At 42.4% G+C, this 288,358-nt stretch overlaps 1 protein-coding gene and 1 pseudogene across 1 annotated transcript; both read right to left on the bottom strand.

The window, feature by feature from the left end:
- Positions 1-11,397: 11,397 nt before the first annotated feature.
- Positions 11,398-187,680, bottom strand: NOTCH2 (notch receptor 2). The gene is made up of 34 exons (XM_044001826.1): positions 187,332-187,680; positions 139,825-139,906; positions 101,117-101,376; positions 99,113-99,448; positions 90,603-90,725; positions 69,256-69,489; positions 67,615-67,770; positions 66,653-66,841; positions 64,144-64,257; positions 63,179-63,292; positions 60,369-60,602; positions 55,327-55,437; positions 47,774-47,966; positions 47,060-47,205; positions 45,203-45,316; positions 43,292-43,411; positions 42,777-42,929; positions 40,783-41,011; positions 39,415-39,616; positions 37,670-37,823; positions 34,639-34,823; positions 33,651-33,783; positions 29,951-30,196; positions 27,237-27,349; positions 25,724-26,229; positions 23,090-23,437; positions 22,126-22,268; positions 21,738-21,948; positions 21,384-21,480; positions 20,529-20,697; positions 19,496-19,797; positions 18,542-18,689; positions 16,746-16,843; positions 11,398-16,039 (listed from the first exon to the last, which is right to left on the bottom strand). Exons 1-34 carry the CDS (start codon positions 187,402-187,404, stop codon positions 14,642-14,644), a joined length of 7,434 nt encoding a protein of 2,477 aa, XP_043857761.1. The 5' UTR covers positions 187,405-187,680; the 3' UTR covers positions 11,398-14,641.
- Positions 152,757-152,815, bottom strand: LOC122727060 (annotated as a pseudogene).
- Positions 187,681-288,358: the final 100,678 nt, after the last annotated feature.

The following is a 288,358-nucleotide window of genomic DNA, read 5'->3' on the forward strand; positions in this document are numbered from 1 at the left end:
GAAGAAGTTTCTGGCTATAGTAGTTCATAAAACATATAAAAATACAAAACACCCTGGCCCAGTGTTGCTGCTACAGTGACAGTGTTGGAAGGGCAGGAAAGAAGGCATACAGTGCCAAGAATCATACAATATTTAAACCAATTGCAAAAATTACCTGTTAATATTCAATTCAACAAAAATTTAATTCAACAGGCAATATATACAAGGTGTTAGGGATTCAAAAACAAAATGATAGCTAGTTATTGCCCTCAAGGAATTTACATTCTACTTGGAGGATTATAAATCCAGCTCTAGTCTCTCCCCTGAGCTCCAGTCCCACATGACCAGTTATCTATGGGTTATTTCAAACCACATGTTCTGAAGACATCTTAAATTCAACATGTCCAAAATAGAACTCATTATTTTTTTTTCACCTAAACTACTCCTACTAAACTTGATTTCTATAGAAGGCTCCCAGGTTCATAATCTTGAGTAGCACCTTTTACTTCTTACTTTCCCTCACCCCATATATCCAAACAGTTGCCAAATCAAAGATGTACCTACCTTTATGATATCTCTCACACCTGACCCCTTTTTCCCACTTACATAGCTAACACCTTTGTTTATGCCCTGATTATCTCTCACCTAGATTATTGCAACAGTTTCCTAATCCTTACTTCAAGTCTTTCTCTACTCCAATCCATTCTCCATATTGCTGCCAAAGACATTTTCCTCAGGCACGGATCTAACCAAATGATCTGACTATTCAACCAGCTGCACTGGCTTCCTGTTGTCTCTAGGACAACTCTTAAAGTTCTATAGAAACTTTCCAGCCTCATGAGACATTTTCACCCTCCTGCATTCCACAATCCAGTCAAACTGGCTTCTGTGTTCCTCACACACAATGCTCCATCTTTCTTCTCTGTGCCTTTTTTTACCATTATGTAAAATATTACCATATTAGTCATTTTGTACAAGAAAACTTGAATAAAAGGAAAAAAATGAAAAAGTGAAAAATAGCCTGCTTCAGCCTGTGTCCCATCAATATCAGTCCTTTTTTTGGAGGTGGATAGTCTGTTTTATCATTAGTCCTTTGGGATTGTCTTGGATCATTGTATTGCTGAGAATAGTTGTAATTCACAGTTCTTTATCAAACAATATTGCTGTCATCATGCACAATGTTCTACTGGTTTTGCTCACTTTCTCCATGCCTTTTCACTGGCCATCTCTCAGGCTCGGAACACATTCCCTCCTTATCTCTGCCTCAAAGAGTCCTTCTCTTTAAGCTAAAGCTCAAATACTTGCCATATTGCTCCAACTGCTTGTGCCCTCCCTCCCAAATTAACTTGTGTTCAACTTGTTGTTTAGTCATTCAGTTGTGTCTGACTCTGTGACCTTGTAGACTAACTGACCATGGGATTTTCTTGGCAAAGATAACTGGAGTGGTTTGCCATTTCCTTCTTTAGCTCATTTTACAGATGAAGAAACTGAGGCAAAGTGGAGTGAATTGTTCAGGGTCACCCATCTCCTAAGTATCTGAGATGAGATTTAAACTTTGGTCTTCCTGACTCCAGGCCCAGTGCTCTGTACTGTGCCCCCTAGCTGCTCCTGTATTCAACTACTTTGCACATATTTGTATTTATTAACTTTATGCTATACATGTTTTTATATGTAATTGGTGTTTCCCTCATTAGAATGCAAGGTCATTGAGAGTAGGAATTGCTTCAACTTAAATCCCCAAAGCCTCTCATTAGTGCTTGGCATATAGTAGGGGCCTAATAAATACTTGATAGCTTGACAGGCTTGTAAGTTCAGAAAAGGGGATGGAGGCAAAAGATGTGGAGGTAGAATTTACAGTACTTGGTGATTAATTGGATATGGGGAATGAAGAAGAGGGCAGGACTGAAGATGACTTATGGCTGAAAACATCAGTGATAGGAATGATGGTAGTGTCCCCTAGTAGAAATAGGGAGGCTTGGAGGAAGGATTGGTGTAGAGCAGAAAGCAATGAATTGTACTTGGTGCACATTGATTCTGAGACCCTTACAGTATATCCAGGTGGAGGGGTTCAGATACAGTTGGCAATGCTGGGAGTGGGGCTCAGGTGGGAGATGAGGACTAAACAGAGGGTATAGAGAGAGAAAAGAGGAAGGCCTAGGGCCTTCCACATACTTACTGGACAGGACATGGAAGATGTTCGTGCAAAAGAAACTGAGAAGGAATGATAAGACGGGTAGGAGGAAAACCAGGAGAGAACAACCACAAACACTATGGCAGGAGAGACTCCCCAGGAGATAGGAGGGGTCCACAGTAGAGCTCAAAAATGAGGAAGGAAGGCCATTAGATTTAGCAGTTAATGGCAACCAATTTTAATCAAGAAAGGAGTTGAGGAGTGGGAAGCGAGGCAGTAGAGGGAATGAGGGAATGAGTAAAAAAACATTTTTTAAGCACCGGCCCTGGATTCAGGAGGACCTGAGTTCAAATCCAGCCTTGGACACTAGACCCTTACTAGCTGTGTGACCCTGGGCAAGTCACTTAACCCTCAGTGCCCCACAAAACCCCACAAAACCAAAACCAAAACATGTTAAAAGTATTTATTACGTGCCGGGCATTGTGGTAAATGTAGGGGATATAAATACAAAAGCAAGACAGTCTTTGTCTTCAAGGGGTTTCTGTTCTAATGACGTGTAAGCAGATCACTAGGAACAAAGTCCATGAGTAGGCAGATAGAAAGCCTATGCCAGGCTCTGGGAACTGGGGAACATGAAGGTTATGAACATGTGTGAAAAGATAGTGTTATGGGTTTGGGACGTATCAAGGAATTTTGGACTATTAAAGTTTAAACTGGCCAGCTAAACAGAAGGACCAACACACTTTGAGAAGTAAGGGAGATAAGTCCATTAGGTGTGGCTACTGCCTGATAGATGCCAAGGAACAGAGATAACTCCAGAAGGCAGGACCATCACCCTTCACTCAAGCTTTCCCCACGCCCAAAGGGAACTTTCCATTGTCAGGTGGTCACCCCATCTATAAAAGCTTTGGCCTTTCTTCTGTTTGAGGAGAAACACATTTCAGAGAATCATGTCTCTAAACCATTTTCTCCCCCTCTAGAGTCTATCTCTCTTGGTTCCCTTCTGTGGTGCCTAAATAAAAGATTATTTTATTCTAATTGGATTTGTGGGAGAGGGTATAATTCTTTAAAGAGGAATACCTAAAGAACCCCCCCCCCACACACACACACCAATTTCCCCGGTGACAGTTTCTTCTCTCATAAGAGAGGAAAGAAATGAAGTCTCTAGAGGGTGAGAGGTGAATAATACATGTGTGGGTGTGGGTGGGGTGCTCCTGTATGGAAGAGAAGAAGAGAGAATGGTAAAACCAGCTGCCCTGCTGCTGCCAGGGTAACCGCCTTCATCATGAAATTACAGGAGTGGGAATGACAGCAAGTCCAAGGGGGAGGGACCTTCTTACTGTCAGCCAAGAAGCACAAAAGGTGAAACTCCAGTGGAGACTGAAGATGAGGAAGAGAGACAGGCAAAGATGGCAAGCTACAGAAGGAGAGAAGAGGGAATGAGATCACTGGGGGAGGGAACAATAGAGTACACATTGTCAAGAAGAGTCAGCTGTTACATTAGAACAAAGGAGGGAATGATAGATGATGCAGAGGGGTTTTCAAGTCAGAGCCAATTTCCTCAGTAAAGCAGGAGGAGAGTTACTTCATGGAAAGGTGAACAAGGAGGGAGTAGTGGTGTAGGAGGTTTGAAACTAGCATTTATTTATTATTAATTTATTTATTTTTGTGGGGCAATGAGGGTTAAGTGACTTGCCCAGGGTCACACAGCTGGTGTCAAGTGTCTGTGGCTGGATTTGAACTCAGGTCCTCCTGAATCTAGGGCCAATGCTTTATCCACTGAGCCACCTAGCTGCCCCCCAAACTAGCATTTATTTTTAACCTACTATGTGCTAAGCTTTCTTTTTTAGCCTACTATGTGCTAAGCTTTTTTTGTTGGTTTTTGTTTTTTTCCTATGTACTAAGCTTTTTTATCCAAGTGCAGTGAATACAAAGAAAGGGGGAAAAGGAAGGTCCTGCTGTCAAGGAGTTCCCAGTCTAATGAGGGAAATAGCTTTGGTTTCTTTCTTTCTTTTTTGGTGGGGTAAGGAGTGTTAAGTGACTTGCCCAAGGTCACACAGCTAGTAAGTGTCAAGTGTCTGAGGCTGGATTTGAACTCAGGTCCTCCTGAATTCAAAGCCAGTGCTTTATCCACTTCACCACCTAGCTGCCCCCTGGGCTCCTACCCTTGAGGGTCCTTTGATGATGGAGAGTAGGCAGTACTCTCAATTCTCCTTTAAGCACCTGGGAAAGAAGGCAATTTAGCTGGTCATCTGAATTGATAAGTTGATTGGTAATTCTACTTGACTGGGAGTACATCACACATTTCCTTTTATCTTCTTCCACCTCTTTCTCTTTCTGTATGCTCTCCAATTCTGCAGTTTAGTTCCTTCCCTACTCCTACCCCCTCATTGGTTCACTTGTAGGCAAGGTGTTGTAAGGTTTCATCAGTGGTATTTTGGGCCTGTTTCTCTTCCTTCAATTCTTCTATTAAGTTCCACTTTCACCTCTGTTTTGTGGTATACCTTTAGGAAAAAAAAATTATTACTGGCACTTGTTTTTATTTTGTTGTTGTTATTGTTAATTCCATAGGGGACTTTTTCTTTCTTTCGTTCTTTTTTTCATTTGAGGTAACCTCTTTCATTACTTATGCCTTCCTTGGTTGCTGTATTCGTTTGCCTTTTATTTCTGTTGCCTGGGGTATTTGCAAATCAAATAATCTGATGAAATCTGGTTTTCTTTGTAGGAATGCTTCAAATTTGTATTTATTAAATGTCCATACTTTTTCCATGGTATATCACTTTGAATTGTATCTTGAGCTTCTTTGCTCTTCAGAAAATATAATTCTATTCCCCTCTGTGGGTTTTGTGTTATTCCATTTTTCTTTCTTTTATGTTTGTTACATAATTCTTTTGTTAAAGTCATTTGGGAGATTGTGAGGATCAAAGATAACATCTAGTCCATCATCTTGTTGGTCACATGACCCTTTTAGATGAAATTCTTTCATTTCCACAAATCCACATGACTCAACCATTTTTTGATAATTCATTGTTGACATATTCTTGTCTGAATTCAAGTAGATGTTGCCTGTGAAATGTCCTTTAAATCTATTCTTAGGTATTAGCCATCTCATAGGCTCCATATGGAAGTAAACCCCTTCTGGTGGTCATCACCATCAATAATCACCACCACTACTATCATGCATTATAGAAATGGGCACTGCATGACCATATGGGTAATATACTCACTGGCCAAATACTGCTGACATTCCTATTGATTGATCGAATCGATTTCTACTGAATTACCAGTTTTCTGGATGGCTTAGGCAACATTTTCAGGTCCACTTGTCTGAATTTCCAGTTCTGAGTTTGTGGGTAGCTCAGGTTGGCTATTGCTATCTCCAGAGTCTATGGATTCTATAGGGGTCTTTGCAGGTAGGCTATCACTCAAGAAAGGGACAGCCCAGAGGTTTGCCTGGAGTCAGGACACAATTGAATGACTTCCTTGAGTAGGAAGTGTTTACCCATACACAGTTCTTCCTCTGACTTGTCCTTTTCCTAGCTCCTATCTCGCTTTGCTATTTTGTTGGTAACTGGTGAATAGACTTTTACTGGAGCCTACTTGTCTGATATTTCATCACTCATATCCTCCATCCATATGCTTTCTTGCTCTGTCCTTTACTGTTTTTCTAGCCTTATTCCCTTCCTATAAAATGGGAGTCTTAGATTCTTTATAATTTCTTGCCACAAATGAGTTTGGTTTCTGCTGCTTTCCATGTTTTTCTGGCCTTCTCTATCAGCTATACTTCTCTGATTGTTCTGTCTTCTTGCTTCTGTCTTTTTATTTCCTAGTAATTGCTGATAATACTTTTGGCAGTTCTTTCTCACCTCCACCCCCACCCCAGTCTGCATAGGTCTTTTGTTTTTGTCTTCGTTTGTCCACTTTTTCCATTGTGAAAAAAGAATTCTATCCTAAGTAGCTAGCTGCAGTTCCTATCACAGTCCTGTGAATATTTGATGGGCACTTAATAATTTGTTGACTGAATGACACCAAATCTTGGCTCTTATCTCTGGACTGACTGGTTTTTCATAAAAAGATGCATTTATGGAGAAGACTTGTATTTCCAGAACTTAGCCAAGACCAAGTCTTTAGGCATGAATGATCTCCTTACTTGTTAGATTTCTATGTTGGATAGGGAGAAGAATGTGGAACACAAATCATCTATATTTGCTTCAGGCTTCTCCTAGTACTCACTTTGCCCTTGTTCTACTAAACGCTGTTATAGATTTGGTCTACATGGCCATTCAACTAGAATAGGAATGTTAATACATTTGAGAAATTTAAAAAATGGCCCTATAAACATAAATCCTGGAAAAGTGGAAAAGGAAATATGAAGTGATGGAATATGTATATAATTTTCAATTAATATTTGGGTTTTGTAAGTATGTAATATTTTGGTCCTTGTTATCTTTCCCCCAAAACTCACCCCTCTTCTGAACTTGGCTATTTCTATCAAGGGCATCAGCATCTGTCTAGTTCACAAGCTTAGTGTCATTCTTGAGTTTTTCATGCTCATCCCACATTAGTTAAGCAGCTGTCAAATCTTGTCATTTTAATTTCCACTACTCTTTCCTCCTATTCCTTTTTTCTACTCATATAGCCATCACCTGAGTTCAGGAGCTCATCACTTCTTGCTTAGAATATGCCAACAGCTTCTTAATTGATCTCCCTGCCTTGTAAAGACTACCTCCTCTCCAAGTCATCCTTCACAAAGCTGCCAGATTAATTTTCCTAATGAGCAAATATGATCCTGCTACTCCCCTACTCAGTGAATTCCAGTAACTTCCCAAAAGCTTCAAGACTGAAAGACTACACTCTGGTGAAAACACTCTGTGTTTTCAGTCTTATTGAAAGAAAGAATGAGAAAACATTTATCAAGGGCTTATAATGTGCCAAGCATTGTGTTAAGTGCTAAGAGGAAAGTGAGATAGTTCCTTTTCTCAACATGCTATCATTAAGTGGGGGAGACAATATATGTAAAAGAATCAAGCTCCAGGATGGAGTAGCTATACATCAGTGGAGCAAATGGCAATGCCCAATGTCCTTAGGGTGCATTGGCAAGCTATATGGCAGTGCATGGGAATCTGGATGGCATATTTGCAGAGCAAGATCCCACTTGCTCATGCTCCATTTCTTTATTCCTCCCTCCCTCTTCTTCTCTCTCTCCCTTTCCCTCCTCCTCCCTCTCTTGCCACCCCCCTCCCACTGAAAGTGAATTTCTGGGACAACATGATGACTCCATTTTGTTCTATATCAGCCATCTTGCTGTACATGTCCCCTGCATGAACCCCAAGACCAGATGCAGTAGCTGGTCTCTTCCAGTGTCTTCTTCCCTTCTCTAATGGGTACAAAAGAATTACTTGGTAAAGGAGGATTTCAGTGTCTCTGGAATGCCCCCTTCCGTTATCTAGCCTGACAGCTGGTTCCTGTTGATTTAGTGAATCTAGCTGTACTAAGAAGCACACAGATCTTATTCATCTCCTGTAGCTAATGATACACATTTTCCCTAACCAGCATACTATTTCCCCTCTTTTTACAGCTAGCTGCATTGTAGCCAGTATGCATCTTCTTCCTTTGTTTCATATAATCTATAAAAATCACTTGCTGAATTTTGAATGACACATTCCTCATCAATGGTTGATGACCTGAATGTAATAAAGCCTCTTTTTCTAATTCATTCTGGCTTATTGGTGTTAGCTAGTTGAATTAATATGAAAATTCCAAGTCACTCTCTCTCCCTCTTCTCTGTCTTCTCTGTCAACTCTCTGTCTCTGCCTCTCCCTCCCTCCCTCTCCTTCAAGACTAACTTCAAATACCATTATTTTGCATGAGACCTTTTCTGATCTCTGCGCCTCCCATCCTCCAAGTTGTTAGCACCTTTCTCCTTAAATCGCCTTATCTGTTTTTTATGTACATATATTTACACATTTTCTCCCCCAGTGACACTGTTACCTTCTCAGGGATCGACTGTTTTCATTTTCATCTTTGTGTTCCCAGCATCCTGCATGGTGCCTGGCCCATAGTAGGTGATTAATAAATGATTTCGGATTGATTTACACTTTTACTATTGATATGTTAATAACAACCATTTTAATAATAATGCTATCACCTGGTGGATCTGAATCATAGAATCAAAACCTTAGTGTTGAAAAAGACTTCAGAGGCCATTGAGTTCAATTCATAGCTGAACAGAAATCCCATCTACCAAGTGGTTAACTAACCTTTTTATAGAAGACCATCTCTGATGCAGAGCTCTACAAAAGCAGCCTGACCCACTTTTGGACAACTCTGTCAATTTTTGATAATCGAGCCAAAGCTTCCCTGGGACTTCTCCCCATTTCTGCTGATCGGGATGACCTTTAAGACCAAGCTGAACAAATCAGTCCAATGAGGTTCCAAATGCTTGAAGACCGCTATCGTGTCCTCTAAGCTTTCTTCCAACTCAATATCCCTAGCTCTTTCATCCAATCCTCTTCAGCGGAGTGGCCTCCAGTCTCCTTCCCACTCTTATTCTACCTCTCCTAGAGCTAAATGTTTTTCTTGAAAAATTCTAGAGCTGAAGACAATACTCCAGATTTGGTCTGAACGACAGAGGGCAGAGCTTGACACTTGCCTCCCTTCTCCTGGAAACTGTGTCTGTCAGTGCATCTTAATATTGTATTGTCTTTTTTTTGGACAATCACCATGTTGATTTATACCGAGCTTGTAGTCCATTAAAACTGCTCTGGGGGCAGCTAGGTGGCTCAGTGGATAAAGCACTGGCCCTAGATTCAGGAGGACCTGAGTTCAAATCCGGTCTCAGACACTTGACACTTGCTAGCTGTGTGACCCTGGGCAAGTCACTTAACCCTCATTGCTCCACAAAATAAAAAAGGAAAAAAGAGGAAAAAAAAACCCTGCTCTGCTGTCCAGTCATATATATACCTCTTCCTTCCTATACTTATACAGCTGACTTTTTAAAAATCCAAGTATAGAAGTTTGTAATTAGGCCTTTGGATCATCTATGGCAGCGTGTCACAGTGGTTAGAGCTGGCTGCAGTCAGGAAGACCCAGGCTCAAGTATGGCCTCTAAGACTTCTACTGGCTGTGAGGCCCTAGGCAAGTCACTTGATTTTGTAAATTTTTGTTAAAACTCAGACTACAAATTGCAGAGAAGTTGCATTGGTAGGAGTTTCCTTATCCCAGAGTTTTATCTATTAATGAATTATAGACCCAGTTCCTAACAGTAAGCACTGATTCACCATTCAATGGTCTGTGCTGTAGAAAGTCACATGAGATAGAGAACCTATCAGTTTCCATTTGAATTTACTCTCAAGCAACTACCCTGGGGCTGATACATCAAAAGGAAACACAGTCAGCATGTGGAAGAAAATCAGGATGTGATAAAATAGCAATTAGGAGACAGATTCTCAAGGGAAAGAAACCAGGCAAAGGAAATGAAGGATTCTTTTGGAAAGGATACTGATATGGAGTAAGGTCACAAACAGCACTCTTTAGGGAGCTTCCTCCTTTTTCTTTTTCTTTTTCCTTTCTCTTAGTATTTCTTTTTAAATTTTTCTTTCTTTCATTCATCCATTTATCTATTATCTATTTATTTATCTTCTCTCTCTCTCTCTCTCTCTTTATTTCTAAGGATTAAATGTTAATAAGAAAGACGTTTGTAAATTATGACATTCTATAGCACCCTGGAAGATAAAAACCAGATCAAAGGACCTGAAATAAGTATTGAACCTTCAAAAATCAGTAATTTACCATCTTTTCACTGGAAGGATCAAGCATGAAATTTCTAAAACCTTCAGATAAGCCACAGGTGATTTAACTCTTACATACCTTACAGATTTAGAATCTGAAGCATGTTGTAGGTTGTTTGTTTTTGTTGTGGTCACACAGCTAGTAAGTGTCAAGTGTCTGATTCCGTATTTGAACTCAGGTCCTCCGGTGCTTTATCCACTGCACCACCTAGCTGTCCCTTAAAGTATGCTAAAGTCACTATTCTATTAGCCCACAATAATGGTAAAGATCCAAGTTATCCAGCACCCAGGTCTGTTGGTCACTCCCCTGCTTCTGACTGCTTCACTGAAATGCCAACACTTTAAGACTTCATTTCAATATACTCTTCTACTATTCACTTTAAAATGCCTCCAACTTTCCTATCGAGTAGTAGCAATAATACCTAACATTTATATAGCACTTACTATGTGCCATGCACTTTACAAATATCTCATTTGATCCTCACAGCAACCCTGCCAAGTAGGTTTATCCCCATTTTGCAGGTGAGGAAACTGAGGCAAAGAGAAGTTAAGTGACTCATTCCTTTGTTCTAGTTAATATTTTCAGCTGAAATTCATGAGGAAGTTGTTTTCCTCTACCATCCACAAGATATCCTAGGCAGGTTTGCCTGTTTGCTTCTTTTGAATGCCTGTGGTCTTGCACATTACCATTTGTTTAGTCTGGTGTTATTTGGGTGAATCTATGTCTTAAGGAATTGCCAGTGATTAATGTCTAGCTTAGTTCCTCAGTTTAGGGAATTTCTCCAGTTTGGAGACCCAGATTTATTCCAAAGACTTATTGGATCTTAGAATCCCCCTCAACAATAGAGCACACTGAAGTCCTCAGAAGTTCCCAAACGGGGGGCATACGGTCAAGATAGCTTGTCCTTTTACTTATTCTTTCCATTCTTACCTTTGCTTTCATTTCCTGTTCCTATTTTTCTCCACTTCACCATCAACTTCCTACTTCCATGACATGCTGGGCTTTTCTCTATTTCTCTTTCTCTTTTTCTCTATCTTTTTTTCCTTCTTATTGGCATTTGTATTAATGTCTCACTTTCTCTTTCTCAAACCATCCTCAAGAATATTTGGTGGAGCACAGCCATATTTGCCCTTCCCAGGTCCCAAGACACATTGATGTCGAAGTCTCCAATGGAATCTATGGGCGCTGTTCCCTTTTCTATTTTGGAGGATGTGGTTGTAATTCAGAGAACATTGGGAGAGCTTGCTATCCATTACAGGAGCATTTTCTCCTTCAAAGAAATAGACTTTGTCTGAAATGAAAGGAGCAGGAAAGAGAACTCCAATATGGTTTTCTATTGGCTAGTGCTTTGGACAGGAAAGGCAGCACCGTATGTAGCCTCTCTCTGAGGGCAGTGTAAGGGAAGTTTGCATCCATTACCAAGATATGTCATCAGAGGCTGTAGTAAATTCAAGTAAATGGAACTAAACAACAGAAGAATGCAAAGCCACATGAACTGTGACATGTAAGCTTTTTATTTTGTGATAAAAATGTTTTCATATAAATCTTATAACTATTTTTGGAGTAAAACTTAAAAAAGTAAAAACAAGGCATGCATCTTCTTGATTGTTAACCAGGAAAATGCGGTCATTTAAACAGTTATGGTTTCTTCATACAACAGAGAGGTCAATGATACCACCTTTAACAGAAGGAAACAAGGGAGATGGGGATAGAGAGGAACAACATAATACCAAAAAGCTATCCACGGGGGACACGGACAACAGGGTACACAGATGTGCCCCTCCCCCCAGCCAGTCGCCATACATTCAATGTACTTAAGGCAAAAGAACATTACACCTTTGGTTCATTACTACAGAAAAACAGAAATAAAGATCATGGATTGTAGTGAAGCAGCGAGATCACTCGGTATTTGCACCAACACGTGCAACTCACAGTCTATTCTTCCCATTTAAGTCCCCTCAAAATGCATTTCAGAATTGGTTGCTGCAAAATTCTAGCCCTCTGAAAGGGCAGAAGGAAAGGAGGTTTGACTAGCTGAATTTAAAAATCACATCCTATAGATGCCACAGGTAAATGGAAATTTTCTGTAAGAAATCAGTCTTCACAAAAACCAAGTCAGAGAATAGTGGAGAAATAGTTTCTCAAACTTCTCACATACTGAAACACCTTATGATTATATATAGAGAAGGAATCCTTAAAAACTAAAAACATGTTAAGATTGATGGGAGGCAGTGTTCTCTTTACTGTTGGAGACCCCTTGTTGCTTTTGAGTTCCAAGTAGACTTTACATCCTCCTTTCCAAAACTCTGAGATGCTAAACACAGAGCTCTCAAGGAAGGAGGTAAAAATAGGCTTATCCATACTATAGTCTTTTTATGGGATTCAAAAACTGCTGGTATTTTTGGTGGCAGAAAGTTAGATAGTAGTGGATGGTGAAAGTAGATTAATTATGACCTAAATGCTGGAGACTGTTAATTTTCATTTAGGCTCACCTATCAGGGAATGGTTTTGAATTATCTGAATCATTCCAGATGAAGTACCAATGTATTCTCTTAAAGTAAGTGAATATAATCATGCAATTATCAAGTTGTCTCTGACACTGGATAAGCAGAATAAACCAAACAAACAGATCAGAAAGATATTCACAATTTGAGAACTTTTCACCGATGACTTGGAAAGGAAGAAAAAGTTAGCTGAATGTCTTCTCATTCTAGCAGGGGGCTTTTAGTCTCTCGTGGCTTAATGAGAGCTAATGGATTTCAATGGCTCTAAATGTTTTTCTGCACTTCAGTAGGACCCTTCTGGTCATCTGCTGCTAGTCCTCTTTCCATATAAAACCATATTAGATACATCAGACTCCTGTGTAGGCCCAAGAATGCCTCTAGGGACTGGCAGGAATAAGGATCGTGGTTATTACAAAATGGGTTAATTCACCATGAACGCCTAACAAAGTGACCTGGAAGGACACATTTCCCAAGGATCTCTGGAAATGCTAGGATGGTATGGCTTTACACCCAGGATCAGTGATCATCTGACCCTTCTAACTAGATGGAAGAATGACTCTCCAAACATTCCCAGTCCTACATCTAAGGCTGATAATCATGATATTGACCTGCTGAAGAACATGAGGAGAGTTCAAGTGTCTGATTAATGCTTGAGGTTGGATGGCTTGTCCATGAATGACAAGAGTAATTTTGGACAGACCTAGAGAATTTTAAAAAAAAGCAACAGGGATGAAATCACAATTTTAAAGCCATGACAGCAAATACCTTTGCCATTTTCAGCACCCATGAAGGGAGGGTCCTTCAGAGAGGCTAGATGCTAGTCTTCAAAAAGGGACGTCCAATTTGTTCCGTACAGATAGTAATGAATTCTGGGTGTCTTCAAAAAGGCCATGGCCCAACATGCTTCCAACAGGTTCATGTTACAAATTTTTGGACTCGGTTGAGGACAGACCATTTTTTCTGGAGAGGTGTAGAGAACTTAGAGGGTATGTAGGGATGAGCACAACTAAGTGTATGAGGGAAGGCTAGCCTAACAATCTGGAACCAGAGAGATTATGAAGGGAACACTGAGCTAAGCATTGGGCAGTGAGGTGTCTTGACCTGGGTCTTCTTCAATGGAGAGGTGAGAAGTAGGATGAGCCTAACAACCACGAGTCTGATAAAGTAGTTTTACTCCAGAAGATGAGACAGAGGAGAAGATTATGGCAGAAGAGTCCTTGAGTTTGGCCACTGGCAGTGAGTGAAGAACTTGGGAAAGAATAATAGAGCCAAATACCTAATGGATGCAGACATCCCAGAAACCACAAGAGGCCACCTCTCCTCTCGTTGGTGTGCATTTCAATGTATCTACGTTGCCCTAGCCACTCTCCCCACTGAAGGAGGCTGATGCTGGAAAGAGGGAAGAAGGACAGGAGAGATTTTCTTCACCCTTGCAATAAAAAGATTGTCCCTCCATTCTCCCTCTGGTGAGGACACAATGAGTAGGATGGAAGATGTACATTCCTTGAAGAAACATACTTTGCAAAGTTGTGGTGAGAATCATAACCAAAATAAACCTTATGAGGTTCCTGGGAGCATTTGGAAATGAGTATGGAAAGAGAAGACCAAGTTCACCTTCCTGGGCAGGAATGATTAAAAGCATTAAATACATACATATAGTTCTATAACATATACAGATGTGGCTAGACCACAGAAGACATGTGGCATGAGAACTACTGATAAGAAGGTGCAGAAATGTAAGCACCACATGAAGGGAAAGGAGTTTCTAAGGATAAAGTGAGGAAAGTCACTTCAGGCCTAACAGGAAGACCTAAGTTCCCAAGAGAGGACTTTCGACTTTTGGTCAAATCAACAGAAGTGGCTTCACACATATTTCAAGATTCCAAGATGTGAAAAAGAACAGACTGTCATCAGTAAACCTGGTGGGTTCCCAAAGGGAAAAGATTATAGATGACTCCCAATGGACAATTTTCAGTGCCCCAATGGCTTGGTAGGCACGGTCTGAAGAAGAAATAATGACTTCAGAGAAAACCACATGCCCCCCAACAGACAGGCAACGATGATTAACATCTCCCACTAAACGTCTGAGAGGGGTGGAGAAAGCCTTCTTAGTCCTGCTCCAGGAGCCCCATGTCCAAATTTCTTCATTTTCATCCTGGATGACCTTCATTTTGTTCATCAGCAGCACTCACCACATGCCATTAGTTCAGTCCCAGCACTGGGTGGTCGCCCTCTTTTATGCATATACCTGCATATTGGTGCGTGGTGGCGGCTCAGCTATGTGTACCCCAGGCCCTCGCTGGCCTCCACCTGAAGCCCCCGGAGTAGGGCTGGTGGTCACATCTGACCAGTCGGAGGCAGAGTGAGGGGATGAACTAGACCACTGGTCAGGAGATTCTGGGGATGGTGTCAGATAAGGGTGCTCGCCCTGGAGGTGCCCGCCGTGGCTGGGCGTCCGCTCAGCGGCGGTGGAAGAGGCATAGCTGTGCTGTGATGGGGGTGTGGGGTACTTACCCACAGAACTTGGGAATGGGTGGTAGGATGGAAGGACAGTCTGAGCCGCCTGCCCATCCTGCTGGGGCATCACACCTGTGGGAAATGCCACACTCGGCAGACGGGCCATATCGGGGATCTGGTACATGGTGGGCAGGGGGCCAGCAACAGCTGGAGGGCAATTGGGTTGTGGCTGGGTAGCCCCAGCTGGCTGGGCAATACTGCCTTTGGGAATCAGCTGGAAAGTCATGATGGGGGGCAATGGCTCTCGGGAGGCGGCTAGGTGCTTCCCATCAGGCTGCCCTGGCCGGTTCTGTGGTGCTAGCACAGAGTGGGCACCCTCAGCCGGAGCCAGAACCATTCCAAACATCTCATTGTACTGGGTCTCGTTCATCTCCATCCGACTCATCCAGTCAGCCGGGACAGCGACTGGGTGTAACCTGCCCGAGCTCCCGCCACCGCCGCTGCTCGGTGGGGCAAGGTGATGATGGGGCAATAGCTGACTAACAGAAGGGAGTACTGTGCTAGCCCCACGGGTCAGAGGCTGCATCTCATGTAAGTTAGAGAAAGATACTGTGTGCTGGGTGTGGACTGGTGCAGGTGGGGCAGCAGTAGCCAGCATCGGGCTGGGGGAGGCTTGCAAGAGCCCAGGTGATGTGATCATGGGAGAAGATGTGGTATCAGAAACATAGGTGTGGGGAGACTCCAGGGAGTCCACTGGGGAGAGGGTCACTGAGCTCTCAGACAGCTGACCCTTGTCACTCAGAGACTTCTTCCTCCGCCCACCCTTGGGATCTTTGGCCTCTTTGGCAAGGTTGGGCAGACTGGTGGGCACAGCGCCTTTCGCATTGGGGCGCCTAGGCTTCTTGCCCACAGGGGTGTGTTTCAGGTTGAGGAAAGATCTGTTGGGTCCACAGATGACAGGTGAGAGGGATGAGGTCAGCATGGGGCCTGGGGGACTGTGGGCCACGTTATACTCGTTGAGGAGGCGCACAATGTCGTGGTGCATGCGGTCCCGGGCCACGTCCCTGGGAAGGCGGTCCATGTGGTCTGTGATGTCCCGGTTGGCAAAGTGGTCCAACAGAATCTTGGCTGCTTCATAGCTCCCCTCTCGAGCAGCAAGGAACAGAGGTGTCTCCTCCTGCAAAAAAGAAAAAAGGCCCCCAGAGAGGGCATGTTTTAATGGGCCTCATAAAGGAACATATTGGCTATCTGGGCTACGATGGACCAAGAATTTGGCCAACGCTCCTGTGTGTCTAAAGAAAGCGGGTCGATTGCCAGAGGGTTCTAAATGAAAGGTCAGTGAGAGCCAGGGTGGGGAGACTAGAGCGAGAACCACATAATTGCACCTGTTCAGAACTAGAGAAGATGAGTGTGAACATTACAGTGAAAGTAAAAGAGAGTCTGCAAGAATCAAGAAAGCAAGAGAGAAAGCATAGACAAGGAGGGAAAGAGCCCCGAGGGATGGAGAGGGGGAAGAAGGAAACAGGCTAAGAGAGAAAGCAAACACATAAAGTGCCTCTGGGGAGTCAGGGGAAAACAGAGAGGAGGCAGAGCCAGGGAGAGAAGAGGGATCAAGCTAAGAGAGAAGGGGAGGAGAGAGACTAGGGGAGGAGGCCTGCGGAAGCACTGATGGAGCAGCTGCCCAGCAAGGGCAGTACCTTCAGCCTGCCTGGGGCCCTTGGCCAAGCTGGATGCATCCGCTCTATTTTCCTGCAGAGTTACAGACTTCTGAAGGGGAGGGAGAAGACCCCGAGACCCCACAGCATTGAACAGAGCATAAGGAAAGCTGTCTTGGTGTCCCAAGCATTCCTAGAGCCTTTCCAGATTCAGGGCCCAGAGTCTACCTTGTTGTCCTGCATGTCCCTGTTGGCTCCATTTTTCAGCAACACCAAGGTAGCCTCCACGTTGTTGACAGCGGCTGCCCAGTGGAGAGCAGATTTCCCTGCATGTGGGAAAAAGTCACTTCAGAAGGAGACCGAGACTGGGAAGCTTGGGCTTCTCATCTTCGGAATGACCCGAGATGCCCCTCCCAGCCCCAAAGGATTCTGCTGTGCATGAGAAGCCTCGGTGACCTCAGGAAGATGGAAGAGCATTCCTTATAAGGCAGCAGGAAGACCACGACCCACAGAGGCCTATAGAAGAATGCCTTCATCTTTCTGGCATCTCAGAGACATCTCTAGAAACTGCATAAAGAAATCTCCCAGGCCCAAGGCCTGGCTATCTGGTGGTTCTGAAGTGGGCAGAAGTGACTCCACCATTGGCTGCCAACTGAGCTTGGCCACTTCCACAGGAGCCCAGTTCTGTGTCATATTATGGGAAGGTGATTCTAGGTCCTTGGTGGCTAGGCCAGTGTCATGCAAGGGGCTGACCAATCCTGCAGCCAATCATCAAGGTGCTGCCACCAGCCCAGCCCAGCTGGAGAGAGGCATCCCCATGGTGGCTATCAGGTGAGTGATTTCTCAGCCCCAGAAGCTCCACAACACCATCTACTAGGTTGAAGAGGGTTTGTGATCTGCATCAGTAGTGGGGGGACCCTCAGAATTAAAGTCAAAGGTCCTAAAAAGTCTCCAAGTCTGTATGATGCTAAGGACAAGGGACTCAAGAGAGCTGGGTCTAAAGCCCAGCTCTGATATTTCATGGCTATGACCATATGTGAGCTACCTAACTTCCCTGAACATCGTTAAATGTTCAAGGTTTACAGAGAAACAGGGGTTATTGTTATTTCCTATCTCCTCAGAAAATACTACAGAATTTCCTAAATGAGATCTAGAGCCACTCCAGAGATTTCTGTCTAACAATCTACAAATGAAAAACCAAGTGGATGAAGAGTGCCTATTGTTCAGACCATTGTGAAATGCAGTCGGTCAGTTCTTACGTAAATTTTGTATGGACAATGAGTTGGGTCCAGAACAGGAAAAGAGCAAGCTTAACTCCATTTAGCAAAGTGTAAAGCATTTCCACTGACACCCCCCACCCCGCCCAAACAAACAAGAACCTGTCTTTATAACATCAACATTCTTCTAGTGATGCTATATGGCAGCAAATCATAGAATCAAAATTGTGGATGACCCAGATGGCAATGGAGGGATAATGTAGTAGGCTTTAAAAGACCGTGGCTTATTATCAAGGATGACTTTTATGTAAGAAATGGCTTAACCTATGTCATCCAGAAGATGTACAACTGGAAAAGGAGGTGGGATGGTCATATACTGAGAGAGGAGAACACAGGCCAATCCCAGTCCCTCACTGGTAGCTATGGAATGTTCAAAAGCCTTGAGAGGTTGTGAGATCTCCACTACCCCAGGTGAGCCCCCTGTGGAGAGTTTATGGGAAATCACACACTAGAATCAGACACTGGATGAGAGGGCATGGGTGGGTTGTGATCTGCATCCGGTAGAAGGCATTCCCATGTGGATGAGATGAAAGACCAAATGAAGCACTTCCTCAGAATATGCTACAAAGATACACGAAGAATGTCTCGAAGACACGCTGTGAATCTCTAGCCCTCTTTGCCAGGCCAGCCCCCAATCCTTCCTAAGCAATTCAGGGGCATTTTTCAGTCTACACCCAAAGGTTCTCATTAATGACAAGGCAGCAGCGTCCCCTCCAACAGTGGTCACTTCTCCCCACTCGACGTTACCGTGGTCATCCACTGCATTAATATCTGCTTGGCAGTTGATCAGCTCGGCCACCATCCCTTCTACAGCCAGGCGGGCAGCCAGGATCAGGGGCGTTGTCCCATCGTGCATCCGAGCATCCAGGTCCGTCACACGGTTACGGATCAAAATCTGGGAGGGGACAAGGTCAAGGTCATTGAGTGGAGGCGGAATAATGCAGCTGGACAATGAACCGCCAGTACGGTATCGCAGAGAGAGCACAGGATTTGGCACCAGGTTCAAATCCTGCCTCCACCATTTACTGTCTGTAGTTCTGGGCAAAACAAAGACAACTTCTCTGGACTTGCAAGAGTTGGATTATAGGGTCCCTCAGGGCCTTTGAGCTTTAATAATAATATGTAAGGTACAGCGGCACAGTGCCTGAGTTGGGAAGACTCACCTTTCTGAGTTCAAACCTGGCCTCAGACACTTACTGGCTATGTGACCTTGGGCAAATCACTTAAGTGTTTGCTTCCATTTCCTCATCTGTCAAATGAGCTGGAGAAGGACGTGGCAAATCACTCTAGTATCTTTCCCAAGAAAACCCCAAATGGGGTCATGAAGAGTCAGACACACGTAAACTACAACAATATGTGACGCTGTAGACTTCATACGCCTCTCTTGTGCCTCAGCATCTTTATACAGAAAATGGAGAAACTATCTGCTTCTACCTTTCTCACAGAGAAGCTATTACATGGGGCTCTGAAAAGTGTAAAGAGTTACAAGACTGGAAGGTGTTCTTAGGCTTAGTCTGATCCTTTTCTTTTTTGGGGGGGGCAATGAGGGTTAAGTGACTTGCCCAAGGTCACAGAGCTAGTAAGTGTCAAGTGTCTGAGGCCAGATTTGAACTCAGGACCTCCTGAATCTAAGGCAGGTGCTTTATCCACTGTGCCAACTAGCTGCCCCCCAGTCTGATCCTTTTCTCCCAGATGCTTTACCTGGAAGACACCTTGGGCATCAGCGGCCACTGCGGCATGAAGGGGACACCGCCCCATGTTGTCCTGGGCATTGGCATCTGCGCCCGCATCAAGGAGTCGCTTGGCAGCATCCGCCCTGGAGTACCGAGCTGCAAGGTGCAGAGCCATCTCCCCTGTCCGATCGGTCTGGGCCTGTAGACTGGCCCCCTGATAAACCAGGTCTGTGATGATGTTGGCTGAAGAGTCATCTGCTTCTTCATCATCTTCGCTCAAGTCAGAGCTGCCTCCCCGAAGGGAAGCCAGCATCAACGGTGTACAGCCATCTGGGGGTGGGGCGGGAATTCAGAGACATATTGTGAAGGGGGTGGAAGACTATAGTCAGGTTCACCAAGCTGCAGCTTGATGCTTTGGGGCCTGAATTCTACTTTGGGAAAAGAAGGTCTCCAGACCATTCACACTAAACCGTCAGCACAATTTTAACACTCGCCTAGTACTTTTGTGTAAGGTGCTTTCTTGGGAAGTAACGACAGGGATATAAGTATGCATACCTAGTCCAGCTCTTCTATGGGAAAGACAAAGTTGAAGTTACTAATCAAAATGGTCCGGTACAAAAGAACTGACATTCCTATCAAAGCTTCTAAATACTAATGGTAAAACGACACATACACAGAATTAAAAAATCCAACTCTGACACAACAGATCTCCGAATTGCCTAAACTCAAGCGGATGCCAGCTTCCTCTTCCTTTGGTCTTAATTTCCTTATCCTACTCAGTTCTAAGATGAGGTATTTCCTATCTCTGTCCCTTCCTCCTCCCCATCCCCCCACCAAACACACAATATTCTTCAGGTCCCCGGTGTGTGTTTCAAGGTTTGGATCCTTTTCTATCTAAATACGCCCTAGTTGAAGTCATGGACATCTGTCCCCTCTTTCTTGGATTGCTGTGTGTTGGCCCACACTGTCTGATGTACATTTTCCATAGCTGTTTCCATAGGGGGAGCATAACTAAGAGGAAGCATCGCCTGGAGCAGAACAAGAGACCTCAGGGCACCAACCTGGTCCTCTGACGTTCACATCCAGCCCATCCACCCCCTGCTCAGCTTGAGGTGGGGTGAGTGCTGGGGATGGTGTCCTTCGAATATCTGCAGCTTCAAGGTGCTGCTGTGTCCACTGGCGTCGATCTATTGGGTCATCTTCTTCTGAAAGTAAAGCCTGATCTTCTGCCTAGAGAGAAAGAGATGACACCCGTCACCAGTGAGCATAAGTAAGAAATTAGGATCTGGAATTCCCTATGTCTCTACTAAGCCCCTCTCCATAGGCAGCTTAAAGTCCCTTTTCTCCCAGAGTAGTCACAACCCACTCCAGCTCCTCCTTCTTTGGGTCCTTGCCTCAAGACACATAGTATCCAAACTAAGCTTCTTAGTATTCTTCCTCTACTTTTTTTTTGGGTGGGGCAATGAGGGTTAAGTGACTTGCCCAGGGTCACACAGCTAGTAAGTGTCAAGTGTCTGAAGCTGGATTTGAACTCAGGTCCTCCAGAATCCAGGGCCAGTGCTTTATCCATTGCACCACCCAACCACCCCCTCTTCCTCTACTTTTTAAAAGAAGACAATTGGGGAATGAAGCCAAGATGGAACTAGCTATTTACCCAGTGAGTTTAACTTTGTGGCCAGAGGGGGTATGGGAGCCAGGGATCCTGTCAGACTTCTTTCTGAAGCATGACAGCTGAACTCTCACCCTGTCACTACTACCTCGGCAAGACACTCCCTGGGCACCCAATAGAAGACCATTTTCCTTCCCTCACCCCCATTATGCACACCAGAACATCCTGCTACTGTAGGCGTGGGGCATCCCAATAAGTCTAGCTGGAATGGGACAACAGGGTAGCTACTGCTCCACGATTGTGTTACCTTGCTTCTCTTTGGTTGGGGTGCACCATCATCTGCCCAGTGTTCATTGGTGCTGGAGTCAATTAAGTTACCCTCTGAAACTTGGACTGACAGGTTTCTAATGTGACAAGATTTGTTGTTGTTTTTAAAGAAAGGAAAAAAAATGGAGGAGGTTAAATTACAGATTTAACTATAGTGATTCAATATACCCAGACAGTGATTGTGGCTATAGGACAAGTCTGTTTGAATAGCCAAGCCCGTGTGATCTAATCGGTAGAGCCAAGAACTTGACAAAGCCTGGAAGTTACCAAGGTCTAGTTTGGGCTTTCTCACTACTCGGCACCATGAAGAGTTTTAGGAGGGGAAATCTCTTACTTCAGTCCCACAGCATCTTGTCCAACTGGCTCCCGACGCTTATGGTTGTTGGAATCCCGCCGTAAGATGAAGCCTTCTGGCAACCAGAGAGAGCCATGCTTACGCTTGCGTTTTGCCATGATCACTCCCAGGAGGACTACCAAGAGGAGGATGACTAAGGCCACAGCCAACAGGTAGAGAAGCTGGTTTGGCTTGGAATCCTGAGACTCACCTGAAAGTCCAGTGGGACCAACAGATTAGCCAGGCTGACTGCTGGGTACACTGCAGCCTCCCAACCATGTCCAAGGTATGCATATTCCCTTCCCCTCTGCAGTGATGAGCCTCCCCCTTCTAGCCTCATCCTGTTCCACACTCCCCTTTCCACCCAGTTGGTGCTCATGCCACTCACTCAAGACAGACACAAGAGGATAGGAGAGGGTGCCCTGGATAGCATGAGAGGCCAGGAGGGCAGCAGCAGCATCAGTGTTTTTGAAGCATTGGTCTGAAGCCTGGACACACTGGCGGTTGTCAATTTCTAGGAATACTCTGGAACTGTAAGACAGAATAGGGGATGAGAGCAGGGGTCAGCCTGAGCTAAGTGAAGGAGACCCAAGTCTGGTGATCATCACATCACAAAAGGATGAATAAGCCCTGTTTTCTGTGGGTCTGTTGCCACTCTATTCACTTCTAGGTGTTGCTTTCAGAAAGAGCTTAGGCACTGGGCCCCCTGCCCCTAAGCACCTGAGTCCCCAGCTCCTGCCCAATGGAGGGCCAGCCTGTTGGCTCTAAGCTTGTTGTCTGCACCTCAGCCCCTCATTCCTTCATCCTCAACAACATTCTTGGTGCTACTAAATAGACAGCACCCCTCTCCAAACTGTCCCATGCTCAAAACACTTCTCCTTCTTCATTCCCTTCCAGTACTGATTTCAGTTAGTAGTCACGAAAGACAGGCATCACATAAGCTAATTCAGACTGAGATGTGCCACTGATAAATTAATTACTCTATTCTTGGGGCACTTTCATGTTAAAGGATACCTAGGAAGGAATTTTAGGTACCCACGGCAGCCTTTGCAGACAGGGGTGGGGAATATGAACTGACTGTCTTTGTGTATTCAAATCATGCCACACAAGCTATGACTCAGTCACAGAAACTCCAGTTACAAGACCCTATATCTGTCAGCCAGAGATGGCAGATGCTGCTCTAAATAAATAGTCTGTTTCAGATACAACATATATGTGTTGTCAGCTTGTGGAATGAGTTAACTATGTTTTCCTCGAAAGTTGTACTTCAAGTAGATCTCTATGTTTTCATATGTTTTCATGCTAATGATGCTAATGGTGATAAATTCTCTTAGATTCAGTCATCAGCCTACCCTGCCACTTCTCGATCCTGCTCATCAGGGAGGGATCTCCGGCTTATTGTTGACTTTTTGGTCACCAGCGTCTTCTCGCCATAATAGGGGTACACCATGAGGGCCCCCTGAGAGTCCCGTTTGATGCGCAGGTTGGTGTGAAGCAGAGTGCCCAGTGACCGCAGGAAGCTTCGGGCATCCTGCAGCAGCTGCTCGGGGGGAAGCAACACCACGATGACCAGGGTGCCCTCGGCAAGGTTCTCAGGCTGATCGGTGGCACAGTCCAGCCCATCCCAGTCACACTCCTCACTGTTACATCCTTGGTCGCAATGATTGTCATTGAAGTGGTCGGCACAGTATTTGTCATATCTAGGGAAGAGGTGGGCAGGGAGAGGAAAGAGAGAAGACAAAGGCTTAGTAGGAGACACAATTGTCTGTCTTTTTACCAAAACTACCACCCATTCACTTACCCATTTTGGAGGGCTAGCTCAAGTCCCATTTCTTCCTTTAAAAGCCTTCCTTACCCATTCCAGTTCCTGCCGAATTCTCCTTCCTTTCATCTCCCATAACACTTCTTGTCCCGCACCATTTATCATGACTAACATAATATGCTAGTTTCAGCAATTAATATATTGTTCTGGATTACTACTGAAAGGCTTCTTCAGTAACTCCTTCTCAACAAGACTGTGAGCCTGAAGAATTTACATTTTTTATTTTTATTTTTTGCGGGCCAGTGAAGGTTAAGTGACTTGCCCAGGGTCATACAGCTAGTAAGTGTCTCAGACCACCCTGAAATCCTGAATCCAGGTTCGGTGCTTTATCCATTGTGCCACCTTGCTGCCCCCTGAATTTCACATTTTTTTTTAAAATCCCAGTATCTGTATCTAGCACAGAGTGGCACACAGAACAGATATTCAATCAATACATATTGAATGAAAGGAAGCAGAATGAATGGTGAGGTCTCAACTCCCAGTTCCTACCTTAGGGTGCTATGTATTAACCCATATGAAATAACCCTCAGTATTAAATATCTTTGAGTAATCAGCAAACCCTTCTACTACATACTTCTAGTTTAGAAGCAAACCAGTGCTTGCTCATCCATGGTATAATTCAAAGCCTCTAAATTCACTTTCTTTTTTTATATACTTTTTCTTTTCTTTTTATTGGGGGGGGGGGCAGGCAATGAGGGTTAAGTGACTTGCCCAGGGTCACGCAGCTAGTAAGTAAGTGTTAAGTATCTGAGGCCGAATTTGAAGTCAGGTCCTCCTGACTCCAGGGCTGGTGCTTTATCCACTGCGCCACCTAGCTGCCCCCTCCAATTTCATTTTCAAGTCTCAACCTCTTTCCCCCAAAGATCTTTGGATAGAGCAAAAAAAAAAAAAAAAGGTGGGGGACCAAAAATCAGCTGGTTTAACTTTCCCCAATTTGCATTTCCATTTCTCTCTGATGGGATAATAATGTCAGAAACAGTCTAAAGGTAGGAAGGGAGAACAAGGCTTGGATAATCACTCTGAACAATCAAGAGTTGGTAATCATTTATTTCCCAGAGCTGAATGTGGACCAGCTGGAGGTCCCAATCCCCATCATGTCAGAAACCAGGACTACCATGTGCAGTGAGTGCTGGCCCCTGAACCAAGAGACTTTTGGAGAGTGCCAGGCCTGAGTCTGGCATTACTTGCCAGATGCGGTGGGGAGAACACTGCATAAGGGATCAGAGGGCAAGAGCATCTGATTTTTGCCTCTGCCACAAAGTAGCTTTGTCTAGGGGAGCAAGTCATCTTGCCCCTCTGCTTGTGTCTACCCCCTTGACAAGACACCGGCTGCTCTAACCTAATACCACGGGGTTGTAAAAAAATCAAATTAGGTGTGGTTTTAGAAGCACTTTGAAAGGTATAACGTAATGGTTTATAACTGTGGCATCGAAGGGTTTCTATTCTTTGCTGCCTAACTACTGAGTGAACTAGAAGGAAATAAATATTATTAAATAAATAACTAAATTATTAAATAAATAACTAAATTAAATAAATAACTAAATAAATATTATTAAATAAATAACTAAATTAAATCAATAAATAATTGGTATTTACTTAAATTATTAATTAGAAGGTAAATAATTCAGCTTGGGAAACAGAAATAATTTGGGGTAGCATGTGACGCTTTCCACACCACGGATCCCTTGCATGTCGCCAAGGTGAGCTTTTGTCTAGTTCTGACTAGAACCTCCTAATGGATCTCAATGGGAGGAACCAGAGGTGGGCAAACGGGAAAGAGAGGAAGGGGAGGAGAGAGGAGTACAGACCTTTCCATCCATCCTGTAGGCAGGTTAGCGTAGAAGGCCGCCTAGGAGCAGGGTTACACCACTTCCAAAAATTATCTCTCCCAGGAGGTCAGGAGAGCAGCAAGTGAGAAGGCAGAGACAGGCAGAGGCAGAGAGAGAGAGGGGGTGAGTGTGCAGATGGATGAGCGTCCCTGGGCCTCTGTCAGCAAGGGAGGGTGGTGTGAGCGGGCACGACCCCGGCAGGCAGGGGAGGTCTACAAAGCAGAGGCAGCTTGGGCTGAAGCGCCGGAGCGGTTAGGAGCAGAAGGGAGAGAGACCGGCGTATGTTAGTGACAGAGCTGCTGCGGGGCTTCCCAGGACCCCCACGGGGCCCTTACTTGCACGTCTTGCTGCTTCCTTGGCACTCGAAGTTGTCGAACAGGCACTCGGCCGTGTTGCACAGCTCATCACACTGATGGTTGATGTAATCCCAGCAGGGCAGCGGGGAGGAGCAGTTGGCCCAGGGGTCCTCCATGGTGAGTGAACAGTCGCCCCCATCCCACTGACAGGCGTGACTGTTGCAGTCTTCATCACAGATGCCATCTCGCGCCTTCTCCGCACAGTGCTGGCTCAGGCAGGTGGGTGGGGGGCTGTTGGTGGGGCCCGTGGAGAACTCACAGTGACTGCCCCAGAACGAGGAGGGGCACTGGCAAGTGTAATAAGGTGGCTTCCTCTGAGGGGAACAGCTGCCGCCATGCTGGCACGGGCTGCTGGCACATCCCGTCTCACAGTCCTCGGGCCGGGGGCAGAAGCAGCGCGGCCCCAAGGTAGTGTGCACACACTGTTCCCCTTTCTTACACTTCATGTGGCCGCAGGTACTCTGGCATCTTGCTCCTGAGAAGCCCTGGAGAGAAACAGAAGATGAAGGCCAAGAGAAGAGGAAGGAAGAAGCCGCAGCAAGGTCTGTCGCTCCATCTCTGCTGGGCACAGACCTTTCTCAACATATACCGCGGGTGGCAGGGCAACCTCCCAAACCATTATTCAGGAACAAGGTCTGTTCACCTTATGCTGTGGCTGAAAAACCCACGCCACAGACGCCTTCATCAGGAACAATGCTAACCCAGAGGAAGGTAAGTCGGCAGACCTCAAGAGACACAAGGACAACACCACCTTGCAACAGGAGCCGAGCTGCTTTTGTAAGGAAAGATTCCTCCCAACCAGAGCAGTGCCAACGTAGGGATGGGCCACTGAAAGAGGTAGTGGGTTACCTCTCCCCGCAGATCAAGCAAAGGTTGTAGGACTGATGACTTGTCAGAAATATTGAATAAAGAATATTGGCGGGGGGCGGTGTGAGCTAGAGCGGTTAGCCACTGAGTTCTCTTCCAACTCTGAGTCTGATTCTGGTTTACAATTCAAGCCACTAGCCCTCCAAGTGAGCCCCAGTTGACTCAGCTATAAAATAAGGGGGTTGGGTTAAACATCTTCAAAGGAACCATCCAGCTCTAAGCCCCATGGTGCTCCTATGGTGATATAGCATCCCCTCAACCCCTATCCCCCACAAGTCCAGGTCCCCATTTCTAATTACCATGTAAATATTTGGAGTTACTAAGAGGAGAAAGAAATCACTCTGAGGAGTTCTGGGGCACCCAGCAGTCTCTTAAGAGTCTCTAAAGAATCTCAACCATCTGTGTTCTAGGTGACTCAAGCTCAGATTCATAAGGTTTGACCCTGATCTTTGCTGGTCCTTTACAATCTCTACTGAGGCTGCTGCCTTTAGCAGAGGTAAGAAATCTCTAGTACAACACAGGTGCTACGGGGAGACTCACGGTGTCAGAAATTCATCTAAGTAATTATTAGGTGATGTCATATGAGGAGAGTCAGGAGAGGAGCTGTAAGTCACAAAGCACTTACCGGAGGGCAATGGCAGATGAAGCCACTGGGTGTGTTGCTGGCAACAGCACAAACCCCTCCATTCAGACACGGCATCTGGGGACAGACATCCAGGAAGGTCTCACAGTGTCGGCCTGGAAAGCAAAGAATGTCTCAGAATGTCGGCCTGGAAGGCAAAGACTGGACCTCGAAGGGTACCTTCCAACTGCCCTGACATCTCCTGGCAAAGGGCGGGGCAGTACAAAGGTTACAGAGCTGCAGAGTGCAGGGGAGGGGAAGAGAAGGAAGGCAGGTGAAGCCGTAGGAAGAGGGAGACAACATGAAACCATACAGCAAAGAGTAATGGCTCAGGGCCAGGGAGAAAGGGTCAGGAAAGAGAGCAAGGAATGGTTCTCTCTGTCCAATGAATAAGACACATCATCAACTCTTGGGTTGCAGGGAATCATTTAGTAAATCATCTCTTCCTGTACTGACTAATACCCTACAGACTTATCTTATCTCTCTTATCAGAATACATGTTGTCTGTCTCCTAGTATTCTATGGGCTCCTCGAAGATAGGAACCGCATCATTTTCATCCTTGTACACACAGGGAATGAGTAATGTTTTGTGGACTTGAACAGCTAATGTGATTCCATGTGACAAGGTTGCCCTCTGCTGGCTTTCTTGCACCACTAGCCCCTTAGCAATCAGTCATCAGCTCCCAAATGGAGCTGGAAATCTGGGGGAAGGGCATTTCAGCCACAGCAAAGGAGAAAAGAGACCTCAGAGGCAGGTGAGCATAGAGTATGATTCCAGAATACTGGTTAACTCGGTTTGCCTGAAGCCTGGGGTCCATGTGGGGTAGCAGTAGAAGATAAGGTTGGAGAGGTAGGTAGGCTGAGATCCTTAAATGCCACAAGAAGGTATCCTGACTTCCTTCTGTGGGCAATGGGAAGGAAAGGAAGACTTCTTTGTAGGAGAAAGACTTTATCAGACCTGTGCTTTTGAAAGACACTCCAGCCATATTGGAGTGGAACAGACCAGAGCAGGAAAAGGCTAAAGAGCCTCCCCTTATAATTCCAGTGACCTATGAGAAAGAGAATTAGTGTAGGGGCAGAGGGAACGGAAAGGACAAGACAGATGTTGAACAAGAAGGATCTACAGAATTTAGCAGCACTGGTCCAAAGGGGACAACTGTTACTTCTAGTTTTCCTAAAAGCACAGCTAACAGGAAAGAGCAACAGGTTTAGGGGACAAGATGATGAGTTCAATTTTAAGATGTGCAGAATCTAAGATACCATGTAGAGATAACCAGTGGGCAGCTGAAACGGTAGTCAGGAGCTCAGGAAGGGAGTCTGGGCTCAGAGATGTCAATAAAACCAATGATCATGATAATGGCTAACATTTATATAGTAGCTCGGCACGTTAGGGTTTGCAACAATACTGAGGGGTAGGTGCTACAGATGTTATAGATGAGGAAACAGGTTCTGAGTGATTTAGCTGTGGGCTTAGTAGCATGTAGGTAGCGAGTGTCAAAGGCTGGATATAAAGCCAGGTCTTTCTGACTACATAACCACTGTCTCCTTCTCTAGCTTCAAGGGTCATAATCATTGAAGCTGTAAGAAAGAATGAGATTGGGGCACCTAGGTGGCACAGTAGATAAAGCACCAGCCCTGGATTCAGGAGGACCTGAGTTCAAATCCAGCCTCGGACACTTGACACTTACTAGCTGTGTGACCCTGGGCAAGTCACTTAACCCTCATTGCCCCACCCCCCAAAAAATAAAGAATGAGATCACTTTATTTTTTTTTTTTGAGATCACTTTAAAAAGAGAGAGACTAGCAAAAGAAGAGTCAAATATAGAACCTCAAGGAAAACTGACAGAATTTAAGGAATGAAAGAATCCAAGGAAGGTAACCAAGAAAGATGGATCAAAAGAGTAGGAAGAGCTCATGTCATGTCATGTCATAAATACCCTTAAATAGAAGAGGCACCTCCAACCCTCGAGGTTTTCTTTTTTCTTTGTTGGTTTTTTTTGTTGGGGCAATGAAGGTTAAGTGACTTGCCCAAGGTCACACAGCTAGTAAGTGTCAAGTGTCTGAGGCCAGATTTGAACTTAGGTCCTCCTGAATCCAGGGCCAATGCTTTATCCACTGTGCCACCTTAGCTGCACCCCCAGAGGTTTTCAAGCCTAGCCTAGATGTCCACTTGTCAGAGATATTGTAAAAAGGATTTCTGTTTGAGTTTGGGTATAATCTCTCAGATCTATAATTAATGGCCTTCAAGAGAATCATTTCATATGGTTTGCATGACTACACATGTATAACCTTCTCAATGAGGGGTGAGAGGAGGAAGAAAAAGTGAGAACTCGGAACCCCCAAATTTTAAAAAACAAATGTTAAAATTGTTTTTACATGTAATTGGGGAAAAATACAATATTAAACAAGGGTGGGGGGGGAGAATCATTTCAGTGGAGTGGTGGAGGTGGAAGCAATGAGTGTGCACTATCCTTTCAAAAAGACTAGTGGCAATGAATGATGTATGACAGTTATCACACAGTCTCTTGACCAAACCACCTCTGGGGAAAATGCCTACAAAGTCCACTCGGGCTCTGGGCTTGTCCCTCTCATAATGTCTAGGTGGGAGACCAGCCATCTCCCTGAGAGGGAGGTACAAGCTGGCATATTCCTGCAGGTCCCAGTGAGCTCCATGGAATCAGCAGGTGTGAAGGGGAGAGCCACAAGGCCCCACTCACCAGTGAAGGTAGTTCGGCAGATGCAGGAGTAGTTATTGATGAGCTGGATGCAGTCCAGGCTACCTTCAGAATTGCAGGGGTTGGAGAGACACTCGTTGATGTCCCCTTCACAACGCTCACCAGCAAAGCCAGGAAGGCAACGGCACGTGTAGCCCCCAATCTTATCCACGCACTGCCCACCGTTGAGGCAGTGGGGGCCTCCTGCATCTGGGGCACAGTCATCAATGTTCTCTTCACACCGTGGGCCTGGAAGACAGAGAGAGAGAGAGAACATCAAACATGAGCAGAGTGACTAAACTGAGTGCTGTTTTTGAGCAAAGGATCAGCTCTTCTTTGGACTCTTTTAGAGCTTATCAGATGTCATAACTCAATCCCTGGGGGGATCTTTTAGGTCAGGGATTAGTAACCTGCTTAGCCGTGGCTACCCATCACCACCTTACAGAAGAACAATTCTCATGGGATCTATGAGCGAGCCAAAGCAGAGACAGCACAAAAGAAACAGGGGGAAGGAGGAGGAGAAAATGGAATGAAGTACTTGAGTGTTTGAACAGACCTTCAAGATCACCTCATTTACAGAGCCCTTAGAAGGCAAGGAGGTTCAGTGACTCACCTAGTCACACGACCAGTGAATGGCAGGGCAGGAACAAAAACAGGGGTCTCCTTAGTCACAATTCATTGTTCTTTCCACTAAACCACAAGCAGGCCCCAAGAACAGAGGGAGAAAGGACTGGAAAGAAAGAAGAAGAAATAGGAAAGACAACAAAGGGAAGAGAGAAGGAAAGAAAGGAGTAGGGGATGGTGGTCCACTATTAGCCATTGTCTCAAGGGTCATCTAGAGGTACCATGACTTGTTCCCCTAGGCTTAAACCATTTGGAGGCCATCAGGATCAATTAAAATCATCTCCATGCTACACCCAGCAGGCATTTTTTGGTTTGTTTAACTGTAAGTATTGTGGTTGTGTGGTTAAGTAGCAAACACACTCTTGGAAATTAAATGGTGAGGAGAGGTGAATCATTTGGACAAGATTAAGTTGGAGGGAACAAAAGTTTCACTCTTCCCAGATGCCACCAATTAGAGACAGGGCACTCAAGGCTTAGGAGAAATGAAATCTAAAGAAAATGAAATCTAAAGACCTGGATGTTCCTAAGTTTTGTCATTACCATCACCCTGACTATGACATTACTGAAAACCGACTGTATGTAAAAAGCCCTTATACTAGAGACTAGTCTTTAAATAAGATCACCTTATCTGTGGATAGGACCTTCATTTTTCAAGGCTCCAAGTTGCTAAGCATGTGTTCTTTGCAGGGATTATCATCCCTCTTCGAAGACAGAGAAACAATCACCAAAAGGAGAAAAAAATTACACAGTCCCCAGGACAGCCGAGGTTAAGAACTCTCCACTTCACGAGGCAACAGCTCAGAGAGCAAAGTCTTTCCTTATACTGGACCAAAAGCTATTGATGAAGAAAGACCACCCCTCAGATTCTAGACTGACACAGATCAAGTCGCCCCCTTTTTCAAATATCAGGATCCCAACAGTAGTCAGGAATGGGTGATGCTAACCTGAAAGCCAGTCTTTAGTAGGGTCCATGATTAGTTTTAGCTTGGTTCTAGGATGTTCAACGATTTTATCATTCTTTTGGATGAATATCCAAACATAAACACACACATGCACATATATACACAGTACGCTTGTCAAATCTGTACATGACACAAAACTGAGAAGGACAGTTCATATGCTGGATGCCAGAGGCAGGATTCAGAGAGACGGCGATAGAAAAGTTTTCAAAGTGTGGTTAGGAGACCACATGGAATCCCTGAGACCCGTTCTGGGCTCTGTGAGGTCAAAATTATTTTCATAATAATGCTAAGGCATTTTCATTTCTTTTTTTATTTTAATTTCTAATATGGTGAATCTCAATAGTACAACAAAAGCTCTTTGGGGTCCTCAGTAATTTTTAAGAGTGTAAAGTGGGGGGGGGCAGGTAGGTGGTGCAGTGGATAGAGGCACTGGCCCTGGAGTCAGGAATACCTGAGTTCAAATCCGGCCTCAGACACTTAACGCTTACTAGATGTGTGACCCTGGGCAAGTCACTTAGCCCCAACTGCCTCACTAAAAAACAAAACAAAACAAAACAAAAACAAAAACAAAAAGAGTGTAAAGGGAGTCCAGAGGTCAAAAAGTTTGAGAACCACTAGACTAGAATAATGGGTCAATTCTCAGAGGATGACACTCAGTAAAGATATACAAAGTTCTATGCATGGGTTCCAAAAGCAACTCCCTAAGGACAAGATAGCGGAGACATTGCTAGCTATTTTGATGAATTACAAACTCAATATAAATTGACAGTGGGATATAACAGTCAGAAAAAGTGACCTCAACTCTAGATTATATGAAGGAACCAGAGAGCCAGCCTCACTTCCTTCTGGCCTGGTCAGAACACACCTGAGGCATTGTGGTTCACCCTGGGGGAAGGACCCTAACTAGGTGAACAGCATCCAGTAGATGAAGGCTAGAACATCCAGAGGCCCTAGCAACATGGCATACGAGAACCAGCTGAAAAAGGAAGAGATCTGTAGCAGCAGATATCTGGCCTGGAGAAAACTTAGAAGGGACATGAAGATTCTCTTCAAATGTCTGAAGACATGTGGATGAGGGATTAAATTTGGTTTGGTTTTTTGGTTTTTGGGGTTTTTTTTGGTGAGGCAATTGGGGTTAAGTGACTTGCCCAGGGTCACACAGCTAGTAAGTGTTAAGTGTCTGAGGCTGGATTTGAACTCAAGTCCTCCTGACTCCAGGGCCGGTGCTCTATAAATTTGTTCTTAACTAAGGGGGTAAAACCAGGAACGGTGGGTGGACCCTGAAAAGAAGTCATTTTAGGCTTAATATCAGGGAAAAAAAATTCTTCCTAACATCTAAAAATGGGATGGGATGCCTCCCAAAGCAGTGGGTTCCTCCTCATTAGAATGACCACTCATTGGGTGTGGTGCAGAGGGGCTTTCTGTACAAACAGGCCAGCCTGAAAGGCCTCTAATGTCCCTTCCAACTCAGAATCTTTGATGTAGGGAAACATTTCAGGAGTCATTATGCCACCTCCCTTACATTTTCTCCTCTTACCTCATTCCTCGCTAGACCCATAAAGTAGGGCAGATTAGCATATGAATATGCTTTAATCTGCCCCCAAAATCAAAACAAGAAATTTCCGAGAGGACAGTGATCAAAATGTCCTACTTCAGAGGGTTGTGTTGGGGTACATGACATTCTTCCTGACCTGTTTTCTTTGGTCACCCAAACAAATAAACTGCCTGCTCTCTTACACTTCTTTTAATAGGCTGATCAGAGCAAATATTCTTGTGATTTGTAAAAGCAGGCTGACTTCAAAGTACTCTCAACAAAAATGATCTGACCCAAGATAAAACAAAGTAAAATAAAGCAGTGAGCAGAGCATCCATAGAACCCAGGTCTTGTCCATGAACATTCATGCTTGGGTCCAAGCTGGCTACATTATGGAATTTATAGAATTCTTTAATGTTTTCCATTCTATACTAAGTGAATTTAGGAGAGGTCCCCTTCCCCTGGTTCCTAAGTCAACTAAAAAAAAAAGGTGTTGCTAAAAGTCACAGCAGAGCTCCCCAGAAGTGGAGAAATGGTGGGGCTGACGCTTCCTCTGGAGAAGTCTATTTCACATCATACATACCTCGAGTGCCTGGTGGGCAGGAACACTTGAAATGGTTCACGAGGTCAATGCACGTCCCTCCATTCTGGCACGGCTGGTACTGACATTCATCCACCTCATATTCACAGTTGACACCCTGGTACCCTGGTATACACTGTTAGCAGGGGGGAAAACAGATCACTAATGGGTTATAGGACCATTAGCTGAGAAACTTGGTACACTTTCACTAATCCACTGTTCAGACATGGTCCAAGCCTTTGTTGGCATTTAACTCTATCCTTGAAAAACGGATAAATTAACAAAGAGATCAAGTGTCCTCGGTTTTAATAATTTGACTCAATTTAATCATTCAACAAGAATTTATGATGGAGAAGGAAGAGGCAATGAATGTAGATGGGATTTTTCAAAGAATTTCACTGAAAAGGGGGAAAGAGATATTGAATGATACCTAGGGGAGATGGTAGGACCTAGGGAAGGTTTTCTTAAGGATGGGGGGAAACAAACTGAAAATGGGAGGTGGGAGGTGGGGAGCAGATATTCCTTAGTGGAGGTGGCTAGCAGTAGGATGTTCCCAGATAGATATCCAAGAAGACCCTAGGGATCTATCGAACACTACCAAGAATAGAGACTTGGCTTTGGACTGAAATTGTAGTATCTTCTCTGGGATCATGTTGGCACTGGAGGTGGTAGAAACAGGTACCAATGGAGTGGCTTCCAGAGGTTGATCCAAATCAATAAGAACTAAGCACTTAATCTATGTAGAGGACTTTGCTAGGCAGTGGGGAAAATGCAAAATTTAGGTAAGACATAATTCCTGCCCTAATGAACCTTACAGGCTAGTAACTATTAATGATTCATGGGAAGATAGAATAAATAAAACAAATTATCAACATATTCTGCAAAACCTAAATGATGCTAAATTCTATCTTGATGTTACACTCCAAACTCTACTATTAAAGTAAACCTTTGACCCTGAGCAGAAGGCAGCCCATAAGAGAGTCTTGCCTACCTCACATCTATATCCTCCAACATAACCTTTGCAAGTGGCTCCATGCTGGCAAGGATTGGAGGCACATTCATCCAGCTGTTCCTCACAGTAGCTGCCCGTGTAACCCAGGGGGCACTGGCAATGGTGAGTGTTGCCAGCATCGATGCAGATCCCAGAGTGTTTACACAGGTGATCAACAGACACTCCTATGGAAAAACAGAGAAGGAGAATTGCATCATAGAGAAGTCTATGACATGAGGCAAGGGCAGGCTCAAAAACAGTGAATTATCAAAAGCAGCCTAAAAATTCCATTTTATTAACATCTTCAGTTCCCACCTCACACATCCGTCTAATCTTCTGCTAAAGACAAACTATGAAAACAGAAGAGTTCATTCTCATTTCAAGCTAAATAGTGTGCTGAACATCATCACCAGGGACATGAGGCAGCAGTGTCTAACAATTTAGGTGAGAAAAACTAGATTTTAGAGATGTGTACTTACTGACATGGAATTTTTATGCACTACAAATGGTGCCAGGAGAGTTAAATGGTTGTATCACTACTTACATTTATATACTGTTGCATGGCTGATAAAGTGGCTTCGTTACAACCACCCTATTGTTCAAAATGAGAATGTTTATTTGAGGAATTTTGCAGATGACAAAGGGAAACTGAGATGTTGTAACTTGCCCAAGACCATATGAGTAGTAAACGATATGGCTGGGATTTAAAATTATAGCATCTGACTCCAAGTTCAGGGTTCTTCCTGGAACACTGTCCTAAGACATTTAAAATGGTACCAAGAAAAATACAGAGGAAGGATGCTATACATAATAGGTAGTCCTTAAGCAAAATTTTAGATGGGAATTTTAATACTTCTAATGTATGTGATACTATGAAAAGAAGCAAACAGGGAGTCCAAATCAATTTAACTTGGTAAACAATCATTAAATACCTAAAATGTGCAATGCACAATGCTAGGTATTAGGGATATGAAGATGAAAAAAGACAGTTTCCATTGGCAGATAGGAATAAGACAAAAGTAAAAACAACTCTAATTCAAGTAACAAAATTATGATGCAAGAAAAGAGACATCATTTCAGATGATGGGAATCACGGATAGCCGGGAAATGGTATACACTAGATTTTCAGATTCATTTAATATCTGACTTCTACTTGGTTTTTACTGATTATTAATTCTGTCCTGCCTTTATAAATAACCAAGATTTTCTTTTTTTAATTTTAAAATTTTATTTTATTTTTTGTTTTTGTTTTTGCTGGGCAATGAGAATTAAGTGACTTGCCCAGGGTCACACAGCTAGCAAGTGTCAAGTGTCTGAGGCCACATTTGAACTTAGATTCTCCTGAATACAGGGCTGGTGCTTTATTCACTGTCCTGCCTAGTTGCCCCAAATAACCAAGATTTTAATGAAATACTACAGATATACTGCATCTAAAGGTAATGAGAAAGCCAGTAGATGTGATTGACAAGTGAATCACTGTCAGTGATATCTAAAAGACCATGGAAAGTGGCAAGGTCCTATAGATAGACTAGAAGAGGGCAAATATCCTAATTTTCCAAAGAGGGAAGTGATCAAAGTCTATAAACTTTAGGGAAATAAGTCTAATTTATTCATGGCAAAATCATAGAATGTATTATCAAAGGGTTGGTATAAAAACATAAGGAAAAGGTAGCAGTAGTCACAAAACATCTGCAGCATGGTTTCACCAAAAACAACCCATGCCAGGCTAGTCTCACTTTAATTTTTTTGGAGGGTCACTAGACTCACAGGTGAGGGGAATGAATGGATGCAGGTCACCTAGACTTTGGAAAAAGAAGTTTAACTGAGGGGCAGTATAACATACCAGATGGAAAGTTGGCCTCTGGAGTCAGAAAGACCCAATGAAGACCTGCATCAGTAGAGGGTTTTTCCTCAAACAATGAAATCACATGTCTACCCCCATCTCGATCTGATCTGACAAAGCATCCCATGCTATTTTGGGGGGATCAGGTGGAGAGCTGTGTGCTAGAAGACAGTAGTTAAACGGATTCTATTCTGGCTGAATGGGTGAACCCAAGGAGCAGGTAGCTTGGAAAGCCTCTAGTGCGGGGCTGTGAGAATCTGTCCTTGGATCTGGGCCATTAAGGTCTCTGTATCAATAAATTAGATGAAAGAATCCATTGAATTTTCAGATGATATAAAACTAGGAGGGAAAGCTACCAAAGCACGTGACCTTCTTCGGCTAGACAATGATTACTGTGTTCACTTGTGGGCACCAGATTTTAGGAAGGACACTGAGAACGTCCAAAGAAAAGTGCCCAGCTTGGTGAAGGGTCTCAAGATCACATCATATTAATGTCCACTCAAGGAATTAGGTGCAAGGTTTAGCTTGGAAGACTTAGCAGGGACATGAAAGCTCGCTCTTTTTAGATGTTTGAAGAGAAATTAAAATTATTCTGCCAAGCCTCAGTGGGTAGAATTAGGAGCGATGGGTGGAACTTGCCAAGGGGTAGATTTATCTAAGGAAGAACTTGGGAACAGATACAGTTGCCTGAAAAAGGAATGGCTGCCTTGGGAAATCACAAGGTTCTGGGTTCCCCCTCTTGATCCTTTGTCAGAGATGATGTTCAAAGGATTCTTATGTAGGCACACATGGTGCTGGAAGTCTCTGACAACTGTGAGATTTCTACTTCTTTCCTCCTCTTCTAGCTGTTCTAATTCCTATTTTGTCCTTTTGACTTGTCCCCTTATTCTTTTGGGGGGCGGGGCAATGAGGGTTAGGTGACTTGCCCAGGGTCACATTGCTAGTAAGTGTCAAGGGTCTGAGGCCAGATTTGAACTCAGATCCTCCTGAACCCAGGGCTGGTGCTTTATCCACTGCACCACCTAGGTGCCCCCTTGTTCCCTTATTCTTACACTGCTCCTTCTCCATCTCTATCACCATTATCTAGCCTCTCATTCTCCCATCCTTCCTTCCTACTAGACATGCCACACTCTTTGTACTGACGACCCTTATTAGTCGCCTCCACCCCTACCAGAAGCCAGGACTCACCTCTGTGGGATGCAGCCACCTCACAGGAGACATTGGGCACATCACAATAAGCCCCAGTCCATCCAGATGGACACAGACATCGGGACTCTGCTTTTCTCTGAGTGCAGGTGCCTTTATTTTTACACGGTGACCGACTACAAAGGTTCACAAGGGTCTGAAAGACACACACACACACACCCCCATCCACACCTAAATATCCAAGAATCCAAAAAGGGAAAGGAAGAATGGACAGATACCAGCATTCCACTAGAAATAAAACAGCAACAAGTTTGGCCAAGAATTTTTGCACCTCAGACTCATTTTGCCAGAAATTCCTACCCATTCTGTTGGGACAGAAATGCTTCTCCCTTTCCTTATTAGTGAGAGCTATTTTGGCCCCACACAAAGGAAAAGATCTCATTAAAACCAGGCTGGGGGGCAGCTAGGTGGCGCAGTGGATAGAGCACCAGCCCTGGAGTCAGGAGTACCTGAATTCAGATCTGGCCTCAGACACTTAACACTTACTAGCTGTGTGACCCTGGGCAAGTCACTTAACCCCAATTGCCTCACTAAAAAACAAACAAACAAACAAAAAACAAAAACAAAAAAACCAGGCTGGTACAGATATATAATAATACATTCAATGCCAATGGCAGTGGGTCCTAAAACAACAGGCTGGATAAGGAAAGTGCCTTTCATATTTATGGGATTTTGACATTCTTTCTGGGAGAAGAGAAACAAAGATATACATGGCCTGTATTTATTTATTTGTTTGTTTGTTTGTTTATTTATTTATTTTTTACAATATCCCTCAATATAACCAGAGTCAACTTTTCATATCATAAAACCAGAGTTTGAAACCTTTGGTTATATTGTCTTGAATGTACAGTATATCATCAACTCTACCTATATTCCTACATAACTTTTCAGTTTAATTCAACCTTTACAGAGATGGCTGCTTCTGTGCTTGAGATCTTTTCTAGTACTTCTGGTAAAGGGCTACATCTTCTTCCTATCTATCCACTGTTTTTTTTGTTTTCTTTTATTTTGTTTTTGGGTTTTTTTGGTGGGGCAATGAGGGTTAAGTGACTTGCCCGGGGGTCACACAGCTAGTAAATGTCAAGTATCTGAGGCTGGATTTGAACTCAGGTCCTCCTGAATCCAGGGCTGGTGCTTTATCCACTGCGCCACCTAGCTGCCCCTCTATCCACTGTTCTTAAAGACTTCCAAGGAGAGATGGCAATAGAGCCTCTTTTGACAGCCTCTTCCAGCATTTCAACTCTGATGGGGAGCTCTACTTAAGGATAACCTGAATTCTTACTCAATAATATTGAAGGCCTTTCCCTCCAACTCAGCTGAGATGGAGAACAGCTGCCCGCCATCACTCTAAGGACCCTTCTAAATATAAATAATCTTAATTCTACCTTCACTTTATTCTCACAACCCCTTTTTCTGGAACCCCCAGACTCCTTCCCTAGTCTTTATCTTTACGGAAACCTTATCATGCCTTTTCCTTTGTCCCCACTGTACAACAAAACCCACCGTATTTTCTGGAGCATCTGCTGAGTCTATGGGGATTGCCAGGTCTTGCCGTCAAACAGCTGCTCTCTTTGGAACTGATCCACCTATCCCCATGATACTTTAGGAATCAATAGGACCTTAGGGTGCCAGACTCAAGAGGTGGATCTTAGGAGGGGCTGATTCAAGTGTAGATATTGACTAAGTGTGTGTGTGTGTGTGGGGGGGGTGGCGGGGAGGTTAATTACCTGACAGTTTTTTCCTGTGTAGCCCAATGGGCAGTTGCAGCGATAGGTCCCTAGGCCATCAATGCAGGTGCCCTCATTCAGGCATGGGTGGGAGTCGCACTCATTGATCTCATGAAGGCAGAATGGGCCAGTGAAACCCACAGGGCACAGACAGGAAAAGGAGTTGATTCCATCCACACATGTGCCTCCATTGAAGCAAGAACTGGGAGATAAACACAGAAGACAACTGACGTCAAAATGATAACAAAGACACGAGACTCTACTGATGTCACTGACTAAGATTCTGGAACCCAAGGGGTCCGAGACCGGCAAAGCCCTGTGAACTGATGTCCCAAATGCCCCCAAGCCTGTATTGCTTTTCTTTTCTTATTTTTTCTTTTTTGTATTTTTTTGGCTTTTTGGTGAGGCAATTGGGGTTAAGTGACTTGCCCAGGGTCACACAGCTAGTAAGTGTCAAGTGTCTGAGGCTAGATTTGAACTCAGGTCCTCCTGAATCCAGGGCCAGTGCTCTATCCACTGCGCCACCTAGCTGCCTCGCCTGTATTGCTTTTCAAGTATTTCAGGGTTGTTTCCTGTGCTCACCAAACTCAACTGGCGCCGTTCTCTCTACCGCTATCAAGGACTTAGACTTGGAAACGTCTGGAGAATGCTTATTTCTCCAGGATTCCATTCGAGCCTTCAGTAGCTTTTCACAGCCATTTTTTTATTCTAGTGAAATTAATACTTTTGAAAAAGGCTGGAGTGAGGGCCCTGAACTTGACATTTCTTGCTCTAGCTACCACAGAAGTGCTGCAGAATTTGCAAAATTTGTGATAAATAAGGACACCTAAGAGGCTGCTTACACAATTCCCAAAGACAGAGGGCTACAAAATGGCTTCCCATCCAACTGTAGAGCAGATGGCCAAGGAGCCAAGAGGTGGGTAAAAAGGTAAGGATGAAGGTCAAAGGCTCTTCTTGCTTCCCAATGAATAACTGTCCCCACTTTTAAGATCCAGAAAGCTGTATTTCCTAATTTTGTAATTTGCTAATTACCTTATTTTTTTCTTTTTTTCCCAGGGCAATGAGGGTTAAGTTACTTGCTTAGGGTCACACAGCTAGTAAATGCCAAGTGTCTGAGACCGGATTTGAACTTAGGTCCTCCTGAATCCAGGGCCAGTGCTCTATCCACTGCACCACCTAGCTGCCCTCTCTAATTACCTTATTATATTAATTACGTAAATGTCAGCAAACTGGTTGAGAGGCCTGGGAAGTGGTGGTGAGACCTAAGCGAATGTCTAATTCCCCATCCCAGGAAATATGGTTGGCAGCAACTTCCCTCCCCTTCCCCTTGTCTGTAGGGACATCCATTCCTAGGTGGCTTCCCCTCACCTCTCAGTGCACTCATCAATGTTGTTCTCACAATGAGGCCCATCAAACCCAGCCTGGCACTTGCACGTGTAACTGTTGACATAGTCGGAGCAGCTGCCTCCATTCTTGCAGGGTTCACTCAGACACTCATTCATGTCTGTCTGACACCTATCACCATTGAACCCCGGCAGACAAAGGCATGAGAAGGTGTTCACTCCATCTACACAGGAAGCACCGTTCTGGCAGGGGTCTGAAACAATGAACACAAGCATGAGAAAACTCCGAAGAGCAGCTTCCCGTGGCTCACCGGTCTAAGTGAAGGCCCTTACTTCACACCTGAGCTGCTCAAGAACCCAAAGGAAGCAGGACCCCTGCCTCCCATAAAAAAAGTATTGGGCACTGGAACTGGGACCAAAGACCCAGTGACTGGCTCCTGAGCCCTTCCTTCTCCTGATCTTGGCTTACATGGTATTTGCTCTCTAGACTATTCTTCCAAGCCTTTTGATATGCTGATGCTCCGCCCTCCTGGATGTTGCTGATTTTCCCAGCTAGAAAAAAACCATTGTAAGTTCCAGTCTGGACAGAATCATCTCTGTTCCCTTTTGCTCTAAGAGCATGTAAAATCTTGCTGCTTCTCTGTGAGAAAGGCAAAGTAGCCCGGCCAAAGAACTAGGGGAATGGTAAACAGGATAAAGGAAAGACTATAGAATATTTTATTCATACTGACTCATCAATAAAAATTTAGAGACCCACTGTGTTCAAGGCACAGTGTTAGATACTGAGGGAGATTCAAAGAAATAAAAGAAAGTCACTCCTACTCCCAAGGAGCCTTTATCCAGGTAGAACCTGGGGAGAGAGCTTCATTCACTGAGCCACCTGGCTGCCACACACACATCAATGAATGACTATATGAATAAGAAGAGAGCTAATATATACAGCCTCTATTTTATAAAGGGGAAAGATAATGCATTCACCAAACCACTCTTTGCCTCAACTTAACCCCAGAGTTCCTTCGTAATTGGTGTTGGAGAAACCAGAAGCAAACTGTGTTCAGAGAAGCAGCTCCTGCTCCTTCCTCATGGCAGCTGATGCTGTTTGCCATAATATACCCTTTAAAGGAAACTACACCTGAGATATTTCCAGGTTGGGTTTTTAAAACTCCCTATCTAGAAAGGATCCTTATTTTGGACCCATTTTACAGAGAGGAAAACTAAGGGGCTCCCACTGAGAATTTCAAGTGACACATCCAAAGACACAATGGGTTAGTAGAAGAACAGGACTCAAACGGTGGTCTCCCTAAGCTTAGTGCGCTCTGATGGCCTCTTTGTTCAGAGTCCAATGAGCTCTACCTTACAGCTATGCTATGATTGATGTGTTAAAGGGTGCATTACATCCTAAAGTGTTTTTCTACATGGAAATGAAAATAGCATTTAACGAGCACTCAGACCTTAAATACAATCTCACTTGATCCTCACAATAACTGCAGGAAGCAGGGGTTCTTATTGTCCCTGCTTTACAGAGGAGGAAACTGAGGCAGACAGAGGTTAAGAGACTTGCCCAGGGTCACACAGCCAGTGTCTGAGGCCAGATTTGAACTCAGGTCTTCCTGACTCCAGGCCCACCGTCCAACACAGAACTCAACAAGAGGCAGACACACAGCACCTGTGGTACCACAGTCAGTCCTTCCTTTACATACAGAGCTCTTTAAAAATGATCGTGATATACAGGAAAATATTTACAAGGTTCTTAATCACCTCATATCCCCCATCAGTCAAATGACAAGCATGTATTAAATGCCCCTGATATACTTGGCCCTTTGCTTGTACATGGCAGGCAGAGGGGAGCACAGAGAGGCAGTCCCAGGCCTCAAGATGCTGACACTGTCTCAGGGAGGATGCCACGTCCTCACATGAGTGTCTACAAGGTGGCTGTTAGCATCAACAGGACAGTGTGAGAGACGAGGGAAGAAGACAGTCCCAGGAGGCAGCGCCTCCCTGCTCCGGCCGCACACTCACTAGCAAGGCAGTCGTCGATATCTTCTTCACAGTCCACACCAGTGAAGCCGGGGAGACACTTGCACAGGTAGCCGCCCTCGGTGTTATGGCAGACGCCACGGTTCATACATGGCTTGGAGATGCACTCATCAATGTCCACATTGCACCGAGGCCCTGGAAGCACAGGAGAAGCAAGGCTTTACAAACTTTAGGATCTCAAGGCATCCTGATGACGGACGCCCAGGTGGGGAGAGTGAAAAAAGTGGTCCAAGATTCCCTATAGCTCTGGGCACCAATACAGAACTTCAGCCACTAGGGGGCCCCAGAAGCACAGGTGATGGCTGACAATGGGCTCCAACTTTAGCCCTGCATTCAAGGCAGGGGATAGATAGGATGCTCAGAGACCTGGAGGGGCCTGGGCGGATGAGGAATTTAAATCAGCCCGATGCTCTCCCTCTGCCTGAACTTGAGGCTGACTGCTTACGGAAATTGGAAATTGCTTTCTCCACTCCCATTAAGCTGGATATCCATCTCACCTTGCCAGCCGGGAGCACACAGGCAGGTGTAACTCTCAAAATTGGCAGATTCCTGGCAAATAGCAGCATTCTCGCAAGGGTTGGGACTGCAGGGGGCCAGCACCGTCTGACAGTTCTTGCCTGCAGGGACCAAAGCACAGTGATCATGTGGAAATGAGCAAGCCGGAGGAGTAGGCAATTTGTCCTTTTGGCATCAGGAGGTGCAGTCAGATAAACAGGAACGTCCGCAACTACCGATTTATCTAAAATCAAGGGCTGGCAAATGGGGGATGGGGATAGTGTCTCCCCTTCTACCAGATTTAGCAACTAATCGGTGTCATCCACACAGATCCTCTTTTTGTTCACCAAGAGAAGCTCCCACAATATCTCATCGGGTTTTTGAGTGTTAGTCCCAGAAGCCCTCCATTTAGTGCAGAAGCCATACCTACTTTGGAAAGGGGAGAAGGGAGGCATAGGAGGATACGATTTGGGGAGAAACAATTGCTGCATTTCTAAGACATGCCATTATTTCAGAGTTCTTCGGTCCTCACGTGAATCCAAAGGAACTGAAGCTCTCAACTTACTCAGTGAAGGGCTTGTGGAATGCTGAGCATAAACATTCAATGAAAGCTTTAGAACAAAAAGTTTCTCTCTCAAGTATGGCATTTGCTCAAAATCAAGTCATAACTAACGGGCTAAAATTTCAGCCACATTATGTGTTCCAAATGGAAAAAAGAAAACCTCCCATAGATTCTGACAGAAATTTCCAGTGTGATGTCTCATCAGACTGACGATGACTCAAGTTATCTAAGGAAAAAGCAGATTGCTCTGCTCCATCACCAGTCACAGTGAACCAGAGTCAATTAGAGATGAATGTGACTATATGCCAGGCACTGGGACTTTAATACGCTTGTGGTTTTGGTCAGATGTAATCCCTCTAGGTTCACATGCAGGATATAATTTTAATGTGGATCTTATCTACAGCCACAACATAAACAAATATCTTTCTAGTATCTGAGCAATTCGACGACAAATTAAATGTTCTCAAAATCAGCCGCATGTCTCAGTGTGACTGAGATATATACACAGGCATATTCATAATCATGTATATTTATGTTCCCTTCACTGCCAATACAGGCTGGTAAAAGGCAGGAGAGAGAAGAGCTGGATGTCAGACTTCTCCAACATAAAAATGAAGGACGTGGTAACTGACCAGACAGAGGGTAAAAGGAGGAGAGGGGGGTCTCGAATGATCATAAGGTTTCAACCATTAGTCGATACCGGGAAGGGAGGAAAAGGAATCAGTTGTGGGGGGGACTCAAAGGGAGAGGATGACTTTAGGTCTGGACATGTGAGAGCTTGGGAGACACCAGAAATGAGAACCACCACGAATAGTGGAGTAACAAAAAGCATCAATTTGCTTTCAGAGACATCTGGATTCTGGATACAAACTGCCATTATTTTAAGCTGCTGCCTTTGCAATTCCCTGGACTACACAGTTTCTCTGCCTTCAGAGTGGGAACAATGATATAAAATGGCCACATTTAACAGAGGGTGGTCCATATGTGCTCTTCCTCGCTGTAGGTCTTCCAGGGGAGGCAAGAAAACCAACTTGCTGTGATTCTCAGTCCATGTGGATTACACTAAGTGAAATCCCTTCTAACTCTTTAGAGTTGGGCATTCTATGACTACAAAAGAGAACAAGGACACAGGGGGCTCCCACTAACCCCCTCCCACATCACGAGAGCACATAATGTTTTCTATGAATCTAAGATCCAGCCAATCAGCCCAAAGAATACCACTTTGATTGTTAATTCTCTACTACTCTGCCTCAAGAGAAAACATCACTGATAATCAAATACTATAAATGACATCACCGAGCCAAGTACCTTTTCTGTTTAATATGTACCGGTGGTTACCCAGGGAACCCACCTGTATATGGAAGCATACAGTGACAAGAATAGCCACTTATGTTGTCGGTGCAGGTGCCCTGATTAAGGCAGGGGTTTGAAGCACATTCATCAATGTTCACTTGACAGTTGTAACCTACAAATGGTAGGAAAAGAGAAGAAAAGAATGAAATTTAACATCAGCTTAACATTTTAACATCGTCACTGCCTCAAATGAATAACTCAAGTAAAATTCACCCAAATTCACACTGGAAACTCTAGTAACTCTTTCAGGCTGCTGGAAAAGGTTCCCATTAAATATAATGAGACATCACTACTGCTTGTACCCTTCTTCAGAGGTAGGAGAGACTAGATGCTTTTCCAAATAATTCCTCAGAAATGGTCCAAGAATGTCATTACCTGTAGTAAACTTGATGTACGATTGAAAATCACAACTTCTGAATCACAAAGAAGTTGAGAGTTGGGAGGGACCTCACTGGCCACTTAGTCCAATCCCTACCTTAAATGCATGACTTTCAAACCATAATTAAAATAATCAATAAAAGAGCACAGGATTGAGAGTCAGATGGAAGACCTTGCCTGCATTCCCTGCTTAGTCACTGCCACTCAAACTCTGAGCTTCAGTGTCCCCATTTGGAATGGAGACAATAATACTGGTGTACCATCTTCCTGATAGGGTTGTTGTGGGGGAAAAACAACTTTGTAAACTCTAAAGTGCCATATTAAAATGTGAAGTATTCCTATCATCACAGTGTCACAGAATTCTGTGCAAAGAACCTGTTCAGAAGTGAAGGTAATAAAAAGCAATCTTATTAAATATATAATTTTGCAAATGTTCATGTCTGATTTATGCCTCCTCTTTCCAATCCATAGTATTCCCCACTATTCTGACACCCTCCTACCTCCAAAAGTCATACTATTCACTACTCTTCCAAAATGATGGTCCAAAAACCCACCTCCAGAAAGGAAATGAGGAAAGATGGAATCCCTTCTGAATTTTGAAGACTCTGACTAGGGAAGCCGGGGGCAGGGAAGGTGTATAGGTTAAGGGGAAGAAGGGGTATGCCTTGCATTTTTCAGTCTAGTTTGACAAGGTTCAAGGCAATGGGTTAAAAGAAAATGAGGCAGACTTTTAGGTACAGCAGGAGGGTCTGGATCTTGGGAACTTCTGAGTCCCTGACAGAGAAAGTCTCATCCAGCTACGTAAAGGGCCTCAGTAAAGATGAGATACGCATTAGAAATCTTCACATTTCAGAAATGGTGAGGTCTTATAGAGTGAAGAAGCAATGGGATGATCACATACAATTAAAGGGATCCCCCCCCCTCCAAGAGAGGAACTCTGTTGCAGTTATCTGTGTCTTACTTTTCCTTTTGAACTATAAATTCTTCCTTGTGTCTTAGAAGGACTTGCACAGAGAAGGCATTCCAAAAACATATGCTGACTAAATAAGTAAAGGAAAGACATATGTCTTAAAAGCTGTTTGTCAAATGATTGAGGATAGGTCAGTAAAACACTAGAAAGCTGGTGGCAGAAACAGAACTATGAGAACCCAAGGGATAGTTATAAAGAACTCCTGAATGGCTACTTTCCTAGAAAGCAAATAGGTGATTATCTGAGAACATCAGAAAGCGAACAATGGTTCCATTGTAAGGGGAAGGAGAGCATGGATCCCTTGCCCTCAATATGCCAACGTACTTTAAATACACTTGACCTCCGCCTTGCTTGCACTGAATTGTCCCTGCAACCCACCGATAAACACTGCATGTCTCAGGAGAACTAGTGAGTGAAATCGAAGCCCTGTTCCTGTTCCTTCCACAAAACTGACTCCATACACCATTCCGTCCCAAACTGGGCAGAAACGAGCCCTTTTGTTTTCACCTTTAAAGCCCTGCTTGCAGGTACACCTGTATCCATTCACCAGGTTGTCACAGGTTCCTCCATTCTGGCAAGGGTTAGAGAGACATTCATTTTTGTCCACCTCACAATTGGTGCCAACCCAGCCTGCTTCACAGAGGCACTTGTATCTGAAAGAAAACCACACAATGCACCCGAGAAATTCTTGCTTTTGACTCTAAATCACTACTGGAACATAACCCTGAGCTAAGGAAGAGAGGGGGAAAAATAAGCTCATTTAATCCCATTGACTATGACCATAAAAACAGGAGTAAAATCCAATCAAAGAGAACAGAGCTCCATAATTGCACAGACGGATTCAGTCAGGGACAAGGAGCAAATGCATTTTTCCGTTTTCACAGCCTGGAAGGTATGCTCTGTTGTGGGTCTCCCTAACAACGATGTAGTTCTTCTCATTCCCTGCCCCCCTCCATTTATTCAAGATGTAAATGGTTCAGACTGTGGGGTTTGGGTTGAATATACTCATCCCCATGGCTACTGAATTGCTGGGAATACTGAATTTATATGGATAATAATAGGAAAATGTTTATTTTAATATTTAAAAAGAGCTAACTTCAATTCCGGCTTCTTGCAGACCTGTTATCTGTGGATCCAACTAGAAATTACCTTTAGTACTATCTCTTCCTCAGAGAAATGTGGGAATCCCAGAGATGACATCAAACTTCATACCAAACTTACCCATTGGCAACACCTGTACAGTTCCCATGGATGCAGGGGTTGCTGAGGCATTCATTCACTTGTGAATAACAACTGGGGTGGTGAGGTCCTTCTGGGCAGATGCAACGGAAACCATTCACATCATTGATGCATGTTGCACCCTTGCGGCATGGGTTCGAGGCACACTCATCAATGTCAACATTGCATCTTTGTCCTATGATAAAGGGAAACCAATTGTTTCTATATAGTTTTCTATATGCATTTTGCATGAAAATATTAACTGGTAGTGGTCCCACCAATTTTTGTTTAAAAACTCCAGCATCTTCTTTGCCTCCATAATCTTCTTCATCCTTCACATCAAAGATGATGCTAAATCCTGTTGATTCTGACACCACCCATTTCAAATCTGTTCTACTCATATGGTCATTGCCCCATCACTTATTTTATGACATCATAACTGGTATCCCTGTTTCTAGTTTCTCATCTCCTATTCATTCTTCACACATATAAATAATCTTCCAAAGGTACATCTGTGTTACTCCTAACCAAAAAGGCTCAGTAGTTCTCCACTGCTTGTACAATTAAATACCAACCCCCTTAAGGCCCTCCACAATCCGGCTCTAACCTTCCTTTCTAACCATGTTCCATTTTACTCCTCTTTGTATACTCTGCATTGCCCCAAACTGAAATATTATCTGTTCCTCAACCATGCCACCTCCCACCTCCATGGATTGGTACAGACTGTTCCCCATGAACAGTGCTCCTTCTTCACTTCTGTCCCTTAGGATCTTTCTCCAGCTGATCTACCTCCTCTGTGAAGCATTCTTTGACCCAAGCCTATTCCCAGAGCAGAAATTATTCTTTTCCCTCCTCAAATATTACTTTGGATCTTTTCTTTCCCTCACCACACCCTATTTTCCATTAGACACTGACTATATGTGTCAGATCCTTCCCAACAGAAGATAAACTGCTTGAGGACAGTAAATGTAAATTTTTTGGGGGGTGGGGGAAGAATAAGAAATGAATTAATAAATGGTTATTGGATTTGCAAATTAGGAAACTGAAAACCTAAAAGAAAGAAATTTCTGTAATGTGGTGGGAACAGAAGCCAAAGTACAAGGGGCAAAGCAGAAAGGAACTAAGAAAGAGCCAAAGGCACTGAAGACAGGCTAAGTCTGAAGAAAGCTCAGTCAGAGATTCTTCCAAGCTGGAATGGATCTCAGAGATCACATGAGAAGTGATAGAGAAGATGGTATGTTGAGGGAGTCAGGGGAAGGGATACTGGACAATTGTGTAGACAAAGGAGAAAAAAAATCAATTGAGCAGGAGAGACTGAAGCCATGAGAAAGACGACTGATAATGTGAAATCCCAAAGGAGAGACGAGAAGATATCAGGAATACAAGAAGGAGAAATCTTGATGAACAAAAGAGTAGTCTCTTCCTCTAAGATGGGCATGAGGAAAGAGACTACTTGGAGATGTAGGGAGCTTCTGAAGTAAAGAGAAGAAAAGCTGAGGAGGTTAATATAGAATAGACTTTTTCTTGAGCAGTAAAAAGGAGATGACGGCATCTCTGGAGTGTATAGGCAGGGTGGAGGGTATGTGCACTTGAGGAGAATGGAAAATGTTTATAACAGTGGCATAGTTGAAAGGGATTCAACATCCAATAAATAACAGAATTCCCAATGAGCAATCTAATCCAGAGGAAGTCAGCTGGAATGAATTTACAATAGAACTCATCAACATGGCTTCATTACTTTTTCCAGCATCGCAGGAGAGAAGAAAGCAGAAGGTTCATCCAAGGCTTGTTAATGACAAAACAGAAATGGCAAAAAGGCCTGAGTTTTAGAACGGTTCTGGGCTGAGTCTAAGCTGGGTATGCAGGCAAATGAGGCCAGCATTGGGGTGATGGACTAAGAGAACGAGACAGAAACAAGGGACTAAAAATTGCAATGTCAGACTCCATTAAGAGCAATCAATTAAGTAGGGGGCAGGTAGGGGAGACAGTAGAATAGGTAAGAATGCGATTTTGGAGTTTAAGGTCTGGAAGAGTTGTGAGAGGTGATGAAGTCTGTGGGGCAGAATTATAAATGCACTTGACTTCAGATGGAGGTCAATGGAGATGGTGCCAAAGAATGGTGAGGTGAAGGCATCATAAGGATCATGAATTTGCTGTTCAAGTCCCTGAGATTTACTGCAGTCATTCAGATGCTGATTTACCCAATCAACATTGATTAAGCAACTGCATGCTTGGTAATGGAGACATAAAGACCAAAATGAATCAGTCTCTGTCCTCAAAGAGCAGACTGTGATCAGAGAAATGACATGCACATTGTGGAAGATGGGCAAGTATCCTGGAGGTCAAAAAAGATGACTGTGATAAGGATGGAAAGTGTGATATAAAATTTCCAACGGTATCGTGGCATGACAGTGGTGGAACAAAAGTCTGAACCCTCATTAACTGAGGCCTGGCTGAGGAGAAGAAGAGGAGGAGGAAGAAGAGGGAAGGAGGAGAGGAAGAAAGAGAAGAGGTTGCTATTGAAGTAGACTGAAAATGGTATGAACTGGGCTAGGAGGGGGGCGGGATAGTTTTGTTTCAAGCCTTATTTGCATAATCTTCATAGACCGATATAATCCATATTTCAATCCACTTTTTTCCTTCGTGTGAACATAAGTTAATCCTCTTCTAATGAGGAAAAAGGATCTTTAAAGCCTCTCTGGACCATTAATCTAACAATTTTAATTTGGTGCTGAGTGTGACCCCCTGCATATGGCAGTACTGCAGCCATCTGGGATGACAGTAGGGTATCTGGGCTAAATCAGTAACGCTGGGACATAAACCAGGAGGTGGTTTTTGGAATAAATCCTTATTATAGTCTTGATTTCTCAGGGTTACCCCTCTTCCTTCAGGCAACAAAAAATTCCAATTACTTCAAGGTTCTACTGGATATACCCAAACCAGTTGGTCAATCAACATTTATTAATAGTTTACTATGCATACTACGTGCCAGTCACTGTGTTAAATAAACTCAGGGGGTACAAAAAAGGGAAAAAACACTGTCTTTACCCTCAACAAACTCAAGTTCTCATGGAGGACAACACATAAATAACCGTACGTACAATACACACAGCAAATGGAAGGAGCTCTCAGATAGAAGGCACGAACAGGGTAGGGGTAGGGCAGGGAAGGAGATCTCCTGCAGAAGGTGGAGTTTCAGTTGAGTTTACAAGAAAGCCAGGAGCTAGAGGTGAGGAGGGAGAGCAACCCAGGCATGGGGACAGCCAGGGAAAAGGCATGGAAAAAAAGGCAAGTAGTGCTGGATGACAGGGTACGTGGAGTGGAGGAAGTGTTAGAAGACTAGGAAGGAAGGAAGAGGCCAGGTTGTGAAGGGCTTTCTAAGACAGAGGATTCACATCTGTTTTGTTTTGTTTTGTTTTGTTTTTTAAGTGAGGCAATTGGGGTTAAGTGACTTGCCCAGGGTCACACAGCTAGTAAGTGTTAAGTGTCTGAGGCCAGATTTGAACTCAGGTACTCCCGACTTCAGGGCTGGTGCTCTATCCACTGCGCCACCTAGCTGCCCCAAGAGGATTCATATTTAATAGTAGATGTAATAGGGAGCCACTGGAGTTCACTGAGTAGAAGGGGGGAAGGTACCGTGGTCAGTCTTGTGCTTCAGGAAAATTACTTGGGCATTTGAGTGGTGGATGGATTGGAGTGGGAAGTAGGCAGCTACTGCGCTAGTGATGAGACCCCGAACCAAGGTAGTTCCCGTGTGAGAGGAAAGAAGGGAACCTATATGAGAGATACTATGACAATCTGGCAAAAGGTTAGCTATATGGAGTTTGAGATGAGGTCAGGAGGACGCCAAAATTGTGAGCCTGGGTGACTGGGAGGATGATGGTGCCCTGGATAGGCAAGTTGAGAAGGGAAGGTTGGGGGGCAGGGAACAAAACTGGCACAAAACTAGGCTTCTATCCCAGGGCAGCAATGCAATACTGGGTTAGAGGGAAGATTCCCTTACTCTTTTGCTCTTTGGAGAAGGACGTTTTTTACTTGGTAGCTGCCATCTCCCTTGTCTTCATCACCAAGTCATAAGAAACACTGAAGCGGGGCAGCTAGATGGCACAGTGGATAGAGCACCGGCCCTGGATTCAGAAGGACCTGAGTTCAAATCTAGCCTCAGACACTTAACACTTACTAGCTGTGTGACCCTGGGCAAGTCACTTAACCCCAATTGCCTCACTAAAAAAAAAAAGAAAGAAAGAAACACTGATGCTACTACAGTCTGGGATGAACCTTCTTTCATGCAGTTTATAGAAACCTCACCTTGTTCCGGAGGGACGGCAAGTATGGAAAGCGTGGGCATGTTGGTAAGAAAGGATAAGAAAGACACAGGAATTGATGGGTAGCCCTCTGAGAATGGACAAAATGGCAGTAATGCAGGGGCGGGGGAAGAAGATTAGCAGCACAAGAGGAACAGAAATGTCAGGGCCAACACAGTGTTTTGACCAGATGCGGAAGCAAAATCAGAAATCAGATTGAATCTGAAAACACATTCTACTCTCAGTAAGTAATTCTACCCAATTTCCCCTGCCTGCCCCTGGCTTTGGAGCCCCAGTGCCCAGGACACTTGAATTACATTTAGAAAGGTGCTTAATAAATATTTGTTGTTAACTGTGCTCACTCTTCCTGGAATCTGACGCCATGCTAACCTTTTCAAAGGGCACTTTGCAAGGAGCTCTGTCTGGGGCGGGGGGCTGAGGGGAGGGGGAGCACAAAGAGAATGACCCAGGCAATGACTCCTTCCCATTAGGAGCTCATATTCTCAGAAAAATGGGCCGAAAGCACTTAGTACACCATCATACACCTTGCAGGTAACTCCATAATGACAGATTAAATTGAAACAAGAAGTCCAAGAAGTATAGGGTTATATGTTTATCAATTTTCAAAGGATCAAGGAAGCTGATCAAAGCAATAATGACCACTGATCCCAGAGAACCACAAATGAAGCTGTTATGTTTGAAAAATAAGGTGAACCAGGAGACAGTGGTCTATGCACAAACCATTGTCTCTCAGTTTACCTTAATTTTCAACCATAGCAAAGTATGCTACCTACCTCCCTAAAGAGACTCAAAATGCAAAAGGAGACATGCAGATCTGGACATGGCTAATGAATAAATTTGCTTTGCTTGACTATGAATAACTGTCACAAGAGTAGTCTCTTCTTTTATTTTTGTTTAATTGAGAGATAATGAGAGGAAGTAGAAGAAAAAAATTCTTTTCTTTTTATTTTTTGGTGAGGCAGTTGGGGTTAAGTGACTTGCCCAGGGTCACACAGCTAGTAATTGTTAAGTGTCTGAGGCCAGATTTGAACTCAGGTACTCCTGAATCCAGGGCCAGTGCTCTATCCACTGCACCACCTAGCTGTGCCCCCAAGTGAAGTCTTCTTTCTTAAGGCATAACCCTATCAGAAAGGGGAAAAAGGGTAGAAAAATTCTTAATAGACAAAAATATTTTTTAAAAAAAGGAGTTGTGTGCGTTTAATCTATTTCCCCTCTAAACAACTTTACTACTGACACTTTGGCTCTCTCCTGGGATTGCTGCCCAACATTTCCTAGCCACTACACAATTAGAAAGTATACGCAGGTACAGAATACAGAATTTAATCTTTTTTTTAATGGCTCCCCTAAACTATACCAACTGTTATTAAAATGGCAAAAAATAGAATAAGGGAAAGAACACACACCACACTCTGCCAGGTGGTGAACATATACCACAAGAGCCACTGATATTTTAAACTTCCCAGACTAAGAGACAGAGAGAGGCCCCAGAGAGAGGATTGAGGCCCATAACCAAATCATAACATTCTACTTCCTGCCTGGTGTGAGTTTTATACCCCACCTTAAGTTTATTTTAGAATATTCCCAACCTGCTTATTTCTCTCTCACTTTTCTTGTCTGGTACAAGCCCAAAAAGAATCTTTGTATTCTGCAAGAACTTTCTGAGAAAATTAGCCAGCCTGAGGCACAGGCACTGTTAACACAAAATTTGTTATCTAGAAGAGTTTTCTAGGCTGATGTTCTTCTAAAGTACTGTTTAAATGGCTACTGGGAACAGTTAGTTATTCCTCCGGTAACAACATGCTTCTGTCCAATAGACATTTTGGGGGGCTCTAACTTATTATCAGTTAGTGTGAAGTAGCACATTTCAAGGCATGAATATTGTCTGGCTGACACAGGCCACATATAGCCCTGGGTGTTGGCATGAAAGTTTCCATCATACCTGGCATGTGAGCCATTTCTCCAATGAAGAGAGGTTACTGTGACCCAATATGGGCAACAGATAGCCTTCTCAAGTGCCCTACAATCATAACCTTTGTGGCATGCCAGGAAGGAGAACACAAGCGATTGTGAAACCTGAGAGGAAAATAAGTCACTGGCAGGAGAACTATAAGCATTCATTTGTAGCTGACTCGGATCTGCTTTTTGACACTGTGGTTTAAAAGTCTAGGAAGGAAATTTCTTTTTTGTTGTTGTTGGGTTTTTTTGTTTGTTTTGTTTTTTAGAGAGGCAATTGGGGTTAAGTGACTTGTCCAGGGTCACACAGCTAGTAAGTGTTAAGTGTCTGAGGCCGGATTTGAACTCAGGTCCTCCTGACTCCAGGGCCAGTGCTCTATCCACTGCGCCACCTAGCTGCCCCAGGAAATTTCTTAAATGGATTGTCAATAGCTGTATGGCAAGCCTTATATAGCATCGCCATTTAAAAATATTTGTTGAATTTTAGAAGCTATTATTAAGTACCTATGTATGTATTGTCCTGTAAAATAAAAAATGGTGCAGTGTTTTCCTAACCAATGTGTGAGGCTATTCTGCAGATGCTCTGGGATGAATAACTTTTGACTGGGAAAAAAATAGAGAAAATTGAGCTATTTTTATCCATGTAGGTATACTAACATTGTCCTCTCTGCTGTGCTCCAACAAGTTCACCAGCATGTCTTGACTAAAAAAGGATCAGAATATTGATCTACTCATTGATAATCATCTAAGAGGAGTTTAGAGTCTGAAGAATTTTGGGTAGTCTCTTTCTCTGAGGTGGGAAGCTCTCGGTCATGTTTGTCAAACTGAGCAGTGTGTTCCCAAATCCTGATCTCACCCAACAAGTCTCCAAAAAGAAGCAGCACCTCTGTGGGGGTGGGAGTGGAGTATTTCTGGACAGTGTTTCTTGCTGGTGTTTACCTCAGGTATACATACTGTGTGTGCATGTACTATCTATCTATCTATCTATATATGTACATTTCTGTATATACATATATACTCATACAACTCTATATCCCTCCCTCCCTCTCCCTCTAAAAAGACAGTATTATTTGCAAGCAGCATTGAGCAATTAGACTGAAAATTCCCAAATGATGTCTCAAAGTGTATGTCATTTATTACAGGCAAGGACTGGAAGTGTTCCTTGTGGGCCAAGCTCTGGGTCCTAAGGAAGGGAATGTGAAAAGTTAAGTTTTCTACATCAGTCTTCTGAGGGTAACGAGTTGGAAGAAAGGCTTTCAAAAGGAAATGGAATGTTACCTGTGAATCCCGATAAACAGACACAACTGTAGCGGTTAATCCCATCCATACAGATCCCATGGACACAGGGATTACTTGCACAGTCATCAAAATTAATTTCACAATTCACCCCTGCAAAGATAAGAGCAAAATAGCTCAGTTTGGCATTTCCCGTTCTTTATTATCATCAGAGTCACAGACAGTAGAAGCCTCCCTGTGATGTTGGTGGTGGTGGTGATGATAATGACAATGACAAAGATACGCCAAAATAGTCTAAATATCATTGAACCCGCTTTGGGTAGAATAAAAAGCTACAAAGAGTTACAGGTATCAGGTGGTATCGAACTAATTGTTCCTTGGTTGCTATTACATAAAACCACAGCAACCAGTTTTCTTTTTTTTGGGGGGGGGGAGCAGGGCAATGAGGGTTAAATTATTTGCCCAGGGTCACACAGCTAGTAAGTGTCAAGTGTCTGAGGCCGCATTTGAACTCAGGTCCTCCTGAATCCAGGGCCAGTGCTTTATTTTTGCAGTGAAATATCCAGCTAGAGTAAGGTTAAAAATAAAAATGGGAAACTGCACAAAATTACATATTTTGTCATTTAACTGGTTTGCAGTTTTTAGTGAATGTGTAACTTGTCCCAGAACTTATACCCAGCTAATTGCACAATGCCCAGTCTATTCCCAAATGCCTGTTAATAATAGCATTAGTTTAAATTTTTTTTTTAAAGAAAAAAAAAAACAGTGTTGGTCTCACTAACAGAGCCCTTGGTATTCCAAGTAAAGGTCTTTCCTTTGCCATTTAGTGTTCCTTACTCTGACTGCTACCTGCTACCCTATTCTGAGTGTGTTTTTTGTTTTTTGCAGGGCCATGAGGGTTAAGTGACTTGCCCACGGTCATACAACTAGTAAGTGTCAAGTCTCTGAGGTCAGATTTGAACTCAGGTCTTCCTGAATCCAGGGCCTATGCCTTATCGACTGCACCACCTAGCTGCCCCCTGAATGTGTTCTTGATAGCAGAACAAGAACAAGGGGGTAGAAGATATACAGAGACAACCTTTATCTCATTATAATGGGAGTAGTGCAGGATATAAGCCCTAGCAGAACACAAACTTCTCGAGAGAAGGGACTTCTTCATTTTTGTCTCTATTTCCGGAGTCCATCACATTGGAGGGGCTTACTAAATGCTTCTTAAAGCTGAAGTTGATGAGAACTGCTGAATAATGGAATGGACTGCCTTTCAAAATCGTGGACTCTCCACTAAAAAGGGCTCCAGCAGAGGACCCTAGAAGGGATTCCAACCTTGGGTGGAAGGTTGCACTGAATTATAGCAAAGACCTTTTCCAACTCTAAGACCGTTTGGCTGCTCTGTACTTGGATGATCTTTCATTATAAATAAAGAACTTTTTCTTCTCCCTTCTGCTCCAACCTAATTCTCTTAAAGAAGGAAATGCTTTCCCCCTTTTCTATAGAATTACAAAGATTATTTTTTAAATCCCCAAACAAATACAGACTGGGGGGAGGGGATCAGAAATTCCACAGTAGGAAAGTATCCCCTACAGAACACAGCAAGGGGCATCCATCATGGTGGCTCTGACATCACTGTTTCACAACATTCAACAACTAATTTCATTTCTCCATGTCAGTTTTATCAACTGTAAAATGGAAATGATTCAACCACTATTTACCTCAATGGAGCATGATGGGAGTGGGTTAATATAATACATTGAGTCTCTCTAAAGTTAGGTATTAAATAGGGATCAAGCAATCAGTCAACAAGTACTGATTAAGTCCTATGTGCCAAGGATGGGGCTAGGTGAAGTTAAGGAGCAAAGGTATTACAACCACAACTTGTGCTGAGACATGCAGATGGGAGATGGATTAGTATGTGAAAGGAACAGCATGAAAGTCAGTCTGGCTGGATTGTAGACCGTGTGGAAGGGAGTAATGTAGAAAGCCTAGGAAGGTAGGCAGAGGACAGGTGGTAAGGGGCTCTGGAGACCAAAGAGGGAGTTTGTATTTGATTCTAGGGCTAATAGGGAGCCACTGGAGTTTATGGAGCAGGGTCAGACCTGTGCTTTAAAAATATCATTTTGGTGCTATAAAACCATGCATATCTATTGGTCAGGCAACACCACTATTAGGTCTATATCCCAAAGACATAAAAAAGGAAAAGGACCTATGTGTACAAAAATATTTAAAGCAGTTCTTTTAGTGGTGGCAAAGAATTGGAAATTGAGGGGAAATCCCTCAATCAGGGAATGGCTGTGGTATATGATTGTGATACAATACTATTTGTAATATAAGAAGTGACAAGCAGGATGGTTTCAGAAAAAAACTGGAAAGATTTACATGAACTGATACAAAGTGAAATGGGCAGAACCAGTACTATATACAGTACCAGCAATTTTATATGATGATCAACTGTGAATGACAGCTATTATTCTCAGCAATACAATGATATAAGACAATTCTGAATGGTATCCACCTCCAGAGAAAGAACTAATGGAGTCTGAGTACGGACTGAAGTGTAATTTTGTTTACTTTCTTTATTTTTCTTGTGTGTGTGTGTGTGTGGGGGGTTTGGTCTGTGTTTTCTTTTACATGACTAACACTGGGGATGGATTAGAGAGAGGGGAGATATTTTTTTTATTTTGGGGGGCAGGGTAATGAGGGTTAAGTGACTTGCCCAGGGTCACACAGCTAGTAAGTGTCAAGTGTCTGAGGCTGGATTTGAACTCAGGTCATCCTGAATCCAGGGCCAGTGCTTTATCCACTGCACCACCTAGGTGCCCCCGAGAGGGGAGAGATTTGAGGCAAGGAACCCAAGTAGAAGGGTACTGTGGTCCAGGCAATGGGCAATAAGGGCTTTCATGGGTGCTGACCCTATGGGTAAAGGAAAGACAACATGTGCAAAAGATACCAAAGAGAGAAATAAGATTTGGCTACCTGCAGGAAAAGGAACCACTTTTCCATTTCCTCACTGGCTCCTGGGGTGCTGTCACCAAGAAGGCATAGAGGCAGTGGCTCTTCACCCCAGGACTCACCCGGGGTTGGTTCATGGTGATATTATTCAAGAATACAGAGGTTGGGGCAGGTAGGTGGCACAGTGGATAAAGCACTGGCCCTGGATTCAGGACGACCTGAGTTCAAATCCGGGTTCAGACACTTGAAACTTACTAGCTGTGTGACCCTGGGCAAGTCACTTAACCCTCATTGCCCCGCAAAAAAAAAAAAAAAAAAAAAAGAATGGCTATTCAAGGGGCAGCTAGGTGGCACAGTGGATAAAGCACTGGCCCTGGATTCAGGAGTACCTGAGTTCAAATCCGGCCTCAGACACTTGACACTTACTAGCTGTGTGACCCTGGGCAAGTCACTTAACCCCCATTGCCCAGTCCAAAAAAAAAAAAAGAATACAGAGGTCACTAATGAACTCCTCTAATCTCGCAAATCTCACGCATCCTCCCTCACCTGTTACAATCTGATGTTTCTTAAATTAAATTTCATTTATTTTCCCTTAAAACTTCCGACATACCCCACCAGAGCTCCAGAGCTCCTGGCCCCTCCTTATTGTTTTGTGCTGCCTGCAAATGCAATCAATTATTTCTTGTCCTGTTTAGGGGCAGGTTCTTACACCATCCCCCCAGGGCACCCACCTGATACCTCCTGGCATGATGGGATAATCCTAGGGAAAACCAAGTGCCTGCCAGCTAACTCTTCACCCAGCTTTACAGCACACTGGATAAAGTGGGATAGATAGCAAAGGCTGAGACAGCCCTTCCATTCTAAGGGCCTCCATTCAGTTGCTTGTAAATCTCTCAAATTTCTTTTGGGGCTGCAATTTCTCATGTCTGGGGACCAGCCCAGAAGCAAATTGCTTTTGGAAGGTTTCACAAAGATCCATTCAGCCCTTTTAGGGAGTTATCTAAACGTGGAGGGAGGGAGAAGCATTTTCAGCTGTGAAGGCACGGGGATGTTTTTTTGTATGCTTGAGTAATTCAAAAAGGACTTTGTTTCCAAACTTGGCATGTATGAGGTCCTGGATGAAGACCAGGGCCTTTGACATGTTTGAAGAAATTGGTATGGAAATTAAAAAAAAAATAAGTTGAAGGCATCTGACCCCCCCTCCCACTCCACCCCCTCCATGGATCACTTTCTTCAAACCCCAAATGTGTTTTCGATAAATCACCTGATGTATTGGCAGGTACCCTTCTCACAGAGGCATACACTGGTTAATCTTTCTCTAATACATTTTTCTTTGATCTGAGAAATAGTACCTCTCTGTCCATGCACAACCAGCATGGCAATAAATATTCATCTAATAAGGAGAACTGGAATTTAGGGGAGTCTGTGAAATGCTGCCAAGGAAGAAAATAATCTCACAATTACCTACCAAGAAGTAACATGTTCTCATCGTTAACAAACACAAGTAGCCATTCACCTGGACTTAGTGAATTTAACAAGGAAATCTGTGACTGGGATGGGGGGAGTAGGGGGTGGGAGTAGGCATTCAAAACCCCAGATTTATGGCAGGACCACTACAAATTGCCTTCACCCTCTGAAGTCCTAGCCTGTTTCTCCCTAGTGATTTTCCCAATGTCCAAGAATGGTTTGGAGAGTAGGGAGACCAGACTTGAGGATGGAGAGAGAGAGAGATCATAAAAGAAGTATCAACCAGAAATCCAAAATATCCATCAGTTTTAAAAGAAAGGGGAGAAAGTAAAAGTATGGAAGCTACTCAAAATCAACTGAGCTGTTGTATATGTGAAAAAGAATATCATTTTTCCCCCTGAGGGGTAGGTATTCACATGTATTTACTCCTAACAAACTAAAAACCTTGACAGCTATACATAGAAAAATGATCAATTCCTAAAGTCTCGGCTGGACAGAAGGAGTGTCTGCTTCCAAGGATATTTATAGATGTGGCTTTTGCTGGGTATTTCTCAGAATCGGGCCCTTAAAAAAAAAGCTGCCGTATATATGCCAGGAAAATCTGAGCCCGTGGGTGAAATGTGGAGAAAGAGCAAAGGCCCCAAAGCAAACAGCAACAAAGAGTGTCTCACCTGATGTGCCAGGCTGACAGTTGCACTGGTAGCCGTTCACCAGGTCGATGCAGCGTCCTTCGTTCAAGCAGGGGCTGCTCAGGCATTCATCGATCTGTTCGCTGCAGATGGCCCCCATGTAGCCCGCGTTGCAGATGCAAGTGTAGGAATCAATCCCGTCCTGACACTGGCCATGGTGACAAGGGTCAGGGTCACAGTTGTCTATGTTCTCCTCACACAGGAGGCCAGTGAAACCTGAAGAGACAAAATCCCCAAGGGTCAAAGTCATCAGGGAGGGAGGCCTACTCTGTAATGAAAGCAAAGCAACTCGGACTTAATACTCCTATCCCATGGGTTTGCTAATGCAGAGACTTAGCAGAGAACAGATTTAGCTGCTTAAAACTGTGTGTGTGTGTAAATTAAATTTGCATAGATCAAGTTTGGAAAATTTAAATCCCACTTTTATCAATGATTAAGCTAATTTCGGAGTTACTCTATTTTTATTTTTGATTAAACATTACTGAGCAATTCGTTACTAACATATAAAGTTTGGGTGTTCCTATTCCCTCATCACTAACCCACTGTACCCTTGCCAATCAAAAGTCAGGTTGGCTTATTTGGGGTCAGAAGATAAGTCTTAGTAACTATCCTTTCACCCTTGCCAGTCCTTTGTTCTGTTTGTATGTCTCTTACATGCATTCCTCCTTTTTCTAGCCCAGTTGATAGCACCCGACCAAGTTCCTGTTACTTCATATCTGGAATATTGCATGTTTTCTAATGGGTCTCCCTGTCACTAGTCTCTTCCATTTCCAAACCATCCTACCTACCTCTCTCAGATAAACCTCCTAAAAATACCGAATTTACTGTGTCACTTTCCTAAACAAAAACCCTCAATTACTCACCATGACTTTAAAAAAAACTTATTTATTTGTTTGTTTGTTTATTTATTTTGCAGGGCAATGAGGGTTAAGTGACTTGCCCAGGGTCATACAGCTAGTAAGTGTCAAGTGTCTGAGGCTGGATTTGAACTCAAGTCCTCCTGAATCCAGGGCCGATGCTTTATCCACTGCACCACCTAGCTGCCCTCACCATTACTTATAAGACAAACTCTTTAGCATGCCATTTAAGGTTCCTCACCCTCTCATATAACCTTATCTCCAACTGTTCCCCAAAGAGAGTGAAGTCTGTGCAGTGCTCAGATATTCTCAATGTCCTGATATGTCAAACTCAGTCTCAAATTCCTATTTCATTTATGCAATTCCTCTCACTGAGAAATGTTTTTCCACTTCCTCCAAACCCTTTCCATCTAATTCTATCTGATCCTATGTATCCTTCAGCTTAAGTCTCACCTCTTCCACCAGGAGGCCTTCCCTGCTCAGCTACAGTAACCTCCCTGTCCTCTGAGCTCCTGCCTTCTATAACAATCCCTTATCACTTACCCAGGCGCTGTAGTAAATTGTTAGCTAATGATTTCATATGTGTGTGTGTGTGTGTGTGTGTTATGTCCTATCTTCCCAACAAGATTGTGAACTCTTGGAACCAGCGACCACACTAATTTCACATTTCTTCCACCTCTCCTCTGACCATTCCTATAGCACTATGCAGACAACCAATGATTACCTGTTGAATGAATGAATGTAAGAGCCACCAGGATTAAAGTGAATAAAGAAAAGGGTCAATTGTCCCCAAGTAGCTCAGAGCAGGCAGCAGGTCCTTCCCACCCCACGTTCAATGGCTCTGATATGAACTCTAAGAGCCTATAAGAGTGCCTCCTTCTCTCTTTTAACATAAATTCACATTTTAGAATTCTTCTCCAGTGAATCTTGTCCTGGGGGACCAGACATGAGGGCATCAGCTGAGTCTCTCCCTAACTGAAGACTCCAGAAGAAAGCACTACAGTGGCTCATCTATGGTCACAGGGTCGATAAAGAGCTGGCTGGAATAGGAACCTGGACCCAGTGCTCTCTCCCCAACACCATGCTGCCTCTCTGCTCTGACTTTGTTTGTACCGATATCAGCGCACTGCAAGGTAGGGGTCAGGATGTTCACAATGACTAGATTCTCTAGGAATAGAATAATATTTTTTAATTGTAAAAAAGTGAGCCTATTTGAATGCAAAGAAAACAGAATATCTTCCCACACTCTCAGGCCATCAGAGACCAAAGATGGTGGAAATTTGCTTTCCCAAGTGATCTGGAAATGCCATTTTGTGAACTTAAGGGGTTTGTAGGAAAACGCAGGAATGATCAAAAAAGGAAAAGTCTCACTGTCAAATAGCCCCAATGGGTGAAAAAACAGCTATTAAACTTAAACCTCTTCATTTATACAAAGGAACAAACAAGGTCAAACAGTCAGGTCAGTTGGAAACTCATTACTGCCAAAACCTAAAGAAGGATGCTGACCAAGGGACTATCATTCAGGAAGGCTATTATCATCTAAGAGAAGGTAGATTGCCACCAAGGGACTCCCACTTGGGCAGGCTGTTATCATGGAAGAAAAGATAGATAAGTCCACCGGATGGAAGCAATAGGAAAAGCGTCCTTCCCAACTTGCTTTTCTTTTCTTTTTTCTTTTTTTTTTTTTCAGTGAGGCAATTGGGGTTAAGTGACTTGTCCAAGGTCACACAGCTAGTAATTGTCAAGTGTCTGAGGCCAGATTTGAACTCAGGTCCTCCTGAATCCATGGCCAGTGCTCTATCTACTGTGCCACCTAGCTGCCCCCCAACTTGCTTTTGTTGTCCATGTGGGGAAGCCACCAGAGGTGTTCTCCTAGTTTTGCTCAGGGGCATTCACAAAGGGTACAACACAAAGACAGAAGGCACAAAGCTCTACCTGTAGCACACTGGCATTCATATCCATTGGGATGGTCAATGCATTTTGCACCATTTAGGCACGGCGTGCTGGAGCAGTCATCAATGTCAATCTGGCAGACTGATCCAGTGAAACCTGAAAGAAACAAAGGTGGTGACCCAATGAAGCCCGAATGTGACTCAGAGGGTGACGCACTCCTGACAGCATCCTGGTTCTCCCTCTCATGTAAGAGCCCGGGTAAAGGTTATGGAAAGGACAGGAACAAAGTCAACTCACACTGTCAGGGATAATTAGAGCTCTTCTGACCAAGAGGCCACAGAAATCATTGGCTTATGCTAATTGGGGGAGAAGTTGGGTCATGAACACCTGTGGTTGTTCTTGGGCACTACCAGTTCCTGGTATAAGGCCTCCAACTCCAGGTAAGGGAGAGAGATTCAAGGGAGAAATACCCCCACAAGGAAGAATGATTGCTCCAGGTGCAGGAAGCAACCACCCTTTGATGAAACAATGGGATAAATCAAACCATAAGGTAAATGACTTGGCATGAATTCATGTCAGAATTGGGGGAATAAGGAGGAAGTAGACTTCCTTAGAATGACTGCTATATTTTCTGCCTTTGGAACCATAGGTAAGGAAATGGCTGAAGAACTGATCGTACATGAAACCACAAGAATACGAATTGAGGGAAAATCAAATTGTGAACAACATACAATGGATGCGTCTGTGAGGAGTGGGTTTCCTGAAAGACACAGGGATGCAGAGAAGTCCAGGATCTTATGAATGAACTTAAAAGCTCCATCCACAAGGGACTCAGAAGATGAATGAGTCACTGCACTGACTTTTCACCAACTTTCACATACATACTCCTACTTCTGCTCATTTTAATGAGCTCCTAAAGTCCATCCTACATATACCTTCCTCCCTCCATCTGGTCGGTTGGCTCTGCATCTTAAGAGGAAATTAGGACAGGCATCGGGGATACTTACCAGGGGGACAGACACACTGGAAGCGGTTGACTTTATCCAGACACTGTCCGTTGTTCACACAGGGGTTGCTCTGACACTCATTTATCTCCAATTCACAGTGCACACCTTTGAAACCTGAACACAAAATGGACCACAGGAAAGGCTCAGAAGGGAGTGGACTCTGGGTATCCAACAGTGCATCAGAAAGCACAATAGCTTCAGTGGACAGCTATAGCTCCGATAAGCAGGCGATGGTCAGACAAAGAGAAAAGGGATTTGGCCATCAAAGTCCTGGTGGCACATGCATTCTAAACATTTGGGTAATGAGGGAAGAGTGAAGATAACTATAGCATTGTGATGAAGGATGATGAAGGTGTGGGACAATAACTGATCCACCATCTCAGAACGAAGAATGAGATGACCTTTTTAGGAATCTAATCCCCATCCTTATAAGACTGCTCTCCACAGTCTAAAGGCAGAAGATCTTTCATCATATCCTTGAACAGACTGAAGAGAAAAGATCCAAGAAAATGTATGTCTCCAAAGTTCTTTTTTGGTCTTATAGCTCTCCAGTATTTGCATGGGTGTGAGCGTGGGTGTGTCTTCTGGTTCTCTGATGACTTCACTCATTGTCCTGCTGGCTCAGGGGATCTATACCAGATATTTGGAACATACAATTCTTTCCATAGCAGCCTAAGCTTTCTTTTCTTCAGTTTTTTTGATCATATCTTTTCAGCAAGGCAGTGTGTCCAGAACCAAATGCATCACTCTTAGAGCATGTGACAATCTACTAGTCTTCCACAGGACATTAAAAGTGAATGTTGGGGTGGATAGTTAAGCCATTTGGTGTGTCCAGTGCCCTACCTGGACATTCAGACAAATGCTAGGCCATGGAGCATCACCACCACACACTCTGAGAACTGGTTTTGGAGGCTGACGATACTACCCAAAGACCAGGTCCAAACCTGAGTGTTCTCGGCAAGGATGAGGTAAGAACAACCCCCCTCCTAAATCTGCCTCTCCCTCTCCCCCTCTCTCCCCCCCCCTCTCCCTCTCCCCCCCTCCCTCCCTCTCTCTCTCTCTCTCTCTCTCTCTCTCTCTCTCTCTCTCTCTCTCTCTCTCTCTCTCACAGCATGTGCCTGAGGGAGTGGTATACTCTGACATATAACACTTCCACACCCCTCAGGTTCAACAGCATAAGCCATCATCATTAAGATTTTACTTTCCTTTCTGGGGACACAGGAAATAAATCTGGAAATAACACCAGAAAAGGGAAGCTGGACTTTGTCTTATGCAGGTGATAACCACCTAAAAAGCCATGGCTCAGGGCGCTGAGGGGCATTTCTGTAAACTGACAAATATCTTAGATTCACAATGTGATGGGGATTCTCGCTTGCCCTCATTACAAGAAAAACACCATTTGCTATAGTGAAAACCACTAGGAGATGTAAAACAAATCTGCTAGTTTAGTTATTATACAAACCTGAATTTTTATATAATGAGTGGTTTTTGTTTGTTTGTGGGGCAATGAGGGTTAAGTGACTTGCCCAGGGTCACACAGCTAGTAAATGTCAAGTGTTTGAGGCTGGATTTGAACTCAGGTCCTCCTGAATCTTAGGCTGGTGCTTTATCCACTGTGCCACCTAGCTGCCCTGGGTGGTTTCTTAACCCATTTTCTGTCATGGACCCCTTTGGTACAGTTTAGTGAACCCAATGGACCCCTTCTCAGAATGATGCTTTTAAATGCATAAATGGGTGGATGAAGGGGTGAGGGGAGAGAGAGAATTTGGAACTGAAAAAAAACTGAATGAAAAATATTTTAATGCACAAATTAAAATTCATATTAATAGGACTACAAAGGAAACTGGTTATACTGAGAAAGTTTTCTAAAAAATATATGAGTATATATACAGACATACATAAGAAATAAAATACAGATATATATATGTATATATATATAAATATATGTGGGTGTGGGTATATATGTGTGTCTATGCACACACACACACACACACACACACACACACGCACACACACACGTTTGTGAACCCCAGGTTAAGAACTCTTGACTTAAAGGGAATCAGATCAATGTTACTTGGACAAATTATTTTTCTGCTTCTACAGCTCACTAATGCAGAGGTCTTTTAAGTCCTTTTGGTAGAGATACTGACTTGTCTCCTGAGGCAGCAATAGGCAGGATTTATTGTCAAAAATAACTAGGTAGGGGGCAGCTAGGTGACGCAGTGGATAGAGCACCGGCCCTAGATCCAGGAGGACCTGAGTTCAAATCCAACCTCAAACACTTGACACTTACTAGCTGTGTGACCCTGGGCAAGTCACTTAACTCCAATTGCCTCACAAAAAGAAAACAAACAAAAAAACCCAGGTAGCCAGACTGCCCGGGATACTGTAGGGAACAGACACGCCATTACCATCACCTGAATTCTGAGGGTCACTGGGCACTTCGCGGGATGTGACCACCCACCCGTTCCTCCTTGGAGCCCCTTGTCCGAAGGACCTTGCCCTTTACCTGGCATGCAGAGACACGTGAACCCTCCGATCTTGTCCAAGCAGGTGGCATCATTCTGGCAAGGATCTGAATGGCACTCATTGATGTCCATCTCACAGCGGGGGCCGGTGTAGCCCTTCAAGCACTCACAATGGAAGGCACCTTCTGTGTTCACACATTTTCCCGCATGTTCACATGGATTACTATTGGCTAAAATAGAAAGACACAGATCATAAGAATGAAAGCCCTTGGTGGGGGGGCACATTCCACCAAATGGAAAGAAGGGGATGGGACTAAGGACTACAGGACCATTTCAGAAAGACCTGAGCTCTCATCCAATCCCTGCCAAAGATTTGCTATTAGGAGCAAGGCCAGTCCCTTGAAGGTTTGGTGACTCAGTTTCCCTTTCAGGCTCTATAAAACCAGGGCGGGACAAACACCCTTCATGTGCCGCTCCACTCTATCTATCTGCTCCCCCACCCACACCATCAGGGGTCTTTCCCCTCACAGTCAGACGTGGGGCCACATTTGCTCTGCTGACAAATCCCCAAGCAGTGAATGTATGCCGAGTTTCTCACTAGATGTGGGCATGAAACTCTTGAAGTAGAGTCTGTGCTCATACTAAAGGGGGCCGTGCTTCCCTGCTTTATATAAAGGACAAGATGATGATGGTGGTGGTGGTGGTGATGAGCTAACGTTCACATAGCACCACTATGTGCCAGACCCTGTGCTAAGTACTTTACAATGACTATGTCATTTGGTCCTCGCATCAACCTTGTGAGGTAGGTGCTGTTATTATGTTATAATGGGATAACCCCATTTTACAGGTAAGGAAACTGAGGTAAATGGGTTAAGTGACTTTTCTAGGTTCACACAGCTATTAAGTATCTGTGGTTGATTTGAACTCGGGTCTTCATAACTCTAGGCCCCCCAATCTGTACACTATGGAGCCCCCTAGCTGCCCCCGAGTCACACGTACTCACCCATGGCACATTCATCCACATCATCAGTGCAAGCGGCCCCCTTGTAGCCTTGTGGACAGGTGCAGATGTACTGCCCATTCAGGGGGTTGGTGTCACACAGCGCCCCCTTGTGGCACGGGTTGCTAATGCATGCATCATCCAGGTGACACAGAAGACCTGGGGCAGGAAGAAGAGGGATGGGAGATCACTGTTAGAATAACAAGAGGGTGTAAGAGCTCACATCTGGCCGAGGACACAGTGATCATCCAGTCTCTTCTAGAAGACTTCCAAGGAGAGGACTCGCTCCTTCCTGAGGCAGTCCCTTCCACCACTTTTGGATGCTCTAGCTGTTAAGATGTTGTCCTAAAAACACACTTAAATCTGTCTCTGCAACTTCTCCCCACTGTTTTTAAGTTCTGACCCAAAGAATGAAGACCAAGTCTAATTATTTTGCTATATGACAGCCCTTCAAATCCCTGACGACCACCATCATGACCCCTTAAGTCTCTACACAACAGGAAATCTCTCGCTAAACCTGGTTTGGCCCTGGAGGCCACTCTGGGCCCGACAAGGAAGAAACCAGAGCTTCTACAAAATGTTCCTCACATCCCGGAACCTCTGTCCTCAGATAAGCATGGATTTATGGGCATGAAAGTGATCCTGACTAAGGTGAGCTTTCCCAGGCCACCTCTCTGAAAAGGAAGACCTCCCTTCAGCCCTTCTCTGAGGATTAGGAAATGAGCCAAAGTTGAGTTTTCACTAGAATCCTGATCCCTGGTAAGCATGCGGACCTTACCAGACCAAGGAGAGTAAAGCTAAATAAATGGCATCCGGCTAATTCTAAGCAGCTGTCTCAGAGCGTTGGTGTTCAGGGTCTGGGAGCCTGAGGGTTTCTGAAGAAGACATTACTAGGTACCCTCGTCCACCAAACAAGAACAGTCACCTGGGAACCGGATTTTCTGGTCTGCCATGCGCTTAAGGACACATGAGTAAGTCTCCTGTTGCAAAGCTGGAGGTGGGGCCTTCAGAAAAGCATTCATAATGAAATGTTTCACAACTGTTCTCTCTTCCTAACCTTTTCATCCGCTTCCTCCTCATCTAAAAGCTATTCAATTAGCAGTGGTTTCAGCTGCTTTAATTTCCCATATAAAGGCTCCGGTGGATGACGACGGAGGGCTGAGATGCTCTCAAATTCAGCCTTTCGTGATCAGACCTCTTATTTTTACTTGCTTTTTGTTGGCAGAGTCTAGTTTAATGAGAGCACTGAAATAGATTTCATGTTGGGATCAAGACTCTAAGTCCCTTTATCACTAATAATTATTACTTTTTATTCACAAAGAGTTTTTTAATCTTTTAATTTCAAGGAGATGAAAAGATACTCTCAGAAATCAGTAGTTACTAGGCTTGTTTTTCAGCAAGAGAAAATGAGCAACAATGAGCAGAAATGAATAGTCCTCAATCAACCCCAAGTCACCTGGGGGGAAAAAAAATCCCCAACCTCTGAGTTCCAGCACTGTGTCTATGAGACCCCACTTCAAGAAGGAAAGTTTCAAATGATCTCCACTTAAAACTGGCCTTTCCAGCCCTTTGGAATCACACGGGACAAGCTCTGAAAACCCAGATACTCCCTTCCCAGCTAAGCAGACTCCCTGTTCTTCTTACCTGCCTTTCCTTCTGGGCATGTGCAGGAGAAGGAGGCCACGCGGTCAATGCAGGTGGAGCCCGGAGTGCAGGCGGCAAAGGCACAGTCATCAATATTCTCACTGCAGTCATCACCACTCCAGCCATTGACACAGACACACCCATAACCCCCATTGTGGTTGGTGCAGGTGCCACCATTCTGACATGCATTGGGCTGTAGTTGGCACTCGTCCACATCCTCTGTGCAAAACTGACCTAATGGGTAAAGAACATGGACACCAGGGATATTATTTCCAAGTGGTCAGGACCACGTTGCACTGTAGGCACTTGTCTTGTCCCCACCACCATTCACCACTCAGGTCGATCAATAAGTATTTATTAAGTGGCTACTATGTGCCAGGTATTGTATGAACTTATAAAAACAGTCCCTGACCTCAAGGAACTTACAGTCTAATGGAGGGTGAAAGGAAGTAACAGGCAAATAACTATGTACAAACAACATCTACGCATCTATCTATATGTACACATACATGTGTATATGTGTTCGCATGTTTGTATCTCCACATACATCTATATATGTATGTGTTCATGCACATATATATGTATGTGTGTATGTATACACACACACATGCGTATGTGTACCAAAATATAAATTATGGTATTTTATGGCAGGAAAGCCACAGAGGAACAGAAGTAGATTCCATTCCCTAGACATTCTGGCATCATGGGAATTTGACAGGCTAAAAAAAATAATCACAGCTGACATCGATGCAATGTTTACATTTGCTTATCTGATCCTCACAACAAACCCCTGAGGTAGGTTCTACCAGCATTATTATTCCCATTTTACAGATGAGGAAACTAGCACTTAGCAAGGTTAAGTGGCTTTCCTAAGGTTACTCTACTGGGGAAGGAGGGAAGAAAGGATAGAGGGAGGGAGGGAGGGAGGAAGGGAATAGACATAAAATTCAGGAATCTTTAAAATATGGAAGATGCCCAGGAATCACACGCACATGAATAACAAGAACAGGTTGAAGGATAATTAGGAGATGAAGAAGAAAGAAAACTTCTAAGACAAAAATAAAAGGCAATTATGGAAATGAAGGTTAATGTGAAAAAACCCTGGCACTTTGGGGCCTAGAACACGGAAAGGCGGAGGAGTCTGGTCTGAGCACGTCCACAAGGACAGAAAGGATAGAGGAAATCCACTGAGCGGAAAGGGAGATGGATGGTCAGACTGAAGCACAACATGGTGGCGTGTCCAAAGCTACTATTGGTGGGCTAGGAGGCTAGGATAATGTCTACTCCCCCATGACCAAGACAAAGCAGACATAGCTTCAAATGAAAGTTAAGGAATTTTAAACAGTGGTAGAAAGAAATCAGACAGTCAAATCACAAACTCTAAAGCTGATGGATGGTCTACTTCATATCAGATCTTTAAAAGACCAAAGCATCACCAGAGGGGACTTTTTGACTTCTAGGGTCAAGTTCAATAACTTGAATACAACAAGCACAGAGCAAATGTTTGTTGAATTAAATGAAATCTTAATATTTGTGAGCTATGACATTAAGTTGGACATAAAGACATTAAGGACCCCTTGAAGCCTATTTTTGAAGGACTCAGAACCAGATCAAAGAAATATACACAAGATCTCTATTATTAAAGGATACTAGTCCTAGAAAAAGTCCACTTAAATTGAATCCACTTAAAATGGGAATCAACATTCCATGGTAGTTTTTTTTAAAAGGCATCATGGGGATTTTTATCTTGAAAAATGAAATTCATATTATGTAAATAAGTTTGTTTTATATTTAACAAAACTAAGGTTACAATTCCAACTATGTACTAATGGAACAAAGAAAAGAGGGTAGGTTTTTTTTTTTAGGTTGTAATTTTCCCAACAAAATCAGATGACAAAAAAATCATAATAAAGATGGTGATTGTCACAAAATTATTCAAGGCTTCATAAATTGTCCCAAAGTCCTCTGCATCTATTAATCCTCTGATATTCAAAACCTTCTCTTCTGATTCACTTAGAACAATCAAGAATAGACTTGCAAAGACTAACTGGCAATGGGTGAAGACAGACTGTTAGAGGCTAGCTTTAAGACATTTGAGTGGAAGCTAATTTTTAAGTGGCCAGTTCATAAGTAAATATTTTTTATATTATTATGATTTTGACTCCCCTACACAAAAATGCAAGGATGTATAATATGTTGTTCGACCCACTCATTCTTTAGGATTAGATTATTTAGTTTCTGATTAATTTTTAATTTATCTTTCCATTGCTCTTTATTACATGTAATTTTTATTGCATCATGATCTGAAAAGGATACATTTTACACATATTTCTGTTTTCCTGCATTTGATTGCAAGGTTTTTATGCCCTAACACATGGTCAACTTTATGTAGGTGCCATGTACCACTGAAGAAAAGGTATATTCCTTTCTATACCCATTCAGTTTTCTCCAGAAGTCTATCATAGCTAACTTTTATGAAATTCTATTCACCTCATTAACTTGTTTCTTATTTTGTGGATAGATTTATGCACCAGGGATGTGCAATGTGGCACACTGAATGAAGAGTCATCCTCAGAGTCAGGAAGACCTGGGTTCAAGTCTCAGTTGTGACACATACTAGGGCAACATTACCCTTGGAGAAATCACTTAGTTTTTCATGCCCCCAAATAACTCATTAAGCTACATTCTGCTCAACTGCTGATTTGCACTGATTGAGAAAATTTCTTTAACCTGGAGTTCCCCACCTCGATGGAAACACAGGGAGTGGTGACATAGAATAACATCACTCCCAGGGTGTGGCTAATGAATACTCCAATAATAAGGACTCCTTGAATTCTACCACCCCTAGTCTAGTCTACTGTAACTCCATTCTCCCCCCATTTCCCAATATCCTCACTCCACAATAGGAAAGCACATGATGTTTCAACTCAGAAAGCAATCATTCTGCAGCATAGAGATAGCACAAAAATTCAGTCAATCAAGAATTTTCTGAGCAATTGTGTTCAATTAGAGGTCAAACAAAAATTACAAACGCTGAGAGAAGGGAGAATTTTCTAGAATAAATGTGGAAAAGGCAAATAAGGCTTAGCAGCCAACACAGGGAACCAGGGCAAGCTCTTAAGGTAGTGACTGCTATGAAGCAAAGCTTTCCTCTGTTATTCTCCTAGCAGAGATGCTTGCTTAGACTGCCAACAGCTGTGTTTACTAGGATTCGTGGGAGATTTAGAAATGAAAATATGACAGGGTATCCTGAGTGGAGAGCTGCTGCAATATTGAAAGTTTCAACAGAAATAAGACTTTGATATTGATGCTGACTCAATGTTTTCATGTTGCCCCACTAATTTAATTTAGCGGTGATAGCTAAGCAATTGAAGTCTCACTTCCTTTTTGTCTAGATGTAGAGTGGTCAAAGGCATTGTTCAGGACATAATGAATATCTTTACAAATATCTCCTAAGAATTTTCCACTTGTTCTAACCATCATTTTGATATCTCATAATGATATAACAAAACTAAACAAGTTTCAGAATGGGAATTTGAGGAAAAAAGAACTATTATCCAGGATAAGAAGTAAAATCTTGAGCAATTTGCTTCATCTTTCTGTAGTTGATTTTTCCATCAGTACAAGATGAAAAGGAATGAATTAAAATACTAATCCATAGGGGGCAGCTAGGTGGCGCAGTGAATAAGGCACCAGACTTGGATTCAAGAGGACCTGAGTTCAAACCCAGCCTCAGACATTTACTAGTTGTGTGACTCTGGGCAAGTCACTTAACCCCCATTGCCCTGCAAAAAAACCAAAACAAAACAAAACATGAATAGATTTGCTTGAAATAATGAAGAGCAAAATGAACAGAATCAAAAGATTGTTGTATACAAAATACTAATCCATCATGCGAGGTTACTGATGATGATTTGTGAATTCTCTCAACTAATGCTTTGTTTTTATTGAAAAGTTCTTGACAATTTTCTTGTATGGTTTGCTGCATTATGGAATTCAGTCAGTTTGATGCATCATGGTCTTTGAGGAGATCTCTGATCCTTAAATTATCTCTGCACATCCCATTTTCAAGGTGTCACTCTAGAATTCACATTTGTTTTTAACAGAATTTTTACCCTCTGAGTTTCTTCTGAGAATTTTCTTCCATCTCAGTAATTCATCCCAAATCTGATGATTTCTCCTTAGCAGCTTCTACTTTTTTGGAAAAGTCTTGTCTTGTTTTGTTTTTAATTGTGTATTCAAATTTTCCTACTCTTCCAACTGGGTTTTCAAAATTCTACATTAAGAGTTAGTTTCTGTGCTTAGAGTAACAAAGTCTGACCTTATTTCATTCTCAAATTCTTTTATGAATTTTATTTTTTCATTTGAACAATTCTTTAGTATCTATGTTCTCTAGATGAGCCATAGTATTCTGTCTTTCATTTGTTTCACTTTTCTTCTTATTATTTTTCTTTGAACTTTTGCTGATTTTCACTTCTATTTTCCCTTTTATATCTTCTTGTGTCCTGGACTTTTCAAGTTTGTGCTATTTCTCTGTGTATTCCCAGCCTTTTAGCTTTTTTCTTGTATTTTCTGTTCACTTTTTCATTCACTCATTTATTCTTTTCTCATGCAGACACATAAAAACAAGCACACACTAGGTTGCTGGATGGGGAGAGAGAACCACTTAGCAAATACAAAAGGCATTACTTCAGGAATGAGACTGGTCTTTGAAGAAAAGTCGTCAGAACTGAATATACCATATCATTCATTGAAAAGCACAAATCAGTTATTTCACAGACTGATATGAAAACTAGAGGTGCGGGTCACTGTGCTGTCTTTTAAGTATACCTTCAATGTACATTACAAATCGCCTAGGGTGGAAGAGTTCCCATTCCAGAAGACTGGTCCCATTTGGCCTTATTTCTGTAAGGGTCCTTTTTCTCCTGCATCCAGCTCTACCAGAACATTCTTCATCCAAAGGCAGAGAAACAAAAATCAATTGCTTTTTCCATAGTGAAATGTTTATTTACGTGATTCATTTCCTTCATGTCATCATCTGCCAGTGCAAGAGAATACCAATACAAACTCATCTCTGAAATGAAGAGGTTGGATTAAACGCTCTTTGAGGTCTCTTTCAGATCTAGATCACTATTTGTACAGAAGAGAAAAATTATTTGTTTTGTGACTAACATGGCATCCAAGTAGAAGCCTACGCAGGTTTGCATACAAAATTAAGTTCAAACCAAAGTTAGAGATCAGAGACCACAGGGCTGGTATTCACTGAAGTCCTTTCATTCGCTGTTTAAAAATACCTATTAAGCATTTTTTATGTGTAATGCATAAGCCTAGATGCCAGCAGAGATACAAAATAAGTAAAGTGCTGTATGTGGCCCAAAGAAATTTACAATTTGGGACATACCTAGTGCAGTGCTTTGTGTCGTAAAGAGAGGCAAAGATATTCTTCAAATGACTGCTAGCCTCAAGAAACTTACACAATCACTAGAGAGACAAGGTATACATTAAAGAACAAAAAAAGCGAAATATAGGGAAGCATCAGGAGAATGATGTGGCCAGTAAGGAAGAGGACATGCTCGATTTGGGCAGGAGCCATTGGGCCTAGCTGGATAGAACTTCAACTGGGCACTGAAGATTGGGAAGAAAGAGAATATTCCCAGCTCAATGAGCATCCTAATCAAAGGCAGGGAGACAAGAACGAGTGTGGCTAATGTGAGAAACAGCAGAGACCAAACGGAGTAGAATGGAGGTAAGAAGCAAGAGACAAGGTTGGCGACTCTCCATATGAAGACTGAAAGTCCGGAAACTTAGTTTTCAATAAGTACGAGAACACAAATTACTTGGAAAAGAACTCCATGTGTAATAAGAATTACTGGAAAACTGGAAAGTAGTTTGGCAGAAATTAGTTGTGGGCCAATACCCAGGCAGCTGGCATTGAGCAATGGACCCAGCATCAGAAAGATCTAAGTTCAAATCCAGCCTCAGATACTTTCAAGATGTGCAACTCTGGATAAGTCACTTAGCCTCTGTTTGCTTCAGTTTCCTCAACTATAAAATGAGGATAATAATAGTATCTACCTTTCAGGGCTGTTGTGAGAAGATCAAATGATAATACTAATTCTCTTTCCTCCATTACTATATCATATCCCTCCCCCCAAAATTCAGAAGAGATATGCAGCCTAAATATAAAGGTCACACCAGAAAAAAATTAGAAGAGAATGACATCATGTATCTTTCATAGATATGGCTAGGGGGGAAAGTTCTTAATTAAGTTAACAAGGGCTAAAGATGATTACAAAAGAGAAAATGGATAATTTCAATTACATGAAATTGATTTCTTTTGTGTGGGGGACAATGGGGGTTAAGTGACTTGCCCAGGGTCACACAGCTAGTAAGTGTCAAGTGTCTGAGGCCAGATTTGAACTCAGGTACTCCTGAATCCAGGGCCAGTGCTCTATTCACTGCGCCACCTAGCTGCCCCCAATTACATGAAATTGAAAAGCTTTTGTATAAACACAATCAATAGGATCTAGAATAAGAGGAGAAAGCTGAAAACTAGGAGAAAAATCTTTGTGGCAAATATCTCTGATAAGGATGAACAGCTAAAATATAAAGAGAACTAACACAAATATATAAGATCAAAGATGAGGAACCTGGGCTTTCTATGTCTGTCTACCTGGGGTGAGACTGTGTAAGCCATAGTTATTTGTCCTTGGCCTGGCTCTGTTAAATATTTGAATCAATAGCTTGGATGAAGACACAGATGACATGCTTATGAAAGATACCAATGACAAAAACGTAGGGGGGTAGACAAACACATTTTATGTGAGACCACACAGTGTGAACATTTATAGCTCAGTAACTGGAAAACACTACAAATCAGGGTCTGAATGATCATTTTATTGATTGTCTAGACTTAAAGAGAGGCTGGGGAGTTTTAGTCGATTAAAATCTCAGTGAGTCAACGAAGTAATATGACTGTCAAAAAAAAAATCTAACTTGATAATGGCTGCCAACCTGGAAGGGGTCTCAGGGGCTATCCAGGCCAACTCCCTCATTAGTCCCAAGGAAGCAAAGAAACCTGCCCAAGGTCACAGAGGTAGGCTTCAAATCCAGGTCCGTCACAACACACAACAGCAAGGGAAGGAAGACAGCCACAGTAACAGCCACAGTAAAGAAGTAACATGTATGGGAAGACACATGATAAACCAGTACACAAATACCATTGCCCGTCACCTCATTACAACAGCTTCCAATATTCTTGGCCCACATATAAAATTCTCCCAAGGGGCAGCTAGGTGGCGCAGTGGATAGAGCACCGGCCCTGGAGTCAGGAGGACCTGAATTCAAATCCAGCCTCAGACACTTAACACTTACTAGCTGTGTGACCCTGGGCAAGTCACTTAACCCCAACTGCCTCACTTAAAAAAAAAAAATTCTCCCGAGCATCACAAACTATTCAATGTCAAGTCATAAGCTGTTTCTCAAGGCTGATGGGCATCATGACTTAGAGGGGGAAAGTGGGCAGGGAGACTGAGCTGCACACACATTTCCCCTGTGACACTCCCCCTGAGACTAGCCTGGTGCCCTCTTGGCCTTTCCTCTCCCATGAGTCACCATTAGGATTTAGCTCTATCTAAGGATACAAGGGATTAGCCATTTTAAAAATATTCCTCAACTACCTGTCACCACTCACCAGAAGGGATCCCAGAATCCTCCTGATTATTTACTCAGCTTCTGGAGACTGAGCACAGACCCCATGAAAGATGTGAGTGGGATATCAAAAGGCCTGGCATGTTACCCATTCTGTCATTTCTGAGGACTTTTTGCATGTTAACAGTAAGAGGAGAAAAGAGAGTTGTGTTCTAGGGTACGTGCCACTTAAAAGCCTCCAGGTAAAAAAGGAGACCTCAGCCCCCCTGTAGCCTCCTGCCAGACTTCTGAAGGTGCTCAGTCCCAGGTATAACAAGCCTCAGCTTGTACCACCTCAGTCTACACTTAGGTCTTGTTGGTGAACTCCCAAAGTGTGTTGCATAAAGTCCAGTTTGGCAAGTTCTTGTGGGCACAAACTAGTAACTTGTTCTACTGGTAACTGTTTCACCTGCTAAGGGACGCCATGCTATTGCTGTTCGGCCGCTGAGCTATGGAATTGGTCTGTCTATTCTGCACCCTTCCCGTTTTATTACTTTGAAAAGAAAAACGAAAATCCTACTTGCTTATAAAAAGCCACATTTCCTGTGGCCATCACTCGCCTCAACGAGCCGTGGTGGAGAGCTTTGCATCATAGAAAGTTTAAAGAGCTTAAAAACTGCTGAGGTGATATATGGTCTAGAGCATGGGACAATGCTTAATCACACATTTTCTGAATGTCTAGTAAGTGAATGGTGATGTGGAAAAATAGAAAGAGGTAGAAGACAGTCACTGTTCTCGAGGAGTTTATATTAGAGGTCGGGGACTGGGTAATACACACTGAAGACAATAAACAGGAAATAGAAGATGGGGGCCAAATGAAAAGAAACTTAAAATGCTGTTGTGGGTCTGAAGGAGTAATCACTGAAATGGTCAGGGATTCAGAGACTAAGGAGGACACCTGAAAAGTCACCTAATCAAGCAGAGGCCTATCTCTTTTCCTCTCCTATGAGTCACAAGTTACCATTAGGATCTTTGGTCATGGGGGCTCCATGGGAAGACTTCCAATAACTGGGAGTCACTCACTGAATAATTTACTACCTCTCTATCCCCCCAAGACAATCCATTTCATTTTGAGAAAGCTTCAGTTTTGGGAATTCCTTCTTTATATTCTAAGCCAAAGTCAGCCTCCTTATAAAGTGCACTTGTTGGTTTTAGCATTTCCTCTGGGTCCAGTTCAGTGAAAGGATTTCTTAAGCACCTACATCCTGGGCACCATTCTAACATAATCCCTTCCTCCAAGAAGTTTCTGTTTTTCTGGAGGGAAAGCAAAATGTATACATACAAATATGTGTGTGTGTTTATCTGTATGTGTGTGTGTTTATCTGTATGTGTGTATGTATATAGACATATATTGACATGAATGTACATACCTACAGGTATGTACACACATATATGCTTACGCACACACAAGGCTGGGACAAGAGGGGAATCTGGAGGGGCTCTTTGTAGAAGGAGGTGGCCCTTCGGCTCAGGCCTTAAGAGGATTGGGGATTACAAAAGAAGGAAGTGAGAAAGGGCATTCTGGGCACAGGGGACTGCCAGCCAGTATAGAAGCAGAGAGGTAAAAGGAATCCCAAATGAAAAAAAAAAAAAAAGAACACGGAAAAGAAGGACAGTGGAAAGGCAATCACTGGTAGACTTAATTTCCAAAACGCAATGGAGAATTAGGAACAACAGAACGAACAAAGACATAGGAAAACGCAGGACATGTCTGGGGGCACTGTCGGAAATTCCATATGGCTTGAACGTCAAATATGAGAGGTAGAGTGGGGAAAACCCCCCCACTGCCTCTAGCATCAAAAAGCCTGGGTTCAAACCAAGGGTAAATCACTGAACTTCTCTGGGCCTCAGGATCTATATTTATGGAAAAATGAGAAGACTAGATTGCCTCTGAGGTCTCCTACTAGCTCTTGATCTTCATGTCAGGAACATTAGGAGAGTGATGGAAGTGAATCAATGCTCTCAACAAGATCCCTTTCCAAGCAGTGGGTGTAAACCAATGACAAAGTTCTAAAGCTACCCAAAATGACAAAGTCCAGCCAATTTAGGAAGGAGGTATTATTAACACCATATGAAGAAAACAAAGCCCAGGAAAGTGAAAGTGGGACTGCCCACCCACATCTCAAAAGTTGAAAGCCTTTCCTTTTGATACTCAGATTTTCAAGTACCATTTTCAGAAGACCACGACGACATCATGACTGTCTCACAGAGACAAAACATATCATTGTAAGCTCCTTAAGGGCAGAAACTATCCTTTGCCTTTTTTTTTTTTTTTGTATTCTCAGGGCTTTGCATATAGTGTCTGGCACTAGGCACTTAATAAATGTTTATTGATTGGTTGATAGCACAAAATGAAAATGGAGGTGTTGTATTAATAACCATGCCCTAGCAGAGTAGGGAAGATAACCTGGCTAATCAAGTTGAACTGCCTATATTCTGTCCAACATCCTTTCTTTTTTTTTTTTTTAACAAACCACTTTATTGATACCTGTTGTTTTTATATGATAGTCATTTTTTATACAGTCCAGAGCCCCAACCCTTAGCACAGAACTCTGTCTTATAATAAAGAAAATAGTAATAAGCAAAACCAACTAATGAAGTGTCTCTATCTGACAGATTATGGCGCCTTCTGCACCTGGGTTTCCAGTTTTTTGCCAAGAGGAAGAATGGATACATTTGATTATTTGTTCTCTAGTACAAAAACTGGTTACTGCATTTACTCAGAGTTTAGTTTCCTTTTAGTAATCATTTAATTTAAATTGGGGCTGCACTTTATTCCAAGTTAAATGCCTTTTTAAAAAGTAAAGAGAGAGGGCAGCTAGGTGGCGCAGTGGATAAAGCACTGGCCTTGGATTCAGGAGGACCTGAGTTCAAATCCAGCCTCAGACACTTGACACTTAACTAGCTGTGTGACCCTGGGCAAGTCACTTAACCCTCATTGCCCTGCAAAAAACAAAAAGTAAAGAGAGAAAGAATTAGATAGAGTCTCTACATCTCTCAGCACAAGGTGGGGCTACGAAAATTTATTCTGTTATAGGAAATAAGCCATTGTCATTTTTTTTCTTTTCATCAAAGACATCCGAAATATATTCTCAGGCCATTCATATAAAGATTTTAGAGATGAGAAAGTAGGCTTATGTGTTAGCAACTGCTGATTTCTTGACTACCTTTTTTTGTCTGAAACTTTAATATTATTTTGTGATATTTTATGATTTTTCTATATGATTGTATGTTTTCTATTTTGTTCTATTTTGTGATTTTAGATGATTTTGTGATCTTCTTAGATGATTTTTGTGATCTTTTTAGATGATTTCAGATATTTTTATATGTGTCAAGAATTCTCCCCTCTGAGATATCTTGAAAATTGATCATTGCATGCCTTTAATATTGTGTGTATCACATCCTGAGGAGGTAGAGTCTACTGTAGTGATTCTATTAAATTTCCCATAGGGAAGAGTTCACTATAGAAATATCATTAGATTATTTCTGGGGGGAGGGTGTTTGTTTTCTTTCCGGTTTCATACATAAAATGCTTTTGGAATGATCTGGCTTATCTGGGTTTCAAGCATTCCCCTCAAGGCTTCTCCTCAATTGATTTTTGTTCTTTTGTAATGAAATGCTTGTAAACCTCCATCTTAAAAAAACCTGGAGTGCCATTGGCTACCACATCACTCTGCTTGGCAATCGATCGATCGATCAATCAATCAATCAATTGCTGAGTGAAGAAGGTGGTTTCTGAGCTCCTATGGCCTTCTCATTATGGTGACTATTTTGCATCTCAAAGTTTTTGAAGTAACAATGATAGAGTTAATGACTTACTGTCATTTTCCCATTTTTTCAGAGTTCATAGGATTTCAAAGATTTACAATTGAAAGAGAACTTAAATGCTACCTACTCTACCCTCCTCACTTTGCAGTGGTGGAAATTGAGGCAAGACGTGATGTGACTAGCAGTGAAAGTGTGTCAGATGAGAACTGTTAAAATAATGTGCAGTGAATTATTCTTACCTTTATTTTCACTTCTAATTTAGTATGGATCTTGACCTTTATTATTATCAGTCAATGATCTCACTACACACAGATAGGTCATTCTGAAATAACTCCCACATCAGTAACAAGTCATTTCCTGCCTATTAAGATACAGCCAATTTCATTTGTTGTGATGTTGTCTGGTGCTCACCACAATTAGGACTCTTATCCTGAATGAGACACAGGCATGAGGCTGAATACTCTATTAACCTTTGCTCTCTTTCATTTCTTGATCCTGAAGCATATTTTACAATGCATAGGCCCATTTTCTAATGAAGTTTTCATGATCATCCCTTCTATACCCACATTTGCAGTGAAATAATTGTACATCGAGTTCTATCTTGACTTGCTTTGAAGCATCTCATCAAGCTCTTTATTGAATTTCTCTACTTTTCACCCTATATTGTTGGTGCATAAGTTACAATTATCAAAATACTCTGGGCCTCAGTTTCCTCATATGTAAAAGGAGGGGGTTGGACTAGATGACCCCTATGGGTACTTCTAGTTCTAAATCTAGGATACTATGACTATCACAGTGGGTTCTTAGCTTTGTCTAATCGGCCCCAGTCAGACACACTGTACCTTACTCCGACACAGTGATATCATTTTGGTCCTCTTTGAGAATGAAAGACAACAACCAACCATAAGGACTATAAGCTGGGATCATCAAGGGTCCTATGAAATATTTCCTGTGGTCTTTGGCCATACAACAGAACTCTTACACTATAGTCTTCCCTAAAGAATGCCAACTCTTGTACTTCTTTTACTCGATCCTCCAAAGGGAATCTGTGTGAGTTATCCTTCAATTAAAGTTCATTTTTTTGGATTCCTGGTGGTGATTTTAGAACACTATCCCTTCAGTGATTGGACCAAGACTGCACATGAGGAGTATCAAGAGTTAAATTCAATTAATGATTACTGATGGTCTCAGAATGGTGAAATTCTTAACAGCTCCTACCCCCTATTTCCTTTTCCACCATCCTAATACTATCACTGCAGAAACAGGTTGCACAGGACTGACAGTCATTTTGTATGTGCTAATCTCCAAGGCCAAAAAAAAAAAAAAATTCACCTAGATGTTAAGTGATCTTTTTTGGTGAGGCAGTTGGGGTTAAGTGACTTGCCCAGGGTCACACAGCTAGAAAGTGTCAAGTCTCTGAGGCTGGATTTGAACTCAGGTCCTACTGAATCCAGGGCACTCCAGGGCTGGTTCTCTATCCACTGTGCCACCTAGCTGCCCCAAGATGTCAAGTGATCTTGCTGGTGATGAGCCTTTACCTCAGCCAGGTTGGTCTTCCAATAACAAACACTGTCTGCCATACCTGAAGCATTTCTATTGGGAAGAACCGGCCAGGGATTACATTCTCCTGGCACAGTTTTTGAGAACTGAGGGCTTACCTCCATGCCACAATGAGGAATCAGAGAAGGATTTTTATGAAGGTCGATACGAAACTTAAAAAAAACCCCAAAACCTGGGATCCAGGAAGGCAATACATAAATCCAAAGAACAGGCCTGTAATCAGGCGCTCATAATCAGCATGACAGAGTAGAAACTGAAATTTGAGACATTTCCTGTTCTCTCCATCCAGAATACAAATGAGGGCAGAAAATAATGGCTTCCCACTCTGAACCAGGGGAACCAATCTCTATACGGCCTTGTTTAAATAAATAAATAAATGAATAAAAAAAATGGAGAGCTGTGGTGGGAAAAGCCTCACACTACAGATCAGCCTGTCACCAGCTAAAAATTGGACCGAATCAGGGACACCTGGTTCAAAAGACTAAAATGTGCAAAAGCCCAAGGCCCCAGACACAAAGAAAGGACTCATGCACCAACTTTGGCAGTCATTGCCTACTTTTTCATGCCAAAAACAGAGTTACTGAAATTGGAGCAACTGTCAGCCAGGGGAGTTTTAATAAACTCCTTGGGCTCATCATTCTATAAATGAGATCTGGGAGAAAAGTTCGACTAGTTAGATTTGACTCGTATCCACCTCAGGTCCCCTGTTCGCGTCTGCCCAAGGCCCCAGAGCACAATTTTGGGACCAAAATGAAATTGGCGTTCATAGGTTCAGCACAAAATAATAAATCATGCCTGCCCGACCGGTGAACTCAGAAGCAGTCGAGGAGGGGGATTTGCAAGCAGAGCAGAGCCTTGGGCCAAGCAAAGTTTAAGAGACTAGAAGAACCTAAGCTCATCAAATCCCACAACTTCCCTCTAAGGATCTCTGCTTTGAAGTCCTCGAATTCATTTCCTTAACTTTTCTTTAAATGTGAACAGAAAATATTTTTATGCTTAACTTAAACAATCTGACAGATGTCAACATTGTAAATGGCCTCATATACAGAAAAATACTCCTAAAGAACCTTTTTTCCAAGTGGGTCTCAAAGATGGTCTAAGAACGGCTCTCTACTCTCATTTTGGTTTACATCCCTAATGAGTTTTTGTTGCTTAAAGGAATGCCCAGTGTACTTCCATCCAGCTGACATTTTTAATAAGGACAGCTAGGTGGTGCAGAATAGAATGCCAGGTCTGAAGTCAAGAAGACTCCTCTTCCTGAATCAAATCTGGCCTCAGACACCTAGCTGTGTGACCCTGGCCAAGTCACTTAACCCTGTTTGCCTCAGTTTTCTCATCCGTCAAATGAGTTGGAGAAGAAAATGGCAAAGGACTCCAGTATCTCTGCCAAGAATATCCCAAATGGGGTCGTGAAGAGTTGGTCGTAACTAAAAACGACTGAACACCACCGCTGTGGGCAGAGCACTGTACTGGGCACTAGGAGTTACACTAACTTGAGATAAGAGTGCCTGTCATGGAGCCTGCAGTCTAATAGGGCAACACACCTATACAAGTTGTGAACAAGTGGCAAAATAGTGGATAAGTGAATAAAGGATCAGCAAACAAGGAGCCATATGGAGTCTGAGAAAGGGAAAATTATTACAGAGGGAAAAGCTTGGGCAGAGCTTTATGGAGGTGGCGAAATCTGTGCAGGGCTTTAAGGGATGAGTAGGATTTCAACAGGCGATGAAAAGAGAAGAAGCCACTGAAAGCATAGGGAACAATATTAGGAAATTTATTACAGTAGATAAGAGGGAGGGAGGGAGGAACAGGGAGGGAGGGGATAGAGAGAGGGAGGGGGTAGAGAGGAGGAGAGAGAGAGGAAGAGGGAGAGGGAGAGGGAGAGGGGGGGAGAGAGAGGGGGGAAGGGAGGGAGGGAGACACTGGACAGGCCAGTTTGGGCAGAGGAGTGGCATGACAAGATGTCTATGCATGCATTGATCTGGAAGAGATGGGAGGGGTGGATCTGAAGAGAGATTAGTGGCAAGAAGACCAACTAAGGGGCAGCTGTAGCAGTCTAGGTGCGCAGTAATGAGGGTCCTCACTGAGGCAGTGGCAATGAGAACAGAGAAAGGGCTGATTGTAACAGAGCCAGTAGAGGTGGAATCCATAGATCTTAAAGAGAGGCCAAGCACTTCTCAATCCTTTCTTTACGCTTCCTTTTGCCTGGGCTTACGGTGGACACTGGCAGAGTGACTCACACTCCTGAAGTCACAAACATTCTACAGCCTAGGTGGGGACAAGGAGGTGACAGAGGAAAAGGGCATAGCTGTCAGAATACTCCGAGGGTGCGCTCGGCAATGTTCCGGGCCCAGGGCACACCCCAGCTCTCAAATACAGGAATCTGGAGAATTCCACTTGAGTGGCTGATTTTGTGCAGCAGGCTGCATCTCTTTCACCTGGGGTCAGGGGCGACGTTTTACCTGCTGCCACCTATGTATTTATAGAAGCCTACTGCTGTCTGTTCCCCACGGTCGCCATAGAGAACAGCAATGCTAACATTTATGATTCCTCCTTGCATTTGTATCAGTATGAATGAATGAGGAAAGTATTTATTTTGCGCTTGCTAAGGGTAAAAGCTCTGTGCAGTCTGTGCTCTCAAAGAACTCACATTCGAATAGGGGAGACCATCTGGATGGAAGGTTTCAGTTGCAGGTCAAATGGAAAAATAGCACCATCCTTAGGGTTCGGTGGCAAAGCAGATGTTGATATGTCAATATGTAGAGTATTATCAGAATCCTTACTTTCATTCAGTTCTTAGCTCAGGGGCCACTTGCTATGGGAAACTTTAAAAAAAAATTAAAATCTCCCTGTTGGTTTTGCTTTTCCTCTCAGAGAATCAAAGAATTTGAGATTTGGAAGGAACCTCAGTTACCATCCAGTCACACCCAAACATGGACCTCCACTGTAACATCAGCAACAAGTGGTTTCCATTCTCATCTTCCTCCTCACCCTCCCCATCATCTACAACAAACATTTATTACTGTTTACTAACTACTGGGCTCTGTGCTAAACTTAAGGGAGGAATTATGTCTCGCTTATCTTTCACCCCAGTGCCTAGCAGGTAGTAGGAATTTAATAAATGGATGTTCAATGGAATGGAATTTATCCTCCTAGTACCCCAGTAAGGCAGTGGGACAGGCCACAAAATAGGAAATAGAGATTCTGGGGAAAATGGTAGGGAAGAGACTTCCCTAGGATTAAACAGTGAACAAAACTGTGTCAGAGCTGGGGAAGAATTTCAGATAATTTTGACTCTAGTGCAAGCCATATGAAACCATGCTTTCTATCCATAAGTATGGACCTGTTCTGGGCCAGGATACCACCCCCCATTCCTAGAATACCAGCTGGGTCTACTGTAAGTAAGTGGTGCTGCAAACCTGGGACAATTTGGGTTCATTTTGCCCCCAAGCGAATTAACCTGGGACCCAACCGTGAGCTCTTTTGGCAAAGGGAAAATATAAAAAGTGGTTTTTAGGACTTTGGTGAGTAGCACACAAGACCCCAGGGGCCATTCCTCATCTACTACTTTTCATTTTTGCCAGTGGTTTTTATTGTGTTTTTTTAATCTTCCTAAACTGATTTTGAATTGCCTTGAGAACTGCTTCTGAGAGTATAGAATATGATTTTAGTAAAAGGTAAAGCTGTTTGACCCCTCAGCCTCTGAGTGGTCCATTGTACCAAATGCAGAATACTGACCCAGATGGGGCAAACAAAACCATCTCCATCAAGCCCTTCTCAGTAAACATGTTCCATGGTCCCAAATCTCCAGTGAATTCATATAATGCCAAGTTTCTCTGGTAATATATACTATTATGACAACATTCCCCACTCCCACCCCAGGGCAATGAGGGTTAAGTGACTTGCCTAAGGTCACACAGCTAGTAAGTGTCTAGGCTGAATTTGAACTCAGGTCTTCCTGATTCTTGGTGCTATACTCTGTCCATTGCGCCACCTAATTGCCGATTCATATAGGTAATATAACAGAGTAGATACAATGCTGGGCTTGGGAATCAGAAAAACCTAGATCAAAATCCTACCTCATGAGGGCAGCTAGGTGGCGCAGTGGATAAAGCACAGGCCCTAGATTTAGGAGGACCTGAGTTCAAATTTGGCCTCAGACACTTGACACTAGCTGTGTGACCCTGGGCAAGTCACTTAACCCTCATTGCCCTGCCCCCAAAAAAAGTCCTGCCTCAGCTATCTAACTAGCTACATCACCTCTGGGCAAGTCACAGCCTTGGTTTTCTCATCCTTGAAATAGAACTAATCAAAGCCCATGTGATGAAGATCCAATGAGAACGTGACCACTGTCTCTTCTATCACTGCTGTGACTGCTGATCTCTCTGACCAAAGGCAGGCCAGATTCTTCTCTCTGAAAAGGAGTACAGCACGGAAAAAAGAAGGGAATTCTGTGCAAGGGGATAACACATCACAAGGTTAGGAAGGCCTGCTCTGGCCTGGGCCTTTCTAAAGGTCCTGGCTTAAAAATGAACTAAACCATGGGCAGGTAGGTGGCGCAGTGGGGATAGAGCACCGGCCCTGGAGTCAGGAGTACCTGAGTTCAAATGCGGCCTCAGACACTTAACACTTACTAGCTGTGTGACCCTGGACAAGTCACTTAACCCCAATTGCCTCACTAAAAAAAAAAAAAAAACTAAACCAAATATAAAGGAAACCCTCAAACTACATTCAGTTTATTTTTCCACAACACTGCATTTATTAGCTTTTGCAAAACCTTACTAATTTAAAAAATGACAACCATGAATTACAAATTACTAAATGTTAGTGTTATTAAGTCTCTGAGTAAAAGTTCAGGGTCCCTACTGTGAGACCCTGATGTCCTTTATACAGAAAGAGCTACTGCTGGGGGCTACATGTCATTATTCAGAAATGTCACAACAAGGGACCTGAATGAAAACCAAAGCCCCAAGTTTACTACCAAGTAAAAGATCAGAATGAAACTTTCTGAAAATTAGAAATTGCTCTGCTGTAGTCCTAGGGGAAGCAGCAACACATCTCAGACTATGCCTTTATACATCTTCCCTTCAAAGACTAAAAAACATCAGCTCGGCAGCCTGTAACCCCCCAGGGGAAAAAATTACTGGAAAAATGACAGTTACTAGAAATGAAATAGCTGGTGTGAAGAAGTAAAAATAACCCATGAGCTTCCAGTCCACTGCCAAGGCACCAGTGGGCATTTTTTAATAAATGATGATTGACTAACAGGAGAAAGAAGAATGGGTGAGTGGGGGGGTCCCTTTAGCAGAAACAGGTGACAGACAAGTGCTGGGCAAGGCTTCCAATCACAATTCCATCATCTTCACAGCCTATCTCCTGCCCTAAAAGACATTTCCAAAATGGAGAGGAGGGGTTTTAAAATGTAATGTTTTTCCGCTATGTCCTAGACAGATATTTTGGTAAAATATCACGAGGTTGGGAAAGACCTCTGTGGCCTGGGCCTTGCAAAGAAATATTAGAGCAGGAAACTGGTATAAAAAAAGAGAAATCACAAAGCTATTTAATCTCCATGGGCATCAGAGGCTTTTGTACCACACAGAACCATTCTCCCACAGGGCATGGAAGAGATTAGGATATAATCAAGTTCTTAACAAGTATCTTATGCTGCCCAATACCACAGAAAGATTATAAAACAACCATCAAACCTCCCTAATGATCAACAGTCACATTATTTCTCATAATCTTTTTTCTTTTTTTGCATAGAAAACCATGACCCTATCAAATTGTCTTAAGCTACATATATCACATTTAATATGGCAGCACCAACACTGATAACCTATTGTCTACATCTCCCTTCTGAACTTCCTTCTGCCTTCTTCTGTATATTTGAAAAAAATGTTTTATTGATGCTGTTTTCTTTTTTTGCTCCCCCCCTCATTACTATCGATATCCTTCCACTCCCTCCCCCTCAAATAAAAGCCCTCCCTTGTATCAAGCAAGTAGAGGCGAAACTATGTGTTGGTTGTGTCTCTGTCCAACACCCTTCCACCAATTTGATGGGGGGGGGAGGAAGGCATGCTTCATCAGCACAGGCTTCTGGAGTCACAACTGATCACTGCATCCATCAGAGCTGAAGTCCTTTGCAATGTCATTGTTGATGTAGTTAAACTGCTCTGCTATTTCTGTTCCCTATCATCAACTTTCCTTTTTTAATTAAAAAAAGTTTTGGCTTCTGAAAACCTACTGTAGCAACGACAACAGACGAGAATAAAAGGGAAATGATGGAACAAGTAAGAAGTTGGTTCACATGCTGAGAACACCAGGAAGAATTCTAGGGGAAGTCCATCCCCAGGGAAGCCTGGTGAGAAAGTATTAAAACGCATTGGATTTACAGCCTAAAAGCAGAAATGGATGTCCTTCCAGGAAAGCTGCTAGGCAGTGTTGGGTTTTTTAAAATAAGTTTTTATTGATGTCTTCTGATTCTTATATCATAGTTATCCCCAGTATCCTTCCCTCTACTAGGCAGTTTAAAAGAATCAGATGGAGACTCAGGGATCCCTCAGAAGAAAATCAAATTGCTATGGTTGGGATTCAACATTAGTCCCCTTTGGGGTGGGGGTGTGGGTAGGAAGAGGAAAGGAAAAATATTATTATCGTTGGTACTATGGCTCTCTCTCTTTTCTCCTCCTTCTCTCTCTCTCTCTCTCTCTCTCTCTCTCTCTCTCTCTCTCCCCCTCACTCCCTCCCTCTCTTCTATTTCTCCCTTCTCTTCCTCTCCCTGCCCCCCTCCAGAAACATTCTTCGGCAATTTTCATTTCTACCACATGCTCTTGGAATGCTCTGGTTCTTAATAGCCTAAGGGGAATAAAAAATTAAGGTAAAAACATTTAACCTCCAAAAATGAATGAGCACCTGGACAACACTGGCCCTCAAACCCACCCCTGCCTCTAACCCCAAGACAACAGAAACAGAACAAGATTCCCAATGAAGTCAGTTCAATTCATTCAACAAAATGAGGTGTCACTATGTATATATAATTCACAGTGGTGGTGGGTGCTGTACAGGTCAGGAGTAGAAAATCTAGCTTATCCCTTTGGGTGCTAGTGATCCCACAATGGGGAAGGTGAACAGAGAGCAATGGGTATCACGCAAGTAATGACATCACTTTACACAATATAGATGATCAGATAGCGCCATAATGCACAAAGAGAGCAGGACCTAGCGTTAGGAAGTCTTGAGTTCGAATGTGGTCTCAGACACTTACTGGTCGTGTGACCCTGGGCAAGTCACTTAAAGCTGTCTGCCTCGGTTTGCTCATCTGTAAAGTGGGGTGAATAATAGCAGGGCTGTTGTGAGAATCACAGGAGATACTATTTCTAAAGAGCTTTGCAAACTTTAAAGTATTACATAAATGCTAGCTCATAGCAATTATTACTATGGAAGGAAGTAAAATGATACCTACCCCACATCAACAGAATTCATTCCATTTTCCCCCAAACCCAGCCCTCTTCTAGACTTCCCTGTTTCTGTTGAGGGCAACACAATCTCTTTGGTTTCTCAGGTTTACAAACTCAGCAGGATCCCCAGAACTCCTTACTCTCCCTCACCCTATATATCCAATCAAGTAGCCAAATCCTGTCTTTTCCAGTATGGCTCACCGGCATCTCCCTTTCCTTCTACTTAAGCCACTTAATTCAGGCCCTTATCCCTTCTTTCCTGGGTTAATGAAATAGCCTCCTGATTGGTCTCCCCATCTCGAGTCTCTCCTTAATCAAATGTAAGCTTCTTGAGGGTCAGAACTATTCCATATTCAAGTGTATTCATAGTACCCAGACCAGTGCCTGGAATACAGATTTATAAGTGTTTGTTGATTGATAGATTCTCTGAAACCCTCCAAATATTTACTGTTCATACAACGAATTTAGACAATTTGATGCTATCTCACATCATTGTATGATTCATAAATGTTGAATGTGTGCATGCCTTACTTCCTGAATTGGTCAATAAGCTGTTAGAGACCAGAGACCATGTCTCCCCAACCCAACCCCCACAGTAAATGGTGAGCGCTAGATCGGCATTTGCTGAATAATATAATTTGAAATATGTCACTGTAGCTGAGAATAGGTCAACATCTTGAGGCTGGGCCGTGGAAATGCAACCTATAGTAATGAGTTGAGAGGGTTTCAGACACGGGTCACAAGGCAGCTTTTGGGCTACTCAATGGAAATTGCCGAAGGTCTTATGTCAATCAGTAGCCTCATCAGAAGCATTCCTGCTCCCACCGCCGATCCCCTTCCGATCTCAGCACGCCTACGGCACAGTGCACTTACCTGTCCATTGCGGGGGACAGCGACAGTTGTAAGTATTGACACCATCCACACAGACCCCTCCATTCTGACAATTGTGATTTGGACAGTCATCGATATTCCGCTCACAAGTGTTTCCTTCAAAACCTGATATGAGAGGAACAATACCAAAAAAGGGTCAATGATTTACATAAGGGAAAAGGTGATCTGCCAAAGATTCTGCTCCAAACTTGATCAGCCAACAGGTTCCATTCTCAGCTGTAAAATAAAGGGGTTGGTCCAGATGATCCCTAGAGTCTTGTCCAGCAATAAGTCTATGATTCCATGCTCAGCCCAAGAACCATCAACCAGAAATCCCCCTCTCATCCATGCTCTTTCTTCTATACAGCAAACATTACATCCCGTACCTAGCTCAATTCCCTCTCTGTGCCCCCTCCCCTCCAAATCTCCATTGGAACACCCATAGATTCCCATTTTACTTGCACAGGATAAAATCCTGGTGATGGTGAACTTTTCCTTTTCACTCATGGTATTTTATAAATACACCCCCACCAAATTCTTCTGTCCTTCACACTGAAGTTGAGGAGAGGGAAAGGAGAGAAGGAGGTAAGATAAAAGAGCTGCCTTCATTCAATTCTTTCTGGTTAGAATACACTCAAGAGGGGCATCATTATGCCTATTAAGTGTACCATCATTCTTAATTCATTTCCCTTTCCCTCCTAAATGACTCCTTTCTCTTCTATTTTGCTCTTTTCTTGAGCACAGATCACACCTCACCCTCCTCTAAATAGCTGCTCGAGTCATTGATTCCTTCCAGTGGTCCCCTGATGGTTTCCTTTGTGGGGCGGGGGGGGGGGGGCAGTTGTTCCTTTCCTGCCTACTTCTGCACTAAGATTTGGATCCCTCCTTGACTGATAAAATCCAAGGCTATCAAACCTCAAGATCAACAGCTCACTAACTTCTAAGATAAAATCCACCATGGATCAGTCCTTACATTTGGCCTCCCAAGTCATCCCTTTCACTTTTCTTCCTTCTCTATCTCCATCACAAGCTCTCCCTATGAGTTTTACATCTATGCTACTCCACCCTAGACCCAGCAAGCTTTTTGGTTTTTTCCCCCGACATCAACCACACAAAATAACATTGGCCAGATAATTTGGGTGGAGACGAAAAAAATCACTCTCTGTGAAACTAAGAATTTAAATGAAACTGGAAATCATGACTCAACAGAATGATGTTCCTCTAGGAACACCATAATGATGATATTACTAAGTATGACCAAGGTTACTAGATATTTTTGTGGGCTCCCAATTTTTTTGGTATGATCTCATACACAGCTGTATGGAATACCTGACTACATTCATTCTACTCAAAGATATGAATGCTATAAAGGGGACCAGAATCCTTTACACAGGTGAAAAGGTGCACATTTGATGGGATCATTAGAAACATGGGTCTGTTGACCTATTAGCAGCAGGGCACTGAGTCTTGTGGCATTATTTTTCCAGAAGGTACAATGGGTTTTTCCAACCCTGGGGTTTACACTGAGGTACTACCTGGTCAATGATACACAGACCTGACCAAACTACTACAGGGGTGTTCTCCAGCAATCAGGCTAATACTAATCAAGATTAAGGGACTGGGAAGCCTGCCCTTCTATCCACTAGGGCCCTGTCGCTTCCCCTTTCTACATTTTACAGAAGAGAAAATTGAGGCCCGTAGCGGTTAAGCAATTTGCCCAAAGTCACAAAAATAGATGATACAGGATGGAGATCCTCTGACTTCCGGTCCTCCCCTAGAGCAGAGCTGCCTTAACAACCTGAAAAGCTGACTTATGAGCTTAACTTTCTATGCCTGCTGGGAAAATCTGAGCTCAATCAGTTCATCTGTCCTGACGTTTGGCAAGCAAAGACTTATGCTTTAAAAATAGAAATATGGAATTCTTTAGGAAATATAGTTATCGAGTCACTAAAATAGCCCAATAGTTGAACTTTTTAACCCTGCAAGTTAAGCCCTGAGAAACCCATAGGGAAAAGAAAAGGTTCATATGAATGAATTACTGTCCAGACACTTCTTAAAAATACATTTATATATATTTTTAAATGTTCTTAAGGGAAAGAAAAACAGATAAGTTTCCAGACATGGAGGTTAAAGGGGTTGAGAAACAGCTGGGTGTGTCAGGTTCACTGGGAGGATCACATTGGCAAGCTAGCAGGGCCAAATTAACTCAAGCCAATTTTTATCCTTAAAAGGATACGTAAGGAGAAATAATTTCAGAGGTATGGTTCAAAATCCTATTGTCCTGGTACTGTGGACAGGTTTGCTTATTGATGACAGGAGGGGGAAAGAAGAAGGTTGTAGGGAAGAGAGAGACCCATAATTTCAGAGATTAGCATATCCCTCTTAGAAGCCACCACACCTTCTTTCTGGAGTCTGGTGGGTGTGGACCTGTGGAATAAGTTAGTAGAGAAGTTGGTTCCCTAAAGGGTCTCTGATTGGCAAAGCTGTCAGAATTCCGAAGGTTTTGAGTGAAAGGACTGAAGGAGTAAGCAAATCTATGATGAGAACTGGTACCAAAAAAGACTAACAAAGCCTAAATTACGGGCCTGTCTGATCGCTCATCCTTGTTCTTTCTTCTTAGCTGGCTCCCATCATGTCTCTATCTATTGGGTCCACTCTTTCCAGAAATTCAGAAGAGGACAATGGATTCAAAAGTAATCTTGGAACAGGGCAGCTAGGTGGCACAGTGGATAGAGCATCGGCCCTGGAGTCAGGAGTACATGAGTTCAAATCCGGCCTTAGACACTTAACACTTACTAGCTGTGTGACCCTAGGCAAGTCACTTAACCCCAATTGCCTCACTAAAAAAAAAAGTAATCTTGGAAAGACCCGGAAATGTATTTTCTCCTTAACTTTCAATTCCTTGGCCAGGATATTGAGGAACATCAGGTAGGCAGGTCTCGCCTTCCAGCCCCAAGGACCACCCTCAATAATAACTGTGACCCCCATGACACCAAAGTCAGAGAGGTTTAACAAACCAGGGTGCCATGGACAGTCACTCATCTGATTTTGGAGAGTTCCAAAAAAATAAAACCTTTACTGAGAGCTCTTAATGCCAGTAGAAACAGAACAGACACTAAAGGCACAAAACATACTCAATCCTTATTTCAATGACCAAGGGATAATAAATAATCATCAGTCTGCTAAGTGCAGGGATAGTTACTAGGGATAAACCTCTAATGTTGGGGCAAGGCCCTCTGCCAGGCTCCTACGTAGGGCGGGGGAAGAACACAGAAGAGGAATGAAGGGGTGTGGGAGGAGGGGAAAAACGTATTGAAGGCTACCTACCCAATCCCAGTGGCAACTCTCAAGAGACAACCAATAGATTTAAAACCAGCCCAACGTTTTGTGATGACTTGTGCTGCTTTATTAAAATATACACCTACACACAAAACCACCCTTAACCAGCTCTCCCTCCAGCTGGCCCCGAACCAATAATATCTGGAGTTGATGATTTGATAATTTTCGTTAGTGTTCTAATTGTGTTCTTATGATAAACCTGCTTTGGCTGGGTGCCACTCCTCTGTACACACACACACACACACACACACACACACACACACACACAGACCCCTAACTACAGAGGCTTCTGCTAAGTAGTTTATATAATGTTAACTCATGAAAGGTCTTCATTGCTGCTGATCCATGAGAAGAGTCTTTACCTGGTGGAATAGATTCTACTTTTCTGCCCCTTACAGATCTTTCTCTTCCCCTTCTTGGAATCTTCAAAGGTTACATTTTATGCTAGAGAAGAAAACTCTGAATTTTCACACACATGCTTAATGTCTCTCCCCTCCCATAATTCTCTTCTCAAGTCAGCACGTTATAAGGGAATGGGTTCTGGATTTTGAGCAAGAGGATCCAGGGGCAGCTAGATGGCACGGTGGATAGAGCACTGGCCCTGGAGTCAGGAGTACCTAAGTTCAAATCCGGTCTCAGACACTTAACACTTACTAGCTGTGTGACCCTGGGTGAGTCACTTAACCCCAATTGCCTCCCCCCCCCCAAAAAAAAAAAAAGGATCCAGATTTAAATCCCACGTCTGATGCAGTAAGCCTGTGTGACCCTAACCTGTGGTGGAGTGAATTCACCCCTTGTGGGTCTGTTTCCCAACGTGTCAAATGAAGGGATTTGGACAAGGGAACCTCCACGGTCTCTTCCAGCTCAAAGATCTATGAGCTAAGTAATGCTAGAAAGATTGTAGGAAGAAGCATTGTCAATTCAGTTACAATTGGCTTATGTATTCATATCACTAGACCAAAAGATCATTGACCCAGTGCTAGACAAGACCTTCAAATCAGTCAACAAGCATGTATTCAATGGTTACTACAAGCTAGGCACTGTGCTAAGAAGCTACTTCATTGAAAACCCTCAGTTCACAGGTAAGGAGGCCCAGAAGGGGAAAGCGAACCTGCCCGAGGTCATATAAATAGTCCACAGCAGAGTCAGGATTGGGCTCTTTCCATTTCACATGATTCCTCCCCAAGACTGCATATGGACTGAATGGGCAATCCAGACAAGTCTGTGGAGTAGGTCACTATGCAGTTTTATGCTCATTAGCAGAAATTTATTTATTTTAAAATGTATTATTCATTAGTCATTTCATCTTCTGACTCAGTTTCCCCACCTTTAAGTGTGATAATGCTAATTAGGAACTCTTAAGATGTCTCTTTTTAAAATCCAACCCAAAACAACTTCTTTAGGGTAAGGAAATGGTGCTGAATTATCAAAAGAACCTTCTCAAAACATTCCACCATCAGGAAGTCTTCCCTGACTAAGAGTTACTTTCCAACCCCACCCAGATGTTCTTAAACATATGAACAGTGAGCCCTAAGCCTTAAATTGTGCAAAACCATAATTATTCACAGGTTTTCTGCATCATCTTTTGGACTGCAGCACAGTGGGGCATCCTGCTGTAAGTGACTGGCTTCTACAAGATGGGGACCAGGTTTATTCAACTTTTTCCTCCTATTTTTTCTTCTAACTGCAGTGCCCAACTAGGGCCATAAGGCAGTGGGCACTCTCTAAGTACTAAATGTTGGAGGCATTGGATAATGGTCAACTAGGTGGTACAGCGGAGAGAGCACCAGGCCTGGAGTGAGGAAGACCTGGGTTTAAATCCAGCTTCAGATACTTACTATCTGTGTGACCCTAGACAAGTCACTTAACCCTGTTTGCCTTAGTTTCCTCATCAGTAAAAAAAGCTGAAGAAGAAATTGGCAAACCACTCTAGTATCTTTGCCAAGAAAACCCCAAATGGCATCAGGAAGAGTCGGAAATGACTGAAACAACAACAACAAAAAAAACCTTTTCTTTCCCCCCAACAATTCAAAAGATCTTGATGTTTCATCGATGCTCAAAACACCTAAGTGAGGTGGTTCGTATCTATCGTCTCTTCTCTCATTCCCCACCTTTCTTACTTCACCAGTGAGGGCAAATGACTGGCCTGAAATGGTAAGCAGAGAGGAAGAGAATTTTTGTCTCCTTATTTCTTGATCTAGTGTGATATAATAGACCCTTGGAGTCAAATGACCTGGGTTTGAGGCCTCGCTAATATTGATGATGATGGTGATGGCAGCTATCATTTAATATAGCACCTACAATGTACCTGACACTGTGCTAAGCACTTTACAAATAATATCTCATTTGATCCATAGTTGAAGAAACAGGCAAAAGAAGTGAAGCATCTTGCTCAAGGTTATATGGCTAATACGTGTCTGAATCAGGATTTGAACTCAAGGCTCTTCCTGATTCTAGGCCCAGAGCTCTAACCACTTCTCTTCCTATTTCTGTCATCTATCTAGACAAGTAAGTCAATATCTCAGAGCCTCAGATTCGCCACTTATGAGATGAGGCTGAGAATACTTGCACTACCAACCTTGTAGGGTGTGATTATGAGGAGTAAAGGAGATATAGTCATTAAAACCCCTTTGGTGGGGACAGCAAGGTGACGCAGTGGAAAAAGCACTGGCCCTGGATTCAGCCTCAGACACTTGACACTTACTAGCTGTGTGACCCTGGGCAAGTCACTTAACCCCCATTGCCCCACCAACCCCCCCCAAAACCTCCCTAAATCCTTTGTGATCAAAAGGCACTAAATAAATGTTATTAACATTAATAATAATTAATAATAATTATTATTATTATTATGAAAAGGCCAGACATCTTCTTTCTGGCTGAACGTGGAGTGATTTCCTTCTTCCTGGAGAGTGCATTATTCTGGCTTGATGGATCCCTTCCTGTACACACTCTCAGAATTCCCTAAGGTTCTTATCCTAACTGATGGATAACAATGCAGAGAATTTCAGTGAATAATCACTCTCTCCTAGCTAAAAAACTTCCTTTATTGACCTCTCTGACTTCCTGTCATTGTCTCACTGCCAAGTCAACCCTCTAGTTCTATGCAACTGTTAAAAAGGCATTTTCTACAAAGTGAAAGGGCTTTTTTTTTTTCCTTCTCCCCTGAAGGTTTATGCAATGTCAGACCAAACTCAATCATTAGGCCCTTTGGACTTCTGGTATATCCAAATGCCAGAACATATGGAAAAGTGAAACGTTCACATTCGGATTATTTCCTTAACCCTTAAAACTGCTCACAAAAGAAAAGCTTGAGGATGAACAATTTCCTTTAAGTGATCCTTTCTGCATGTTGGATGCTCACTGAAAGATTGTAGGGGATCGTGGAAGGAGGGATGGACCCAGAAAACTGGGGTTCAAATACAGCCTCAGATACTGACAGGCTGGCCCACGTAGGTTGGTGCTTAATAAGTCCTAGTTGACTGAATGATTTCTTGATCCTGTGATCACTCAATCTCCCAAAGTCTCCATTTCTTTATCTGTAGAACACAGCAGCCCATGTGGAAGGCTTACTGGGAGGAAATCACTCTGCATACCTTAAGATGCTTTATTAATTAGCGTGAGTTCATAAGAGCACTTATTTAGAGGTGTAAGGGACCTCAAGGGTCAACCCTCATTTTGACAGATAAGGAAACTGAAAACACTGAGAAGTTAAGTGACTTGCCCACCAGGGTCACCATCTGAGGCAGGATCTGAACCCTGATTTTCTTCTCCCTAAGTGCAGTGACAATCTACTATGGCACATGGCCTCCTCTTATGATTTACAGTAGTAGTATCATTCATAGTGTTATTGTTCAGTTGTTTTTCAGGCATGTCCGACTCTTTGTGACCCCCCATTTGGGGTTTTCTTGGCAAAGAAACTGGAGTGGCTTGCCATTTCCATCTCCAGCTCATTTGACAGATGAGGAAACTGAGGCAAACAGGGTTAAGTGACTAACCCAGGATCACACTCCTAATAAGAGTTATCTGAGGACAGATTTGAACTCAGGAAGATGTGTCTTCCTGACTCCAGGCGGGGCACACTATCCACCGTGCCACCCAGCTGCCCCTATTAATAGTGTACTAGCAAACATTAATGAATAACATTTATCCAGAGCCCAAAGTGAATACATTCCCTGCCTTTTGAAAGTAGGAAAACTGAGGATAAAAAAAGATTAACCCCTAAAAGGGCATATAATTATTTAGGTGAGGGTAAATCTATAACCATTCAGCCCAAATTGAAATATATATATTTTAAAACCTGTGGTTTTTAAAAGGAAAAAGAAAACAACCCCTTTTCCTTCACATTCACTCCTGAGGGTAAAGTGTATTCATAGAATCTAAGTGTTTCCAACTCCCCCTGGAAAGCAGGGGAGAGAACTTCTTTTTTTTGAGGCAATTCTGCTTACTTCACAGATTTTCCTCCCCTGCAGTTTTCTTTCTTTTGTTTTTTTTTTTTGTATTACTAAGACACTTGTATAAAAACAGGATTGTTGTTGCTTAGCAATTCATCTGTTCCAGCTGCTTATTCTCCAGCCCCAGTTAAAATCCTCAGTTTTTGACATTCTAATTATTCAAACAAGATTCTTCAAAGCTTATTTCTTCCACTTTTCTAATGAGACATCAAGGCCCCCAGCTTCCTTGCATACCTAATTATATACCTCCTGTATACCTAACTGTAACCCCTTAAATCTTAGGAGTGGGTAAGGGTGTGTAAGTTGTCCATGTATATAAACATTTAGTGGGAAGATCAACTGATTCTGTCAATAAACACATGTATCTAATTTTCAATGCTGTCTTCAGATGTATCCTTGACTCTTTTCCCATGCCTGCCCCTTTCCCAGAGCTTGGATCCCCAACTTTCCCTTTAAAAGATGCAATAAAAAATCTCCTCGTCACCTATCACCATAAATATTGACATGGTAAATTATCCTATGTTGATTTATCTACCATAAAATATCCATAAAAGTGCCTTCCTCCATCCCCTCCGCTACCCCACCACAGTAGTAACATCATTATTCATAATCTTTAGACTTCCCCTTTTCCATGACAGGAAGGTTCCTTCCTTGATATGGAATGATCCCCACCCAATCTCCCCCACCCAGCTGATATCTCCCCATACCCAGGGGATTCCTTACCTGGCAGGCAGTTGCATTCGAAGGTAAAGTCACCGGTCTGCCGGCAAGTCCCTCCATTCACACACGGCGAGGGAGCGCAGGGCACATAGGGACTCTCGCAGTGCTGCCCGGTGAAGCCCTGTGGGCACTGGCATTGGTAAGAACCTGGCAGGTTGAGGCATGTGCCACCATGCTGGCAGCGCCCGGGCATGTCACATTCATTCAGGTCAGTGTCACATTTCTGTCCCGTGTAGCCCGCTGGGCAGCTACAGGAGAACTGGTTTGCAATAGTGGTGCATGTGCTCCCATTGGCGCACGGCTGAGACAAGCAGGCATCTATCCACTGGCAATGCTTTCCTAGGGGAAGGATGGTCACACTTAGCAGCCAGACAGAAGCAACAGAAGCAGGGTTCCTCCAGGCTACCATCCGCCAACTCCATTCTCAATACCCAACACACCTTTTTCGCTTGCGAAAGGGATGCACCCAATTCCTAATCCAGCAGGTATCAAAAGCACCTTTGGAAGCCTGGCCTATGCCTACCCTGGACCACCCAAAAGAAGGATCGTGCAGATTTGCTGATAGCATCCCCCACTGCCTCCTTGGACACAAGGGCTTCAAAGCACCCAGGCCATCTTGGCAGGCTGATCAGAATGCATGGACAAAGAACAGGGAGCATCTCTCTAAGGCAACGGGATAGTTGCCATTGGAGGTGACTTAGCAGGAACCCCAATAGTTACAGCATCAGGTGAGGGTGTGGACTAATTAAAGAATCCAGCCTTAGACTTGTGCTCTTCATACTTCAAAGAGCTTGCATTTCATCCATGTTGGTGCTCTTCTCCACTGGGGAAGCCCACAACCCTCTTACACCTCAAGAGACAGTCTCTTCATCAGTCAAAAAGAAATCACTCCCTGGTGGTCATGAGGGGGCCCTTCAAACTTAGGCCCCAGGTCTAAATTCAGGCCCTTTTCTAGCATCCTGGGACCTTCCAAAGCTCAGCCTCTGATATACCTCCCTCTTCAAACCAGTGACACCGGCCTCCCACAATACACTCCACCTCCTAACTCCAGGCACCTTCTCTGGCTGTCCCCCATGCCTGGAGTGCTAAGATCACACCACCTACAAGAAAGAAGTCTTTCTGGATCTCCCAGAATTCTAGTGCCTCTCTTCTCCTGATCATCTCCACTTTATCATACATCTGTTTACCTGTTGTCTCCCCCAGTAAACTGTGAATTCCTTAAGAGCAGGGAAGAGTTTTTGGCTTTCTTTGTATCCCCAGTACTTAGCACAGTGTCTGTGCCTAAGCAAATAGTGGGTGCTTAATAAATGTTTGTTAACTGACTGACTAAATGCCAGGGTCCTTCCTTCAGCATGATAAAAGTCAGAAGTAAGACTTTGTGGTGGATTTTTAAGCATTTAATAATTTCTCTGTCTCTCTCTCTGTGTCTCTCTGTCTCTGTCTGTCTCTCTTTCTCCCCCTGCCTCTCTCCCCACCTCGCTCTCTCTCTCTCTCTTCCTCCCTCCCTCCCTCCTTTGGTTCTCCATAGTAAGATAAGCTAGGTAGGCATGAATCCCATCTTATAAATGGGGAAAGTGGGATTCAGAGAGATTACAAGGCCTATAGAGGGTCACACGGCTAGTCAGTGACCAAAACCCAGCTCCCCTGCTTTTAAGTCCAGTGTTCTTTCCACAGCACCAGACTGCTTTCAGGGATGATGATACATGTTGGCTGAGGTGCGCGGCAATACATATATGCTCTATAGATACTTCCTTTTTTATGAAGGAAAGAAGTACTGAGCTCTTCTTAAAAACAAACACCCTCTGGGAAATAGCTCTATCTAAAAAGGGTGGCCCAAACCCTAATGGTGGCTTCACAGTGTCCCTCGGGCACGGCTGAGGGACATGGATGATTTCACAGCTCCCTCACCCAAGGTGAAAGCATGGATTCCCTGTGGGCATTCCAGAATCACTCGAAAAGGAAAAGGAAAACCCAATGTGGAGGGAGGAGCAGGCCCCCAGTCCCTACCTGTACGGCCCGGTGGGCAGATGCATTCATAGGTGTCTCGGCTTCTCATCTGACAGGTGCCTCCATGCAGGCAGGGGCGGGAGACAAAGCACAGGTGGGAGGTAGAGTATTGGCAGGCCTCCCCTGTGAAGCCTGGCGTGCAGCGGCACGTGGCTTTGCCCTGCAAGGCCAGAGCCACACAGGTCCCTCCATTCTGGCATCTGGTCCTCTCGCAGGGATCCAGCTGCTGGCAGTAGTCCCCCACAAAGCCCTCTGGACACCTGCACAAAGGAAAGAGTTGTCCATAAAAACAAGAAACCATTTTATTTAGACGATCCTGGCCTCATGCAACTTTGCACATAAATTTCCCTTAAGTCTATAAGAAAGACCACAGTCCAGGCTTCATCTAAGAGCAAGAAGAAGTTTGAATGAAACAGATGAAAAGATCAATGCAGGGACATTTCAACATCCCATCCACTCTGCTGCCTGCTTCCAGGGGCTGGAAGGGAGCAGCTCAAGACTTAAGAATATCCTGAGTTGGGCAGCTAGATGGCGCAGTAGTTAAAGCGCTGGCCCTGGATTCAGGAGGACCTGAGTTCAAATCTGGCCTCAGACACTTGACACTTACTAGCTGTGTGACCCTGGGCAAGTCACTTAACCCCCATTGCCCCACCAAAACAAAACAAAACAAAAAACCAAGAATATCCTGAGTCACCTAACCCAATGACTTCATTTAACAGATGAGGAAACTGAGGCATAAGGGTTTAAGCAATCCACTTAGTATCACAAAGGTGAGAAGCATCGAAGCTGGGATTAAAATCCAATTTCTCTGACTCCAAACCCAACATTCTTTCCACTGAAGTCACACTGCTTCAGGTGTTTAAGCTTAGCGGGCCATCTTCTGTTTCACAGCTCAGGGAAGAGAGGAGGAGCAAGCCAAAGGATTTTAATCATCACCAGCGGAGTAAGGAATAGTGTAGGGCTGTGGTCATTGAAAATTCATTCATCCACTCTTTCATTTGGGAGGCAATTGGGGTTAAGTGACTCACCCAGGGCCACACAGCTAACAAGTGTCTGAATCTGGATTTGAATTCAGGTCCTCCTGATTCCAGGGCTGGCACTCTATCTACTGCACCATCTAGCTGCCCCTGGTTACATCAATTCTATCACTCTTCAAGGCCTAGTTAAATTCCACCTCTTCTTTTAACAGCTTTTCCTGAGACTTTAGCCCACAGTGACCTCCCTTTTCTGAATTTCTACCTATATGTACCAAGGAACTCTAATAAAGATGATACAAAATGAATCTTCATGTGGCCCCAAATCTGGGATAGTTTACATTCGACTATCTATGTGAAATACAAGTAAATGGATGCTAAATGAGATGCTCTTCTACATACATGTACACTTAGTATAATTTGCAAGGACTCCAAATTTTTTCCTGGAGAGGAGGTGGCAGGTATGGCAGCCCAAGAGGCCATGACCACAAAACAACTACTGACTGATAAGAGGCAGCAGCTTCTGGGAGGAAGGATAGCCACAAGGGGCAAGGAATCTGCAATGGCAGCACCCAAGAGCCAGGAATGGTATCAGATTCCTGGCCAACCACAGACGGATTTTAAGGTGAGCAGGAAAGACAGGAGACAATCCTGGTCGAAGTACCAGAAGCTGACAGGACACAATATAATGCAGATGTTCTTACTTTATCCTTACCCCAGCAGCTAGGTGGCTCAGTGGATAGAACGCTGGGCCTGGAATCAGGAAGACCTGAGTTCAAATCCAGTCTCACTTGGTGGTTATGTCACCCTAAGCAAGTCACTTAACCTCTTTTTGCCTTAATCCACCAGAGAAGGAAATGGCAATCCACTCCAGGATATTTGCCAAGAAAACCTCATGGATAGTACTGGCGTGCTGTGGTCATGGGGATGACAAGAGTCGGACAGGAAAGAACAGCTGAACAACAGCAACACTCCTTATCTCCATTCCAGCTGCAAGACCGTCCAAAAGCCTTGCCTATCAAAGTTATAACTGCTTGGAAGAGTTCGTAGTCCAAATTATTCTAAGGACAACTGGCGATAAGGCTGCGTTCTCCAGGAATGTGGCTCATGTTCTCTTGATTTACTATTCATTTCAAGGTCTGAATGAGTAGTCTATGTTTTGAAAACTATTTATAGGTTTTGGTCTGCTAGCAGATGTCAAGATAAATGACCATGCTACCTCCCTAAGTAAGACCTAATCCCTATCCTCAAAAAATTTATAATGTAGAAGGAAAAACAAGAATATAGGAAAAGCGCAACATATTAAGAGAGCCCTGAAGAGGGAGAAATTACTTTTTTTTTTTTTTGGCGGGGCAATGGGGGTTAAGTGACTTGCCCAGGGTCACACAGCTAGTAAGTGTTAAGTGTCCTAGGCCGGATTTGAACTGAGGTCCTCCTGAATCCAGGGCCGGTGCTCTATCCACTTTGCCACCTAGCTGACCCTGGGAAATTACTTTTAACTGGAGGGCATTAGAGACTTGATGGAGGAAGTAGTTCATGGGTTCACCCTTGGAGGATCAGAGAGCAGGTTATAGATTAAGAAAAAAATATATTCCAGATGTAGGAAATTACAAGAACAGAGGTACAGAGGTGAAAAAGAATGGGCCATGCTTGAAGTATAGTGAATAGCCCAGTATGTGTAGCGGAGAGTACATCAAAGAGGGAATCCTGCAAGATAATACAGATAATGTAGGCTGTTGTCAGTTTATTCAGGACTTCTCAGGCAACTGAGTTTGGGTTTAAATCAGGAGGGGGCAGGGACAACATGAGAAACTAAAGGTTTCTGGGCAGGAGTGAATTCATCAGGCGTGTGTGTGTGTGTGTGTATGTGTGTGTGTGTGTGTGTGTGTGTGTGTGTGTGTGTGTTGAAAATTTATCTGGCAGTGATGTATAGAGCTAGGAGACTCCAGGAGATCTAGGAGATTGGTTAGGAAGCCATTATAATAGCTTTATCCAAGCAAGAAGGAGTAAGGAATAGCATAGGGCCGTGGTCATTGAAAATTCATTCATCCACTCTTTCATTAAACATTTACTAAGCACCCACTGAGTGCTTAATAAATAAAAACACTGTGCTCAGAGCCACAGGAGGCATAACATATGAAGGAAAAGTAAGGGAAAGACAAGTGGAGAGATTTTATAAGGACAGAAAACAGGATTGACAAATGACTAAACGAAGGAGGGGGACTCAAAGATGACTCACGTTTCATGACTGGGAAAATGGTGGTACCATAAAAAGACCTAGAGAAATCAGGAGTAAGGGCAAATCTGGGGAAATGATAATGCATTCAATTCTGGTATGTTCAGTTTAAAGTGCCAATAAGTCATGGTGATTTCCAGCAAGGAATCCAGGTCTGGAGCTCAGGAGAAATGTGAAAGCTATAATGATACCAATCTGGGAAGCAATCATCCATCTCAAGATGATACAGTGGGAACAAGAGAGATCAACAAAGAAAAGAATGTAAAAAAAAATAATTCCAAAAACAGACAATAGGAATAAACCTATAATTTTGAGGAAAAGAAGCCAACAAACCATGTGGAAAAGATATAGTCAGAGAGATATGAAGAGAAGCACTAGAGTACTGTATCACACAGAGAGATGAGCATATCACAATTTTGTTGTTGTCCAGACTCTTTGTGACCCATTGTGGAGCACAGCATGCCAAGCCCTTCCATCCTCCACTATCTCTCAAAGTCTGTCCAAGTTTATGTTCATTGCTTCCATGACACTATCTATACAGCTCATCCTCTGCCATCTTCTTTTACTAATGTCTTCAATCTTTCCCAACATCAGAGCCTTTCCAACGAGTCCCATCTTCTCATTATGTGGCCGAAGTATTTATAAGCTTCAAGCTTCAGTTTTTGACCTTCCAGTGAATAGCCTGAATTAATTTCTTTAAGTATTGACTGATTTGATGTAGGAGGTAAGGTCAGTCAGCAGTCTGGCTAAAAAAGATCTGAGGATTTTGGCGGACTTCAAGGTCTATCCACGAGTCAACAATGGGATGGGGAAGCCAACAAAGTTAATGCCATCTTGGGTTGCATCAGAAGAAAATTATTTCAAGGATTAAGGAGGTGGCAGTCACTTTGTACTTAACTCTTTTCTGACAAGGAGAACATTGATTGACTCTAGTGTATCCAAAAGATGGCAATGGAAATGGCTGAGGGCCTATCTTCTATGCTAGATGAGGATCAGTTGAAAGAACCTGAAGATGAGGAGACTCTACAGGGTCATCACAGCTGATCTGGGGTATATGGAAGAGGGATTACATTTATTCCTTTTGGATTCAGAGGGGGGAAAAGGGAGAAATGAGTGAAGGCTACAAACGTATGCTTGCCCAGAGTCACACAGTTAGTAAAGTATCTGAGGCTGGATTTGAACTCACATCTTCCTGATGGCAGGCCCAATGCTAAGGTCATTTGGGGTAGGCATTAAAGGCGAGGCAAGGAAGTTAAGTATTTTATCCTAGAAGCAAGAGAAAGCTGCTGAAGTTTGGGGTTGTTTGCTTGCTTTCTCTTTTTAAAAGGCCGTGGTCAAATGTGTATCAGGAAGATCTGAGTGGCTATAATGAAAACAACAGTAAATAGATGAATTTTGTGGATTTGTTTACAGAAACACGTTTCTCATGTTTTTTCACATGGGTTTATGATGGTGAAAGTAGACCAAGCTACTGTCTATTGCCAGAAACTATAGAAAGGTAATTTTTAAGGAACTCAGACTTATTGACTAATTCATAGCTACTAATAGGTAGTGATCTCAAAGAGCTTATGTGGAGGACTGGTGCCTAGACAGATACAGGGAAATGATAGAAAGGGGCAACAACACACTACAAGTTTTGACTCTCCTAAGATCTAGAAATCCACCATCTGGCATCCACAATTACATGTGCCATAAGCTAACAGATGACAAATCCCTAGACAAGTAGAGATCCTCAAATATCTTTGACAACTCAACTAATAAACCATCATCAAAGATGAAACTATTGCCCACAATCACCCAGACACAACACTGATCTATTAAAGGTTTTTTGGTGTTTTTTTTAAGTGGGGCAATTGGGGTTAAGTGATTTGCCCAGGGTCACACAGCTAGTAAGTGTTAAGTGTCTGAGGCCAAATTTGAACTCAGGTACTCCTGACTCCAGGGCTGGTGCTCTATCTACTGCACCACCTAGCTGCCCCGATCTATTAAAGTTTAATGACATTTAAGAAATGTCACCATACCCAATACCCATCATGTCTGTTATTGGAGTTGTACTGAAAATGCATGTAGCAATACTACAGAAGAAAACAGGTAGAAGAGCGAGAAGTCCTAAGGTCTATTCTACCAGGTATCCATCAATCAAAGTGAGGGTGAAATGGTGTAACTCACATTTATACAGTGCCTTGGGTTTTGTGAAAGAATTTACACAAATTAACTCATTTGCTCCTCACACCTGTGAGGGGGAACCCTCTAGTTGTGCCCATTTTACACATGAGTAAACTGAGGCTGAGAGAAAAAGTAACTTGCTTCAGATCAACAAAGCTACTATTTGAGGTGAGTCACACCCACCTTTTTCTGCTATTGAGCCATCCAATCTACCCACTTCACAAGTGAAGGATGGGCCAGCTGACAAAGAATGGACATGGGGACCCCAACTAGGTTATTACAATAGTTTGGGTAAGAGATAAGGGTTTGTATTAGGGTGACGACACTACATGAGTGGAGAGAAAGGGATGGATACAATGGATATTGTGCAGGGACACTTGACAGGACTTGGCAACTGACTGGATGCAGACAATGATGGAGAGAGAAAAATCAAAGATGACTCTGAGGTTCCAAGCCTAGTGGAAGGGTATCAGTGCTGTCGACAGAAACACAGGCTAGGGGGTGAACATTCCCAACAGATGGTCATCTATCAATCAATCAACAAGCATTGATTAAGTGCCTAAGGCATGCATTGAGAAAATTTTTTAAAGCACAAAAACAATCCCTGCCTTCAAGGCACTTACATTCTGATGGGAGGGAATATGTACGTGGTTTCAAATACCGTTTAGATGGGCCTTCTAGGGGAAGGCTGGGGAAACAGGAAAGGCCTGAATAAGCCAGTGTTTGAGCTGAGATGAAAGCCCAGGAACAGTGCATTCCAGGGATGGGGGACAGCCAGTGCAAGGGCACTGAGACAAGGGGTGGTGTTGTGTGCAAGCAACAGTAAACAGGCCAGTGTGTTTACTTGTATTGACAGGTAGTTCTCCAGCTTATGGGACAACCATTTCCCACTGTTGTACACTTCTGATTGTCCAAAAGCTCTTCCTAATACTGAGCTGAGAATTTCCTCCCCTCAGCTTACACCTCTTGGTCCTCCTCTTTGACCCTCTGGATCATTATAGAACAAAGCCCATTCCCAATGCTACACAACAGCATCTCTCTCCTTATTCTTTTCTTCTCCCAGCTGAACATTCTTATTTTCTTCATCTCTTCCCCATTTGATGGATTTCCAAGAATATTCACCATCTTGGGTACCCTCTTCTAGTAGACAAGTAATCGCATTCTCATTTGGCAATAATGTTCTTAAAATGTGCCCCTAGAGACAATCTGACCAATGTAGAATATAGTGGGATTATGATAGGGACACTATACTTTTATAACTTAAAGATTACTTTAGCTTTTTCTATTACATACAGGTAACAGCAGTGTTAGTAAATAAATTTACATTGATTTTGTGGTCAATCAAAAACTCAGGTGTTCTTCATATGAAGCATTAAGCCAGGTTTCTCCACACTGTACTTGTGCAATGGATTTTTTAGAAATGACAAGATACGGCACGGCAGCATTGTGTAACAGACCAAAAATCAGCCATGGAGTCGGTAAGACCTACAAACACGTCTTGCCTCTGACACATATCAGCCATCCCACTCTGTAAGTGTCCCGGACAATTCTCATGAGACTATGAGTCGCAGAGCAGCTGGCAATCTATATGGGTAGCAGGTCTTTGCTCACTGGGAATGCCCCATACTAATGAAGCAAATGTCTGGCCAAACAAAATTATAGAACATGATTCATTCTTTCATTCAACCACTTAATAAGTGCCTTATTAAGCACTGACTATGCATAATTCACTCTGTTAAGATACAAGGGATAGGGGCAACTACGTGGCGCAGTGGATAGAGTACCAGCTCTGGATTTAGGAGGACCTGAGTTCAAATCTGGCCTCAGACACTTAATATTTACTAGCTGTGTGACCCTGGGCAAGTCACTTAACCCCAATTGCCTCACAAAAAAAATGATACAAGGGAGGCAGGACATGGGTCCTAATCTTGAGGAACTTCCATATAGGAGTGATGACTAGATAGATAGATGGATAACTTTTCTTGCTGTTCAGTTTTTTCAGCTGTGTCTGACTCTTCTAGACATGCTGATCTTGAGGCGGCAGCTGGACATTCAAGAAGAAACATCTAGGGGCAGCTAGGTGGCACAGTGGATAAAGAACCAGCCCTGGATTCAGGAGGACCTCAGTTCAAATCTGGCCTCAGACACTTACTAGCTGTGTGACCCTGGGCAAGTCACTTAACCCTCACTGCCCTGGGAAGGAAGGAAGGAAGGAAGGAAGGAAGGAAGGAAGGAAGGAAGGAAGGAAGGAAGGAAGGAAGGAAGGAAGGAAGGAAGGAAGGAAGGAAGGAAGGAAGGAAGGAAGGAAGGAAGGAAGGAAGGAAGGAAGGAAGGAAGGAAGGAAGGAAGGAAGGAAGGAAGGAAGGAAGAAAGAAAGAGAAAGATAGATCTAGCAGGCTATTGGAAATGTGTGCCTCAAAAGAGAAATCAGGCCTTAAGGAAAAATGAGAGAACTGGGAACTTTTCACATGGAGGTGATAGCTAAAAGTAGAGAAGTAAAAGAGATCACAGGACAGGAAAAGGTGTTAAATTTTATTTCACTAGCTTTGGCACAGGGTTCTAGCCAATCTAGATAAATTTGAATCTTGCCTTGTAAAATCAAAGAATACAAAAGGCTAACAGAAGGTACCATCTGGTGCGACTCCTCAATCATACAGACAGGATAACTCAACCTTAACAAGGTTAAGGGACTCACCCTAGGTTTGTCACATGAATGTCACACTACTCCTCCAACTTTTTGTCACCCGTTAATTTGATAAATGTGTCCTCTACATCTTTATTCACGTGGTTGATAAAAATCAACACCAAGGCCACCACCAAGGATAGAACCCTGTGGCAATACCATGAGACACCTCCCTACAGGCTGGTATTGCTCCATCAGCCAACATTCCCTCAGCATGGCTGTCCAGTCTTTCAAGCCAGTGTTATATCTTATCCACAAGAATATCATGAAAGACTTTGCTTACTGCCTCACTTAAATTAAGATGCATTGTGTTGACAACATTGCCTTGATCCTAAATTCAATTTCATTGGCTTATTTTGTTTACTATTTGCTGATGCCTGTTGATTTTTGCACAAGTCATTTCTTAACACACTTCCCTGTTCCCTTGTAACAAAGGAAAAAAAAACAATTAATAAGCAAAGCTGACAAAATGATAGTCTGATAGCTTGTGCAGCCTTCTGCTCCTGGAGTCTACCAAAACCAGGGGAATTTGTTTCATGATCTGTTCACCAGGAACAACAGTGGTCAGGACAATTAATTTCAGTTCAGTTCCATTTTTGGGTTCTTTTCATCTAAGTCCCGGTGTTCATGATGCTTATTTTTCTCCTGCTTCCACTTACTTCACTCCCAATATTTCTCTGAATTCTTCCCTTTCTCTCCTCTCTTGAGGTATGATACTATCCAATTCTATTCACTTTCCTCCATGGGTTCACTCAAACAATGGACATCTGTTTTGTTTCTCTCACAAAGAGCAATACCATGAATACTAATCTATGTTGTACTTTCCTTAAGGTCTACACACGGTTTGTTTGCTTTTTTTTTTTTAAAAACTTCCTGTAGAAGATGTGATTTTTTTTTTTTTTAATTTTAGCAGGGCAATGGGGGTTAAGTGACTTGCCCGGGGTCACACAGCTAGTAAGTGTCTGAGGCCGCATTTGAACTCAGGTACTCCTGAATCCAGGGCCGGTGCTTTATCCACTGCGCCACCTAGCTGCCCCCGGTTTGTTTGCTTTTTGCAGGCCAATGATCGTTAAGTGACTTGCCCATGGTCACACAGCTATACACACAGTTTCAAGTTTGGAACTCAAGTCTCCCAAATTCAGAGCTCTTTTGACTCTGTTATAACTGCCTCCCCAAAGTCATGTCTTCTGTGGAGAATTCCCAGATGTCTGTTCCATTTCTATACATCATGCAGTATGGATGTTATTTTTACTTGTCTATATTTTCTGTTTTAATGGTCTTGTATCCCTTTCACATGTCCATCCTCACTCCCCAACTGGGAGTAAAATTCCTTGAGTTCCTAATGCATGTTATTACCTACATCTTAACTGCTATAACACCTATATACCATTAACAGATTTCAACAGATTCCAATAGTTTCATATGATGAAAGAAGTAAATTCTATGGCCCACCTTTACAGCACGCTTCCAAGCCCTACTCACTAATTTATCAGGTCTATAAGGGATCCTGGGGGTTATCCAGTCTGACCTCCCCCCTTTACAGAGGAGAAAACCGGGGCCCAGAGAACCCAATGACTTCCTTCAGGTTAAGTGGCAGAGCCAAGATTTCAAATCCAGCACGATTTCCACTTCATGCCTCGTCCAGCCTTGGCTCGGTAAAACAAATCAGTTCCAAGAAGTCAGTCTGACCCCAAGGGCCCAGCTTGCCTACCAGTAGCTCCCGCTGATCGACTAAATTACAGATAGGAAATCAAGGAGAATCTTGAAGTGGGTACAATGAGGAAGCTGAAAGGACTGGTCAGAAAGAGACAACCCAAGCCTTCTGGAAGGCATTCCTGCTATACCAGGAGAGGGAAAACGGGGCAGCTCTGTTTCCCTGGGGGCAGGGGGGGGGACACCAAAGGATCTGCGGCCTGAAAATCAAAGGATAGACAGCTCTGGGTTTGTTTTTTCCCCCAAGTAGTTACAGGGCAATCATGCTCTGAAACAGAAGGCCAGACTGTACGGCATCTCAACTTTTCCTCCCAGCTCTGCCGTTTTATTAAGAACATTTCCAGCCCGCCTTTAGAAAGCTGCCCAGAGCCTTGAATACAAAAACAGCATGTGGGAAAGGTGCATATGAAAAACTCTCTCAAGAAAACCTGAGTAAATCCAACAGCTGCCTGCCATTCTCAGTCTTGTATAGATTCAACTCCCTCCTGGAGCGCATTCACCATTGATTCCACTTACTCCCTTCCAAGCCCTTTCTAGTCCACTTCAATCTCGCCTCTGACTCTGGAACTTGGAAAGAAAATAAATCACATGCACAGCCATGAAAGCAGGGGAATACATTTTTTTTTTTTTAAGTAAGAGAGAGTGCTTTTTCATGAAGTAATTCCAGGAACTAATCTGAATACTTATCAGGTCCAAACAACCACATTTGGTTCCTTTTCTTGGGGAGGGGAGAACAACCAAAAACCTTATGCTCCTATCAGGAGGGTATCCAGTCCTTTAAAACACACACACACACACACACACACACACTACCCCTCCTTCTCTTTCTCCTCCTCCTAATAAAAAGGTTTGCATCTCTTCCCTTTGAAAGAATACTCACACAGTTCCCCTTAATGAAACTGATGAGAACCAGACCTCCACTCTATTACACCCCCAGTAGCCTGGATTAATTCACATGTAGACACTTTACAGATTTCAGCAATGCTGGGATTTGAATATCAATTCCAATGGCTACAGGTCAGGATCAGTTTCCCTAGTAATGAAGGGCAGAAAGATTTGTTCTTTCAAGTTTCCTATGTGAATAGCCACTCATCTAGAGAAAAACTCGGCACTGTGGCCGCTTGTGGCAGCTCCAAGATGACTGAAGTCTGAACAGGAAATAAGCCCCTTTTCCAAATAAAAGCCAGTGTTCTTTTCTCGCCTGGGTTTTTTCCACCCAGGGCTCTGTATCAGCAGGGTGAACACAAATCGCATCCCAGGGCTTTGTGGAGTTGCAGCTTTCTTTAGTTGGGGTCTGATCATTAAAAAACAAAACAAAACGTCATTGCAGAGAGAGAAGGGGGAAGAGAGAGAGAGAGAGAGAGAGAGAGAGAGAGAGAGAGAGAGAGAGAGAGAGAGAGAGAGAGAGAGAGAGAGAGAGAGAGAGAGAGAGAGAGAGAGAGAGAGAGAGAGGCCTGCTTTACCAAACAGCTATTTCAAAATCATGATTTTTAAAACGCTATAGAGAATGTGGAACGGAGGGGAAAAAAATGTCTCATGTGGGCTGCGTCGGCCCTGCAGCTGCTCCTCATTAAAACTTCTCCTTTACTCCCTCTGGGCTAGTTTCCAGCAGAAAATTCTTTAGTCAGAACTCTGCTTTCAACCCACTTTCTTCTTCCCCTGGGCCCTGCCTCACCACCCAATCTGCAGTGGCAGCCTGCCCTGGTGTGAGCTCGGAGGGGGGAGGGTTGTTGTTGAGGTATGGAGGGAGGGGAGCAGATAAACCCCAATGCCTCCCCCCAAAAAAACCCAACTAAGCACGGACCAAGAGCAAAACCCCACATATATATACAGAGCTTGAATGACCCAAAGTCAGCCTGCTCTTCTCTTTCCCCTAGAAATGAATACCTGGCATTGGGCTAACAGGAGAATGGGAGCAGAATGCCAAAGAGATCCCTGGTCCTCTCTTTCATGCCATGCCTCACTAAGCCAGTCAATCAATGCTGTTGCAAGCCTCTGCCATCTTTACCCAATCGTGATTCCTGGTGGACATGTAACCATCTAGAGCTCCAGCCCCAGACTCCAGATGTCTTTGCTGCTCAGCACATCAGAGCCTCCATTTGGGGGCCCTCCGCAATCTGGCACAAGCCTCTTTTCCAGCCTCGTCTGCTTTGAAAAGTATTGCAAAAACTTCCAAGTGTTATGTCAAGGTCAACTATTATTATTATTATCACTTTCCATCATGAAATCTCTTCTCCCCTTCCTTCCTCCCATTCATTATCATTCTATGTTAACTGTTGTGCTAAAAAAAAAAAAAAGCAAGCTGTGAAATAAAATCCTATCGAGTTTATCAAGTGAAAGCTTGGTAAGGAAGGAAAGAAAAAGGGAGAAGTTCGTATTTACTTCTTCTTGCCAAGAGAAGGAGGAGTAGGGGGGAAAAAAGGAAATACCTCAGCATGTCAGCAAGGGGGAGAAAAGTGAAGCAAAATGAAACAAAGGTTCAAGAGGAACCCAGAAATGAGAACTTGAAGGCTTCAGTCCCATCCAGTTCAGGCATCTAGCCTCAGAAGCCCAGGACTGGGCTGTTTGGGGTAAGAAACTTTTGGGGGCTTTGGTCTGCTGAAAACAACAGTCCAAAGACACAAACACACACTCCGAAAAATAGTCTTCTGACAACCAATAAACAAAGACAATTATACACCCCAGGCCGGCCATTTTTCTGCTATGTAAATTCAGCTTCCTGAATCACGTTTCTGCTTTTTTTGTTGTTGTTGCTATAGAAGTATTTCACAAAATGGTAATCTTGGTTCCCACATTAGCCTGAATGATTCCAAATTAAAATTTTCCCACAGGAAAATAAGTTCGGAGGGAATTGTGAGGCTGGGACTTATTCTCTAAAGCTCCACTTTACTCGGCTTGCATGTGTTTGGTGATTTTTTTCCCCCCTTTTCTGAAGTACTAAACTTAAACCAAATGCAATAGAGCTAAATTAGAAATAAGTTGAAGTGCTATTTTAAGTCGTTTTTAACATGATGAGTGAGTTCACAGAATCCCTCATCTGAGGCTATTAAATCAGTAACCATTTCAATGGGAAAATGTGCTTTATTTACACAGGCCCTTGACCAAAAAAAAAAAAAACAACAAAAAAACTCCAAAACCCCCCCTTTGTCATTTAGTTTACAATCCAGTCTGGGTTATCAGGGTTCAAAAGGTGAACAGAACCCCAGCATGGTCAGTCACCCTTCTGAAGGAATTCACAAACAGCACCATGAGGTGCTTGTTGTTGGTGATGGGATCCTCTTAGCTTCTGTAACCAAATCAGTTGTCTACCATATTTCAGAGTAATGTACACTTCAGAAAACATCTACTTGTGATTAAATGTGTGACTCTGGACGTGTGAGCTGCCAAGGAAAGACCTCTCAGAGTAACAGGTGAAGGGCAAACTATATGAGTTTTGTTATTTACTGAAAGAGGTTATCTTAGCTTCAGAGACAAGGAGGGAAGCAACCCTAACTTCCCCACCTTCCCCCAAAAGTCATTATCCAAAAACATGCAAGTCATTATTTTGTTCCACATGAGAAAAAGTTTAAATTAGATAGAAGATAATTCCCCATCACAACATCTCCATGTTTTTAAAAGAACAAAGAAAGCATCAAGGTTTACAACTGTCTTGCATCTCTCTTACAATCCACCCTTTCCCTGCCTCCTAAATGCAATTCCCGCCTTCTACAGAAATCATGGCAAAATAAACTTGGGAATTCAGGTTACTGAGCCACACAGACTGAGTGACTATAGCTCTGACCTTCCAGTTTCTTCCTAGACCACAGAAGCCAAATCTGACAAACTTCAGGCAGGATCTCCTTTCCAGAGTAGAAGCCCTCAACAACCCACTGGTCTGATATAAATCTTCATCTATCTTGGAAATGCCATTTTCTTTGTTTTTGACAAGGCTTTCCCATTTCCCAGTTCCAAACTAAATGTTACCCAAAGCATACCAAACATTAAACCTCACAGTGCAGATGGGGCAGGGGGGAAATGCCTTTCTTTAATCCCTATTTAATTTATAGAACGAACTTCGTGCACTCTAGAAACTCAGAAAAGGGTGGGAAAGAAACACATTCTTTGTGGAGGCTGTGGCTTGGGGGTGGGGGCATCACTCTCAAAGAGAAAGCAAAGTGTGCAGAAGGGTCCTCTTCAAAGAAGCGAGATCCAGTGGGTAAAACCAAATGGTCTATCTCCATACAGGCAACATAAAGATATCTTCAGAGTGGCAGCCAAAAAGATGTTGGGACATTGGAACCTATGGAAAACTTTCCCCTCCATAGTTAGGTCAGCATCATCCTCCACATCCCCCACACACACACACCTTCATACTATAAGAATTCTTACTCCGAAGTGTATTGAGTCGATTCAAGTTAACTTGACTTCCCAGGTAGAGAATAATTCACCATCACTAATCCATGTATAACAAATCCAGCCTGAGAGTTACAGTGACACATCTGCCCAGTCAAGAACACAAAGCCATCAATAGGGACTTTGACCAGCTGCTGTGACACAGACAAGATCAAACAAAATGAAACACTGAATCACAAAAATTGTGCTTTGTGTGGGAAAAGTCTATTTAGGACTTGCTATGATGTTATACATCACTGGATGGGGATATTCACTCTGTGGATAAAGGCTGATCACATCCCATCCGTGTCTCCTTCTGCAGCATCGCTTAGTTTTCTCTTCAAGTTTAGTTCACTTCTCACAGTTTGAACTATCTTCTCTTTCTTACCGACTCCCTAAAAATCTATATCACCACCCCTGAGCTCCAAAGCCCAAGTCTTCAACTGGCTTCAGGGCCCTTTGGAACTCACTGGGAGTCCTCTTCAGACCCTCATTTATCCTCCATATTTGGTAGGTCACAAAATTCCATCTACCCTTCCTATACAACCCCTCTAGATGCACACTTCTATTCTCACTGTCATTTACATACACCAGGGCCTCCCTCACCATCCCATGGCTGCATCATCCCAATAGCCTTACAAACCACAGGCTTCCCCTCTAGTCCATCCTGCACACCAGGGCCCAATTCATCTTAATAATCCAATCTCAATGTCACTCTTTGGTTCAGGAACCAAGCAACAATGGCCCATAGGTAAGAAACGATCCCATCTGTAACAAATGAAGGGCTAATTTTCCTTATCTTGGTATTCAAGGTTCTTCATTATCTAGCCCCACCTTAGCTATTCCGCACTATTTCCAAACATAATTTATGATAACCTGACATTATGTTATATGGCCCCTTAAAGTTGACAAATGACTTTATGCACACTGCCCAATTTGATCCTCCCCAAAGTTTCATGAGGTAGAGATTACAAGTATTCTTACCAGTGTTTCCCAGATAAGGAACTGAAGCTCAATAACACTCTGATTTGCTCATGCTCACTCACAAAGCTAGTGTCAGAGGCCAATGCAGGTGTCTCCAAGTCCCACACTCACATGGCCTCTTTCTATATTTACTCTTGCTTGTCCTCTGCCCTCATATAAGCTGGCATCTGTCACCGCTTCCACCCACAAACATACTTATTTGTCATTCCTTCTGTGCTGTTACTAGGTCTAGGAATGTCATGGCCTCTCCTCTTTTCTATCCAAGTCTTACCAATCCTTGTAGGCCACCCCACTGAAATCAAACCCTCACCAATTCCAGATAAGGTGCCCATCTCTCCTTACTATCCAAATCAATTACTATTCAATTCAGACTTCACTGTGCACTGTTCTACTGAATTCTCCATTGCACACATTTATGAGCTATCTTCCCAATGAGTTAACAAGCTCCTTATGAGAATGGGCCACATTTTGTGTGTCAGTATATCCCATAGCATCTAGTGTAGTAGTAAGGATAAAATAAGATGGCAGACATATTTTTTTCCAAAAACAAAGATGAAAGTATTATATAATGTATGGTAGGATTAGTGGCATTATCATAATGATCACAATTTAATGATACTCCATGGTGAGTCATTAGAATACTCGTACAGACATATCTCAGAGAGATTGTGGGCTCAGTTCCAGGCCACCACAATAAAGTAAATATCACAAGTCACACAAATTTTCTGGTTTCCAAAGCATATAAAAATTATGTTTATACTATGTTGTAGTCTATTAAGTATACAATAGTATTATGTCTAGAAAAAACTGTACATACCAACTTAATTAAAAAATAACTTTATTGCTAAAAAATGCTAACCATCATCTGAGCCTTCAGCGAGTCATAATCTGCTGGTGAAGGGTCTTGCCTCAATGTGGAAAACTGCTGACTGAGCAGGGTTGTAGCTACTGAAGGTTAGAAAGGCTGTGGCAAGTTCTTAAAATAAGACAACAGTGAAGTTTTCCCCTTTGATTGACTCTTCCTTTCACTCAAACACTCAGAGGTCATTGTAGCCTTATCATTTGGCCTAATTTTAATACTGTTGTGTCTCAGGGAATAGGGATGACATTTTGTTTCAAGGGGAAATCTGGGGTGGCTGAAAGCACCACGTATTTCCCAAATCCAATACATTCCATTCTCTTCCTCCCATTGGACAGTGCCGATCCAAAACTTGTGTACTGAATGGCCATTTCAACAGGCTGTCCATCCAACTGGATGTCATAGTCTAAGCATTCTTCATCTACTTTTTCCTGTATGGATCTTAAGGAGTAGAGATTGTTTTATTCTTTATTTGTATTTGTACCCTAGATTCCTGGCACACAAAAGACTTAATTAATACTTGCTGACTGATCCTTTTCTAAGTGACTGTGGATCTCATTTAGGAGGCTCTGCAGTATTCTAAGGCTTGGTGCAAACTGTCTAAATTCACAAACATAAACATCTATAGGAGGGAATCTATTGGAGCTCTGTGCTGGACATCGTCTATGATCATGACTAACACACGTGCTTTGCTTGAAATGAATACTGAGAGACTCACATAACGTCCTGAATCTACCAAAAAATCTTGTATGAACAAAGAATGAAAATTGTGGGTTACCCCAACAGCAATGAAGAGACATGGTGGGAATAAATAGGCTGCAATCACCAACAGTGAAAGGCCCACAAATAGTGGTTGCAAAAGATATCAAGGAGATTTATGAAGAGAAAAGGTGGGCTAGTCCTGTAGCATGAACAAAATAAGAAATAGAGAGTGCATACAGTTCAGTAGAACCCACATCATGTTCTAACCTAACAGAGGGCACTCAGAACATCAGTTACAGGCAATCACTATGGAAGAACTTTGGAGAAACAGAGGCAAATGTGGCACAGGATGAGAAGGCATGGCTGCAATCTTCACTCCTTGAGTGAATATCCACATCTACAAAATCACAGATCCATGGAAATGTCACTGTTACAGTAGGCATCAAGTATACCTTCCCCATGTAAAACACAACTTTTGTGATCTGTAAGTTAACAAGGAAATAAATCATTTGCTTCCAATAAATCATTTTTATCTTAGAAGATAACATACTAGTTCAATACCAAATAAGCAACTTCATTGTCCAATATGAAAAACTCCTAAAATCTGCTATTTTGGAGGTGTTTGTGACAGAAACTTGCCACTGATCAAGAACTGCTATGGGAAAAATTAGGCCCTATTTTTATTCTGACTTTGGTAACATCTGTTTCATTCATTTTCCTTACATGGGTAAAAATACTGACCAAAGAGAGCCCTTCCAGAGTATAAACAACTTCCTGAAAAGAAGTTTGGTACTTCAGGAGGCTGAGCTACTACTAAGTGCTAGGTACTGCGCTAAGCACTGGGGATACAAAGAAAAGTAAAAACATGGCTCCTGCCCTCAATGAGATGACATTCTAATGAGAGAAATAGCATACAAGTAACCATGGACATACAAGATATAGATATAGATATACATACAAACACATATATAAACACATACATATCTATCTCTATCTCTATATATACACATACATGCACAAATATATAGGATAAGTGGGAGTTAATCCCAGAGGGAAAACAATATGGCAAAAGGGAGAAAAGGGGATTGGTAGGAAAGGCCTCCTGCACAAGGTGAGTCTTGAAGGAAGCTGAGAAAGCCAAGAGCTGTTGGAGCTGAGTTGGGAGAGCATTCCAGACATGGGGAACAGCCAGCATGGAACTGGAAGATAGAATGTTGTATTGTGTCAAGTTAGATCACAGAAGGTGTGGAATCGAGTAAAGTTTAAACAAATTAGAAAGGTAGAAAGGAACCAGCTTTAAGTGTGAGAACAAAGATTTTATATTTGATCCTGCAGGTAATAGGGAGCCACTGAAGTTTACTGAATTAGGAGGGGAGAGGAGGGAAGAAGTAAAAGGGTCAAACATGTGATTTAGGAAGCTTTGACAGCTAAGTGGAGGATGGATTAAGGCAGGGGAACAACTTGGGGCAAGGAGACAGATTAGAAGATTTTTTGGTCCAAAGGCAGTGGGTAACACGTAACATTGGCTCAGGAGAGAGATTAGGGCTGGATATATACATCTAAGGATCATTTGCACAAATTGGCAACTGAATCCACAGGAGCTGGTAAGATCAAGCCAAACAATATAGATGGAAATGAGAAGAGAGCACAGAACCGGGCCTTGGGAAACACCCACAGTTAAGTGGGAGTCACCTAGATGATGGTGCAGCAAAGAATATGGAGGAGAGGCCAGACAGGAATGAGGAAAATGGGACAGAAGTGGGTTATGAAAACCGAGAGAGGAGAAAGTATTTTGGAGGAGCACATAATTGATACTGAGATTCTGCAGAGATGAAAAGAAGGATCCAGAAAAGACCATTAGATTTGGCAATTCAGAAATCCCTCATAACTTCATAGAGGGCAACTGGCAAAAGATTTGGTAGTGAAAGAAAAGGAGAAGCTGGTGATGATTGTTTTTTCAAGTTTAGCCAAGGAGAGGACAGATATAGGACAAGAGCAGAGAATAAAACTAAAATATAATGTTAAGTAAAATAATATTGGAGGAGGCAATGATTATGCTAGGACCAATGTTAGAAGTGGGCAAGACAGAACAACAGGATTTTGTAACTATGAAGAGGTCTGCTTATGACGTCTTACCAGTGTCACTACAAATGGAAGTAACTGGTTGGTGAAATCTTATGCAAGGTATGCCCATAATTATGTAACTATATTCCCACAGAGGAGCAGTATTTTTAAAAATATTATAATTTCCTAATCGTTCCCTTTCTGAAGGGATGTTGTTAGCAGAAATACAAGTCAGCTCACAGTGCTGCTATGGGGAAAGGAGTTTGCAAACTTTATATTGTATATAAATGTGAGTTATCATGACTAAGCAGATTTACTCAATGACGACCAGGAAACCCAACTGACTCTATTAAGGTTTCATGGACCAAAATCCAGTTATTCCCTTGCTCACCCTAAAAACACACTGACTATTGTCTCATACATAATTCCTAATCCAATCTAACATCTTAAAACTGTATATTCAAAAAAAACCTGTATATTCACACACATCAGAAGAACATCTTTAGATCTTAAGTAGGAACCATGACTTTCTTTAATAAATCCCTCTGTACAGTAGAATGCCCAAGGATCTGCTTTCAGTCAGTATTGTTGATGATAATGGTACCTTTCCAACACTACTAAATTCTTTAAGGGTGGGGACCACGCTTTACACTTGAGTTGTTCCCCCCCCCCCAGTTCCTGAAGCTAAGTACTATGCTACCAGTAGTCCTCAAAATGACTACACTGAATTGTAACCCACAACACTTCCTAATCATCACCTTGGCTGCCAACCTCAGAAGACTCATAAGACACAGGAAGGTGGGAGTGGGAGTGGCTCAAGGAAAGAAGATAAATTGGCAGAAGAGAACAATGAAGATACTTGTAGCAGAAAAAACATAAAGAGGCGACTAAATGGCCAAGGGATGGCCACACCTGCCTTCTTTCCCAATACTGCCACCCAGCATGAGGAGCTTTTTTGACCCTATAGACAAGAAATCAGAGGTCCTTCCAAATAAGCAAAGGTATACTTTCATGACCTATGGCACACAGCTACAATAAGAACTTGGCAGGGGGTGCAGCTAGGTGGCATAGTGGACAAAGCACAGGCCCTGGATTCAGGAGGACCTGAGTTCAAGTCCAGCCTCAGACACTTGACACTCACTAGCTATGTGACCCTGGGCAAGTCACTTAACCCTCACTGCCTTGAAAATAAAAAAGAACTTGGCAGAAGAGTGTCTATGATAGTCGTGTTGAACTCGAAGGATCATATCTAAATTCATGGGGGAAGAGGAAGGCTCTACTAGCTGAATAATTAAAATAATTCATATTCACATAATGCCATTTTCCATTATTTACTGAATCCTCTCAACACAACAAATACATCTATGTACTTCATTCATGTCACCAATTCACAAAATTGTCATTCTTTTAATATTTATTTTTATAGTATTTAGGGGAATGGGCTGGGGATTAATAAAGACAGGGAACAGCTTCCCCTAATTAGAAAGCTTGTTTGTCTGGGGTCCATTATAAATCTCTGATAGTCAGTGTCTGCCTTTGGCTAGAAGGAAATGAGTCAGCTCTCATTAGTAATCAAGCCTTGTCCTCTTTTTCTTCTTAAAGGGTGACCAAAAATTTCAAGTCCACTGAATTTTAACAGTAGGAGGCAGAATTAGACACCCCAAGTATTACATACAAACAGCACTAAGAAAAATCAGAAGCAAAGATGTGACTGAGGTACTTTTTTCAGGATGAAGAGGATTTTGGGAAAGGGCAGTTTGCCCAGTAAAAAGACATGGCTAGACTATATAACTAACATGAGCAAAAGGCATTTCAACACAGAGAGAAAACTAGGTAGCAAACAGTATAGAAGTAGATTTGGAACATATCTTAAAACAAGATAAACGACAAATTGATACAAAACCTAGATATAAAATTAGAGAAACATGGAAAAAAATTACTTATCAGATCTATAGATAAGAGAAAATCATGGCCAAACGAGAGAGACAGACTCTCTTAAGATAAAATGGATAATTTTGATTACATAAAATGAAAAAGGGTTTGCACAGATACAATAAAGCTAAAAGGTATGGGGAAACAATTAACTGAGGGACATAAAATCTTTGCAGTAAGTTTCTCTGATGATGGTCTTCCAAAAGATACAAGGTATCCCCAAAATCTTAGTGCCCTTTTAAGCTATTAAAATTTTAATAGCTTATAAATGACAACTTTGTTAAAACTTGAATAGCTTAAAAGGGCACTAAGCTAGTAAATTTAAAAAAAAGGCACTAAGGCTTTTGGGACCCCCTGTATAAGGAATATATTCTAATTTATAAAAATAGGAGCCAATCCCCAATTGTTAAATGGTCTATGAACAGGCAGCTCTTAAGTGAAGAAACCCAGGCTATTTGTAGTCATATGAAAACAGCACTCCAAATCACTTCTGATTCAAGAAATACGAATTAATACAATATTCAGATTCTACCCCTCACCCATCAAATTCTCAAAGATGACATAAAAATGACAAATGTTGGAGGGGCTATGGGAAAACAGGTGCACTGATGCATTTCTGGTGAATCTGTGCATGGGTACAAACACTGTGGAAAGCAACCTGGAATTATACACAAAGAACTACTAAAGAGCGTTTGCCCTTTGATCATGCTATAGCCAAAAAGACATCAAAGAAATGGGAAAAGGTCCTACGTGTACAAATACCTTTTTGGCAGCTCTTTTCTTTTGTGGTAGCAGAAAATGGAAACTAAAGGGATGCCCATCAATTAAAGAATGGCTGAACCAGAGAAATAATTTCTATTAAAACATTAATATTATAAAAATGAAGCAATTTTGAGGACTTTTATAAACTAACAAAGAAGGAAAGGAGCAGAACCAGAACAATGTAGATGTAAACAATGCATTTATACAATAACACTGTAAAAATAAACAACTTTGAAAGCTCTTGAGCATCCATGATTTCAAGGGATTCATGAAGAAATATACTTCCTCCTGACAGAGAAATGATAGTTTTAGGATTATACACATGCATACATGTGTATACATATATATAATATATGTATATATATATATATATATATACATATAGACACGTATTTATACAGCCGATTTAATATCTGGAGTGAAGGAGACTGAGTCAAAAGAATAATACATTTATACACACTCACACAAAGCTAATGAGGGAATCTGTTTGGCTTGACCATGCATATTTATTACAAGAAATTTGTTTTTCTTTTCTCCTTTTTTTCGATAGCCAAGGCGGGGGGAGCTAAGAAAGAGAGAAAATAGACTTTGGTTAACTAAAAATAATTTTTCTCAAACAGAGAGGTTGGAAGTACAGCAGATGTGGAATGCTACACACACTTTCAGATGTGGTCATTGTATTGTTGCCGTTGCTTAATTACCTTATTTTGTTACCAGAAAACCCTCATAGAGGAAGGGCAATATGCAAATGTCTGTTATATAAAAACAAAACACACAGCTAAAACTTGGGAAAAATTAATGGAAAAACCCCATCACTTTATTAAAGGGATGAGAGAGATCAAACTAAAGGAAGACCATAACCCAGGCAAGAACTACCTCCCAGTCATGGACAAGCTTTCATACATGAGCCAGGCAGCCCTGGTTTATTCTGGGTTGCTGAGGTTTTGAATGTACACCCTATAATCAGAGATGATAGGCATTAAGAAATATGAGCCACTGTGGGGGGGGGGGACGACAAAGATTTGGTGAAAAGATGCACATTTGACCTAGGTCCTTTACATAACTAGATCTAGACTATAAGAAACATAGCAAATAGGGCAGAAGGCCTGAAGTCAGGGGAGCCGAATTCCTTTCCAATTACTATCATTGTGTAAAAGCTGTTTTCTACTTAATTTTTTAAAATTCTGAACTTAAAACATCAAATAAAATGGGCTTCCCATAAACACAGAACAAAAATGTAAGACTGCACATCAAACTGAGGGCAGGAAACCTATTTTTGCCTTTCTTTATATCCCCAGAGCTTGACACGATGCCCGGCACATGGTAAGCACTTAAATGCTCATTTCTGCTGAAATAGCATATAGAATATGTTCAGATATCAAACCATGTATCACAAGTGATAAATTCAATATGTAACTGAAAGCTGTCCTGCTTCTCTATGATGCATCCTGGTCTTTCTTCTAGTCTTTTCTGTGCCGTTAAAAAAAAAAAAAAGATTTAGGGGCAGTTAGGTGGCGCAGTGGATAGAGCACTGGCCCTGGATTCAGGAGGACCTGAGTTCAAATCTGGCCTCAGACACTTAACACTTACTAGCTGTGTGACCCTGGGCAAGTCACTTAACCCCAATTGCCTCACTAAAAAAAAAAAAAAAAAAAAAAAAAAAAAAAGATTTAATGGGGGCAGTGAGATAGCACAGTGGATAAAGCACTGGCCCTGGATTCAGGAGGACCTCAGACACTTGACACTTACTAGCTGTGTTACCCTGAACAAGTCCCTTAACCCTCATTGCCCCGCAAAAAAAAAAAAAACACAAAATAAAACAAAAGATTTAATGCCCCCCTTTTCTTTTTTCTCCCTCCTTCCTTCCTTCCTTTCTTCTTTCTTTCTCTGACTACCCTATCTCTCTACCTCATTGTTTCTCCCATGTCCCTAAACTGAAAAAGAAAAAAAAAAACCCTCTTGTAACAAACATGCATAGCAAGTGTTTTCTTCTGAAAGTGTTTCAATTTTCTCATCTTTGAGAAATACCACATTACCCAAGCCAAACTATATCCTCTTCTAAGTCTAGTCAAGAACCATTTATTAAGGGCCTACTATGTGGCCAGGTAGTGGGCTAAGTGCTGGGGATACAAGGCAAGGCAAAAGCAGCCTCTGCTCTCAAGGAGTCCATGTATTAACAAGGAAGACAAGACGCTCACAACTATGGGGTAAAAAGAACGTAATCTAGGGGAAAGGCAGGAGGGGGTGGAGATGCAGAGAACAGGAGAGGCCTCCTGCATCAGGTTGGATTTTGGCTGAGTCTTGAAGGGATCCATGAGGCGGAGGCAAGAGGGAAAGGAACTCCAGGCATAGCCATGATAAAGGCCTCCTACAGGGAATAGCAAAAAGGCCAGTGTCCTTGCTAGAGGGGAGAGAACACTGCAAAGGTAGGAAGGGACCAGGTGGTCAGTGAAGGACTTTAGAACATAGAGTATTTTATATTTTCATTCTGTAGATAACAGGGAGACACTGAAGTTAATAGAGCAGGGGAATGGCATGATCTGTGATTTAAGGAAGATCACTTGGGCAGCTGAGTGGTAGACAAACTTGTAAGGAAGAGAAACTTGAAACAGACCAATTAGAAAGCTACCACAATAGTCTAGCTGTGACATAATGAGGGCCTGGACCAAGATAGCAGATGTGACACAGGACCTCTTTCCCTATGAGTCTTCTTAGAATCTGTTTCCTTATTGAAAAAAAAAAAAGCAATGTCATGAGCTACCCTAAGTACAAAACTGCTTATATGAGAATCTGCGTCAGCAGAAAGTTCCAATGTCAATACCCCAATAGGTCTGTAGGAAATAGGAAAGGGTGAGGGGAAGCTAGGTGGCGCAGTGGATAGAGCACCGGCCCTGGATTCAGGAGGACCTGAGTTTAAATCCGGCCTCAGACACTTGACACTTATTAGCTGTGTGACCCTGGGCAAGTCACTTAACCCCAATTGCCTCACCAAAAAAATAAAATAAAAGGAAAGGAAAGGGTGCCCATCCCCGAAGGTAGTCCCTTTCACAAACCTCTCTATTTCTGTCGCTACCACCCGCCATTTCCCCAGTCTCCCAGGTTCACTCCTCACATACCACATTCGACTCGTCTTCTTCCTTGCAGCTAATCCTTACTCTGATCAGTTGAGCCTCTCCTCATTTCCTCTCACCTTCATTATTTACAATAGCCCCCTAAAAGCTCTGTGGTTCCTTCCCAGTCCAGTCCACACTTTATCTTGGACTCCCAAGGGAAGTCATCCCTCTTGGTACTCTACCTTGTTCAGGCCATACCTGACATGGGAGTGACATCTTAGGGGCTGCACTAGGAACCTAGAGATCACCCTGAGGACAGTGAAGGCAAAAGTAAGGCGACGTTGAGGTCATGCTATCTGAGGGTCAATCAAAGGACCCGGTGATACTTATCTTGAAGAAGAGAAAAAAGAAAGAGATGATGGTTGTGTTCATTACTTGAAAAGCTATGTTGTGGCAGAAAGATTCCACAAGTTCTGCTTGACAGCGGAGGGAAAATCTCAGAGCAGCGGATGGGTAGAGGTTATGGAGGGGCACATTTAGGCTTCCTAACAACTTGATCTATCCAGAAGTGGAATGTATAGCGTTGGAAGGGGGTGTCCCCAATCCCCGACCCCCCTGCTAGACAGCTTAAATAAAGACTGGATGATCCATCGTTACGTATGGGGCAGGAGGGGCAGAATGAACTGGACAGCCTCTGAGATTCCCCCTTACTTTGAAATTCGGTGGCCAGCCCCTAGCTCAGTCTGGAGCACAGAAGGCCGGCCACTTTACGATGAGTTATTTGAACCACAGCAGCTGACCTAAGTCTAAGTTGTGAAAAGGTTACCCAGAATGATGAAACTGTGTATCCTCTAAAGTAAGGAAGTGCAAGCAAATAAGTAGGCATGCATTCAACCTCATTTGTTCAACCACCGCTTCTTTAGAGGATTCCTCATCTTCCATTAGGCTCGTCTCCACAATCCACTCATTCCTCTCTTCATATTTTTGCTTATGCTCCTCCTCAGACTGGGCCGACCTCCTTTCTCTTCTCTTTCCAAATTCTATTCATGTTCCAAGGCCCAGTTAACGCTTGTCTCCTCTGATTATACAGGACGCATTCAAACCTTCAATTATCTAGACTAAATTAGGGCTGTCTATTCCATGCGGAAAACTGGAAACGACTTGGGAGGGGAACAAGCATTGTCACGTGAAAGAAAGACGAGATTCTCACTCTTTAATGCTCTAAAGGGCAAAACGAGGACCAATAGGCAGAAGATGAGGAGATGTAGGTTTCGGTTCAATAATCAAGAACAATCCGAGTTGTCCATAAAATGGGCTTGGCCTCATAAAGGGTTCTCTATCACTGAAAGTGTTCAGCTGGAAGCTGAATGACCACTTGCCAGAGAGGTTAAAAAAAAAGATATGTTCCCATTCGGGGTAGAGGGTTAGACCAGTTGGCCTCTAAAGTATTTTCCACCTCTTGAGATTCTATGTTTCTATATTCCTAAACACTCTTCCTTATAAGAAGACAGTCAAGGGCAGAGACAAAAGGGTAGGGCAGTTTCAAGGGAGTGTCCCCACTCCCCGACCCCTCTAGATCTATCCAGAAGTGGAATGTGGGGCAGCTAGATGGCAAAGTGGTTAAAGCACCGGCCCTAGATTCAGGAGTACTTGAGTTCAAATCCAGCCTCAGACACTTGACACTTACTAGCTGTGTGACCCTGGGCAAGTCACTTAACCCCCATTGCTTGCAAAAAACAAAAACAAAAACAAAAACAGAAGTGGAATGTTACATATGGGGCGGAGTTAAGGAAACAAAACAGGGAAGGAAGCAGTGATGGGGAATAGGAACCAAGCAGCCACTGATGTGAATTATAAGGTCTTAGCAGGGATAGAACCTCAGGACTCATCTTGTCTAATCCCTTCTTGTAACTTGAACCCTTTCTACAATGTCTCCAACTAGCCTCCACTTGAAAACCTTTAGTGATGGGGAACTCCCTACATTTCACGGAAGCTCATTCTCTTTTCAAGAGTTCTAATTTTTATAAAAGAAGTTTTTCCTTCCGTTGCATAGAAATCAGTTATACCGGAACTTCACCTAAAGTCATACGTTTGATATCAAGCAGAAAGAACAAAGTCTCATCCCTCATCTAAACAACACTTCAAATATGAAAAGACAGTTATCATGTCCCAACTCATCCTCTCCCCTACAAATCTTCACTTCTCCAAACAATCAGCTCCTTCAACCAACTCCTAGGTTACATGTTTTCTAGTCTCCTCGCCATCCTGATCACCATCTGTGTACGCTACACATTATATGAGGTACCCTTAAAATATGGCAAACAGAAATTAACAGAATGCTCTCTCTGATCATGGGAAAATATGATGAGGCAATTAGCTTCCTCCTTCTGGATGCCACGCTCCTTTTAATGCACTTAAAGTGACAAAATCTTCATTGTTGAATCATATTGAGCTTGGAATCCACTAAAACTGTCAAAAAAAACTCTCTCTCTCTCTCTATATATATATGTATATATGTATATATATGTATATATATATATATATACACATACACACACACATATGTGTGTGTGTTCGTGTATACTTGTGAAATTTATTTTGTAAAACTAGTTATAATTCTTTCCACTAAGCTTTATTTTACTTGATTCAACCCCTTGTTCCAGATGTTCTAGATCTTTCGGGATCCCAGTTCTGTCATCTAACACAACGGCTCATCTCTCTCAGTTTTGTGCAACTTGAAAATCTGATAAGCATATATCCTTTAATGACTTCATCCAGATCATCTGGACTTCGAGAAAGGCGTCTCACAATCTCCCAAGCTATCCTTTCTGCACAAATGGAATAAGTTGGATAACACTGTAAAGTGGATTTGATTGCACCCAAAGAATGTTGATCAATGTTGACCTGAAAAAGTGAACACCAAAAAGTAGAAATTCAAAGAGAAAGATTTCAGCTCAGTCTATGGGAACCTCCACCAGCACCACCACCTGAACTAGCCCAAACTTGAACTGGCTGCCTCCAGAGGTGACAAGAAATCTTCAAAAAGGCTGAATGTAGTAGAGAATTCACATGGCAGGGATTAGACTACATGATCTCCAAGGTCCCTTCCAATTCCATGATTCTATGGAAAAAAACAGGTAATCTCCTAAGCTCCATGTCAGCTCTAAAATTATTTTATTTATGTGAGGAAAAGGAGGCTGACCTAAGATCATAAGGCAATGGCATGGAAGCTTATAAACTGAAATCCCTAGTGTAATACAACCTTGCTTAACTATCATATTCAGCCGATGGAGTGTTCTGATTAAATTAATTTTAACTAAGGGTTAAAAGAGAAAACTTTTAGTTCCAATCCCTATAGAAAACAAAAGTTTCTAAAATTAGTAAGTCTTTTATGATTTTATGATTTCTTGATTTGTTACACACCTATTATGGTGGTCCAAGTCAGCCATCCGACATTAATTCCTACTATTCCCCAATTTTCATGTTCCAATTAGGCTACTACCTCCTAAGATGCCTTTTTTGCTCATTTGGAAGGCATGCACAATCATGCCTTTGCTCATGTGGAAGCCCTTGACTAGGAAGCCTTTCTGTTCTGTCCATTCAAAATCCTATCCTACTTGGTAGGATAAAGCCCAATTTGAGCTTCATCTCCAAGATGTGATGTCCAAATACTCTCATTCACACAATCCTCTTCTCTCTTTCTTCAAATTTTATTTTCTATAAATAGTAACACAAGATAAACACTAACTATATTGTCGTATATTGTTACTGTTTCATATTACATGTCCTCTCTCCCCAAATAACCTATAAATTCTTCCAGGGCAGGGACACAGAATCTCATCCAGGAGATCTGTAGGGGACACATTTCACAGTACACATAGGAGACACATTGTCAAGAAAGTCAGCAAATGCCCAGGGGTCTCTCCTGTTTTTTATTACTATTCTCACAATGAGTGCTCCCTTCTAGGACAATGTGAATGCTCATAAATGATTAATTGGCAACTTACTAGGATATCCATTGATGCAATAAAGTGGAGTCCATAAGACCTAGGTTCTGCTATTTACTTGTTCTGACTTTTGGTAAGGGATTCCATTTCCTTATCTCATAGTCTCACACACTGTCTAAACTGGAAAGGACCTGAGAGATCATTTACTCTGACGGTACCATCTTTCAGAAAAGAAAATCAAGTCCTAGAGTCACGTAGCCAAGGAAGTGGCAGAGTAAAGAACTTTCAAGTCCTAGTCAATGTTCTTATCTCTGTACCTTAAAGTCTACATAATGCAAGAGATGATAACATGTGCACCATCTTCATCACAGGATCTTGGTAAGAAACAATGGAATGACTATGCAAAGTGCTTCGAATGCTAAGGTCTTACATAAACATGGGCTTTGACATTCATCACCTTTACTAATTAATGAAAATCCTATAGTCATCTAAGAGATAGCAAGAAATCCTCAAAAACTGAGAACCTGTTCCAACTGAGAACCCCACTAGCAGAGCTAACTGAGGCACTGCAGCATAAGAAAGGGTAACTTCACAGAGCTCACTACCTCCAGGTGGCCGGGCTTTGGTCTGATAATCAAGGGGCAGATTCTTGCCCATGTCCTTCCATAAATACTTCAGAGAGGATCTATTCAAATGCACTAGAGGCCTTTCTCCTGTTTCATTAGCTCAGGGAGCAACAAACTCACGTCCATGAGAGGGAACATGGATTAATACAGAGTCTTCCACTGAAGAGACAGAAAGACCTGGAGGCTCAAGCCCTTTCTCAAATATTCACCAGTAGCTGCAGGACACTGAAGCGGTTTCACTCATTTTTTTTCATCTAACAAGTGGGGATGATAACCCCAGGAGCAGCGACCTCACAGGGTTATTGTAATGTCAAGTGAGACGAAATGAGTAACAAGCTTTGAAAGCACTCTCTCAAATTTATTACTTGTCATCTCTCCTAGTTTTCTGCTCACATCCTCCATGTCTTTCATGCCACCTCTCATGAGTGATGCATCATGCATCATTAGTAGTAATGTCCTATAGCCGACCCGCCCACACAATGCATCTTTCTACTGTCCTTTTCTCTGAGTTATACATCACTTTAATGCTCCAGAATTAGGCTGTTCCATGTGTCACAGCTCTAGTGCGAAACCCCAGAATACTTGAATTCAAGCAAAGGGATTTTGCAGTAAAGCAGGTTTGGTATCAAAGACTCTCTACATATATTGATTTAATCATCAGTGCTTAAGGAGAAAAAAACTCTCCATACTATACAACAAATAAAAGTTCAGTGTAAAAATAATACTTGGGGTATCAATATCACTGTTTTCTAGATATGAAGCTAGATGACACAGGAGATACAGTGCTAGATCTGGAGTTAGGGAGACCTGAGTTCAAATTCAACCTCAGACACTATCTGTATAACCCTGGGGAAATTATTTAAGCTGAATGCCTCAATTTCCTCATCTGTAAAATGGGGGCAATAATAGCCCCCATCTCCCATGGCTGTTGTAAGAATTAAATGAGATTATATTTGGAAAGCACTCTGCAAATAAACCTTAAAGAGCTATAGAAATCTAGCTATTATTATTAAATTTATATTCATTCTTGCTAAACTTACACTAAGTTAAGTAAAGCTACCAAAATATTCTTTAACCCCAAAAGTAGAATAAAAAGAATGCTTCCTTGTAGCTCTTTCTTATCTTGTTTTGTTTTTAAAGCAAAGAGAGTTGTTGCCATGGAATTTAGGGTGATAACACCAAAGGAAAATGCTACTTTATTCAGGGCACTGACAACCTGCAGATGGTGTGGCAAGAAGGCTGGTCAACCTCATCTTTCTCAGAAACATCCACCATTTGCAGGCCACAATCGATCAGTTTGCAATTTTTTTCTATGATCAATTTTTGTTGGCAAGATGCAGGAGCAAGGTACCTTTTTTCTCCTACCTTTTCTGCCTCATTATTGTTAATTGCTACTGTCAGAGACTCCACCCTTAAGAAAGAACACTCACAGAACCTCCAAATTGCTAACCATGACTATTAAGTTATGGCATCAGACTTTCCTTTAACAATAAATCTCTGAGGGATGACATATTTATGTGTGTGTGTATATATATATATATGTGTATATTTATATGTATATATGCGTGTATAAATGTATGTGTATATACACACATATGTTGTTTTAAATTTTTTTTATCTTAACCATACATTTTAATGTATACAAGTTTAATTGATGAACCACTTAAGTATGGAATTAAAGGGTCAATATTTCCAGAAGGTCTTTTTTAAATCATGGGTTAAAAATAAGAACAGATCCCTCTTCCCATATTAACAAACTGTTACTTGTTTTGTGCACATGGAAACATTTAGCTAATTAGTGTGGCCCAGAAGGTAAAATATCTGTGTTTCCTGGCACCTAGGTAGCTGGAAAGATAACATGAGTTGTACCAAATTTGGCTGTGGTCATTCATGCTGCCAGAGCTAAAGAGAGAAAGTAAATAGTTTGAGGTTCTCATGGAGTCTGTTCTGTGCTAGATTTTCCATCAGCAACATCTTCTCCTTTCTTTTCCCCTAATTCTGAGGTCCTTTTCACATTCAACTATAGTGAACTTTTAATAAAAGACAGAGAAACTCGCTTGGGAAAATGTAGGATTACCACAAGCCAGACTGATGCAAACGCCTGCCGCTTCTGCTGGGTGCAATGGACTTGTATTAGATAAGCTTCGTGGGCCTGGTGTCCTTCCCATTCTAAATGTTGCAAGTGTCTGTGAAGCACAGTCCTGACCACATTTCTGATGTGAAAGAACACATTTTATAAACTCTCTCAACTTGTTCTGCCCTTCCATTTTTGAGGGCCCTTTGTGAATTATGAAAAAATACCATGTGAGTAAAAAAGGGCTGAGTCCTGGTTATATCACAAATCTTGATAAGAAAGAGAGAGCGAGGGGGGTGGCTAGGTGGCGCAGTGGATAAAGCACCAGTCCTGGATTCAGGAGTACCTGAGTTCAAATCCGGCCTCAGACACTTGACACTTACTAGCTGTGTGACCCTGGGCAAGTCACTTAACCCCCATTCCCCCACCCCCCCCCCCAAAAAAGAGAGAGAGCGAGAGGAAGGAAGGAAGGAAGGAAGGGAGGGAGGGAAGAAGAGAGAAAGATGGGGGTGAGGAAGAGAAGAAGGAAGGAAAGAAGAAAGAGAGAGAGAAAGGGAAAAAGAGAGGGCTGAGGGAAGGAAGAATGAAGAAAAGAAGGAAGGAAGGGAAAGAAAAAGAAAGAACAGCACCTCATACATTCTTGTCTTATCAAAGTTCATACTTTCTGCAGCCTACTGCTAACAATAAATTCTATAAAGAGGTCTGCCCTCTCAGGAATGTGGTATTAATGGAAATAATACAATGGATGGAAAGTCAAAAAGGTCTAGATTCAAATGCCAGCTTTTCAGTCTAGTGCAAGTCATGTTACTTGAGGCCTCAGTTTCCCCATCTTTAAAAAAGTGTAGCCTTCTGCTACAGTGCCTTCCAGCTCTACAATTCCATGATCATCTCTGAATGCACTAGGATAAGACACACAGAACTCCTTGTTAAAAGTACCGAGTTAATGCTCAGGTAATTTTTTTCTGGATTTCACAATGAGTTGCCAAGGTCTCTGAAAGGAGCCTCAGGACCATCCCCAGAGATGCAATCCACCTGAGGACCACACCAGTCCAGTTCCTGGGACTGAGGCACTGAAGGACTAGTTTCAGAAGGCCCAACTTTGGTCTGCGAATAAATACCAGTTACTGCTTTGGTCTCAAAAGAAATAATAGCATTTCTGGATCTCAACAAACTGAGGAGGGAAGAGAAGGTTGCAAGGGGTGTTGGATCGGCCCTCACTTCTTTTTTTTTTTTGTGAGGCAATTGGGGTTAAGTGACTTGCCCAGGGTCACACAGCTAGTAAGTGTTAAGTATCTGAGTCCAGATTTGAACTCAGGTCCTCCTGACTCCAGGGCCCGTGCTCTATCCACTGTACCACCTAGCTGCCCAGCCCTCGCTTCTTTATTTTTTTTTCAGCCCTCACTTCTGAAAATGCTTTTCAGAGGAAGAAATACCCCCACCATTAGCAGTTTCTGCATGCATGAGACTTTGAGTGGGCCCGAACAACAGAATGGTTCTGGATGCCTCAACTTGCTAGGAGCTGGAGTCAAGTTAATCAGAAGAAAATGAGGGCACTTTCAAGCTTGCTTGGGCTACTTTTTACAGAGGCCTGAACCTTTCCAACTAACTCCTCCCTCCAGAGTTCTTCTGAAGTCTAAGGCATCAAGCAAAATTGTTGATTAAATGTTTAATGAATACTGCAACTAGCAGATTAATTTTAGGTCAAATTTAATATGCAGCAGAATTGCATTTTTATATGTTGCATCTCTATTTTATTGGGGCCACTGGGATAATCAATGAGTACAGTACTTTGATGCCCATTTTAAGAGGCCATTTTAAATGAGAGAGTTTTGCAGTCGTTTCTAAACTTTAATGATGCTGTTGACCATATTTTTCTGCTAAGTCCTTGGCTAGGAACACAGGCTCAAATTATATATAACATTGTTACTATGAGAAAATGGGATCCACTCTACAATGTAATTTTCAGGAACACATGATAAAAAGCAGGAAACTCTAATAATACCCAATTCTAAGGTGTGAAGATTAACTTACCCTTAATTTTTTTTCCCCTAATGGTTTGTTTCAGTCTCCATCCCCAGTTTATATTAGCAAAGCACATCACAGTTTTCAAAGATTTTCATATAGATTTCCTCATCTGATCCTTGAAGGAATTATTTGCGGTATAGGCTAAGGCAGGTTTTATTGATTCCCAATCAGCATATGATAGAACTGGGACTCAGAGGTGTCACATGACTTGTCCAAGGTCACACTAAGTCAACGGCAAAGCCAGCACTAGAGAGTAAGAGTTCAATAAATAGAGGGTCCACCAACTTACTCTCTACTGGGGTCTTCAAAATAAGTCATCGTCACTTGAAAACAGAACCCTATCATCAAATTTCCAGTTCAGAAACTTCTGAAGCAAACCTTTGAAAATGAATATTCTACACTAATGTAGAGATGGGGAGAATCAATGTGAGCCAAACATATGGGAAAGAGAAGGAAAGGCCATTCCTGATTTTTTTCATGTGACTTTGGTCCAATCATTTCTCATCTCCAAGCCTCAGTTTCCTTTTCTGTGAAATGAGGAGATTGGATTAGTTGGTCTCTGGTGTGTCCCTTCAGATCGAGGGGCTTATGAAACTTTCTGGAGCCCCATCTTCGCCCTCCAAAAGATACGCAAAAGGAAAAATATCTTTTAAAAGAACACATGTTTAAAATCCACATTTTTAAAGGTCCCTGTCCCTCTCTCCACCTTCCCACCCAACTTCAGTTGCATTAGACTATGAGTTTCTTGAGAGCAGGAAATGAGTTTTGGAGGGCTGGGGTTTGTTTGATGGTTTGGGGGGGTTTTCTCTTTTTTTGGCTTTTTTTTTATCCCTAGTGCTTAGGACTATGCCTGGTATATAGCAGGTACATAATAAATGCTTGTTGACTTATAATAGATTTAATCAACGCAATATCTTATGCATTTGCATTTCAGAGAAAAAAACTTGCAAATTATGGAGAGTCTGCAAGCAATTACTGATTTGGGAGAAACAACTCCCACTGAACCAAGGTAGAGCATAACCCTAGTTGACATCTGCACAGTCACAAGGGTTTTATTAAGATCTCACAACAACCCATTAGCCACAGTAGCTGAAGTGTGTACATGATCACACAGGCTTCCCCCAGCTTTGTATCCTGGTCTACTGACACATTAACAAGACACAAGGACTCCTAACAGTAAGAAAAAAACAATTGAGATGTTTATGAAATGAATCTAATCCCCCCCACATACACACACACTTATCCTCATCTGTCAGCATGATGTTATCAGAGACTTCTATAATTTCCATAAACAATCATTATATTTTAGCTGAATCAGTAGCATTATGTTCTTTGAAAAGAAAAGTCTTTTCAGATACCTGCTACTTTGCAGCTATTTTCTCTCAAATCCCACCCTCCATGCTAAAGATTTGGCTTCTCTTTCTAAAAATCCACATAGCAGTCTCTCAAAACAGGCAGACTCTTACATGCCCGGGATGCCTGATAGAAGTCTTGTCAGTCTGCCAAATGTTCTAATTTTCACTTATTACTATGTGCTTTGAGCGAGCTGTTTCCTTCATATTATTTACCGACGAGCCAAGTTCCAGTACCTCCTTTTCTTCGAGGAGAAAAAAGTCACTTTTAACATAGTCGTTATTATAATAATTATTATCAATGCTATTACTTGAAAGTTCTTAATAATTCTGCATCTATGCGACATTAACTTCTAAAAACTTAACAGATTTTATGCCCCAACTAAGTCTTACCTAGATCAAAGGGTTTAGAGTTAGAAGAAACCCCATAGAAAATGTAGAGAAGAGGTGTTGCAAAACTCCTCCGTGTAGCCAGAACCAGATTAAAATACAATTGAGGAATGTTTGACAATTAAAAAAAATACAACCTATATAATGTGAATTTTTGGTCTTCAAAACAAACTTATGCAGTGATAAGTTTCTACTTAAGTGTGACAACATTGATCTAGACAAGGAAAGTTTCTGATTGAGTCTGACACCACTGATCTAGACAAGAAAACCCAGAGAAATTAACTGACTTGTCCATTGTGACACAGTTAATAAGTAAAAAAACTGGGGTTCAAGTCCTAGATTTCAAATTCAGTAGCCCTTTTCACTCTCCCTTGCTGCCTCTTAAGGGCCCCAAGAGAAAATGTGTCAGAAGCAGATTTCATGCACTGTCTACAAAGATTCTGAAATTATTCTTATAACATCATCATTTATTTTCACAAGGACCAAACAAAGTAGTCCTGGTAAATATAGAACAGATAGAAGTTAACCTACAGTTAACAGAGGTCCCTCCATTTACTTCCATTAGAGTTGATAACATAGACATTCACTTACAAACTAATTCAAAAAGGCAACTGTGAAAAATGTCTCCCCACATGGGGCACTATACTAGGACCAGTACAAAAGAATCAAGTTGCTAGGGGACAAGAGTACTAATTATCCAAGACATAGGAGGAGTGACTAAAAAATCAGAGCATAAAGCAGGTATAGTTCAGACAACAGAGTAGAACTATAGCCCAGTTCTGAAGGTGTGAAATTTGACTGCTCTTCTTCTCTTTCTCTCACTTGTTCCATTTTTGGTCAAAAAAATATCCCACTTGCTTCTCTAGCCAAATAAAAAAAATTAAGAGACTGCAATTTGGGGGGCGGGCGGGGCAATGAGGGTTAAGTGACTTGCCCAGGGTCACACAGCTAGTGTCAAGTGTCTGAGGCCAGATTTGAACTCAGGTCCTCCTGAATCCAGTGCTTTATCCACTGCTCCACATAGCTGCCCCCAACAATTCTTGGTGGTGTTTTTTTTTTTTTCCAGAGCAAACAGACCACCATTTTTAGTTGGTATTTAGTGAGTAAACAATTCATAACCTTACCTTTTATTCCAATTTAAACAATGTGAAAGCATGATTTGCTATCACACTACCTTCCAAGAATTCTTCACATTTAGTTATAAAGAGTTGTTATTTGTTAAGTCATTTTTCAGTCATTTTTGACCCTTCGTGATCTTACTTGAGGTCCTCTTGGCAAAGATACTGGAGTAGTTTGCCATTTCCTTCCCTTCAGCCCATTTGACAGATGAGAAAACTGAGACAAACAGGATTAAGTGACTTGCCCAGGATCACACGGCCAGATCCAAACTTAAATCCTCCTAACTCCAGGCCTGGCACTCTACCCACTGAACCACCTAGCTGCTCTAGTTAAAAGTATATTACCTGCCCCAAAATGGCTCATTTTCTGGCATTAAAAACTCCAGATTCTAGCACCCAAGAAAACTGGGATGAAAAATTATTACAAATGCACTTATGAGGGCAGCTAGGTGGTGCAGTTGATAAAGCACTGGCCCTGGATTCAGGAGGACCCGAGTTCAAATTTGACCTCAGACACTTGACACTTACTAGCTGTGTGATCCTGGGCAAGTCACTTAACCCTCATTGCCCTGGGGCAGGGATGCACTTATAATGTGCAATAATTATTAATGACTTAAATTAAAAAGGTGATCAAAAATTAGCCTAACCTATCTCAACAGAATTTTTATGAAATTCAAAATGAGATACTGACTATAGATGGAGTACTTTGCAAACTTCAAAAAGTACCATGTGAATGTCAATTATCTTATTTATTATTTCATGTGTTTGTCAAGTTGTACCATAACTACAAAATAGAGAAGGAATATGCAAAGTTCCCAGCAACTGGGAAAATGGCTAAAAAAACCCCAACCCTGTCACATATGGGTTTAATGGCAGATTACATGCCAAATATGAAGACTACAAAGAGATACAAGGAGATATAGATGAAGAAATGTCGAGTGAAGAAAACAAGATCAGAATGATATGCATGATGGGTTTCCCCACAAGTAAAATGAAGGGATTGGTACAATGCAAACAGTGAAGGTTCTGGAGTCAGAACCTGGGATTAAATTTCACCCCTGATGCTTACCACTTGGTGTGTGTGTGTGTGTGTGTGTGTGTGTGTGTGTGTGTGTGTGTGTGTGTGTGTGATCTTCAGCAAGTCGCTTAACAACCTCTGTGGGCCCCAGTTTCCTCATCTGTGAATCAAGGGGGTTGGACTGGATGGTTTCTGAGTTCCCTTCTACCCCCAAATCCATGACCTTTTGGCTTCTAATGTTTTGTTTCTTCCAGCTCTAAAAATCTATAACAATGTAAAAAAATTCTAGTACGTATTTAAAATAACATCAGAATTTAAAAAAAAAACAGAAGGAAAAAAGATCAGGAGGAGACAAAGAAAAAACTGGACATTTCTGTTATGATTTTGTTGAAAGTTAATATGTTTTCTTTAGAAATAAACTGAAAATAAACTTAGAATTTATAGTTTTGTGTACAATTATTTTTTATTTTTCTTAACTGATGGAATGTTTGCTTTTGTTAATGATTACTAAGTTTAGAATAAAAATGTTAAGTTTAAAAAAAAAGAAATTCCACATACCAATCCTTATTTTACTACTAATTTCCATTACAAAATTGGGAATGTGCTCCTGTAGAGAGAAACTCATACCCAGGATATTGTGGCAGTGGAGAAAACTTGGAGTTCAGCTGATGAAAGCATGAGGTCCCATTCAGGAAAGCCAGAACGGTTGGTTATAAAACTGAGTCTGGTTGTATGAAGGAAGAAACTGGGCCTTCCTGGGCTACTGGTCTAGATTCCAACCAGGTGTGGGGAAAGAGGAAGGGAGGGAGTGAAGAAGGAGAACACAGCTGTGTGTGTTTGGAGCATGAAAGAAAGGGCTCTTAACTCAGTCTCACAGCAGTACCGCAGGGTTTATTTATACAGAGAACTAAATGGAGTATTTAAGTTGCATTTTAAAGACTGGCACATGGCAGATGGGTCTAGTCTAAGGATCTGGTTTAGATGACAGGAAATTGCACCCAACGATAGAATCTGGAATCAATGAGGGTTACAGAATCACAAAGTCAAAACAGGTCTCATTGGTCACCTTATCCAACAGAGAATAAGAATCCCCTCTTATATGCTTAGAAAATAGGCAAGCAGCCTTCACTTGCAGACCCCCAGTAAAGGGTGACTCACTACCTCCCAGGGCAGCCCCATTTCCCCTTTGAATAACTCTAATTCTTAGCCAAGTTCTTCCTCATGAGGAAGTCTACATTTACCTCTTTGTAACTTCTACCCATTGCTCCTGGAGGAACAAAACGAATCCCCCTTTCAGGAGATAACCAATCAAATATTTGAAGTCATCTAATGCTCATTACTACCAGAAAAAAAGCAAGGGGTTATTTAATAAGTAAAGGAAAAAAGATGATGAATGGGGTAGAGCCAATCATGATACAGTTCATTTCTCAAATTTTTCTAAAAATATTTCCAACCCATCCCCTATAAAATATTTCTAACATCCCCCCCAAAAGAAAAATCTCTTTCTATTGGTAAAAAAAATCCCTTTGCATCCAACTTAAATATTGAAGAATGAAACAATGGAACAAATCTAATTTAGTGTTCTAAACCCTTAGAGAAAGCTGTAGATGAAAGGTATAGTTGTAGTAGAGAGATGTAGAAACCTCAGGTGGTACTTACTCGCAGTATCCTGTGCCATTGTTGTAGGTAACACATTTTCCTTCATTTACACAGGGCTTGAAAGCATCTAGACACTGGATTGCTTTAAAAAGAAAACACACAAAATATAAATTAGATGTGTCACTAACCACTACCTTCATATACCCTATGATCGAGCCCAGGCCAGCCCTCAAACCTCAAACAGATCTGGAATTCCCACTACAGCTATGTGACACTTTAATAGAAGCAAAGTCCTAGCCTCCGATCCAAGAAATGCATTCTCTCTCCATTGGTAATTTGCTTTTTGGTCATAATTGGTGAAGTTCTTCATTCCAGGGTATCTTGGAAGAAAGGATCCTTCTAATTAGAGTAAGCTTTCAGAGGAGTGCTCTGATGATCCATCAGTAAAAAAGGAGGGATAACTGGGAAGAAAATTCATTATCATCTATAACTTCAATGCAACCCAAACTTCAGGTAGGTTTTTGGAAGTTGTTTTTTGTCATGGACCCCTCTGACAGTCCAGCTATGCCTAGGGATCCCTCCTCAGCATAATATTTTAAAATAAAATACAAAGGATTACAAAGGAAACCAAGTATATTAAAAAGAGTTCTCCAAATATTGTTAAATTCTGTAATAATAATTAGAATAACAATCATAAAGTTTACATAGCATGCCATGTACATTATCCTACTGGAGCCTCAAAACTAGTCTGTGAGGTAGATGCCACGGGCATTATGCCCATTTTAACAGATGAAGAAGCAGATGCAGAGTGACTTTCCTAAGATCACGTCGGTACTACAACGAGTCAAAGGAAGGATCTTAACCCAAGTGTACCTGGCTCTGAGATCCCTGGGCACTCAAACTTGTTTTGCTTTTGCTTTGTTTTCACTAGATTTCACAGGAAGAAGCAGTTTCACGCAATTTAAAGGGTCCTGGACTTTGTGTCATGAACCTTGTTTCTAGTCCTGTCTGGGACAATGATGACTGAGTCTTTAGGCAACTTAACTCCTCTTGGCCTTCCACGTTCTCATATGCATAAAGAGTCGATCAGTGTTTCTCGTGAGGAAAACCAGTGTAAATCACTATGTGTTATAGAAATTAATACTCTAGGATCCTCAGATCAGTAAGCATTACTAAGCTAAATGTCTACTCTGTAGCCAATGCTGAAGAAATAACACTACATTATTATAATTTTTATCAGATGGAAAAAATGGAGAGCCAGAGAGGTAAGGTCACACAGAAAGCCAAAATGAGAATCCAGGCTGCATGATCCTGGTCCTTAATCACTCAGCCCCCTTTCCCAACACAATTGTTAACAAGTCCATAGCAGCCACTAGGCTGGGAGCCCAAGGATCCGAGTTCAGGAAGAGGGTCAGCTTACTGTCCATATCCCACTTCCCTGAAGAGCTCAAATTCTCCCTCTTCCCACACTGATAAGCCCAATGCAACAACTATAATTAAAACAGTTAATGTCAGGTTATTTCCTCCATACCAAAGTTCTCAAACTGATTTCTTCATTCTCTTTGGACACTTTTATTAGTTTCAATGTGAACTTCCTGGCTTGTTCTATTTGCTTTTTTTTTTCCTTAAAAAAAAAAAACCTCAGTAGGAAAGGAATGTATAGAACAATCCCAGGCTCCATCCAGGCTCTTCCCTTCCTCTCTCGGCAAGGTGATATGGCAGAGGGACCGCTGTACTGGGCATTGGGAAACAGGGCTTCTGTGTGAATATGGTGCCTTTACCTGGATGAGACGTGACTCCTTCAGTTGGAAAGATGAGATTGGATCTCTAAGTTAATTTCCAGCTCTAAAAATCTATCTTTATGTATAGGGTCCTCCTCATTAAACAGAAAAGCTGATGCTGTTTGGGTCCTGGAGCCCACCTCATACTTCTGGTCTCTTATAAAACTACAGCAATTCAATCAAACACCTCCCCATACCCTGACATTACTCTGCAGCATGTTCCCGGTTACACTGACACTCCTGATGGAAGAAAACTGAGAATCTACAGACATCCTCTGTCTGCTCCCAGCTATGTGGACTCACTTCCAGGGTGAGTCACCCCCCATCCCCATACAAACTGTTCACTGAGCTAAAACTCTGTGTTTGTAGTAAAGGAGTGACCTGGTCCTCAGCACTCTTTTTCCTTTCCTACTTCAAAGAATGAGGACTATTCAAAACCCTACTGAGTGGGGGAATGGTAGAAGCTTCATCCCCTACCCAGGCTGCCATTGGCTTGATCCCACCTGGGCAAAGCCTGTGCCTGGGAGGGGGCCACCTCTCTTTTCTGTGTTTTCTTCCCCAACAAGATAACTGAGCAGCAACTTCAAATGGAGGAATCCAGGCAACCCAGTGAGTCCCAGGTCAGGGGGTCCTGGGAGGCCAGAGAAGCAGCAGTTGCCATGTCTACATGGTGTTATAGCAGCAGGAGAATGGAAGGGACGAGTCAGCACCTCAGAGAGAAGCTGATGCTTAGAATCCAGCTGGCATTTGAGCTGACTATGCCCAATAAAGGTGAACTGGCTAATGAGCAGAAGTGCCAAACTCTAAAGTCTTGATGAGGCTTCCTACCAGGCCTCCAGCAGTTATAAATTGGGTTTTTTTAAATCCTGTTTAAATCATTCTTTCGATGTGCACTATGATTCTCTTATGTTTATCGTCGCTTTCTGTGCGGGAATGAAATGACTCGTCCTATACCAATTCACAGGATGTGCTAGAAACCACTTTTACTTTCCTCCCTTTTAGAGAAACCCTAGACTAATACCCAAAGTACTCTTACTGTAATTAGCAACTTTCCTCAGAAAAAGTAGGTGCTGATGAGTGAAGAGTCAAGAAATATGAGAATTAGGAAGCTCACTTCCTGTAGTGAGAAGTCAGACTTCCCACAGGGCTAAACACTGGGCAAACCACACTGGCAAGTAAAAGGCATGTACTGGCACAGGTCACTGGTCCCCATGACCTGAGAGCTAAGCGCTGTGCCAGACAAACACTGAGAAAGCCTCTCTGTGCAATGTGCTGTATTAGGTGCTAAACAGAGAATTAGTTAGACAGACAGACAGACAGACAGAGCCAGACTGAGATATAGCTACATAGATATATAGATTTTATAATATTTGTGTACATATATATACACACAAGTCCTACCTTCAATGAGCTTACAGTCTAGAACTAGGGATAAAGAAAGAATGCAGGATAGAGCACTGGCCCTAGATTCAGGAGGACCTGAATTCAAATCCAGCCTCAGACACTTAACACTTATTGGCTGTGTGACCTTGGGCAAGTCACTTAACCCCAATTACCTCACACACAAAAAAGAAAGAATGCAAATATTAATAAAACATATTAGAAGATATGAAGTACCTAAGGAAAGTATAAGCCAATGCAGGAACCAGAGGGAGGAAAGAAAGCAAAGAGGGGAGAGGAAGGAGGAGAATTAAGGAAGGTTTCTTGGACACAAAGCACTTGAAACTGTCCTTTAAGAGTAGAAGTAGTATTTGGGGGGGATATGAAATTCTAAATAAAAAGTTAAAAAAAAAAAGAGTAGAAGAAATTGGGGCAGCTAGGTAGTACAGTGGATAGATCATCAGCCCTGGAGTCAGGAGGACCTGAATTCAAATCTGACCTCAGATACTTATTAGCTGTGTGACCCTGGGTAAGTCAGGGTTAACATTGTGGGTTTTCTTTTTCTTTTTTGAAAAAAAAAAAGAGTGGAAAAGAATTCAAGAGGCATTTCAATTTACTAAAATCTAAAAATACAAAATGCCATGGAGGCAGGAAAGAGAAACAAAAGTACACAAAACTGAGTGCAAATTTCAATGGAGAAAATGAATTAAAGCCAGACTGTGGAGGGCCTCAGATGCTAAACCAAGGAGAAATGTCTGGCAATAGGGAGCCTGTGAATTGGGAAAAATAATCATAAGAATTGTTATTATTCTAGTTGATGTTTATAGAGCTCTTCAAGGTTTACAAAGCACTTTACATGTCATCTATTTTGATCTTCACAACAACCTTATTATTATCCTCATTTTACAAATGAGGAAAGGGAGGCTGGGGGAGGTTAAGTGACTTAACCAGGGTCACACAGCTAGTACGTTATCTGAGGTAGGATCTGAACTCAGAAATCCCCAAATATAAATCCAGAAATATGTCAGGGCTTTTTAGGATAGATTAGGAAGGTAAAGATTAAACTAAGCAGGGAGACACTTTAGGCGGCTACTTTTAAATCTAAGCAAGCAGAATCTGAATTATGATGATACAGAGGTACAGATGATAACAGCAATATTAGGGAAGTGAACAAGAAAATTGGCTGATATTAGAAAGGGAAAGAAGAAGAAAGAAGCCAAAGATGATTCCTAGAGTCAGAAGCCTTGGTAACTGAGAGAACTATACAACATTAAAATTTAGAAATAAAAACAAAAACACGGAGATATAGATTTGGTGGGGATCCCAGCAGGTAAAAAGATCTCACGAGGCCTTTTGCTTCTCCTGCTACAAGATGGCTCTGGAAATAGGTGGGTTCCCCCAAAAATGAGTCTTTTTTTTTTTATTAAGTGCTCTGACAGATCATTACAGGGAAAACTCACAGAGACAAACATGCCAAAATCAATAGCATTTTGCCTAAGCGATCTAACAGCACTGGCCTTACTTATCCTAGAAAATGTTATGACAAAAAGAAGGAAGGCATACCAGGCTAATCATTAATTATCTGATCAATAAAATCATGCTACCTTGAACCCCTCTCTCTTTGAACAGTTTACTGAACTGCTGGTGAGAGCTTTATTAAATCACTACATGCAACATCACAAACTGCTAAAACAGAACGACAAAGCAACACAATGTGCCACCTAGGCTGGAGAAGGGGTGAGAAAATGAAAACTTCAAGCCTTGTTTTTAAACACTTAAGTCAACCAACAATTATTAAGCACCTCATACTACAGGCTCGGCACTGAGGACACCAGGTCAGAAAATGACAGGCAGAGGTTAAGCTAGAAACAAATCGATGGAACTTGGAAGGTGATGACATAGCCATCAAACAGGGGCAGGAAAGATTCCAAGAAAGAAGGATTACTTCCAACAGTCAGGATCAAGGAAACTTAATGGCATTAAGTGACACCTGAGAGGGGCCATGAAGGATGGAAATAGGTGGGGAGAGAGGGAGGAAGACAGGCTGCATTCCAGGCATGGTGACAATATACACAAATGCATGAAAACCAGAAAGGACAAGGCCAAAGACTGGTAGCGACAGGCTGCACAAAAGGGGAAGAGCATCTCCACACCTCAGCACAGTGCCCTGACATACAGTGAGCTCTTAATAAATATTTGAATTGAATTGTTTGCTGAAATAAGGCTGGACAACCATGTCAGAGCCAGAGTGTGGCGAGTCTCAAATGCCAGGCTAAAAGCTTTTACATTTTAATCTATAGGAAAGGGTGAACCACTAGGGGCAAGGAAAGTAGAAAGGAAGAACAGGCTCAGGCAAGGTTGTTAAGCACAAGGGAGAACTGAGCACAACGTTAGGAAGAAGAAAATGAAGTGATAGAAAGGGAGAGATTGAAAATGAAAGGAAGTGGGGGCAGCTAGGTGGTGCGATGAGTAAAGCACCGGCCCTGGATTCAGGAGGACCTGAGTTCAAATCTGACCTCAGATACTTGACACTTACTATCTTTGTGACCCTGGGCAAGTCACTTAACCCTCATTGCCCTGCCCCCCCCCAAAAAAAAATGAAAGGAAGAGGAGAGAAGAGAAATTGAACATGGAGCCAGAGGAAAAGGGATTCAATGGGATCCAAGAGAGGATCACAGAACCTTAGAAATGCAAGGGGCCTCAAGCAGCCACCTTGTCCATCCTGCACGCCCCAAATCCCTCCATACAATTTTTTTAAAAAGTGAATAGATAAATAAGAAAATGGTGTCTGGGAATATCAATGGATTTCTGGACCATGGCTTAAAATGGAGCAATAACCGGCTCCTTGCCAGGGATTAGACTGTACCTAAGAAAGACTGTTCTGAATATAATTTTTGGTGCCTTGCAAATTTTGTCAAAAGGGCTTTAAACTAAAAAGGGCAGAAGAAAACTGCCTGTACATGTACATGTACATCTACGTCTACCTCTACACATACACATACACATAAACACTAGCTATACAAAGCTATACATGGGCAGTTTTCTAGCTAGTCGATATTCATAGGCAGTTTTCTTCTGCCCTTTTTAGTTTGAAGAATATGGAGAAAAGGTACGAAGAACAGCAGCTGAGCCACCCAGAAGTTCACAGAAAAAATACAAGAAAAGACCCAGTAGTAAATAGAACCCATATTCTCAAATGTCTACATATGAATGTCCAAAGTGTAGGCAATATGCAAGATGAGTTAGAGGTCATAATTCAACAATGCAGATTTGACCTCACAAAAGTATTCCCTGAGATATAGTGGGATGGAATCCATGACTAGACTACAGCTCTGGATGGGTCAATTTTATGCAATAGAATCAGGATAAGTAAAGAAGTGGGGATTGAGGAGAGGCTGTGTATTTAAAACATGTATTCATGTAAGGAAATGCAGGAAAAGCACAGTGGAGAGAATTTGGATAGAAATCATTGCAGGGCAAAACAAAAAAGACACAAGTAGACCGCATAGATGGACAAACAAGATCGCCTTACCCTTGAGACTAGGACATACTATTAGAAAGAGTACTTTATTTGTGGTCAAAAGACCCAAGTTTAGATCCTGGCTCTGCCACTTACTACTGCAAAAACAAGCAAGTCATTTCAATTCTCTGGGAATTTCCTTGTCTGTAAAATAGACCGACATTTTGTCAACTGATCTCCAAGGTCCAAAAACTTTCATGTTATAAGGATGGATAAAAACAAAGATATTTGCACTTCTCAACTCCCTTGTAATTGCCAAATCCAAAGACAAACGGTCCCTCCGTTTTCATTTCCCTTGACCTCTCTGAAGGTTTGGACACTGGTGGACCACCCTTCTAGATGCTCTCTTCTCCCTTGGCATCTCTGGTACTACTCTCTTCTTGTTCTCCTCCTACTTTTCTAGCTACTCTTTTTCAGTCTTCTGCGGGTTCTTCATCCATTTTCCCTGTTCCTAAGTGAAGGGGTCCCCCAAGGCTTTATCCTAGGGAGGCCCTTTTTTCACCATATACTCTACTTGGTCATCTCCCAGAGGTTCAATGATCACCTCTATACAGATGACTTTCAAATCTCTCTCATTAACTCCAATCTAACATTGCCAACCACCTACTGAATATCTCCAACTAGATATCCCAAATGAAATTTAAGTTTCAACATGTCCAGAGTAGAAAAACTGGATTGCTGAATAGAAGTGGACTCAGTGTTGGATAGTCTAGCATCTGATTCCACATGAATTCATTTCTGCCACTGCACAAACCACACAAAGAAATTTAATGCCATAAAATATATAGGAGTAGGACTGAAAAATAGCATTTTGATATTAAACATGATAAATGATTTAATCAAGCAGTCTTGAAAATATTGGGGGTTTTCCCCCAATATAAAGGAAGCATTTGAACATATGAAGTAGATAGTTCTCTTATTTATGTTTACAAAGTAAAATGGACAATCCTAAATCTGCCATAGCTACTGCACTGCGGGTCATTAAGGGAGGGACAAGAGCAACAACAACCCAACCCAATCACATCACATCTCTTCTGAGCTTCCTTTCATGGCTTATAATAAAACCTAAAATTTCCTCCAGCATTTTCAGGTCATTTTAAAATTCTGGCTGTCTTAAGATTTTCCAAATTAAAAACATAAGCCCCTTTTAGAAAGGAACTGTGATTTGTCAATTTTATAAAACCACAAAATCAGATTTTTGTAACTATAAGATAGCATTTCTTTCTTATCTCACCACTTTTGATGACCATGCTAAAGCTATAAAAAGTGGTATTCAGTCAATGTTTACTAATTAGAACCAGTCCTCTGTACTATGGAATCTTCTTAAAAAGTAGTAAAGAACGTGGAAGAGGAACGGATAGGTGGCACCATGGATAAAGCACCAGCCCTGGATTCAGGAGTACCTAAATTCAAATCTGGCCTCAGACACTTGACACTTACTAGTGGTGTGACCCTGAACAAGTCACTTAGCCCTCATTGCTCCACCCCCCCAAAAAAAGAACATGGAAGAAGCAGAAAGATCATACTCCACTAATCCTAGCTATACTCATGCAAAATTTGGAGAGAAATCTCTGGGCGTCACCTTTGTCATACTTTTCTACATGAATTACCACCTTTCTGAACCTGGAAACCCAATCTCCATGAATATCACATTTCTTTTTGATTCTGTCATCTCAACTGGCTTTCATTATCTCACATGTGGATTAATGAAACGCTCTCCTAGCTGGCCTGCCTGCTTTCAGTGACTGATATGCCCTGCCTCTTCCCATCTATCTGCACACTACTCTACTATTACTCTACTTCCATAAAAACTTCTTTCACCATATCACCCCTTGCCTCCTGCTTCTGACTGTATCCAATACAAACTCTTCTGCTGGGCGCTGATTGCACCCAATCACAGAATTTAAAAGAAACTTAAGCTACTTATTCCAAATTGGATCCCAAAAAAAATTCCCGTAGAAGATAGTCAACGAGTGGTCATGGAGCCTCAACATATTCAGCAAAGAGGAAGACACTCCAATTCAAGGCAGCTTCCCTCCCTTTTTTTAGATAGCTCTAATTATTAAGAACTTCTTTCCGGAAAATAAGCCTAAAAATGACTCTTTGTAGTGTCTATTCATTGCTCCTGATTATTCCCTCTGGGGCCAAAGAGAAAAGATAAAATTCCTTTTGACGACTCTTCAGAACTCTTGAAAAAAACTATCCCATAAACCGGAACACTACCCTCCCACCCCCAGAGGCACTCCTATCCCTGCCCACCTCCACAAGACTTCTCTTCTCCAGACTAAATATTCCCAATTCCTGATTCTCATATAACATAGACTGAAGGAACCATCACACCCTCATTCTTGGAAGCCATGTCTCTTGTAAATGCAGTCCAAGAACACATGAGATTTTTGGCCATGCAATCACACAGTTGACTCATATTGAGCTTGCAGTACAATAAAACCTCCATCTTATACTTGGGAAGATGATATTTTTGAACCTAAGGGTAAGATTTTACATCCATTCCTATTAAATTTCATTTTTCTTTTCTTTTCTTTTTCTTTTGTGGGTCAATGAAGGTTAAGTGACTTGCCCAAGGTCACACAGCTAGTAAGTATCAAGTGTCTCAGGTCAGATTTGAACTCAGATCCTCCTGAATCCAGGGGCGGTGCTCTATCCACTGCACCATCTAGCTGCCCCTAAATTTCAGCTTAATGAAGTCAATGTATTACCCTACTCTACCCAAGCAGACACCGATTACTCTCATCAAGCCACTCTCCTCACTGTCATATAAATATTTCTGGAACATTTCTTTCTCCCTCCACACTTCTGCTGTTGCTTCCTTCCCCTGGCATGCGCTCCTGTCTAGCTAACAAAAATCCTACCCAACCATCAGGACCCAACTCAGTTTCCTTTCTTCCCTAAGTCTTTCTGACTAATCCAACTTTTACTAATCCCCCTCTCTTCTGAACCAATGTTACCAATGTGGCACCAATTACCTAACTTGTCAGTTAATTCTAAACTGTCTACACTATCATATCCATGCCTTTTCTCCACATTTGTTAGTATGGTCTCAAACTGGATAGAAGATAAATTCCCTCCATTTTATAACTCTTCTGTATCCTTAACATAACCTTGAGAAATGCTTATTAAGAAAGGCTTGCTGACTGATTGGAACCCTAAGAAGAGACTGAGCAAAGTGGAAAAGGAGCTGGTTTTCTACCATAAAGACTGGGGTCATTGTAGAAAGCTTAAACGCTTAGAAAAATGGCAGAGTCCTGAGAAAATTCAGACAGAACATCAATGAAAGTAAGCAGTGGTTTCCATAGCCTCACCAAGAGCTTAGCAGCTACCATGACCAACTGAACTTGAGCTTCTGGACAAAAGAGGCACCAGAGATCGAGAAAGAGAAAAAAATAAAAGGGAAGAAGGGGATGCAAGCCAAACTTACATTCAAATAACAGCAAAATCAAAATGAGTTGCTTTGGTTATATAAGAATCCCCTTCCCCCCAAATGCTTTCAATTCACATGGTCCCCTCACCTCAACATCCATTACAAAAGGGTCCCTAGAAAGAACCCTTTGGAGTCCAGCATGGACATGCTTCAGTGTTTCTTCCCTATGAATTATAATGATGCTCAGGCAAGGTCATGGTATTTACTCAAATTTAGATGCTCTGTGTATGAATAGATACTGCAAATAATAGAATAAGCTGTCCTTGATTTTAACCAATTCTTGAACCTCAGGAGAAAGCCTCTTTAGGGACAAGAGAGAGTTAGCCAAACTTGATGGAATCTGCCTTATTTTCTCTAGACATCGACCAAGTTTGGTTTTTTTTTCTCCTTTTTTTTTTTTTCAGGGCTCTGCAATATCGTGCCAGCCACACATCAAGTGCTTAAAAGCCTCCCTTTGTTTTAGGGATTTCTGACATAGGTAATTAAGGCCGCACTCTCATCAGGTTTAATCTGAGCTGCCTTCACTGTGTTTCTTTTGTTGCATTAACATGTAATCATTTTAAATTGGCAGAGTCAACTGCAGCCCTGCATCCTCTTCAATAACCCTCTGTTATTGGGCTCTCACATGATTTTCCCGATAGCCTGCTCTCCCCCGTGTCTGAAGTGTGACATCTGTTTGTGCTTACATCCCCAGCTCTCTCGGAAGAAGTTTTGAGCCTGGAGTGGGGTGGGTGGAGGAGCCAAGACTAGCCATGGAGGGGGCTTCCAACCTTCTCTTCAACGTTTATGCAAATCTCAGGTAGCTGCCTAGGAGAAAGCTGGCAGCAAAGCTCATGCCTTAGGCTAGGACTGCTGCTGGAGGATGGGGGGGGGTGCACCCACCGGGAAGCCGTAATGGTTCTGTGAAAGGTTTTCCAAAATGCTTGACGATTTATTTACCAGGAATAGGAGAACAGATTGGGCAAAGTGAGGGTAAACGGAAGGATTTGGCCACATTATTGTAGGATTTTGTTGCAACTCGTTACCAAAACATCCACTTTGCTAAAAGTTCTGGGTGGGTGAATTGAAAAGATTTTGGGGGAAGAGCAGGATCAGATTATTTGAATTCCAAAACGGATGAAAAATTGGATTGTCATTTTCTAACACAGGAAAGGAGGATATTGAAAGTTTCTATCTTAAAATTTGCATGAATGAGATACCCTTAAGGACAATCTTGATCCCTTTGCATTCTGGTACAACTGGTTGAGAAGCAGCCAGAATAATTACATTTAAACATGAAATTTGGAGGATGGTAATAAAATCCCATTTGAATGCCAACCTTACTCCCAGAACTCTTTCGTAAATTGTAGGGTTGTTTTTTCCCCTCTGTAGATTTACCTGTTAAGAAGCATCATAAATTTGACCATTGCAAAGGCCACACACACACACACACACACACAGCCTCTTCTCTTCACTCTCTCATCAGTTCCCATAAGTATAATTATCACCTTTTTGCAGATGACCTTTAATTCTATATATCCAACCCTAAACTTTCCCCTGATCTCCAGTTCCACATCAACAACTACCTATTGGACTTTTCCACTTGGATGTCCCATTGACATCTCAAACTCAACTTCCCCAAACATAACTCACTATCATCCCACCCTCCTACAGATGTCCCACTTTCTGTTGAGGGAACCACCATTCTTCTGGCCACACAAGAGTTATCCTGGTCTCTCCTTCTCTTTCCTTCACTGCCCTCCCAAACCCATCCAATCAGTTCTTACCTCAACAACATTTCTCAGGCATGTCCCCTTCCTGCCCCCAGGCATTAGTGCAATGACCTCCTAACTGGTCTGGTTCCAGTCTCCTCTCCAATCTATCCTCACATAGCTCCTGTATTAATAATCCTAAAATGTAGCTCTTTCCACATCACTTCCCTACTCAAAAAGCTTCTGGGGCTTTCTGTAGTCTCTAGGATAAAACACAAATTCCTCAGCCTGGCATTTGAAGGCCTCCACAACCTGGTGACCCCCTACATTTCCGGTCTTATTTCATATTACATCACGTTCTAGCACTGCATGTTCGAGCCAAATTGGCCAACTAGCTGTTTTCTAAACACAACATTCTCTCTTCGATCCGTGTATCTGTGAACAGACTGCTCCCATACCTGACATATATTTCCTCCTCACTGACCCTTATTAGAATTCTTTGTTTGTTTTTCACTCTTCAGCTCAGGTTCTACTGACTACCCTAAGCTTTTTTCCATCCATGACCTCCATATTTTTAGTGCACCCTCCCTCCCCAAATTCCCTTATACCATATTTATCTGCATACAAGCTGTATCCAACTAGGAGAATCTAAATTCCTTGAAGAAAAAGGATTGTTTTGTTACTCAGCCCCTAGTAAAGTACTTGTCCTAATTAAATATTAATTGAATTGAAAAGAGGAGATGCATTTGGAGGTTCAATTATTATTCGCAAAGATTGCTATATGTTTGCAAACAAAGTAGAAGTTAAAAGAACCTGTTGTATTTGGGCAGGTTTAAATCCCACTTCTGGTTGGGGAAGTCACTTAACCTCGGTTTCCTGATCTGAGAAAGGAGGAAGATTAGGTCAGATGGCTTCAGAGGCCTCTTCTAGCTCTGCCTCAATCTTCCTCTTCTCTACCATCAAGCCATCAAGACAGATACAGTAAGTAGCTCGCGTCTGTAAGACAAGGTTCTACTGTCCCAACTGTCCTTTGACTAAAATCTCTCCTTGCTGATTTGTCATTGTTAAGCCTTATTTTGCTAAAGTTAGATTCAAGAAATGACTTTTAAAGATAAATTCAAAATGCCAAAGTATATAGCAGGCACAAGGCATTTTGCTGTGTCATAAGGAAGATACAGTTTCTATGCTAATCTTCTCTGTATCGTTCCAATTTTAGCGTATGTGCTGCCGAAGCAAGCACGAAGATACAGTTTCTAAAAGACCCTGTTACGGCCCAGCCCTGAATGGGATAATGGGGGGAGAGGATGAACTTGAGCACACTAGCCACAAACACACACACCTGTGACAAAATAAGGCATAATTGGAGGTTGCTGGGAGGTTAAGGGGAAAAGTCAGGGAGCTCTTCCAATACAGTTGTTCCAAATGAAAATAAAATATTTTGCTTCTGTTGAGAAAAAGCTTCCTAAGTGGTGCTAAATCCTCAAAGGATATAGCTCTCCCTGCTCAAAAAAAATGAATGTAGCTTTAGGGCCAATTTCCCCAAGGAAAGGCAGGTATGTCAATATTAAAATATGGATGCAACTACTATTGAATAGTAGTCCTAACAGCTCACATGAGTGGCTTTTTAAGGTTTGCCAAACACTATCTACACAATCCCATTGTCTCAAGACAACCCTATAAACAGAGTAGGTGGTACTATTATTCTAATTTTACAGATAGGAAAGTTGAGGTTGAGAGTAATTCAGTGACCTGCTCAGAATCACAGAGCAACTGAGTGCCTGAAATGGGATTTGAACCCAGGACTTTGGAACTCTTAAGCCCAGTGCTCTATTCATTACACTGCTGCCCACTCCATCCCAAGTAAAGAAAGAAGAGAACCCAGGCTTTCATAGAGAAATTTCCCTTTCTATCCTTGAATGAGAGTCAGCATGGTGTATTGGATGGAGCTGGCAAAGACCTGGGTTCAAGTCCTACCCATACTGGCTCTTTAACTCTGGGTAATTCCCTCAGCTTCTCAATGCTCTAAACCAGTAATGTCAAACTCAAATAGGAAATTAGGCCAGTAAACTGTACCATAAGGATGCCTAGAGGCATATATTGACTTAGAAAACCACATAGTAACATTAGCTATGTGTTACTGTATTTTTATTTAACTTGTTAAAATATTTCCCAACTATATTTTCATCTGGTTTGGGTAGTTGTAGGGCCTCTACATTTGACACCCAAGCCCTAAACAACTTTCCTCAACTGGAAATTGCAGAGAAGGTGACAACCTGCATCAAGGGTAGAGGGAGTTTTCTCACTCGAGATTTCCTTGGATCAATTAAATCATAAGTCCAAGCCCTAATCTTATCCTTGTCTGATGTCAGAGAAGCATGAAACCAATGATCTAGAAAGAAATATGAATTCCATACTAGGGATTGTCTAAGAACAGCTACACTTCAGAGGCATGGAGACAAAATGGTGGAAGGCAAAACCTAGGATTTATAATCAATCTATATGACTGGGAATGATTTCTTTGTACTGAGATTGAAGAGTTACAGTGTTGGGCAACAAACTCTGTGGCTCCATTAATAAATCATATGCACCTGGAGTGAAGGCTCACTACTCAAGGAACCCCCAACTAGCCGTACCACCTATCTATGGGGGTATTCATCCCACAAATATTTACTTAACACGAGGAATCCAAAAATCAATTAAGAAACAGTTCAATAGCTCTCACCCTCAAGAAATGTGTAATCTGGTAGGGAAAAGACTTGTACCCAAGCTATATGAGGCAGAATAGAATGGGATGGGCAGGGGGCAGCTAGGTGGCACAGTGCATAAAGCACCAGCCTTGAATTCAGGAGTACCCGAGTTCAAATCTGGCCTCAGACACTTGACACTTACTAGCTGTATGACCCTGGGCAAGTCACTTAACCCTCATTGCCCCGAAAAAAAAAATGGGATGGGCAGATAAGGACACATGCATGGGGTATGATGAGGGGACTGGCCTAGATGAACTATGAGGCCCCCTCTAGCTCTAAAGCTGTGAGATCCTATGAATACAGTGAGTTCAAGGGCAAGGAAAAATCATTTCAAGTTTGGGAACTGGAAGAGCATTGAAGAAAGCTACAGGGAGGAAACGGCCAATTTCAACAGGAATGTGGACTTCAGGGGATTTCAGATAAAGAGAAAAGGCCCATGAGAAGCCAAGAAGCAGGAGGCCCAGAGGGTATGCCTGGGGCAATGTTAAGCAGTCCAGTTTGGCTAGAGCATAGGATATCTAAAAGCAGAAAAGAATGGTGGTAAGACTGGAAAGGTAGGTTATCAATGACAAAACACACAGTGAGCAAATCCAGAAAAGTAACACCTGTGGGGTCAGAGAATCTATCAGACAAAGGGTCCCAAAGCATCCGAAGTCTAGGCCTTCTAGATCTATGAGCATCAGGAAACCAGGATGCTTAGAAAAAACAGAAAATTTCAAACACTTGTCATTTACCCACTGTATGAAAAGCACTCTGCTAGGAACTGGGGGAGATACAAAGTTAGGTAAGACACAATGTTCATGCCTACCCACATGGAGCCCAGAGTCTACTCCAGAAATAGACTAAGAGGATTATACTTGTTCGAAAATCTGGTCCCAAGAACAGAAAGAACCTCAGAACAGAGGGGAGCAGTAGAAAGAGAAACATTAAATCTGTGAAATATTAAAGAAGATAAAAGATGTGACAGTCCCTTGCAATGAATGAATGAATGAATGAAGTGAAAAAAAAAGAGAGAGAAGCCCTTGCAATGTACCAAGTACTAGCACAAGGCCTTTTGGAGCAAACCATAAGTTGTATTTTTATTTAAAATATTGTTTTCACAGCCTTCACTTTCTCTTTACTTAAAAACAAGCTCTACCATAATTTGGCTTCAACACCAACAGGAGAAAACACCCGTGTACATGCACCCACTCCCTCTGCTGCTTCCCTTCCCTCTCTCCTGCCTCCCTCCACTTAACTACTAAATTTCACATCCTCCTTTGGTCATTAGTACACTATAAGTTAACATGAATTTAACCTCCTTGCCCTCCACCCCCGCCCCTTAGATTTTCCTGAAGTTACAACAGTCTTCTTAAGAAAACAAGCCAGACATTCATCCAAAGGTTGGTCCCAAGCACACCAGCAGATGCTTGCAATCTGCTCTGCAAACTGTGATGTTGGCCTCCGTCCGCATGGCTTCTGCTGCCCACAGCAGGATTGAAAATTAGTATATGTCAAAAAGCTGCTATGGCTAACTGAATTCAGGCTTTCCCGATGTGTAGCTTTAAACTCCACAAAGCACTGACACCTTTCCCTTTGATACAGGATCTGGTTGGCCCCACCAAGAGAGAGGGCATTAACTGGTTGGACCAACAATGGAAAGAGGCTCTACTCCAGACCTGGGGCCAAATCAAAGAGCTTTTTGGTCATAGTTTTTGCCAAGGTATTTCCCTGCCCTCGTTCTCAGGCTCAAGACAAAAGAAACATCCAATCGGGCAAAACTCTCCAAACATCATCGTGGTTACAGGACTTCCTGGATAAGTAAGTGTTGTACCAGGATGTTGGCTCGCTTGGGTCCAATTCTTTTCCCCAGCTGATAACCAGCCTCGGAGTCTCAGAGGATTGGGGAAAAAAAAAAAAGAATAAGCAGACACACCCTACTGCTTCCCACCTCCACCTGCTTTGGTTCTACTATTCCTGCTTGGCAGCCCAGGTGCGTTCCAGGAGAGAGTCCCGGGACCTTGGCAGCATCTGAGCTGCCTCTCCTCTCCACCTCAGCTCTGGCCCTCTGTTACTGGGCACAAGCAGGGGCAGGTAGCATTCCACTTTCCTTGGGGTGGAGGACAAAGCCAATCATCAGTTCTCCCAGAGAAGACAGAAAGGGAAAACATCCTAAGAGCTGTGATTTTATTCCAATTTTCCAATGTCACAGCAGAGGAAATGTTTTAATCCCTCTCATTCATTGCTCTTAAACTATTTTTCTAAGGGAAAAACTATTCCTCTCTGGGGACATGGGAGCAGCACCCAACCTGAAGAGCAGCGATTGACAAAGGGAGTTTAACCAGTTACACCACTCCAGCCTCTGGGAGTGTCCTTTCTCACAACCACCTCATTATGTTAACAGGGGATTAAATGCTCTGGTAAAATAGTATTAAAGCAAGTAACCCCAAAGTTCAAGTAAAAGAGATGCTGTAAAGGAGTGAGTAAATGCGATTTACTAGTGGTGTGTGATTATATAAAACTCAGCCAAAACATCACTCATTTTTGTTGTAAAAAAGTAAAAGCCCAGTATAAAGGATTTTTTATTGCTTAAATATAAAAGTTTACAGCAGAAGGCATCAGATTATTATAATATTTAATCATCGGGGTGGGTGAAATTGTCTTCCTTACATCTAGCACCTGATACCGGGGTTAAATTTTTAAGTAGGTGAAATTGAGAAACTGGTATTCAGCAGCCTCCTCTCCAAGTACCCTCCTACCTTCCCAGGCATCCATTGTCCTGGGGCTGCCCCACAGCTTAACCTAAACAAGTCATTTATTTACTCCCTCCCTCGCCCCGTGCTCCTGGTTACCTATAGCACCTATGCACCAGAATTAGGGCAGTGATAAGCCTACCTGGTAGGGATGGCAGTCATGAGCTTGGATTCTTAAGCACTATGATAATCAAATAAGTTAACTAGGCACAGACTAGCAAAAAAAAAATAAAAGTTTAAAAAAAATCACATAGCATTGAGACCCTGGACAAATCATGTAACCTCTCAACTCTCTGAGATTATAAATTTTGGAGGAGGTGCAGACCTGCATTAGTAGAGGAAATTTCCTTTCCTGGGAGTTCCCCAAACTAATGAAATCAAGAGGCCCGGCCTTTATCCTTATGGCACAGACACAGCTTTAAAAAAAAAAAATCCTGATTCAACATGACTGAAAAATTCTACCATAACTCTAAGGGGTGTGAGCCACATTTTTGTGTAGATCAAGATCAGAGAATCTCAGATTTGGAAAGGACCTTGAAGGCCATGTAGACCAACTCCTACCTGAACAAAAATCCCCTCTATGATAAACCCCTAGAGACAGCCTTGCTCAAATCTGTCACTTCCTCTCTCTCTACCTACAAGCTGTGTGCTTGGGGTACAGCTACTTTATTAGCAGGATGCTTACTCAAAGGCAGCCAGTTTTCAAGGATACAGGAACTGAGAGGTCAGTTCCAAACTCTCCTCCCCAAACATCTCAGAGCCACAACTGCTACCCACACTGTCCACTCCAGGCCCCACCACTTTTAAGAGCCTAGCCAGCCCTGTTGAGTACATCCGTGTATTTTCTCTTTGCAAAGAAGTAAGTGAGAAGAAAAGGCTATTTTGTACCCAGGCAAGAGCCTTCTCTCTTCACACAATACTGAGCAGCCACCATATCTTCCCACTAGCAAGAGGCAAACAGATAGGAATGATGGGCACGGACATCTGGTCAGTGAAGAAAGAGGAACAGACCACACCTTGACAAGCTTTACCGCTACAAGTAGGCAGCTGCTCACCATCATTCATCCCCAGCCTTTCAAATCTCACCTTTATGCATGCCTCCCAATCTCCTACCTCCATCAATAACCTCTCTTCTGAGCTCCACGTCTCATCTGCTCACACACCTTTGCCGGAAAATCTTTCCCAAACTTCAACAATCCAAAAATTGGCTTTTTTCCCCAGAAACCTCTTCCCTTTAGAATGGTATTTATAGGGGGCAGCTAGGTGGTGCAGTGGATAAAACAAGAGGACCTGAGTTCAAACCCGACCTCAGACACTTGACACTAGCTGTGTGACCCTTGACAAGTCACTTAAGCCTCATTGTCCCTCCCCTAACCCCCCCCAAAAAAAAGATACAGGAGAGAATGGTATTTATACTCTTTCACTATTCCCTCTCCCTCACCTTTCATATTTAACTGGCTACTAAACCCCATCAATTATAGCTCCCCAATCTCTCTCACACATGTGTCTCTTCCTCTATTTTCTTTTCTGCCTCATTAGTACAAACCACCTGGAGTATTTCAATATTCAACAGCTTCCTACCTGACCCTTCCTGCCTCCAATCGCTTGCCCCTCCAATCTGTGGTTCATCCTCCTCCCAGAGTCATCTTCTACATCATATGACAGGATGACCAATTGGATCTAGAAGTGATCTTCGTGGTCATCTAGTCCAATTTCCTGATTTTACAGAGAAAGTAACCGAGGCACTGAGAAGTAAAGCAAGCAACCTGCCTCAGGTAAGACAATGGAGTAAATGTGTGGGCAGCTAGGTGGTGCAGTGGATAGAGCACTGGCCCTGGATTCAGGAGAACCTGAGTTCAAATCCAACCTCAGACACTTGACATTTACTAGCTGTGTGACCTTGGGCAAGTCACTTAACCCTCATTGCCCAACCAAAAAACAAAAACAAGACAATGGAGTAAATGTTGAAGCCAGGAATCCTAGGTCCTTAAACTCCCATATCATACTACTGTCTTCAGGGGCTCTCTAGAGCTTACTGAATAAAATTCAAAAGCCACCTTATAAATAAAACTTCACAAATAACTGATATGCTGAGGCAGCTAGTAGGAGATCTCACATAGCACTTTGATTGAATTCTTTCTAATGCACCAATCATGAATTGCTTTGTATCACGTCCTGCTTTGAATCAGTTGTGCCTTACTAGGGGTGCAGTGGATAGAGCACTGGGCCTGGAGTCAGGAATGCAGGAGTTCAAATTTGGCTAACTAGGTGACTCTAGGCAAGTCCCTTAATTTCTGTTTGCCTCAATTTCCCCAATTGTAAAGTGGGGATAATAATAGCACCTGCCTCCTGGGGCTGCTGTTGAGGATTAAATGAGATAATATTTGGTAAAAGTGGTTAGAACAGTTCCTGGCACATAATGGGTGTTATATAAAAGCTTATTCTTTTCTCTCCCCTCTATTCGTTCCGGGAGAATAGGAAGCCTATCTTAGCTGATTTCCTTCCACAATCTAGTGCTTTATGCTTAATTATTTGTTTAAATGAATCATCACCTGATCAAGTCAGATATAATTTATTTTTTTGGATTACCGATGATTTACTCAGAACAACACCTCTCCTGTTTGTTATCTTTAAAGGAAATTAAACCACCGAAGGGGGAAAGTATGCCCTGTGTTTCACAGAAATGGGTAACAGACAGATCAGAGATTGTCATAAGGGGATATTTTCCTTCAACTGTTCTGGTTCAGAACAAGAGGATAGGGGGCAAGAAAAGCTGAAAACCTCCCCTTCTTCTTCCAAGAAATGAACCAAAATAGATAGTGACAGAAGACATTTCTAAAGGTTCCCCCAAATCCTCCAAATTCAGGGAGACGGGCACTGAGGGTGGGGCCCATCTACAGTCAGTCTACCATAAAGCTGAGCTTCAAAGAACCCCAGAATCTATTCCTCCAAAAGTCATGGGTATTAAATGTCTCTGCAACCTGGTATTCCTCATTAAACAGGCTGCAGCACTCCACTGTTAAGCACGCCATAAATCACATCCAAGACCACAGAAAAATGGATAACACTTTCAACAAAACATTTCTCTTTTTTCTGCCTTTGACATCTTTTTTTTTCATATAATAGATTTATTTCACCACTCTTCCCCAAATGTATCCCAACATATCCATCCAGTCCAAAGGTTTGACATCTTTTAAAGTAGTTCCCCACCCCAAGTCGATACGGAACCCTGCCCTTGGTGAAATGCTGGGTAAATCCAAATTCAGGCTTTAAACATTCCTAACCCATTACTAAAAACCCAGGAAAAAGAACCCTGATGAGATCTAGAGGTGAAAAACTATGGAACTTTAGAGCAAATAGCTTTTAGGCAAGCAGGAATGTACAGACAAAAAAACCCCACCACATCAAGGATACAGATTGCTAGACTCTGAAGACAGGAAGATCCAAGTTCAAATCCCACTTCTGAAAAACAGTAGTTATGTGACCATGGGTCATTTAACCACCAAGTGACTCAGTTTCCTCACCTCACTTGGGCAAAGTATCTCTTGTGCCTTCCTTAAGAGATAACGGAGGCTCAAATGAGATCATGTATTTTAAGTACTCTGCAAACTTCACAGCATTTAATGTTGGTTATTATCATCAGTAATAGTAATGGAATCTACAGTTATTTGAATGTTGATGTCATTAGCACCCTGAGTGTTAAACAACACAAATGCTACCTGCAAAAGTACCTATCAGCACAACTCTTTTACTTTGTTCTGAACTCTTAGCAAAGTACCTCATTAGTCAATCAGAAACAGAGTGAAGTAAGAGGGAAAATACCAAATTTGGAGTCAGAAGGCCTGAGTTCAAATACTATGTCCACTATTTATTGAGGATGAATTATTTCTCCTCCCTGAGACCCAGTTTTCAAATCTGTGAAATAAGAAAGCTGAACTACATCTGTGGTGTCAAACTCAAATAGAAACCAGGGCCATTAAACCATACATAAGGATACCTCCCCGCAGCATATTGACTTAGAAAACCACATATTAACATTATCTATGATCTATCATATTTTAAAATTTATTTTGTTAAATATTTCCCAATTAAACTTTCATCCAGTTCAGGCAACACTCAGGAGTGAGGCAGCCTCGTGTTTGACAGCTGGACTTGGTAGAATCTGTTCTTTGTATAAAGGGAATTTTATCCCTCTAAATTTTAATCTCTATATAAGTGCTCATTGATGTCAGGTGATTCTATTATATACATGTATTCATTTTAAACAAATATTTATCAAATGCTTATGAGTAAAAACATTGTGTGCATTAAGGCGCTTTGGTCCGGGCTCTCAGGGAAGGTTCCCTATGCCCGGAAGGCATTCTCCCCTTCACTGGGCTAGCCTCTATCAAGGCTTAGCTCCTGAGCCATCTTAGGGGGTTAAGTTCCTGTGGTGGGCTCTCCTCCGAGTCTTCTCAGTAACAATCTATTGCTGATGGTGAACAAGGGAAGAAGTGCTAGTGATTTTGCTGATCTTCTTTAGTTGTTAATGCCCTTTTCTTCCTCTCCAAATTACCAAGTATATAAGCCGCATCCTTCTCCAGTAGACCGTAAGCTCCCATAGGTCAGCCAGAGCCTATTGTTTTCACTTTATACTTTTGTCCCCACCCCCTGCACATGGTATGTGCTTAATCAATGTTGGCTGGGTTGAAAGAATAAACAAATTTGTTCTACTTGACCCTACAAGAATGAACTAAAAGTAATGGAGAGATGTGGAGAAATGGCAGGTTTTCACTCAATGAAAGGAAGAATTTTCTAAACCACCAGACCTATCCCAAAGTGGAATGCTATAGCTTGGGAAGTAGAGGAGTCCTGTTCTCTAGAGATCTTTCATTACAGACTGGATGACCATTTTTAGAGGGAATCTCTACCCTCTGACACCCTGATCTTCCTTGGAAGTTCTGTGATTCTGTTGTGATTGGCTCTTGGAAGGGTCAAGACCCTGTCTTCTGTTTCTTTACTAGTCTCTCAAGGAGCCTAATTCAGTGCTCTGAAGCAGTACCCCCAGACACTGTGAAATAATTATCATGGCAACTCACTGTACTTCCCTTCATCATCATCAGCAGCACCAGGTGCTTTCAGAGAAGGCTAAAAGGAATAAAGGAACTCACTACAGGAAGTTCATTTACCTACGGTGGTCCATGACCAAAGACAGCAAACCATAGACCACAGCAGTAAGAAAGAGAACTCTTGACACGGAGGAAATGCAACCAGGAACTCTGACAGAACAAAACTTCTAGAAGTGAAGGCACTTGTGAGAAAAATCAAAATGGAGCTTCTTAATGATGATTCATTAACAAGCTTCTCCTCCTCCTCCCATTCAAGAGGCCATTCATCTTCAACCCATAAGGTTCTCCAGAACATCCAATGAACTTTGCTTGGTTGGCGCTGGTTGCTTGGTGATGTCATGCTTGCCATACGGGAAACCTGGGTTCAGGTCCCAGCATGCAACTTCCTTTTTAAGTGTTTAATCCGTAGTATTGGTGGTTCAGTGGTAGAATTATTTCCTCCCATATAGGAACCTTGGGCTCCATTCCCATCCTATGCAACAATGCACTTCAAGTATCGTGCACCATGGTTTGAAAAAAAAAAAAAAGAGCCTTGGATTGGGAGCCTTAACCCTGTGCCTGGGGCTCCTCCATCTCTCTGAGTAGAGAGGGGGGAGGGCGGACATTGAAGAGCTCCTCCGGGATCATCCACTATTCAAGGACTGCACCCAGGGAATTCTCCTCATTTCCCACCCCAGCTGCATGATTTCATCACTTCATCATCCCCCACCCCGCTCCCCTTTAAGCTTCTTACTCTATGTCATCTCCTCCATTAGACTGTGAGGGCAAGGATGGCCTTAGCAAAGTGCCTGGCACACATGGAGTAGGCACTCAATAAATGCTTACTACCCCTGACCTTAAGGCTTCTTCCAAATCCAAGTCCTTTGTTTAGGCTCTGTTTCCATTGGCTTATGTTGTAAAAAAATGCCTTCAATGACCAATAAGAATGAACTAAAAGGGCAGCTAGGTGGCACAGTGGATAGAGCACCAGCCCTGGAGTCAGGAGGACCTGAGTTCAAATCTGGCCTCAGACACTTAACACTTACCAGCTGTGTGACCCCGGGCAAGTCACTTAACCCCAATTGCCTCTCTCACACACACACACAAAAGAATGAACTAAAAACCATTCAAAGTGGACTGAGAGGCCCTCCGGATGACAACTTACCTCCCAGAAGGACTAGACCAATGACTGGGCTGGGGTGAGGCATATTCGTGCCTGGAATACAGAGACGAGAGCTCTCAGAGTGTGTGTCTTCCCCACACGAATACAGGAAGACCATGGGATAGCAACCCCGTGTTGTCTCTGCCAATGAAGCCCACCACTCAGAGAGGATTGCTATTGTGCACTCGTTTCCGCTGTGTCTGACTCTTCGTTGGAAGTTCATTTGGGATGTTCTTGGCAGAGATGCTGGAGTGGTTTGCCACTTCCTTCTCCAGCTCATTTGACAGATGAGGAAACTGTGGCAGACAGGGTTCAGTGACTTGCCCAGAGTCACACAGTTAGCTGCTCTGAAAAACACCACAGCTAGAACAGCACAAGAACAGTTCAGGCTGATACCAGCATGGAACACTGGTGAGGTGACATCATGAAGCAGCCAACTGAGATGCTCCTGACTACTGGCCATGGCACAAGGAGGACTCCAACTATCTGAGTCCAACATAGTGACTTAGGGACTGTGGCTCTTTCAGGGATATTGTGGTCTCTGGGGGATGGAGGAGGTCAATAGGACCTAGAGGTGGGGGCTTACTCTCATTTTTGTTTGTTTTCCTTTTAAAACATTTTGACCATTGGGGGGGGGGGTGCAGCTAGATGATGCAGTGGATAGAGCACCGGCCCTGGATTCAGGAGGATCTGAGTTCAAATCCAGCCTCAGACACTTGACACTTACTAGTTGTGTGACCCTGGGCAAGTCACTTAACCATCACTGTCCCCCCCCCCCAAACAAAACAAAACATTTTGACCGGAATCCTTACAAGGAGGAAGCTGGTATCTGTGTTCTCAAGTGTCCAGTCAAGAGATTTTATTCTAGTTACTAGGTGAGGGCTTCAATCCTGTAAATCAAAAATATCCCACAATATAACCTGGGGCCTTTATGCCAAGTGAGGCCTTGGAACAATCAAATAAGAATAAAAGTGAAGCATATAACCCCTGGTTCACCTTGATACCCTAGTGTATGTGACTGTCAACAGCACCTCTATGCTCTCAAGAGGAAGTGGGGTCATAGCTCACATTTATTTATTGCTTTAAGGCTAACAAAGTGAGATGTACAGATGTAGTTGTTCACATATGTACGTGTAAATAGCACGTCATTTGAATCTGAAACAACCCCATGAAGAAGGTACTAAAGACATCCCTGTTTTACAAATTAGGCTCAGAGAGGATGTGCCCACGCTAACAGGACGAGGAGTGGCAGAGGCAAGATTCGAATCTGAGTCTTTCTGATTCCAAGTCCAGCACTCTACTATACTCTATCCAAAGCCTTTTGAGATAAACTCCATACTAAAATAACTTGAAAAACACACCAGAGTGGGACCCCTATCAAATCAAGCTACCTCTGGATCTAAGGCTCAAGAAAGGCTAGAGAAGGTCCTCTAGGAAGCCCAGTTGATTCCAGACTCTTCCAATCTATAACCTTTTCAAGGGAATCTAAGAACAGCTCTCTTCTACTCGCCCCCTCCCAGTTCCTCTACACCCCCAAGAATGGTCCAGGCTAGATGAAAACAGACCTTCCACAGCAATTCCAAAGAGAACAGGTCTCCGGAGCTCACTTGGGTTCCTAAGTGTGCTTAATAAATGCTTGATTAATGCCTGTTTCCTGGAGCTCTGGTAAAATCCCAGAGATCCAGCCTTAAATTCTGGAAATCTCTCTCCAGAAAATGAGCTGGGAGACCTCATGTAACTCTTGACATCACCAGGATCAGAGGGGACTGTGTCTGTTTTGAGGGCGTACCTTGTCCCTAAGGAGCTTAATGACTGGAAATGGGGGTGGGGGAGAGGGAACAAAAACAAATATCCAAAAACTATCACTACAAAATTGAGTATGGTCACTGCACCCAATGGGCACAAGGAGCTGATACAAAATGACTGAAGAGGGCTTAGTGAAGATTTAAGATGAATGCTGAAGTCAATCAGTGAGAACAAGGATGACCATAAATGTAGAGCTAGAAGGGGCCTTACAAGGCATCCTCTCCAATCATCTCATTTTGAAGATGAGAAATAGGGCCCAGAGAGGCTAAGTAATTTTCCTGGGGTCATACAGGTAGGCAAAGCCAGGAACTGAAGACAGCTAAGCCCAATTCCTTCCCACTTTGCCAGACCATGTCCCTCAAACACTTCCTGTGTACACAGCTGGCCACTTAAAGGGGGGCATTCAATGATTAGAACAAAATCAAAACTCAAAATGTGTAACAAAATGAAGAACACATGCAGGCTTCTTTCTACTAAGACTGATCCTCATGCAGAGAGTGCTGAGTAATTCATATGGCTGCTTACTGGGAAATTAAGACCACCACGCTCTGATTAAAAATGCATTGCTTTCAAAACTGACAAAGTGCTTTCCTCACAACATCTCTGGGAGGTGGAAGGTGAGGATGCCATAGCCTTAGAAAGGTCAAGAGAGGGGCAGCTAGATGGTGCAGTGGATAGAGCACTGGCCCTGGAGTCAGGAGGACCTGAGTTCAAATCCGGCCTCAGACACTTAACACTTACTAGCTGTGTGACCCTGGGCAAGTCACTCAACCCCAATTGCCTCACTTAAAATTAAAAAAAAATTAAAAATTAAAATTAAAAAAAAATAAGAAAGGTCAAGAGACACACCCAAGACTAGAGATAGTGAGGCCAGGCTTCTGACTTTAAGACCAAGGGTTCTTCCACAACAATCCCAATGCCTTTCGTATTTTTGTTACATACAAGATTCACCAAGATTAAAAGGAGCCATCAGACCACAAAACAGAAGAGTAAACATCAAACTACCCTTTCTCCTCCTGGAATGGATTTCTTGCATAACTTTCAAATGCAAAAATTTTAAGGGGGGGGAAGGGGGGGCCAGAGGGGAAGATTCCATATTTCTGGCAAAGAATTTGTAATCTAGCAGTGCATGGAATATTAGAGACAGAAAGAAGACCTGGCTCCCGTCCCCTCAGCTGGATCTGAGCTCTGCAAGGGACTGAAGTCAGGCATGCCAGTTTCTGCAAAACAACCGCTCCAACGTCTTTAGAACTTTCAGCTTTGCCAAACACTTTTTGTACACTCAGGTGTCCTGAACAAACACATGTGTGTGTAAATTGCTGTTTAAGATCTTTTCCTTAGTTCCTCTGTACACTGATTAAAACAGCTTCCTTTCAAAAGCAAGCCATTGGGGGTCGTATAGCACACCCATGACTTAAACCTTGCAAATTGGAACATAAACTGCATATTCTTGCGTACCAAGGCAACGTGAAATCACAAAAGTAAACGCTCCATTTGCCGGTGAAATAAGGTTAAGACTGTTAGTCACAATATTTTGGCCCTTCCTTTTTTCTGGCATGGATCAGAGTTGGAAGCGAATAGCACTCAAGAGAGAAAACTAATGAAAAACAAGAAGCGGATTGAAATCTTTCAAAAAACCCTCCCAAAAGGGGGTGGTTTGGAGAGAAATTTAGGAGACAGAGAGGGCGTGTGATGATTCTATCAGGGATAAGTTACCCTCTACTATGTCATGGTCTTTTCATGTGGCCATGGAAAAAGAGCTGAGCCATTGTTTTTGTTGATAATAAGCAGATGTTGATGGGATGATTGCACTCTGACTGTCTTCAGAGTAAAATATTGTGTAATTGGGTGTGTCAATCTTTGTCACTCCACAGATAGTTATTAAGCTGCAGATACTTTGATAGAGATAAATGTAAAGTCCTTGGGTTAAAAAAAAAAAAGTCAGCAGCACAAATCCCGAATTGTCCTGATTTTCTTTAAAAAGGGGGAGGGGTTGCGGAATGGAGTTCCCATGCTACAAATGAACCTGTCTTTGACTACTGACAAAGCTCCTGGGTGACCAATTACAAAATGAAGCCCAACAGGTCATAAAAACATTATCGGTAAAGCCTCTTTTTTAGTTTCCCATGTAAATCTGCTGTTAATGCTATTAAAATTAGTTTAAGAACTATGTAAAAAAAAACCATCAGATTTCCTGGTCCATAAGTGGGGGGATGATGTCGTTAGGTTACCCCAATTTTAGCCCATGATTTTTAAAAGTCCCTCGTGCTCTTATGGTGGAAAAGATGGGAGAGGCCAGATAGTGCAATTAGGTAAATCTGGACCCATGAAGATTAGTCGTTAATAATGCAATGTCAATTTAAGAGGGTTAGTCAGTCTTTATTAGGTGCTAGGCACTAGGGATATAAGAAAGGCAAAAAACACAGTCCCAGACCTCAAGAAGTCCAAACTCTAATAGGGGAGAGAACATGCACATAATTATATACATAAGGAATATTGACAATAAATGTAGGGTAAACTCAGAGGGAAGCTGGGACTGGGAAAGGCCTCTCAAATAAGGTGGGATGTGAGGTGAGTCTTAAAGGAAACCAAAGCAATCTAGGGGGTGAGGAGGGAGGGAATCTCTGAAGACCAGCAAGTAAACCATAGCTGTGTCAGAGAAAGCATGGAAGGGAGTAAAGGGGGAGAAACGTGTAACAATAAGATAGGAGAAGGCCAGGTTGTGAAGGGCACAAAATGCAAAATGCCAAACAGAGGATTTTCTATTTGATCCTGGAGGTAATAGGGACCCTGGACAGCAGGGTAACCCTCAAGTCTGTCCATCTGTTTGTCTCCCCTCTCTCTCTCTCTCTCTCTCTCTCTCTCTCTCTCTCTCTCTCTCTCTCTCTCTCTCTCTCTCTGTCTCGCCCCTCTCTCTTCTCTGTCTCCCCCCTCTCTCTTTTCTGTCTCTCTCGCCATCTCTCTCCTCTCTGTGTCTTTCTCTGTCTCTCTCTGTCTCTGTCTCTCCTCTGTGTCTCTCTGTCTCTGTGTCTCTGTGTCTCTCTCTCTGTCTTGCCCCTCTCCTCTCTCTCCCCCATCTCTTTTCTGTCACTCTCGCCATCTCTCTCCTCTCTGTGTCTCTCCCTGTCTTTCTCTGTCTTTGTCTCTCCTCTGTTTCTCTCTGTATCTCTGTCTCTCTCTCCCCCCTCTCTCTTTTCTGTCTCTCTTGCAATCTCTCTCCTCTCTGTGTCTCTCCCCGTCTTTGTCTCTCCTCTGTGTCTCTGTCTGTGTCTGTGTCTCTGTCTCTGTCTCTTCTCACTAACACGGTCTTTTGCTATACGCAGGATCAAACTCAAACATTAAAACTCCATCAAGATTTTGGCTTTTCAATGACCAACACAAATTCCAGAATTTTGTTAGCATGTAATTCAAAATAAACACAATCAGTTCCTAATCATCCAGGGGAACATGCCTGGCATAGTGGTTCTAATGGTTCCAATCTCAGAAGCTAATCTGGCTAGAGGAGTCTCCAAGCCCTGGGAGAGATGGAAAGGGAAGATCACACTCTCCTGATGCCCCCTCCCTTTCCCCAGCTCTCCCATCAGTAGGACATATTTGAAATTCCTTCGAGATATATCTTTACTCTAATTCATCATCACACACAAATTTCAATGATATAGTAGTCCAGAGGTATCAACACACCTAGCATTCCCTCGTCGGGGAATCCCATCTAAGAAGGCTGCCCTGTTCCCCAGGTGGAGCAGCAGGTTGTCGAGCTGGGTCACCCAGGCAGAGGAAGAACATCCCCCACTTGGCAGTGACTTAGCATCTAACTGCTACAGCCTTCAGCTAATTGGCCGCTCCTTATGGCAAGCTGCCCCACAAGACAGAGCTAAAGTATGCCTGCTTGAACCTGGCTCCCTGGCAAGAAAGCTAGGACCAGGGCATGGAAACACAAGCATGCCTCCTCTCTTGATGGTTCAAAGCAGGAGTCCGTTTCATGAATTTGCTAACTGTTCTTTTCCTTACCACCAACATGAACAGGGTTAAGTTTTTAGCTGTTTTACTTCAACTCTATACTGAAATGCATTATGGGGACAGTTCCCACAGAACCTCTAACTGAATTTCCTCCTTGATACATTCCACAGCCACCATCACATTGCACTAATAATGTTCCCTACCTATTTCCTCATTTTGATTAAAAGGGAAGAAGAAATACTAAAATATATTTAGGTGGGTGAAAGTGCAAGATAGACAAAGCTATCTGAAATGAGACTGAAAACGCTTGCATTTCAAGTTATAGTCAGAGAGAAGAAAACAAGAATGAAGGAACAAATAATAGTAATAAAAGTTGACATATATTTGGCACCTTAACATTAAAGAACATTTCATTCCATCCTTCTTGAGGTGGGTAGTATAGGTATTATCATCCCTACTTTATAGAAGAGAAAACTGAGGCCAAGGGAGATTAAGTTAAATGCTCATCCATAGTCACAAAGCTCAGAAAGTATTGAAGGAAGGATTCCAACCCAAGGCTCTCCTAATGCTCAAGCCAGCCACTCTTTGTACTACCTTGTCTAAGAGGCACACCACAAAGGTTATTTCTGAGAATCCTTGGAGGAACTAAAATATTCCAAGCCCCCTTCTGCTAGAATTGAAGCTTTTCTTCCTACGGCAGGGGCCTCACCCACTTAAACCAGCTTCTTAACCATACCACCGTGAATGAACCCAAAAAGGAAGTGACCAGCTATGAAGCACCAACATCACCCATGTGAACCTGAGCCACACTTGACTTTGTATCTGTCAACTGGGGCGAATTTGAGAAAGCCACCCGCTAGCAGAGTCAACTAAAGACACGAAAGAAGACAGAGGTGGGGACCCCAAGGTCCATTCTAGGCAAAAGAGAGATCAGCTTCACTCAATTCTTTTTGTTCAGACGTCATTACTTCTCAAACCTGAATTGGCTTGTCTGTAATGGAAACTAAGCAATGGGAAAGAAGGCTAGCAGGCCAGAATGGGTCAGCACACTCAGCTAGCCCTGGATCTCCCCATTTTACTAGATGTCAACTCAGTAGGGGCGGGAACTGTGAATCTCACACAGTAGATGCTTAGCAAATGTTTGCAAACTGGAATTATTAATCACAGCTTACATTTATATGATGAGTTAAAGTCTAAAACCATCATATGCTCATCATCTTTTGATCTTTACAGCCACCCGGCGAGAAAGGTAGTACAAGAATTCCTTCCCTCACTTTACAAGTGAGGAAATAGGCTCAGCAACTGACAATAAATAGTAACAAAAGCTAATGTTTACATACAACTTTAAGGATTGCAAAGTGCTCTACAAATATTACCGCATTTTAACCTCAAAACAACTCTAGGAAGTAGGGGCTGTTACAAATAAGGAAACTGAGACAGACATCAAGTAACTAACTTGCCCTGGATCCTCTGAGGCTGGATTTGAACTCTGTTTTTTCCTGAGTCCATGTCCAGTGCTATATCTGCTGTACCAGCAGTTGCCCAGGATTATTAAGTGATGGGGTCAGAATTCTGGGTGCCTTGATGCTGTACCCAGCTTCACCTCACTCTCTATCCCACAAGAGACAGCTTGATGATAGCAGCAAGCTGAAGACCTCAGGAAGAGGGGGTAGGGCTGGGGAAAGGGAAAGGTTGTAGACTCAAGATGGGGAACACCTGGGGTTTTCCCTCATAGGTCACAACTGCATTTTAATCAACAATTCAAAAAAACATTTTTATTAAGCACTTGACTATATGCAAGGTATTATTCAAGGTACTGGGAATTCAAAGATGAAAAGGAATTAAGTGCCTTCCTTCAAGGGGCTTACGATCAAATAGGTCAGATACAACATGTACATAAGTAAATATGATACACTGACGAACTTGATGGGCAAAAGAGACAGGGCCTGGTGAACTCGAGAAAGAAGAAACACCTTTCAATCAATCAGGGTGGGAAAGAAGGCTTCAGGGAAGAGGCGGCACCTAAGCTAGACCTTAAGGGAAGAAAAGGATTTCAACAGGCAGATAAGAAGAGAGAAGAGCCAGCAACAATCCCAACAGACAGCGGAATACTGCATGAGATCAGGAAACAGCCAATAGTACCATCCAGCTAGCTCAGAAGTAGAGCCCAATGCGAAGAGAATGGGAAGATAAATTGAAGTTATTATGGAGGGCTTTAAGCACGAGGCTAAGGAAGCTCTATTTTATCACAGAAACTGTGGTCCAGCAGGATCCATTCTGACGCCTGTTTTTGTACAGTCCACAAGCTAAAGATTCTTTTTTGCACCTTAAAATAATATTTTATTATAGTTAAAAATGTAAAAACTTACAGGGCCCATAAAAACAAGGGCAAGCCAGCTTGGGCTGACCCCTGACATAGACCATAGGGAGCCACTGAGAGATTTTGTGCAAAGGAATGTGACAGACTAGAGCATTAGGAATATTACATTGACAACTAAGGTAGGAAAGCCAAGTAGGAGGCTATAACAATAAATAGCCAAAAAGACAACTCCTCATTTTCCCCCTAACAAACAACTCTGTACAGCAGATATGTAGGTAGGTAGCTAATGCAAGTAGCATCCTTACTTTACACACGAGGCAGCTGTGGCTTGGAAAAGGTAATCTTATTTGCCCAGAGTCACCCAATTCCTTACTGCGGGAGCCTAGAGTTGAACCCAGGACTCGTTCTGACTCGAAGCCCAGAGTTCTTCCCAGTGTACCACACTTATATGATGGCAGGAGGAGGAGAAAAGACAGATGGGAAGGAGAAAAGCTGTGGGGTCAGATGGGCTTTAGCAGTTAGCTGGATGTAGAGTGTGAGGAAAAAAGAAAAACAAAAAAATGACTAAGATTTTAAGACCGAATGTCTTGGGGGTGCCACCAACAGAAACAGGGAAGTTGGGAGGAAGATGGGTTTTGAAGGGGAAGATGAGTTCATTTTGAGATGTGTAGAATTTGTGATGGATAGGCAGGGAGGAACACAATCGACAGACCCAACTCTGAAACCAAGAAGACCGGAGCTGAAGTCCTTCCTCTGACACATCCTGACACGTGGGACCCTCTCAAACTAGAAGCTGTCAACGTGTGTGAGTAGAGGGAATTCCTCACCTGGGAGTTTCTTATACCAAAGGAAGCACAGTTGTATCCCTTAGCTCCAAGTCTGTGGTGCCAGCCGGGGAACATGGAGGGGGAGATCTCTGGCTCTAAGATGAAGACAGAGATGAGGGCCTGGAGCTCAGAGGGGAGACTGGGATTGAATACATAGAGTCCCAAGTTATTTTCACAGAAAGCAAAAGACATGAAAATAGGTAAGATAACCAAGAGAGAAAGTATATAAAGAGATGAAAAGTGGGATGGAGAAAAGAAGTCAGGGAAGAGGAGCTTGACCCAACAACAGAAGACAAGAAGAAACTGAGAGCAGATCCATACTGGTCAGCTTACACCACACAGCACTGCCCAGGCAGTATGTGAGCTGGCCTCTCCATCTTCAAAGCAAACCCAGAATGGAAAAGAAGCCTGGGCTGGACTCTATTCAGGGAACTGTTCTATGCTCTCAAAAATATTAAACTGCCACAAAATCTCATCTTTTTAACACCTACATTCTTCTGGTGATGCTACGTATGGCTGTGTGTGGTTCATGTTAATCCCATGATTTCAGAAGAATCAAAACTGTAAGCAACCCAAAGGACAAAAGTGCATGATGGTTAAAAGGAGGTCTCACCAATGACAGCTTGTGCTTAAGAAGTAGGGTAAAGGCCATCACCAGGGACCTGTCCAGCTGGAAAAGATGGGCCGTTTAGTGAGAGTGAGACAGACTGAGCGTCAATCTGGTGTCCGGGAAACATGAAGAGAACCAAGAAGAGGGGCTGGAGACAGTGGCTAGAACAAACACCTCTGGATGACTTATGGAGAGATGTGGAAGAAAGAATCACACAAATAAAGAGGGAGGGCTCTGGTGGTTATATGCTGGATTTATGTTATATACTTTCAAAGAAAAGCAAGCTCTATATAATAGAGGTTCACAGGTTCAATCTTCTCCTGTATGTGTGTATGGATGGATGGATGGATATACATATGTGTGTACATGAACAGTGTGTGTATGGCTATATGTGTATATATGTGTGCATGCAAATATGTGTATATATGGACATAGGTATTGCATATACATGCATATATTATGTATGCATCAATGTGTATTATATAGATGCATGAGTGTATATGCATGTGCACATGTATACATGCATTGTGCATTCACTCCTGTGCCTGTACATATCATTTTATGTGTGCACATTGTCGTGTATACATGTGTGTTCACATATATGCAGTGAATATACACGTGTGTGGACATATGTAGTGTATATACACATATATGGAAATATCTGTTTGATTTGGTATTTAAGTTCAGAATTTTAAAAGGGGGGAAAAAGACATGGCCTAGAAGGAACAGGAAAGGAGGAATTGTGCGGAGGGAATGAATGCCCCCTGAGAGATCACAGATCCATTTAGACACTGATGTAAATGACAACTGATTCCTTGCAGGGGGCCAAAGGAGGCACCCATCCAGAGTACCAGAGTTGATTAGAAAGGAAGTAGTTAATGTCATTATCCCACTCCAGGGCATATACCCCCAAGTGGTCAGAGACAAAAAAGAAAGGCCCCTTCTAAAGGAAGGAATGAAGAAGTCTTCAGGAAGCACATCCCAAGTACTAGGCACAGAGATAAGTGCTGGGGTTACAAACACAGAAGAGACAAGCCTTCCCCTCCAGGAGGATCCTTTCTAATGAGGGAAAGGCACTTAAAAGGGAGTGGTAGCTAGGGAAGGCTAAGGTCACCGGGATGGTCAGTGGTGTCACTGGGAGACTGGATGAGGTACCCTTTCTTTTTTTTCTTTTTCCTTTTTTTTTTCTTTTGGTGGGGCAGTGAGGGTTAAGTGACTTGCCCAGGGTCATACAGCTAGTAAGTGTCAAGTGTCTGAGGCTGGATTTGAACTCAGGTCCTCTTGAATCCAAGACCAGTGCTTTATCCACTGCACCACCTAGCTGCCCCAGGTGCCCTTTCAGTAAGAGCGGGTTTAACTGAGGACTGTGTGGCAAGGGTTGGCTACATGGAGAGCGCAGAGTCCCAGGTGAGGTCATGCTGGAAGGATGCAGGAGCAGAAGGGCAGGAAGGAAATTCGAAAGCATTATTTGTGATAGCAAAGAAGTAGAAATAAAGTGGATGCCCACTGACTGGCAAATAGCCCCCCAAACTGTGATGTATGAAGATAATGGAATAACATCGTACAGTTAAGAAATTAGCAATGAAGAACACAGAGAAACATGGTGGGTGGAGGGGGTAATTTTAAGGCCGACCCAAACAAATGGCACAATACAAGTGACGGCAGCTACGTAAGTGACTTTAACCGGAGGAGGAGGAAGCCAAATCGGAAGCATTTGGATACAGGAGAAAGTCTGGCATTTCTAGAGCCAAAAGGACCTGGGCACACATCGCAGCCCAGCAACTTATTCTGTGTGACCCTGAGCAAATCATCCACATCTGTATGGGCATCAACCTCCTTGTCTGTAAAATGAGGAAGCTGGACTTCCACTGCAGTGGAGGGGTGGGAGGGGCTAGAAGGAAGACTCCAAGGGGTTGAAGAGGGAGCAGTGAAACAGATCCATAGCACAGTCCTCTTTCTAAAAGTTTAGTAGTGGGGGCAGCTAGGTGGTGCAGTGGATAAAGCACCGGCCCTGGATTCAGGAGGACCTGAGTTCAAATCCAGCCTCAGACACTTAACACTTACTAGCTGTGTGACCCTGGGCAAGTCACTTAACCCTCATTGTGCCACCCACTCCCCAAAATTAAAAGTTTAGCAGGATACATAATTTTATTTGAGAGGATGTTTCCCCCTCTACCCCCAGATTGAAGAAACCTAAGCATGTTTGTAGGCAGAAAGAGATTGAAGATGGGCAGAAGAATAACCAAAGGTCTTGTGGATGAAACAAGAGGTGATGGAAAATCAAGCATGAATAATTCAATTCAATCAACATTTATTAAGCACCTACTACATGACAGGCATTGTGCAAAGTGCTGGTTAGCCTTAGCAAAGGGGAAGACCATTTCATCCTCTGAAACCAGAGACAAAGCATGAGTTCAATCCTGTATGAGCTGCTGCAGAACATACAAAAAATATAAGACTTGATCTCTGCCCCCACTTAGGTCACAGAGGCTTGTGGAAATAAGACATAGACAAATCACGGCGTAAATCAGTTTTACAGAACATGTCTATGTGATATAACTAAAATGACTAGTTTTACTTATTTGATATTTTAAACATCCTTGGATACTATACCTATTTTTTATAAGGAAGAAAAATACAGCAGAAAAAGTTGATTATGTTCAGCATAATTGGTGGTCATACCAGAAAATGCACGGCATGAGGTTCCCAAAGGCAAGTACTGTGCCTTAGTAAGAAATTCAGTATCATACAAAGAAATAAGAAGAAGACTTGGTGAATCTTAACTGAACTTTAAGAAAAGTAAGAAGTTATTTTTAAAATTTTAATGATAAATAGCCAACAAAAGAAATTATTGGATAAAAAAGGAACTAAATCTTACATTCATATCTTGGCATTTAGGAAAAAAAAGGTGTGTGATCTGAAGTTTCACCTGCTGGACAAGCTTCTTGATGTATATATTCTGGATGGAATAGTTTTCTTACTTCTAAAAATACCATGCATGAAAATTATTTTCCAACCAAATTTTATTTCTTCATCTTTAATTTCCTTTTGCTTGGGATACAAAGGCTACTGGAATCAAAACCGGTCTGTCTCTCTCCAGAATCCTGGCCCCCATAACTCCAAGGTCACGGTCTGTCCTTCTGAGAGGCCTTTCTCTTTCAGGTGCTTAGAAATGTTATTTTTCTCCCCTTTCAGGCTCACTTTAAATATGGTAATGTAGCTGGCACTTTCCCAGCTCCGCAAATTCCACCAGCCCTTGAGAGAGCATTCATTCTGCCTGAAATTTCTCAGAACCAGATACTTAAATCCCACAGCGCCTGAGCACACGGCAATTCGGCTGGTCCCTTGGGCCCAGAAGCAATGCAACAATTTTCTAAACCACACATCCTTGAAACTACTTTTCTGGATTGCAACATTAGTCAACAACATTTATCAAGGGATCACTATGTACAGGGAATGGGGGTGGGGGGAGAAGGGGCCGCCAATGACGGGGAAGACTGGAATAGAAAAGGAAGAAATGTTTTTTAATAAGGTCCCCAGATGACAGGTTGATTCGGCCAGTTCCATTTAAGGATTTCTTGGTTTGGTTGGAATCAAGTCAGTCTACTGGCCTGAAGGACCAGAGAGGTTGGTTGACCAAAGAGGTCAAAATGAAAGAGTCAACACCCAGCCTCAGTTTCTGTTCTTGAGCAGGTTACAATGTAGTTTCAAATGTAGTATCTTCACAAAAAATTGTACACATAAACAAGTATGAATGAACTCGAATTAACAAGTCTTCAATGGCCAAGAGGAGGGGCAGGAGGGTGAGGGAGGATGGGATCATGGTGGAGATGAAAACAGTCTTGATTTGGGTCTACTCTACACAATGATTTATCATTTTAACAAAAATTTACTCTTCTCAGCATGTTTTCCACCCTAGTTGTGATTCATCAAGATATTATTAAATTGGCTTTGCATTCCTAGGGCACACGTTATAAAATAGAGGAAGAACAATACATCCCAAGAACACACTCATTATCATGTGCTCAATCCAGGACTGAAATCCAGAAGAAAAAGAGAATTCTAAAAACATTATAAGGAACTTGTTCCAGGGCTAAAATGTATTATGGAGTTATTCTCTTACTATTTTTTAAAATGATCACGCCTGTAATTTCATTAGCTTAGAAAACTCCTGGTGCAGAAACTCCCCCCACTCACAAATCTGTAACATCTATAATTTATGATTGTCCAGAGTTGCCTGGGACACTGAGAGGTTGTCACTTACCCATGGCCATGCAGACACCATGTTTTTGTGTTTTGTTTTTTTTTTGGTGAGGCAATTGGGGTTAAGTGACTTGCCCAAGGTCACACAGCTAGTAAGTGTTAAGTGTCTGAGGCCGGATTTGAACTCAGGTACTCCTGACTCCAGGGCCGGTGCTCTATCCACTGTGCCACCTAGCTGCCCCCAGACACCATGTTTTAAGGGAGTAGGACTGACATTAAAACTGGCCCTCTGTCCTTTCAACCCTTAAACTAATCAACCAAAAATAAAAAGTGTTTCTGAAGCTCCTGCTCTGGGCCTGACAGGCAGCTAGGTAGCACAGTGGATAGAATTCCTAGCCTGGAGTCAGGAAGACTTCTTGAGTTCAAATCTGACTTCAGACCCTTACTATCTGTGTGACCCTGGGCAAGTCACTGAGCCCTGTTTGCCTCAGTTTCCTCTTCTGTCAAAAGAGCTGGAGAAGGAAATGGCAAACCACCAAGGAAACCCCAAGTGGGGTCATGAAGAGTTGGACACAACTGAAAATGACTGATAAAAATGGGCCAAGCACCATGCTAGGACAAAAATGGAATTATCCTCACATCCATAGGAGGGGTGACATGTGTACACACACACACACACACACACACACTATAAATGTAGGAGGCAGTCCTGGGGGAATTACAAGAGGCTGGGCCAGTCAAGAAAGGCCTCATGTTGGGGCAGCTAGGTGGCACAGTGGATAGAGCACCAGCCCTGGAGTCAGGAGGACTTGAGTTCAAATCTGGCCTCAGACACTTAACACTTACTGGCTGTGTGACCCTGGGCAAGTCACTTAACCCTAATTGCCTCACAAAAAAAAAAAAGAAAGGCCTCATGTTGGAAGAAGCCTTGGAGCTGGGCTTTAAAGGAAAATGAGGATTGGGGGGGGGGCTCCTGCACTCCAGGTATAATGGACAGCCTATACAAAAACACAAAACTGAGACGTGGAATGCTTTGTTTGAGGAACAACAAGAAAGTTAATGTCACTAGCCACTAGGAGGGAGAGTAATATAGAATAAGCTTTGTCAAAATCCGTATCCCACAGGTACTATACCATATGTTAACATCACATACTCCTCGCTTCTGGTTACAAGGCGGACTGGTCTGATTGAAAAGACTTTCTCTAATCACCCTCAAAAGTTAACTAATCTACCCTAGCTACACTAGAGTTGATGTTCATCCTTTTCCCTTTTAAGGTAAAATTCATATAATAAAATGCCCACAGCTACATCTATTACAGACAAAAAATATAAGTAAAGGCTGAAATGGAATGTATTCCTTTAAAATCCAATGACCAGGGCGGAGCTAAGTGGTGCAGTACATAGAGCACTGGCCCTGGAGTCAGGAGTACCTGAGTTCAAATCCGGCCTCAGACACTTAACACTTACTAGCTGTGTGACCCTGGGCAAGTCACTTAACCCCAATTGCCTCACAAAAGAAAAAAAAATCCAATGGCCAGGGGCATCTAGGTGGTGTGAGGGCAGTTAGGTGGCACAGTGGATAGAGCACCAGCCCTGGAGTCAGGAGGACCTGAGTTCCAATCCAGCCTCAGACACTTAACACTTACTAGCTGTGTGACCCTGGGCAAGTCACTTAACCCCAACTTCCTCACTTAAAAAAAAAAATCCAATGACCTAACACAGCAACAAATGCCAAGAAGACAAGGCATCTCTCTGGGCAGATGGGAGCGGCCAGATACGGAATCATAATGAAAGTTTCTATGAAGAATTCTGATACATAATTTGTTACTCAGAGGAGTAAAAAGTTCATTTACAGCCTTGAGCATTCCCTAGTTTTGTGTCTATCGCCATTCAGAGGTTGCTCTGGGTTTATCAGGGCTGTAGTTAATTATCACCACATGAATTACAAAGACAAGAACTCTCCAACAAGGCAGCTTCTCTCCCCACTGAGTCCCACCAGTCAAGATGGGCTGCTTCATCTCTCTTTGGTCTTTTAAAGTCTTCCAGTAGTTCTCTTGCAAAAGAGAAATGAGCAAGAAAAGATCACAAACGGCAAGAAAGGGAAGCAAAGGAAAGCAGACACACACCTGCCACCACATGAGACAACAGGCTAAACAAGGTGTGAGAAGAGCTTCAAGCCCCAGAAAGTGTATTTTTATTTTTAGAAGACCATCTACCTTTAACTAGACAAGACTTAGAACACACCAAAATTCCCCTTTTCTGTGTCTCCTTCCCACAACGATATTTATGCATACCCACTTCGTATAAATAAATATGCTAAAAGAAGGCGGGCAAGGTGCTCTTAGCCAAGGGAACAGGTTCTGCAACCCCAATAAGCCCAACCTGTGTTTGTGCTGCAATGGGGCAGTCCTGGCATGATGTGTGCATAATGTATGCATGGATCTGAGAGCTGGGGCTGAGCTGCCAACATCCTGCATGAGAACTAACTTGGAGACCAGTAACCGCCCTAGGCAGGCCTCCAAAGAAGGGCACAGCACGACAGCCCAGAGAAATGCTGGCCCCTTAGAACCTAGCCAGGAGATGAAGGACAGTCCTCAGAGCTGCAACAAAGGAATCAGCCTGATGTTTAGGAGGAGCAAAGGGAGCCAAGAAGGTCCCATCCCCCCATCTCCAAGCCCCCACCCAAAAAAAAAAAGGGTTTACTCAGTCCCGTCCAGTTAAAGCCTGGACTTCTGGGGAGCTGGTAAAACGAGGCTTTTGCCAGGACAAGCACAAAAGGCTGAGGGAAGATGCTGCCAGTTATGATTAACTGATGGGGTGGAATCCCCATGCCAACTGGGGCAGAAACTCTGGGTGAGTCCACGATACCACCTCAATCCTTTCTAGGAAACACAAAGGATCCTTCAACCACTGACACGGGAAATGAATCTTCTAAGGGAGAACTTCTTAGTTAAGCCAAGCCTCATCTCGGGTCGGGCTTGGCATTCAGGACTCAACAGGAAGCCCGCCATCCCTCTCCCAACACACTCACCCACACAATCATGCCAAATAGTTTACATCCATACCCCCACCAGAGCAAAGAGCCTTCATCTTTTCTCTTAATAAGACCTCTGGGTATAGTCAGACCCTTGATTTGTAAAGTGTATTTTCACAAAGAGATCTGACTTCTAGCCCACGGAAAAAAAGAAACCTCCAATTCACAACTGGAGTGGATGGGTGTGGAGACCATCCCTGTGCCTAGGATCAGGAACCCTGAGAGTGTGGTGACATGCCTTCCAGCTGGGTCACAGCCTTGGGCCACACTCCCTAGAAGGCCTGCACTTCTGAGTCAGCCCAGCGACAGGAAACAGCTTTCCAAATGTGTGGATAAATCACGGATGACTATTTCAGACTTAGCTGTGTGCTCATTAGCCCAGCCTCCTCAAGGATGACCTAATACGCTCCTTGAGAGGGGCAGGGACAATATCTTCTCTACCCAGTCCTGTAAAGTGATGGGTGAAACACATCCACCAAGGGCGACAACATGAGACAAGCTTCCTTCCCACCCCAGTGGGTGTCCTGATGGTTAAGCTTTTTAAAATCTCAAAGCCAACAGAAGGAAAGGAATCTCATCAAAGGAAAGATGCTATAAAAATCCAACTCACACTTATGCAAATAAATCAATGTGGTCACTCCTTTGTTCTCCTTACTACCATCCATGGCTCCCTTAAGAACTCCTCCTTACAGCCCAGTGGAAAGAACATAGAACTACCAGTCAGGAACCTGGGTCCTGATCCTAGAACTGCCATTAACTAGTAGTGTGATCTGGAGCAAGTCACTTACTTCCCTCCCAGGGCTTCAGTCTGACCCTCAGCAAAATGAAAGGATTTGGCTCTGATTAATGTCTGAGGTCTCTTCTGGCTCCACTATTCCGTCCTCTATCCTATCTTCTGCTCCCCTAACTTTTATATCCTTGGGGAAGGAAGAAGGAAGGGGAAGGAAGGAAGGGAGAGAGACTACTTTACAAACTCCCTATGTCCAATGGAGCACATTGATCAAATGATTCATTAAATCCAGAACCCCAGGAACATGCCTTCTTTCCCCTCCAAGGCACAAACATCAAGAAACTTTGCCAAGGAGAGCCCTCCGCTCCTTTCCAAAGATCCAAGTGTTCATAGTGCTCAGCTTAGAAGCGTCCCCTACCCCTCTCCACCACTGCATCTTCCTTCTTCAAGGATCTGTCTCTTGTCACCAGTCCACCTTGGGGGCAGGGAGGGGGAGAAGGAAGAAGGGGAGATGGCTACCACAAGACAGAGAAGTGGTCACAGGTCTTAACAATGTGTAACATCTTCAAAGGTAAGTGCGGTTCACTAGGGCCGAGAACGGAACATAACATTTAACATCAAAAGGATTTCAGGGCTTCATAGGTCCTGATGCTACCACAGTCTGAATAAATTCGGCAGATATTTATTAATAATCTACTATTCACAAGGCATCAGGGATAGAGAGACCAAAGCAAAATCAACCTCAGTTGGCAAGTGACTTACATTCTATCATTGGAAACATAAACACCTGTAAATAAATATGAAATTGATACAAAGTAAATGATTGTACTAGGTCAGCCCAATCTCCTTGTGAGGGGATTATGGGACTTCCTTAAGGGCTGTGCACAGAGTACATACTGGTCTGAATTTGACAGCTATAGGCGACAAGATTGAATGTTTGGATTTTTCTCCCCATTCAAAAAAAAAAAAAAAGATTTCTATATTCTAACTGTGATAACAGACCTGCTGCCTGGCTCTCCATTTGGAGAGAGCTAAGTAGGCATGTTTTTTAGAAAAAGCACTAACAGCCTGAAAAAAAGATTAAACTTTAAACAGTAACCAAAAGACACAACCCTCCCAGGGGATTCGAGCTTTCCCAAATATTGACAGTGTAAGGGGAGGGGGAGGGGGAAGGGTGATGAGAAGAATCCAAGACCCATGCCCAGAAGGAACCTCAAGAAGTCATCTTGTCCAGCCCCACCCAATTCCTACACTTTGATGCCCAGGATAGCCCCCTGGATCTCTGGGCTTTCAAGCCCTGGATTCCCAGCACCCCCCCCCCAGAGGGTTCAGAAGTGGGAGGTGAGAACAAATTCTCTGAAGGGATGCCAACACCAAGGGAAAAAACAAAAACCTGAGCTGCTCTCTATTCAAGAGAAAGGGTGGAGTATGAGTCTTCCCAGAGGTGGGGTCAGCTTTCAGCCGATGTCATCTCTCTACAGGTGAAAGCAGCTTCCAGGCAAACCTGAGTCAACATCAGCCTCACCTGTAGGACATCCCATGGGAGGGGAGGGGTGGAAGCCAAAGGTGCCAAGAGGCCACTGTGCCCACAAGAGGCTAATGATGTTCATGTAAATAAATATGGCTCTTCTACTCAGCAAGTATGCTCTGAGCACCTACTCTCTTCCTCCCACTGCACTAGGTGCTGTGTGTGGCCCAGGACCTGCTGACATCTTGCTGGGGAAATGGTCTAAGACACACAAAACAAGGCAAGCAAGAAATTCTATATACTCTGTCATTAGACTGTGAGCTCCCTGAGGGCAGGGGCTGTCTCTTGCCTCTTTTTGTATCCCCAGTATTTAGCACAGTGCCTGATACCCAGTGGGCAGTAACTAAATGTCTATGGACTGTCTGCCTTCTCTTTTTTTAGTCTCCTTTGGATTTGGTTTCAGGAGAAATCTCTCCATGGAAAAGAAATGAATTCACTTTGCACAAAGTGTTTCTCAGTCTGGTGTACTTTGTGAGTGCCTCAAAATATCACAAGTTCAAGTTGGAAATCCTTCCCCTGCCAAAAAAAAAAATCCTTCAAAAATTAACTGTAATTTATTTTATATTTCAAATATAAAACACAAGCTTTTCCCAAAAAAAAAATCTCTAAAGGAATTAATTTTCAAAGTTATCTTTCATACTAAAAATAGAATGAAATTAACATAAATTTATTTAAGGTTTTTTTTTTATTTCACCTGTTCCCACTCGCCACTCAGGTTACCTGTCATGTCACGAAGCTATAACTTTGAATTACCGACAGCCTGTATTCCACTGAAGCAAAATCACAGACAATCTCAAGTGATGGGACCCAGAGACCCAGAGACCCAGATTTAGTTCAATGTGGACCTGAAATGGGAATCTCTTTTAAAACATCTAACAGCTCAAGGTCACCCGGCCTCAGCTCACCAGCAACTCCTGCAGCAACTGATTCTACTTTGGGATAACTCTAACTTATTAGGAAGTTTATTTATCCTTCTTGTGTCCCTTAATCTATTTCTGGGCCATTTCCATTCAGTGCTCCAGGCTCTACCCTCTGAGGCCAAGCAGAACAACTGTAATCACTCTTCCATGTGACAGCCTTTCAAATTCTTGTAGACAAGTAGAAAGGGTCACCCTAAGTGTTCTCTTCTTCCAGCGAAACACCTCCAGTCCCTTCCCACTCTACTATGGCCTGGTTTAAGCAACTCACCATCATCATGTTCCCACTACTCAGGACTCACTGAAGTTTGTCAACATCTTTCCTAGTGTGGGCACTGTACTAGGTTGGAAAGGTTTTCAAGGATGGACACTGCCAAAGATGCTCACATGAAGACCCTTCTGGCTAAGTTCAGAGAAGCCCCTCACCAGGGTTGGCCACCAGGGATCAAGATTTTCAGTTTGGCCCTAGCAACTTGTGAAAAATATCCACTAAGGTTATGAAGGAGCTTGGTTTGCATCAGTAAGAAGAGTGCCTATACTTACAAAGTTGTGAAGTACCTTTCATAAAGCACTCTCTTTTTTTTTTCCTTTTGGTGAGGCAATTGGGGTTAAGTGACTTGCCCAGGGTCACACAGCTAGTAAGTGGTAAGTGTCTGAGGCCGAATTTGAACTCAGATCCGGCCTCAGACACTTAACACTTACTAGCTGTGTGACCCTGGGCAAGTCACTTAATCCTCACTGCCCCACAAAAAAACCAAACAAACAAACAAACAAAAAAAGTGTGCCCAAAAAGCACTCTCAAGTGTGAGCAAGGGACTAGATGTCTTATCTATTCTTAAAATTCTCTAAGGGGGAGGAAAGCATGTCTAGGGAATGGAAGCATCTGCAAAATGATACAAATTATATTGTTTCAAAGATCAACATATTCACAAAGATTATCAGAAGCAGCTCTAAAGCTTCCAGACATATCCCACCACATCCAAAGGTCCTAAACTGAGCAGTCAGAGTGCAGGTGACAAAGTACCCCTTTGTGCAGCTGGAGAGAACAGAGACAAAGCAGGGAGAGGACAGAGGTCACCTCCAGAAGCTGAGCAGTCAGTCAATAAACATTTATTAAATGCTGTCATTCACTGTGCTAAGCAATGAGGATACAAATAAAAGCAAAAGACAGACCCTGCTCTCAAAGAGCTCACAGTCTAATAGTGGAGACAATATACAAACTACATACAGAATGAATTGGAAACGATCAACCCAGGGAAGGCACCATACAGCAGGATAAAATTATGGACGTTTCTTGAAGAAAGTCACTCAGAAATGTCTCCCCTCCCTCCCTCCCTCCAATTTCATAAAAAGAGACATGAGGAGGGGGCAGCTAGGTGAAGCAGTGGATAAAGCAGTGGCCCTGGATTCAGGAGGACCTGAGTTCAAATCTGACCTCAGACACTTGACACTTACTAGCTGAGTGACCCTGGGCAAGTCACTTACCCCTCATTGGGGGGGAAGGGGGGAAAGGGGGGACAGGAGGCCAGTACAAAAGGGAAAAAGGTCCAAAAAAAATCATGCTCTTTTGTTTTTGTTTTTTTGGGGGTGAGGCAATTGGGGTTAAGTGACTTGCCCAGGGTCACACAGTTAGTATGTGTCAAGTGTCTGAGGCCGCATTTGAACTCAGGTCCTCCTGACTCCAGGGCCAGTGCTCTATCGACTGCACCACCTAGGTGCCTTTTTTGTCTTAGTATTCAAACAAATTGACAAGAGTACAACATTTTCTAAAGCAATTATTTCTAAGACCAAAACACTGTAGAAGGCAATTCTATTCAAACAAACAAACAAAAAATACCAGATCAAGGTGAATTATCCAGCAGGCAGCAAGATCTGAAAGTACCCACCAATTGTAAGGAAAGGAGATCCTGGGATATAGGTGTGGCCACAGATGGCTGTTTGGAGAACCACAAGAAAGGAGCTGACAGTTCTCCGCTGGGGAACTCAATGATGTGTAAATTACATCCTGGCAACAAGCCCAATACAAGACATTCAAAGGGTCAGAAGGGTGTTTTCTAATTGGTACCTCGGGAGAACCCAATTGATAAAGAGATGGAGATTTTCAGAAAAGAGCTCACAGTTAATAATTTGATGTAATTCAGGACAGTTACTAAAAAGTAGGCTTTACTCTCCCTTGGAGCAGTCAAGTTTAACAGCATAGAAAACTGGGGAATTCTATTTATTACTCAGCTGACCTCATTTGATGCTCAGATTCTCCAGAATAGGGATGGATACCTGCCACCGACATAGCTAGGCAGACACAGATCAGTGTTCAAAGATCCTTAAACGAGAAAGGTCCTCTCTTAACAGAAAGGAATCCTATTTTCTTCTTCTTGGGCACAATTTTGTACTGTGCCTTTCAATCTCATCTATTAGTTCTGCTCCAATGACTATGGAAAGTTTTATTTATTTCCCATCTCTCTCTTTCTTTTTTTTTTTTTTTACAACGAGGAAATTGAGGGTCAGAAAGATTAGTTAACTTGCCAAAACAAGTTACTAAGAGAATGAGTGAGGGTTATATCTCCCTAGACTCAAGAGTCCATCTGATCTTGCTAATTTTGCCACCTCCGCCCACCCCAAATCACACATTACATCATTTCTTTCCTTTCAAGGAGAAGAAAAGAACCTATACAACTTGAAATACTTCCTAATGCCCTTTGACTGATGGTACTTCATCAGAAAGTACAATCACAGTTCCTCGGCACATATCTTTGGTTCACCTCAGATATCCTTGGGCAGGTGCATTTGTACCAGAAAATGCCTAAGTCCACTTTTTCAGGTGGAAGGATATCTCTGGGCTCTTTTAAAAAACAAAACACATGATCTGCATTTTTAACATCCCCTGCTATTCAAAACTGAGAAGAGCCAAAAACTCATCTCAAAGCTGAGCACCTTTTCTTTAAAAGTAAGAAAGTTCTCGTTTTGTGGTTTTTAAAAGATTCTTCCTGGAAAAGACGGTTTCATCATTTAGATTCTCCCACACACATACACCTCCTCCGCCTCCCCTTTCTTTTTTAGCAAAACGACCTTCAAATGTGTTCAGAGACTCGATTTGATAACACTCTTAAAAGACGACGTCCTAATGAAGGCACTTTGAGAATGAGCGTTACCCCTCCCACCCTCCCCGCTCTCTACAGGGGGCGGGGGAGATGCCTGAAGAGTAGCCAATACCGTCTCCAAGTTGGAGAAGATGGTCAATGTCACATAGCAGTTCTTCCAAGCAGCGTCCCCCCTCCCCAACCCCCCGCCAAAGATAAAGTTGGGAATCTGTGGCTTTGGGAGAATGACAAGCGTTGAGATTTTAATTGCCTTAGTATGAGGCCACACGAGTTTTCCTATTCCTCCTGCCACAACGTGGGCAAAGCCCACGAGACTCCCGAAACACTCAGGCAGAAGGGGGGGTGCTGTCAGAAATCCCAAGCGCGCTGCCCAGCACACAGTCCGGACTGAATGAACGTTTGCAGGCCTGGGCTGAGTTCAATGGACCCTTCACCCAGCGCAGATCCACGACCCCAGGCCAAGGTTCCGATCTAAATCTCCTTGGCAGGGAAGGTACGATCGGCTCAGGCAGCGGGCGACCTCCCCCCATGAGGGCGTCTGGCATTCCTGGAGCCAGAAGCGCTAGGGGCGTGCGGCTCGCAGCCCGCTGAACTGTAACCCTTTGTTAGGCTGGGCAGGGCCCAAGGTCAGCTCGGCTCTCGCCAAGTCCGCAGGGGCCGAGACTCCAGCAGCCCCCTCTCGCCCCTGCTCGACTGAGGTAGGGGAGGGGGCGTGCAGCTCCCCCCGTCCCCCACCCGCCCACCTCCGTGAAGGGAGAACCGAAGACGTAAGGGGCTCTCATTAATCAAATTGTTTCACCCCACGGGAAGGCTGCAGTAAGCCCGGCAAGCCTGACGCCCCCCACCTTTCTCCATGCCCCGGCTTGGAGGGGGCACATTAACTGCGGGTGGCCTGGGAGGGAAGGAAAGGGAAGGGAGAGAAGGGGATAAAGTGGGGTGGACCCTGGGGGGCGCAGAGGAACGGAGAACGCCTACCATGGCCACCTGGAGATACTCACCTAGGGTGGGCGCGCCTTGGCACAGCCAGAGACCCAGCAGCAGGCAGAGCGGGGCAGGACGCAGGGCGGGCATCTTCTCGGTCGCCTCCTCCTCCTCCTCCTCCTCCTTCGCCCAAGCTGATCCACATGGGGTGGGGGGGTCCCTGCCGTGGAGCCCCCCCACTCTCGGACTGCAACCGCGGCGCTAGGACCCTCCCCCGGGGGGCCCAGGCAGGTTAAGCGCAGCGCATAGACAGCCCCGCGCCCCGGATCCGAGCAGCACAAGTACCAGCAACAGCCGCCACCGCCGCCCGGAGTTTGGCAGAAAGTTTTTGCTTCTCTGCGCCTCGTGTGTCCTTCCGCCTCGGTCCTCCTCCCCCTGGGGAAAGCCCCGCCCTTCTCCTCCTCCTCCCCTCCTCTCCTCCTCCTCCTCCTCCTCCTGCTCTTCCTCCTCCTCCTGCGGCCCCAGCAGCAGCCGCCGCCTTCCGTACCCCGGGGTTTCCCGCACGAAGAAGTTCCGGCACGAGTTGCCCGCGGAGGGATCTACTACGACCCGTCTTGTTCCCCCCATTCCTCCCCAGCGCGGGTTGGGGCCAGAGGCTCTGCTTTAACCCCATCTATGCTGGAGATCTCGCCTGCGCTGGGAGGAGAGATTGGGAAGCCAGAGATGGAGCGTTAGGCGCATCTCTGTAGAAGGAGAGACGGATACATCACTCAGAGCACACAGGGATGCCTGGTGTAATAGAAAGAGTTTGGGGTTGGGGTCTGAAGACTCGGGGCGCTCTCACTGGATGACCTTGGGCAAATCCTAGCACCCTCGATTTACAGCTGGAAGAGATGGAAGCAGAGGAGGAGGAAACCTCGGGGTATGCTGCAGTGGACAGAGAGCTGGATTGGAGTTCAAATCCAGGCTATTCTGATTATTATTTGGATGACTATGGACAAGTCACTTAATCTTTCTTTGTCTCAGTTTCCTCCTATGTTAAAAAAAAAAAAGCGACTACACTTGTATTTGTGTGAACTTGGACAAGTCATTTAACCTCTTTTAGCCTCAAGTCGTTGTAGAGTTGCTTTTCAGTGTGCCTGACTCTTCGTGATCCCATTTAGGTTATTTTTTGTTTGTTCGTTTTGACGGGGATACTGGAGTCCTTTGCCATTTCCCTCTCCAGCTCATTTTACAGCTGAGGAAACCGAGGCAAACAGGGTTGAGTGACTTTCTCAGGGTCCCACAGCTAGTAAGTGTCTAAGACCAGATTTAAACTCAGGTCTTCCAGACTTTAGGCCTTGAGTTCTTATCCACTGTACCATATAGCTGACCAGGCTTCAGTTTCCTCATATGTAAAATGAGGAAGTTGGACTCAATGATCTTTAAGATCTCTTTCAGGTCAAACCGCTATGATCCCAGGTATATATATAATGATGCCCTTCATGTTCATGCAGAGATAAACCCAAAGGTAATGTGTCAGTGTCATGGAGAAGGATCATAGTTAAGGAGAAATTTGCGGAATGGGGAGCAGAACAGAAAAGAGGTTGCTTACACCATTCTTTAAACAAATATTGAGTTTTTCAACTCAGAGAACTGTGGTAGGGCTGTAATACTCATGAGCCCCTACCAGAGGTGTACTAGTAAATATTTAACAAACTGCTCTCAAAAAAGAAAAAAATAATTTCCCCGTGATACACTTTTAAATTTAATCTGCATTATTAATATTTTCTCCATCACTTTCTAAAGTCTAGACCAAAGCTTCTTAAACTGTAGGTCAGGACCCCACATGGGGTCTAAATGTGGGTATCACAAAAAATTTGGCACCAGTAAAAGGTTATGAATACCTATTTTATATTCCTGTATACCAGGGTCTCTTAAACATTTCTCTCATAAGCCAGAGTGGAAAAAGTTTAAGAAGCCGTGGTCTAGACAATCAACAAAACAATTAATCAAATCTTAGTTGTTTGCTGATTTCTGAGGTATAAATTATCTCTATCCAGGTTCTAGCACATCCCTATCCCCACCCCTCAAGAAATTTACAATGTAGTTGCCCACACAAGCCACACACTGAAAAGTCAAGTAACAGTACAAGGTATGATAAGTACAAAACGATTGGAGCAGATGTGCTCAGGAGAGGGAGAGCCACCACGGCCTAGGGGCAATCGGGCAAACATCACCCAGGAAGCTGGAACTGACCTGGTCCTTGAAAAATGGGCAGGATCTGAAAAAGGGGTTCTAGATAGGGGACATGGAACATGCAAAGAGAAGAAAAAGAGGGCTCGTGAGTAGGAAAGTCTGAAGAAGAAGGCTGAAAAGGCAGACTGGGGCCAAACAGTGGATCAATTCAAATGCCAGTTTAAAATTTAGCCTGTGAACCACGGGAGGCCACAAAGGAGTACGCAACGGTAGGTAGATAGGACTTCAGAAGATCACTTGCCACTCCTTAATGTTACTGAAGAGGAAACTGAGTCTCAGAATGGTGAAGTGATTTGCCCATCCATGACCAAAAACACTTCATCAAATATTTATTAAGCCCCTACTGTGTTCAGAGCATTGTGCTAAGTACTGGGAGAGACATTTTTAGCTAAAATATGGTTATTATCCCTCATGGAACTAACAGCCTAATAGATATACAAGTTACTATAATATAAAAATTATAGCTCACATTTATATATTAATTTACAGTTTAGAGTGCTTTGCCTCCACAAGAATCATATAAGGTTTTTTTTTTTAATGCTCTGTGTGTATCTAGACTTATGATTTCACTGGAGAATTCCAGATGTGGAAACTATACCTTCAAAATTATGAAGCAGTTCCCTCAACTGCTCTATATAATTTGTAACTTTAGAGACTTTCCTGGGGCTTGGAGAAATTAAGCGTCTTGCCCATAATCACACAGCTAATATATCTCACAATCAAGGCTTAAACCCCGATCTTCCCAGTTCTAAAGCCAGACTCTAACCATTATGCTCTCCCACAAATGCCATTGCCCCATTTTGCAGATTAGGAAACTAAAAATCGGAAGGATGCATGATTTGCCATGGACACATAACTCTTGGTCAGTGGCACAGCCAAGACTGGAATCCAGGTCTAGCCATCAAAAAAAAAAAAGCTAATGCAATCCTGAAGCATAACTCCCAGCAATTGGGAAGTGATGGGCCAGTTGCAGTACGCCTCCATCAGACCTCATCTGGAGTCTTGTGTTCTGTCAAATGGTTGACGCTAATAACATCAATAAATTAGAGAGTATCCAAAGAAAGGCAACAAGCATGATGAATGGTCTTGAGTCCCGGTTATATGAATTTTCATTGATGGAACTGGGCATACTTAGTATGGAGAAGAGAGGACTCCAGCAGATAGCTTCTTTCTGTATTCAAAGGGCTTTCGTTCAGAGGAGAGATTCCATCTGTACTGTTTGGTCCTAGAGGGCAGAACCAAAAGCAATGGACAGAAGTCCAAAAAAGGGTAAATTTGAGCTAGAAGTCAGGAAAAACTTCCTAAGGATTAGAGCTATTCAAACGTAGAATGGGATACCTTGAGAGGGAGTGGGTTCCCTTTCTTTGGAGGTCATTAAGTAGAGTCACTTGCTGGGTATTTTATAGTAGAGATTCTTTTCGTGTCCAGGTCGAACTAGAAAGCCACTGGGGTCCTTTCCAAGTCTTACCTTCTCTGATAGTGGCCTTTGTCTCCAGGCCAGTATTCCTTCCACTGCCAAATTGCCTCACAGGGCATCATCTGGAAAGTAAGGTTAGCCAGCTGGTGGTGTGTATGATGGATTGGAGTAGATAGATACTGAAAACAAGGAAGTATTTGCCATAATCTATATGTGAGATAATGAGTCCCTTCAAGGAGGGTAAAAGGAGTGGGAATGAAAAGGAACAGATGGATGTGGGGGCTCTGTAGTTGGTAATTTGGGGGATACACACTCACTAGTGTCTTAGTCTGATTAGTTTGCATTAAAGTGCTGGTAAAATAGTTCATCCCTCGGGGCAGCTAGGTGGTACAGTCGATAAAGCACTGGCCCTGGATTCAGAAGGACCTGAGTTCAAATCCAGCATCAAACACTTGACACTTACTATCTGTATGAGCCTGGGCAAGCCCTGCAAAAATAAATAAATTGCTCATCCTTTACCAATATCACCACAATCCACTAGTCTTATCAGCTCATTTTTATAAATTTCACCTGTAGGAAATCAGGTTCTGGAAGACTGATTCACTTCAACCTAGCTCCCTAAAGGATCAGTGGTCAACCCAGAAAGGCAATTTGTGCTGATTTGATGCTGAAGAGTAGAACTGGAAATGAGAACAAAATACTTAATGTTGACTGTGATCAATACATATTTTCCTTGGAAGGAAACTCTCCTTGGGAAATAAAATTAAGATCACAAGGTTGCTTCAGTAGGCCCAGGATTCACAAAGCTCCGAAGCCAGATTAGGGCATTGAACAAATGACAATAGCCTGAGATTCCCAGCTTCACTGGAAGGATATATCTGCCCTTCAGACTACTTGTGTAGGCTAGCCATCACGCTCTCTTCCCTGAATAATGCTGAAAACACAGGACAAATTCTTACCTTTTGGCTCTTCTTCAAGACTTTATGCAGACCCCCACGCTTCTGTTATGATAGCATTTCTCCCACTGTAATGAATACAATGCATAGCCACATTCATCATGTTTTAGTTTGGGGAGATTTGAGAAGGCCACCTAGCCTCACTAAGAATGCCAGGACAAGATCTGGAAAGCCACATCTTACTAATTGTCTCAGAGGGTAGATTCTTTTTCACCTTGTCCCTATATTTGAGCCCCTGTTTGTTATGTTGTACTGACTATACCTGTATGAAATTCTTATGGTGTATGAAAGCAAATTGGTCTTGTTTGGAAAATCACTCATAATTATGCCTTATTTATGCATGTTCATCATGCATGTACTAGATACATATTTTATGCATATATACATAATATGCACTCATAAACATGCACTATTCATGCATATACATCATATATCTGGCAAATACATATCATGTGTGTATACATGCATGCATGCATGCATGCATACATGATCAGAAGTAAGATCTGTGAGTATAATTAGGCCTTAGACTATGACCAGCAAAAATTAGCACATGAGAGATATCATCAAGGACGTGTATAAGGGAAAAAGGAAGTAGGTGGGTCATGTGTTGAGCATGAGAACTAACAGCTGGGCAGTCCATGCATCGCCCTGGTACCCACAAACTATTAAGAGTATCAGAGGAAGGGCTTCAGGATGTTAGGTGGGTTCTCAACAGAGGATTTACAGGAAGAAATAGACAAGAATCACAGATTATGAGAAATCCTGAAGAGATTGCATGAGATCTATCCATTCATGAGATCCACCAGGGTGCTGAACAGAATATAATCTCATATTATTTACATCCTTCAAACTAGCTAGCTAATTGTCCATAATGGAACAGCTGGTAAATTCATAAATTTTATACTTTACTGTCTAATTTTAAAGCTAATTATTATTCATTTAAGTAAGGCTTTTGTGTGCTTTGATTAATAGTAGAAACAAAAAAATATGACTAATATGGAAATAAGTTTTGCATGACATCACATATCATGGGGATCCTATTGCTGCCTTTTCAAGGGATGGGGGGAGGGCCAGAGGGAAGGAGAGAATTTGGGGCTTAAAATAAATGAATGTCAAAAATGTAAATAAACATTTTTTAAAATTAGTATAAGCAAAAGAATTTGCTCCTGACCATCAAGTTGAGTTCAGAAAATGATTTAGTGGCAGAACTGTTGTTCTAGAAGTCAGCCAAAGGACACCACCTTCCAATCCACTCCAAGTTCCTTGCAGCTGCTTAGGTCCTCCTTCCCTAACCACCTTGTATTTATTTCTATTTATTCTCTTTATATTTGTACATGATGTCCCAAAAGTTTTGGTGCCATTTTAAACATTAATAGCTTTATCTATTAAATAACAAACTTATTTAGTTATTAGTATTCAACTTATTTCATGAGATGTAACCAGGGGAGTTTAGGAAATAATCTGACACAACAATCCCCCTGAATTCCCATCAAACATATTAATTGTCTAAAGACTCATGAGGAGGGCCATCTAGATGGCACAGTGGATAAAGCACTGGTGCTGGATTCAGGAGGACCTGAGTTCAAATCCGGCCTCAGCCACTTGACACTTACTAGCTGTGTGACCCTGGGCAAGTCACTTAATCCTCATTGCCCCTGAGAAAAAATAAAAATAAAGACTCATGAAAGGCAAAACCTGTAAAGTTGGTGTGTAGACATTAATCTACTATGGTGAAGTCATATCCACAGGTCCACATTGCCTCAGTGGTCATAAGGTATTGGATCACTAGATGATGATAAAGTTGGGGAATGAGTTTAATATCTTAAAGATGCATTAAGACTTTTGGAATACTCTACTGTATATACTTCCATCTAAATATATCTTCCCATTAGAGTTCAAGCTTCTTGAGGGGAGAGATTGTTTTATTCTTTGTATTTATATCCCTCCTGCCTAGCACATAGATCATAGGATCAGAGATTAAGAGTTAGAAGGGACCTTAGAGGTCATTGAGTTCGACGCCTTTATTTTACAGATTAGGAATGGATAGATTTCATACCCAATTGGGAGGAGTAACCCTGCAGGAAAGTAGGAGGGGAAGAGGATAAGGAAGGAAGGGTGAAAAAAAGGAGTGCAGAGCAAGGGAGAGGGTAGTCAGAAGTAAAACACTTTTGAGGAGGAGTAGGTAAAAAGAAGATAGAGTAAATGTCATGGGAAGGGAGTCGGATGGAGGGAAATAGTTATGATGATTGATTATAATGGAAAAACGTATGGCACCTACTTTGCTGGGCTTTTATGAAGAAAACTCTCTGTCAAGTTCGAGGTACTATATACAAGTTATGATGAACAGGATATTATCAGAAAGACCTGGAAAGACCTACATGAAGCAGAGTGAAATGTACTGTATACAAAATAACAGCAATAGCAGGGGATGATCTGCTGGGAAGCATGTGGTTATTTTCAGCAAGGCAATGATCCAATATAACCCTGAAGGACTTATGAAGATTGCAGGCCCATCTGCAGAGAAAGAACTGATAATATCTGAAAACAGATGAAAACACATTTAAATTTTTTTTCTTTCCCTCTTTGACAATTCCTTAATCTGAAGTTTTGGGTTTTTTGACTGTTTTCTCTCACAACTAGCTAATATGGGAATTTTTCCATGACAACCCATGTATAACTTATTTTCAATTGCTTGAGTTCTTGTGGGTGGGGGTGGGAATGGAGGGGGAAAGAGAAATTGGAACACAAAGTTTTTTAAAAATTGATGTTAAAATTTTGTTTTTACATATATTTGGGGGGGGGGAATTCTATTAAATACAAAAAAAAAAAAGAAACGGAGGCCCAAAGAGGTTAAGTCACTTACTTGCTCAGGGCCACACAGCTAGTTTTTATCTGGGGCAGTAGAATCTTGATCTTCCTGACTCCAAATCTATTGCTCTATTCACTACATCATTCTGCCTCTTGATAAAATACTTATTGATTGATTGATATTCCGGTTATCCCCATTGCCCCTGCCTTCCATAGAACGCTCCTCATTGCACTGCAGTATTGCCTTAGAGACACCCCACCCCTTTCCTGGGCATAAAGCTACAGACTCTTTTATGAACGTGAAGAAGAAAGATGGTTGTGTGGGTCTAGTCTAGGTATCCATGACAAAAGCACAAAAGATGAGGAGCAAATATTTCTTTTTTTAAATTGCAGTTTGCCCTAACCAAACAACAAGCAGACTTTTGTTTGTACTAGTCCCAAAGGGTACTCACCAACCCAAACAATGCACTGCTTCTAGTTGGTCATTTGTGGTGTTCCCTCAGTCTGACAAAAATTCCTGAAATCCTAGCAAAATTTATACATTCAGTCGTTGTGTCCTGTGGAGAATTGGCTTGTGTTCTCAGAGTGTGCTGAAATGGAGTTTATTCCAAACTGAAATTGGCTGCCTCAGGAGGCAGGGAGCTGCCCTCCTGTGGAGGTCTTTGAGCAGAGACTGGGTTGCCGTTTGTCAGGAGAACTGCAGAGGCATTTCTTGTTCAGGTATAGGACTAGATCCCTACCCCTTCTGGGATGCCTTCCAACCCTGAGGTTCTGTAATGAATAAAACTTGGTAGATTTATTGTATATACATAGATGTCAAAGGAGAAGAAAATTGCATCTAATTCAAAGGCTTCTGACTTAGAGGGAAACTGAGGCACTGATCACCAACTTGGTAAGAGAGATCATCTTTTTTTTCTTTTTTTGACTCTTCCCCCTATGTTGTACCTATCATAGTCCTCCATATGGTTTACTCCCAGAGTAGCAGTTTAAAGGTTTATAAAGTGCCTTCTTCACCACAACCTTCCAAAAAGTTACAAATATTATTCTCCCCTTTTTACCAAGAAGCAAACTGAGCCAATATAGTTAAGGGATTTGCTTATGGTCACATGAAATTAGTAAGTGTTGGAGTCAGGATTCAAACTCAGGTCTCCTGACTACTCTAAGATAAATTGTCTCTTTCATACTTTGAAGTGCTTTATGTACACATAGACTCATAGATGATGAGGTTGACACACTCATTGCCAGAGTTAGTTTAGTGTTCTGGAGTCTCCAAAGGAAAGTGTAAGAGAAAAGAGGTATTAGACTGACTACCAAACTGAAGGTCTACAGAGCCATTGTGCTGACCTCATTGTTGTATGCCTATGAAACTTGGACAGTCTACCAGCACCATGTCAGGAAACTGAATCAATTCCACTTGAATTGTCTTAGGAAGATTCTGAAGATCACCCAGCAAGATAAGGTACTGGACACTGAGTTCTTTTCTTGAGCTGAACTGCCAAGTATTCAAACTATACTGTAGAGAGAGCAACTCTGATGGGCAGACCACGTTGTTCAAATGCCAAACATAGGTTTGCCTAAAAGACTATTTTATGGAGAATTCACACAAGGCAAAGCTCACATGAAGGTTAGAAGAAGCAATACAAGGACACTCTCAAGGTCTCTCTGAAGAACTTTGGAATTGATTGTGAGACATGAGAGACACTGACACAGGATCGCCCATTATGGCATTCCCGGATCAAAGAAGGTTCTATGAGCAAAGCAGATTTGTAATCACTCAAAAGAAATGTGAGATATACAAATTTAAAGCCATCTCCATCCCAAATGTTTGTGTGGACTATTTGTACTGGACCTGTGATAGAACCTCCCAAGCTCATATTGGTCCGATCAGCCACAGTTAGACACACTGTAACTTCACCCCAACATAGTGATGTCATTTTCATGCTCTTAGAGAACAAAGGACAACAACCAACCCACCAGGTGCTTATCAATCCATGAACTTTTATTGAGAGATCATTATGTGGAGTGCTTCAAAACAGGCTACAAAATTCTAGGGGAGACTTTGTTGCTGCCTCTGGGGAATTTGCAGTATAATTTAGAACAGGAAATATGCCCAGGGAAATGTATACAGGGTCCTAGTATTTGTATAGTGCTTGAAGGTTTGCAATGCACTTTCTAAGATCTTCACAAACATTCTCAGGAAAGCAGAAACCATCAGGAAATATCACTTGCCCTACGAAGCACTGCGCCAGCTCTACCATCTGATAAAGGACTCTTACCACCATTTGACACCTCCCTTAAAAAAGGACATGCCTGCCACCGTTTAATGCAAATTCCACCTACGTGCCTCTTGATTTTGTGCCATAGGTCTCCTATTATTCTGGACTGATTGTTCTCTTTGTAGCTGTGTAGCGCACCTCACTACTTTCTTGTTGGGAAAATAAAAAAGATCTTCACAAACACCCTGGGAAGTAGGTGCTCCTATTATCTTCATTTTGCACTTGAGGAAATCAAGGCAGACAGAAGGTAAGTGACTTGCCCAGAATCACACAGCTAGTAAGTATCTGAGGCTGGATTCAAACGTAGATCTTAGTGACTTCAGGCCCAGCTCTCTATTCTCTATGACAGGTAGCTAGCTGCCTTAGTAACAGATAACCAAGAGCAAACCGATACTCTGTTACTGGTGACTTTCTGAAAATCACATCTCTGTTCACTTTCCTCATCTGTAAAAGTAGGCAGTTGTGGGGCAGCTAGGTGGTGCAGTGGATAAAGCCCCAGCCCTGGATTCAGTAGGACCTGAGTTCAAATCCGGCCTCAGACACTTGACACTTACTAGCTGTGTGACCCTGAGCAAGTCACTTAACCCCCATTGCCCTGCAAAAAAAAAAAATAGGCAGTTGGATTAAATGATCTCTAAGGTCCTTTCCCACTCAAACATCCTATGAGTCTATGTAGTGAGGACAGAGTACAGACTGGGACTAGAACACAATGTGGTAACCAACGCTCTTCTTCCAACCATGCAGTTTCTGCCCAAGAGTTTGAAGCTCCATTCTGGGCAATCCTTCCCTTGATGGCTGTTTCCCAAACCTGACATTCTATCTCCTATCTCCATGGTTTCACACAAACTATCTCCCAGTCCTGGAATGCATAGCCCCCCGACCTTTCCCCCCTCCCCAATCTCATTGAATCCTTCAAGTGTCGGTTCATATGCAGCCTCATATGGGAAACTTTTCCTGATCTTCATGGTTGTTTGCATCCTTTGCCTCTTCAAATAATTACATAGATACTTTTATTATACATATTTGTATCACCCCCCCTCCCCAGTGGAATGTTAACTCCTTGAGGACAAGGGTGTCATTTGGTTTCCCTATCCCTAGCCCAATACTCTTCAACATAGGAGGTGCTTACGAGATGTTGGATTTAGGAACCACGCAACTAAATTTATACTCATTTTTTTAAATCACAGTTGAATAGCTTGACCGCCTACTTTAGCCCCTAGACTCGGTTCCAACTTAGTTCTTGCTATTTCAGAAAAATTAAATGAGACTTCAAAGAATGAAAATTTACTGTTCTTGAAGATACGAAAAACAATGTGCCACATGCTCTAAAGAAAATTCCCAGAGTTCTTAGAAAATGTTGGGAGCACTGTTGAAGTAAGTACACAGTCTCCCAAGATCACTACTTTGAAAGGGAAATGCAATTTCATTTCATTGTGAAATGCAAGGTCTGTGTATGTGTGTGTGTGTGTGTGTGTGTGTGTGTGTGTGTGTATGTGTAAATACAACATCTCTTTTATTTCTTAAGAGTCACACACACATCCACAAGTGTTAAGAGATCAAAGGGGTACAAGAATTGACAGAAAAGAGAGGCTTTCAGAAGAAACACTCAGGCGGATCTATAATTACATTAATCCTGGAACTCTCTTCAGTGACAGAGACAGCAGTTCCCCCACGCTTTCCCATTCTGTCCTGTGACTCCCGACCATGTTCTTTGCCAAGGCAGCCACAGTGGGTGCAGCCAATGTGGCCAAGACCTTCTCTGCTTTCGTTGCACGCGGGGAGGATAGTAGTGAAGCATTCCCATTCTCCACCTCTCAGGCCTCATTGTTACCATGTGACCCTAGCCCCTTCTCTTGTCTTCGACAGAAACAAGTTTTAGCAGTTGCTGGGAAGGGCTCGGTAAACATAGGGTTGATGATCATCAGGGGCTAAGAGAGGAAAGGAATCGGAATGTGGCAAGACAAGGATGTTGAAGTGAGCCGGTCGCAATGTTTGTAGGGGGGAGGGAGGGAAGGGCAGCAAACAGATTAGTTTGACTAGAGGGGAGAAGCTTAGCCAGAGATGGACAAAATATTAACTAATTGAAAAGGATTGAGGTTAGCCTGCCTAACTGGAGGGGGAAGACTGTGCTGAAATTTGACTTCTTAGATTGGCCTTCTCTCAAGTTTGTGACTAAATCCCTGAGTATCCATTCAACTAAATGTTTTCACTGATCCCTATCATAAACCAGGGGGGCTGGGGTAATGTCTCACAGCAGGAATAGCATCTGAGGGCATGAAGTTCCAAGATCTGCCGGAGGAAGACGACTCGAATGTACACAGAAGCATTTTTTTAGGCTTGTCTTGGTAACCTCGGGGGTTAGCACAGGGCCTTATTTGTGGTAGCTGCTTAATAAACACTTGCTGAATAGTAGGGTGAAGAAAAGCAGTGGTTTTGTAGACCATGCCCTTAAACGAATCACTCAGTCTCTCTGGGCCTCAGTTTCTTTTTCCATAAAATGAAGGAAATGAATGAACTGAACTCTCAGATTCCTTCCACTCTAAGACCTATGGTTATCAGGTCTAATTATTAAACCAAATTAGATGATCATAGATCCAGGGTCTTCAGAGGCCGTTGGGCAGAGCCCTCTGGTTTCATAAATGAAGCCTACAGTGGTTAAGTGACTTATCAAAGTTAATAAAGGGAATAAACCCCAAAGGTGAGTTTTGAATCCAGCTCCTCTGACTCCAGAGATCCTGTACCAGTGCCTCCTAGCTCTTCCCCCCACTTCTATCTACTCCCCAACCCCAACAAACTGACTTGGGATCAGTGCTTCTAAATCGGGTAACATGGTGATTTATAAGAAGGCCTGATGAGGAGTATTACAATAATTCAATCTAACAACCTTTTTTATTTAGTGGCTTGCTTTGTGCAAACTAATGAAGCAGAGCTACAGAGGCAGAGTGCAGTGGATAAAGCACTGGGCCTGGAGTCCAGAAGACTCATCTGGTCTCAGACACATACTAGTTGTGTGACCCTGGGCAAGTCACTTAACCCTCTTTGCCTCAGTTTCCTCATTGGTAAAATGAGCTGGAAAAGGAAATGATAAACCACTCTAGTATCTCAGCTAAGAAAATCCTAAATGAGGTCATGGAGGGTCAGACATGATGGAAAACAACTCAACAAACAACACAAAGGCATTCTTGCTTTCAGGGATCTTAGTTAGTCGGTCAACAAGCATTTATTAAACACACCTACTACATAAGCACTGGGGATACAAAGAAAGGCAAAAATAAACCCTGCCTTCAAGGAGCTCACAATCTAATGAGTTGAACTTTTTGGGAAGAAATTCAACTGAAGGAACTATGACAATATTCAAATGACTGGGAACAATATGAGCAGAGAAAGGACAGAAATCTCCAGCCTAAGATACCTTCCTTCTCTAATATTTGAAGACCAGGATGATGATGATGATGGTGACAGAGGACATTTTTACAGTGCTTTATGATTAACAAAGTACTGTACATTTATAATCTCATTTGATCTATGATAGAAGATCTTTGATGCTATAATCTGAACTCACGATACTGGAGAATTGAATGCCCTTTCTTGATCTGTATTTTTTAATATTTTGTTTATTTATAATATACTTTTTCTCTACACTCAGAATGGGCAAAGTATGCAAGGGTCTAAAACTGACAAAATTCATGAGGTAAGGCCTCTAATTCTGGGTCTAAGTGGTAGGTCAAGAGCCCATAAACAGTCTTAAACTACTTTCAGTTTGACGTCTAAGTAAACTTTATGGTGATTTTCCACCCCTCCCCCTTTTTTATATTCCATCCAGTGGCTGGGAATTGAAGTTATTTAAAAGGTCTAGATAAGGGGGCTTCTTAAACTTTTTCCACTTAAGACTTACATGAACTGATGCTGAGTGAGAAGAGCAGAACCAGGAGAACATTGTACACAGTATCAACAACATTGTGTGTTGATCAACTGTGATAGACTTGACTCTTCTCAGCAATACATTGGTCCAAGATAGTTCCAAAGGACTCATGATGAAAAATGCTCTCCAAATCCAGAAAAAAAAATAACTGTGGTATCTAGATGCAGATTGAACCATACTATTTCTATTTTTTTTTTGTTTTTCTTTTCTGAGGCTTTTCCCTTTTGCTCTAATTCTTCTTTCACAGCATGACTAATGCAGAAATATGTTTAATGTGATTGTACATATATAACCTATATCAGATTGCTGTCTTGGAAAGGGGGGAGGAGAAAAATTTGAAACTAGAAATCTTATAAAAACAAATGTTGAAAACTATCTCTATGTGTAACTAGAAAATAATAAAATACTTTTATGATTAAAAAAAACTTTTTCCACTTGTGACCCCCTTTTCACCTGAAAAATTTTTATGCAACCCTGGGTATATAAATATATAACATTGGTATACAAATAAAACAGTTACTGCCAAATTTTTCATGACCCCCACACTGAGTTACTCGACCCCCTATGTGGTTGTAACCCACAGTTTAAGAAGCTTTGGTCTAGATGAGTTCCTGAAGGAACCCCCTGAATAGAAAATCCACAGACCCTGAGACAAGTTTTCCCTGTGTGTTAAATACCCTCCATCAGGTACAGGATTCAACCAGACCATGGTTAACCACTAGGGAGATATTTATAAAGATCTGGGCTATGTCAGTCCTGAAGGCTAGTTTGAAGAACTTGATGGATGAGCCCTGCCAGAGCAGAGGTATTGAGAGGCACTCATGAACAAAGAGAGCCAAAGGAGAGTTCCACTCAATTCATTCAAAGGCAACTGGGAAGCATTGGAGCATTGACATTGCTGCCTGAGGAATGAAGAGATGTTGTTGTAAGGTAATCCAAGACAGAAGGATCACCAGAGTGAACAGAATAGCCCTTGCTCTCTGTCTGTGCACTTCCTATTACCTCTGAAGTCAAATATAAACTCTGGCATTTGAAACCCTTCACAACCTGGCTCCAACTTTTCTATACATGACTCCTCTTCATGCATTGTAGAGTCCAGGCAAAGTGATCTTCATGTCGTTTGTCACATGCAGCACTCCATCTCTTATCTCTTTGCCTCTGCACAGGCTATCTCTCCCCCGACCCCCATGTCTGAATACACTAAGCCTCTTAAAATCCCTACTTTCCTTCAAAGCTCAACAAAAGTACCAACCTGTATATGAGGCCTGTTTTGATCCCCACCTACCTCAGGTACTAATGCTTTTCTTTCCCCTATCCACAAATTACTTTGAAGTTTTTTGTAAAACTCTTGTATGTACTTAATTCCCCCTCCCCCCTTCATTACAAAATCAAGAAAAACACATTTCTACATTGGCCACAGCCAAAAAAGAAGTCTCCTCCAGGACTCTGAGTCCTTCACCTCTCTAATAGAAGGTGGGAAGTGTGTCTCATCATAAGTCCTCTGAAGTAGTGGATGGTCATTCTGCTGATCAGAGTTTCTAAGTCTTTCAGAGTTATATATCTTTGCCACGTTGTTGTCATTGTATTGATTGTTCTCCTGGTTCTGCTTACTTTTCTCTGCATCAGATCATATAATTCTTCCCAGGTTTCTCTGAAACCATCCATCCTCTTCATCATTTCTTATAGCACAATAGTATTCCTATCGCATTTGTGTATGTTCAGTCATTCCCCAATTAATGGGTAGACCTTCAGCTTCAAATTCGCTGCCACTGCAAAAAAAAAAAAAAGCTGCTATAAATATTTTTCTTCATCCTTTGAGTTAGTTTTGCTTAGAGCTAATCCCTTCCTTAATCAATCCTCCTTCTAATTCCTTCTTTTCCCTTCTCCCCTCTCCCTCCTATTTCCCTATTAAATGAAATATATTTCTGTACCCAATTGTGTGTGTTCTTTTTTCTTCTGACCAGTTAAAATGAGAATGAACGGGCAGCTAGGTGGCACAGTGGATAAAGCACCGGCCCTGGATTCAGGAGGACCTGAGTTCAAATTTGGCCTCAGACACTTGACACTTACTAGCTGTGTGACCCTGGGCAAGTCAGTTAACCCCCATTGCCCTGTTAAAAATATTTTAAAAAACCCCCAAACCCCCAAAACCAAAATGAGAATGAGATTCAAGTGTCAGGGGCTCCCCCCATCCCTTCCTCTTTGAATTGACTTCTATTTGTGAACCCCAATTATGTTAATTTCCTCATACTATCCTCTCTTTTCCCCTCCCTAGTATATTCCTTTTTTCCTCCCTTTCCATTCTTCTTTATAGAATCAGTCCCAAGACTTCTGTCTAATTAGCCTATGATTCCTGATGAAGTTTTTAGCAAAGGAGTAACATGACCAGATGCATTTTTATCTCTTTAAAAAAAAAAATCCAGACACACAAAGAACTAGCTGCATAGCTTTTCCTGTTCCATAAAATCCCATGTCTTCATTAATCTGCAAGGGGGAATCCCAAATACTCCCATCCTAAGACATCCTTCCTCTAGTTTCTAATTTAATATACAATGTTAGTTTGAAACTATGCCCCCAAAGCTATCAGGCAGTGACCCAGCGATACCACTAATAACCTATATCCAACAGAAATCAAAGAGGAAAAGGGCCCATATGTATAAAACTATTTAAAGCATTTCTTTTTTGTAATCAACATTTTTATGTAAAGTTTTGAGTTCCAAATTCTATCTCTCCTCTCTTCCTTCCTTTCCCCTTTTCCCAAGGCTATAAGCAATCAGATATAGGTTATATATATGGCATTTCTTTTTGTGGTTGAAAAGAGTTGGACCCTGAGGGGGTGCCCATCAATTGGTGAATGACTCAACAAGTTATGCTATATGAATGTGATATAATACTATTTTATGCTATAAAATATGATGAAGGAAAGAAACCTGGGAAGACATATGAAAGAATGAAGGGGGAGGTAAGCAGAACCAGGACAATAATTTATACAGTTAACAACAGCATTGTAAAGACAAACAACTTTGAAAGATTTAGGGACTCTGATCAATGCAATGACCAAACATGATTCCAGACCAACTCATGATGAAAGATACTACCCACCTCTACCCAGTTAGAGAACTGTCAAAGTATAGATAGATATTTTTATCTGGACATAGCCAATGCAAGAATTTGTTTTGCTAGACTATGCATGTATGTAATAGGGCTTTTGTTTTTCTTTCTTTTTCAGTGGTGGGGAGGAGAGAGATTTTGGGTAATTGAGAAAAATAGAATGCAATTAAAAAAAAAGATTCAGGGCTCAATTGCAGGGTGTCCCCAAAGAAGCATTGGGATGGAAATGATCCGTAAAACAGTGTGGCCCAACATAGAGCATTTCAGCCTGGGAACCACAGAGTTTTAAAGCTAAAAGGAATCTTAGCGTTAACACTGCTGCCAGACCAATTGTTTTCATGCATAGGTCTGGTCATAGGAAGATATGATACGACAGAAATTGAGAGACAAATTAAGCAATTTCCCAAGGTTTTGAGATTAGCTTGTGGCAGAGCAGGGATTAGAAGAAAGGTGTCTGTGCTTTCAGTGCTCTCTCTCTGCATCAGAGTAGAGCTTCTAAGGCAATGACGCTGAGGTTACAGGCAGACCTCTTGGCAGAACTCCACTAACTTTTTATCACTCGGTACAGAACAAAATGACCCATTCCGATTGCCCACCTTCAGCCGCATGCCCTAGCCAGGAGCCAGTTTGGTTCTAAGCTAATCATTAAAGGCACAAGACTTAACCCATATGGACCCTCCCCCAACTAGATTGTTAGGTCCTCCAGGAAAGGGGAGCATATTGTACCCATGGTTCTGTCCCCTCCTAAAATTTCGATCATATTGCCTTGTACCGAAGACAGAATTTTGGAGTTAGAGGGAATCTCAGGATCATGGATCCTCTGCTCAGAGACGTCCAGTGAGGGAGGACCCACTGCGTCTCAAAACTACCTGATTCACTTTTAGATAGTTCTATCATCAGGACATTTTTCTTGATAGAAATTCACCTCAGTTTATATCCAGTGGTCCTTGTTCTGCTCTATAGAATCTAGGGCCCCCAAGAACAAATCTAAAGTCTTTTTCATTTGATAGTCCTGCAAATACTTAAGCAGAGCTATAGTGCCCACTCTCTGCCCCCCACTCCAAGGCTTCTCTTCTCTAGGTTAAACACTCCCACGTCATTCAACCAATCCTCATATGATAAGGACTCAAGATTCTTCACCATTCTGTTCTCTCCCCACCCCCACCCCGACCCTTCCCATTTTACAAATGGCCTTCGTAAATTATGGACACTGAGTGGGACTCAGATGGATACTTGTCATAAGAGCTTTATGGCAGACATAAAGGAGAAAAACAAACTACTCTCAATCTCTCTCTCTCTCTCTCTGGCAGGGCAATGAGGGTTAAGTAACTTGCCCAAGGTCACACAGCTAGTGTCAGGTGTCTGAGGTTGGATTTGAACTCAGGTCCTCCTGAATCCAGGGCTTTATCCAATAAACCACCTAGCTGCCCCTCAATCTCTTTTTTAACCACCATTTCACCTTTTTATTTGTGCCTTTCTTCTGGGGTCAGATAGGGATGGGTGGAAATGAGTTCTCCCACTTGGGTCTTCCTGACTCCAAGCCTAGTGCTCTACCACCTGCATCACCACCTAGCTGCCCAGTGGAATCTTTCATATTGTGTGTGTGTGTTTTATTCATTTCTTTTCAGACTCCTATGAATCCTTTTTATTGTCTGCTTTTTTGGGGCGGGGGGGGGGCGGGGAGTGGAAATTGTCCCATACCTAATTTTCACTTGGCTACCTTTAAGACTTATATTGGAATCTGGGGACTCTGTTATTCATCTTCAGAAAAATCTGTACATAAACAGCACTCAGTCTTTATCTTGATAATTTCCCTCTAGTAAATTTCAGGGTGAGGAATGCCAAACTAAAGGGAGAACATGACCCTTCTGTGTCAGTCCCCAGCCTCAGACTGCATGAGCTGGGAGACTTAGAGGCCTCTGGGGCCAGAGATTACACTTCTGTTTGTGCTTTTAGCAATATGATATGTCATTTTACATGCAGACAGTTTCAAAACTCCTGAGTCAGGCAATAAAAAATTCATGCTTGCTAAAATATAAGATTGCTATAAAAGTCTCTCCTCCAGTAAATGTTTGGACAATAAATTTGAAATGAAAGTAGTCTATAACAAAGAATACCCTCACAAGCTTAACCAGTAAACAAAAATACTCCACTATCTGAAAGATAAGCAGAAAAATCAACTCTGATATTAAAATGTTCACTTCAGCCAAGCGTGACCTTTGCAAATATCTATTACTAACTTTTAGACTGGGGGAAGAGTGGGTAGGTACAGGGGTTTTGTTTTTTTTTTTTAATTTGATGATGTAAGATAAGGAATGATCTGTATGCGTCAGTCCACCATCTCTATAAATGAATACCATAAAACCACAACTGTGTAATTATCAAACCACAATATTACTGGACTATTATTCACAATGCTTCAGTTAGCAGAGCGGTTATGCAATGCTGAATATTTGTGTGATGTCAGAGTGTAATGCATTCAAGAGATCGTACAATTATTTCTATCTAGTATTCTAATTTACCTCCTTCAAACCTAACCTGGAAATTCTTGAACGGAGCAGCCCAGGCATGTAGAAAGTTTCCATCTTTAAATAGCTGACATTTTCTACCACGAATGTGCTCATCACATCTATAAGTATCCTAAATCGGAGGGGAAGAAACATCTCCCCATTCACACCTAATTCAAAATGATCACTAACTTCACCTACGTGGGTGTGTTTTTCCTCAATTAAGAGAAGGGAAAAGAAGTCTCTCTGTTTAAAAGTGAGCATCCACTGTCTCCACCCAAATAAATAAATCTTTAGGAGATAATTAATAGCTGACAACAGGTATTTATAATGGAAGCATACATGGCCTTAACTATGGGGTTTGCTTCTGAGAACACTCTAATTAAAAAGGGAAAGAGTAATTTTATAGGAAAGTACAAATCAGCACTGTGTGCCTCTGCTAATGTGGTACAAAGACCGGGTGACCGTAATTGCTGGGTTAGGAAGCAGTATCTTTTGCTGAGCATAATAACCTTGTAAGTTTGTAAGCAAGCTGAAAGTACAGCAGATAAAAGCACACGTTTGTTGGGTTAGGAGATAGAATGTGAAATCTGCAATTGAGCAAGCAAAAGATGCTTTCAGCTGAATTTCACCAATGCTGAATTGTTCTCGTTTTTAATTATTCTGCTTTCTGGGAAGAAGATTGTAGCATGACTGTTGCTGGCCTGGTGACATGGTCCAGATCACTGACCCAGTAACTTCTCCTTCTCATCCCTTTCACCCTAAGCCCCTCCCCTCTAATGAGAGGCAGTAATGGAGTGAGAAAGTAAAGAAGGAGTCCATGTTATTATGACACATGATTTTTCCCACATTGTGATCTGCATCTGTGTCAAGAAAGTGGCCCTCATTCCAGGTAGTCCCCACCCATCACACTCTCCTTCGCTCACTGCCCCGAAGTGGTTGAACAGGTAGCCAAACAGGCTCAGTGGAGCCGCCTTTAATTAAACACCAGGGCTTAGGGTTCCTGCCTCTACTTGTCATCTTCATCACCAACATCACCTTCATATTCATCATCTTCATCTTCAAACTGTATTTATTAGAGGAGAAGCCTCGTAAGGGATATTATTGGTTCTGATAAATTAATAAAGGATATGACAATGGGGAACACAGGCTTGTTTACCAAAGTCCAGCACAATGGAAGTGGGTAGCAGCCTCCTTTACACTCCAAAGTAGCAAATTTGGAACAAAGAAACAATAGTATTACTTTATACAGTGGGTAGTCACCATATGGAACTTATTACCCAAAGAGGCTAAAAATGTAAATGAGTTCATGAAGGGTTTGGCTAAATTCAGGGATGATGGATCTATAACAGGTTATTAAGTAAAGCCAGGAATTTGTTGGTGGCGAAGGGGGAGGTAAGGCTGGTGCGTCTGAGGGTAACCATGCTCTTCCACAATCTCGCTACCTCTTTTGGGGCTAGATGGAATGTAATGTGGTTCTTATCCAGTGGGACAATTCTGATAACCCCATGCCTATTTGCATATGTTGCTGTACTTGAATGCTGTGCAAAGAATTCTATAGATGGTCCCCATGCTCCAGGAGAATGAATTGTTAAAAGAGAATGCATGTGTGGTTGGTTAGGAACCATGGCTAATGAAGGGGAGGATGCAAAGAACAGGATGGGTGTGCCTAGGAAGAGAGCAGGAGGGATAGGGGGATGATTTGTAGAGAGTGGACTTATATAGGAATGGTTTGTTGTCCAGTCATTTCTGTAGCGGCCAACTCTTCATGATCCTATTTGGGGTTTTCTTTGTTTTAACCACAAAAGTTTTTTTTATTATTTTCCACTTACATGTAAAGATAGTTTCCAGCATTTGGGGTTTTGTTTTGTTTTTTTGGTGAGGCAATTGGGGTTAAGTGACTTGCCCAGGGTCACACAGCTAGTAAGTGTTAAGTGTCTGAGGCTGGATTTGAACTCAGGTCCTCCTAACTACAGGGTACTGCGCCACCTAGCTGCCCCTCCAACATTTGTTTTTATAAGATTTTCAGTTTCAAATTTTTCTCCCTCCCTCCCTTCCCTCCTCCCTCCCCAAGATGGAAAGCAATCTGATATAGGTTATATATGTACAATCACATTAAACATATCTCTGCATTAGTCATGTTGCAAAAGAAGAATCAGAACAAAATGGAAAAACCTCAAAAAACAAGAACAAAAGTAGAAAAAAGTATGGTGCAATCTGCATTCAGAATCTACAATTCTTTTTTTTTTTTTTGGATGTGGAGAACATTTTCTATCATGAGTTCTTTGGAATTGTCTTCGATCATTGCACTGCTGAGAAGAGCTAAGTCTATCACAGTTGAACATCACACAATTTTGCTGTTACTGTGTACAATGTTCTCCTGGTTCTGCTCACTTCACTCAGCATTAGTCCACTTAAGTCTTTCCAGGTTTCTCTGAAATCTGCATGCTCATTGTTTCTTACAGCACAATAGTATTCCATTACATTCATATACCACAACTTGTTCAGCCACTCCCCAATTGATGGGCATTCCCCAGATTTCCAATTCTTTGCCACCACAAAGAGAGCTGCTATAAATCTTTTTGTACATGTGGGTCCTTTTCCCTTTTCTATGATCTCTGTGGGATACAGTCATTTGGGGTTTTCTTGACAAAGATACAAGGATAGTTTACCATTTCCTTCTCTAGCTCGTTTTACAGATGAGGAAATTGAGACAAACAGGGTTAAGTGACTTGCCCAGGGTCACCCAGACAATAAGCATCTGAGGGTAGATTTGAACTCAAGTCTTCCTGACTCTAGGACTGGCATTCTATCCACTGCATCACCTAGCTGCCCCATTTAGGAATGATTTTTAAATTAAAATGTGGGATGGGCTGGTAGATTTTCTGAAACTGAATATAAGGAGCAACATTCTCTGAGGGAGAAACAAAAGGTAATGTGCCAGTCAAGTCAAACCAACCCCTTCACTTAGAACACTACCTTAGACCCATATGGAGACAGCCCAGGAACCTTGGGAATGACATCACTGCTCCTTTCCCCCTTGAACTCTGGTCCCGTTTCAGACCAGCCCACAGTGATCGGACAGGAAAGTAACCTTTGTGGAAATGGTAACTGTTTCTGCAAATGCTAAAGCTTCTGCCTCCTCAACAACCCCAGCTACAGAATCAATCAATCAGCCAATCAGACATTTATTAAGCACCTGCAATGTGTCAGGCACTGTGCTAAGTATCACAGATACAAAAAGAGGCAGAAGACAGTCCCTGCCCTCAGGGAGTTTACAATATAATGCTTTTTTTTTTTTTTGCAGGGCATTGGGGGTTAAGTGACTTGCCCAGGGTCACACAGCTAGTAAGTGTCTGAGGCCAGATTTGAACTCAGGTACTCCTGAATCCAGAGCCGGTGCTTTATCCACTGTGCCACCTAGGTGCCCCCGAGTTTTACAATATAATGGACACTCAGAAAAGAAGGTTTTTACTAGCAAAGTCCCAGGCACCATCAGATGGTTCAACATCAGAAATCGATATTACTTTATCAGTGAAAATTACTTTAAAGTATGTCGACTGCTTTGCCACTGAAGCCCAAAGACTTCTGGGCCTTTTCATATGACTTGGAGCTGAATCCTCCTCTTTGTGTTGTTTCCCCCAATTAGAAATGAGCTTCTTTTATTTTTTTTTCGGGGCAGTGAGGGTTAAGTGACTTGCCCAGGGTCACATAGCTAGTAAGTGTCAAGTATCTGAGGCTGAATTTGAACTCAGGTCCTCCTGAATCCAGGACCAGTGTTTTATCCACTGCACCACCTAGCTGCCCTAGAAATGAGCTTCTTCAGAGTAGGGACTATCTCAATTTTCTAGCACAGAGCTTTGTACATAATAAGTGGGTTTTTTCATTTGTAATAAGAATAGCTACTATTTCTATAGCACTTTAAGGTTTTCAAAGCACTTTACATATATTATCTCATTTGATTCTCAAAACAACCCTATGAGGTAGGTGCTAATATCTGTTCTATCCCCTATGTGTGAGTGTATCCTATATCTCTGTCTTGGGCCCCCTTCTCTTTCCTTTCTACATTCTCTCCCATGGGTTCCACTGTCACTGTATTTTAAATGACCCCCACATCTCTATATGTGACCTGCCTCTATTCCAAATTCTAATTCTGCATGTTGTTGTTGTTGTTGTTTAATAGTTTTCAGTCATGTCCAACTCTTTGTGACCCCCACTGAGGGTTTTCTTGGCAGAAATACTTAGAGTGGTTTGCCATTTCCTTCTTTAGCTCATTTGACAGAAGAGGAAACTGAGGCAAACAGGGTTAAGTGACTTGTACAGGGTCACATAGCTAGTGTCTGAGGCCAGATTTGAACTCAGGAAGTCTTTCTGACTCCAAGCCTGGGGCTCTGTGCACTATGCCACCATCTAGCTGCTCTAAGTCCTAAATCACTAACTGCCTATTGGACATCCCCAACTGGATGTCCTGTAGTCACTGCAAACTCAACTTGTCCAAAGCAGAACTCACTATCTGTCTCCCAAAATATCCCCTGTTTCTAACTTCCCTGTTTCTGTTGAAGGCATCCCCATTCTTCTATCACCCTGGTTTACAACCTCAGAGATCATCCTTCAGACTTCCCTCTCCCTCACCTCTCACACCGGGTCAGTGGTGGGTCACGTTGCTTCTACCTCCTCAGTGTCTCTTAAATCTGTTTCCTTCTCATTACTCACACAGCCACAACTCTAGCTCAGGCCTTCATCACCTCCTAACATTACAATAGCCTTCTTCCCCTCCCTTCCAAGAGGCAGTCAGGGTTAAGTGACTTGCCCAGGGTCACACAGCTAGTATCTACTTGGAATCCCTTCTTCTTCTTTCTGCTTCTCCAGACCCTTACCCATGCTTCATGATTCTACTTAAGGCCCATCTCTTCCATGAAACCTTCCCTGAAAACTCTGGCCTTCAAAATTTACCAAGCACCTTCCACAATTCACTCACGGAACTTACTGTCCGGAGCACACATTGTGGCCCTCTCCTTGTTCCACACTTTAACTCTCATCTCCCCAATGCAGTGAGAAATTTCTGAATATTACCCTTCTGGATTACACCTTTCCCTTCTCCCAGTAGTCACTAACTATGCCAGACACATAGTAGGTGCTTAATAAATAGCCATTGAATTGAATCCAATTAGATTAAGGAAAAAGGTTCCCAGTGGGAGCTAGGAGTGGGCACTTTAGTGAAGAGGATCCAGAGACACTGGGTTAATGGGCAGAGTTAAAAAATCCCACTTCCTTGTCACCTGATTTTCCATCCAGGGTGTTTCCACACAGGTCTCTCTTTGATGACACAGTGGTGTGTCAGCTCTGGGGGCCAGTACACAGCTGTCTTCTCTGCTCAAGGCAACATACCAACCAAAGGTTATATCTGGGGTCAGGTAGCAACCTCTGTGGGCCCGAGCAGAGAACAAATATTTCTTTATCTTCTGCCAGACACAACACTGTCTGCTACTTTTTTCCTGTTCCTATTCCACAGCTGAAGGACCTTGAAAGATTTCTCTCTGACACTGGGGAAGAAACAGCATTCCCCTTATTCTGGATTCTTTCCCCTTTATCTCTGCCCTTTCCTTAGTTGAATGTTGCATATTTTGAGTCCTGTAGTACCCAGATGCCATGGGGACAAGCTGAGTCGAGACTTCTCTGTGAAACAGATTACATTTCTTTTAATGTTATCATAAGAGCATGGATGCATTAAGCTTAGGAATTGTTTTCAAAATCAGAACTCTCAGAACACTCAAATCTACATAGCTTGCTCTCTGGCTTAGTGGAAAGAGTACTAACTTGGAATCAGGAAGACCTGGGTTTAAACCTTACCTCTACTACTTCCCAACTGTGTGACCATGGGTTAGTCACTCTCTGAAACTCCATTTCCTTGTCTGTAACGTGGGGATGATAATACCTGCAGTACCTACCCCGCAGGGATTGGTGTGGCTCAGATGAGATCATACGTTGAAGAGGGGTATCCGATACTCCTCAGCCCCAATCAATGTAACTAACAAGATGTTTTATGCCTTATGTCTCTATCGGAATTGCATAATTAATTAATCAAAGGTATAATCTAGGCACAAACTGTTCCCTAGTGTGAACAATTCTTAGACACTTCTGTTAAATTAAAAGGTGTAAACTAGGTATCCACTGAATGAAAACAGATGATGACTCACCAAAAAAAAAAAAAAGTCTTATGGTTGGTTGACTAGAAGCATTCACCTCCTGCAGGGCTTAGAAAAATCAATAAGCCAGTTGAGAATCCTACATTCCAAGAGCAGGCCAACCTAGCAGGAGAGCTGTTCCAGCCAAGACCCTGAGGGGGAATCATTTGGAGAGAGAAGAGAGGCTGTCTCCTCCCCCCGCCTCCCCCCTCCCTCCTTGACCAGAAGATGACCTTGAAAACTTTGAAAGATTGGAAGATTTGGATTCAGTGGAAGCATCCTGGGAATAGCAGAGGCTGACAGCAGTGTCTGTATTGGGAGCCAGGGACAAAGTAGGCACACCAAAGGAAAGAAAACTTTAGAACTCTGCAAGGGCGCTGACCCTCCATGTCCAGCAGTCAGCTATACATGCTAAAGTGGAAGGAACTTCATGAGGATTCCCTAAAGCAAGAAAAGGACTTTCAATAATCAGAAGCCATGCATTACCTCTTTGCTGCCTGTCTTCTTTAATCTTAAGCCTGCTTCCCCATCCCCACCTCCCTGGACTCTGTATACATTTGTGGATGGTCCCAGACTTTTGAGTGGGGGAATGTTTTGTACCAATTGTTACTATGATACTACCTCAGCAAATGTTGTTCAGTAGGGTTTTTTAGTCATGTCCAACTCTTTCTGACCCCATTTAGGGTTTTCTTGGCAGAGACACTGGAGTTGTTTGCCATTTCCTTCTCCAGCTCATGTTACAGATGAAGAAACTGAGGCAAAGAGGGTTAAGGGACTTGCCCACAATCACACAGCGAGTAAGTGTCTGAGGCCAGATTTGAACTCAGGAAGATGAGTCTTCCTGGCTCTGGACCTGGTACTCCATCTATTAGCTGCCCTACCTCAGTAAATACTTGTGTTTCTAAAGCTAAACAACTCTGGCTGGCTAACTAATAAACAGTGAAGAGTTTACCAGATGGGGGCTTCCGAACAGCAGTACTAGAAACCAACCCTAGACCCTCATGATTATCCTTAAAAATATGAAGGGAGGGGCAGCTAGAAGGCACAGTGAATAAAGCACTGGCTCTGAATTCAGGAGGACCTGAGTTCAAATCCGACTGCAGACAGTTGACACTTAGTAGCTTCATGAACCCCCCCAAAAAAAAAACCCATGAAGGGAGAATTAGATAGCCTTCCTCTGGGGATCTAAACTGTTGATGGAAATGAGAATTGGGAATGTTGGGAGTTGGGAACCCAGAGAGGGTGTTACATATAGAAAATGTTTGCAAACTTTAAAGTGATCTATATATGCCTGTTCTTCTTCTTAGGTCCTCTATAGGTTAGGTAGATTTATATATTACAATCACAAAGTACTCCAGTGGATCTTTCATTCCATCAATTCAGGAGATTGCAGATTACAACCCATTCATGCCTATTCATCTGGTGTGACTCTTGACTGTCCTTCCATATATCTCCTGAAAGAGATCCCAAAAGGAAAACTCCCAGAAATGTTATAGCCAAATTCCAGAGCTCCCAGGTTAAGGAGAAAATATTGCAAGCAGTCAAAAAGAAACAATTCAAGTACTGTGGAGCCACAGAAAGGGTAACACAAGATCTAGCAGCTTCTACATTAAAGGATCAGAGGGCATGGAATATGATATTCTGGAGGGCAAAGGAACTGGGATTACAACCAAGAATCACCTATCCATCAAAACTGATTATAATATTTCAGAGGAAAAAATGGGATTTCAATGAAAAAGAGGACTTTCAGGCATTTGTGATGAAAAGACCTGAACTGAATAGAAAATTTGACTTTCAAATACAAGACCCTAGAGAAGTAAACAGGAAAAAGAAATCATGAGGGATATTAAAAGGTTAAACTGTTTACATTCCTACATGGGAAGATGATACTTCTAACTCAAAAGAACTTTCTCATTAGTAGGGCAGCTGAAAGGAATATACTTAAAGGGCACAGGTGTGAATTGAATATGAAGGGATGATATCTGGAAAGAATTTGTTTATCCTTTTTTGTGGGGCAGGCAGGGTGGGGTAGCTTATGTCTGGGGTCTGATTTGGGTTCAGGGACTCCTGGGTCCAGGGCTGGTGCTTTGTCCACTGTGTCACCTAGCTGTCCCATGATGACATCTTTAAAATAAAAATAAGGGGTAAGAGGAATTCAGTGGAAGAGAGAGAAAGGGAGAGGTGGACTGAGGAAAAGTAGCTCACAAAAAGAAAGAAGAAAAAGCTTATGGAGTGGAGGGAAAGATGGAGAAGGAGTAGAGGAGTGAGTGAGCCTTACTCTCATTGGAATTGGCTCAAAGAGGGAATAACATACACACTCAAGTGGGTATAGTAATATATCTTGCCCTGCGGGAAAGTTTGAGGGGAAAGGGATAAAGGGAGGGAGGAAAAAGAAAGGAGGGCAGATTGGGGGAGGGGGCAGTAAAAAGCAAAACATTTTTGAGGAGGGATAGGGTAAAAGAAGATAGAAAATAGAGTACATATCAAGGGGAGGGAATAGGATGGAGGGTAATACAGTTAGCAATAGTAACTATGAAAGAAATGATGAGCAGGATGCTATCAGAAGGACTTATGAAAAATGCAACCAATCTACAGAGAAAGAACTGATGAGATCTGAATACAGATTGAAGTATAATTTTTTTGTTAGTTCCACTTTCAAAAGTTATTTTGTCTGTTTTCTTTCACAACTTGACTAATGTGGAGATGTTTTGCATGACTGCACATGTATAACTTATAAGAATTGCTTGATTTCTTAGAGAGGGGTGAGGAGGGAGGGAGGAAGAAAATTTGGAACACAATTTTTAAAAATCAATGTGAAAAAAATTGGTTTTTTACATGTAACTTGGGGAAATTCTAAATAAATTAATAATAATAATAATAAAAGGCCCCCAAAAGAAGAAAAATAATGGGGGTTACTTGAGGGTGATTTAATATTGGTAAACCGTGGAGGCTCAACTCTTTCTAAAAGAAACACCTATAAGAACTAATCAAAAAGCCTTTATTTCTTCTTTGCCTCAGTTCTCAAACTAGATTAGATTCACCATTTCTGTTTCCTTGATGTGGTTCACCTGTACTTCAACTTTCTTCACATCCCCTAGGCTAGGAACCTAAACAGAATAAAGCTATCCATCCATGCCCTGGCTGGGGGTAAGTCAAAAGAATATGCCTTAGTTTATGCAAGCCTAGATATAGGTCAAGGCAGGGATGGTGGTTAGTCTGGACTAAACTAAGTAGAAAATGAGCCAGTTGCAGGAGGAAGAGCTTAGTTATTATCAGAATGAACAGGGACAAGGGTCGTCCTGGGGATAGTTAAGGCAACTTCAGGCGTGGGCAGTCCAATGACCTGAAAAGCTGTGTCCAAGAACATCTGAGGCCTTTTATCGTGAAAGCTCCAGGCTTAACCAGTTGATTTGATCCCTTTTGATAGAACTCTTTGGTCATTATAGGGGTCTTACCCATGTATGCTGTGTTTCTTCCCTTTTATGTTAGGTTACCATCTTCATTGAATAGTAATGAGAATTGTCCCAAAGTAGAATGATTTATTTTGAGTTGGAAAATTCCCCTCCTTGGAGGTCTTTAAGAAGAGATGACCACTTGTTGGGTGTTTAATGTTGGGGTTTCCATTCATGTGTCAAGCAATTCCTTTTAACTCGTAAATTCTTAAATTCTATAATAATATCCCTTAAAGCTGTAATGGAATTCAGGGCATATCTTTCACTTTACAGATGAAGAAACTGAGGCCCAGTAAAGATACCCATGGTCATAGGTATTAGCACCTACCTGTCAGGGTTGTTGTGAAGATCAGATGAGATAATCGTTGTAAAGCACTTAGCACAGTGCCTGGCTATATTAAGTAAGAGCTATGTAAATGTTAGCTATTATTGTTGTTATCATTATTATTATTATCTCTTTCCCTGGACCAAGATAGGTCATCATAGTTACACAGCATTTGGCATTTGTGAGTTTTTTTGTTTTTGTTTTTGTTTTTAGTTTTTAAAATGATCTAATTTTAGTTTAGTTTTTAATATCATGTAATTTAAATTATTGTAATCACTGTGTATATTGTTTCCGGATTCTGTTTATTTCACTCTGCATCACTTCTATATAAGTCTTCCTGTGTTTCTCCACATTTCTCAGATTTATCATTTCTTACAGCACAACAATATTCTGTTACATTCATATACCACAGTTTGTTTGGCCATTCCCCAATAAATGGACACTACTTTTTTTTTATATGCTATCACATATACACACACAAAAGTGTTGCTGTGAATATTTTTAAAATTTATTTTATTTTCAATTCATGGAACAAAACACATATTTCCATAACAGTACAATAAAAAGGATACTGCCCATGAAACTGCAAAGCTACCAAGTACAACTTGGTATTCCCTCCAAAGCTACAACAAAGTTAGCATATAAATTTCTTTTTTCCCCCTTTTTTCTTCCCTTTTTTTTCTTCCCCAGATACATGGGGCCTTTCTTTCCGTCCTCAATATCCTTGGGGCATGAGTAATAGGATCGCTTGGTCAAAGGGTAGAAAGATCTCACTTGCTTTTTTCACATTATTCAAGTTGTGATGTTTAAAGGAAGCTAGACAGGAATGATCTCTGGGGCCACAGTCTTTCATGTCCCCAAAAAGTCTTTGGTCAGTCACACACACACATCAAAACCTTGTTCTTTGGTTGATATGAAGGCCAGGATCACAAATGTAATCCTTTCAGTCACTGAGCAGCAGCCGATGAATGTAGATTCTACAAAGTTTGGTTATGTTGAACGTTGATTTTAAATTAATATTTTTAAATTTTGAATAATAAATCTTCCAAATGTATTTTTGTAAGTTTGTGGCATTTATGCTGTGCGTTTGGGATGCCCTGTCTTTGTATTGTTGCCTCCAGCAGATCCAGTAGCTCAAAATTTGATGAACTCTATTCATCTTTATCGACATTAACTAGGATGTGAGATAGAGTATAGACCAGTGGTGTCAAACCCAAATAGAAATAAGGCCACTAAACTGTACATAAAGATCCCTGCGGGGGGAATACTTACTTTATTTTCTCTCTAATATTATCTATATTTTATTGTATTTTTATTGATTTTGTTAAACATTTCCCAATTACATTTTAATCTGTTTCAGGCTACACTCAAGAGTGTTGTGGGCTGCTCCTTGTTTGACATCTCCAGGATAAATTGGGGCTTCTTAAACTTTTTTCATTCATAACCCTTTTAGTCTGAGAAATTTTTATGCTACCCCAAGGCATACATAACCATTTACTGTTGCCAAATTTTTCATGACCCCCACATTCAGTTATGTGACCCACAGTTTAAGAAGCTTTGGTATAGGCCAGGAGTGGAGATAACATTTAAGTGTGTCATAGGCCGCTAGTTCAAATAGGGTCTCAGGCACTTACAAACTGTGTGAACTTGGTCAAGTCACTGCACCCTGTTTGCCTTAGTTTTCTCATCTGTCAAATAAGTTGGAGAAGGAAATGGCAAACTGCTCCAGTGCCTTGCCAAGAAAACCCCAAATGAGGTCACAAAGAGTCTAACATACTGAAACAACTGAATAATAACAAGAAGTGTCATGGCAGAAGAGGAAAAAGTAGAAGAGTGGATGAAGTATTCAAAGCTTTTATTAATTGAATCTCTCAAGTTATTAAGTTGATTTCTCTAATGAGAGGGAGTAAATAGCCCAATAAAATGGTTGACCATCTTTTGGGAGGGGGGGAGCAGGAGGCAGGGCAATGAGGGTTAAGTGACTTGCCCAGGGTCACACAGCTAGTAAGTGTCAAGTGTCTGAGGTCGGATTTGAACTCAGATCCTCCTGAATCCAGAACCAGTGCTCCATCCACTACGCCACCTAGCTGCCCCGTGACCATCTTTTTTGAATGCGTTAGAAGTACTATGTAGCCAATCAGACCTAGTCTTTCATTTACAGGTGCTTTCTTAGAGTTGAACAATTGTCAATATGATCTTTGAGGCTGGTTTTTCCCTGATCCAGAAGTGTTTGAAGGTCATTCTGAATGACCTATAGCTTGTCCACAAATCATGGGGACCCATGTATGAAAAGTAGAAGTAGGGAATTATCAGAGTTAGAACCTATAATGAGCAGCAAAAAGGGGATATTTCAGATGAAGAAGACTGCATTATTGTATGTAAATTTGACAGTACACTGGTGGCTATTCGGGGTGGTGGTATGGGTAGTGTCCAGGACAGAGCCATCTGGAACAGGTTCAGGGGAGCTTGAGAGTCAGCTCAGCTGGAACAGCTGGGGCTTTGCCACGTTCAGAGAAACAGCAGGATACCAGAATACGGGCACAGAAAAGAAGATGTGGAGTAGAAAGGCATAGGTTGGTCGTATAGGAAGTTTCTGCTTTGTCCCATAACCGCAATGAGCTCAGTGACTTGAGCTACAGGGAGCAATTAACTTGACTTCTGTGGGATCCTTTCAAGCTTGAAACTAGACCTCTAATTCTGCCACTGTTACAGAGTGAACGATTATTTGAGAGTGGGATAAGACTCTGGCTAGGCCCAGAAATGGCAAGAGGCAGATTGTATGTAGCTGGCTGGGAATTGTCCCAGTCCTTGCTATTTTTGTTTTTTTTGTTTTGTTTTGTTTTGTTTTTAGTGAGGCAATTGGGGTTAAGTGACTTGCCCAGGGTCACACAGCTAGTAAGTGTTAATTGTCTGAAGCTGGATTTGAACTCAGGTACTCCTGACTCCAGAGCCGGTGCTCCATCCACTGCGCCACCTAGCTGCCCCTGTTTTTGTTTTCAATCTACTTTTTTCATTTGGATTTGCCTCGCAGCTTCCCAGAAATATGCTCAGCCTCTCACCTGGGGAAGGCTTTCAGAGGATGACTTTTGCTTCTTCTCTGTAGTTAAACTGTATGTATCTTCTACCCAATCGATGGAGAAGGTTGAGGCTTGTGGGATGGAAAATCCTCTGGGGCACAGGCTCATAGATTTAGAGACTTGGAAAAGACTTTAGAAGGCATTTAATCCAACATTCCTTTTTTTAAAGGTGAGGAAATGGAGAGAAGCAGAGAGATTAAGTGATTTGCCCAATGACTTGTCCAAATAATGACAGAACCGAGATTTGAACACCTCTCCAGACTCCAAATCCTGCATTCTTGCCACCGTAATATATTACCTTGAGGGAAGTAGATTTGGTGAATTTGTGTCATGAAATTAATAGTACCTGAATATTTTCAAGCTTCTTCTGAACCATCACCTCTTCCTTAGAGATCAGGGGACCATAATACAGGGAAAATCTGAGCAGCATAGTCAATGAAAATAAGTCAGAGTTCAAATACTGGATCGACCAGTCAAAGATTTATTGTTGTGTTGTTGAGTCATTTCAGTCCGGTCTGACTTTGTGATCCCATTTGGGGTTTTCTTAGCAGAGATACTGGAGTGGCTTGCCATTTCCTTCTCCAGCTCATTTGACAGATGAGAAAACTGAGGCAAACAGAGTTAAATGACTTGCCCAGGGTTGCACAGCCAGTAAGTATCTGTGGCCAGATTTGAACTTGTCTTCCTGATTCCAGGCCTGAAGTTGTATCCACTGGTTGCTCCCCCGCCTCCAACATTTATTAAGCACTTACAATGTTCCAGGCATTGTTCTAAATGCCAGGCATACAAAAGCACAGGCCAGTCACCAAGGTTATGAACCTGATTGGCTTGAAGGATTTTGGTGCTTCTGACAGTAATTGGGAAGTTTATTAGTGTAACGATTGGAATGATGCCACATTCCAATGATTACATTAGAGGGTTCTGTTTGGGGAAGGGGGTAGATGATGAGTTGTCTGGGACATGTGGAATTCCAGATGCCTATGGGACATCCAGTTTGAAATGTCCAGTAGTAAGTTAGAGATGCGGGCCTACATCAGAACAACTATTACCTGGCATTCCCTTTCATGTGTTCTTCATCACTGCCTCCTTCTTGATTCTTACAGGTGCTGCCCCTGGGAACCACACAGTCTGTCATAAAACTATAGGTGCTGTTCCAAGATCCTTTCTATTATATCTGTGGGGAGGGGGCGTTGGGCAACTTATTGTAAAATCTTGACTCCCGGGGCAAGGAAGAGGAGGAACATGAGGAGAAAGGATTAACAGCAGCTGTGGGTGAATTGGAGGCCCCAGACAGATAATCTAATTAGGAAGGCCATGGAGATGGAATGCTTCCAGAAATAAAGGAATGAAAGACTGCAGTGGGGGGTAGGGCTTCTCTGTCAGGATGGCATGAGATTGTTCTTCCTTGTTGAGTCATCCTCATGACATAAATGATGATGAATTCTTCTGAGGAGCATTCAGTCAGGGACAGAGTCCAAGGTAACCTTGGGGCACAGTGAGACTTGAATCATGTAACCAGTACAATGGGGGACTAGACTTCTCCCCCAGTCTCTACTAATTCTCCAAACACACACACACACACACACACACACAAATAAGTAAAAGAGGAATTTTGCATTTGGTATAGATCGATAATAGCTGAATCCAGAGGACAAAAGGAGAAAACCCTTAGTAAAATTATAAATGATTACTTGAGAATCCCAGTTCTTAGAGTGTTCATTCAGCACCTCTCCCCACCTAGCTTCCTTTGATCTCAGCAAGAATAGACAAACCAATATAAAGCAACACATGGGTTTGTGCTTAGGACATATACTGGGATTCTCTCCTGCTGCAGAAACTGCTAATATCCTGCACATCCCTACCTGCAGGTCTGACACTATTTCTAGCCAGCCATTTGAAGAAGAGGAGAGAGAATTAGAGTACCTGAAGTAGCCTATAAATGGGAGTCTCTCCAAGGCTATAGAGTATATGTTTGTATCTCCCATTACTCCCTCCCCTAACCCTAGCCCTAATTCTAACTCTAACCTTAACTCTACAAAAAATGGCAGACATCCATTCAGATCATTGAGGGAAGGAAAGGACAAGAGTCGAAGGGCATGGAGCCATTGTCTGAAAGTAAGGGACAGAACTAAAGCTAGGGTGAGTCCTGTTTCCCCACTTGAAGCATTGACTCAGGTCAGTGACAACAAGGTGGAGCCTCAGGCAACTTTGCTGGTCAGTTCCAGTAGTATACCCACCATAAAGGGAAGAGATAGAAAGTGAGTATCAGGGAGATAAAAGAGGGGAAAAGACTGAAATTCTAAAGAGTTCAAAAGGAAGAAACCTCAGTAAAAATTTGGGGGCACAAATATATAAATCAGCATAGAGGATCCTAAAACTAGAAGAAGGGATGAATATTAAACCCTCAGAGATGACAAATCTCTCAACCAATATTAGAAGACAAAAGGAAGTTTACCAATGCCTGATTAAACAGAATCCTGCGGGATCCCAGAAAAGCATGTCATAACAAGAAGAAATTTCCAAATGTTTCAAGAGAAAATCTACAAGAGGAAAATGAGAATGAATAAATGTCAATATTTGTAGCACCCAAAGAAGAATTTTTTAAAAAATAGCAGATTAGTAACAAAAAGGATCTATTGTAGAGTATTTATCTAAAGAAGCAAAAGAGAGGTTAACAGATTTGGAATATAAAAATAATGAAGTGGAAGAAAATTTCATAGAAGCAAACAGTAGCAGCAGCAGCAGCAGCAGCAGCAGCAGCAGCAGCAGTAGTAGTAAGCATTTATATAATGCCTGCTATTTGCAAGACACTTTACAAATAGTCCATTTGGTCATCACAACAACCTTGGGAGGTAGGTACAATTATTATCCCCAATTTACAGTTGAGGAAACTGAGGCAGACAGAAGTTGAATGACTTGCCCAAGATCATACAGGTAATAAGTGTCAGAGACTGGATTTGAACTCAGATCTTCCTGACTCCAAGTCTAGCTCTCTATCCACTGTACCACTTGGCGGCCTCAATGAATAAGGATTAGGGGTGGTTGCTTCCACAGGCCCTTCTTCCAGCAAGATTTTTACATCTGTACATAGACCATCAAACATCCTTCTTTATGCAAGTCACAGTTTGCCAGGTGGTAGGTACTGTATCACCCATCATAGTCATAGAAAAGAATGTCATGATATAATTGATAATGGACGACAGATAAGAATCTTGCTTATTTTTGCTTTTGTTTTCTCTGCCAAGGAGGATAATCTTTGGTCTAGGAAAGACAGATTAAAAAAAAATTAAAGGGGAGTTGAAATCCAAGATAATCAAGGACATGGTAAAAGGGCATCTAACTGCTCTCGGTGAGTTTAAGACATCAAGACTTGAACATCCTAGATTGCTGAAAGAGCTGACAGCTGTGATTGCTTAACTGCTATCAGTAATCTCTGAGAATCAGTGAATGGAAAAGGATGAATGTTGTCTTGATTTTCATGAAAGGGAAGAGGGTAATGTCTGCAAACTATTGTCCAGTAAACTTGACTTCAATTCCTAGAAAACTTCTGAAATGAATTTTTCGATGAAAGGTTTGTAAACATAAGGTACCAGTCATCAGTAAGTGAGAATACAGTTTTATCAGGAACAGGTCCTGGCAGACTAAGCTCTTTTCCCTTTTAAAAATGGTTACTAGAATTTGGAACTCAAAACTTTAAATGAAAATGTTTATTATTTAAACACATACATACATGAATAAATGAATAAATAAATAAATGACTTTTAAAAAATGGTTACTAGATCAGAGGAATGATATATAGTATATATGGATTGAGCACTGGCCCTGGAGTCAGGAGTACCTGAGTTCAAATCCGGCCTCAGACACTTAACACGTACTAGCTGTGTGACCCTGGGCAAGTCACTTAACCCCAATTGCCTCACTTAAAAAAAATAGTATATATGGATTTCAGAAAAGTGTTGTAATAAGTACATTGGCCTTGGAAGGAAGTCCACAATGAAAGTCTTTTTAGGATCTAGCCTTAACCTTGTACTATTTAACATTTTTCTTTTTTTCCTTTTTTTGTGGGGCAATGAGGGTTAAGTGACTTGCCCAGGGTCACACAACTAGTGTCAAGTATGTGAGGCTGGATTTGAACTCAGGTCCTTCTGAACCCAGGGCTAGTGCTTTATCCCCTGCCCCACCTAGTTGCCCCAACATTTTTCTTAATCTCTTGGGTGATACAAAATTAGGAAAGATAGGCAAATTGTTGGATGATATAGTCATGACCTCAAAAGATTTTGATTGCCTAGAATAATGGGACAAGATCTGATATATTAAATCAAGTAGAGATAAATGTAAAGTATCAGACATGGGTTAAAGACCAGCCAGGTATACACAAGATGGGGAGGTATGGTTATATAACAGTATGTGTGAAGAGAATCTGAAACTCTTAGTGGATGGCAAGCTCAATATAAAAGACAAGGAGGGAAGAACAAGCATTATTTTCAGCACCTACCACATGCAGCAGAAAACATGTAATCTTCCTTATGCTTCAAGAAAGATGGTGTCCAGGATAAGAGAGGTGATCATCCTTCTGTATTCTGACCTGGCCTGGATGCACACTCTCTATCTGTCTGGACAATTTCAACTCATTAGGGCCAAAAAGAATTAGTATATTTCTCTTCTGTATGACTGTCCATCAGATATGGAAAATCATTATGATGTTATTCTCTGTACATAGTCCTTCAAGTCTAAATAAACATGATTAATTCCTTCAACCAATTGTCCCACCATTCTATCTCCTTCATCTTGACACACTCCAGTTTGTCAATGGCCTTACTAAAATAGGGCATTGGGAATGCAACATCCCACCCCAAATATGGTCTGGCCAACGTCATATGGTGATTAAGTGACAGAGCCGGCTTCCATGATAGAGAATGGGATGGTTCTTCTAGCATATGTCCATCCATTAGTCACTACACAAATATCCCCCATCTAGGGAATCAGTAGTTATTGTTTCTAGACATTCCAAAAGCACCCACTGCCCCATATTCCACAGTTTGTTCAGCCATTTTCTAGTCTGTGACCACCTACTTTTTTTAATTTTTAATTTTTTTTGGCAGGGCAATGGGAGTAAGTGACTTGCCCAGGGTCACACAACTAGTAAGTGTCAAGGTGTCCAAGGCTGGATTTGAACTCGGGTCCTCCTGAATCCAGGGCCAGTGCTTTATCCACTGCGCAACCTAGCTGCCCCCTACCCATTTTATTTTTACATCTTTGGTACAACAAAAAAAGTGCCACCATGACTACATCAGGATATAGAGGCCCTTTCTCCCTTCGATTTCCTCAGGGGGACATTTTGGGCTTCATTCTTTGCACAGATTAGAGTGTATTGATTCACTGAATTGAGAAGTACAGGGATTTTTACATGGAAAGAATGTTGTGTTCTGAGTATTCAAAAAGGATGGAGTAGCAGTAAATAATAGCATTCTTTTTGCTGAATAAGTCTCTAAGCTCTGTGACAAGGACCATGAATGTGTTGGCAAATGTTTAATAATTGGTACTCTGGGAAAAAATGTATTCAGGAAACACTTCTTTGGGGGGGGCAGGGCAATGGGGGTTAAGTGACTTGCCTAGAGTCACACAGCTAGTAAGTGTCAAGTGTCTGAGGCTGGATTTTAACTCAGGTACTCCTGAATCCAGAGCCAGCGCTTTAACCACTGCGCCATCTAGCTGCCCCCAGGAAACACTTCTAAGTTTAATCTATCTTATTATATTTTTTTTCATCTCTTACAAAATTCTAAACAAGCCTTGATTTGCAGCATTTGTCAAATTCCAAAGTATAACTGATCACACTGAAAATTTAAGAATTAGCTCCAGCTAGATCCAGCTTGGGGGGGGGGGGAGGAGTCAAGATGGCTGAGAGAAGCCAGGAAGTTGCCTGAGCTCTCCCAAGTTTTCCTCAAAAACAACATTAAATCAAGCCTCTAAACGGATACTGAAACGACAGAACCTACAAAAAGACAGAAAGACACAATTTTCCAACTTGAGATAATTTAGAAGACTTCAGGAAAGGTCAGTCTCACTCAGCAAAAGGGGAGCGCAGCACGGAGGGGGTCTGGGCAAGTCAGCAGGAAGCTCTTGGCCACAGCAGAGCAACCGAGGCCCCTTGATCCTGGCTCAGCAAGCTGGTGGTGCAATGGTCCAGTTGTGAGATCCGCCAGCAGAAGCTGAGAGGGCAGGCTGCCAGCTGGTGGGCCACCCATGGGACAGGCTCGAAGGGGCCTGGCCATCCCGGCACCTAGAGCAAGCACAGGGAGCAAGCCCAGGGTGGTGAGAAATCCACAAGTCTTAGACGCCTCAGAATAGAAAGCCAGTGACACAGCCCCTATCCTCACAGCACAAGATCCAGCTCCAGCACACCCTTTAACTGAACAAATTGGAAGACTGGGGAAAATCTCTTGACATTACATACTCTGAGCAAGGACTGGACCAATCATTTGGTTTCAACTTTTATGTCTAGTAGCAGACTTTGATTTTGTCCATAGAAAGAAGCCAGCTCTGTCATTAAAGTGGGGGAAGAGGGTGGAAGGATATAAGAATTGGACATGCGCCCATGCTATCCCTCCAAATAGCTCCAAATAAGAATTGGACCTGCGATTTCATGGGCTTAAAGAACTCCTGAACCAGGGAATTCCCTCTACTAAGGCAGGTAGGCCCCTACCTTTTCACTTATAGCCTAAAATTATTGCCCGAAGCACTGAGAGGTTGTGACCATTCCAGGGGCACTCAGACAGTATGTGTTGGAGGTGGGGCTTAAATTCAGGTTTTACTGACCATTCTCTAACCCCTATGCCATGCTGCCTCTCCCTTTTGGTCATTCATGTTACAAAAAAAAGATGTTTCATTTCTACCTTACAGTAATACCACTGCTAGAAAAAAATGGAGGTATTTGAATTTGTGAACTCTTTTGAACTGAAAGATGCAGGTGTATTGAAGTGGAAAGAGTCCCAGATCTAGCAGAAGAAGATTGAGTTTGGAATCCCAGCTTTGGCAATTCCCATGTGACCATAGGTTGGTCCCCTAACCTATTTGGGTCTCCATGTTCTTATCTGTAAAATGAGAATAACAATCGTTAGATGACCTACCGCACAGTGGTTGGGTTTTTGGCTTTTAGTTTTGATTGTATGTGTGTGTCTCCAAAGAGATGATGTATATAAATGATCCTTCCAACCTCCATGGATTAAACAAGTGCTGCTTATTAGTATTATTCTTCTACTACAAACTGACTCCAAAGCTTTACTGTGGTGTGTGAAGGTCAACCCAAGTCCTTGAAGACTGTCAGCAGAGTTCAATCTCTAACAAGTCTAACTAAGCTGGGACAGCTTCGTCTGTGTCCCTTTTATGTCCAGTATCTGCAGACCAGTCTTGCTAAATTCAGAGAGGCTTATGACCAAGTTGGCCACAGAGAGATGGATTTTTCAGTGGCAGTGCTCTGACAGAGGGATTGTGATCTGGACTGATCTCCACATCATTGAAATCACACCCCTGTGATTACTGAAGCATACTATCATTACTATTATCATCATCTCTGTTAGGATTCTTTCTGATATTCCTTCCTCTCACCATATGTGAGCTAGTGTAGGTCCCCAGGGACCCTGGGCAATGTTGTTTCATTGGGCAAACAAGAAGAGAACACAGCAGCACATATCCCTCCTTCCTCCCTCCCTTCCATACCTATTCTCTTTAATCCCATGGGCCCTTCTGTTGTCACTACCAGGGAGAACAATGTTAAATGATGGTTCAAAGGCTCTTCAACTAAATGAACTTTAGAAGAGACTAAGAGGATGGATCCTTTGCATGTGGTCATGTAGAAAAACATCCATTCACCTACAGAACTACTGAATATGACAAACTAAGACCACTTTTTTCTGCTTGATACCCAGGCCAGTTGACTGGCTGCCAGGGGTTTCTAATAACCTTCCACCCACCTGTCCAAATGTCTTCCTTGATGGGCCCTTCCCAGATTACCTAATCTTCTGCTCTTGGCCATTGGAGGTCTGATGCATTCTATCTTCCACCAAGTTATTGGCAGGTAGTAGAGGAGTTATTTTGAGACTAGTAGTCCTGCCCAGAACTTCTCAAACTACATCATATAGGGGGCCAGATAATTATGAGTCCAGTCCTTCTAGGGGCTTCCAGATTTAGGATGTGAACAACATTTAATTGTGTAGAGTTTACATGCAAAATAAACCTTATTTACAACTCTGAAGTACCACCTAACATGTATCAGATTGGCTAATATGACAAAAAAGGAAAATAATAAATGTTGGAGAAACTGTGGAAAAATTGGAACACTAATGTACTGTTGGTGGATATGTGAACTGATCTAACCATTCTGGAGAGCAATTTGGAATTATGTCCAAAGGGCTATAAAGCTGTACATACCCTTTGACTCAGCAATACCACTATTAGGTCCTTTTCCCAAAGACATCATAAAAAAGGGGAAAGGACCCACATGTACAAAAATATTTATAGCTGCTCTTTTTGTGGTGGCAGGGAATTGGAAACTGAGGGGTTGCCCATCAATTGGGGAATGGCTGAACAAGTTGTGGTATATGAATGTAATGGAATACTATTGTGCTGTAAGAAATGATGAGCAGGCAGATTTAAGAGAAACCTGGAAGGACTTGCATGAACTGATGCTGAGTGAGATGAGCAGAACCAGGAGAACATTGTACACAGTATCAACAACATTGTGTGTTGATCAACTGTGATAGACTTGATTCTTCTCAGCAATACAATGGTCCAAGATAGTTCCAAAGGACTTATGATGGAAAATGCTCTCCAAATCCAAAAAAAAAAAAAAAAAAAGAACCGTGGTATCTAGATGCAGATTGAACTATACTATTTCTATTGTTTTTGTTGTTGTTGTTTTTCTTTTTTGAGGTTTTCCCTTTGTAATGATTGGAATGATGCCACCTACTGGAGACTTGCTGTGGGAAAGCTCCACCATGAGGAAAATGCCTCAGAGGCATTGTGGCTTTTCCTTGGTGTCAGGAAATGACGTTTGCTCATGGGTGCTGTCTATCAGGGTTACCAGCCAATCAACTTGAGGAGCCTCCTATGGTCTGGGAGGAGACAGGAAGGAGGAGAGGGAGCCTGCGCGGAGAGCACTTGGGCTTTTGGGTTCCTGACTTGATGGTGGTGGCGGCAGAGGACTTCACAGGAAATTTGAGGAAAGATAGGAATGCCAGGCTGTTGGAATTCTGTTCTCAATCTTTTTCTTTCTATTTTCCAATAAACCCTTAAAAACCTAAACTCGTTTTATCAGTGATTTTAGTCAGTTTCCCCCAAAACTGGGGGAACAGATTAGAATCCACATTTAGAATCTTAAATTACACACCTTTTTTCTCTGATTCTTCTTTCACAGCATGACTAATGCATAAATATGTTTAATGTGATTGTACATATATAACCTATATCAGATTATTTGCTGTCTTGGGGAGGGGGGAGGGAGGGAGAAAAATTTGAAACTGGAAATCTTATAAAAACAAATGTTGAAAACTATCTCTACATGTAACTAGAAAATAATAAAATACTTTTATGGGAAAATAAACCTTATTTTATCTCAGGCTATGAATTTTTATCAATGATTTGGAGGGAAGCAGAAGAAATTAGATCAGTGTAACCCCCTAATTTAACCAACTAAATTTATTTACTGATTATTAGAGAAATACAGGTTCAAACAATTATTTGCTAATAAAAAATTGATTATTATTATTAAGGGGAGAGGCTAGTCTATAAGTATTTTATGGGGATTATGAATTTCCTTTTAAATATTCAGTGTAGGAGAAGACACAGACAAGTAGGGAAATGTTGCTACTACCACATTGATTTTAATTTTATCAGATTACAATCAGAGTACAGATTGAGGTTTATGGTATTTTATTTTGTTTTGTTTTATTTTTGACATGGCCAATGGAGGATTTGTTTTACTTGACTATATATGTTTGTAATGGGTTTTGGTTTTTTTGCTTTTTCAACAGTGAGGGAGTGAAAGGGGAAGAAGATAATTTGGACCTGAAAATAAAATAAAATTAAGTTTTAAAAAGCAATGGAGAGGGGCAGCTAGGTGGCGCAGTGGATAGAGTACCGGCCCTGGAGTCAGGAGTACCTGAGTTCAAATCTGGCCTCAGACAATTAACACTTACTAGCTGTATGAGCCTGGGCAAGTCACTTAACCCCAATTGCCTCACTTAAAAAAAAGGCAATGGAGAAAAATGATAATGAGGGGGAGCCAAGATGGCAGAGGAAAAGCAGTAACTTTACAGACTTCTCCCCACAATCCCTCCAAATAGCTCTAAATAATTCTATAAGACAATTCCTAGAACAGTAGAATCCACAAAAGTATGGTGTGAGATCACTTTCCAGTCAAGAAGGTTGGCAGGAAAGGTCTGTTGTACTAGGGTAAAAGTGGAGCCCAGACCTGGGCCATGCCAACACACATCCAGCACCAGGCAGGCCACACCAGAGGGAGCCTCTGAATCAGCTGCAGTGGCGGCTACTTCTGGAATTCAGCTCATGGTCAGGTCAAGGGGTTGAGCAGTTGGCCAGGGGAAGATTGCAGGGTTCTTTGCTGGCACTGAGATGGAACTCTGTCGTGTTGCCCATGCTTGGAACCAGGAAACAGTCTTGAGTGTCAGCCCAGGTTGGGGAGGGGTACAGGCATGACCGAGCTTGCAACCACAGTGAAACAGAAATCTGTTCCCAGGTTAAAGGGCAAGCCAACTTGTAGTTACTTACAGACAAGAGCACAGGCCAGGGAAGTGCAGAATGTGCCTCTCCTTAAATCATACCACCTGGGACCCCTGGAAACTTGGGACAGTGTGCCCTGGAATCAGTGCCCCACTTTAAGAAGGAGTTAAAAGTCAAGAAATAGGCTGGGAAAATGAGCAGATAGAAAAAGATGCTGACTCTAGGAAGTTTCTTTAGTGACAAGGAAGATCAAAATACAGCCTCAGAAGAAGATAACAAAGTCAAAGCTCCTACATCCAAAGCTTCCAAGAAAAATATGAATTGGTCTCAGGCCATAGAAGTGCTCAAAAAGGATTCTGAAGATAAGGTAAGAAAGATAGAGGAGAACTCTCGAACTCATGATACGATCTCTCCAAAAAACATCCAAATAACACCATAGGAAAATGCCCGGAGCAGCAAAACTCACAGAAGAATGTGCTGAAATCATCTTCTAACCAAGAATGGCTTGGAAGGTCAGAAGGAGGGAGTTGCTGTGCCGATACAGGAGTCAAGCCCAACCCCACAGTCACCCTGACACAGATCCAGTCCCAGGAAGGCCTCACCAGAGAAGCAGACCCCCAGAGCCTCTGAATCAGCTGAAGTGCCAGTGTTGTCTGGAACTAAGCTCACAGTCTGATGAGAGGGCTGAGCCCTGGGCAGGGGGGACACCACAGGGGTCTATGCTGGTGCTGAGGCAGAACTTGGATTTTTCACCCCTGCTGAGAACCAGGAGGTAGGCTTGAGTAGCAGTGGCCCAGGTCGGGGAGGGGCACAGGATCGGCTGAGCTAACAACCACAACACACAAAGCTGGTTGATTAGCAAGTTGGTCTGGGATCATTTACAGACCAGGGAACAGGCCAGGTGAGTGAAGAACCTGATCCTCCTTAAATCATACCACCTGGGACTTCTTAAGCTTGGGATACTGCAGCCTGGAAACAGTGCCCCACTTTAAGGAGCTAAAAGTCAAGTAAAAGAAAGGCAAGATGAGCAGAGAGAGAAAGGTGAGGAACATAGAAAGTTTCTTTAGTAACAAGGAAGACCGAGAGGCACCCTCAGAGGAAGATGTCAACATCAGGGCCCCTATATCTAAAGCTTCCAAGAAAAATATAAATTGGTCTCAAGCCATAGAGGTGCTCAAAAAGGACTTTGAAGATAAAGTTAGAGAGGTAGAAGAAAAAATGGAAAGAGAAATGAGGGTGATGCAGGAAAGACATGAGAAAAAAGTCAGCAGCTTGAAAAGAAAGATAGAAGAAAAAAATGGAAAGAGAAATGAGAGTGATGCAGGAGGTTCATGATAAAATGTCAACAATTTGAAAAGTCAAATGGAAAAGGAGACACAAAAGCTCTCTGAAGAAAATAATTGCTTAAGAATTAGGGTTGAGCAAATGGAAGCTAATGACTTTATGAGAAATCAAGACACAATAAAAAAATCCAAATGAATGAAAAAATAGAAGGCAATGTAAAATATTTCCTTGGAAAAACAGCTGAACTAGAAAATAGAACCGGGAGAGATAATTTGAAAATTATTGGACTACCGGAAAGCCATGATCAAAAAAAGAACTTAGACATCATCTTCCAAGGAATTGTTTGGGGAAATTTCCCTGATATTCTAGAAACAGAAGCTAAAATAGAAATTGAAAGAATCCACTGATCACCCCCTGAAAGAGACCCCAAAAGGAAAACTTCCAGTAATGTTATAGACAAATTCCAGAGCTCCCAGGTTAAGGAGAAAATATTGCAAGCAGCCAAAAAGAAACAATTCAAGTACTGTGGAGCCACAGAAAGGGTAACACAAGATCTAGCAGCTTCTACATTAAAGGATCAGAGGGCATGGAATATGATATTCTGGAGGGCAAAGGAACTGGGATTACAACCAAGAATCACCTATCCAACAAAACTGAGTAATATTTCAGGGGGAAAAATGGGAATTCAATGAAAGAGGGGACTTTCAAGCATTCACAATTAAAAGACCTGAACTGAGTAGAAAATTTGACTTTCAAATATAAGACCCTAGAAAAACATAAAAAGGTAAACAGGAAAAAGAAATCATGAGGGATATTAAAAGGTTAAACTGTTTACATTCCTACATGGGAAGATGTTACTTCTAACTCATAAGAACTTTCTCATTATTAGTGCAGGTGAATGGAGTATACATAGACAGAGGGCACAGGTGTGAGATGAATATGAAGGGATGATATATTTAAAGCATTTTTTATTATTTTTTCCCCTGGGGAGGTCAGGGTTGGGTGGCTTGCCTAAGGTCACATAGCAAGCGAGTGTTGGGTGTCTGAGGCCAGATTTGGGCTTGGGGCCTCCTGGGTCTAGGGCTGGTACTTTGTCCACCTAACTGCACCACCTGCACCACCTAACTGTACCACCTAACTGACCCATGTTGATATCTTTAAAAAAATAAAATTAATGCATAAGAGGAATGCACTGGAAGAAAAGGAGAGGCGGAATGGGATAAAGTATCTCACATAAAAGAAGCAAGAAAAGCTTATGGAGTGGAGGGGAAGATGAGGAAGGTACAGGGGAGTGAGTGAGTCTTACTTACTTACAGAATTGGCTCAAAGAGGGAATAACATACACACTCAATTGGGTATAGTAATATGTCTTACCCTGCAGGAAAGTGGGAGGGAAAGAGGATAAGGGGGGAGGGATGAAGGGAAGGAGGACAGACTAGGGGAGGGAGCAGTCAGAAGCAAAACACTTTTGAAGAGGAATAGGGTAAAAGAAGATAGAAAACAGAGTAAATATCAAGAGGAAGGAATAGGATGGAGGGTAATACAGTTATCAATAGTAACTGTGAATAGAAACTTGAAGCAAGTTTGTCTGATAGGCCTCAGTTCTCAAGCACATAAAGAACTGAGTCAAATTTGTTAAAATGAGAGCCATTCAATTGATAGATGATCAAAAGACATGAAGTCTTCAGATGAAATAATCGAAGCCACCTGTAGCCCTATGGAAAAAAATGCTCTAACTCACTATTGACTGGAGAGATTCAGTTCAAAACAATTCTGGGTACTACCTCATACCTATTGGATTGGACAATACGACAGCAGAGGAAAATGACAAATGTGGGGAATATGGGGAAAATGAGACATTAATATACTCTTGATAAAGTTGTAAACTGATTTAAATATTCTGTAGAGCAATTCAGAACTATGGCCAAAGGGCTACAAAACCATGCATCCTCTTCGACCTAGCAATACCACTACTAGGTTGGTATCCTAAAAGAGATAAAAAATAGTTGAATTCAAAATTGGGGTGATGCCCATCACTTGGGGAAATGATGAACAAATTGTGGGATGAGATTAGGATGGAACACTATTGTGCTGTAAGAAATGATGAGCAGGATGCTATCAGAAGAACTTATGAAAAATGCAGTCCATCTACACAGAAAGAACTGATGGTAGCTGAATACAGATTGAAGAATGATTTTTTTTGTTAGTTCCTCTTTCTAAAGATTTTTTGTATGTTTTCTTCTACAACTTCAGTAATGTAGAAATGTTTTGCATGACTAGACATGTATAAGTTATATTGAATTGCTTGAGTTCTTATGGGGGTGGAGAGGGAGGGAGAGAGGAAGAGAATTTGGAACACAAAGTTTTAAAAATCGATGTGAAAATTTCTTTATACATGTAATTCGGGGAAAATTCTAAATAAATAAATAATTTTAAAAAGAAAAATTATATTAATGCAGCTCAAACTTAGAAGTGTCAAAAGGTTTTAATGTATATTTAAAGGAACAAGGTACATACATGCAGTGGATTTGTGGCTTCTTTGTGTGTGGAAATGTTCATGTTGATTTTTTTTTTGGTTCATAATTTTAAAAAAATTCACTGGGATTTTTCATGCTTTTTCTCTTTAATGATATATGACAGAAAGTAGAGTTCTAGTTTGGTTCAAAGTTAAGATAGATAAGAGACAGGGAAGTAATTTATGTCACAGAGGGCTCAGGAAATTTGAAGGGAGTATATATTGTGTAATCTATATTTCGTACTTGGCTTTGTGGACATTTTCGTCATTGGGGAGTCCCTCTGTTTCACTTACATATTTGAAAACTTATCATGGGAAAGAGGAATTAGACTTATTCTCCACGTCCCCCAAGTGCAAAAGCTAAGAACCAAAGATGGAAGTTACAGGGAGGTAGATTTCAGCCGAATTTAAAGATTTCTAGAGTAGTCCAAAATTATATCAAAAATTAGAAGGGACCACTTCATTAAGTGGTGATTTCTATATATAACACCTGCATATGGAAGCCCCTACAGTGTAGCCTTTAACATGGCGCATGTCCATCTACTCACTTTCTGGGCTGGTTCATTCACACCTACTTGCCCCTGTCCTGGCAGGTCTAGGTTCCCAGAGAAAGACTAACACTATGTGGCTTCAATTCAAACTCTTGCAGGGTGCTAGGGATAATCATGTTGGGGAGAGAGCATATTCCTACCGTTGACCAGTGTAGCTCATGAGCCCCCTATCTCCATGCTTCTTATTTATACAACTTCTATCACTCTGACACCATAATCTCTAAACATAAAACATTTACTTAGTGATAAGGCAAAAGCAAGAATTATAACATCACTATAACTCAGATACAGCAAATGCATCAATAATCAAAATATCATAGTCCATGCTTAAGCCTGGATTACACTCTCCCAACTATACACATATTATTTGTGTGGGAAAAGTGAACAAATGCTTAAGGAAACTTAACAGGAAGTTACACAAATGAGAGAAAACCCATGTGCTTGAACCTTTGTCAAATGGCAAGATTTACAAAATCCTAAAAAACAAACAAACAAAAAACTAACCTCTTTCCTTGACCCTTTTGGTGGCCAAGGATATTTAGTTACCAAATCATCTCTTTTCCCCTTCATGACCAAACTTCTTGTTTTTTGTTTTTTTTGTGGTGAGGCAATTGGGGTTAAGTGACTTGCCCAGGGTCACACAGCTAGTACGTGTCAGGTGTCAGAGGCTGGATTTTAACTCAGGTCTTCTTGACTCCAGGGCTGGTGACCAAACTTCTTGAAAAGTTGTCTCTACCAAATATTTCCATGTCCTCAAAACTCTCTCTTCCCATAGCTTCTTATAGTCTCTAACCATTTCCTCTCATTGCCTTTGTTGGCCCCCTCATCCTTTTTCTGATCCCTGAAAATGATTATTTTCCAAAGTTTTTCCCTTTATTTTCTCTCTATAGATTCCTACCCTGTGTCCAACTTTTTTGCTTTTATGGCTTCAACTACCACCTCCTTGCAGATTATAGTAAATTCCACTATAACATGATGTATGCATTCCTATAAGTCACTGTACTAGGCAAAATCATGAAATAAAAACTTCAGGGCTTATGGGGCCAATTGAGTTTGGAGCACAACACTCAAAAACTTCATCAGTAACATAAAAAATATAGGAACCCAATAAAAATGGCATTTTATACATGTTGAATGGTTAAGAAATATATAAATATGACAATTAATAGTGGTGATATCTATGGCCTTGGGTTGCCGCTTAACCTGTATTTGGTTTCCCAAAGGCCTGGCTTGGAAAAGCCAAATCACTGCTGAAGAGAGGACAGCCTTGGTGGGCCACACTCCCAGGGCCAGGGGCTCAGCTATGGTAGAGTTTGTCCAGCATGATATAATAATTTTACCATGGGAACATTTTATATAATTGTCCACGTATAACCTATATCTGCTTACAGCCTCAGGGAGGGGGAAAAGGATAGCATTTGGAACTAAAACTTTAAATAAAAGTGATTATCAAATTTTAAAGAAAGATATAGCAATTTTAGGGGCAGCTATGTGGCGCCACTAATATTTACCCACTGATAAAGCACCAGCCCTGGATTCAGGAGTACCTGAGTTCAAATCTGACCTCAGACACTTGACACTTACTAGCTGTGTGACCCTGGGCAAGTCACTTAACCCCCATTGCCCCGCCAAAAAAAAAAAAAAAAAGATATAGCAATTTTACCTTGAAAAAGGCCTGGTTTGCTTATAGAAGTGAGTGTCAAAAGAGTTGCACCTATGAGTTATTTGTGAAGTAATACAGTCTTCTATTTCCTGATGTTTTTGTTTCTCTTTTAAAGGCCCCTCAGTTGGTGACAGTCCTCCCCCCCCAACCTTGAACCTCCCTATGCACAAGACACTAGAGTGAATGAAATCCGAAGGCAAATCTGCATCTTTGATGATGGATAGAAAATTAATGCAAGGTGGTAGAACTCTAGGGGAGATATCTATGGATATTGCCCCTCTCACCAGACCACATAAATAACCAACAACTTTCTTTGTCCCCAACCTATGCCCTACATTGATTCATCTCTCTCTATTCTTGTCTGTGTCTACCTGCTGAATCTCTCTCTATCATTTCCAAAGGGCAAAACAGAATGGGACCCTTGTCTTAAGTCTGGATAGCGATGGGGCGGCCCCTGAGCTACAAAGGACACAGAGCCTAGTGGTTGGTCCCAGTGTCTCCTTCAGGGGAGGCAGGCTGTGAGGTGACTTGATTCCAGCAGCTGCTACTTATCCCTAGTCAGTCAGCAATAGAGACAGAGGAGGTGTCCATGGCGACCTTCTTGCCTCAGTGAGTGTGGGAACTTTGGGCTTCCCAGGGTGAGGGAGTGGGAGTGTAAACAACGTGGCTACTGCGGCTCTGGACATCTTAGCCTGTGTGCCTTGCCATCCCTCCCACCCACACATGGGAGGAAATATAAGAAGAGACAATCCAAACACTGATATAGAGGCCCACAAGGAAAAGGAAGGTTGCCTGCCTCTGGGTTGGGTGAGCCCTTCCCTCCCACCCCCTTTCTTCTTGTCTCCAGAAACAGACATCTTGCTTTTTTTGCAGCCTTTTATATGCTCTTGGATTTTCTGCAGAAGAGGAAGCAGGATTTATTATAAAGAAGATAAAATCAGAAATATGTTATTTTGTTGGAAACTCTCCTTTCCTTTCCATATTGAAGGTGTATCAGAGGTGCTGTCATTAATCATCTGTATTTCATGTCATTTGAAGCTTCTTCCTCACAAAGAGCACTAACCTGGGACAAGAGATGGTTTGGGAGTTGAGCTATTACTTAACCTCCTTCTGAAAAGGGTTTTTTTTGCATATCTGTGTGCCTCCATTGATAAAATTAACAAATTAAAATATATATACTAGAGATATTATATAAAATTAAAATTATTTTGTGATTAATAATAATAATAACTTTTATATGGGGCAATTAGGTGGCACAGTGGATAGAGTGCTGGGCCTGGAGTCAGGAAGACCTGAGTTCAAATTCAGATTCAGACACTAGCTGTAGCACCCTGTGCAAGACAGTTAACCTTGTTTGCCTCAGTTTCCTCATCTGTAAAATGAGCTGGAGAAGGAAATGGAAAACCACTTCAGTGTCTTTGCCAAGAAAACCCCAAATGGGGGCATATAGAGTCAGACGTGATGAAGTGACAGGACAACAACAAACATTTATATAGCACTTAACTATGTGCCAGGCACTGTGCTAATTGCCTTACAATTATTATCTTATTTGAACCTCACAATAATCCTGATAGGTAGATACTATTATTTTCATCCTCACTTTACAGTTGAGGTAACTGAGACAAACAGAGGTTAAGTGACTTGCCTAGGGTCACACAGTAAGTGTCTGAGGACAGATTTGAACTCAGGTCTTCCTGACTCCAAGTTAGCCTTTGCACCATTTTCATTTCTGTAGAGTTTTCCTGCCATGGGACCCTGTCTTCTGTTATTATTAGTTTTCTGTTTCCTCTCCTCATTCCCAAACATTTCCTTACTCTCCATACATTCCCCCTACTCTCCCCACCTCCCTACATACACCTACCAGAGCTAACCCTAAGTAAAATGGTGGGATAAGTAGAATGTGGATTCCCACCCACCTCTCTCTGATGTTCCCTTTCCTCCTCCTTCTGCACCAAGCACGGGGCCAGTGCCTTTATGCTGCCCTGGAATTGTATAGGTTCCTGACTCCACCCGAATCTTCCTTTGTTGAGTATATTGTCCCATGCAATGCATCTATCCTTCCCTAGCTTCTCCTTCAAGGTAATTAATTACCCGGTAGACCACTAGCTTAAAGGTGTCAACACCTCATGATTCTGGTCCGAATTTTAATAGAGAATCCCTAGAGACTTTCTTCTCTAAAACTTTCCTAGTGGTAGAAATTCAGGCACTGACATAAGGATAGCAGAAAAAATAAACTTTCAAGCAAAGGGTGTCTTTTCAGACGTCACCAGATCACAGGAAGCACCAACTTTTACTCATAGATCACCATGATTCCACATTCTCCTCTTGCCTTAAGTAGAGGGGAAAGGGGGAGGGGAGATAGTGGGCCAATTCTATCTTGGGTCACTCACTAAGCAGCTAAGGCTAGGTGGAGTTAGCTTCTATGAAGTTGGATACTGTGAAAAGAATCAAAGGAGTAGAAATTGAGCTACCCAAGGGGTCAGATGCCCTAGAGTTTTCAAGGACAGAGAGAAGTCCCTATGGAGAGCAGGAAGAGAGAGCCCTTCTCTGACTCAGCCACCAAGATCCCTCAATAAGACTGTAATGCCTTTGGGTAGGAGCTGGTTCATTAGCACAAGGTGCAGGAGAGGAAAGCCTGCAAACAGCCCAAGAAGAGTATCTGGCAGGAAGAAAAACAGCTGAAATTGAGTTGACTTAGAGCTCCCTGGATGCTTTAAGTGGGAAGGTACCTGAGAAGTGGGTTTTACTGCTTAGACCCCATTCGCTTGTTTCTGGGGTGAGGAGAGCAGCCATCAGGGCTAAATAACAGAACTGTATAGTCACAAAACTATTAGCTCGTGGGATGCCAGAGTCTAGAGAAGGTGTGGCCAATCCAAAGGGTAGTTGTTCGGTTCTGTATTGATTTATTCCTTTTCTGTTGCTGAATAGAAACGGTATGAAAAATACGGTTCTCTAAGTGGCCGATTCCATTCTGCTCTACTCATAGATGGGAAAGCTCAGTGAAATGTAATTGGAGGGAGGAGTTTTCCAAGTGGGAAGGGGACTTAAGAGCTCCTTTGATTGGATAATTCCACAATGACCACACTCTTTTAGATTAAGGAGACCAGCAGTTGTTAATAAGGCAGGGGTAGAGGCAAAGATAGAAAATTGCTTATTCACTGAGAATCAGACAACATGGCTTTTTTTTTTTTGAGCTCTGGCCCCAAACCAGCTTGGTTCCTGTTGTGAATTGGGTTGGCATCAGAACCCCAAATAGGTGACTATAGATAGTCCAGACATGGTCCCTCTGATTCCTTCTTTCTCTCACCTTGCAATACCATAAGCTTGCCTTGATCATTGAGGGAGTTGTTGGCTGTTTTTCACTATATGTCTCTGAAATCTTACTTTTTCTTTCTTATTCTGAAAGTTGTGATCTAAAAAGTAACTTCCCAGAAGAAGTACTTGTTATCTCCACCCTACTGATGATTTAGATACTGCTGAGGCCTAGAAATGGGGCTTTAGTGAAATGGACGCTAAAAAGGAACAGGTTTGAACAGGAAGAGAAAAAAGGCTCTCTGACGTGGGGGGAGGATTGTGTCTAGCGATAAAAGTGGCAAAGGCACCCCAGCATCAAAGAGAGAGTATGACAATTTGGGCCACACAGTCAGAGTGGTGACAGGGTCTCTAGACGGGAGGGTACTTAGAGGCTAGTAGTCTTGGGCAGGGCCATAGGATACAGAAGACAATATCATTTTTTAAAAGGGCAGATATGAGGGGTGAGAGTGAGGTTTTGAGGATGACACTGAGGTTACACATCTGCATTATTGGAAGGATGGTGGTGCCTTTGATAGAAACAGGGAAGTTTAGAAGAGGGTGCTTTTGTTTGCTTTTTTTTTAAAGTGAGGCAATTGGGGTTAAGTGACTTGCCCAGGGTCACACAGCTAGTAAGTGTTAAGTGTCTGAGGCTGGATTTGAACTCAGGTACTCCTGACTCCAGGGCCGGTGCTCTATACACTGCACCACCTAGCTGTCCCAAGAGGGTACCTTTGGAAGGAAAGATAATGAGTTTCATTTTAGACATGTTGTGCTTGAGATGCCTCTGAGACATTCAGTTTGAAACATGGACACAGAGCTCAGGAGAGGCTAATGTGCGGATCTGGAAGTCATCTGTAAAAAAAAAAAAAAAGATGGTAATTAAACACATTGGGGCTGAAGATGAGGTCAGTATGGGAGAGAACAGAGAGAGATAGAGAGAGAGAGAGAGAGAGAGAGAGAGAGAGAGAGAGAGAGAGAGAGAGAGAGAGAGAGAGAGAACAGATCCCAGGACAGAGTCCTAGGTCACACTCACAGTTGAGGGGTATGATATGGGTGATAAATCAGCACAAGATATTGTAAAGGAATTGCCAGATAGGAAGGAATAGAATCAGGAAAGAGGGGAGTAAAAGAAGGCAAGGGAGGGGAGAGTATCCATGAGAGGGAGTGGTCAGTAGTGTCAGAGCACTGAGAAACAGCAACTTCATTTAGAAATTCAGAGATAGCTTAGGACCTCAGAGAAAAATTGTCTACTGAGTCAGAAGGCTGGTTTTCGAGGGGTTGAGGAGTGGGAGGTGAGAAAATGGAGGTGATGAGTTTAGAGGAGGCCTTCTAGGAATGTGGCTGTGAAAGGGAGAAAAGATACCGAATTCTAGTTTGTGGGGGTGTCAAGGTTAAATGAGGGCTTTTTCTTAAAAAAAAAAAAATGATGGAGAATTGATCATATTTACAGGTGACGGGGAGTAAACTAACAGATAAGGAAAGACTGAAGATAAGAGAAAGAAGGGAAACAACTTATGCTTCAACAAAGATGATGTTGAAATGGTGAGAAGGGGCTGGGGTAGGGAGGAAGTTAAGCATCACACGGTTTTTTAGGCTACCTTCACACATTAATGTAACTGATGGTACTGTAAATGTGTGATGTTGGTCCAAAAACCAGTAGAGGAAATGAGCCACATCAATCTCGACATTCTTCTTAGAAAACTAGAAGACAAAAATGAATTGTCACTAACGGAAAAGAAGGCTAACAAGTTTTCCCTGGAGGAGTAAATAAAGAAGCATGAATTTGGTTCGTGACGCACCAAAAGGTAATGAGAAAACTTATTTTGTGGAATATTTGGTCACCTCACCTTGGAGTCCTCATGATGACTGTAAGGAAAAATACTTCCATGAAGATAACTGCAGACATACGTTGTAGAAGTTGGAGAAGTAGAGAAAGTCTATGTGTGTGCATGCATGCATGCATTATGTGTTTATGTGTACGCATGTATGTATGTGTGTACATACGTATGTATATACATATATTTGCATACGCATGTGTACAAGGTGGGCCAAAAGTCATGAAGGGGGTTTCAATATTTAATAACTCATTTTTTGTTTTTAATTTATAATTCCATAGCCTCATATATAACGTATAGGAAATGTAATATACATGTGAAAAATCAAATCTCATAAATGGCAAAAAATAAAGAAAAATAATTTCCAAAAAGTTATTAAACTCAAAATCATAGATAAAAATGTTTTTTAAAAAGTTATTAAAACATTGTGACTTTTGGCCCATGCTGTATGTACCAAGTCAGCAAAAACCTTGATACTTGATGACTTCAATATTAGAATGAGTACAAGGAGGACAGCACAAACCACTAAAAATTTTGCTTTGAGTCAAGATATAAAAGAAGCCAATGACTTGTAGAATACTCAGAAGACTCATGCTTAATATATCCTGAATATTTTCTTATAAAATACAGGACAAAGTGAATATTGAACAATATCCCCCCCAAACAAAATGGATTATATCTTAACTAGCAGAAAATGACTGATTTCTGGCATGGATATCATTTCGGAATCAATTGTCTATGGAAACTCAGGTTATTGACTAATTAAAGCAAAAATCAAAACCAACAGCAAATTGTAAGATACAGCCAAGATGAGAAGACATTGCACATAATTACAACAGTTTCAACATGTCCTGTTTAAAGAAGATATTGATACAGAAAATGAGAGATGGATATAAATAAAGACATCAACTCTATTATTATTTCTTAGAGAAGTTTAGATGTAAAATGGTTGCCACAATGAAGCAGCCAAGAGTATGGTCATTGTCATTTTTGTGTTTTTAAATAAAACGGAATCCCAAATATTCATATTATATTAAATAGCAAACCAATGAAATGTTTTTAGGGAAACAAAACTATTTTTTGTGATTTAAATCAAGGTTTTACTAGTTACATGGCAGGTGACACATCTAGTCATATTAATTCTAGAATCTATTTTGTCTGTATTTTTATATTTTATCAGTTGTTGAGTGAGCAAATGGAAAATAACAATGATGATTTTAATGATAGCAATTTTTATAAAGATAAGTTAAACTTCAAATATCTTTAATGTTATGTGTCCATGCCTTGTGCTTCAATTGTATACCTTTTTATTATTTTTATTTTAAATATTATTTATATTTCTTTTACAGATAAAATATATTTACATTCTCTATATTACTTATATTTATTTTAATTTTATTATATATTTTGTTCATCAGTGTACTGGGGGGCCGGGGGCAATGAGGGTTGAGTGACTTGCCCGGGGTCACACAGCTAGTAAGTGTCAAGTGTCTGAGGCTGGATTTGAACTTAGGTCCTCCTGAATTCAGGGCTCGTGCTTTATCCACTGAACCACCTAGGTACCCCCAGTGTATTTTTTATATACTTAGATGTGTTTTATTGATGACTTTAAAGAAAACCCCACATCTTCAGCCAACAATGCTTGAGCTTCTTATTGGCAAAAGCAACAATGGTTTTCTACTAAAATTTAAAATTGCACTAAGACTTTGGGACACTCTGTATATTCATCTGCAAAACATTATGAAGAATCATACACAATTGTGAGCAGCGTAGGTTCACAAAACTGCAAAAAAGCAATGTCAAGAAATGAAGCCTGTAAAAAATTGGTGTAAGATTCCATCAAGTTGAATCATACAGAGATCAATTATATGTAGTACAGTAGCTCCCTCTTAGGCCACTCTCCCAACTCAGCATTTGTACTCACAGGCTGAGTCCCAGAGGGCTGCTTATTTACAGCTATTCCCCTCAACATAATGTTAACTTTTAGATGCTGGAGTTTCCAGTTCTGCTACTCCTGAGCCCACGCTGGGTACTTCCTATTAATATTTAGACAGTAGACATCAATAGACTTTTAGAAAATGGGTTTACTGAGAAACAAGAAGTTATCACAAAACTTCCCCTCAAACTCAGGGCACATTCTCTGCTTGCACAAAGTCCCTAGGAAGCTGAATTCAAACTTATGGTATAATGGTAGTGGGATGGACGCATAGGGAACATGTGTGGTCAAGGCAATTCATAACTCTAGAACTGCAGAGCCTCAATGTCCTTTCTTTCTCCAGAGTATCCTCAGAAAACTTACTGTGGAGCACAGTAACAAGTACAAGTCACTATGCTAGCCTTGCTTCCCAAAGGGTATGATGGGTCTGTTGGATGAGTAGATTTGCTGCTGGGCTGGGCCAAATCTGTTGCTGAATCAGGCCATTTGCTGGGCCAAGTCACTCCTCTTGTAGAACAGGCTATTTCCCCACTAGGCCAGGACAGTACTGACCCAGGTCAGCACTCTCTCCATAAAGCCACCACTTTCTCCAGGGGACTGTCTTTTCATATCCTTCTTCGGTCACTTGCCCTGAAATGGGCCACTACTGCTCCAGTGGCTACTGCTCCCACTGTAGTCATTGGTAGGACATCTAACGGGCTCTCTGGATCCCAGCCCCATTAGGCTGTTAACTAGACAGGGCAAAATATTCATTCACCTAAGATCAGGAAAGAACAAACATCAGCAACAGATGTGGCTTTGTGCTCATGGCTGCTATAGCCAGGTGGGAGATCGTCCACAAACATTTATTAAGTGCTTGCTATGATCCAGGCACTGGGGCTGCAAACAAAGAACATGGTCCCCTGACATCGTTTTTTTGTTTTGTTTTTTGGGGTTTTTTTGGTGAGGCAATTGGGGTTAAGTGACTTGCCCAGAGTCACACAGCTAGTGTCAATCGTCTGAGGCCGGATTTGAACTCAGTTACTCCTGACTCCAGGGCCAGTGCTCTAGCCACTGCACCACCTAGCTGCCCCTCCCCTGACATTCTAATGGAGGAGTCAACATGCAAATAACTGTGTATAGACAAGATCTACATATAGTGTAAGAGGAAGGTAATAGCAGAGGAAAGGCACTGGGGGTTGGGGTGGGGGGGTAGGATTGGAGGGAGAGGAGCTACTTTTTCCCCCACTGAGCTCTTGAAGGCAGCTCAAAGTAGTTCTGCTTCCTTGCAGATGCAAAAGAAAGAGACCGTTCGTTGTCCCTTTTGTAAGCACAATCCTGATGTTCCTCCAAACTGTGCAGTCAAGTAGAAGATGTTTCATCATCACAATACCAACTTCTGAATCATCATGGCCAGAAACCAGCTCCTCCCAAGTTTCCATATGGTCACTTGAACTAAAAACTGGGCGGGGAATATCTGTGTGTCCTTGAAGGACAGTGGTGTAGCACCCCCCCTTCCATGTAAATAAAATTGAAGGAAAACATTAAATGTAACAGATTTGTCAATATTTCTACAATGTGATTGGTGACAGTAGGAAGACCCGTTTAGACTCGAAAGCATCAGTATCTGATTGTTATATATGAGGGAGCCAAAATACCATTTAAGAAGATGGATTAGTGACCAGATGAAGATAGAAGCTAGCCATGCAAGAAGGAAAATAATTTTAAAGGACTTTGAGGATCAGTTTCAAGATATCTCAGAGTGAGAAAGATTTCAAAAGAATGGAAAATATTATGAATAGTACTTTTATTTTTTAAAAATAAAGTAAAAATCAAAAACCATATGTCCCTCTTCTTATTGCTAGGACATTTGTTTTTCTTAAAGTATTGAGGGTATCTTTGATTAAAATATGAGAAGGAAACAGTCAAGCTTTTGTGGTTCTCTCTAACAGACTATGTTCACAATCACACAATTGCCTGAGAAGTGCAAATAAGAAAAATACCAATGTATTTTTTGTTGATGACCAAAAAAGGATTTGATTCAATAGAACAAAACATAACCTCAAACGATTTCCTCCAAGGAGTCTTCCATGCAGATGTTCAGGTCATTAAGAAGCCCTTGATAGATTCAGTCACAGTGATAACTGTTCAGCGATGATGTAGTTATAAATAGTAAGCGTGGTGTACAATGGGGCAGTTAGGTGGTACAATAGATAGAGTGCCAGGTGTAGAGTCAGGAAGACCTGAGTTCAAATACAGCCTCAAACATCTACTAGCTGTGTGACCGTGGGCAAGTCACTCAACCCCGTGTGTCTCAGTTTCCTCATCTGTAAAATGATCTGGAAAAGGAAATGGCAAACCACTCCAGTATGTTTGCTAAGAAAACCCCAAATAGGGTCACAAAGAGTAGGACACGACTGAACAACAAACAGGGAGACATATGATTGCCAAAGCTATTTATCAGTGACATGGATCATGCAGTGTGCAGAGTCCAAACAAAACAAAAGAGACATTCCTCAGAGAAGTGAGGGTCCCTAGATGCTCTCCTTTATAAGTGACAGCGTGCCGGTTCCAGGATTCATCCCCTAATAACAGCTATGAAAGGTACCTGATCTTATTCTCTTTTGATTTGTTTACAAGAAGACCTTCCACAGGCAGGACACTCATCCATTTTTATCTTATTGTGGTTTGTGATGTATGATGTTATTCTAGACTTAATTTATACCATCTTGCTTTTCCATCTTCCCATCAATTCTTGCCAGATAGAGTTTTTCCTCAGGTCATTGATGTTTTTGAGTTACAGGAGGCTCAGTTTTTCAGATTCTTTCTTGCCTAATCTGTTCCACTGATTGACTTTCCTATCTTATAATTGCTACAAAATGATTTTGGTGGTTACTGTTTTCTAATATTATTTGATGATTAGAAGTGCTATAGGAGGAACAATTCACTCAACGCAATTTTTGTTTATGTTTTTCCATAAATCCTCCATAAAGAATCAGTTCAATGTGTCAGTCTTTCCTCAGGTCCTTTCAGTTTATTTTTTTTACAAATGCTAATGCCTTTTTTGTTTTTCCATCACATTCTCCTTCTCTACCCCTATCCAGTAAGCCTTTCTTTGTAATAAAGATTTTTTTTTAAAAAACCAGAAAGATTCAACAACACCAACCAACATATTAATGTGGACACATGACATCAACAATTTATGCACCATTACTTACCCACAGTCCCCCACATCTCCAATGAAAGTAAGAATCTATTTCTTTTCTGGGGCCAGATTTAATTGCACAGTGTTTAGTTTTGTTTGAAGTTATTTCCATTTCCACTGTAATAATATAATGGATGCTTTTAAAGAATTTTGTTATACATGACTAATATGAAATTGTGATTTACATGAGTATATATGTATAACCCATATCAAATTCCTTGCCTTCTCAAGGATGGAGTGGAGAAGGAGGGAGGGAGGGAATTTTGAACTCAAAATTTAAAAAAACAAATTTTAAAAATGTTTATATGTCATTGGAAAAATAAAATATTTTAAAAATATTTGTTACAAAGAAAGGCTCAGTGGGGAGGGAAGAGGAAAGGGTTTGGGTCTGTACTAGTAGAGAGAATAATAATAACAATAATAATAATTTTCATTTATATAGTATTTTTTTTTTGCAGGGCAATGGGGGTTAAGTGACTTGCCCGGGGTCACACAGCTAGTAAGTGTTAAGTGTCTGAGGCCAGATTTGAACTCAGGTACTCCTGAATCCAGGGCCGGTGCTTTAACCACTGCGCCATCTAGCTGCCCCCCTTTATATAGGACTTTTAATTTTGGTTTGGTTTGGTTTTATTTACTTATTTAGAATCTTTATTGTCCCAAATTACATGTAAAAACAAATTTCAACATCAATTTTTTAAAACTTTGTGTTCCAAATTCTCTTCCTCCCTCCCTTCCCACCCTCCCTTAAGAACTCAAGCAATTCAATATAAGGACTTTTAATTTTGGAAAATGCTTTACATATATTATCATACTTAGGCCTCACAACGCTGTGAGGTCGGTGCTAAAGGCATAATTATCCCTATCTTTTAGATGAAGAAATTGGTCACAGCCAGTAACTGAGGCAGGATTTGGTCAGATCTTGCTGACTCCAAATCCAGTACAATACGAGATGCAAATGAGATTAAGAATCCACCAAAGTACTTTTATTCTGTGTATGTATTTGTATAAATACGTAATTATGTATTTACAGTGTGATCAGCACTGTAAAATTATGTGCAGATATGTGTATGTACAAACAATAATAATAGCTAGCATTTATATAGAACTTTTAGACTTGGAGGGCCCTTTTTTTTGGTTTTTTGTTTTTGGAGGCAATAGGGGTTAAGTGACTTGCCCAGGGTCACACAGCTAGTAAGTATCTGAGGCCAGATTTGAACTCAGGTCCTCCTGACTCCAGGCGCAGTGCCCTATACACTATGCCACCTAGCTGCCCACAAAGCACTTTTAAAATATTGTCTCTTTTTATCTTCACAACAATGCTGGGAGGTAATAACAAGAACTATTGGCTACATAGCACTTACTATGTGCTAAGAACCTTCCAGTTATTATCTCATATAATCCTCACAACAACCCTTGGAGGTAGGTGCTCTTATTATCCCCATTTTACCAAAGAGGAAATGGGAGCAGATGGAGTCATACATCTAGTAACTATGTAAAGCTGAATTTGAACTCAGGTCTTTCTGACCCTGGGTCCAGTGTTTTATCTCCCAGTCAACCTAGCTGCCTATATACATACAAACATGTATATAGGTATGTCCACACATGTAACTATAGATACATATATTAAAATCATTCCATTTATTATGTAGCTGTTTTGTTAAGAAAACTCTATTAGGTGCTAGGAATATAAAAATAAAACTCAAATCATCCCTGCTCTCAAGGAGCTTACATTTTATGGAGAGGGAAAGGGTCCAATATGAACCCAGAGATACTATGTGGGTGTGTGTGATTTCAAGAGAGAAATCTAGATCAGGCTAAGCCTTGAGTAGGAGGGAAGGAAGCTCTGGATTCTCTGAGGAGGAGTTGAGGAGGGCATCTGTTCCAGACATATGGGAACTATTTCACACAAAGCCAGAGAGGCAAAAGATGGAATTTCATATATGGGGAGCAACTAGTAGGCCAGCCTAAATGGAAAGGAGAGCCTCTGATGCAAAAAAAATGTGAAATCAGACTTGTAAGGGTGGCTTGGATGATTATAAATGGGGATCCGGGAAGGGCCTTCGAGGCCACCTCCCTTAGCCCACTTGGTGTACAAATGAGGAAACTGAGGCCCAGAAAAGTTTTTAAAAAACTAGCCCAAAGTAGGTAGGAGACAGATGATGGGGGGGTTTTAATGCCAGCAGCAGCTTGAGGATTTGATTTTATCCGAGAGGCAACGTGAGGGGGAGAGTTTCATGGTCTGATGAGTGTTTTAGGAACATGAATTTGGCAGCTGTGGAGGTTAGATTAGAGAATGAAAAGCCTGGAGACAGAGAGAGCAGCGATTTCATGTTACTCGTTTAAAATCACACCTTGATCTGGTTTTCCTGAGCTAGCTATTCTTCTTAAGAAAATGGACAGGAAATGAGCTTTCTCTCTAGCTGACAGAGATGGAGCAAGTCCATCTCAGAGTCCGTGAGCGGATCCAAAAGGCGGTTGATCAGCAGGGCAGGGGCCTTGTGCAACAGCCAGACCAAGTTTTTTCCGCCCTTCCTCGGGTTCACTTGGGATGCAGGGCCTTTGTCCTTGAGGCTGATGTTAAGCCAGGCTGCCCGTACTGGGGTTTTGGCCACATTCCAGCATATGCTGCCTCCGTGAAAATTCCCCTTGTGGTTTTGCTCCCATCTGGTGTTTTTCACTTCTCTTTCTAAGCAGGGGCTTTAATCCTGTTGTTGCTGCTGCAGCTGAGGAACTTCCATGGTCCCCTGAAGGAATGTGTGGTAAATTCAGGGACAGGTGAAAAATGTACATCGGATACTTTGGTATGGGGTGGTCTCTCTGCACTGGAGTAGCAAGCCCAAGGGCCTCCGGGCCAGGACCTGACATCTAGCCCCTGCTCGGCCGGCCCTAGCACCCCAAGAGACTCGCACAGGACAGAGATGACTTCATCTCTCTGGGCCTCAGTTTTTTTTTCCTATAAAGTGAGGGCTGAACCAGATAACCTTGAGAGTGTTCTTGAACCCTGACAGTCTCTGATTTTATAATCTTAATGATGACTTCTAAAAAATGGGTCTAGGGGCAGCTAAGTGGCTCAGTGGAAAAAGCACTGGCTTTGGATTCAGGAGGACCTGAGTTCAAAATCGGCCTCAGACACTTAGTACTTACTAGCTGTGTGACCCTGGGCAAGTCGCTTAATCCCAATTGCCTCACCAAAAAAAAGAAAGAAAGAAAGAAAGAAAGAAAGAAAGAAAGAAAGAAAGAAAGAAAGAAAGAAAGAAAGGAAGGAAGGAAGGAAGGAAGGAAGGAAGGAAGGAAGGAAGGAAGGAAGGAAGGAAGGAAGGAAGGAAGGAAGGAAGGAAGGAAGGAAGGAAGGAAGGAAGGAAGGAAGGAAGGAAGGAAGAAAGAAAGGAAGGAAGAAAGAAAGAAAGAAAGAAAGAAAGAAAGAAAGAAAGAAAGAAAGAAAGAAAGAAAGAAAGAAAGAAAGAAAGAAAGAAAGAAAGAAAGAAAGAAAGAAGGAAGGAAGGAAGGAAAGAAAGAAAGAGAGAAAGAAAGAAAGAAAGAGAGAAAGAAAGAAAGAAAGAAAGAAAGAAAGAAAGAAAAGTGGGTCTAACCATTCAGTGATCTAAATGCTTCCTGAATGCCTTTAGTGGACTGTTACTGCTAGTTCCTTCCCTCAGAGATTACCTTCCTTTTATACACACACATGTGTGTATGTATGTGTGCATGTATGTATAAATGCATGCAAGTGTGTGTACTGCAAGTATGTATGCATGCATAATATACACAGCCACATACATGTGTATATATGCATACATATGGTTATTTTCCTATTGTTTCCTCATTGGAATGTGAGCATCATGTACAGGTATGTAACACATGTATGCATGTATATAATATAAACTGATAGTTGCCTTCTATGTATAGATGAACACATATATGTACACATATGAATAGACATATATCTTGTACACACACCATTGTTTGTATATTGTCTCTCCCCAGTAGAATGTCAGCTCCGTAGATGTGTGTACATAAAATATATGCATACACACATACATATGTATATGCATATACATCTTGTGTATACATTGTTGTATGCATGTCATCTCCCACTTTAGAATGTGGGCTTCTTGAGGTCATGAACAGTATTTTTACCTTTCTGGGTATCCCCAGTGCTTAGCAGAGCCAGGTACATAGTAAGAGCTTAATAAGTGTTTGCTACTGATGCAGACTATTTTCACTTTTGTTGTTGCTTGTTTGTTCTTGTTCTTGTTTATTCTTTCTCGCGTTTTTTTCTTTTGTTCTGATTAATGTGGAAATATGTTTAACATGATAATGATGTATAATCTACATCATATTGCTTGCTGGCCTTGGGAGGGTGGGAGAAAAATTTAGAACTCAAAAAATATCTTTACATGTAATTGAGAAAAATTTAAATTAAATAAATAGATGAATGAATAAATGCTTGCTGACTGACTGACTGACTGACTGAGTGACTGAGTGACCACAACCTCATGGGAGTCAGCAGAGTAAAAAAACATCAGTGCAATCTGGGGCTAGCGCCTAGGAAGAGGAAGATGATGGCTCTGCTCTCCTTTACCCTGGTCAGACCAAATCAGGAACACTGCTTTCATTTCTGGGAGACACATTTTAGGAAGGACATAGAGAAGCCCAGAGGTGAGCAGGTTGCATAGGTGGCAGGCATCCACCATCTGTCCCCGAACAGGAATCCCCTTTACAATATACCTAACCAGCAGTCAGTCACCCAGCCTTGCTCGAAGACTTGCAAGGCCGGGTGTAGCTTGGGGGTCCTTGGAAAATTGGAAGGGGGGATGGCGGTGCATGACACCCCAGAGCTACCTAAACTGGGAAGGTGAGAGAGGAAACAAAAGTGAGAAGGGGACCACAGTGGCACTGATGACTAATCTGACCAAATTCACAGTTTTGCTAACAGCTGGTCCTGGGTGCATGCCTCAAAACCAACATCCTCCTCTCTCCTCCAGTTTCCTCAACTCCGGGTAGAGGACCTCACCCCCCACTCTGTGTAGAACATCAAGGTCATGCTGTGTGAGTTTCCTAATTGCCCTCCCCACTCTCAAAACATTTCTGTCTTTCTCATCTTCTCTTTTCCTCTGCTCTGATCTCTCCTTTGGGCCAGGGCCACCTATTCTGCAGACCTCCCTTCTTCCATCTTCTCCAAGACTTCCTTCCCCTAACCATCCCTTCCCCCCTTACATCTCAGCCCATCCCATTTCACTGGCTCCTTCCCTTCAGGCTCAGCCCTCTTCATTCCTAAAAATACTTTCCGTTGACCCCATTCCCTCACCTTGCTATCCTTCCATCTCCGTCCTCCCTTTCACTGATTAATGTCTTGAGAGAGCCAACTTACTCCCTCAGCACCAACTCCCTTTTTTAAACCTATTGCATTTGGCTTTTGTCCCCTACTTGCTGCTTAACCTGAACCTGAACAATAATAATCCATAATCAAAGAATGCTTTATGGTTGACAAAGCACTTTTAACCAATCCATTCTGCTTGTGCAATAGGTGGTGTATTATCCTGTTTTGTAGCTGAGGAAACAGAGGCACTGAAAGAGGGGGCTAGTGTCAGCGCTTAAATTCAAATTCTACAGGTTTCCTGACTAAAAATCGAGTGCCTTTCCAATAGCCCACGCCAACTGCCTAACCCAAATGCTTTTCCCCTGTTTTCATTCCTCCTGAACTCTCTGAAGCCTGTGCCAGAGTTGCCACCCCCTCCTGGAATAGACTGTCCTCTGTCTTTGGTCTCCAATTCTGATTAACCAGTTCCTTGGATGAATCCTGCTCTATTTCTTTTACTTCCTCTGTAACTAGGTGAAAGGTGATGAAGACGGGAACAAAGTGTGAGACACATAGGAAGAAATGACAGTAGTGAAAGAATAGATAAGATCTGGTGCCAAGAGATGGCGTGTTCCCGACTCACGTGTACTCCATGATCAAACCAAACTGGTCCTGCCCCAATAGCAGCCTTCATTTCCCCTCCTTTGTACCTTTACTCACACCGGTCTCTGTGCCTGAAATGCCCTCCCTCCCTCCCTGTTGGAAGCTTTTATATCCTTCCAGGCACCACCTGATCTCATTAGTTAGAAGTGACGTCTCCTTTGTCCCTAGAACCCGACCACCTGGTAGAGAGAAATCCGAACCTCCCTGGACGGCTTTTCCTCCTTCTATTTCCTGATTCTGTGTCTTGACTACCCTCCTCACCTTTCCACCCCCCAGCTCCCTATATTCTTTGGCTTCTCCCATAATAACGACTGGGAACTTCTTGATGGCAGGGAAAAAACGATGAAGAAGACAACGACGACAATAATATCTAGCGTGAATATAGCTCTTTAAGGTTTGCAAAGCACTTAATGTTATTTGATCCTCACAACTCTCTGAGGCAAGGACTGTCTTAAATGCCTTAATTAGTATCCCCATCCTGGCAGTTTGTAAATGCTTAAAATGTTATGCTTCTCTCTCTCTTTCTCTCTCTCTCTCTCTCTCTCTCTCTCTCTCTCTCTCTCTCTCTCTCTCTCTCTCTCTCTCTCTCTCTTTCCTCTTTCTCCCTCCCTCTCTCCCTTCTTCTGTATTCCTCCCTTTTCTCTTCCCCCTTCTCCCTCTCCGTCTCTGTCCCTCCCTATCTCTCTTCCCCCTCCCTCTCTTCCTCTTTCCCTCCCTTTCATCCCCCCTATTCCTTCCTCCCCTCCCCTTTGGATTCTCACTGCACCCTTTTTGTTTATTTGTTTTGTTTTGCAGGGCAATGAGGGTTAAGTGACTTGCCCAGGGTCACACAGCTAGTTAGTGTCAAGTGTTTGAGGCCAGATTTGAACTCAGGTCCTCCTGGGCTGGTGCTTTATCCACTGTGCCACCTAGCTGCCCCCTTCTCACTGCCCCCTTTTCATGTTTCTCTTATGCATTTATCAAGTTTTCCTTTGTATCCCAGCTATTTGCTTCTCTCCTCTCATGAGTTCTTGAAGCCAGGGACAATTTCTTATTCCTTTTCCAGAGGGCAGTGCTTTATCCACAGCAGCCTCTTCAATAGTGTTTGCTGCACGCTAATGTTTTTGTCAAATGAATCCAAGATGTTGGTTAAAGGATAAGGCAGCAAATAGGAAGGGCAGATATAAAGCAGAAAACCCTTCAGACTCAAAACTTAGGGGGAAAAAAAGAAAAGAAAAAGGAAATTAGTCAGAGATCCATACACAGCCTTTGGACATAGGAGTGCCCACAGCTAACCCCACCCACAAGGGTGACTTCTGGGCCCAGGACTCCTTGGGATCTCAATGCCTCTATTTAAGATCAGAAGCCATCCCTAGTTCTCTTGATTGTCCATAACTATGGCCGTGGAGCAGACCCTATTTGGGACCACACTTTGGTAGCCAGAGACCTTTTGGCTGATCCCTAACTGACCAGACCCTCTTCAGAAGCTCTTTGTTAGGCTGGCCCTTCCTAACCCTGATGCTTCCCTCTTCCCAGAACCTATCAAAACTTACCTGCCCTGTGTTCTATGCCCCTTCCCTAATCCCATTAGGGCTAATCAGCAGCTGATAAACCACTCTGTGCTTTTCAGGTGATGGTGAGATTATTAGGATAACTTGGTATTTAGGTTTGAAAGTTTAAGATGCACAAAAGTAATAATTTCTCATTTGTGTTTTGCCTATAATTTGTGTATGCTGACACTAGGTGAGCAGTGGCACCCTGGCTATGGTGGTATAATCCTAACACCTAATTACACAAGCATATTTAAATAAGAGAACTTAAGGAGCAGCTGGGTGGTACAGTGGGTAGAGAACCCGCCCTAGAGTCAGGAGCACCTGAGATCAAATCTGGTCTCAGATACTTGACACTTACTAGGTGTGTGACCCTGGGCAAGTCACTTAACCCCAACTGCCTCGTCAGAGAGAGAGAAAGAGAGTTAGTATACTTTTAAACAAATAAAATTAGACTCTTGTGTTAAAATGTGTAAACATAAAAGAATACTGGATTTAAGTATGATATACATGGAAGGAAATTTAAGTCAGTCAGTGACACTGAATCAAAGACTACATGGTAAGAAGTAAGATGTAGGGAGATTAGAAAGGTGAGGAGGGGGAAAGGTTATGAAGGGCTTTGAATGCCATAAAGAAGATTTAGTATTTGATCCTGGAGGTGATGGGGAATCACCGAAGTTTGGGGGGTTTTGAGAGAGAGATAGAGTCAGGGGGGGATTTATATGGTCAGACTTGAGTTGTAGGAAAATCACTTTAGAGACTGAATGGAGGGAGGATAGACTGGAATTGGAGGAAACTTGTCCCAGACAGACCCACCAGCAGGCTACTTCAATAGTCCAGGAACGAGGTGACGCAGGACCTGCACTAGAGTGGTGGCACTGTCAGAGGAGAGAAGGAAGGAGGTATATTTGAGAGATATTGCAAAGGTGAAATCTACAGGCCTTGGCAATAGATGGGATATGGGGAGTAAGAAATAGTAAAAAGTTTGAGGGTGATGCCCACACGTTGTGAGATTGAGGGACTGGGAAGATGGTGATGTCCTTGATAGTAATAGGGAAGTTTGGAAGGGAGAAGGGTTTAGGGAGAAAAATCATGCATTCAATTTGGAACGTGTTAAATTGAAGACATTTACTGGACATCTGATTCACAATGTCTGAAAAGCAGTTAGAGATCCAAGACTGGAGGTCAACAGAGAGGTTAGGGCAGAATAGATAGATTCATGAAAACCTTGAGAATCGATGGCATCACCAAGTGGAGTGGTAAAGAATTGGAAAAGAGGGCCCAAGACAGAGCCCCAAGGGACACCTATGGTTAGTGGATGTGACCTGGAGGAGGATCCAGCAAAGGAGACTGAGAAGGAGCCATCAGAGAGGTAGGGGGAGAACAGGGAGGGAAGGGTGTCCCAAAAGCCTAGAGAGAAAAGGAGGAGAGAGTGGTCAACAGTGTCAAAGGCTGCAGAGAGGTCAAGGAGCATGAGCACTGAGAAAAGGCCAATGGATTTAGCAGTTAGATGATGGTAACTTTGGAGAGATTCAGTGGAGTGATGGGGTCAGAAGTTGGAAGAAGAAAAAGGCAGAGGCACCTATCACAGATGGCCTTCTCAAGGAATTTAGTCGCAAAGGGCAGAAGAGATATAGAGCCATAATTAACAAGGATGGAAAGGTCAAGGGAGGGTTTTAGAGAGGGTTAAAAGTCAAAAGTCCTTTTCACAGTTTGTCTTCAACTTTCAAGCTGCTCATGGCTCTTGGGGGAAGAGGTATGGAGTACAGCTTCAGGCATAGATAGGCTATTTCCCTAATGTAGGCAGCTAGGTGTTAGGGTGGATAGAGCACTGGACCTGTAATAAGGAAGACCTGAGTTCTAATCCAGCCTCAGAGGCTTACAACCCTGGACAAGTTATTATCCTGTTTGTTTCAGGTTCCTCATCTGTAAGATAGGGATAATGAAAGCACCTACATCTCAGGATTGTTGGGAGGATCAAATGAGATAACAATTATGCCTGGCACACAATAGGTGCTTAATAAATGCCTGGAACATAAGTGCTATCGTATTATACATGTGCTGAAATGACTTAAGCAACCTCAGTCCTGAGTCAGTTGGGGCTCATTTCATGTGATATCCCCAAACTTGTTTTCAACTCCTCCTAAGACCCTAGAATAGCATCTGAAACCTTGAATTAAGGACATTGAGGCAGAGGGACTAACCAAGACTCTTCTCATCATGATCGTGGGAGTCCAGGAGATCTTTGACAAGGGTGAGGAGTTCTTCTAAGTGAAAGGAAGGAAGGGAGATCTGTAGGAAGAGGGTACAGAGAATGCTGAACATGGCAGGCGTATGACACAGGCGTTCAGCTACACCCAACAGCCAACACCATGGAAGGTGGCCAGGTCACTACAGTGGCTTATGCACAATTAGCCACAGCTCTGAACATCAATGAATAACAAACCTTTGAGGAGGGGCCAAGATGATAGAGGAGCAGGAAGAAGTTCATCAAGCTCCCTCCACCTCCACCTCTACCCCAACTCCTCCAAACACATCTGGAAAACAAACCAACCTGAATCCTTATTGGGAAAACTAAGGAAAAAATCACAGGGAGTCATTTTCCCAGTCTAGGACAGCATAGGGAGACAGAGAGGTCTGTGGATAGAGGGGATGTTTCAGAGCATCCCAGCGCAGGGGATGCATCAGTATAAGAAGGAATACCGGGGCAGCTAGGTGGCGCAGTGGATAGAGCACTGGCCTTGGAGTCGGGAGTACCTGAGTTCAAATCCAGCCTAAGACACTTAACACTTAACTAGCTGTGTGACCCTGGGCAAGTCACTTAACCCCAATTGCCTCACTAAAAAAAAAAAAAGGAATACCGGGTCCAGCAAAGGGGGCCCTAAACTTGTGTGATAGACAGGAACAAATGTCATTGGCAGCCCTCTCGCTCACTTCCCAGGTACAGATCACAAGTAGGGGGCCTGAGCCAGTTTCTACATTTTGTTGCAAGCCGATCGTATTCATAAAATAGCAAACACTACACATCAGGGATTAGATTGTTGTCTTGTTGATTGTCTAGGCAGAGAAATGACGGAGAAAATATCCATAATACAGATTAAGCTTAAAAGTGTGTTGTACATTGTCCCTCCCTGCTTATAGCCCAAATCCAGAGTCCAGATTAAAGAAAAAATATATATTGTAAATGGCCAGAATGAAAGAATTCAAGTACTGAGGGGGCACAGACAAGTTCACACATGATTTAGTAGCCACCGCCATAAAGGAGCAGAGAATTTCGAATACAATATTCCAGAAGGCAAAAGATATACCTTACAACCAAGAATAATTTACCAGAAAAACCGAGTAAAATCCCACAGCGGGGAGGGGAATGGACCTTTAATGAAATTAGAGGACTTCCAGCAGTTCCTGAAGAAAAGACCAGAGCTATATAGAAAACAAGCACAGGGGTAAAGAGAAACCAAAAAAAAAAAGGTAAACATGAACAATCATAAGGAGCCAAACAATGAAAACTGCTTATACTCTAATATGCAGAAATGATGCATGTGTTTCCTTTCAACTGCCAGAGAGGTAGTCTAATTAGACAGAAGTCCTGGGAGTGATTTTGCTATTTCTTAGTGATCTTAAAAGAAGAATGAAAGGAGAGATGAAGAGGAAGATACTAGGAGAGAAAGAGAAAGGAAGTTTAGGGAAATTTATCTCACAAAATTGGGGTACACGATTAGAAGTCTATACAAACAAGGAAGAAGGGTTGAGGAAGTAGCTGAAGTAACTTTCATCTGTACTGGTCAAAGGAGGGAAGAATACACACACACACACACACACACAGAATTAGGTACAGAAATACATTTCACTCAACAGGGAAGCAAGGAGGTAAAGGAAGAAAGGAAGAAGGGAGAATAAGAGAGAGGGCAGATTAAAGGAGGGATTAGTTCTAAGCAACATGACCTCTAACTGAGGATTTACAAATATATATTTATAGCTCTTTTTGGAGTGGAAACAAATTGGAAACTGAAGAAATGCCCATCAATTGGGGGATGGCTGAACAAGTAATGGTATATAAATGTGATAGAATAGTATTAGGCTATAAGAGACGATAAAAGGAATGGGTAATATCAAAGACACCTGGGAAAACTTGTATGATCTGATGCAGAGAAATCTGGGAAGATTTGTATGACTCATGCAGAGGGAAGTGAGCAAAACTAGGAGAACAATCTACACAATGACAATAATGTTATAAAAACACATTTGGAAGACAGGAACTCTGATCTGCAAAATGATCCACTAAGATTCCAGAAGACTCACGATGAAACACGCTGCCTAACCTCCTCATAGAGGGGGTGAAAGGTTCAGATTGTGAAGGATGCATGGACACGGCCCGTGTAAAAATTTGTCTGTCTTGACTATACATTTTTGTAACTGGGTCTTGTTTTGTTTCTGTTCTCATTTGAAGGAGGAAAGGATAGGAGGGAGAGAAGAGATTTTTGCTGATTAAAAATTTTTAAAAAGAGTCTCCACGTTTGGAGGTCTGAAGCAGTTCTCCCCACCCCTAGGGAGTCCAGATTGTACCACTTTTTCCAGGTAGAGGGGAAGGGAAGGTACTATGTACATTGTGTAAAGTGGGGCACCTAGAGTGCCAGGTCTGGAGTCAGGAAGACTTGAGTTCAAATGTGGCCTCAGACACTTACTAGCTGGATGACCCTGGGCAAGTCACAGCCCTGTTTTCCAGTTTCCTCACCTGTCAAATGAGCTGGAGAAGGAAGTGGCAAACCACTCCAGTATCTCTGCCAAGAAGACCCCAAAGAGTGTCACAAAGAATTGGACATGATTAAGACAACTGAACAATAACAAAAAATGTGTCAAGCACTGAGCTAAATGCTGGGTGATTACAAATATAAAAGCAAAGACAGTCTGCCCTCAAGGAGTTTACATTCTAATGGGGAAGACAATACAAGGAGGTGTGATGGTTAGGGAGAGGGGCACTTCTGTCCAGAAAGTTTACAGGGATGGTGAGTGAAACCACTGAGAACAAGTCCATGAATCCCATCCGTGAATAATGTCAGAGTTCATTTAATCATAGTTCCTAATTCCAGAACTACAGAGAGTTGGGAAAAGGGAGAGAGAGATAGGGGGAAAATGAGAACTAGAGAGAAAGGAATGAAGCCTTGCTGGGTCTTTCTTGAAATAGTGGTCAAGACTAATTCATTGTTGGTGGAATTGTGGCTGATAAAACTATTTTAGAGAGCAATCTAGAATTATGCCCAAAGAGTTATTAAACATATACCCTTTGACCCACCAATACCACTACTCGGTCTATTTCTAAAGATGATTAGGGGAAAAGGGAAAGAACCTATATGTGGGGAATGGCTGAAGTTTGTGGTATATGATTTTGATGGAATGCTACTGTGCTATAAGAAATGATGAGCTCAATGATCTTAGAAAAAACATGGAAAGACTCGCACAAAATAATGCAAAGCAAAATAATCAGAGCCAAGACAATATTGTATACAATAACAGCAATATTGCTTTAGGAATGGTTTTGGGCAAGTAAATTATCTTTTCTATTTTAAATACCCAAATTATCTATTAAGGACATATGAAGAAAGATGTTATCTGTATCCAAAGAAAGAACTAATAAATAGAAGTATGTATAGAATAATTTTACATATATATTTGTGTCCAATAGTAGCCATGGGGGGGGGAGGGAAGGGAAAAAAAGGGGGAAAGAAATTTGCATGATAATTTTGTTGTATATTTGAAAAGAGTAGCAAGTTGTGCACAGTAGATTGGCAGTTTCACGCGCAATCATCTTTTTATTTTACTATGTTGTGGAAATGCTTGTTTTATTCCACAAATTAAAAATAAAATTAATAAATAGATTTTTCAAAAATGAAATTGCAGTTCAGGAGAGAGAGTCACCAACAAGAAGATGGCCCCGGTTGGAAGTTCCTCCAAGGCACAGTCTCAGATGAGGAAGTTGTCAGGAGAGGAGGGTAGAGGAGGAAGTAACATGAGATACCGTTAGCAATGCAGCTACAAAGAACCCAGTGCAGTCACAGTGCAGTTATCACTTAGAGGAGTTACTATTCTAACACTTAAAAGAGCTCCTCACTGCTGGGCTTTCGCACCGAACACTCCCTTCTCTCAAAGGGGCTGCTCTCTCCGGACCCATGCCAGCCTGGGTCTGACTAGCTTCAGTCCTGGGGGAACCTTGGCTGTACAGAGAAGAGGGGGTGGGTAAATTCCCTTTCCTCGTGTTCTTTTGTTTGTTAAACCCTCACTCTGTTGCCATGGTGAAAATTTTATTTCTAGCTTAGATTCTGGCGCATGGCATGTATTAACATCCCAAAGTGTATAATAAAAAGGTACTTACTATACAATGAAAATCAGGTGTGGTAGAAATTTATTTCCTCCATGCTAAAGGACGCAAGAGATTCACAACATGCATTGACACAACAAGAGAATTATGACCGCTTTGATGATCTTTTTGGAAGCTGATAGTTAAACCTCGTCAGAACTACAACAACAGAAAATAGTTCATGGGATCGCTTATTAAGCGATTTACATTTCACTTCAGTCCTGATCTCTTTCCTCTGGCAAAAATGACATTTTGGGCCCTTCTTCTTGGTGGTGGTATTCTTCTCCAAAGAATATTGGAGTCATTTCAGGGACTCTTCCCCAGGTCTCGGTCAGCTCCAAACAAAAGGATCCGGGATCCCTGGGACTTCTTGAACTGACAAGGTTACAACCAAGCCTGAACACATCAATCTCAGGACAGATATTCCTTCACCTAAGACCGGGAAACAACAAAGACAAAAACGCAGCCCTAGACCCAGGCTCAGGCTTGCTTTAGATGCCCTGAGTTTACAGTCATGTGGCAGCTGCGTTTGAGAGTAAGGCAAGCCACTCATCCTCCATCCCTCTTGGGTAACTGCTTGAAAAAGTCTTGACAGGATTCAAACGCAGAAGGGAAAAGAACTGAAGGTGGAGTCGAAACTACCCCCAAAGGTCTCAAGGTCAACAGGAAGTAGGTAGGGCAGCTCTGCCCCTGGTCCTGAAGATGGTCCTTGCAGACCTGTCCATTTTCCATCAAACCTTCCCCCCAACCCCACTCTGCCCTTTACAGTATCATTAGAAAGCTATACCACCATTTCATTGGGTGATTAAGATATTTAAGGGGAAGCAAGAAGCGTTTTTCTATTGCTAGTAGATTAAGACTGGATAAAACCCTTTTGCCTTTGGGCAGAATTGGCTCAGTGCCAAGAGAAACTGCCCCAAATAAGCCTTTGGTGCACAGGCACAGCTTCAATTGAGGGCACACATCTCACCCTTCCCACATCCATCCCATAGAGGCTTTTTTTGGTGGGCTCCACCGGTGGACTGAGCTGGTGGGAAAGGAGCCAGAGACGTGATCGTAGGTTTTTTGTGTCTTCTCCATCCCCAGTCATATCCAGTGCCTATGCTTGGGAAGTGCTTCAGATCAGGAGACCCATTCACTGGGAGGTGACCTAGTAATTCAGATAAAGCCTCGGTTGCCTATATGCAAAGCCGACTGATCTAAACACTCCTGAGCACCCAGGGGTATTTTTGAAAGCCCTAAATGTTACTAGAAATATTTATTATTCCCTCTGACTCCCTTATTTTATGAGAGAGAGAGAGAGAGAAGGAAGAGGAGGAGGAGGAAGATGAGGAGGATGAGGAGGAAGAGAAAGAATAAGGAGGAGGGGAGAAAAAGAGAGGAGGAGGAGGAAGAGGGAGGAAGAGGGAGAGAGACAAGGAGGAGAGGGGAGACAGAGACAGAGAGACTGAGACTGAGACAGAGAGGAGAGACAGAGACAGAGAGGGAGAGGGTGGGTGGGTGGGGTTGAGGAAAGAGACAAAGACAACCAGAGACAGAAAGTGACCCAGAGACTGAGTTAAAGACAGAGACAAAGAGACAGAGAGAGGCAGAGAGAGACAGACAGAAGCAGAGAGATAGAGACACACAGAGTCAGAGACACGGAAAGAGATTGTAGTCAGTGTTTTCCTGTCAGTAGTATGAACTCGTGACTGGGTTTTCCCAATTACAAGTTTCCCGGCCAATTTGCTATTTGTCACAGTCAGAGAGTGCCTACAGAGGGGAAACAGCTGCACAAAAAGAAGATGGCAGTGTGGGGCACACAGCTGTCTACAGCTGCTGATGATCCTCCAGCTGTATTTAAGGAGAACCATGACATTGTCTTAATACTGGTGAATGAGGAGCTATGATCAGGAGAAACTAGCCCCAGGGTTTGGTGAAGGAAGCAGAAGTGATGGAGAGTCTGCACTGCAGTCAGGCTGATGGAATTCATCTAGGGAGCCACAGTGCAACGGAGAGGGAGAAAAGGACTGCAGTGTGCTTGCTAGACAATGCTGAGTGTGAGAGAGAGGGGAAGAGGGACTCTGAGGGTCAGAGAGCAGAGCATATAAGGGGGTGGGCTGCTCCTCCCCTCTCTTCCCTATTATAATTAGGAAGCCTTGATTTCAAGGAGAATAGATACAAAGGTAAGGGTGGGGATTGGCTCTACCTATTCCAGCCCCAAGAGTTTTTGTGCAGACTCTGGGTCCCAGTACCCTCCTATGCCAATTTCATATCCCAAACTCTGGGAATACTTCCGACTGACCTTTTTCTGCGCACTTTCTTTTCTGTACAGAGGCTTAAGGGTACTTTGACTTGTATCATTCAGGCATAGAGAATCTATGAGCACTAGATCAGATTCTGTAAACCTGAATGGAACATTTCTGAGTACCCTTAAGTTTCTATTCAGAACAGAGAATGACAGAGAGAGAGAGAGAGACAGATACAGAGAGGGAGAGAGAGAGACAGAGAGAGAGAGAGAGACAGGGAGAGAAACAGAGAGAGGGAGAGAGACATAGACACAGAGAGAGACAGAGAAAGAGAGTCAGAGAGAGAGAGAGAACTGGTAGTAACTGCATGTCTGCCAGTGAATATGTCCACAGTAACATTTTTGGAAGAGGAATAAAATGTTCCCTTCTCTTTCTTTAGATTGTGCTTGAATAAACTATAATTTGAATACAATTACTACCTTAGCAAGAGTTCTAATGTAGTATGAAATTTAAACTTTTTTTTTTATACCAGTGCCTCCAGAAAGAGTTTTTATTTCTTACGAAATATTTTAAAAGCAAAGTTTAAGCCAGATTTAACCAGGTTTTGGAATAGAGATTTTAAATTCTTTCGTAATAGCATTTTTATTTTAACAATACCCTTAAGGAGACAAAAAAAGGTTTAATGGTGGGAATTTCAGACACCAGAACAAGTGGGGAAGTTTTTTTTTGATCAGGCAGGCCTTGGAGCCCCACTCTGGCCACAAATGAACCACCAACCTAACCTATGGATAGGGCTGGTCCAGTCCTGCAATTCATTTTTTTGTTTTGTTTTGGTGAGGCAATTGGGGTTAAGTGACTTGCCCAGGGTCACGCAGTTAGTTAAGTGTCTGAGGCCAGATTTGAACTCAGGTCCTCCTGAATCCTGGGCTGGTGCTTTATCCACTACACCACCCAGCTGCCCCCCTGCAATTCATTTTAACAATTTTAAAGGCATTTACTGCATGCTAGGGACTGGGGATGAGAAGACAGAAATAGACTAGTCCTTGTCTTAGGGGGCTTATTCTCCCAGGGGAAGAGAGAGGAGATATCTGGGTGTTTGAATTTGAAGGGAATGTGAGGATACCAGGTACTAAGAACTCTGCTTTGGGCATGTGACAGATGACAGAGAGCAGCATCCATTCTATACTTGGATAATCCTACCACCTTGTTCTACCTCTTACCTACAGGCTTTGGCCTTCATTCCTCAGGCAGTGCTCTCAATATTCTGATGCTTCTGATTGTACTTGAGTACATCTTAGGAAGCTTTTCTTTGTCTCTCTCTGTGTGCATGACTGCCTTGCCTCCCAGTACCTCATGCTCTGGTGATGGCAAACCCCTCACATCCCTTTAAATAATGCTCAGGATTGACACCAACTAGATACTTACAAACATATCCTTAGTGGTTCCTTAGGATCTGGTTCTGTTCTGTATATGACAAAGGGTATTTATTCCCCAACTGCCTTCTTTTTTTTTTTTTGTGGGGCAATGGGGGTTAAGTGACTTGCTCAGGGTCACACAGCCAGTAAGTGTCAAGTGTCTGAGGCCGGATTTGAACTCAGGAACTCCTGAATCCAGGGCCGGTGCTTTATCCACTGAGCCACCTAGCCGCTCCCCCTCACCAACTGCCTTCTTGCCCTAGAACATCCCTCCCTTCCTTCAGTCCCAATATTCTCATTGATGAGCTCCTCTCAGAATCTCCATTTGGAAGAAGTGCCCAGGCCAGCCCCCCACTCTCCCCATTTGGCTACTGCTCTGCCCTTGGAAGGTTTCTTCTCCTCTCCATGGCCCTCAGCAACCTGATCTGTACAATGAGGGCCTCTAAGGTCCTTTATACACTCTAAATCTATGACTTTATGAGATCATTGCTCATTGATCAAATGGAAATTTAAATATAAAATCTTCTGTAAGTCATAAAACATTGTTGTCATCACCACCATCACCATCCCTTAGAGAAGAAAAGGCCTTTGGGATTATTTTGTTTAACCTGATAATTTTATGTAATACCCCTTCCAGGTTCACTCTTCCAATTTGTACTGGTAAGGCTATGGACTACTTCTCCCCTCTGACCAGGCTTAATTAGCTTTAGACAGGATATTTACTAAGAAGGTATAGGCAGCTAGGTGGCAAAATGGATAGAGTGCCAGATCTGGAGTTGGGAAGACTTATCCCGAGTTCAAATCTGGTCTCAGACTCTTACAAGTTGTGTGACCCTGGGCAAATCACTTAACCCCATTTGCCTCAGTTTACTCATTTGTAAAATGAGCTGGAGAAGGAGACGGCAAACCACTCCAGTATCTTTGTCAAGAAAACCCCAAACGCTCAGACACTTGACACTTACTAGCTGTGTGACCCTGGGCAAGTCACAACCCCCATTGCCCCGCAAAAAAATAAATTAAAAAAAAAGAAAACCCCAAATGGGGGTCTCAAAGAGTTGAACACAACTTCAAACCACCGGACAACAAACAGCAAAAACAGTTGTTATAAAAATAACACACACATCCCAAATCAGGGGCATACTCTCCCCTCAAATAGGCCAGGCCCTGGGAAAGAATAGGCTGTTTTAAAACACCAAGGCTGTGAGGCATTTGTATAGAGAATACACGTGACAAAAGGGGTCATTCGCAGCTCCTAATTGCTGAGATTCCTTTTTTTACTCCCTTTCTAGAGTCTGAACGAAGCTCCCCTTAGGTGCAGCTCTATGCTGGGCTCAAAGGATCTGTGTCTGTCTGGAGTCTACAGCCTGTACTTCTCTCTACTCTGAGGGTTCATGATCCCTAAAAGCTTCCTTTCCTCGGTGTATCTTGTATGGACTTTGTGTGTCTAAACTCCTGATGGGATATTGCCATCAGTCATTCACTGATATTCCAGGGACATTGCTGGCAATGGTGATGGGAACACTTGTTTTTTTGACCTTGTGAAGGTTGTTACCTGGATAATGGAGGGGGAGAGGGGGGAAAGAGAGAGGGGGGGAGAGGGAGGGAGAGGGAGACAAAGACAGACAGAGACAAAGAGATAGAGGAAGAGAGATAGAGACAGAGACACAGACACAGACACAGAGAGACAGAGACAGAGGGAGACTGACAGAGAGAGACAGAGAGGCAGAAACAGAGATGAGGATAGAAACAGAAATAGACACAGACAGAATCAGAGAAACTCTCTTTTCTCCCCCTACTTTTTCCTCCCCATACCTTGACAAGGCAATTGTTTCACTGCTGGATTTGATCACCCTTTAACTGTTGGGCTCTGAACTAACAATGTTGTTATACATAGCCCCAAAATGTGTCTGATTCTTTCAGCCAATCACAAGCTATTTCCTGTCTGCTATCCTCTGTCTTTATCCAACTACCAAAGCACCTTATTCCTTTAAATTAATGAATGGCTTCTTCACACCTAGTTTATACTTTTGTTAGATTCAATTGGACTGTCTGGGACTCCTGTGATTAATTGGGGTTGAGAGGAAAACTACCCCATACATTTGTTGTTGTTGTTTGTTCTTTGTTCTCAAAGAAGACCGTGACTAGTGACTTGTCCAGGGGTCACTGTGCTAGTTGCTAGTTAGTGGCACAGCTAAGATTTGAACCCTCATCTTTTGGTCTATTACTCTTTCTGTTGTGTCACACCACCTTCTATACTCAGTAAATTAAAGGGTATTGTGTGATACTGATGCTAATGATTACTGTTTAGTCATATCCCACTCATTGTGACCCCCATTTGGGGTTTTCTTGGCAAAGACACGTGAGGGGTTTGCTTTTTCCTTCCCATTTTACATGTGAGGAAACTGAGGCAAACAAGATTAAGTGACTTGCCCAGGGTGACACAGCTAGTAAGTGTCTGAGACTGGATTTGAATTCAGGTCTTCCTAACTCTCGGCCCAGTGGTTTATCTACTGTGCCACCCAGCTGTCCTGATGCCTATGATGCAGCTCTATTATCCTCTGGAAGTAGCAAGCTGTCATGACTCATGAAGTCTGGTTTCCCACAGCCCAGCCATGTAATACATAAACATACTAGAATACATTATATATATATATATATATATGTATGTGTGTGCATATACATATACATATATATATATATATATACATATACACGGAGAGAGAGAGAGAGAAAGAGGCAAAAGAAGTCTCTTACCTCAAGACTACATTCAAATTAGACTCCTTCTGTCCACCAAGGATGCCACAGTAGGGTTAGAATATCACACAGTAGGGTTATGGGGGGGGGGGAGGGGGGGGGAAGAGAATTCCAAAGCTATAAACCTTCTTATAGCCTCTCCAAACAGTACAGCAAAATGAGGAAATAAAACAATGGGCTGAAAGTACTTAAAGGGACCCTTTCTCTTATCCCAACTCTTCCACTAACTAGCTCCTTGCCCTGCGTTTTGTCATCTGTGAAATGGGGGTCGACAAGACGGATCCCTCCCAGTTCTAAAGAATCTATGAGTCTATGATTCAGTCATCTTGATGTAGGCAAAGGAAAGTATGAGTGAAGGAGGAAGGGCTTCACTCTGGGTACTGAGAAGAGGATCGGGACAAGGTCTCCAGGTTAGGCAAGATTTACACAAACACACACACACGGGGGGGCGGGGGGAGGGAGAGACAATGGGAGGGGAGAAGGGGGGAAAGAGAGACAGAGACAGAGAGAGAAGAAGGGAGAGAGAGCACAGGACGAGAGACAAGGGGGAAGAGGAGAGCCCGGAGACCAATCTGCGTTAGGGTTGGCCAATCATTGTAAGGAAACCTCACGTTGACAGTTTCTGTCGTGGCCTCTAGCTGTTATTTACTTTCCTCAATTTGGGCGTTTTGGAACTGACCTTTCCCAAATCAGCCAGCCTGAGCCGGGGATGGGGCATTGGCCAAGAGTGTTTGGATCCCCCGAGGCTCCCGGCTTGCCGGGGGCCAATGGCTGCTGACCTTCCCGTCTGGGAAGTGGAGCAACAGCCACAAAGTTGCTGACAGAGGCGGGCTGGCTTCAGACCCAAACATCCTCCCCTCCCGTGCTGTGCCTCAGTGCAACAAGCAAGCGTGAAAAGGGACGCCAGGAGGTTTCCAGAGTGGGGGAAGGAGCCAGCCGCTCCTCGTGCTCGGGATTATGGCCACGTGGGTGAAAAATGATTGCTGCCTGGGAGGAGGCATTTCCTTTGCTAACAAAGACTTTTTCCCCCTCTTAAAAAAACACCACCACTTTTCTTAGTCGCTGAAGCTTCTGGTTTAATTCAAACTCGAAGGTGTCTGCTTATTTCCCATTTTCCCAAGGGTAGTGAGAATGCCCTTAGGACTTCATTTCCTACAATACCTGGGACTATAAGCATCACACCTTGGGAAAAAATTGCTATATTATGTCTCCCACAGTGCTCAGGCTACCCACCAAGTCAACATATAACGATAATTATCATTATAGTCAACATTTACATAGCACTTTAAGGTTTGCAGAGTACTTCACATGCTTTATCTCATTTCTTCATCATCATTATAGTAAGAAGGTGCCATTATTATCCCCATTTTACAAAAGAGAAAACTGAAGGACTTGCCTAGGATCACACAACTACTAGGTGTCTGATGAAGGATTTGAATTCAAATTTTACTGATCCAAATCAGGCACCCTGTCTGTATATGCCACCTAGAAGACTGATTTGATTTGGCTTTTCAAGATGGAAGGTTTAAACACACATACACACACACACACACACACACACACAATGGAGGCAAGAAGGACAGCTAGAGTCAGAAGGGGAGACAGAAGATGGTGACATTGACCACAATGACTCTGAATCCAAGAATTGTGGTTGGACCCTGATTACTTCAGAGAGGAAGTAAAAGGTATCACTGGACCAGTGAAATCTAAGAAAGTCCCAAGAGAGAGGCCCTGAACCTTCAGCATTTATCAATCACTGGGACCATGAATTTATAAGTGACTGGGTCTTTTTCTCACTAGGTTGGGGAATCAAAGGGGATTTGATTATAACTCCTTACTGGAGGTATAGGAAATTACTTTCATTTCTCTATGGATCCTAAGAGTGCTTTTTCTACTTGACTCCCTTTGTGTTATTTACAGTGTTTCATAATGCTTTTTCAATTTGATATGACTCAGAATGGAGATTGAATCGGACCAGGGCTCAAGTCACAATGAACTGATTATTCAAACTAAACCAGGGTTGGGGAGGGGAGAGAGTTAAAGGGTGCTATATTTGTGGGGAGCCCAGAGTCCTGAGGAGCCAACCACAATGCCTGGATTTGGTACTATTCTACATGGCCCTCTTCTGTTGTCTACTACGACTACGACTACTACCACCACCACCACCACCACCACCACTACTCCAAGTACTTTTCCATCATCTGCTCCAATTCAGGCAGCCCCACTTGCTCACCTTCCTGTCAGAACACTCTCCACCAATCATAGTCTGGCCTGTTGCCCAAGTATTGTGGGCTACATAGTCTAACAGATTTCCACCAGAGGGATGCTCTCTTAGCCACAAGCTTCATGGGAAATGAAGTCCTTGGGGGCATGCTTCTATCTCAATCTAAACAACATCCATTTAATTGTTTGGGGGCCAGGGGAAACAGCAATTTCTCTAGCTCCTTTACCTAGGTTGCTCATTTATTTGAGTACCTCAAATCTTTCAAAACCCTAAGCATCAAGGCAGGGCAGCTAATTTACAAGAGTAAGACAAAGGGGCAGCTAGGTGGCACAGTGGATAGAGCACTGGCCCTGGAGTCAGGAGGACCTGAGTTCAAATCTGGCCTCAGAACTTGACACTTACTAGCTGTGTGACCCTGGGCAAGTCACTTAACCCCAATTGCCTTCCCCCTCCCCCCCCAAAAAGAGTAAGACAAGACATTGGAGCTTCAGGTAGAGTAGGATATTCTTATAGACTCAGCAAAGGAAGAGACCCAAGAGCATCAGTTCCCATCCTGGAGGATGCAGGGGGAGTTACCATAAGGTATGTACAAATTCACAGAGATACTAGCTATTTTATGAAATTATTCTTTATAACAAATAATGTAAACAGAATAACATTTTGCACATATATGTATTACTGATGGGTGAAATTTCATATTTCCCATATCTATTTTTCAAATGCATGCAAATGCTTTAGTTATTAATAAAATAGATTTAATAAATCAATTGATAAATGGATTAATAAATTAAGTAAGAGATTTAACTAGAAGCATCACTGAATCCAGACCAAATTTTGTCATCATGTGTTCCCTCAATCAATGGATGCCAATAGCACACCTACCATCTTGTGGGAGTCTGAGAAAATATATTTGACGTTTAAAAGAAGCCCTCATATTTGAAAGTACTGGGGGGCAGCTTGGTGGCGCAGTGGATAGAGCACCGGCCCTGGATTCAGGAGGACCTGAGTTCAAATCCGGCCTCAGACACTTGACACTTACTAGCTGTGTGACCCTGGGCAAGTCACTTAACCCCAATTGCCTCACCAAAAAAAAAAAAAAAAGAAAAAAGAAAAGAAAAGAAAGAAACAACTGGGAACTACTGTCTTATGATCAAGTTCAGCCAGTTCAAAAGAAATTGAGTGACTCACCCAGAGCAGAGGTGAGAATCCTATAGCCCAGTTTTCTTGACTTCTGCTCCAGAGTGCTTTCTACTCTATCACTTTTTCCATTTAAAATTCAGCAAACATATATATACCCATGTACCACAATATGTTTGCTGCAAACCTTTTTTCCTCAGCATCAACAGTTTCTGAAGACCCAGAAAGAAGGGAATAAGCGTTTTATATAGCACCTACTGTATGCCAAGGATCACACAGCTAGTAAGTATCTGAGGCTGGATTTGAGCTCAGGTCTTTCTGACTCAAGGCACAGGGCCCTGTACACCATTCTACCAGCTGCCTTCTTGCCACCAAAGTTCTTTGCACTGTCAGATGGTTCAAAGATCAGAAATGGATGTGATTTTATCAATAGAAAGCATCAAAGATGCATTGGCATCTGCTTTGCCCCAGTACCCCAAGGACCATGGGATCTTTCCATTTGACCTGCAGCTGAAATCTCTTATATGGGTTATTTCACAAAGACTATAATCTAGTAAAGAATACAACACACATCACTAAAACGCCTGACTTGTACACAAGAGAGGTGCACAAAGTGCTCTTTGGGGTCCAGCAAGGGAAGGATCTGATTGTAGGAAATCAAGGTTTCCTGGAGGAGGTGGCATCGGAGCCGGGGCTGAAGAAAATGGTAGGATCTCCTAGAAAGTAGAGAGAAGATGAGGACATTCCAGACACTAGGATGGTGTCAGCCTTTGAAGGCCCGGAGGTGAGGAGCATGAAAAGTCTATGATGCACAGGGGATGATGAGTAGTTGGTATAATTGACCTAAGAAAGAGTACGTGGAGAGAAGTAGTATTAATTAGGCTGGAAAGGGGGACCAGTGTCAGATTTTGGAGGGCCTGGAAAGCCTGAATTGTACCTAGCAGGCAAGAAGGAGCCATTGTTGCCTTTTAAGGAGAGGAATGTCATGATCACATGAGTGCAGAGAAGGCTACTCGCCTAACCTCCCCTGCAGCCCCCAGACCCAAGACTTTCATTTTGCCTGCTCCAGAATATGTTTTCCCTACATATCACGGTAAGACAGCTAGTTGGCACAGTGAATAGAGTGCCAGGCCTAGAGTCAGGAAGACTCATTCTCCTGGATTCAAATCTAGACACTTACTAGCTGTGTGACCCTCGACAAGTCACTTAACCCTGTTTGCCTCAGTTTCCTCATCTGTCAAATGAGCTGGAGAAGGAATTGGCAAACCACTCCAGTATCTCTGCCAAGAAAACCCTAAATAGGGTCACAAAGAGTCAGACACAACTGAAAAACAACTGAAGGACAACAACAAAAAACTGAGTGATGTAGTGAACAGAGATGGACATGGAGTCTGGAAGACCTGACTGGGTTCAGGTCCTTCCTCAGACACTGTGTGATTGTGGACCAGTCATTTAATTCCTCAGACCACTCCCCCCGCCCCGACAACTAAAAGTATAAATTGTTGGCACAATTGCCAATCAGCATTGATAAATTGAATTTTCACCCATGAAAGTGCAGGTTTGGACAAAAGAATGGGTATAGGGAGGGTTGTTGTGAAAGTCAAACTAGATAATATGTGGAAAGCAGATTTGCCACTTATTGTCGCAGTCCCTCTTCTCTTTCCTTCTCCTCCTTTCTGGGGAATTTTGAAAAAAGAAAGAGTAAAGATGGTGAAAGGTTAGGGTTGGGTGAGGGAGTTAGAGAACTAGGCCAGTGCTTTTTATTTTCCTCTCCTAAGTCTTGAGTGAAGACTGACTCAGTGGAGGGGGAGTACCTAGAGAGGTCTTTTTTTCCTCTCCCAGAAAGTTCAAGACTTAACAGTCTAGTGATCATGTCACATAAGAGTTTAAGCACAGGGTCTCGTTTTCAAAATTCCCAGCACAAGGTGTTAAGGGATGTGCATGTATTTCTTTTCTTCTTAAATCATTCCCTTTACACTTCCTCACCCCCAAATCACCTCCCTTCCAATCAGGGGTGTGTTTGAACCAGCTCCAATGACTGGAGAGAGTTGATTGTTAAATTTTTAGTGTGTGTATTTACACTTTGGAAATCTTCAGATGCTACAAATTAGGGCTTGATTTATTGTTTTGCTGATTTCTAGACTTAAGAAAACAATGGAGAAAGTGTTAATAATAATTATAGGTTAGGTACATGAGACAGTAATAAATGACTATAGTAATCTACTGTTTCATAAACCCAAAGATTCCAGATTCTGGGATAAGAACTCACTATTTGACACAAACTGCTGGGAAAAAAAAACTGCTGGGAAAACTGGAGAAAATACTAATAATGAAGATTCTCAACTTAAAAGTTCGTCATGTGTGTATCCCTCCCCCTCCCCCAGCCAGATGTTAAACATTTACCAGCATACCACTTCTTCCAATTCTCTTTACTTAACTCTCCTGTCCATAAATTCACCCTGCTTGCCCTTCCTCTAGCTATAATGACCCTGGGCAAGTCACTTAACTGCTTCCAGCCTTGTTATTATAGTAATAACAAGAATAACACCTACCTCACAGAGTTGGTAAGGATCAAATCTGTGCATCAATCAATTAATCCACAAGCATTCATTAAGCACCTACTACATGCTAAGTGCTAAGTTGAGAGCTAGAGATACTATTGGGGGCAGTTAGGTGGTGCAATGGATAAAGCACCAGCCTTGGATTCAGGAAGACCTGAGTTCAAATCCGACCTCAGACACTTGACACTTTCTAGCTGTGTGACCCTGGTCAAGTCACTTAACCCTCATTGCCCTGGGGGGGAAAAGAGCTAGAGATACTAAGACAAAAGTGAAATAGTCCCTGCCTTCAAGAAACATATTCTAGCAGGGGAGACAACATGTAGATGCATAAGTATATGTAGATTACATATAAAGTCGATACAAGATAACCTTGGGAGGAAAGGCCCCACTGCTAAAAGATGGTGTTTGAGTTGAGTCTTGAAAAGAACAGAGTTGGGGATGAGGAAGGGAGAATATTCCAAGGATGGGCAAAAGCCCAAGAAAAGATATGCAGATGAAAGATGTAGCTTGATGTGTGAGGAACAAGAAAAAAACCAGAGCAGATAAATTGTTGTTGTTGGTTGTCCTTTGTTCTGAAAGAGGGCAGTGACATCGGGGTGATGTCATGACTTGCACTGAATGGGATTTATGGGAGGGAGGACTGTGCAAAGTCACCAACCTCCCTCTCTCCTCCAGAGCCATCTGGGTCCAGTGCTAAGATATACATCAGGATGACTGGAGATGGCCCCGGATGCTTTGAGGCAATTGGGCTTAAGTGACTTGGTCAGGATCACACAGCTAGTTAAGTGTCTGAAGTGAGATTTGAACTCAGGTCCTCCCAACTTCAGGGCCAGTGTACTACCTAGCTGCCCCACAGATAAAATACAGAGGTTCTAAAAGGAACAATATGGGAGAAGACTTGAAAGATAGAATAGGGGCAGGCCATGAAGGGCTTTAATGCCAAGTAGATGAGTTTATGTTTGATCTGGGATGAAACAAGGAACCACTAGAGTTTAGTGACCAGGGAGGGAGGGGAATATCGCTCCATCACTTTGGCAGCCTTGCGAAGAATGAATTTTAGAGAGGGAAGAGCCAAGACAAGATGATGAATGAGGTCATTACGTGTAAACTGCTTCTCATGCCTTAACGGGAGCTATTACTATCATCCTCACAGTTTGAGGTCACACAAGCCCACTGTCAGGACTTCATGGGTTTTCCTAAGAACACGTTTAGTCATTTATGAAACTGCAACTGCCTTTTCTCAGGGATGAAAGCAAATTCCACATGTCCCATCGTACTTATGGAAATAGGATGGGATTCAGGGCCCTGTTTATTTTGCTACTTACAAGACCCAGCCACGACCATGACCACGACACAGACCCTCCAGTGCATCTGTAACCCTCTCTGGGGTCACCCACCCTGGCAAATGGAGCCGTGGAAAAAGAGAAAGAAGCAATTTCTTAGTAAACGTCTATTTTTCCCCAAGCAGGGGCCATAAATGTAATTTATCTGCAGAGTACCTTGCCTGCAATAAATTCTCCTCCTAAAACCTGAAGCTTTAATGAGATGTGTTAGCCCTGAACCCTGTGGGAATTGCAGAATAACAGAACGTTGTTATACAGCAAAACCTTTCATTCCCCTCCTTTTTCCATCTCATCCCATGCCCCCACCCCCTAGCAGCGGTTACAAACCTCCTTTTCTCCTCTCAAACCTGATCCTCCCTTCTTTCTCTTAGTAAGATTGAGGCCCCTCTGTGAACTCCTCTCCTCAGCCCTTCTTAACTTTCCAGTGGTTTACCCATCCTCTCCTTTCTTCCAGTCTCAGAGAGCTCTCCTCCTCCTCCCCCTCTCCCTCTCCCTCCTCCTCCTCCCCCTCTCCCTCTCCCTTCTCCTCCCCGCCACAAACTAACCTCTAGCCTCTTTACCCTAGAACCCTCCTCCTCTTTCTTCGGTGACCTTGCTCCATCAATCATGTCCTCTCTCTCATTCATGCATGTTCAATATCCCTGGAGGAAAAAGTAGTGGATTTGTAGTCTAAAGATTTGCATTTGAATCCTGGCTCTGTGTGGCCTTGGGTAAATCGTTTAAACTTTCTGGCCTCCATGTCCTCATTTGAAAAATGACAGGGTGGGCCTAGATCAAGGGTTTTAATCTTCTTGTCTGTCATAGGCCCCCTTGATATCTGGTAAAGGCTGCCAAACCTTTCTGACAATAATGTTTTTAGATACATAAAGTAAAATATATAGGGGCAGCTAGGTGGTACAGTGAATAGAGCACCAGCCCTGGATTCAGGAGGACCTGAATTCAAGTCCAGCCTCAGATACTTGACACTTAGTAGCTGTGTGACCCTGGGCAAGTCACTTAACCCTTATTGCCCTGCAAAAAACCAAACCAAAACAAAAAGTAAAATATATAGAATGATAAAAGAATTATGCTGAAATATAGTTATAAGGATAGATAGATCATTATAGGTATTTTTAAAAACTGTTCATCTGTCCCAGAAACCCCTGGCTTTCTCAGAATTTAGATATCTCCTATACCTAATAACTGTAATTCTTTGCTCTCTTTAGCCTACAAACATGCTTAATTCTTGTCTATATTGAGACGAGCAATCAAACAATAACAACAACAACAATAACAACTATCTTCCAATTGGTGGTATGCTGGTAAATGTTTAATGACTGGCTGGGGGGGTGGGGGTAGGGGAATGTACAAAGGACACACTTTTAAGTGTCATCTGCATTATGAACATATTCATTATCACTTCCTCAAGCCTAGACAACCAACAAAACAATAAATCAAGTTCTGATTTGTAGCCTTCTCTGATTTTTGAAGTGTAAATGCCCACACTGCAAATTTACCAGTCGGCTCTGCCAGCTGGTTTGAGCTGGCTCCAGCATAGCCGTACTTTCAGAGATGATGTCACTACTTCAAGTTGAGGTCCTTTCTTTTGTCTCCAAGGTGAAATATGTGGGTAGCTCTAATTAGAAATCTGGATTACACATTACGGGCTTGTGTGTACAAAATAAATTAAGCCTCGTTTGGCACTGTCCCCATCCAGCCAAGCAACCAAGAAAATACAGGGAGATATCTAGAGATCAATTGTAAAGTAAAGAGAGTGGATAAATTTAATTAGAGAATTAGGGTTCTACTTGTGAATTAGACTCTTTACTTCTGTGTGTCCTGTGGTTTTTTGGGTGGGTTTTTGTTTTTTTTTTTTGCTTGTATCCGATGTTTGCTGTCAGATAAACAAATTAAGCCTTCTCCCCACTCTGAGGATAGAGAGCCCATTGGCCAGGGAGGTATGGTCATGAAAATCAAGATGGACAGAGCTAATTATGTAATGGGACTCTGCTTGTGGAATGGCTTCTGTTTTCTTCCGTCTATATTAGGAGGTGGCAGGAATATGTTTGCCTTTAAATAAATACAGCCAAGCAGATTGTGTCATCCTATTGTCCGAAGCATCACGAATCAACTTTAAATAAATGAAGTTTTGATCAGGAGCCCCCAACAGCTGAGAACATAGCACAGAAGACAGGTGTGGCAGACAGGCAGTCCGTGGGAAATCAAGAGAACCACTACAAAAGTCCAGAGATTACGGATCTTGTTTCAAGGCAGGGCGAGGAGGATCATAGATTTGCAGCTGGGAAAAAAAAACAAAAACCCAAAGGTCATCTTGTTTAACTCTCACTGAAGGCAAGGGAAAATTTGCAGGGACCTACAGAGACTGTTTATGCTTCTGTCAGTACTAAAAGTAATGCCTAAATGTGCCTGCGTGCAAGAAGTCCTCTGTCCTAGAGGGGAATATGAAGCCTGGAATGCGTCTATATTCTCAAGGATATGAAAGAGAATATAGTGTTTCTTAAATGAATGGAACAAAGAGGAAACAAAGGGGAAGGGTGTGAAGAGATGGAAGGGAATTTTGCATGACATCAGTAGGTTTAAAGGTTAAAAAAAATGTGATCTGTAGAAGAAAGACCACTGAACATTTGGGGCTAAATAATGAGTATGAGGCTTTTATCGACTTTATATGTAATCTGCATATACTTATGCATCTACATGTTGTCTCCCCTGCTAGAATATGTTTCTTGAAGGCAGGGACTATTTCACTTTTGTCTTAGTATCACTAGCTCTTTTTGACCCTGTGGGTACTAATATGGTCTCAAAGACCCCCCATCCTTTGAGAATTCCTGCTTTCATATACAGGTTGGTTAGCTCTCCATTGAGATCCCTTCCATTTCTTGAAGTCTGTGGTTTTCTGGGAGTTCTTCAGGTATATCCACTTTTTCTAGATGAAGAAATAGAGGCCCATCATCAAATAGCTAGTATGTGGTAGAAGTGGCATTGAATGCAGGCCTTCTTGACTCCAAGTCTACTGCTCTTTCCACTCACTGTACCATGCAATACTGATATGTGAAAAAGTAGAAACCCCACCCCACTTAATAAAAACATAAAAAGCCCAGACTGACTGAGTCAATCAATTAATCAATCAATCGAAGGTAAAAACTAGTTGAAAATAAGGTCTGGGAGGAGTGAGGGCTTTGATCATAAGATGAGAGCAGGTGAGACCACACACATTAAAATGTCACATGGTTGGCTGAAAAAAACAGTTATATCCAGTGGGGCTGTGGTTGACAGCCAATCAGTTCAGAATTCCACATTCCAACAGCAGGTCAGCCTAGTAGTGGAGCAGTTCCTGCCAAATCCCTAAAAGAGAATTGCTTGTGAGTTGGGGAGAGAGTTTGTATCTTCTCCTCACCCCTACCAAAGTTCAGGAGATCCACCAGGGCAGTTCCACCAGCAACGGGAGCCTATAGCCATGAAAGTGGTAGAACAAAAGAAGCTGATGACAGCAGCTGCATTAGGAACAGAGAGAGACACTCAGGACAAATCAGATGCACCAAGGAAAGGTAGTCTCCGGTCTCTGGTTATACCTGAGGGGGATTTCATAAAGATTCCACAAAGGGGAAAAAATAATATCTAGTAACTAAGAGCTGACTCACCTCTTTTTCACATTTGTTCTCTACACATGTGCTTCATCATTGTTGTACTTTGTGCCTACAGACCCTATGTGTATTTGTGGGATAGTGTGTTCATAAATTTGGGGGAATTATTTTTGCACTAACCATTTTTATTATACTACTTCAGTAAATACACTGTCCTAAAAGCTCTTTGAGGCTACTGGCTGATAATCAATAGAGAGCACATCGGATGGGGCTCATGACTGAGGGTGCTAGAAAAATACAGCCCTTCAGAACCCTGAGAGGAGAAATAGTCAGTCATCCTATGGGGACTTGTCCAACCAATTCAAGTGGGAATTGAGGAATTAGCCCAAAGTGCTGGCTACACTAGAGACCACAGAAGAAGGAATTAAAAAAAACACAAATCACAAACCTCTCATGGAAGCATGGTATTATAATGATTGAGGATGTCAACTCTCCAGACATTCGTTCTCTCTTTTCAGCATTCTCTCTCTCTCTCTCTCTCTCTCTCTCTCTCTCTCTCTCTCTCTCTCTCTCTCTCTCTCTCTCTCTCACTCTCTCGCTCTCTCTCTGTCTGGCTATCTGCCTATTTGTTGTCTGTCTGTGTTTCTCTCTTTTTCTCTTTCTCTTTCTGCCTGTCCATCTGTTTCTGTCTTTTTCTCTCCCAAAATTATAATTCCTAATAAATATGATCTGCCCTAATGACAATTTCATTCTTCAAAGATGAGAAATATCAAGGGTCACTGTTATTCTATATCAATAATGAGGAAATGGTTGCTGAAGTAGAAAGATGGTATATGATTTTGAAGGGGAAAGGCTCCTATGTCTCCTAAAAATAATAAAAAAAGAATACCAATGATAGAAAAAATGACTAAAAATCCATAATGAAATACAAATTAACCAAAATAGAAAATAAGAAAAGAGGGAAAAGTGCAAATACAATAAAAAATAATATAGAGAGTAACTAATCAACAGGCATTTATTGCATGTCAAGATGCTATGTCAGTTGCCAGAGACAAAAACAAAAAGTCCCCACCTTCAAGGACTTTACATTCAAACAGAGAAGACAATGTGCAGATATTCAGGTACTTCTAAACACACCCAAAACAGATACTGGAGAAGGTACCAGTAGCTGGGGAAACCAGGACCGGCATCATGTGGGAGTTGGTGCTTGAGCTGAATCTTGAAGGAACACAGAGATCCCAAGAAACGGGGGTGATGAGGAAGAGCATTTCAGGCAGGGGGGACAGGCAGTACAAGGGAATAGAGATAATGTGGTGTGGGAAGAACTATAGGGAGACCAGACCATCCATTGTGTGGAAGGGAATAAATGCATAAAAAGACTGGAAAATGAGGATGAGGCCAAGTTGTATAGAGATTTAAACGCCTAACAGGTGTTTTATGTTTGGTCCTAGAGGTAATGCTGAGCCACCACAATTTATTGAATAGAGGAGATGACATGATCAGATCTGCTTTGTAGGGAAAAAAAAAACACTGGTAGCTATCTGGAGGGCACTGGGAGGAACTGAATAAGAAAAGAAAACTAATGCTATCATGAGCAGCATTAAGGAGGCATAGTGACCAAAATGGGGAAGGTAATAGTTATGTTATACTTTGCCCAAGTCAGACCACAGCCGGAGGGCTATTTTCAGTTCTGGGTACCACATTTTAGGAAGTATACTTACAGGCTGGAACACATCCAGAAGAGGGTGACCAGGATGGCCAGTGGTCCTGAGAACACGGTAGGAAGATCACTTTAAAAAACAAAAACTGGGTTTTTTTTAACCCAGAGAAGATTTGGGGGGAGCATGACAGAAGGCCTTCAAATAGATTTTATTTCTGTAAAAAACTTCCCAACAATTCTGAAACTGTCTAAAAGTAGAATAGACTGTTCCGGGAAAGTAGTGAGTTCCCTGGCACAAGAGAAGTTGAATAAGAGAATAGAGGGGATGCTTGGTCTAGATGGTTTAGTATCACATATTACAGAAGCAAGCGAGAAGTCAACAAGTGCATCTGGAAACTGAGGATCCAAGATGTTAAGTGACTCACTCAGGCTCAGACCGTATTAAGTGTCTGAGGTAGGTTCTGGTCTTTCTGACTTCAAGTCCAAGGCTCCATCTACTATATCATGCTGTTTCTTTTCAGATCCCTTCTGACTCTGAGAGTCTTGTTAAGGGCTAAAATTCTAGCTAGTCTGTCTAAAATATCTAATGAGTGGTCGCCAATAAATTATAAGCTTTAGCAAGAGTTACATTTTAAGCATTTATTAAGGAGAATAAGAATTTGGTAAAGAGAGAGAGAAAGGCCTAGATTCCTATCTATTAAAGGGAGAGCGCATTTCTAGCTCTGCTCTCCACTAGAGTCCAAAGGGAAAAAAAAGCGAGACCGAGCGCCAGTCTCTTCCTTCTTCCTCCCACTAGCCCACGTCACTTCCTGACGCCAAAGAAAAGACTCCTGGTCTTGCCCTCAAAGACCTTCGCTTCATGGACGGAACTCTTCTATAGTGAGTCTCCAGCAGGTGGCGTCATTCCAATCGTTACAGTCTGTTGTGATCTCTTAATATGCTGCTCTGATCACATCAATCCTCTGCTCAAGAGTCATCAGTGGCTCCCCACTGCCAATAGTTTCTGTTACTGAAGACTATAACCCAACTCCAACCTATCTTTCAAACCTTATCTTATACGCTCTCCCATTCCCCAAGACTCACAGGGTCAGGAGAAAAGTGGAGCAAAATCCTAACTTCCTACTCCTGATTCCTGACAGTTCCTCTACTATCTATCAAAGATTTTTTTTTCTTTTGAGTTCCATGAAATTCAGTTGTACCATGCATTCTTGGTTTTGTTTGTTTGTTTGTTTTTTGTTTTGTTTTTTAGTGAGGCAATTGGGGTTAAGTGACTTGCCCAGGGTCACACAGCCAGTAAGTGTTAAGTGTCTGAGGCCGGATTTGAACCCAGGTACTCCTGACTCCACGGCCAGTGCTCTATCCACTGCGCCACCCAGCTGCCCCTGTACCATGCATTCATCTAGATAGTTGAGTTCAAATCATGCCTCAGAAACTTATTAGTTGTGGAAACTTATGGAAGTCACTACACTTCACTCACCCTCAGTTTCCTCATCTATAATATACGGATAGCAATAACATCCACCTAACAAAAGTTGTTGAGGGAGTCAATTAAGACGATGTTTGATTTTTCAAATCTTAGCGCACTATGTAAATGTCAGCAGGTAGGTGTCTCAGTGAACAAAACACTCAGGAAGACCTGAGTTCAGATTTGGCCTTAGACACTTACTGGCTATGTGACCCTGGGCAAGTTACTTAACTGTTATTTGCCTCCGTTTTCAGTTGGGATAAGAATCCACCTACCTCCCAGGGCCGCTATGAGGATCCAGTGAGATAATATTTCAAAAGTGCTTAGAACAGGGCCTGGCATATAGTAGGCACCAAATAAATGCCAGCCATTATTTATAGTAATAGTATTATTGCTGGTAGTCACTGCCCTTGTGATCATTTTCCCAACTTTTTCTTTGACTTGAGTTTCTGGATCGCTGCCCTCCTCTTCCTCCTGGCCCTGCTTTCATCCCTGGGGATGTCAACATTCATGTTGACAAACTCTCTGATAACCCCATCCCACAAGTCTTCAGCCCCCTGAGCTTCAAGGACCTCTTTCTTGACCCCACTTTAGCCACCCACCAAAATGATCACACTTAAGCTCTTGTTGTTGAGTCATTTCAATCATGTCCAACTCTTCGTGACCCCATTTGTGGTTTTCTTGGCAAAGATACTGAAGTGATTTGCCCAGGGTCCCACAGTTAGGAAGTGCCTGAGGCCAGATTTAGTCTTCCTGACTCCAGGCCCAGCACTCTACCCACTGTGCCACCTCGGCTCTCTATTTAATTTGTATCATTGCTAAACTGTGGAAGTTCTACTCCCTGAGTGTAGTCTCCTATGCTCCTACCTCTCAGACTCATTCCCTCATGATAAACCTACTCTACATCCTCATCATGACTTTCTAATCCTTGATCAGCCCCTGTTCTTCCATTCTATCTTTCCCACTCTAGGTTCACTTGTTTCAATATCCAGCCTTGGCCCCATGAGTTGTCACCCAATGGTTTATTAGCTATTACATTGGAATCCTCTGCCCCACCTTAGACCTTCTACCTTTCCCAGCCTGACAATCCTTACCCTGAAATAATCCCTGCCACCCAATGTCTTCATTCCTGCTCCAACACTATTGAGCATTTCTTTGAGGTGGGGGTGGGGGGGGGGGAGATCACAAAACCAAATGGACTTCACCACTCCAACTTGATGTCATGTATGTAGGACACATCACATCAGCTGGGCCCTCAGTCCTGCTGGTCAATGCTACTCTACCTTTATTGACTAGTCTCCCCTTCTACAAAGTGATGGGTCTAAACCTTGTCTTCTCTCCTCTGGCGACCACCCCCACCCCCAGCCCTCCACCCTTCCAGCAGAGGACCCAGCCTTCAATTTCACTGAGAAGATTAAAGGCATCCTCCCAGTGACTAATCAGCGACTTGAAATGTCAACATATAGATGCAGTGTAGCCGCCAGAGTGTTGGGGCTAGGGTCTAAATCCTGGCTTTGCCACTTACCACCTGGGTGCCTGAGGGCGACAGTGAGTTCCTTCAGCTCTTTGGGCCTGTTTTCTCATCTATAAAATGGGGGTATAGACTAAAAGACCAATAAAGGCTCTTCCAGCCCTGATCCTATGAGGCATAACCTGACATGAGCTTCCTGATCGTCCTTCCTTTATTATCCCAGACTTTCTTGGTCCCATCATCCTTTTTCTCCTCCCCTTAAATTGCACTTCTACTTATAAAGGCTAATTCTTCCACTCACTCCTTCCAGTGTCACTCCCTCCTGAGTCCTTCAGGAGCTTGGATTCCAGCTCTCATTCCTTATCTTTCATGCACCTTCCATTTCTCCCTTTCCACCTACTTACAAACATGCTCAGGTTTCCCCAATTCAAAAAAAAAGGCTTTCCCTTCTACCCCATCCAGTTAGCATTTTCCCCTTCCTCTCCTCCCCTTCATTGTAAAAATCTCTATAAAAAGTTGCCTGTCCCCCATGTCTTCACTTCATCCCTACTCACTCTCTCTGTAACTTCTTACAGTTGGGCTTCTATCTCTACCATATTACTGAAACTGCCCTACCTAAGGTGGCTTTGGTGACCTTATCACTAAATCCAGTGGCCTTTTTGCAGATCTCATATTCCTTGACTTCTCCCCAGCTTTTGGCAATGTAGAACACTATCTCCTACTGGATATTCTTTCTTCCCTTGGTTTCAAAGACAAGATGCTTATCTGGTATACCTCTCCAGGCATTCATTCCTTCTGTCTCTTTGCTGATTCCTCATCATCTTCTGAACGCCCCATTGTGGGTATTTTCAAAGGATCTTGTACCTATGCTTTTTCTTTTAATAATACCATTTGTTCCCGGAACGTTAATTACCACCTCTATGCAGATGACTCCTAAATATACACTTCCAGTCCTACCATCTCTTTTGAGATTCATCTGCCCACCAGACATCAAGCATCAAGGCATGCCAGATAGGGATCTGGGTTTGGAGTCAGCAAGGCCAGGTAGGGTCAAATTCTACCTCATGCATTTGCCAGTTGTATGACCTTGGGAAAACTTCTTAACCTCTATGTCCTCAGTTCTTTAAAAGGAGGAGGTTGGTCTGGAAGGCCCTTAAAAATCCCTTCTATCAGGCAGCTGGGTGCCTCAGTAGATAAAGCACCGGCCCTGGATTCAGGAGGACCTGAGTTCAAATCCGACCTCAGAGGGGCAGCTAGGTGGCACAGTGGATAGAGCACTGGCCCTGGAGTCAGGAAGACCTGAGTTCAAACCTAGCCTCAGACACTTGACACTTACTAGCTGTGTGACCAGTCACTTAACCCCAATTGCCTCACACACACACACATACAAAACAACAACAACTAAAAACAAACAAAAACACCAAATTTGACCTCAGACACTTGACACTTACTAGCTGGGTGACCCTGGGCAAGTCACTTAACCCCCATTGCCCTGGCCCCCCCAAAAAAAAAATCTCTTCTAGCTCTAGCTCTGAGTTTATGGTCCTATGACCAACATTTTCTACTGACTGCTCAGTGAACAAGTTTGAACCTTGCTCGTGTTTTCTCCTCCACCCCCACTCCAACCCCAGCCTTTCTCCTCTTTTGCCATATTTATCAATGGTGCTACCATTTGTTGGCCTTATTTTTCACATTCAAGGCCATGACAGTCTCTTCAAGTCATTCTTTTCTCTTTCCTTTTAATCCAAGAAAGTTAATGAAGTCAAGGAAGGTTAATTAAGAGGTGCTATACTGTGCATACCCTTTGACCCAGCAATACCACTTTTGGGTCTTTTTCCCAAAGAGATCATGGAAGGGAGAAAGGGACCCACATGTACAAAAATATTTATAGCTGCTCTTTACATGGTGGCAAAGAATTGGAAGTTGAGGGGGTGCCCATCAATTGGGGAATGGCTGGACAAGTTGTGGTATATGAATACAATGGAATACTATTGTGCTATAAGAAACGATGAGCAGAAGGAGTTCAGAGAAACCTGGAGGGTCTTGCGTGAGCTGATGATGAGTGAGATGAGCAGAACTAGAAGAACATTGTACACAGTATCATCAACATTGAGTGTTGATCTACTGTGATGGACTATATTCTTCTCACCAATGCAATGGCACAGAAGAGTTCCAGGGAACTCGTGATGGAAGAGGATCTCCAAATCCAGGAAAAAAAAAAAAGAGAACTGTGGAGTATAGATGCTGAATGAACCATACTATTTCTTTTGTTTTTGATGCTGTTGTTTTTTTTTTCTATTTTGAGGTTTTCCATCATTGCTCTGATTTTTTTCTCTTATAACATGACTAATGCAGAAATAGGATTAATGTTATTATGTGTGTATATATATATATAACCTATATCAGATTACCTGCTATCTAGGGGAGGGGGGAGGGAGGGGAGGGAGGGAGAAAAATCTGAAATTGTAAAGCTTGCATAAACAAAGGTTGAGAACTATCTTTACATGTAATGGAAAAAAAATACTTTATTAATTTAAAAAAAAAGAGGTGCTATAGATTCTATCTCTGAAATAGAGCTTTCATCCATCCTCTATTTGCTATTCCCACTTCCACCACCTAGTAGAGGTTTTTATGACCGCCAATCTGGGTAGTTACAATAAGGAAAGAATGAATACTCGGCACAATGGTGAGTGACTTTCTTGTTCCTATTCTCTAAACCTATGTTCTAATTGTGGGAAGCAGACCTTCCTCCACAACCCAGCTCCCTTTAAAGGAATTTTAGGCATCAGCCGAGCAGAAAGGGGGAAGTAATATGAGCATGTGGAGAGAGGCCTTCACAACTGAAATCTTCCCATACAGGTGGCCACCTATTCTGCCTATGCATAAGGTCAGCTCTAAATGATTCTCTAAGCTTGGATCTATCTTTTTCACTCAATCCATGGTGGACCCTCCACATAACATTCACTATTATTATTATTATTATTATTATTATTATTACTATTAGTAACATCTGATGATGAGTTTTTTTTTTAATATGATCCATTTTCGATTCTCCTTGCTAGAGCTTGGAATTGCTGTCATATTGTCTCTTCTATATTTATCCTATGGATGCCAGGATATCTCCTTACCCCAAAGGGAGGCCCTTTTACTCCTTAGTTCCTTTCTTCCTCTTTCTCCCTAGGGCTGCCATCTTGGGATGGTACCTAGTTATACACATGGTTTGGGAAGGTCAATGTTGGGTGGAGAGCAGGCTGTGCTGGTGACTTATTAAACCCTGTGGCTTCTTTACCCTCCACAAGACTCCTCATAAGTGGGTGCAGTTTGGGTCACACTGGGTACTCAGCAGCTTTGTGGTGGGTATGGGTTTGTGCTTCCTCCCCTTTGCTTTCGGTTTGGCTCTTTCCTGTTAAGCAATGAGCAGTTCTACCTAACCGCAGGCCCAGCCAAGGCACAGTTGCGTGCAAACTGGAACCAGTATGGGGGCAAATCCAGGGCACCACCGGCGGGGAGGGGGGGGAAAGGGTTGCTGCTGAAGCGGCTAACTTGGATAAGAAAGGACAGCAATGAAAACGCAGCCAGGAATCTGCAGCTATAGCCAATTCAGTCTACTTTACAGAGACCCAAAGGAAAAGGAGAAAAAACAAAGTTGAAACACCAGGATTAATAACAAGCACAAAGGCGTTCCAATTCACGTTTCAAATCAGTTCCAGTTTGCATTCAGCCGTGATAAAACTTGGTGTCCACTGGTCCTTGTTTAAATCAATGATAGTTCAAGTTTTCACTGGGAATTAGCCTTAAAATTACTTTTTTCAAGGCTATAGGAGGTGTTTGCAATGGGAAGGGTTTGGGCTCAAGAAAGAATTCAAAATGAATGAGTCAAGTTCAATTCTGGTTCAAAAGAAATAAAAATGGTATTGGGGGTATGTAGAGTTCAGGGGATTCTCAAGCTGGAGGGCCAAAGATTACACAGGACCCCAGGATTTAGAGCAGGGGAGGGACTTTAAAGATCATGTAAGTCTGTTTCATCCCCCTTCATTTTACAGATAGAATACCAAGGCCCAAAGAAATCAGACGATTTGCCCACAGTAGTTACAACACATAAAACCCTGAAGATATTAAAAGAGTTCTTGGCAAATGACTCCTGGTTTCAAACCAGTCTCTCTAGTTACAGCAAGCCGGTGAGGCAGCTGTGACAGGAACTTAGGAAGCCTGACTTCTCCCCGTGTTACCCTCTTCTAGACCACATCTCTCAGCTGGTGTAGAAAGCCTGTACCCTCGAGAGCCCCTGTGCGGGGGCGTCGGGCTATCTACACAGTGCCAGGCACATGATGCAATTTACAGAACAGGAAGAGGCTTTAGCTGAAGTGGGAAGAAGAGGACTCTGACTCAAGAAAAACAGAGTGGGGTTTTTTTGGTTGTTTTTTTTTTTTAAAGAAAAGAAAACTCCAGAAAGGAATTGGTTTTTTTAAGAGGGAGGAGAGGAGAGAGAACTTGAGGAAAGTAAGCTGAATACTTTCCCATCCCAACTTACAAAAAGGGAAAATAAGCAACTGGAGGAAGAGAAAGATAGAGAGATAGCTCGAATGGATACCTTGAGACTGCAGAAAGGGAGTGGAGGAGATACCTTAGAAAGAAATGTATGTCTCTCTTTGGTTTGTCTCCTCTGTGATCTCCTCTTAAGGCAGGATTCTTAACCTGGGGTCCACAGACCTCCAAGGAGTCCATGGATAGATTTCAAGGGGTCCAAGAATTTGGATGGAAAAAAATTACATCTTTATTTTGAATAATCTCTGACATTTAGCACTTCCTTCAATTATTTTAAAATATTACCATGAGAGCAAGTCCACAGACTTCACCAGACTGACAAAGGGGTTCATGAAACATAAAATGGTTAAGAAACTCCAGCACCGCCCCCCAGTCTTAAGGCAACTGCCTTTTGGCAGTTAGTTATCCAACTCTCAATAGTCTCAGTGATAATTAAGCTTTGTTCTGAGGATCTCAGAGAACAGAATCAAAATTCAGAAGCACATTTTCAAACAGGACAGGGACTATGAGGCGGATATCACTTTATTTGCTATACATACTAAGGTATACTCTCTGAAAGGTGCTCTTACAGCATCTGACTTCATTGGGAGAGTCAGTGCATCAGTCAAGAAGCATTTATTGGGGGGCAGCTAGGTTGCTCAGTGGATAGAGCACCGGTCCTGGATTCAGGAGGACCTGAGTTCAAATTCGGCCTCAGACACTTAACACCTACTAGCTGTGTGACCCCTGGGCAAGTCACTTAACCCCAATTACCTCACCAAAAAAAAAAAATCATATGAAGAAGCATTTATTGGGTGCTTACTATGCACCAGTCATAGTGCTAAGTAAGGGGGGGGGGATACAGAGAAAGGCATCAGTACTGAAAGGGTCAGATCCTAAACATTTCTTACTTTCTTACTCTTCTTGAACTCAAAAAGGATGGGTACTGAGGATAGATATTGATATATGTATACACCTATGCATATGTGAGCATGTATTTATGTATATACACATATAAATATGAATATAAACATATATGTGTATATATACATATACATATGTGCATGCATAAGTGTGTGTATGCTGTGATAGACTCCAGCCTATAGTTTGTGCTATTGGAAGGAATATTGGACCTGACAAAAACCAAAAGTATGAAAAAAGTGGTTTCTTATCATGGGTTTTGCATTGTTACTTTGGGTCCTCTCCCACCCCAACCTCGTTCTTGGCTCTGTCCTCACATTCTACAACCCCACTATAGATAACAGACCAGTTATCTTTTGTTGGGGAAATCACAAGGGACAGACATCTGCTTGGGCTAGAGAAATGGGTTTGGGTGTACCTTTGCTGCCCTCTTCTGGGAACAACTATTTATTGCTGTGATGGGATTTTAGTTGGCCCTTTAGAGGACTCATATACTTGGGACTGCAACATGATCCCAAGAGTAGCATCTTATAGAAACAGAATTTATTTCTGTACTCATGTGAACAGGCAGCACTGTATTATTGTAATCCAGTACCTTTACAACTGAACCAGAAAAAAGCCAATTGTCACTAACCCAACTATCTTCATTCATTTTTAGACATTCATCTTGAACTGATACCAGCCCATGATCCCAGTACTGAATT

Source organism: Dromiciops gliroides, chromosome 4 (assembly GCF_019393635.1).
Source record: "Dromiciops gliroides isolate mDroGli1 chromosome 4, mDroGli1.pri, whole genome shotgun sequence".
Lineage (NCBI taxonomy): Eukaryota > Metazoa > Chordata > Mammalia > Microbiotheria > Microbiotheriidae > Dromiciops > Dromiciops gliroides.

What these genes read in the sequence shown, in the direction of transcription:
- NOTCH2 (XM_044001826.1), bottom strand. Translation starts at nt 187,404, where the DNA reads ATGCCCGCCCTGCGTCCTGCCCCGCTCTGCCTGCTGCTGGGTCTCTGG. An exon ending in GGTGGCTGCATCCCACAGAG is followed by an intron (nt 34,824 to 37,669) that starts GTGAGTCCTGGC and finishes GTTTTTCCATAG; the next exon opens with GAGTGTCTGTTGATCACCTG. An exon ending in CTGCCGAACTACCTTCACTG is followed by an intron (nt 27,350 to 29,950) that starts GTGAGTGGGGCC and finishes TTTGCTTTCCAG; the next exon opens with GCCGACACTGTGAGACCTTC.